The sequence below is a fragment of the Engraulis encrasicolus genome, chromosome 14, assembly GCF_034702125.1.
Source record: "Engraulis encrasicolus isolate BLACKSEA-1 chromosome 14, IST_EnEncr_1.0, whole genome shotgun sequence".
Lineage (NCBI taxonomy): Eukaryota > Metazoa > Chordata > Actinopteri > Clupeiformes > Engraulidae > Engraulis > Engraulis encrasicolus.
Genome location: NC_085870.1, coordinates 53,556,731 through 53,845,088, shown reverse-complemented (window position 1 = coordinate 53,845,088; position 288,358 = coordinate 53,556,731). Strand labels below are relative to the sequence as shown.

Here is a 288,358-nt window from a genome sequence, read left to right as displayed (position 1 = left end):
GTTTATGGGCATTCATTTCACAATAAAAGCAGCAGGCATGTCGATTTGATTCACAGTCTCAGGAAAACCTGTCTGAACTCAACACTTTTCTATTTCTTTCTCTGTCTCTGTCTCTCTCTCTCTGTCTCTGGTCAACTCTCTGGAGCTAATCAAAGAGAACTAAAATTTGAAACTTGGAGCAAAAAAGGATCCTTGGGGTATTTCGGTCTAGCACAACCTGTCTTCATATTTTCACTCTTTTTTTTGTTTGATCCAATCTCAGGCGGCTTCTGCAGGCTGCGGAGCGCGAGAACAAGATTGGCCACTTCCTGTGGGTGGGATCCGACAGCTGGGGGTCCAAGATCTCCCCCGTGGAGAACCAGGAGAGGGTGGCAGAGGGGGCCATTACCATCCTCCCCAAACGGCAGTCCATAAGAGGTACACCACAAGCCTTAGGTGCTGGTTACACATACTGTATGTAGATCATTTTTAATGCAGATATTTTTTCGATCGGTTTATGTGTAAACACAACAACAAAATAAAACAAATAAAACTCCATTAGCCCCCTATATGAGATATTTTGAAAACCAGTGTTTTGAAATGCACATTCTACAAGTCAGTTTGCATGTAAGTGTGAGACCAAAGCCGATGTTTTTTCAAAAATGTCCACATACAGTACGTGTTATGAGCTTTTTACACTTAATCATTCTGTTCATGTAAGAAAGCTCACTAGCTCCCTTCAATACTGATCTCTCAAGAGGTTTATAGCACCATGCTCTACGGATGCGTTTTGGTGTCAAGTAGTTCTCAGCAGCTAGCGAGATTGTTTTTTCCTCACATGATCTGATGTCTAAACTCACACCCAAAGCAGTACTTTTTAAACGTTTGGTCATGTCCACCTCTGTAACTTGTATCTCTGTGCATGTAACAGTGTGTATCTCATGGAGTGGAACAAAATGTCATCCTTAACATTATAGGATGATGAGTTTGATGTATGTTGCTGCATAGGTACAGTACACTGGAAAAGGGGCAGGTGAAGTGTCACACACTTTATTTTGTTCTCTGCTACACAATGAAATGTAGTGTTACATGTAAAACTATGCAGATTGTCTCATTGGCTTAATGCGTTATGATGTAAATACAAAATAAAGGGTTGCCAAAACAAATGTAGGGTACCTGTATATTTACACAAATGTAAATACTATAAAATGTCCTTATATTTACTCTAATAGCAAAAAGGTTTAATTGGGTTTTTCTAATCATTTAACATTTTGAGGATGAATTGACGTGAGTATTTGTTCCAAAACATATTGGCAAAGATGTCATTGGTATATTGATTGCAGTCAGTGAGGCATACAGTTGAAAATGTGCCCAATGAGCTGAAGCATCTGGCATCAATGATGACACGTAGATCACAGCTGTGCTTCAGCCACCTTGAAAGTACTACGTAAAAACACAATCAGGGCCTTGTTTCCCGATAACGATGGTTCTTAGCCTTACGTGTGTCGTTAACCAGTGATCCTACGAATGTTCTTAGATTTCCTACGACTGTTTCCCAAAGACACTCGTACATGAACGCGCGTGCACAGTCTCTAAGATCATTCGTAGCGTCGCTCTTAAGGATCGCTGTCCACATATGTGGTGCTGAAGTGTCCTCGGAGTGAACTGCGCCGTCATGCTGCTAAACCATTTACAAAATGTAAGGCGTGTGTCAGTATCAAAAGTTGTTTTCTATAAGGGTGGGACTACATTTATAGCAGTTTGCAACTATCGACAGGAGTTATTGTTGGCAAATGAAATAAAATGCACACACACAATGAAACCATGCAAAACCACGAGCTACGCCGTTAAACCAGGCAAAGCGCGTGCAGTTGGCTACCGTGCTTAATATTGTAACGAGTCTGGGGATACCTATGTTCTGTATGTCATGTTCTATTGATTCTGTTCTATGGTTTTGTGTGTGCGAGGCAGTGTTGGGGTTCCAATAAGGGGAGCGGGAAGTTCTGTGTTTACTGCGAGACCGAACCAGCTGTGCTACAGTTGGGTTAAGCTGTGTAGGCCTACTTGTTCCGTTATTTTATGTGGCGTGGCTGTGGCCAACAACAGTCTCCATTAAACGTGACTCTACTGTCAACACTGTGTTCTCTCTGGCTACCCAAATCGCTACAATATTTAAGAAGACAAGCCTAGTAGTTCCAAATTGGAATGCGCATTTGGGGAGCGGCGCGCAAAGTACCGCGCCCTCAAGGCTTTAACTGTGAGGAACATTTTGAACGGCAGTCTGCTGTTATTAAAACAAAAAATCTTCACGAATCCCCATCGCTGCCTTTTTAATGTCATAGTTTACCCTTAGCCTACAACTATCGTGTCTTTTCTGCGTCGCCTTCCCTTTCTTAGGGTACTTGAAAATGAAAGAGGGCGCAACGACTCGCTGACCGTTTTTCCTTTTTTTAATGTTTCGGTAGTGACCTTCCGACATCACCACTCTTGTCTCTGGTCGCCGAAGCCCCCTATTTATTTTGCGTGTGGATGCCTTGTTCTTGTTCACGAAGCACCCACACAAATTATGATTGATCACAGTTTAATAATGCCCTGATTTATCAAACACAGCTGAACTATTTTACTGCCTGTAAAATATTTTCCAAACACATTGCTTTTATTTTATACACTTACACAATTAATGTTCTTATTCTTATTTTCGTTACAGTGTCAACTGTGGTGCCATGTTATTTACACTCCCGTCTTAAAACATCAACTTGAAGCGCAAGTTTCCTCTTTTCCTGTGGGTGTCTCCACTGTGCCATGCCACTCGCGTCTTAAAACAGCAATCTTATGCGCAAGTTTCTTCTTTCCCCTTCATATCCTGTGGGTATCTCCATTGTGCCATGCCGCTACGATCAATCTTAGCTCATTATGACTAGGCCTTCTCCAGATCCCTCATGGATTTCTCTTAGAGTTACGCGTCATCCTGCGATGGTTCTTTGCTAAGATGGCTTTGGGAAACGCTCCGTGAGCTCTACGATGGTGTTACGTGTGAACTTAAGTAGCACGTAGCGTTAAGTAGTACTTAAGGCCCTTTCGGAAACGAGGCCCAGGACGAGAATCCTGCAATTGTTCCGAATGATTCCCGGTCATCTGAATGCATCGCTTGTGAGGCGTCAGTCAATTGAAAGTCTTGACACTCGTGTTGTTGTGGGTGCGAAACATCACAGTAAACTGAGCCTCTTATTGACTCTGTCTCTCCTCTCAGGATTTGATCGCTACTTCATCAGCCGAAACCTGGAGAACAACCGGAGGAATATCTGGTTTGCCGAGTTCTGGGAGAACAACTTCAATTGCAAACTCAACCGACATCAATCGAAGAAAGGCACGGGAATCAAAAAATGCACAAGTAAGAAATGCCTTTTTCTCTTTCCTCCTTCCTTTCTCTCTTACTCCCTCTCTCCCATTTGGCAAAACATCCACTCTGCAGCACGACACAACAAAAGAAAGAGAGGAAAGTGGAGGCGGAAAAAGGATGGAGGAGGAGGAGAACGAGAGGAGAAGGGGGGTAAAAACACACAGGCAAGCCTGAGAGAGTTGCCAAATCCGGTGTGACAGATTTGGCCCACAGTCCTGTGATCTCTGGTAACACAGTGCTCCGTTTTCAAACAGCCAAGTGATTATTCATACTCTCGCCCAAGCCTCTTTAATCTTGCAGCTAACCAGTGCTGAACAATATCTCTCCCACACGTCTTACACACTGGGTCACATCAGATCGGGCCCTCCATAGGGAAGGGGAGGGGAGGGAAGGAAAAGGGGATCTGGGGCTCCAATGCATTCATTACAGGCCGACTGTGACAAGCAAACACGCCCCTGAGCACGGCAGCCCAAGCCACATAGCGACTTTGATCCGCCACTGACCAAATGCTTTGGCCAGCTGCCAGATACACTGTCCACAGCCACACACATTTCACTCTCTGTGTATTTGTGGCTATGTGTGAGTGTGTGCTGTGTGTGCGTGTGTATGTGCAGTATAGTGCGTATGTGTGTACTGCATGTGTGCTTGTGTGTGTGCTTGTGTGTGTGCACGCGTGTGTGTGTGTGTGTGTGTGTGTGTGTGTGTGTGTGTGTGTGTGTGTGTGTACGCGTGTGTGTACGCGCGTGTGTGTGTGTGCATGCGTGCATCTCGCTGTTTGTGGGTATGTGAGAGTGTGTACGGTGTGTGCATATGTATGTACAGTGCATGTGTGTGTGTGTGCTTATGTGTGTGTGTGTGTGTGTGTGTGTGTGTGTGTGTGCTTATGTGTGTGTGTTTGTATATGTGTGTTTGTATATGTGCCCATGTACCGTACGTACGTGTGTGTGTGTGCTAATGAGATTTCTCCAGAGGGCCAGTGCTCTGTAGGAATGATTAAAGTGTGTCTGCAGCCTCACTGCACCAGTGCACATGGAGACCTCACGGACTCCAGCTGTGCAGCGGCATACATTTTCCAGATATCCCTCCTGGACACGACTGGAGCTAGTCAAACATGTACTGTACTGTACTGTACTGTACTGTACTGTACTTTACTGTGCTATACAAACACACCCTAGTCTCACACTCACATTCTGGTTTCTCCGCTTTGATATCAATGGAGGCACCATTAAACACTTAAATTGTTTATTCAGTATAATTGCGTGGAAAGTTAATATATTTTCGGCACAGTTTAATAGGGTTTGTGAATGTAATTGTGCAATGTAAATAAGTAGTATTGTCACATTATTGATGATACCATGTAGAAAAGAGTGGAAATGTTAATTTCCGGCAATCCAATAACCATTTGAAGACGCTGCTGTTTATTCTCCAGGAAGCAGAGCAAACAATAGAGTGCAGCGCATTAGAGTTTCCCGCGTGCTTCGCTGCCAGTCAAAAACACGGCTGTTCAAAATTTCAGTCCACGCTTGCCCAGTTTGATCTGTGTGTGCAGGCTCTTATTAACACTTGGAGGCCATTGTGTCACTACAACAAAATTAATTAGCTGGCTAATTTTGTGCATTAATGGCAGTGTACAGTGGGAAATCATTAGGCAACTCAATGGGATTTCTGGGCTAATTACAGGTGATTGCCTGCTATCTCTCCATTCACTTTGTTAATTAGCGCCAATACAAAAGGCAGTTAATGGCGAGTGCGACGTGCGTGCTCCTGACCATGCACCCACCGGAACAGAGATTGAGATATAGGCCTGTAATTCCAAGCTGTTTCCTCCTAGGTATCATAACTGGGCAGGAAGTGTTAACAGCAAAAGCTTTACAGCACGGTCCAGTGGAGTTCGTACCCTTTTTAGCTTCTTTTAGTTTGTGATTAAAACTTATATGTCCATTAAAGGTTGGCTGATGGAAAACACCATTATTATTTTATTTGGATGAAAAAATTCCATTACGACTAAACAGAAAAGGCTAATACTATATATTTAATCATTTATCTTAATGGAAAACAATTGTCTTTAGGCATAGCTTACTGTATATATGGTAATGAGAGTAGGCGAGAGTCAGGACTGCATTGCACTTTTGCGATACTGTACAGTAAACCATGCAGTCCTTAACACCTGAAGCTATTAGCTCTATTGGTACAATCATTTATAAATGCATATTGTTCATGTCGTGTGCACCTTGTAGGTAGGCTTTAAAACTCATTGTGCTGAGTACAATGACAATAAAAGGCTTTCTATTCTATTTCAATCATTTTCTTTAAACATACGTAAGGGGTCTGCTGCACAGAAAGTGCTTCTATTCTAATGGATTTTTTACAAAACGTGATGTGTTTATGTTGTGTGGTCCTTCAAAAACACACACAATATAGGCCTACTCTATATAAAATATTGTGGTCAAAGGGTAGGTGTGTGATTCATTTGTATCATAGCCAGCCATTGCCATTACAGTAGCCCTGAAGACATTCTGGTAACAGCTCATTTAAAACAGGGGCCGTGTCTGGGTTAAGTGCTACACACTGACCTGGGGTAAACTCTATTCAAATGTTGTTGGCTACATGGTACACAAATACATAATTTGTTTTCCCATAGGCAAAGCATGTGTTCAACATGACTTACAGTATTATATACTGTAGCTATATTGCATGCCCAGAAAACAAATTTCTCTGCCTAGGCAGCTTGTATTTGCGGCAACATAGTAATCAGGTCTTCTCATATAAAATGTATTTGTGTGGAGAAATGGCATACCTAACACAGGACATGCAAATTTAGATATAAATGCCAACTGTAATGAAGTATGACCTTTATGTCAACATTTTCACACTTTGGGAATGATGAATGTCAGGAATTTAGTCCCTGACAGTTGGCAAATACAAAACTGTGGAGGGTTGGTGGTCGTACTCTAACAACAGGGTTTTGGCAAAGACAGCCTATTCATGCGTGAGCCTAGGCAAATAATGTTTTTGCAGGCTAATCTGTCACAAAATCATCGCAAATTCCCCGTTTCTCTGCCAGTTCACGTAGAGAGACACCCTGTGACACTTCGGTCAGCTTGTTTCTACACAGATAGGGACAAGCAGTCCTCGACACCATAAGTGGCCGTCGAAGTGCTGTGAAGTGCTGTCTGGCATAAGAAAAACTACAAATCTATCACCAAATTATATTACTGACTTACACCATTACCATTCGGGTTCCTTTTATGTCTAAGGTCGGTTGCTCAATTTTGCAGTTTTATTGCCACAATTTGTTCAATAGTTTTCTAGTGGTTGATTATTCAGCCCTCTAACGTCCTCAACAAACATGGCGTTGTAGTAGGCTAGTTCTCTGGAAATGGTTGTGTTGAATGCAGCCTTCCAAATAGTGCTCAACTGCTGCTGACCTTGTGGCCATCAGTGTGCTCTGCTGTGTTATTTCCTCAAATGATAAAAGTGGACAATCTCTGTTGTGCTGGGATTGTCTCTCTTTCTGTAAGGTGATCATTCAATGACAATCCATTCAGTGCGGTTGTCAAAAGTCTCCTTTACACTGTAGGTGTGCACCAAAACATACAGCATGATTTGCTACTGTAACAGGCTTAAGTGTAACTGCACCCATGTCTGATATGTGTATGACCTATGCATATCCTTGCATGTCCTTTTTTGTTTATCTTTAAGTCATATGCATGTGCCTCCTCTGTTTGTTTGTATTAGTGCTGTCTTGACCAGGACTCCCTGGAAGAAGAGGTTTCTTACCTCAATGGGACCTTCCTGGCTAAATAAAGGTCAAATAAAATAAAATAATAATAATAATAATAATAATAATTCTTATTTAACCCTTAATTGTACCATCAACCAATAATATGTGACGGAGGTCTTCCTGCACCTGTTCGTCCACCTCGGGGCACAAACCTGCGACCTCGTCAACTACATCGCTTCGGAAATGGGAGGCACAGTACGATGTCGCTGGACTAAAGGACCAGTCTCTCAGCCCAACGGCATCGACACTGTATGAGGCTCAGGGAGGGAGGTTTACTAACGTTCCATGCTAATTCGGCCAGTTGGCCTCCGTTACATATAACACAATGGTAAGGACAACAACATGGAACCTCTCTTTCCTGTTGAAGACCAGCCCTTATATTATTCAGCTGGACATGGACTTTGAAGTACTCTCATAAAGTTCCTCATTCTTGGCTAATGTTGCGTGGTGTTTGATGCAGGTCCCTTCATAGTAATTTCATGCCATGGCATAGATCTGCAGTATATAAAAATAAATAAAAGATAAAAAAGCACATGCTTCACTCATTAGCTTTATGAAATTGAAAGGTCAGGGAATATGACCCTGACCAGTGGTAGTCAAGCATCGTCCTTAATGAGTCCTATTAGCCCTTGGATGACTTGAGAGGTAATTACATTTAGGAACAAACACAAGCCAGCCTGTAGATCAAATAGTGCTGAGGGGCAAATGTGGTCTAAATATCTTTTAGAACAAAAGTCTAATTAGACGGCAGTGTTCGGGTTGGTAATGAGCAAACTTTTGTTTCCCTCAATTTCATTTGATCTCACTCTGTGATGTATAGATGTTTGATACGCCTTTCACCAGTAAACTAATAATAACGTTTTTTTTTTGGAGCAATGTTATCTAAGATCAGATAAGATATTAGAGTATGAGAAAGATAGGAGGTAGAGGATAGATAAGATAAGATAAGATAAGATAAGATAAGATAAGATAAGATAAGATAAGATAAGATAAGATAAGATAAGATAAGATAAAACAAGACACTACAATATGTATAAATACAGGGCAATAAAATGTGGTTTAAAACCAAATCATTTAGTTTGAAACTAGCTACGTCGGGCATGAGAGTTAAGGTGAACTTAATCCAATCAGCTGGTGAACTTACAATCAGCTGGTGCAACCCACAGCAGAAGTGCAAGGAGCAGCAAGTGTGAGATATACAATAGTGATTATGCTATTGCAACTTTTGTTAACATTTTAGTCGTTTACATGTTTACATGCGCCACTGTACCATAAATGTTGCATCTTTCCCCAATAAGTAAACTAGTTCTACCCATGCATGAGTTGTCTTTCATGTTTATTTCTCTGAAATCGCCCATAACTGGTAGGCCTATTTGATATACGCCCTGAATCTGCCTGGTGACAAATGTGCAAACTCCTGCATGTACGTCTTCCTTAGTAGTGCTCCACATGGACAGCACATCACCTAGACAGCTTGCTTTGTGTATGGCGTATAGGGAGAGTATGTGCCGCACGGTGTAGAGGAACTTCTGTCCTGTAGGAGAGTCCCTACCGTATGCTCCTGAAGATCAAAGAGCTCGGGAGTGAATGTGTGTCAGGACATGTCCTCTGTTTTCCAAGATAGCGTATGTGATGGATATCGATTAGGGCACATAAGGACGCCTGCATGTGAAAGATGACATTGTCACAGTTCCACGGGGAGATGAGATGGCGCCGGCTGTTTTATGAAGAACTCTTCAGTGTCATCTGCATGTCTCTGCAACTGACTGTTGATGTGGTTTGATCTGACTTGGTCAGGTCCCTGTAGTATATGTGGTGTTCACTGTACATCCAACAGCAATTCAATTATGATTAGAACATCCGCATTGTTTGATCTGTTGCCGGGAGACAATGATTAATTGGTTGGTTAAGTCCATCAGAGTTGCCAGATGTATGATAATTATCGTATTTGTACCATGATTTTGTCCATTTTGTCCTCTGTACAATCAAAAAAACATGATGTACGATAATTTCAGAGTTGTCATTCATTTAGATGCCTTGAAACAAAAATTTGGGTCTTGCGCAATACTTTACTCCCAAAAAGCCCCCAACAACTAGCCAGGCCACACCCTCCTTATGACGCAACACTGTTGGCGTTGCTAGTCAGGCCAAGAGCAATGTATAATTTCTGATCTCCCGAAAAATCGTGAACTCCACCCACTTTGTCAGACACCAGTCAACCAGTAGCAAACATAGGGAGGCGGGTCAACCATGCCGTTTGGGAAACGTTAATTGTCATGCTCTTGGTCAGACCAAGTCTCGAAGAGATTTGAAAGTCAATGATAATCAGGCTACCCGACAACGGTAATTTTGAGGTTTTGGTATTGTAACAGTGCTGTGCCTGTTACTTCCTGTTGTGGGCATTCTGGGAGCGGGATGTTGTTCTACTGTTTATGTCTTTAAAATGTGTCTGGGGATATTAAATGTACCAGGGATGTTATTGTGTACATGTTTGCATCTTTTATGTTGAGATGTACGACTTATGTCATGTTTGTGCTGAAGTTGCCACCTTGTTGTGAGAACTGGGTCTGGAATACCGGTGGCTGTTAGCCTTTGGCTACGTTGTCTGTGAATTAAAGCTAACATTGCGAGTTTGTCAATAAACGTGACTGAGCAGTACAAAACGGATCCTGATTTTGTCACATTGGTGTCAGAAGTTATCATGGACCCCGCCTCGATTTTCAACGAGTGGATGAAGATTAAATTGGAGAGGAAGTTGGATCTTTCAGCGGAGGTGATGACTACAGAGGATTCTGCATTTCGTTCGATGGAGGATCCGAGGCACTGCCGTTTGCCGGATGGAAGCAGCGCTGCGCGGTCTACCGGGAGCAGGATGGAGCGGGATTCTGGAAGAGAGGATGGATCGCCGGAGCGAGTTCGGGCAAGAGGAACACCGATTGCGGCCGGCGAAACATCTGTTCCAGCCACGCAGAAGGGCCGCGGGGGCGGAGCAGCGGCAGCGGATGTCCAGCCACTCGGAGCCACAGCGAACAGCGAGCGAGATGAGCATCACGGCAGCGAAATATTGGAGCAGCGCCACCCGACGGAGCGAGGCACACAGAACACCGTTGAAGAAGTGAGTGTTAAGCCTGAGCAACAGCAAGAAATGATAATTGGCTTACAGCAGCAAATTGCAGACATGGGGCAGGCTCTGTCACAGTTAATGAACTCCTTAAATAGTCCAGCGCCTAGCCAAGAAAACAATCTGCAGCCTCCTACACCAGAGCATAGCCAGGAAAAATCCCTGCAGCCGACTACTGCAATACCCAAGCTGGGTCGTTATGATGGCACTAGTAGCTGGGAAGCCTACCTGTTTCAATTTGAGTTGGTAGCTGCTGCTGCAAAATGGACTGACACACAAAAAGCAGCAAGTTTGGCGACTGCATTAGAGGGGACCGCCCGCCAGGCCCTACTGGACATTTGTCATCGTGAGGGGGTCTCCTACGCCGAGATGCTGGCAGCATTGCAGCGGCGATTTGGGGAGCCTGTGTCCATTCTAGGCCTGAGAGACCAGCTCCACCAGCGTTGCCGGCAGGCTAAGGAGAGGCTTGGTGTTTTGGCTGCTGATGTTCTGCGACTGGCCAGTCGTGCATACCCCGGACTACCACCAGCATCGGTCCAGAGCTTGGCCCTAGATGCTTTCCTGAGGGGGCTGAGGCCGAGTCAACTGCGCCAGCAAGTGCGGCTGGCTAACCCGACTACAATCGAGGCAGCGCTGAGCCGGGCGGAGGAGATCGAGGACATCCTGATGGACGGAGCTTCGGCAGTCGCCCAACATCCGGTGGTACGAGCTGCATCGCATGTGCACGAGAGCTACCCCAGCGTCAACGCAGCGATCCCCGCAGCGACCCCCGCACAGCCGCGGCGGTGTTGGAACTGTGGAGACACCACGCACCTGCGTCGAGACTGCAAGGCCAGACGGCCAACTGCATCGGGAAACGGCAGCGGTCAGCATAGCCGGGAAACGCTGACCCGTAGTCCCTCTGTCTCCCCGGAGGAACCAGAGAGACTGTGTGTGGGTAGACTTGGGGTCGGGGGAACTCTACGAGTGACATGCCAGCTGCAAGGCGTGTCTTGTAAGGCCTTGATCGACACCGGTTCAGACATTAGCCTAGTTAGACCCGGAGTGCTACCTAATGTTGCTTTTAAGCCTGCTAATAAGGTTATGGAAACTGTAACTGGTGAATTAGCTCCTATGCAAGGTTCATGTACATTGTCATTTGTGTTGGGAAGTGCTAATGTCATGGCTGAGTTTTGGCTAGCTAACATAAGAGAGGAGTGCATTTTGGGGGTTGACTGTTTGGGGGCTGTTGGGGCTGTTGTGGATGTGGGGAAGAGCACTGTGCTTGTGGGTGGTTCACCTGTCTTACTCAATAATCCTAATCATGCTTCCTATACAGTGAATGCTTCCACTTCTGTAGGGGGGCAAGCTCTGGGAGATGATCCATGCTGGGAGGGTGTCTCCTCAGAGACAGCCGCCGCTCTGGAAGACCTGTGGAACCGCAGCAAAGAAGGGCTGTCACCGGATGAGCAACGTGAGCTGAGAGGGTTGCTGATGGAGTATCGCCACCTGTTTGCTGCAACGGATGGTGAGTGTACCCGAACCAACTTAGTGCAACACAGCATTGATACTGGGAACGCCGCCCCAATCCGACAAAGGCCCAGGCGCCTACCCTTAGTGAAATCGGAGGCAGTGGAGGCAGAGATCAGTCGAATGGAAGCGGCGGGGGTAATTGAGCCAAGCGACAGCCCATGGTTGTCACCTGTGGTACCCGTTACAAAGAAAAATGGTGGGCTAAGACTGTGCCATGACTACAGGCGTGTGAACGAAGTGACGCGGAAGGATTCGTACCCGGTCCCTAGGGTTGACGATACCCTTGACGCAATAGTTGGCTCACAGTGGTTTAGCTCCTTGGATCTGAGAAGCGGGTATTGGCAGGTAGAGCTGTCACCTGACGCCAAACCGAAGACGGCCTTCTCCAATGGCCGGGGCCTGTGGCAGTACACAGTCATGCCCTTCGGACTGTGTAATGCCCCCGGCCAGTTTTTGAGCGGCTAATGATAAATGTTGAGGCCTGTACCACGCTCCGCCTGTGTCGTGTACCTTGATGATGTGTTAGTGCATGGGGTCAATTTCAGCACGGCTGTAAGTAACCTTCGCAAGGTATTCGAATGCTTCCAGTCAGCTAACCTTCGGATGAACCCCAAGAAATGCTCGCTTCTGCGAAGAGAGACACACTTCCTCGGACATGTGGTGGGTCCCCAAGGTGTTTCGACAGACCCGGAGAAGGTCCGAGCTGTGAGGGAGTGGCCTATTCCGAGGTGCAGAAAGGAAGTAAGGGGATTCGTCGGACTGGCGTCCTACTACCGTCGCTTCATTCGCTCCTTTGCTGAGGTTGCCAGACCACTGCACAAGCTCATGGAAAAGGGGAAGGAGTTTCAGTGGGACTCAGACTGCCAGCGGGCATTTGAAACGCTACAGCAAGCTCTGACGAATGCACCCACCCTGACGTCGCCAACCCTTGACCATCCATTCGTACTGGACACTGATGCGAGCGACAGTGCTGTGGGTGCGGTGTTATCGCAGCAGACAGAAGGGGAGCCTGTCATTGCATACTACAGCAAGTCGCTCAGTGTCCCAGAGCGAAACTACTGCGTCACCAGACGGGAGCTGTTAGCTGTGGTACTTGCCATCCGACACTTCCACCCATACTTGTATGGTAGGCATTTCTTGTTGAGGACAGACCATGCTGCTCTCTGCTGGCTGCTCAGCTTCAAGGAACCAGAAGGCCAGGTGGCTTGAAATCCTCCAGGGGTATGACTTCCAAATTGAACACAGAGCAGGGCCTATGCATGGTAATGCAGACGCGTTATCAAGACGCCCTTGTGCAAAAGAAGGATGCAGGCACTGTTCCAGGCTGGAGGAGAGGGCGCTAAACAAGGCACTGGTGGCTCAAGTGAGGGAACCACAACCCCCGTCGCCACTGTTGGAGCTGTCATTCTACGAGCTCAGAGAACACCAGAGGGCAGACCCGGTCCTCGGTCCACTCCTCAGGTGGAAGCAGGAGGGCGCGAAACCCGGGCGAGAGGAAAGTGGTCCATGCTCTCCCGCCATTAAAACGCTACTGGAAAAGTGGGAGTCCCTGAGTCTACAGGAGGGTGTGCTGTACCGAGTTTGGCAGGCCCCCGGAGGTCAAGCGACGTGGCAGCTGGTGGTACCCAAGTCATTACAGGATAATGTGCTGAAGTTAGTGCATGGAGCGCCCGGAGCAGGGCACTTCGGGTACTACAAGACCTTACGCAAACTCCAGAAGAAGTTCTACTGGGGCCAACACCACAAGGATGTGGAAGCATTCTGCCGCAAGTGTGATGAATGTGTGGCCAAGAAGGGACCTGCCGGGCAATCCCATGCCCCCCTCCAGCAATACCAGGTGGGCTCACCGATGGAGAGAGTTGGAGTGGACGTAATGGGGCCCTTTCCGATGTCCAGCAGAGGGAACCGATATGTGCTGGTGGCTATGGATTACTTTTCCAAGTGGCCGGAGGCCTACGCGGTCCCTGATCAAGAGACCTCCACCATCCTTGATTGCCTCTTGGGGGGTATGTTTAGCAGATTCGGCATCCCCTTAGAGCTCCATAGCGACCAAGGCCGCAATTTCGAGTCGCGCCTCTTTGCCGCCCTCTGTGACCGCCTGGGGATCAAAAAGACCAGAACAACGCCCCTGCATCCTCAAAGCGACGGACTGGTAGAGAGGTTTAATCGGACACTGGCTACCCAGTTAGCTATTCTCACCTCAGAGGATCAGCGTGATTGGGATGAGCAGTTACCCTTAATCCTGTTCTCCTATAGGTCCGCAGTGCAGGAGTCCACCAGGTGCACCCCAGCTCAACTCATGATGGGAGAGAGCTGAGAACACCAGCAGACCTGGTATATGGGCGCCCCCCCCCGGGAGAGGGCCCCGTTGGCCCCAGGGCTAGATTACCTCCACCGGCTGCAGAAACACATGGACACTGTCCACGCCGTAGCCAGGGAAAACCTAGCCCAGGCTGGGTTCAGGCAGAAGAAGGCCTACGACGCCTACGGAAAAGGGCGGGAGTTCCAGGAGGGCGAACGGGTGTGGGTGTTCAACCCCCGCAGGAAAAAGGGCCGTTGCCCAAAACTGGATAGCGCATGGGAGGGACCATGTCTGATATTACAGAAGATATCAGAAGTTGTGTACAAAGTTAAGTTGAGGACAAGACAGCGAGTAGTGGTGCTGCATAGGGACCGGCTGGCACCCTATTTAGGCAGTGCTGACACTACAGACAATGACGTGTGCGAAGTGACAGCAGGGGAAACACACTCAGACGTTCCACAAAACGGCTCTGGGAATGTGCAAGAAGAGCATTATTGGGGGACTGAAACCGAAAATGAGCTTGCCCCTTTTACAGGTGACCCTGTAGACACTCAAGTTGAGCCAGCTCCCCTAGAGCAACGACCCAGAGGGAGGCGCAGGCAGCGGCCTCAGCACTTGGGGGACTATTGATTTTTTATTTTTAACTGAAACATGGCTGGAAAAATCCACTAGCTCTATCACACTTATAGAAGCAACTCCGTCACACTTTAATTTCATTAGTACAGAAAGGCAGAATAAACAGGGAGGGGGGATAGCAATTATTTTCAAGGCACTGTTTCAATGTCAAAAGACATCACTAGGTGAATTTTCATCTTTTGAATACTTAGCTGCAGTTCTAAAATGTTCTTCTGACATACTGTTATTGACTATTTACAGACCTCCAAGACTTTCTGCACCACTCTTCTTAGAGGAATTTGGTGAGCTGTTGTCGAATGTTTGTGTGGACTATGATAGCTTGTTTATAGCAGGCGATTTTAATTTTTACGTGGACGACTTAGAGAATGTCTATGCTAAGGAATTTTTAAGTCTTATTGACATTTTTAGCCTCACACAGCATGTAACAGGACCAACACATAACCAAGGTCACACTTTAGACCTAATAATAACAAAAGGCCTTAATGCTTGTGCTAGTGTCAAAGACTATGGCTTTTCTGACCATTACTGCATTTTTTCTGATGTTCCTATGTACCCTCATGTTCAAAGGGAATCTGTTACAGTCAAAAAACGTATAATCAACTGTGAGACAGCCTCACTCTTTCAGCAAGCACTTTCAGAGATCCAAAGTCAAACCTCAGAGAGTGCAGATGATCTCATGGTTAATTTTAATTCAAGGATGACCCGTATTATGGATGTTATTGCCCCCGAAAAAATCAAAACAGTGGGACGTGAAAAAGCACCTCGGAGAAAGAATCCCACAGTTATATTGCTAAAGCAAGAATGCAGGAGGGCTGAAAGACAGTGGCGTAAATCCAAACTTGAAGTCCACTACCAAATCTATAAACACACACTCTCGAAATACAACCAAGAAATTTCTAAAGCTAGACAATCTTTTTTCTCTGACATAATTAACAGAAATATTAATAATGCACGTGTCCTGTTTGGCACTGTGGAAAAGCTAGCAAGGCCCCCAAATCTAATGCCCTCTGAGTTCCTCTCAGTAAGCAAATGCAATGAGTTCGCATCCTTTTTCAAAGGAAAGATTGAAAAAATACGTGCAAACATACTCACACATGTGCAACCGACCCAAGATTCAGACCAGCTTGCTATGGTGAAGTTAAATCCTAACCTCATGAGAAATTTTCATTTAGTGATGTGGACATTCTTAATAGAACGGTACAAAGTCTTAGCTCCTCTACATCTGACTTAGATATTCTACCAACAGCCTTCTTCAAATCCATCTTAAATCTAATATCATCAGATTTACTTCAGATCATCAACACCTCACTACAAACAGGCATATTCCCAGGCTGTCTGAAAGAAGCAGTTGTGAAACCCTTACTGAAAAAGAACAACCTGGATGCACTGGTACTAAACAACTATAGGCCCATATCCAATTTACCATTCATGGGTAAAATAATAGAGAAAATTGTTTTTAACCAATTAACTGCTTTTCTAATGTCTAATATCTATTTTGATAAGTTTCAATCAGGTTTCCGTGCCTACCACAGCACTGAAACAGCTCTTATTAAAGTTATGAATGACATAAGATTGAATTCTGATGCTGGCAAAATCATCCGTCTTGGTACTTCTTGATTTGAGTGGCTGCTTTCGATACAGTTAATCAATTCTATACTACTACATAGACTGGAACACTGGGTTGGCTTTACGGGCATAGTGATCGACTGGTTAAAATCGTACTTACAACAAAGAAGTTTTTTTTGTCGCCATTGGAAGACATACTTCATCACCAATGCCTCTGGATTGTGGGGTCCCCCAGGGCTCCATTCTGGGACCACTACTGTTCAATCTGTATATGTTGCCACTGGGACACATTATCGAGAATAACTCCATAAATTACCATAGCTATGCGGATGATACCCAGCTCTACTTATCTATGTCCCCAAATGACTATACCCCCCTTGAATCACTCTATCATTGCATGGACCAAATTAACAAATGGATGTCTCACAATTTCCTCCAGCTGAACACAGATAAAACTGAAGTAATTATATTTGGGAAAAGAGAGGAGAGACAAAAGATTGCTACTATCCTTGAAACGAATGGCTGAAAGCAAGGGAAACAGTTAAAAATCTTGGGGTCCTCATTGACAGTGACCTAAACTTCAACAGTCACATGAAAGCTATTACTAAGTCTGCATTTTATCACATAAAAAACGTCTCTAAATTTAGGGGCCTGATGTCTAAACATGATCTGGAGAAGCTAATACATGCCTTTATTTCTAGTAAAGTTGATTACTGTAACAGTCTTTTTACTGGCCTCCCCAATAAAACCATTAAACAGCTTCAACTTGTACAAAACGCAGCTGCAAGGGTTCTTACAAAGACAAGGAAGTTCGACCACATTACTCCAATTTTAAGATCGCTGCATTGGCTCCCAGTAAGCTACAGAATTGATTTTAAGGCTATGCTACTTGTGTTTAAATCACTAAATGGAATGGGACCCACATATCTATTGGATATGTTTCAGCTGTATGCACCAACTAGGTCACTAAGGTCAACGGAGAAGAATTTGCTGGTGATTCCAAAAGTCAAAACAAAGTGTGGAGAGGCAGCCTTTAGCTTCTATGCTTCAAAGCTTTGGAACCAGCTTCCAGATGACATAAAAAATGCACCCACTATTGATAGCTTTAAATCTAGACTCAAGACAAAGCTGTTCTCAGATGCTTTCCCCTAGCTTAAATTACTTATTCTTATTATTTTTATTTTTTATTTAATTTGTTTTATTTTATTTTATTTTATTATTATTTTTACCTTAGGTTTTATCTTAATGTTTTTAAATTCTTTTTGACTCTAATTCATTTCCTTCTTTCTTCCCTGTTTCCTTTCATTTACATTTGTTAACTTTGTGAAGCACATTGAGTTGCACCTGTGTATGAAATGCGCTATATAAATAAACTTGCCTTGCCTTGCCTTGCCTATGTGTGTGAATTCTAGTCCTCCTCCTCTCACCTTTTCTTTTTAGAGGGGGGCAGTGTAACAGTGCTGTGCCTGTTACTTCCTGTTGTGGGCATTCTGGGAGCGGGATGTTGTTCTACTGTTTATGTCTTTAAAATGTGTCCGGGGATATTAAATGTACCAGGGATGTTATTGTGTACATGTTTGCACCTTTTATGTTGAGATGTACGAGTTATGTCATGTTTGTGCTGAAGTTGCCACCTTGTTGTGAGAACTGGGTCTGGAATACCGGTGGCTGTTAGCCTATGGCTACGTGTCGGTGAATTAAAGCTAACATTGTGAGTCTGTCAATAAACGTGACTGAGCAATACAAAATCGGATCCTGATTTTGTCACAGTATTATAATTCAGCAATTCCATCTGGCAACATTGAGTCCCATGCATTGGGTGGCAAAGTCCCATCATATATTAAAGCGATGGTTCGGAGTAGAATCACCCTAATGCCATTTGAACCGTGACACCTCTCCACCTTTACACCCGAAGTGTTTTCTGCCGCAGACTTACATCAACAGAGTTGCCGTGTTATTCGATGTTTATTCCGGTTAGCTTGACTCAAGCGCATATGGATACTGGGCACCATCTCCAAACTTTCCCCACAAAAATAACATGTCATTACACCAAACTTCTGCAGTAGCACAAATATGGTCTGTACTCACGAAACGAAGCATTTGGAAGTTTGGAAATAGTCCAGGAGTTTAGTATTATCAACACAAGCTGAATAGCTTCTCTGCTGCTAAAGCTGTGCCAACGTTACTTCCGTCATATGAGACAAGCCCGTAAAAGTCTTCAACAAACTTCCAGACGAGAGTGTTAAAAAAGTTTTCACTGAATTGTGATTAAGGCTTATATTTTCAAGGCAATACTTAAAAGATATTTCAAATCTTACCTACTATCAATTAGACAAGGATTTTCGTTATCAATATTGATGCTGAATTCACTTTTCATTGTGCATATTATGAGCTTCGTTGAGGACTCTTACATGCTTGTCTTAGATGACGGAAGTAACGTTGGCGCAGCTTTAGCAGCAGAGAAGCTATTCGGCTTGTGTTGATAATAATAAACTCCTGGACTATTTCCAAACTTCCAAATGCTTCGTTTCGTGAGTACAGACCATATTTGTGCTACTGCAGAAGTTTGGTGTCATGACATGTTATTTTTGTGGGGAAAGTTTGGAGACGGTGCCCAGTATCCATATGCGCTTGAGTCAAGCTAACCGGAATAAACATCGAATAACACGGCAACTCTGTTGATGTAAGCCTGCGGCAGAAAACACTTCGGGTGTAAAGGTGGATGGGTGTCACGGTTCAAATGGCATTAGGGTGATTCTACTCCGAACCATCGCTTTAACTGTCTGTTGTCACGCCAAACTAGTTGCTACAGCACCAGGTCATAGGAAATGAAATCATCTTTAATATTTTAGCTGTATGCATCAAACTAGGCAAGGCTTCTTTTAGTTCATATGCTTGGAATAACCTCCAAAACACTTAAAAATGGAATCTGTGCCCTCTACAGATGTTTTTGAAACAATTTTAATTGATGAGTGTCACAGTTTTGTGTATTCTTGTCTATTGTGTGCTTGCTTTTTCGACTGCTTGTTGCTTGCCTGCCTTGCCTATTAGTCTCTGTCTATGGCCTGCTGCACCTTTATCTGATATGTTTATGACTTATGTATATCCTTGCATGTGCTTTCTTTCTTTGTCTGTAAGTCTTGTGCTTGTCTCTCCTCTGGACTCCCTAGAAGAAGAGGTTTTATACCTCAACAGGACCTTCCCGTTTAAATAAAGGTTACATAAATGAAAGGCAGATTTCTAGTTGACTGGTCATGTTTTGTAAAGCCCCCTCCATTTTCTTTTTATTTTTATTTTTTTTACAGTAGTTTGCCACCAATGACGAGCTCACACAGCATGTGAGCAATGGTTGGATCCACTACATCTCCTGTTTATTTCAGGCCGTGTGCAGCATATGCCCCTTGGATCCAAGTGGAGCATGCTGAATAAGACTTGAGCCAAGTCGTGGTATTCCTCTACAGGGCTGCTGACAGGTTTGACTGGGCCCGAGACAAAATCATATAAAAGGCCCCCCCTCTCAATACATACAATGTAATGGGGAACTAATTCTGGGCCCTCTCTCTCCCTGGACCCGGGACAGCAGACTCGTTTGTCCCCTCCTGTCGGCTTCCCTGTTTCTCTCTCTCAAAATGGCTAAACCGTGGCAAGAAAAACCTTTGACATGCAAGGCTGCTGAAGACATGGTGATTGGGCAAAATATCCAGGAATTAGTTCAAGTGTGTAGCCTCCTTCTGGGTGATGGAGGTGGAGCAGAGGAGGCATGCTTTTTCTTGGCTCGGTTTGGTGATGATATTCATGCTGGTGGATTCTGGACGAGCATCCCCCTAATGCTTGACCAGTTCCGTGCGCCATCTGCATAAGAGGCTTTAAACACCCACCAAAACACCTCCTTGCATCAGGGAAAGCGGCAGCGCTTGAATGCAGTCCACCAAGCCATATAACAGGGAACCACCACCACACAAACAGCTCTGTCGGCGCCAAGATTGATGCCAGGTGACAGCGTTGCACTTTAGTAGGGGTGTGCTGCTAGAAATGTCTGGTCCAATAAAAAATATAAATAAGAGGGAGTTGAAGAGTGTCCTCAACGGCTCTCTGCTTTCATTCCTTTCTAAAGAAAATGTCTTAATGATCTTATTTCCCAGAAAAACACGAGGTTCATCGTCAAGAGGTTGATGATTCCTGATAAATTCACTGTGACCATTAGTTAAATACAGCTGAGACATGTGGGGTTGATACAAGCTGCAAGCTCATAAAATAGGAAATCACAGAGGAAGGCTAAATAAATGTCATATCAGGTGTAGCTGGAAAATGTGACATCTTCATCACATTATTAATGCTTGTAGACCATCTTGTTATTGCGCCCGGAATCTAGAATCGTGGCTTTGCCATGGACCTTAGCTAGGGAGCACAGGGTGGCCTGTAGGAATCATTGTAGTTGGTAAATGATGAAAATAAAATAGGTTTGTCATTTTCAAAAAAATATAGCATAACCGTGAATAATGCATTGGTAATTGGGGCAGCGCTGGACTACAAATGTCCTGTCAGAGCACAGTGTAGTCTCAAGGAAATTGAGTTCACCAACAAATGCAATCATATTCAGACCCCTCTCCAGGGAAATAGGTAATTAAGCCATCCCAACACCCTTTGGTAGCAGAGGTAGAATGTATTTGAAAGAGACATAATCAACTCTGACGAAAGCATAAAAGTCAACTGAAGTTGTGTAGTTATGCATTGCTCCTCGTATGTAAAGAAGAAATGGCTCTTTATGATACATTTTATGCCTGAAGAGATCCTGAATGTGTCTCACCCCTTATTCTTTTCCTTCCTTTAGAATATTATAATTTAATATCTAGTGTGCAGGTGGTACAGTATAAACAGTTGTACAAATACAGTACAGTACTAGCCCCTAGTTATCAACATTGCTGTATGGCCTTTCACATCGCAATATGTTATATTTATTGCCACACGGATGTCTGTTTTTTGTTATTTATTTTTTCAGTGCAGTAAGACTAACGCTTCTACATGTGTCTTCATCAGAGTCTCTGGACTGAAAAAATAAATAGGCCCAACAAAAAATAGACATCCGTGTGGCACCAGATTATTTTTCCCTTTCTACTTTTGATTTAGTCCTGCTCTGGTTGCACTGGATTGTTAATTTAGAAGCGCGAAGTTGTTTTACGTTATATTTATTTTTGCAAGGGTTAGGATTCTGCTACCAAAGCATAGTTTCTATATCTTTAAGTACTTTTCGAACATTTTTAAATGTATTTTTTAATTATTTATTGCTTCAATCAACAAGGAATGCTCAATTACGTTGTATGTGATACAATAGTATTCTGAGTTATGCTTTTATCCCGAATGACTTTCAATAGAGGGCATACAAAACATGTGCAGAGGATGAGAGAGTAAGCACCCAGAGTCCAGGAGAGTATTGGGAAGTGGTAACTATGTCTTTTGAAATATGGAGCTCACCAAAGACCCGACCTTTCAAGTCCTTGTCTCCTTATGGTTTATTATTGATAACTTCTCACACTATCTATGTTTAGACTCAAATGTGGTCTGACAAAATAATGAGGAGCTTTTCTTAAAAGATCAATAAGAATATTTGTATTTGTTTCTTGTTATTTTAAATGTATTATTAATGATGGTCAATAATCCAATAAATCAGGGTTTTTTTTAAAGCCAAGGACCTTTATGTGCTATAACACGGCAGCAACCATACTCTACATTCAGTGTGCGTTCCCTATAAAGGACCACACAGCTGATGTTATTTATTTGCCCTTTCGACATCAATAAGAAACATGCTGGAAGATGCGGGTGTCTGAACCGCTGTTGTGCCTCTTTGTCCCAACTTTGGTTTTTTTTCTTCCAGCCGTGGCATCGCAGGGACCCCCGCTGGCAAGGCTGCCCTTAATCTGAATAGATTTCTCTTTAGGTGAGGAGCCTGCCAGGGGGACTGTGTGCGCTCCGTGCCCTGACTTGAGGATGAGGCAGAGTGGCGTGTAGGCTGCAGCTCCTTCTGCATGAGAGATATCACTCCTGTCTTCCGCTCCTAGGCTGCCCTGCGGACCAAACCCCCCCCCCCCCCCCCATCACCCCACCCCACCCCCCCACCCACCCGGCTGCAGTCACCGTGTGTCGTGCCGTGCCGTGCTGCTGCTGCTGCTGACAATATTTGTGTGTCCGTCCGAAGTGCTTGTGGCACACAATTACGCCACTCTGGCCTGGGTTCTTTATTTCGAGTTTTTAAAGATGCATGGCTTGTCAGGATGCTATACGGCTGCCGGGGCACCTCAGCAAGCTGGAGATATACTGTGGCTTGAAAGGCAAGCTGAAAAGTAAGGCAGAGAGCATTTGTTTGGCAAGCAAGCTAGGGATTGGGCTGGAGGTGTGCTGTCTGAAAGATTTCGGCATAGGAAGAGCAAGGTAGTGGGTGCTGCTGTGCCTGTGATGTGGTAATGCAGACGGGAGATAAACATATGCTTATAACATTGCAACAATAGCACTTTTTCCACCACAAGGAAAAGCAGAAATATTATTTTCAGAATGTGTTTGAGTGGTAAGCAACAGCTGGTTAGATTTCACTTTCTATGACATTGGCTACATTAAGTTTCAATAGGCCCCTTCTTTGCCTTTTATCTAGGCAACAGTACATATTATGAAGATTGTTACAATACAAGTCACACAACTCAGACAATTCAGAAAAGGGGCTATATGTTCAAAATAGAGTACTCATCCTTTAAGTTCAAAATAATTTAAATGGATCATATATGATATTGAGTAATGAAGGTAAACTTTGTTTTGTTTTGGTTAGTTCAAACCATCATCCTTGGTGTGGAACGCTAGGCTACCTCTGCTAATCTCTTCATTTTGACCATTGCATTATATCCCAACATATACGGTATTCTTATTATATGCAGTAGTGTCTATAAGCAGCTTGAACTTGACCCAATTTCGGTTTCCTACATCAATATCATTTTCTATTAGATATACCATGCAGATATAATGTCCCCCTGGTGTTTCAATTGTGCCTACCCACAGTTATTGGGATATTTTTTTCTATTGAAGTTTCACGAGCATTTATTGAACTGAAACACGGAGCATACATAGCACCACAAGGTGGCAGTATTTCACATTCTGACCTGCATTAACCTGCATTGTCAAATTACTGTATTACAACACTCCCACTTAATTTAACAATAAACTTAAGTCTTACTTTCTTTAACTTAAATCACTTAGGAGATGTATTAAACTTAGACTCTTCTCTTAGACTATAAGTCCTCTTCTTTTTAACAAACTTAAAAGAGTAATACTAGAATACTAGCAAGCCATTTTTTTTTTTTTACCTTACTTACCAGTAGTCTTAATTTAGGCTCTAACAATACTAAACATTGGCCTACGACTTGTACTTATCTGAGTTACACAGCACAAAGTCCAATCTCTCTCCTAAGATACTCAAACTTCTGCTTTGGTAAGGGCTTGGTCAAGATATCTGCCCTCATATCATCTGTAGGACAGTATTGCAGTTGAATTTGTCCATTCTGCACACATTCACGAATGTAGTGGTACCGAATGTCTATGTGCTTTGTTCTTGAATGGTCAACTGGATTCTTAGCTATGGCAATAGCTCCTTGGTTGTCCTCCCAGAATCATGTTGGGTGTAACGTCCATTCCTAGATCACTCAGAAGTCGTGTAAGCCAGGTACATTCTTGTGCTGCCTGGCTGAGAGCGACGTATTCTGCTTCAGCAGTTGACAGTGCGACTGTGTTCTGTTTCTTGCTGAGCCAGCTTACTGCTCCTCCACTCAGTAGGAAGACGTTTCCGGTTGTAGAACGACGATCATCCTGATCTCCTGCCCAGTCAGCGTCTGAGAAGCCGACTAAAGTTCCAGACTCTGACCTCTGGTACTTGAGAGCGAGGTTTGCGGTACCTTTCAGGTAGCGAAGAATCCTCTTCACAGCAGTCATGTGTGCAGTGTTTGGTTCAGCGTTGAACTTTGACACAGCACTCACTGCTTGTGCGATGTCTGGCCTGGTGGCCATTGCTGCGTACAGCAGGCTTCCTACAATTGACTGGTAGGTACCTGGGTTCACTGGCTTACTGACACCATCATTTTTCTGTAACTTCACATTTACATCAGCTGGGGTTGTGACCGGATTTGCTTTATCCATGCCGTATTTCTGAAGAACGGCTTCAATGTAATGCTTTTGGTGAAGGTACACACACTTGTTTGTCTTGTCTTGAATCACTGAGATGCCTAGTATGTAAGACAACTCACCCATGTCTTTCATCTTGTATCTGTTTTTCAGAGCAACTTTCAACTCACTCATGCTCTGCAGTGACTCTGTGATCAGAATCAAATCATCGACATAAACAGCTAAGATCTCTAGCTCCTGTCGAGCTCTCACGAACACACAGGGATCTGATGTGCTCTGGTTGAATCCAAGATCTTTCATGAACTCTGTGAAAGTCTTACTCCAGCAGCGAGGTGACTGCTTAAGGCCGTAGATTGCCTTTTTCAGCTTGCACACCAAGTGCTCTTGGCCTGGCTTGACGTACCCGTCTGGTTGCTCCATGTAGATTTCCTCCTCTAGATGTCCATTTAGAAATGCAGTAACGACATCCATCTGGTGTACATGCATGTTATTCTGAACAGCAAAGGACAGCAATGCACGAATTGAGCTGAATCGTACAACAGGTGAGAACGTTTCATCATAGTCAGCGCCATACTTCTGTGAGTAACCCTTGGCAACAAGTCTGCACTTGTATCTCTCCACTTCTCCATCACTATGGTGCTTGACTTTGAACACCCATCTCGAAACCTATCGGCTTTCTGTCTTTTGGCAATTTCACTAAGTCCCAAGTATCATTTTCAAGCAGGGACTCGAACTCCAAATCAGCTGCTTCCTTCCATTCCTTAGCATTAGAGCTCATCATTGCTTCCTTCAGTGTACTTGGCTCATTTACACTACAGACATTTGCATAATGTTCAACAGTCACTGTGTCTGCATATTCATCATAGCCATACCTTGTTGGGGGCTTTCTGACTCTGCCGCACTCTCTCGGAGCTTCATTGACTGGTGTGTCATCGTTGACTGATGCTCCTCTCTCATCAGGACCACTGCCAGCATCACTGTCTGAACAAGACACTTCCACTTCCTGTTTTCCAGTCGAAGTCGGTCTCATTGAAGATGAACGTCCCGGCGAATCAGAATTCTCCTTTTCTCCTCATCCCACAGACGATATACCCTTTGCATTGTTTGCATATCCCACGAAGCGAAGCTTCACCGCTTTCTTGTCCAGCTTTCTTCTCTCTGCTTCTGGAACATGTGCATATGCCACACAGCCAAAAACTCTCATGTGACTGATGTTCGGCTTTTTGCCACTCCATCTCTGGTATGGGGTCTGTTGCTTTAGAAGTGATGTGGGCAACCTGTTCTGCACGTAGGCTGCTGTTGCCACAGCCTCTGCCCCAATACATGTTTGCAGCTTTGCATGAGACAGCATACTCCTTGCTGCTTCAACTAAAGTCCCGATTTTTCTTTCAGCTACACCGTTTTGCTGTGGTGTATGGGGTACAGACATTTCATGGTGGATGCCTTGAGGCTTTCAGATATTCCTGGAATTCTTTCGACGTGTATTCCCCACCGTTGTCTGTTCTCAGTCTTGCAACTCTTTGTCCACACTCATTGGAGAATGTTCTCTCAAACTCCTTGAACTTGCTGAGCACTTCACTTTTCTGCCTCATGAAGTATACTTTGCAGCATCTTGAGTAATCATCAATGAATGTCACGAAATACTTTGACCCTCCTATGGATTCAGTCTGCATGGGACCACAGACGTCACTATGAATCAGCTGCAGTTTTCGCTTTGAGCGTATTGCTCCCACTGACTTGAATGGCTTCCTAGCCAGCTTGCCCTCCACACACGCTTCACAGAAGGAGTTCTCTTTTTCAGCAGAAAAGTCCATTCCACTCACCAGAGGTTTTAGCTCCTTCAGCATGGTAGTGTGGCCCAGTCTTTGATGCCATAGGCTGGCTGCAACTGATGCACTTCCAACTGATGCACTTCCTGCTGTATGAGGGACAGGCGTACTCCCCTCCACATCCAGCTGGTATAGTCCATCGGATCGTTGTGTTCCCATCCCGTGAAGATCTCCATCTTTTCCACGAATGTAGCACCGGGCCTTCTTGAACTGCACAGTATTCCCTTTTTTCACAGCAGCTCCCACTGAGAAAAGATTCCCTGACAACTTGGGAACATACAGCACATCGTACATTGTGACATCTTTGACATCACTCACTTTGAAAGTCATTTTCATTTTTACAGTGCCGAGTCCTTGTGCATCGACTACTCTGCCATCGCCCAGTTTCACTGATTGTGGCTTTGTGAATTCCTGGTAATCCTGCAGTATTTCTTTTGAGCATGTCATGTGTTTTGACGCTCCAGAGTCGATTAGCCATTCGACCTGTTTCACTTTTTCATTCTGATTTTCTCTGACAACAAATGCACTGTCGTTTGCACTCTCAGAATTTTCATTATCCTCACATGTCATTTGTTTAGCCTTGTGGGTTTGATTTTTATTTTTTAACTTTGGACAATTTCGTTTCAGATGTCCCTCTTTCCCACATTTAAAACATTTCCACTTGGATCGGTCGATTCCCTCAGGCTGTGGATCCCCACGCACTTGAGTTTGCATCGCAGAGGCGGCACCTGGTGGCGCAACACTGGTACTGCCGTTTGCCTGCACTCGCTTTTGTTCCTCATTTACTAATGACTGCTGCACGAATTGAAGAGTCAAACTGTCCATCTTTGTCTCCAGGGGCAGTGACAATTGTTGCATAGCTGGTGGAGACTACCCAGCAATGTCACAATCTGATCCTCCTCCTCAATTACAGCACCAATAGCACTGAGCTGATCTGTTAATTCTTTCATGCGCTTCAAATGCTCGGTTATCGTTTCTCCTTCCTTCATTTCACACCTGAAGTACTTCTTCTTTAGAAACAATTTATTTGCTAGAGTGTCTCTCTCAAAATGTCCCTTCAGCGTATCCCACGCTTCTTTAGGTGACTGGCAACTTGTAATCAGGTACAGTTGAGATGTACTTACATTAAGCACCAACATTGAAAACGCTTTTTCTTTCTTCCTAGCGAATTCGGCTCGTGCAGCTGCGTTAGCATCCTGTGCTAATGTTTCCGTCTCCATTACCATGCCCCATAGACTTTTAGCTTTCAGCAGATGCTCGATCTGGAATTTCCACGTTGCCCAGTTGTCTGGTCCACTTAGCTTGTCGATAAACAGTCTGTCCTCCATTGTGAATCACACAACACCGAGTACTCCACACAGAATCCGTGTAAAACCACTGTTTTAAGCTTATTTACTAGAACTGACTGGGACCGACTGGGCCCATAACCTATTGAAGTTTCACGAGCATTTATTGAACTGAAACACGGAGCATACATAGCACCACAAGGTGGCAGTATTTCACATTCTGACCTGCATTAACCTGCATTGTCAAATTACTATGAGTTGGTATGTACAAACCCCAACTCCGGTGAAGTTGGGATGTTTGGTAAACTGAGAATAAAATCAAAATGCTATCATTTTCAAAACATTCAATACATTCCTTAGATGGAGAATAGTGAAAAGACAACATATCACGTGTTAAAACCGATAAAAAAATATTGTTTTAGGGGACATATGTACTCATTTCTAATTTGATAACTGCAACACGTCTCAAATAAGTTGGGACGGGGATCAGTGAAATGTTATTAACATCCAAATAAGATAAAACAACAAGGAAGAACATTTCAAAATGAATTGTACTGATGAACAATTTGACTGTCCAGGTATAAGACAATCACAGAGAGGCTGAGTCACTCAGAATTAAAGATGCAGAGGGAACAATTACCATAGTTATTACATAAAGTTTTGAATTCCCTTGATTTGCAGTGATTGAGTGTATCTAAGACATATTTTTGTCATTAATATCATTGTATAGGTTCATGACATCATGAAATATGTATTGGCTGTAGTCTCAACTCTAGCACTCCGAGAATTACAGCTAGTGAAAACTTGACCATATTAAGGACGCTTCATGTGTGCAAATGATAGAGGGGTTTAACAGTCCCCTATCCACCCGAGCTCACTTGAAATAGACCCAGAAGACATGGGAAACTGTCCTTTGCTTACAGAAGTCAATTCTTTTTGAAAATAATAGAGTCTTGCACATCCTGTGCTACAGTGAAAATTGACCATGCAACTTGTGTTAGTGCCAACTTCAAAAGTCAGCCTCCATGGTAGCATGGGGGTGCAGTAGTACATTGGTTAAGCTGTTCTAACTCACCTGTAGAATTGAATACAGTACTGAATTAAATAAATGGGTTTTAAACAGCATGAAAAGCCACTCGTGCAATATTTTTTGAAGGGAGATCTTCGATTACTGCCACATAGTAAGGACAAATTGTACAAAGTATTCTCTATGTTTTAACAGTTTCACCAGGAGGACCAGCAGGACATAAAATGGCAGGCTTTTGGTCAAGACCTGTCACACTGTAAGCACTAAAGAAAGGAAAACATTGCAAAACATGACAAGGAATACACCTACTTTAAGCTGTTGAAATCATGTCCAAGATAGGAATCAACACTGTTTTTATATAAAATCATCTCATTGGTTAATGCTATTAACTGTTAAGTGTTGTTTTAAGTGTTGTCATTTGCTGCCTTTTATTGTCCCCGTCCCAACTCTTTTGAGACACGTTGGATTTACTCATGAATATCCCCCCAAAACAATAATTTTGGTCAGTGTTGATGGCTGATATGTTTTCTTTGTACCGTTCTCCAACTAATGTCAGAACCAGACTTCTGAAAATTGCAGTATTTTGTTATTATTCACAATTAACCTTGCGTCCCAACTTCTATGGAGTTGGGGTTTGTATTTGACATGCACTTGACTAAAAAGACCACAATTGAATTTGGCGGAGGAGGAAACCTTGTGAGCCGATGCCATGTAATGATGACACACTGTAGTTCTCATCACAGGCCTAGGCATGCGGCCGCCATTTTCTCCTACTCTGCAATTAAGATGTTACACGACTCACTAGCACCAGCTCTGCAGTAATGAACATACACTTGTCACACATGATTATATCAACTTCTGGAAAATAATGAATGCTATCTGCCTCTCTCCTTCCCATCTTCTTTCTCTCTCTCTCTCTCTCTCTCTCTCTCCCTCCCACTGTTTCTCTCTGTGCCTTTTTTATCTCTCTCACTTTCTTAATATCTCCTCTTCGTACCCCCCATGCCGGCATGCTTTCATCCTCATTTGGCCCCTTTTTTCATCTTGTGAGAGTACTCGCCCACAACTCTTTAAAATGAAAACATTTGTACTGGTGATGTCTGATAAAGGTGGACACAAAATACGCTGTGTGCTGTTCACAAAAATGTTCAAAAGAGTCAAAAGAGTTTCCTTTCACACACGTGTAAGCAGGATCCCGAAGCTTTAGTTAAAATGCAATTGATTTGTTCCTGCAGTGTGCTCTTAGCATTCTCTTCCCAGCTAATTAAGGGTGGCAGCACCCAATAAAGCCAACTTAAGGTGAATCCACAAAGGGACCAGCAGCTGCTCCGTAAGGCTTGTTTGGGTTTCAGCGATTAATTAGTGCCCTTTCTGAGGTTAGTGTTGTTAAGTAGAACAAAATACAGTTGCAAATCACACACAGACCTACTCACCCCTTCCACAGCGCTCTTTTCTTGACTTCAATACAGTAGAGCCCTTTACGCTGGGCAACAGCATTAACCATTCTATTGGAAAAATGCCTCCCCGTTAAGTCTCTCACACCACCACACTCCCAAAAGGCATGTCAATGTTTTGCTGGTGTTTGCTATTGGAGAGATTATTTATTTGTTTATTCATTTCCTTTTTCACAAAAAGAGTTCATGGAATGGCTGTGTGAAGGTACAGTGACTTCTTGTGCGTTTACTGGCTATGCATCATAGGTAATCTTGGTCTTTTCTAATGCCAGTTCAGGCCACATCACCTTAAAAAAATCCCTAATATGCTTTAGAAACCCTAAAACGTTTCATTTGGCTTGGCTTGTGTCATTAAATCACTGCCATCTTGTGATTGGTTTCAATACTGACTTGGGAAATGTGGAGATAGTGGCAAGTTTTGAATTCACCGCTTCAATATTTTCATCAATACTGTTGTTTAATCTTAGAGAGGGTTAATTGTCAACTGTGTTTTTAACATATTCATATGATCATGATTTAGAAATTATATATACAAAATACCAAAGATTGTAAAAAAATATGAATTGATTAACCCCTTAAAACATTTCCCCTGTTATAAATTTGCTGTTACACGAATGGCAATAACAAGTTCTAATGTAGTACTAAAGGTTCTGTGCACTGGCATTGTGGTGTACTACGGTAGTTAAGTTTTTTCAGTGACTATTACAAAATCCCAGTGGCGGGATGGTGTCTGGTAAGGGCCTACAGTCTTGTGTTGAAAGTTGTAAGGGTGTACACAAATGGAAAAAGAATATTGATATTTTGAGATTTTGCTCTACATGAAATGTCCCCTAATTATAGAATGACTCAAATACAACTTTAATGTTTGTTGACATGTTGAAAAGCGGCATCCTGCAATTGTAGCAGGGCTGGGATTTAAGAAACTGAGAGCAGGAACACAGAGACAAAGGAGATCCTCTCCCCTTGTCATGCCAAGTAATGGTTTTAGCAGTTGGCTGCGCATTATCGCTGGCTAACACACACAGAGTGCTATTATTGTGCGATAACTAATGGCGCTCATCAGAATGCTTCTCGGTATGTCACATTACACCGCTGTGTAATAGCTTACCTTATCTTAGCACAGTTTATAATATGATTAAACAACACTTCAGAGAGAGGCACACTTTAACTTCTAATGAATGGCACTCATTGAAAAGTGCCTGTGGCAAATGTCACAGGTTCTAAAAGTTGGTATACTTCATTTCTAGGGCCATCTCAAGGTTAATCCTTCATAGAACTGAAGAAACCTCTTACATGTTTCTCTTGCTGATGTAAAACACCAGAGAGGTCATTGCTTGAGCCTTGTCTGTGTCGTTACATCAGTATCAGGGCTGTGTTAGCAGTACAGGCAGGCACATGGTAAATTGTACCTGTACGACAGAGAGTTCAGAGGATGTTTGAAAATCCACTACCTGTTATTGGTCCTTTTGGTTCTCTGCTCACATTTTGTCCCACATTTTGCCCCAGAAGTAAATTAGCCTATCCCAGGCACCAAATATTATTTGGAAGGGAGTACAATTAAGCTTGCATGTGCTTGCTTTTGCGTTTGTAGTACAAAGTCATATAATTCGTTTTGAAATTCTGGCTTTACAGTCTCCACAGTGTTTGTGTGCAATGAGGGAACAGCTTTTGAAACAGAAGTTGTATTTTACATAATACATATTAGAGTAGGCTTTTTTGGTCCTTTTCTCTCACTCTTTTCGGACGTCCAGGAACAATTCGGCTGTATTAATCTTAATGGACCACATGCTGGGTCCAGAAACAGGGGGTAGTCATTAATGCAACAGACAATCAGTGGCCTTGTTTAATTCACGGGTGAATGCAAACGAACACTGTGCCATGTGCAGACCATTCATTTGTTGTCCTTCAAAAGTCTGATTACTGATGTACAAAAGTCCACTTACAAACAAACATCTTGAGTAAGGAGATGGAAGATGTATCCCGCTGGCTTAAATACAAGCATCTCACTTTCAACATCAAACAGACAGTATCTATGTGTTTCTCTATGAGAGGGGAAAGCCACCTGTTCCATCAAAACTGACCAGGACACAATAGACTGTGAATAGAAAGTGCAACACTGGATGAAGGAAAACCAAAATTGATGTATGATGTCATGCAATAGATATAACACACACATGCACACACAACACATATAGTATAGTCTGCTATGTAAGACATGGCCACTGCTAGCTTACCTCTCATGACTCCAACGAATCACACATTATTTTCCTTTCTCTGCAGATGACGAGAGGATTGGGAAGGACTCTCTGTATGAACAGGAGGGGAAGGTCCAGTTTGTGATCGATGCTGTGTACGCCATGGCCCATGCTCTCCATAACATGCACCAGGACCTCTGCCCGGGGAAGGTGGTCTTGTGCTCCAGGATGGACCCCATTAACGGCACTCTGCTCCTGAAATACATCCGACGCATCAACATCACTGGTGAGCGAAAGGAGAAAAGTAAATGTACATAGTAAATTTTGCAATGTTTTTTTTTACATATTTAGATGAGTCTTTGCCCTCATTGAGATAGGACAGTGAAGAGTTTGGACAAAGGTCCTCCAGTCTGGGTCCTCATTGTGCCTATGTATGGTACAGTCCTTCCCATAAGTTGCCTATTGATTTTTTTAATGTACCTGGGTTGCCCGTGTAGCCGTCCAGTGCCCAGCCGGCTAAGCCACGGCTGGGCCTTTTGTTGCCTATCCATGTTGTTGGAACAGTAGCTAATAACCTGACTTACAATGAATCAACTGGCTCCAGAAGTCGCTGATATGAAAGTTACAATCCTCCCAAATGAAGTTTTCATGTACAAAAAGAAATGTGTTGCACCGAAGAAAGATTAATCATTTAATAAACACAAAAGGGCAGATTTTATCAAGACAAAAGTTTTGTTGCCCACAGAAAATAATGTGAAAAATGAGAAGATACTTCAGGTGTCTTAATCACTGAATCCCTCTCACCTCTTCAGAAAATCAGCATTGGCCACTTTCGTGAAGGACTATATAGTGCATCAGTCTCTGCCCTTTTTGAGGAAAGGAGCCCTCAGCCTATAAAAACAGAAATATATCAGCCTCCAAAGCATTTAAAACATGAAACGAGCATTTAAAATTGCATTTCAAAACTAAGACCCTCCTCTTGCATTAGAATGTTTTCATTCAGCTCTAACATATCCCACATTTTTAATTTAAAAAAATGTCATATCTCATGAGCCTGAATACTGCGTCTATGCACAAACACAAGCACGCACGTACGCACGCACACACACTCACACTATTCTCTCCCGCGCACACACCATTCGTCCTCTAACAGGCTACTGAGTGACTGACATGGTTAACTACCAAGTCAGAGTAAGTTGCAATCCATTTCACTTCCTTGCCCTCCATCCTACCATTTGGAGCAGAGGTGTAGAGTAATCGTGTATTAGAGTAAGATTCTGAGGTAGACGCAATAAATCAGTAGAGATGAGGGTTGACGTGCTACTGTATGTGTCTCTTCAGTCTGTCAAAACATCTGTTACTACACGACAATATGACGGTCAAACAGTCAAGTAAATTGTGAGCCAGCGAGTGAAAATGTGCATTCAGTGTCACAAAATTGTATATTTTTTGTGTCATTGTTATTACATGTTTTAAAACAAATCCAGTATGGTCTGAAATAAAATCACATGCGTACATGTTTCTTTAATATATCATTGAATGACAAAAAAAAAATCTGGCCGTCTTGGTTCACGTCTTCAGCTGGCCTCCTATGGTTTCACCACTGGTGATTCCAGCAGGAATGTTTTCCTCCATTTATGTGGTTGTACAGTACCCTTCCCGTGATGGCTCTGTGGTTTAAACTCAGCGTTTACGGCCACCCTGTGTGTGTAATCACTGTTCTACACTGAGATAGCTGAGGTGACTCTGAATGTGACGTGGCGAGGGTGCCACAAAATAGCAGGTGGCCTTCGCTGCAGTGCCTCCTTCCCCAAAGACAAGGAGGCCCTGCAGTTGGCAAAGTGAGGGAGCCCACAGCAAGAATAAACAAACACTTTGTGAAAGCCAGAGGCCCTCTTTACAACGCTGTTGAATCTGCTGTGTGGAAAATAGTTGAATTGGATCATCCTGTTTCTCCTTCTTTACTTTCACAATCAGGTTGTGTGTGTGTGTGTGTGTGTGTGTGTGTGTGTGTGTGTGTGTGTGTGTGTGTGTGTGTGTGTGTGTGTGTGTGTGTGTGTGTATGTGTGTGTGTGTGTGTGCGCGCGCATGTTTTTGTGTGTATACGTGTGTGCGCACGCACGTGCATGAGTGCGTGCATGCATACGTCTGTGTGTGTGTGTGTGTGTGTGTGTGTGTGTGTGTGTGTGTGTGTGTGTGTGTGTGTGTGTGTGTGTGTGAGTGTGAGTGTGTGTGTGTGTGTGTGTGTGTGTGTGTGTGTGTGTGTGTGTGTCTGTGTCTGTGTCTGTGTCTGTGTCTGTGTCTGTGTGTCTGTGTGTCTGTATGGGGTATTATACATTTCTGGATGTATCCTTTCTTTCCTTGCGTTATCATGATCAACTCAGAACAGCTGTGGTTACTGCATTGTCCATACTAGCCCAGCGAGTCTGAAGAAGGGAAGGGAAATCTCACACAATGTGCCTTTAATAACATTCAGGCTTATGGGGACGGATGGATGCTAGAGTATTACCAGCATTCATGAAGACAGATGAGATCCCAACCATGACAGTCATATACTACATTTCTGGGAAGGTGTCCATGAGACATAGGCTACCTACAGTACAGTACAGTACATGTCAGCATATAGGATGTAGGTGGGTAGGTAAGCACATTTTTTGAACACCTAATCTATTTTCTGCAGAGCAGCTGAACCGAACTCTTTCAGCTGCAATACCCATCTATGGGGGCCCACTACTGGAAGTCAGGCGTTTCACACCTGATGTAGTCTAATCATTTGAAATCAGAGATGAAATGAAATTCCACACAGCGCTCACAAACGGCTGTCCCTGACTCTTCGCACTCACCGTTGAGTCCCACAGAACCCACACACACACCTTCCCTGCAAAATAAGCCAGCAGGCCAATATATAATACATAAGCCGTTATATGTGCTCATATCCACCTCAAATCCACCTGATCTGAGCAGCCCCTTCTCATGGAGCATGGCTTACAGCTGTAGATGTAAAATGTAGCCTTTCACATATCAACATCGGGCTGTTTGCAAACACACCATATTTGATCTTGCACATGCACATCCTGAACTCTGAAAGGAAAGGTGCTTCAGTTCAGTATCTTCATGAGCAGGGAACTCATATCTGAAAATGACATGTAACACCTTCCTCCTTCGAGTGGGTGTCATCATTTGTGTAATTGCATTTTCATAAAACAAAAGGCGGCGTAATTGGATCGCTGAAAAACAGAAACGTTCAGCTCGTCATCGCTAATGCATTTTGTAAATACCAAAGTGCTACAGTGTGCACAGCAGGACCGTCTGTCTGTCTGCGTGGCTCTGAGTGCTGTTCACTCACAACAGCCCATAATAGAACAGCTGTGTAGTCCTCGGTGGAATGCCTCATCATTGCTGTCATATGCGATGTGACAATCGTGACAATATTGATACTGCTGCCTGTGTGAGCATGCATGTTCACCCCAGCCTATTTATTGGTGTTTACTTATACTGTGTGTTCTTCAAGTGTGTATGCCGCTTACAACCCTAGACATAAATATTTGTTTAATCAATAAGAGAGTTCCCAAATAAAACTCACATCACAATAAGCTATTACATGTATTTATAGTAATATATCATCCAAGTAATGTTTTTGCCAGGTGTTTTTATCAGAGGGGCTGGGCAGGTTGGGTTATCTAGTCAGAAAGATGTCTTCGTTTCCATGTCTCAAAGTGCCTCACAAAGTGCTCAGCTACTTTAGAGTTCCTCCCGTCTATAACATGATTAGTTGTTTTGTCATAGTATGTTAGAAAGGGAAAGGGACAATGGATCATTCATGGGGAAACCCTTACATTGCATTTTCTTTTGTACTTTTCTGAGCTGAAACTAAAATAGACAGTAAAATAATATATCAACAAATGGTGAGAAAAAAGAGGAAAAGAGGAAGAAAGATGGAGAATAGGGCAGAAAGAGGACCCGAGGCCAGACTGTAACCTGGCTCCCTGTCGGCCCTCACTCCCGTATGCACTAAGCTAGCTCCCCTCTGATTTAGAAAAGACAAAAATCTGTTTAACAAGCGCAACTGAGCCATCCATGTCCAATCCATCTTTGTTTTGTTTATTGGGCTTCCCATCGGACCATAGTTGTATAGCCATTACTCACAGTGTGTTACTGTATGTGGATACAAAACACATTGGCAATTATGCAGTGAACTAGACATCCCAACATTTTAGCTGCAACTCGGCATATAAAAACTCTCACCAGATATGGCTTCTATTATAGATTGTTTTCTACATACGGTGTATTCATAATACGTATGTTGAGTTGTGCAGTGCACTGTATATAATTATTACCAATTATTCAAATGCTCTGTTCCCAATAGCTCACACTAACACATCATTGTAATGAAGAAATCTGGAACTGACCTACAGCCATTTGTAACACATGTGTTTTCGCGGTTGCATCAGCAGAAATCTGTATGTTGAATACTGCCTCACATATTCACAAACAGATTCACAAACGTGTGCCACTCCAATTGTGGTTGTGAGTTTGGTGAGCACCACGTTATTTTGCTATGTAAAAAATGCAACTTATTTTGCATTTTTTAAAATGTAAAAAAAGGGAAATTCCACTTTGTATATTGCACATTAATCATTTTTGGCTGTGTTGGTTCACGGCTCATTGGCACACTGTGAAGATGGTTCGCTATGTGCTGCTCTGTGACTAAGCGAGACCCCTCGACAGGGCTGCCTCAGCTAGATGTGGGGGCTGCCCACTGTGCACAGGCATGGGATACAACATCCAGCGCCAAAAAACACAGAGACTTGCATGCCACACAAGGAAATGTCTGCCTACAGGAAATGGTTGAGTGAATTCTGACAGTAATGTATGAGCTGGTTGAGGTCTTACTTGCAGAGGAGCTACATGACTGTTCATTTCAGTCCATTAAGCCCAAACAGATTTCAGATGAAAAAAAATTGTCATAATATATCATCAGCACCACGTCAGTACCACAGCTCATTTCTCTCTGACAGTGTGGTATCCATATACCCTGCATTAGAAAAATCAACAGCACCTATTATGGCATCACGTAGCTGATCATCTGTAAAGATGAAGCCCGTCACATGATGACACATACTGTATATTTTAATATGAATTTCTATAATAGAGAAAATAACCCACACACCCCACCCCCACCATCTTAAATGCGACACAGGGGACTTTGCACTGAGGTCACACACACTTTCCACATTTTATTTGATCTTATTTCTACTTTGAAATTCAATTGGGTCTTGTGTTACTATACATCTGAACACACACACTTAAGGGTTCAAGTGGACCGGAATGCCTCTGCACACTATGCTCAAAAGCAGAGTGATACACGTTAATTGGGCAACCGCAAGTAGCATGGAAGTGAAGAATTATTAACCGAATCCAGCAGGTGACTTCAATTTATTGACGTAGCTTTCCCTGGCCCCCATCTTGCCCACCCCTCATGCCTTTGAAGGCGCACTGAGCGAGGTTGGTGGGAGACTTCAATGGGGAGGCAAGCCAATGGGGCTCCCCATCACTCTCATATCGCTGCTCCCATCGGTCTCCAGAGAGCTCTCTCTACCTCCCCCCAATCTCTCTCTCTTCCCCCCTATCTCCCCTTGCTCTCTTTTTTCCCATCTCCCCTCCCTTCCTCCCTTCCCCCTTTCCATCTCTCTGTGGCTTTGCTCATTCAGAAAGCAGTGGCCTTTAAGCTGTCAGCTTCACTCGGCACCCAAGTTATTACTCTAGAACAAAGGCTACTTGCTGCTCAGGCTTTCACTCTGAGCTACTGGCTTTTCATTAAGACTAAAGACTTTGGAAAACCAAGTGTGTTATGGGTGGTATTTTTCTTGTCTATGTTTTTTGCCCACCACCTTTAAAGCATATAGGGAGTTAATGGAGGCTGTGGTTTATGATGCAGAGCATCTGAGGCTGGTTGGTTCTGAAGCTTAAAAGTTGGAAATAAACCTGAGAAGGTGCGCTATGATCATAAGATTCACATCACCAGATGATCATCATTTTTTCTCAAGAATCTTTGATTTAGTTTTTTTTTTATTATAGCAAAATAGCTTTTTCCAGACAAGGGAAATTGCCAAATTAGGCGTTACATTTCCCTAATGTGTTGTCCCTTTGCCATTAACAGGGCAAAGATTATCTAGGATGTGAAAGCTCAATATCCACCATGTCTAGTGGGTAAATGATCTCACATGTCAGTATCAGACATTTAGTAACCCCGATCATTCGTATGTTTCTGAGGTAGTGTGTATCTTTGGTAGTTTATTTCAAAACTCACTGCCCATTCGCAAATTCAATCTTTCATAGATATTTACTATGTAAATAAATAATATTTAACAAATATCAATAAACTAATATTGACTGGTCTGACCAGAGTTTTGTAGGTTTTTCCGTCAAGGCCAGTTTTATCAATAGACAGAAAAGGCAATTGCATAGGGCCCCACCAAATATTCCCTCTATGGCCCCCAACAGTCATCCCCTTCATAGTAATGAATACCAGCAAAAGCAATTTAAGAGGGTCCCATGTCTACATTTTGCCTATGGGCCCCCAAAAGGGTAGAATAGCTGCTGTTTGCAGCCCAAGGTGTACATAACTGCAATTCGAAATGGCACTGAAAAGATCCACCCATTCATGTGAAAAGTGTAATGCCTTGTTCACACCAAGAGCAACCTATGCTAACGGAGTGACTGAAGTCATTATTTCTCTATGGAGGGTGCGCGACCAGTGTGAATGCGCCAGGGGTGAAGCAAACTGAGCGACCAGAGCGAATTTTAACAATTACAGTCAAGCTGATCTTATGGTAATGAACTATGACGCGGTTCGTCGAAAACCAATTGGAATGTTCATATCTCTGAATGTCCCAGGCTGTCAAGCTAGAGCCGATTAACTAAATCAAACATGTCAATGACGCATCCAGAGCGAATACAGCAAATTCATGGCGAAACTTCTTCTGCTACCTCCGCTACCAGGCAGCGTAGTTCGCTCTTGGTCTGGACGCGGCATAAGTCTTCACGCAATGATGAATACACTGTAAAACATTGCAGCCAGTTTCCCTGCTGCCTTAAGTTTGTAAGTGAACTCAACTTGAGAAGGCCTCGACTTACAAACTTACAAACTTAAGGCAGCAGGGCAACTTACTTCTTTGCGTTTAACTCGCTTGTAATATTTTACAGTGTACTGTGTACTTGGAAAGTGATGGTGGTTGTAAATCGTCATGAACAGGATCAGTGAATGGGCAGCATGAATTCAGGAAATTAAAAAAAGTAGACACTCTACCTTTAAGAAAGGAGGAGAGAATGCTGATGCATCTAGTGATGAGATTGGCAGGTTGTTTGCTGCCAAAGAGCTCTTGTGTGTGTGTGTGTAGGGGGGGGGGGGATGTCTGTCTGTTGCTCTTTCTGCCCCAGCCCCCCTCCACTCCCCAGCTCAGTGCCATAACTGGGCTGGGTTAACATCACTTTGAGTGGCTGCTTACCACTTAGCCTGTCATTTTGTCACCACGGTGATGGCCCATTAATACCCTTCTCAGAGCCGCCCAACATTTAATGCCCGAGAGCACTAAGCACAACAGCGAGATAGATATGACCTTGAAGGAATGCATAATGCTCCCATGCAACGCCAGATGACTCCCAATGACTGGGTTATGGCTCAGCTTAGATAATAACCTCAGTAGTGTGTTTTTTTTCCGTAAAACTTTGTAAATCTCTAGTTGTCACATTATTTGTGGAAGTTGGAACTTACATGTACAACTACCTGTAGCTCAGCGTGAGCCAGAAGGGGATTTGGGGCATGAAGTTTCCGGTGTTATACCTGCAACACTGAGCGCTTGCGTGCCTTTGGGATAAAGGCCCCTACAGTAGTCAGTATTCCGGGAAGTGCGAGTCTGTGGATGCATGAATAGGCTCTGTGCTGCTCATTCATATTTTATGCTTGTCCGTACAAATTCAAGACGGGGCATACTCCATATACCTTGTGGAGTAGATGCTAAAGTATATACGCAAATCATCATTTCAAGAAATAAACACAACTTTACCCAACCAAACTACAGTATCACTTTAGATTAAGTAAAGGACCACTTGGTCCTCCAAACTTTCCTAGTGTGGTTATATGCCAGACATAGTGAAATCAGAAGAGGCTTTCACTCTATGACTAAAACAACAGATCCAAAGCAATCAGCCATATTCAAAGAGGAAGAGAATTAAAAGCCTGTATTGAGTATGGCTAAAGGCTAGTCATTGAAAACAAATGCTAACATAACATGCCTTGACCACAATGGGTCTCCTTTGGATGTGTTTGAGTGCCTTGGAGCTGTTTTTGTCATTGGGTCCTCAACTACAATATACCTCTACCTGAGCACCAGACTGAACTCTTGTTTGTCTGAGGCTCTCACCCAGTTAATGAACAACTTGATGAATGCCTGAAACCGTTTCGGAAATGTTATTTTCAGGTTGAAAAACAAGTGTTGCTTTCAGGGCTTTCAGTCGATGGCACCTACTACCGTTTTTTTGTTCATGCAGCATATGTTACTCAGCAAAACTATAGCCGTGTGTGTGTGTGTGTGTGTGTGTGTGTGTGTGTGTGTGTGTGTGTGTGTGTGTGTGTGAGAGAGAGAGAGAGAGAGAGAGAGAGAGAGAGAGAGAGAGAGAGAGAGAGAGAGAGAGAGAGAGAGAGAGAGAGAGAGATAGAGAGAGAGAGAGAGAGAGAGAGAGTTTTTTTTGTGTATGTGTGTGTGTGTGTGTGTGTGTGTGTGTGTGTGTGTGTGTGTGTGTGTGTGTGTGTGTGTGTGTGTGTGTGTGTGTGTGTGTGTGTGTGTGTGTGTGTGTGTGTGTGTGTGTGTGTACTTTCAGACAGGCTGCAGGGGCTGACAGGTCAGATTACTCATCTGCTGACGTGTGTGTGTTTGTAAGAGTGCTTGCCTGTGTGTGTGTGTGTGTGTGTGTGTGTGTGTGTGTGTGTGTGTGTGTGTGTGTGTGTGTGTGTGTGTGTGTGTGTGTGTGTGTGTGTGCGTGTGCGTGTGCGTGTGTGTGCGTGCGCACGCGTACATATGAGTGTGTGTGTGTATGTGTATGTGTGTGTGTGAGAGAGAGAGAGAGAGAGAGAGAGAGAGAGAGAGAGAGAGAGAGAAAGACAGAGAGAGTGCGTGCGCAAGTTTCTGCATGCATGTGTGTTTGCTTTTGTGATGTCCATGCATATCTATGATGACACATTACTCTGATGATTCACATTAATGGGACCTATTCATTAAAAGAGGAAATGCTAGAGTGCAAGAGGTTATCAATATGAAGGTCCAGAGCTGGTCCCGATGCATGTTAGTATGAGAAACATGGCTGCTATTTGTCCATCAAGGGGGCGAGTCTCTCCGCTTAGTCCACTAGAATGGTGGGCATGGACGACAACGGCCGTATCATATCCCAGTCCTTTGAGTAGGCAGGCAGCGGCACTCATTATAGTCTGGCCCCGTAAAAAAAACGACACTGTGTGTGTGTGTGTGTGTGTGTGTGTGTGTGTGTGTGTGTGTGTGTGTGTGTGTGTGTGTGTGTGTGTGTGTGTGTGTGTGTGTGTGTGCGTGTGCGTGTGCGTGCAAGTGTGCTTGCGCGCATGTGTGTTGCGGACTCAGACAGGCTGCAGGGGCTGACAGGTCAAATTCCTCATCTCCTGGGAAGCTGTTGACCGGGCGGCCCTGTTGTGTACGGCTGTCCACTCAAAGGGAGATGGAGTGGGTGGCTGTGGTGGGGAAATGAGCCAGATCAATGCTGTCGGGCGCCACGGCTCGCTGTGAGCACACTCACCGACGCCCACTCCATCTGTCTTCCCCCTGCTATCCCCCAAATCAGTGGGCTAAGAGGTGTCCAGGTGGGCTTCCACAACCATGCGCATGCTCACACCAATAGGGAGATAGCTAGGCCTAGTGGTGGATTATTTCTGAGGAGAGGCACTTCAAGTGTTTCTTTTGATGAGCCATTTCCAGGGTGATAAAACTGTTAAACATGTTCTGATGTTCTAGAACATGTACATAGTTTCTCATTCTCTCATGGTGCACATCTGGGCTTGTTCAGAAATGCATCACCATTGGTCTGCTTGGCTTCTCTGTTCTGATGGGTCATGGAGGAGGACGTAGCCACTCTACTGCTCCTCAATAGGCATGGTTTATTGAAGCTATCTAGTCCATGGTGGCTGATGAATTCATTCTTTTTTTTTCAAAATCAACAAACAACAAGATGAGTGCCACACCCTACACAGGAAGTGAAGAAAAAGAAGCAATTCACAGACACATTCTTTTCATATAAGTGAGCTATATGGTCTCTGCAAACTATGATCATTTTGCTTTGTTGGTCGGCTTACAATTCACAGTATTGAAGATAAAAAAGATTTTTAAAATGATAGACATACAAGGCCTGTATTACCTGTGTGTTGTACTGGCGGAGGAACAGCTATTGAAGGTTTTACAGTAATGGTAATTACATACATACAAGTGTCCAATGATCAACCTGTAATTTAACAGCGCGGGTAACAAAGTTTAAGTACTAATGTGTGTGTGTGTGTGTTTGTGTGTGTGTGTGTGTGTGTGTGTGTGTGTGTGTGTGTGTGTGTGTGTGTGTGTGTGTGTGTGTGTGTGTGTGTGTGTGTGTGTGTGTGTGTGTGTGTGTGTGTGTGTGTGTGTGTGTGTGTGTGTGTGTGTGTGTGTGCGCGCGCGCCCGCGTGTGCATGTGTCTGACAAGGCACTCATACTTAACTGTAAATGGATGGTGCATCTGGTAATATACATGTTTCATTGCAAACACTACCAAATATCAGTTACAACAGCTGTATCAGTAAGTAGCATGAGCAAGGCCACACAGAGATGGCATTTTCATGACAGTTGTAAAGAGCCCTGATCGATGCATTTATTAGTGATGGTGCCCTGAGCGGCGTATCCAGTTTGTTCATCTATCAACGAGTTTGATGTTATGAGATGGGAAGTAAACTGAATAGTTACTGCACATTACGTTACATTTATTATTGGTAAATTAATTCACAAATGAACGTGCAGGCGTGTGCGCGTGCGCACACATACACACAGACACAGACACAGACACAGACACAGACACAGACACACACACACACACACACACACACACACACACACACACACACACACACACACACACACACACACACACACACACACACACACACACACACACACACACACACACACACACACACACACACACACACACACACACACACACACACACACACGTCATACAAAAAATGACAGTTTCTTACTTTCCCACGTAGACATACTTTAGGGATGGACATAGACAGTGTATACATAGACAGTACACATAGAGACATTCTGAAGGGCAAGACTGGACAACAGAAGACATTGACAATAGAAGGCATTGGCAATGGCATTCTAACTCTGTATGTGATAGGCCTGTGCAGCCATGCCATCACTGTGCTAAGCCCACCCCAAATCACTCACTACACAGAATAAAAACAACAGCTTGCTACATAGATATAGCATTGTGATTGGAGGACAGATTCCTGGCCCAGGTGTGGTGTGACATTGGACAATATTTCCTGCTAGGCTTCACCTTATTGTCTAGGCTACGGGTGTATTTGCACTGTTTGCACTGTTTGGTAATGACAAATAGGAAACTCTGATCTTATTACACATTGAAGAAATGTTTGTAGCCTTTGTATCAATGCCTCAACAGCTTAACTGGAAATGGTAGTACATCTTAGTCAAAACTAAGTTCAGTGATATTAGTGGTATTTTCTACAAACATTAGAGAAAAGGAAATCTAGTTACACTTTGCTTGTGCTGCTTGCCAATGGGGTCAAAGAGTCTTATTGTCGTATGAGCACATTCATTTTGGTGCAATATTAATAATAATAATAATACTTTCGTTTTATATAGCGCCTTTCAAAACACCCAAGGACGCTTCACAGAGTGTTGTGTTGGAAAGTGTGAGTGTGTGTGCGCGTCAGTGTGTGAGCATGTGTGTGAATGCGTGAAAGTGCTTGTGGAACTAGCAGCCATAAGCCTCCAGGAAGAGATGTGTCTTAAGGTGTTGCTTAAACATGGCCAGTGAAGGGGCATTTTGGATGTGGTCGGGCAGATTGTTCCAAAGAATGGGAGCAGCAACATGGAAGGCTCTGTATATTATATTGTGGTTTGCTAGTTGTCTGCTAATGTTGTATAACCTTTTGGGTGTTTTTGGGAATAAAAATGCTTTTTTGAAATGTTAACAAAGCGCTGCCCCCATTACAATGACCAAGATCTCAGAAAAGGCTGAAGAGGAAAAAAAAACTCAGGTACTGGCAAGTCCAGGGTAGTGTGACCATTACAACTGCATGTTGAAATTGACTGAACTGGTCCTTTAACAGTCCGTCTAGAGATGGTTCATTTTACTATTTTACTACGTTTGTTGTGAAATCTCTACCACCAGGAATGAGCTTATCTGTCCATTGCCTAAATATCTGAGACTTTCCTAAGAAAATGTGCACCTAATAGAATGCAGTACCTAAGAGGGACAAGACCAGAAAAGGCATTCCACTACATCATTGGGAGGGGAAACTTCAACCATATCAGATGGAGAATTCATCTCCTACTACCATCTTTTTGGTTATTTTTTTAGTGCCACCTAGCAAATGCCATGTTAAGCATGCCTGCACATGCCTTAGGCTGGGGCATCCACAATGTCTTCACCACCAACACAAAGCCACGGAGGTCTGCACCTCCTCGCTCGCTTGCTTCCACAGGCCTGCAGCTATCCATAAAAAAATAAAATACGAGGACATTGTAAGTGGCTGGGGGTGATGTGCATGGTTAAAAAAAACAAATGGGAAGCTATTTGTCTCACACTCTGAAAAATTCTCCTGGCATAGCAAATTTCCCTGCAAGAATACCACCTGGGAAGAACCACTTAAATGCCGGGATCATGTGCTCCGTCACTGTGTCTCAAGAAGACAAATCGAACCACATATTCCTCAACACTATTGTTCCGAGCAAAATAAGAAGCTCTAAAATGATTAATAGTAAAGATTAAAATTATTACAAGTCTGTTCTTGACTACTTAAGCAGGTTCGTATAAACACTTTTTTCCCTCTCCCACTTAGTAATTCTCGGCATCTGTGCCTGCTCAGTGCTTCTGGGCTCCTTTTGTACGGGAAGCATATGTAAGTAGATCCTTAATGCCTTAATCCACAGGCTGACTCATCGAGATGTGGATTAGCGCGTAGCCTCTTCTTGCGCAACACAAAGAAGGGATATTCATCAATAGAAAAACTCCAAAAGCACTGATCACGCCGCCCTTTATCCATGCTTTGGCAGAGAAATCTCTGCGTGGAGAGGGGGCTTCCCATCACGCTAATACGAGAGGGATAGACACTACTTATGATCTTTTCTCATGGTGCTGTGATGCTACACATGAGAATGCAGTTTTGACTTGTTTGAAACAAAGAAAGAGGAGACATTCTGGCAATGTGGCGATAAGGATTGTCGGATTCTAACATAAATTTAAGGAGACAACAGGGAGACTATTTTTTAGCACATTGTTTATATTATTTTTTTACAGGGCAAGACTTGATGTGGCCAATATGCTATGTGTAACATGGCATGGTAAATATAGGCTAGGCTACTCGAGAACACAAAGAATAGTCTGAATCCATTATACAACAACAAAGGGTCTAAACTGAATTGCATTGCAGAGCTGATATCTTTGTGATATTGATAGTTTCACCTTTCCTCAAATTGGCCAATGACAATCATTAGATCTGTATGCAAATGATCATATTCTTACAGCAATGAAAATGACCAAAGTAATTATGTTGAACTCACAATGAACCCACAGTGCAGGCCTGGACTTGTTAAAAGGTAATACTCCCTAAAGGTCTATTTCCCTTACATAGGCCTACTTAAAGTGAAATATCGAGTGCCTATTTGAAAGCTTTAGTAGCAGTCAGTTACAGCGGGCAAAAATGTTTCCACATCTTTTAGCACAGTCTAATCTATCAGAATCCAATATACACTGTGCCTTCAGAGAATGGAAAACTCCTACAGTAATGAAATATGTATGCTACATCTACACAACATATTTATTTAACGCTGACCGTATTTGACCGATATGACTTTTCTAGTCACTTTCAGTGCTGTTACTTTACACAGTAGATTAAGACTTCTCTCGTCCTCGTTTGCTGTTTTAGGTATTGCTGGCAATCCTGTGCTCTTCAATGAGAACGGAGATGCTCCAGGCCGCTACGAGATCTATCAGTACCAGCGAAGGAACGAGTCGTCGGAATACAAAAAAATTGGCCACTGGACAGACCAGCTCCATCTTAATGTAAGTTTGATGAACCCCTCTGTGAAGTGATGATGCGTCAAGTTTATTAAGACCATAATTCCACCAGTGTTTTTGATGTAACTGGGTCATCCATCATTAAGCCTATGTAATGCTCCAACATTTTTTTTATTTATTTTCTATTTTCTTAGTCTCAGTTTCATGAAGTCCTTACAGGCGCCTATCCCTCTGCTCTCCTATAACCTGAGAACAGTATTTAGTGAGAATGTGACCTCGGAGAGCTACAAAAAAGAAAGAAAAACCTCCAAGCTTAAAGCAATGTGAGCTTGGGGAAGCCATTAGCATTAAGCTTTGTAAAGCACACGGTAACGCCACGACTTTGACTCCTATCTCTAAATTCTGTAAACTCACTGGGCTGATATGTAAGCCCCAGGCAAAATTGTTAGCTCCAGTTAATTGGGCGACTTTAATAGCGGCTTTAATCAATGCAGCACGCCTATGTGTTCACCGTGAAAAACATTGGTCTGTGTAAAAGCCCTTGTGGTGATTTTAATTACAATTCTCCATGAGTAAGGCTTCATGGAACAGTTAATTGCCTACAAGGTAATGATTGAATACGTTAAATATGAATTAGTCAGCCATCTGCCTGTAACAAGAAATGGGCAGCACTCTCTTACACCTCCAGGTGCTCTTTCACCCGTCACTGGCTGCAGTCTCCACCTCTCCTCCTCTTCCTCTTCTTGCTCATCAGTAAGGGACCTCTTCAATTCAGATGTGAGAATCAGACGTTATTAGTCTCTGGAAAGGTAGCACGTCAGGGTGTGAATTGGCCGGAGTCATTGAGGTGGCCACACATTCCATACAGCTTTCTCTCTGTGTCCTCCTCCTCCTCCTCCACTTCCTCATTATACTGTGTTGATGCAGTGGCCTATGGTGTGCAGCAGGTTCCTCCTCCTCTTCTTCCTTCACTTCACTGGATCAAGTTAATGTAGTGGTGAAGTGGGGCAGGTCCGGCCCACCATGTTACTTAACCAGTCACAAGCAGCAGACTACACCTGTCTCTCTACTCCTCTTCTTCTTCCTCTTCCTCCTCCTTTTCGTTCTTCTTCCTCTCCTCTTCCTCCTCCTCCACCTCTTCCTCTTCACTAGATGACAACAATGCAGTGGCCTGGCGGGGTGCAGCAGGTGCCCACCTCCATCTGCAGCCAGCCCTGCCGCCCGGGCGAGCGCAAGAAGGTCGTCAAGGGAATGCCCTGCTGCTGGCACTGCGAGCTCTGCGACGGCTACCAGTACCAGCACGACCTGACCACCTGCAAGATGTGCCGCTTCGACCTGCGTCCCAACGCCAACCACACAGGCTGCCAGCCCATCCCCATCGTCAAGCTGGAGTGGAGCTCGCCATGGGCCGTCATCCCCGTGCTGCTGGCCATCGCTGGCATCATGGCCACCATGTTCGTAGTGGTGACCTTCATCCGCTACAACGACACGCCCATCGTGAAGGCGTCGGGCCGTGAGCTGAGCTACGTGCTGCTGACGGGCATCTTCTTGTGTTACGCCACCACCTTCCTGATGATCTCGGCCCCCGACGCGGGCATCTGTGCGCTGCGCCGCATCTTCCTGGGGCTGGGCATGAGCATCAGCTACGCAGCCATGCTGACCAAGACCAACCGCATCTATCGCATCTTCGAGCAGGGCAAGGTGTCGGTGAGCGCGCCGCGATTCATCAGCCCCGCGTCACAGCTGGTCATCACCTTCAGCCTGATCTCCGTGCAGCTGCTGGGCGTGTGCATCTGGTTCTCCATGGACCCGTCCGAAGCGCTCATCGACTACGAGGACCAGCGCACCATCAACCCACAGCTGGCGCACGGCGTGCTCAAGTGTGACATCTCCGACCTGTCGCTCATCCTGCTGCTGGGCTACAGCATGCTGCTGATGGTCACGTGCACCGTCTACGCCATCAAGACCCGAGGCGTGCCCGAGACCTTCAACGAGGCCAAGCCCATCGGCTTCACCATGTACACCACCTGCATCATCTGGCTCGCCTTCATACCCATCTTCTTCGGCACCTCGCAGTCCACAGAAAAGGTCAGTAAAAAAGCAGCTATACGTGTACCTTTACAATCACAGTATATCTTCGTTTATAAGTCACTTTGGATAAAGTGTCAGTGTCAAAACGTAATGTAAATGTGAAAAGTCTAAAGAAGCAAAGTAACAGTGTCAGAAGTACCAGTGTAAAGTACCAGTGCTGTACATGACCATCCTCCTATCACCAGGCTTATTTGTGATGTGGACACTGAATATAATATCTGTTTACATTTCCAGCTTCCTTACATACTTTTGCATTCTTGCATATACTGTACACTGTCTTAAATGTAATTTACATTTATCTGTATGCAGTGTAGATCGGATCCGTATCTGAACAGACCCTGTGTTGCATTTCACAGTAGCCTAACATTCCCATCCTAGTTCAACTGTGCAATTTTCCTTTCTGGTGGTTAAATGCATGTTGTCCAAAAGTGGCAATTAGGCAACAGTGGGTGTGTTTTCTGGATCTGTAAATTATCTTGTACTTCAGTGTCAAATTCTCCACCCTGAAAATGCATGACTGTGTAGATAACAGACGAATAAAAATCCAGCAGCCCGAGCAAGCTGACAGACCATGTGCTTTTAAATGCCCTGAGAGCAAACTGGAGCTCAATCTGTGAAAAGCATACATTTGCGTAACCTTATCCTTCTCGTCCAGGGAGTGGAAATAAGCCTATTTAAGGCTGCGATAGATACGACGACACCACAAGATGTCATAAAACTGAATAAAAACCCAGTCACATTTTTTTGGTCTGTACCTGGGATAGTTATGCTAAATTATTCTTCCCCTGGTGTGGAATCGATGCAAGAAGGCCTTGTACTCTAGCAGCCATTGAGTCTCATTAAGAGCGCGTGGAAAAGGAGGTCATTGGTAACAGCACGGCTCTGTGAATATGGAGCACAGATCTCTCGCTCTCCAAAACCAGCAGTCCTTTTCACGCTGCATCAGGCCTTGGCAAAACACTGTGACGTCTCGGAAGGTGGCTGACGTGAGAGAGGCATTAGACAGAGATCATTGAGCAAAAAGGACAAAGAATGAATGGAGGAATCTTACATTTAATGATAGCGTAGTGAATCTATTAGCAAGAATGCCCTATAGAAGAAGCAGCCAATTGGATACCTATTGCAAATGCCGCACTGCAAATAAATCTAGTTTGCCTCAGCACATCTGCCCAAAAATGGCTGATATACAGTAGCTATGTACGTACATATTTCAGTACAACATATTATGGAGTCAGGACTCTCCTCTCCACTCGTTAAAATTTACCCTCGTGTTTTTTGCACATCCCACCTCACTAAAGTCAGGTGCAAGACAAACACACAAAAAATATCAAAAGTTGTCCAAAGTAGCCCTGCAAAGATGGCTGCCAGATGGCAAGAATGAATTTTTAAAAAGTGAACTTCTGTGAGTACGTTCATATTTTTTGTACAAAGTTGTAACATTTGGTCACATCCAACACACCTGTCTTTTTAGAGGGGTACATAAGGTCATTGGTTTTAGGGGTGGCAATACCTTACTTGCGAGAACTATTCAGGCAGTTGTCAGACTGCAGTGGTGTTATCACAGAGGGGGTCGTACACACTGGCTCAAGGCCACTGCTGGCAACAGAAAGTTTTTTTCTTTCCCCTGCGAAAATAACCCTGAAAATATAATTTGGGTTTCTCTTGTACGTTTCCTCTCCTGCAGTCCATGTTCTGCCTCTGAATGAACCAGTGACCTTCTGGAAATAAGTTATGTGTACACAGAGGCCCTGGGGTGCGAAGTGCCTCTCATGCATTGTGTTGTCACTTTAACTACAGGACAACGTCCAGAGTGCACTTCCGGAGTGTTTTGTTTTCTGTGGCAGCTTCACCGCTTCTAACTTGCTTTATTTATTGCCAAATAGCCTACCAAGAGAAAAAGAGCAATATCTCAGTCATTTAATCAGTCAAAAGGCCTTGAAATGGTAGTCTAAAATTTAAATTCTGCACCATGACTGATGGGCTGTTGGAATAAGGGCTGTAGGTAAGCTTCGCTCTAGAACTAATACAAATGGTCTTCCATTTCCCCCTCCATTTTGTATCTCTCAACACATCAGGACTTGTGCATGCTGACTGTGTGCTTGACAAGTATTAAAATTATAGACACGCCTGGTCCCTCCGGCACTTCTGCATCTTTCACTGGGGGGACGTCATTTAAATGCTTATGCAGTCCCGTCACAGGCAGACAGGTAGCTTGGCCTAATGGGTACCGTGGCTTAACAATCAGGCGCTTTGGAAGGCGCGTTAATGCCTCTATTTTTAACTCTTTACCTGCTGCAAAAGCAATTGCAGAGTGGTGGTGGGGTGTCAGAGGGCAGGCTCAAGACAATTGGCGCTCTCATTCAGAGTGCAAGACACATTCACGCATGCCTCATTTCACACTTAAAACTAATTCACAGAGCATAATGAAGAGACTGTCTGAGGAGTACCAAGCATACACACACGCACAAGTACGCAGGCACGCATACACCACATACACGCACGCGCACACACAAACAGACACACATCGGAGGCCAGACCTGGCATGTTTGCGTTGGACTTCTCCGTAATTATGCATCTTTTGCACTTGCCAAAAATTGAGCTTTTGAAATAATAAATAAAAACTGTACTCCCTCTCTAAGACAAAGGCATATGTAGCTGCAGCTGTTATACTGTAGCTGTTGTATACATTTAATTAATACTGGCTTTGTGTTGATGTTGTTGAAACCCGGGACTGATAAGCAAACACATGAAATATAATGTATTAAGTTTCAGAGCTCCTGCATGCCATTATTATAATTAGTATTGTGAAAGTATTATGAATAATACGACATGTTAGCTGACAGTAACAGAGAGAGAGCGCACCATTATTGGTGCAGCATTGTTTCAGCGTATTACATCACTGTAAGTTGCACTTGTTAAATGCAAGTTCAGCAAGGGAGAAAAATAGCAATCAGTGTCGCAACAGCATCCTAGCCACGCTATGACAATCTCGCTGTAACCTTCGCATGAGAACAAGAGAGCAGTGCTGTAACTGCTGCTGAGGAGTCACTATAACATACTATATATCCACCTGCGGTGAACCATTCATCTTCCTCCTCTCCTCCCCTCCTCCCACGCTTCGGATGAAATGTTGCACGGGCCACGGCAGCAACAGACTATAAAACAAAGCAGGGCAGGGATGCAAGTGACAGGTGCGAGTGAATGACAGAGGTGTGAGGCTGAATACGTAAAGCAGAGGCAGAGGGGGAGGAGGCTGCCAGTCTGGAGCTTGTCATGGAGACGGACGCTGAGTTGACGTGAGAGAGTGGAGGGGAATGACAATGGCAATGGCAGCAGCAGATGCCTGTAGTGTAGAAGGGCACTGGGCACTGTACACTGGGCTGCCAGCCCCCTGGCCATGCCATGAACCCAACCAGTCTGGCTCAGAATGTAGCATGTGAGTAATGCCTTTTTCCTTCCTCCTCCCTGGCTGACTCACCTCCCTACCTCTATGGAGCTGTTGTGAGGTCAGGGCTGAACAGGTCAGAATAACCTTGTTTACACTGAGAGAGAACAGCTATTAAAAATATCCCCTCCATTCACCAGTATCATCATGAATACAAGGTCTCATTTATGCCATTCAAAGCCTGTGGTTTGTTCAAAATCACAATGATCATTTGGTTCAAACAGTTCCCTGTTGAAAGCTGGAAGAGCTCTTGAATATGACTCACCTATGAACAATTGTATAAAACCTTGATGGTAGTTGGTGAATGAGAAATCTTATAAAGCTATTAAATTGGGGTTTGAGGCCATATCCTTTTAGCCAGGCTGTGCCCTCCTAGTGACGCAACACTTTCAGCGTTGCAACTAGTCAGGTCAAGAGCAATGCAAGTACTTTCTGAGTTCCCGAAAATACAGGAACCCCTCCCACTTTGTCACTAAGCAAACAACCATAAGCAGCCGAAGGGAGGTGGGTCAACCATGCCGTTTGGGAAATGTTAATTGTTATGCTCTTGGTCAGACCAAGTCTCGAAGAGATTTGAACGTCGATGATAATCAAGGTCCGTGTATCATCCTATCATTCAATTATTCCATTCAATCTGGCAAATGGAAAACGAAATAACGACTCCATATTTTGTTTTCCAGTTTTTCCATATGGCCTAAAAACGGGGAGTTATGTTGATTTTCCTTTTCCCAACTCAAAACAGAACAAGTAATAAACGAGAAAACCCAAACGAAATAACAACTCTAATTTGTGATTATTGGTCCCATTTCCCGCGGTGCTTTTCTATTGCTCGTCTAAGTAAGACACAATAGTGCACCAGTGGCTGCCAAACGCGCTGCTTTACGCATTTCCCCGAGACCTATAATCAGCCTGCTGATGCTCTTACTCCACAGAACATCTTTCTGTCCTACTGGTAACCCCTTATGTCGGTGCCTGTGGGTGGTAAAGATATCCTAACTCCTTTACGAACTGTACTGTGTCCGGCCCAGTATGTCTACCCCATAGGCTAACTACATTAATAATTGTGACTATCCAATGGGCTAAGGCTCCTTCCACTAGATTTCATTATTACAGGTGGAATGAAGTTTTGACCATTGGTGCGTGAATCGGAAGAAACTTTTCTTCAACTGCTTGGTACCGTCTACTGATAGCCTATTCCTGGGAACTGCCAGCGAGGTCTCCTCCACAGTTAAGGCGTATCTGTTTGCTATTTCTGCATGCCACATCAGCATTAGGCTACTAGCCTACTTAAGCTACTGTAGGCGAACATTTGTGAAAGGTGCAAGACGTCTCCATCCGACCAACCTCTAGGCTACCTCTATCTGTCATAACACCATGGAACACCTCCCTGGTTTTGGATGCGTTACGCATGGCCCCATTTAAACGTGGACCTGAAGTGTCTTTCCATTAAGATGATAGGCTACTATTCCTCGCTTTGACCACTAACCTACCCTACCAAGCGAGTCGGGTGAGTTGCATGTTATATGTGCTGTCTGTCAACCCAGACTGCGCGCAATTTGCCCCAAATGGCACCATGGTCAAGTTGCATCTCGCGTTTGTGCCCGAGGTCACACACGGACTGACGTGCCGTGAGAGACAGAGTGCAGCCTGTAATGCACGCCATTAGGCCTATCTAAACTCTCTTCCTTGACTTGCGCGTGTGGAATGGCCTTTCGCAGACACTTCCGTGGAGAAAATAGTTTCCACCCTGTCAGCCTAGGCAGAACAATGTTGGTGGACATTCTTCATTCAACATCCCAATTGAAATGACGCCTTGTGACATCACGAGGCTCTAGCGCCTCCACGAGACCACGGGAAGGCTAATGTTTTTCCTCACCCCTGATGCCACCAGGGGCCGAACCTGAGCGCCCAATCTCTGTGTGACTATCTATGACTTATGACAGGCCCAGCCACTATGGCCCTTACGCATCTAAGAATCCTGGTCCTAACCTACGTTGACCTTATGACTCTACAATCTCTGTCTATCTCTTCTTCCTCTGCCTTCCTGCTATTTCTGCCTCTCCTCTATACCTCTCCTTTTAAATCCATCTCTAACAATGTTTTTTTTCCCCATTTGTTAAGCACTTTGAGTTACATGCCTTGTATGACACAGTGCTATACAAATACAATTATTATTATTATTATTATTATTATTATTATTATTAATGTACCGTGAAGAATAAAGAAAACCAATAAACGCAAATTACTGTTCAAATTTCGTTTTGGTTTCCCTGTTTATGATTTGTTCTGTTTTAGGTTGAAAAACGAAAACAAACTTCAATCCCCAATGTTTTGCTCATACTAAAAAACAGGAAAACGAAATATTGCATCATTTTTTTGTTTTTCCGTTTGCCAAATTGAATGGAATAATTGAATGATCGGATGATACACGGACCAATCAGGCTAGTATCCTTTGCCTCCTTTGCCTATTGCCAAAATATCAGGTATACCTGATATGTGACTATTGTAAGGTGGGGCAGTGGGTGGGTGCAAGACATTGTGATGGGTAAAGTTGTAAAAACAGCATCTGGAAGAGAGGAGTTATAGCTTCATAATGAGTCGTGCATCCTCCTTGCATAACAGCAGATTGTCATAGTGCCTGATGGGGTGTGTGACATAGCAGATGAATTATCAAATGCAGGTGCAATGCCTTGGTGATCTGGAAAGTTAGATTGGCAACCTCCTTCAACAACAACAAGGGAAAATTTGATGTAAAAGGAACTTTAAATAGGGCCTATTTTTACTGACTGTTGCAGGTTTTCTATACCTTCTCCATGCCATTGAGTCGGTGACCAGAAACTACCGCATGATACAACCTTTAAAAACAGTTATGGAAGGATGTCTACTTCCAAAAAGTTGACAATGCCTTAACATCAGGGCCATGTTCTACTATTGCTACCAAGGAAGTGAAACTTTAGACTAATGGTTTAAAAAAAAACAATGTATTCAGTAGCAGGGTTCTCGCACAGATGTCCATCCACTGTAGTGCACTGATTATTGACCTCAGAGTTAAGTAGAGACACATTGCTTCCATCCCCATGTTATTTCCAAACCAGAGCAAGGCAGTACATGAAAAAGTATGGAGAAAACCTGAAAACATTCATAAAACTGTACTGTTGTGAGTAGGGATCACAAGAATATTAATCAAGCTGTATAACTCTATTGCATTGTCAATGCAAATTGAATAGACACCAGGATCTGGAAAACAAAGCATTTCCCCCCTCAGCTGTCTCTCTGAGATGAAAGGGAATTCAGGAGTAGACTCAAGATGGGAGCCTTAGCTTTTTTATACATGATGTAATCCATTAGCCAGTGTGGCTTGGAATAATAAAGCAGGAGAAGGGGAAGAGAGGGAAAGCAGAAAACGTCCTTAAAAGGCTTCATTCCATTTCTGCTCACATTCCCATAAAGCCTGCATTACTCGCCTAATTGAAAACCTGGAACATTCTCTTTCTGAGGCTTAAGATAAGAGCTTCCCCCCCTCCTTTCTTCTTCACCTTATTAAAAGTTATTTAATTAGCTTTTGGCCTCGTAAGAAGAACTTACGGTTACAGTGTTTCTCCCTCAACCACTGTCATGATTGATTTGCGTTCAAGCTTTGACAGTGTGGACATTTTAATCTACCTAGATGCTCTTCATCTGTGAGTTCAAAGAGTACCAATGTCTCAGCTAAGTACTTAGAAATTATGTTATTTCTTTATTTATTTTCCAATCAAGCCTTTATAAACTTCGTTCAGAGATTATCACAGAGAAAAGCAAAGTTGGAGGGTTGTTCGTACCACCAAAAGATTGTGAATATCAATAATAGGCCTAGGTACCAGAAGGAAAACCTTTCAGACCGGTAAAACCAGACCTTTGGGTATCCTAATCAACTAGCACAGCAAAGAAAATATGACTGTAAAAAAGCATTAGACTGGAGGCTTAAATGCATGATTGCACATGTTCGAAAGAGGGGAGAAAATGAGCAAGAAAGGATTTTATTTTATTTCAGTGTACGTCGGTCATAGTTAGCTGCCATTGAAATGGCTTCTTTTGGCTGGCATTGGTGGTGGCGTCTACAAGAGAAATGTCAATGTTATCCCATGCTGCTTTGCACAATCGTTCCAATCTGAAAGACAGCAAGCATGGATGCTGGACTTAACACAATGGCATGAGCGAGGGAGCCAATCAGTGAGTGGGGAGTGGCATGGTGGAAAGACAATGGTGCGTACAAATGGGAGCTAGCTTGTAGTTTGTTTGCTGACCCAATTGGGTATGGGCTACGCTACATATACATTAAATTATATATTTGAAACAGCCAATGAATGGCCATTGGCAATCATAAACCACACCTGCCCTGCGAGAAATTCAGTATCTCTGTTGTGATATGGTCTGGTGTGAACCAGGCAAGTATAGTACCGTTTTCTCTTATTCTGCTTTCTTAGGCTCACCTTGAGAAACCACAGCTTGCAGAGCACCTGGCTGTATCTCATTTACTAGCAGTATCAGCACGTATTTAGGGCGCTATTGTTGATGAAGTACAGCACATTCCAACAGGACAGTTATACTTACAATTTGGGCATTGATGAAAGGGTCTGAACAGTTAAAAGAATAAAGAAGGGATAGAGAGCTGGTGGCGGAGGAGTGTTCCAATTGTAATTCTGACCTGAAATGACCCCTAAATAAATTCTACACTGGAGTACATTATTCTCTACCACAAAACAACAACTCAATTAATTTTATTTCATTTTAATTTGCTATGCTCTACATATTTCAAAATAGCAACAAAAATGTGGGTAGGTATACAGTCAGAGGAGCTCAAGTTACAAACTTGATGAGAGAACCTCATCAAGAATGAGTGGCAGTGGTGCCCGGCATCAAAAATTCTTACCTAACAAAAAAAGAATACGCACAGTGAGTCTTACCCATCATTATGAGAGGAGCCTTGTAATCCAGCCCCCTATGAAAACACTTTTGATGTATGATGCATGATGTGCTGTGTGCGAAATACTGCAAAACACATGTAACATGTAACGCAACACAATGCAATTCTGGCCCTCCTAATTTGGGCAGATAAGCGGCAGGGGGGCCATCTTGGAATTTTGTGCTCAATACCCATTATTAAAATAGCATCCTGGAAAGGTCATACCAATACATACTTCCCTGTTTTGTTCCCCAACTTAACTATGTCCCTAATTGCAGATGACAACTATTATATCTACACTGGGTCAGAGTTCGCCTGGTAGTTAAAGTAATGGAGCTGAAATTATAGGGGTGCCCATCCTCACACACTGCTACCATTGCCATGGTTGGCCCTGTAAATAAGCTAAGAAAGCAGAGAATGCGCGCACATCAGTGGCACAGGTGCTGGACAAAACAAAAATAACTGAAGTAAATGATAAATGTCCGCAACACTGTTAATGCTCCCAGTTGTTAAATGGCACGCCGTTTCAGACCTTATAGTCCTTCTTCAAGTGCAATGCTGCGAGCATGCAAACAACTGGGAGCATTAACAGTGTTGCAGACATTTGTCATTTACTCATGTAAATAAGCTAGACATCGGTTACTTTATGAACATGAAGTCTATATCAGGTTCAGTAATTGTGCAAAATAGATTGAAGGCAGATGTTTTGGTTGATAAGGTTAACAGGATATTGAACGAGATGATTATCATCACAATGAAATTACTGTTCGAAATCCCTTTTTCCCTTGGATGGGATAATGTATTTGTCAAAGGACTTCAATAAGAACGAAGAACTTTCATTTTCATTGTGTTTGTGAAGGAAATTCTGAACACACAGTTCCTCTCATCCACTGTTCTGTAAAACATGATTGTTCCTAAAGAGTACGGAGTGACTATTTTATTCATAAAAACAGGAACAGCAGGAATTACCATATGAAAGCTTGGGCCCTCCCCATCATCGGCCGCTGACAAGCACAACAAAAGCGGAGAGATGTGCGATGACACATCATTTACTGCAATTATTTGCCTCTTGTTGGTCCGGCTCTGATTTACCTCCCCTCGCCTCACCGAGCCCAGCGCAACGCTCATCAGCAGATTACAGCACAGCCACTGCATCACCCGGCGACACGCTGTCATTTTTTTGTCATTCTTGCGTCAAGATAAATATAATGGATGCCCCCGGGTATGTGCGCTGTATCATTCAAATGGGAGACATCTGGCCTATCCATTGTGTTGAATCACAGAGCTGTGTGCTTGGTGGTGGAATCCATCTCGTATCTGGTCACCTGGAGAGGCGCTGTAAATCAGTGCTCACTTGACAGCAAGGCTTGGGAAGGGATGGGGACGGGGACAGGGACAGGGACAGGGAGGGGGTCGGGGACGGGGATAGGGTGTTTGTTGTGTTGGGGATGTGATAATGGAGTCCTACGGCAAGTGGGTGCTGCTTTCGTGGCATTGTGCTCCTCTCAAAAGCACTCTGCTGCAACGAGCACACTGCCATTATGACCCACAACCATTCACTTAGGGAAACGTTTTTTTTCCCCATTTGCTGTTTGCCTTTGTAATGTTGACATGGTAATTATTGTCCTTTAGCACAAGTACAGAGAGGTCACACACCCCGGTGCTGTGTGTGTGTGTGCGTGCGTGTGTGTGTGTGTGCGTGCATGCGTGCCTGTGCGTGCCTGCCTGCGTGTGTGTAAGCTTATTCACCAGCAGAAAGGGAAACTTCCTCTTTTAGACAATTTAGGCAATAACGCAACATGTATACTATACTACTCTATTCAACTCTACTCTACTCTACTGTATTATACTCTACTATACTCTACTGTACTCGAAAGAAAGTGGTCCTAATCAGATACAAGATCTAGTCAGTTCTAAGTTCACCGGTTTCTGACCCATCCTGAAAATTTCATCAAAATCCGTCCAGTAGATTTTGTGAAATGCTGCAAACTAAGCAGTTCAAAAGCTGACCAAAATATAACCTTGTCACAGGAGCTTGTAGGGAAGTTGAGAAGCATCATTTTCATTTTCTCAATTGGAGTTGAAAACTCAAAGATCTTCACTAGAGATGTCCTGGACCTTTGGTGTTAGGTGCAATCAGAATTATATATTTTGACTGAGAAGTCCACCTCGAGATGCCTTTGTACAGCAAGCCTTGATACCCCGCGAACGCACACGGGCGACCTGAGCTAAAGAATCACTGGACTGAGTTCATAGCCAGAGCGGCCAGAGCGACACGAGCGATGGACGAGACAGAGTATTCCCAGATCGCAGATCACAAGCATTCCAATTGGCTGCAGCTGCTGTCAGCGAACTGCATCATAGCTAATTTGCATAATAGTCTCTGAAGTTCAACTAAAAACTGTCTTCAACTAGAAAAGTCTATTATTTCCGTCACCGGTGTCGCTCTAGTCGCGTCTGGTGTATTTGAGCCATTAGTGTGGAGCAGTCTTAGCATACTGTGCATTGATTGTGGAATAGGGTATAATTACAATGTCATCTATAGTTTCTCTATAGTTTCTCTGGTCATCTATAGTTTCTCTTGTCACATGTGATGCATGAGTACCTACTGTCTAGGTGCCCTAAATCGGTGCATGGGACTTGGTCTTTTCAGATGTACCCTAACAGGCAAACTCACCAATGGCAGGCTTACTCTGTGCGACTTTTGCCACGATTTGTCACTCGCACGATTATTTGGGAATTGGACCGACTTTTTGCTCATTCGGAGGTCAATTGTGAATCTTGCATTTTGTAGTGTCATGTGGGGTAACGTCAAACGATTTCCCCTCACAACCAGCTTGCGAACTGCAATCGCAAGAAAATTAAAACTGTTTGAAATGCTGGTTGCCCTTTGTGAGTAAATGGCACAGTTGAAGCAGAGCAACGACTCTATTTGACACTACACATGCACAAATTGATAGGGCAGTGTGATTCGCTCTTGAGCGCATCCTCATCTGAGCAGTTCCCTCATGTTTTTGTCATCTGCAGTTCCAGAAAACAAGCCAGTCGTGTTGCATAGTGTGAGCATTCTGCTCATATCCAAACCTCGGCTCGTATAGTGTGAACTTTTAAACCGTGTGATCCTTGATCGATTGAAAATATGGCACAATGAATGTTAGTTCAACACACTCTGGGGTAGCTCAATAGCCTTACATTCAAGATCATTATCTCAACATGTCTTCCATGCTCCATTTTAGGGCTGTGCAATATCTCAAATTTATATTGTGATATCAATATTGCTGTCAAACAATATGAAATTTCATAATATCGAGTTGAAACTATATTTTTGTCATTTGTCTATATGCCAAAAGGTGTAGGCTAGGTTATGCGCTATACATTCCCCTCCACTTGAGCCATTGTGAACACACAGCAGACTTGCTATCCAACACTCAGGCAGAACACCACTGTGTGCTTCTCTATGACCATCCACTCACATTGCTGAAGAGAGGGGAGATTGCTAATTGTTTAGCCCAATTATTTGTCTTTAAAAGAAATGTTGTCTTAAAAAAATCACGATAACAATATTTACTGAAATAGCAGCCCTACTCCATTTTACTGCTATTAGAGGTCCTGTCTTGCAGTGTCTACATTCAGCATAGACACTGAGTTCTGTTGTTTTTTATCTTAAAGGATATAATTTGCATTGCCTGATTTTGGTCTGTAATAGGATGTCCGAGAGCTAGCACTGTTATGCCTCTTTTCCACTGCCGCTTTTCTGGTAGGCCTACAGCTTGACACAGCGCGACTCGGCCGCCACGTTTTGCTTCACGATTGAGCTGTGTCGTGCCTATTCGAAAAGCAAAAAGTGGCATCCGAGTCGCGCTGAAGGTGTCGAGCTGTAGGCCTACCAAAAAAAAAACCGGCAGTGGAAAAGAGGCATTAGTCTGCTCAGTGAGGGTGGAGTTGGCAGCTTTGTTGAGAGATACATATTTGTTTCTTGGTGGGGTCCTGGCATGCGCTCAAAGCACCAATGAAAAGCCCATTACCTTTCCAATGTGTCCCTTGTAAACGACACATGGCTCCAGGGCTCCCGTCGTCTGTATGGTTTCTTATGTCAAGACCAAACCTCTGTGGCCTTTTTGAGTCAGTCTCTCGTGCCTCTGTGGCTCTCGCTCTCTCATTAGTCTGCAAATTTGGTGTCTGAACATATATTGCCTCTGGCAGCCACGTTAATGAGGGAATTTCTGTGTACGTGCAGAAGGCAAGAAAGTGCACCTATCCTTCACCCTCATACGCAAATGCAAATGGGCGAATTTCAGGGCATAGGACAAATCAATTTTATTTTCCAAGGAGGAGCCAGAAGAGACGGTTCATCTTGCGAAGATCAGCTATCCATTGAGGAGCCATTAAAGCATTGCTGGGGCCGTGTTGCTCCATAGATTATTTGCTTACACTGGGCAAAGTCCATTCCCCATAATTGCTGATTTTAAATGCTTTAGCCTCTCAACTCATTTAGCCATTAGATTACCTTTGCATCTGTGATTGTCTTAGCTGCATGGGTAGTCTTCGGCAGGTGAAGGGAGCCGGTTGTATCGCCTAAACTGTTTACATTGCAGTCAATAGATACTGTATACATTTTTGAGTATACTCATTCACTCAGCATTGTGTTACAGTAAGTATTACATTGAGATAATAACAGAAGTGTGGTATTGAGCGAAGGTGACAGAATGTAATAATTATGTCTGGGGAAAGAGCCGAGAGGTGGTGAGGGTTGCAGGTCGGGGGTGGGATTTTCCTGTTTCAGTTCTGAAGTGGCGGAAGTAAGAACAGTCAAACATTTTCATCAATTCATAGTTGATTCCCCACACTGTCTATCTCACCTCAATTTTGCAGTTATCGATTGCTGTGCAATGCCTGGCCAGAGGATCGATAAAAATGGAGTGTAGACACCAAAGGGGAGTAGTCAGGTGAAAGGCTGTTTTTGCCTCTCTATACTACTGTATCGCAGGGGCGTAGAGTATTGGTCCGGATGAGAAAAGGGGTTAATATTGTTATATTTTATATACAGTAATAGAGAAAGAACAGCAGTTGTTCTTTTTGTTGTTTGAAGACTCACTGAAGCCGAGTACACAATGGCACAACTTGTTTGAGAATGCTGAAATCTCTGAATCTAAAATCTGATTCTAATTCAGTAAATGCATAGGTGTGACAACTGTTGGGTGTCACATGGACCTTAGGTGCGCTCTGATGTAATTTTGACAGACAAAAATTATTACACATGTTTTTAAAAAATGATATATATATATAGGTTTTTTTACTCTCGCACAGCCTTGAAATAGTCCCTTGTAATCTATTGTTACTGCAACTCTATTTAAGCACATAAACCAAACAAGCTGAAGGGCAAGATGCCATGCTTTGATTTGTTGTTTGTTTTATGGTCTTTGTTCTCTCTCCCTCAGTCTCTCTCTCTATATATATCTCTCTCTCTCTCTCTCTCTCTCTCTCTCTCTCTCTCTCTCTCTCTCTGCCAACAAACAGGCGCTCCAGCCAGAGAAATGAAGCTCATTTTTATTGACACTGTAAACCTCCTCATATGCTGCATGATTCTAGAGGTTCAGGCGTGAGGAAACCAAATGAGCTCAGGACCACATAATGCTGGCTTAGAAGATAGAGAAGCAATAGCTTGGCTTGCTTCCCCACTGTACTGTAGCTGCATGCAGAAGCCATTCTTTTTTACCTTGTTCCCTAGGGTGTGAGCATCTCCACAGTAGCATGGGGGGATGCACCCAATGAGAACTAAGCATATACATGGGTCTAAACATCAATGTGGCATTCTTTTTTACATTCTATTCATGGAGGAGGAAATTAGACAACATTGATATGCATGTTGGCATGATTGTGTTAATGTTACCAAAAACTAGAGCCTAATCAAATCAGCACCATTTTAGGGCTTTTTTGCCTTTATTTCTGACAGGATAGTGGAGGAAATGAGTGGGGAGAGAGAGAAACAGAGAAGGATTGGCAAATGACCTGGGCCAGAATCAAACACGGGTCACCAGCATAGTGACCCAGTGCCCAACCGTTGGGCCAGAGCACCATTTTTGTTTAGTCGGACAGGTGGGATGACTGCAACATTGTATTAAAATCACTTGCTGTGGGACCTTTCTTACATTTGACTGAAACCCAGAGCCATGCAAACAGATCCCCTTCCTTCCCAGCAAATGTAACAGACCCCCCAAAGACCAGATGTACATCACTGATTCTTGAGAAAGCGGCTGAAACATGTCTCAGCAATAAACTGCCAATTCTGTTGAAAATAAACTACATTTTCATGAACAAAATGAATCCAGGTAAAGACCCAGGGGTCTGTTACACAAATGTACATTCGTTTGAAATATTTAAGTGTAATTTTATTACTTTTCATGGCTATAAACCTGCCCACACCCTGTAAAAACAGCTGTCCCAAGGACAGACATCATAATTTCAATTGACTTAAAATGTAAAAATCACTGATATTATTGAATAATATCACCATGATGTGAAAGTCCATATTGAAGTGGTTCTGCACATAGTGCGTGTAAAGCAATATTTACTACTATTTTCTGATTGCTCAAAGTGTGTCCAGCATATTAGTCACCACCGTCAGATTTTTAAAAAAAGACAATAAAATCAGGTATGCACAAGGTCATTGTCATTACTTAGGACTCCTTTTCAAACCTTTAGCTCTACTGAATACTTCACCATCACTGAAGCTCCTGTAAGTTTACTCATTTCTCCTCAATTTGTTAATTTGTTTGGACACTGGTACTGTCCCAACCATAAACTGTCAACACCGTCGGGGGTTTTAATAGTATTATGTTACATTAATGTTAATTATATATACTTTTTCAGAAGCGGCATGAAGCCCCTAAGAAACAGAGCGAAAACGAAGTGGCTAATGTGAGCAAAAAATGCATAATATGTAAAAGAGTGCTTTTTTGTCTCACACCGTCAGATGTCACCACCGTCAGATTTTGTTCCGCTCATCATCTTGTTCCATATTTTACTAAATTGTGCTGGTTAATGAAACATTACCAGACTTGTTAGTAATAATTGTGACCCAAACTTATACTCCAGCCTCCACTGAGGTGGATTTGGAGGGTTTTTTTGTCACAAAACCTGCCGGTGGTGACATCTGATGTAGTTCACAAAAAAGCATGTGTTTTACATGTTTTTGACAAGTTTTAAGAATATGCTTCCAATAAGTATCTACAATTATGTTGAATTGTAAAAGTAATTCACTTAAATACAGTAAACATATTTTTTTACTTCTAATTCTGTCTGACGCTGGTGACAAAACCAAGAAAGAGCCCATTTTATGAAAAATGTAAAACATGGGGAGCTTGGCCAATACATTCACTGCACAGCAGCCAAGACCTTCATCTATGATCATACACCATATTTTGGATTTGAACAACTTAAAACCTGTTTATGCCACATTTTCAATAATCTAGGCCTACTTCCTAGAGTATCTAACAAATGAAGAAAAAACACATGCACAAACATACTGTGCACACACAAAAATAATGTGTTTATGCTAGATGTCATTGACTTGAGAGGGCTATTTATTTTGCTAAATGTAGGAAATAATTTCACCACCTTCAGATTACTGTCACCACCGTCAGTTCTTAAGTCACCACCGTAAGAAGGAGTTTTGGACATTTTAAATGAATGTCCTTACAAAATTTTCCTTTGGAGTTGTTGAATTATCAAAGTAATAGCAAATTTAAGCCTACACGAATATTTGTGAAATTACAAAAAAATGTTTGATCTATTTAGGCATTAAGTAAGCATCGTCTGACAGCACATATTTTTAAATTAGAACACATGAAGCAGTATTAAAATAGAATGAAAGTGAATTTTCAACATTTAAAGGCGTATGTGTGAACCAAAAAACACACACAATCACTTAAAAACTCCAGATACATATGCAACCAAATCAATACACTTTTTATTGCTTTTAATTGTGTCTGACGGTGTTGACAAAAAAACAAGGTATGATCGGAGAAAAACCTGATTTTTGAAAAAAAAATCAAAATGGGGAGATTGGCCTTGTGCATTTCTGAAAAGCCAAGACCTTTGTCTACGAGGATATACCATATTATTTTGTAATTCACTTTGTTTTTTTTCTTTCAAGATTACAACCTGTTTTAGCCACTTTCTCAAGAGTCAGTGACATCAGGGATTCAGTTGCTCGATCTTATTTGTCTGCGTTCATAAAAACAAAGACAATGAGACCCAGGCTTTCTTCTATTGACTGCAACTCCAGCATGGGAAGATCTAAAGATGCTGGTGGTGTCTTAGGAATTGCACATGACCTTTTTAAACAAACATTGTGGAAGAGATAATGGGCACCAGGGTGTCTGCTGCAAATGTACAAGGGTTGTTTTGAATTGTGTGAGGTTTGTGGTTTATCTATTAGCGTAGTTGTTACCACTTCTCATAGACTGGCACTACTGCAGGTGTTCCCAACCTTTTGGTTCTCATCTCATAGACTGTGTGTGTTTTCTTTTTGTCTAGTATTCGTTCACTCTTCCAACCCCTTCAAAATCCCAAACTTACATATAACTCTGCATTTTGTTTATCTGTCTTGAAAGTTAAGGCTGTGGGAGTGAGCATTTAGGTATGTCAACTGGTGTTAGATTAAAGACAGCTGACAGCTGATACATATGCAATGCTGGTGCTCTAAACATTTTCAACACAACTGATCCTGTTGTCTGTGTTTCTTCTCTCTGCTCTCTTTTCCCCCCAAACATATATTTTTTGATTTTTTTCCCATTAACACAACAACCCACAACCACCTCAAACCCAAGGCACATACACAAAAATAAATGATAAATAATAATGATAAAAAACAACTACAACAAAAACAAAAACAAAAAAAATACAATAATCATCATCATCCCCACAATTGAAAATGAACTATGACAAAACAAATTCCCATTCAAATTCCCACAATATCCCAGCCCTCTGCATCCATGTTTCTCTCTGCTCTCTTTCTCACCCAACCCCAATCCCTGAACCCCTCTCTGCCTACATCCAAACAACTACAACTGTGACAGTGACAAATGCTAACGCCAGTGTTCTTAAGACTTAACATCTCATCCCGTTGTCTGTTCTTCTTCACTCTGCAGATGTACATCCAAACCACCACGCTGACTATCTCTGTTAGCCTGAGTGCCTCCGTGTCCCTGGGGCTGCTCTACATGCCCAAGGTGTATGTGGTGCTCTTTCACCCGGAGCAGAACGTGCCCAAGCGCACACGCAGCCTGAAGGCGGTGGTGACGGCCGCCACCATGTCCAATAAGTTCAACCCCAAGGCCAGCCTGCGGCCCAACGGCGAGGCGCGCACCGAGCTCTGCCACAACCTGGAGACACAAGGTGATTCCCTCTGAGTAGCAGGCCTCCCCCACTCTTAGAGCTGAGCCGCAGGCAGAAGACAGGTAAAGCCGACGTCCTTGTGCTGAATGAATGCATCCTGCAGTGCCTTGTACTGTATGTCCGATGCATGGCAAGCCATGGCACTTGTAACCTGACACTTGCAACCTGGCACTGACATTCCCCCCCCCCCTCCTGCATGATTTTTTGTGGCCATTGTGACCTTGACTTAGCTCAGTTCACATTGCGAAGGCAATGAGATACTGTTGAATGAGTGAGCCCAGGCGAATGCCCTAGCATTCAGGAATGCACACAATGCATCAGGCATGTGGTGCTGGATACCGTGTGTAATGCTGAGGTAACAGCTTTGCTCTGGTCAGACTATTACCGGGTGAATACATTGTGATAGTACAAGGAGGATATCCTGCTACAGGTCACCAGGGGTGCATCCCAATATGTGTCCTTGCCTCCTCCACTTGTGCTTGTCTCCTCGTCCCGCCTCCTGGCCCCTCCTCCGTGGAGAAAACTATAAAGTTTCCCAGCTGTCAGCCTCGCCACAACAACTTTTGAGGGACTGTTTTTCATTCACCATCCCAATTGCAAATGAGAAAAAGACTTTACAATTGAGCTTTTGCAAGATATTGAAATATAATGCTGTTGTCAGTGATGTCATCATGACGAGAAGCAAGTGGAGGAGGCAAGTGGAGGAGGCAAGGTCACATATTGGGATGCACCCCAGGTGTTGGTCATGGGCTGAGGGAGTGCAGACTGTTTAGTAGAGTTCATTTCTGGTGCACAGTATGGCGGAGGAGCCATAAGTCAATGATCTAAATGGCCTGGAGCACTCGGGCCATTACTAAAGAGTTCCCCATAGTTATTTATCCAGCAGACACTGTTATTTTACACCTCGCTGGCTTTTGAAAATTAGCTACCCTATTTCTTCCATCCCTGGAAATTGCAGTCAATTTTGCACATCAGACAGAAGCATTAAACAATGGCCCAACACATAGAATTGTTTGAGGACTAGGGCGCCGCGGCTAAACTTACAGGGGTCTGGCTGATGGCAGGAGTGTCAGAGGCCTGCATGCTTTTAGAGAGCGTGCCTACTGGCTGTGGTCCGCTTAGGATCAGCCATGCTAGGGCTTTTTCTACTGTATACTCCATCAGGAAATCTAAAGAAGAGTTTTGATTAACCTCAACTAAATATTTTAACATCCAGTTAGAGAACAGAAATGGAAAGTTCCCCAAGCAGGTTTCAAGTTCAATAAAATCGCCCACCAGATGTGAATGCATGGTCTGCCAGGCAGTGCAGTGAGTCAGTGCCACTAAAGTAAAAGGGCATGTCCATTGTTTGTGGCTTTTCCCATTATGGCTGGAAAGTGACAAACATGCAGCGCTTCCGTGAGGATAAGGAAATCACTGTTTTGAAAAACACAGTGCCTGCTGCTGCCAATTAAACCTAGTCGGCACGGAGGCACAGTAAGCATATTTGCATAAAACGTCAAGGGAAAAAAAGGTGATCTTCAATTCCGCAAACAATCAGCCCCTTTTTGTGTTGAAGCACCCAAAATGGGAGCATGCCAGAGTTCTGTGCACAGTGCAAGTAATGAAAAAAACGGGCAAACAAATTAGTTTCCTCTCAGTAGCACCCTTGAACTCCTGGTGTCCACCATGCACTAATTTCAAACTAGTTTACCGAGCCCTCTGGTATCAGGGACCTCCAGGCTGTTACACGACTGCAGTAAATAATAAACCTAACTGGCTGAGTCAGCAAGGCACTGCCAAGGTGATTATGCAAACACGCACACCCAACCGGCTTCCAATTTTTTTTCTCCCAACGTGTCAGGGAATGTACTAGAGTCTGGGAGAAAGAGATAGACTCCACATGTAACGGAATTTGGAGTTAAACTCAGAAACAGCACAGAGACCTTCAGTAAGTTTGCTGGAGGAAGAGTGCAGGGTTGGAGATTGGGTGGGTGGGTGTGGGGTGTACAGCTTTCCCTTATATGGCAGACATTTCATGAAGTCCTTAGCAATCTCCCCAGATGTGATTACAATTGGGAAGGTGAAATGAAATGTACTTTCACCAAATCGCCGTGGTCTTCGGCCTGAAGGCTCTGGAATATATATCCTGGTGCCATTCAGTTACCTTGCCACCCACAGGTGTGCATTTCGGCTCAGCGAGACGGTTGAGTGAATGCGGTTTGATTGTCATTGACGGAGGGCGTAACGTCAAAATCTGACCAAGCCTGTAACCAAGACTTTGCCCATAATCAGTTTCCAGTTGTGACAAAACTGAGAGATTTGCTCTAATGTAGCCCACGGTGACAAAAGGGGAAATGGTGGTTGGCGGTGGGGGGAACGGGCAGAGACAGATTGGATTGCCATTGCCAATTCTCCCGGAACCGTCTATTGTTCAAAGGCAGCTCTATGCACATGAATTTTGAATAAGGCGCATTTGTCATTGCCATTGGGAACACAGAGCGCGCTGGGAAAATAAAATTCCTCGCTTGCGATTCCCCGCCAAAATACTTTTGCCTGTCAGCCACTGAGACTCATTCAGATATATCTACTGCGACTTGCAGATGTGACCAGGCGGAAAGGGGCTCCTTCTGGAGCTGAGGCTTGATTGCGGCATCAACACAGATGGGGGATGGGGGTCGTACGGGGGGTAAATTCAGAGCGTCTGTTCCTGACAGCCAGGGGGAGACATGTACCACATCTTTATTTTAAGATTTTCAAGATGCTTCTCCTCAGCCAAGGGGATTAAAAACTTCAGTGTCAGAGGCTGGTGGCATTTCATTTGGCTGGTGAGATGTGAAAGGTTCAAATGGACCATGGTTGTAGAGAATGACGCAAATGCATGGAAAGGTAATGCTGCTCTAAAGAGAACCCATCTAGGAACTCATAAGGCCAGGTGTTTTCTTTTTAGCATTGAAATGCATGCATTAAGAGCCCCTAGAGCTGCATTAGCATGTGAAAGACTGACATGGAATGGCCCTTTCATCATTAGTGGTCACCTCGCTCTGATCCTGGTATTTAGCGGGTAAGTGACTGAAATGCACAATTACGTTTTGTTTTGTTTGGTCTGCATATAAGTAGGTGCCATATTAATGGCTTCATGCATCAGTTTAACCTCTTCACAAATATGACCTCTGCCTAAATAAGCTAGTTGCCAAAATGGGCTTGATCTGTCAACAGCAGACTAATTAGCCCCAAACATTTCAAAGTGCATTAATTATGATGAAGAAAATAGACAACATAATGGTTTTAAGGCAAAGTGCAATGATAAAACACCTGCATTAACCTATTAACTGTCAATGTGAATATGAATGGCAATTTAGACCATTCCAACACGGTTTAATGAGCTTCTGTCTTTGGAAACAAATAGATTAAATTTGGATATGACCTATTCTTTGGCTGGGCGCTGGGTATTAAAACAACATGGTGACAGGTGAAAAAAAAGACAGTAAATAATGGAATGATGTCTTTTAAATGTATCCGTTCACCTATGGCATATTATATGTTAATTCACTACTTCCCATTTTGTTGCAGCAATGACATGGTTGAGTTAGGATTACTAGCATTTCATTGTCATGTTCCATTTGAAGAATTTAAATGCTAAGAAACAAATTCTTCAAATATTACACTGCTAACATTTTGCTAGGTGCACCATCAATGTGTTTGCAGTGCACCCTGTCATGTAGTAGCATGAAGACACCAATTTCCCTTGTACTTATGGTATGGCTAGTGTATGTCTGTACCCTTGTAAGTACCTGTCATTGCACTCTTTCTCCTTGCCTTGATTCTTTAACCTTCTCTTTTTTTCTCTCCTCCAGCCTTTGGTTCAAAACAGACATACATAAGCTACAGTAATCACGCACTCTAAAGGAGCAGCCCATCGTGTTCCATAGACTGAACTTACAGGGAGCAGCTCTTGATCCTTAGGCCGGGTTGAGAGTTGGAATGATCAGGTTCTCAGTGGACTTTAGTGGATGGAGAAGGAAGCAGTGTTCTCTGGAGAGTGGTGAGGAATGGCGTGTGTGGAAGCTCTGAAAGGTTGTGCAGAGGAGATGATTTCTGAGGCCTGGAAAGTGTACGTCTCAGTATAAACAGTGTCATATCAGTCTTTGTGAGTGTGAGTGACGTTTGTGTGTGTGTGAGTGTGTGTGTATGTATGCATGTATGTGTGAGTGTGTTTGTACACAGCATTTTAAAGAGCAGACTAAAAGAGAGAATCTGCTCAGGTGGGTGTCTTGATTTCCGCCCACACTGCAGGCCCTCTCCTTTTTTGTTTTGGGTGGGGAAAAAACAACTTGTGCATTATCTGGCAGAGACACAGACTTAGAATGGCGGATTCAGGGTTTATGTGTGTGCACCCCAAAGACTTTGTGGGATAAGAAATCACAGATATGTGATAATGACTATAAGTAGAGTTGGATTAAAAAAAACTCCTGACTCATTCCCCTGATGTGTGTGGACATGACTCGAGCGATCGCAACAAAACACATTTTGTCAATGTTTACAGATGTTGAGCATGTTGGTTTGAACATCCATGTGTTGTGTTGTTTAAAAAAGAAAAAAAAATCAGTGGAATGCATTCAAACTGTTGCTGTGTCGTTGCAGTGCAACTACTTGGTCCCTGGTCAATTGTTGGTGAAATGAACAATGTTGGTTAATTGATCAATTTGAGTCTGTGTGTGCTTGACTCAAGGTCACACTGTAAGTATAGGTCCTTGGTTTTGCAGTGACAACTTTGACTTCCCCTGCCTGGATTTCGCTGCTAGAAATCTTTGGCCCCGATGAACAATTACAACTTTACTATTGGACCTGAAAAGGCCTGCTGTCCATGTCATGTTCCCAGAATCGTCCAAACCTTTACCGTCCAGGCACACCTGTCCACTGCTGACACATTCCACGTACACAGTAAATGTTGTGGTGTTAATTCAACACTTATAGAGTTGATCTGACATCATTTGGACTCAAATTAACTCTCTAAGTGTTAAATGAGCACTGCAGAATTTACTGTGTAACTGTACCCCAAATAATCAAACCACTTCAGATAAGTCATGGGTTTTCCACAAGTCCTGTACAAAAATGTTTTAAAAGAAAAAAAGATTCTGAACCCATTTCACTTCTTAAGTTTCCTCATCGTCCCCTTCACTATCAACTACTTTATTCCTATACCTACAAGTACCTCCACACTTACATATGAAACAAAAAAATCATGAATACACAACAATGAAAGTGTATACAGACAACCTCATGGTGGAGTTTGTTATCTCCAACCAATTGCAGTGTCCAGAAACAAAATAAATAGCACAGCTGATGACACTGTTGCCAGTTTAAACTGCCATTTCAAGACAAGATCAGAAATTAACAAACAGGCTTAAGAAGTGCATCCCTCTCACTATTCTCATTGTTGCTGCCTGCGGTACAAGTCGATCAGCACTTGGAGCAGAAATGAACTGCACAAAAGTTATCTTGTCTTGTTGATTCTACAACTCCAAACTAATGTCCCTTGGTAAGTGATAGAAGACATGCCTCCAAGGCAGAATGCCTCTGCATTGCATTACACCTACAGTAGTACACAGCACACATATTGGCAACGGTTGGTGTAAAGCCCAGACCAGCCCAGCCCAGCACAACCCAGCCCAGCAAACCCAACCAAGCACAAGACCAGAGGCCTATGAAGGCAAAGCAAGGTAAGCACAAGAGTACAGTAGTTAATGTATGAGTCAGGCTATGTTACGTTATGATAACATGCTTCAAATGGGTCAAAAGAGACAGCTCATGAACAGCACAATGACAAAACGGTGATTGACCTCGCGAAATACCTTGCCTGGTCACACAAGTTTGTCCTTGCCAGTGACAGACTCCTCTTAAAACAACTCACAACACTCAAGACAGCTACACATACAATGGCATAAAAAAGGAAAACTGTGGTTGCTATGGTGAACACCAGTAACTTTACACTGAGTAAAAGCAAAATGGGGAGGAAAATTGGATATTCCTGTGCTTTCTACTTGGATTCAGTGGGTGAAAGTGGAGCAGTGTGATGGCAGATGACGTAGAACACGTAGGCTTACATATTTAGTGATATGGAGCCATGCATACAGGAACAGCAGCTATGTCAGTGTGCACAATGCGATTAATTAATGTGTGATGTCTGTCAGCTATTTGCTAAAATAAGAAAGGCTATTGCAATCTGAATTGAATGGTCTGTTTTATTTCTCTTTTTTAAGAAACTTGGTTTATTTGTGATGTAAATTCAAAATGACTTGCTGCTTATGTTCTCCTCCTCCATTTGTTTTTAGCTGAATATTTGTGTTGCAAAAGCAAAAACATGTTAGTGCTGACCAAAACTAAACGACGAGTTAATGTATGTTATTAAATGGATTGGTAATGTTTGCGTTTTGTCCTGACAGCTTAAAAAATAATTAAAAAAGTAAACAAAACAAAAAAAATAACAAAAGAAGAAAATATGAAGCAGTGCCTGGATATCTACTGTACGATGAACAAAAAAGTATTTGTTAAAAAGTAAAAGCAAAGTATGTGGAGCATGTTCAGTTTTTTATACAAGAACATATTTCTAATAAAAATGTTTTACAAAGCAATTTGTGCAATCCGATTGATGTTTTATTCTGTTGTTTTACTATTTTTACCAACATTGTAAATGTCATTGTATTTATGAATGTATTGTATGTTGCAGCATTGGTCATAGTCTGACACTTTAACCCAGGGGTGTCAAACTCAAATTGACTGAGGGCCAAAATCAAAATCTGGAACGAAGACACAGGCCGAACTCAACAATTATTTAAAAAAATGGACTAAAATTGTTCATGCATGCACTTCATATTGTTAAATTTCACCTACACCCTTTCCCATCATATTTGTATGTTCAAATGTGTCTGCACATCCTGTGATACAGCAAATTTAATCTTCAAGTTGTGTTACGCTATGCATTAATGGTGTATGTGGGCCAACTGTAATACACATTTGAAATTTGGCACCCGGAACTGAGTTTGACATCCCTGCTTTAACCGATGGGGAAAAGAGGAGAAGTTATGGTTATTCTGTAAGTTAATGACCAGAAATGATTAGGCCGGGTGGGGGTCTGTTATGCTGTCTAGACACTGAAACGCGTACAGTAACCTACCGGTACTGTATATTGTGTGTGGTTAGTAAGGTGCAATTCGTTAACGTGCATTCTTAACAAAAACAAACAAAAACACCATACAGACCATGGAAGACTTCAGACCTCACAGAGCACACTGGACAAAGTAAAACAGCAATTTCATACCATGGGTTCAAGTGGTAATACAGGGGTGAGAACGCATCAACACATCACACCCAATGGGCGACTATACAATGCTTTAAAAAATAAACTGAAGATGCAAAACAGGAATATTCACTGTCATGTTCCTTTTTTCAGCTCACGAAACACGGTGTTTACCATTTGTCAGTTCAACAGATGTTACTGATGCAGTACCATAGCTCATTACCATATTAGTGTGCACATCATTTTCACTCTTTCAATGACAGAAAGTGTGTTCTTTCCACATCTCCACATAGAAAAATAATGGCTGACTCTACTGGTTGCTCTTGGTGCAAACACACAGTTGCACTTTGTGTGTGTGTGTGTGTGTGTGTGTGTGTGTGTGTGTGTGTGTGTGTGTGTGTGTGTGTGTGTGTGTGTGTGTGTGTGTGTGTGTGTGTGTGTGTGTGTGTGTGTGTGTGTGTGTGTGTGTGTGTGTGTGTGTGTGTGTGTGTGTGTGTGTTTTCCTTAGGCTGGCACCATTATTAGAGCCATACTATGCCCCGAGGGACATGACTGCATAGACCAGCATATTTGCCATTGATCACACTTGACTAAGTCCTCAGCACCAGATTGAGTTCGCCACTGCTTGCCTCTCCCCTGACGCATTATTTGATGTGGCTAGTAAGTGGCTAACAGTGGAGGGTTCAGTGGAGGTCACGGATATCAATGGTTGCATTATTAAAACCTTGACAATTGTCTTTGGTGGTGGCGGGGAAGCATGCATGTCTCATGTCAGCAGGCCTCTCCAATTAGGTGGACACATTGTCCAGAACTGCTATTAGAGGCTCTCCCTTGGACCTTGACACCTGCATTCCAGGCAGAGATAATGAGGCCGGTCTCCAAAGACAGCAGACATTTGCTGCTTCAGTTGTCGTTATTATGTCCTTGGTGTCTCTGTGTGGGAATACGGCTATCAATTCTATTTTATGTTTACAGTATGAGCTTATTGCACTTATTGCATGGAATTGTCAAACATGTTTTGGTATCCTGAAGCATTCAATGTTTCTTTCACTGGAACTAAGGGGCTAAGCCCAAGTGCTGACAAACAACCTGATACACTAACTTCACCAAATTTCACACTCGTCATAAACCTTACGAAAATCGACCATGGTTTTACTGTAGTAACCATGGTTTTACTGTAGTAACCAGGGTTTCGTACTCTAAACCAACCATAGTATTGCTATGGCTTATCCATTGTTTTTTGGGGTAACCATGAAAACCGTGGTTCCTGACTAACCATGGGTAATGGTTATTCATGGTTTTCATGTTTTTTTCAGTTTTTTCATAAACCATGCTTAAAAAAACATGGGTTTCATGGTCACCCAAAAAAACATGAAAACTTGTTCACTGCCGTGGTGTAATGGTTAGGGAGTTGGACTGCAGAGTTGTAGGTCGGAATCCCACACTTACTCTCCCTACACCTCCATCTATGTCTGAAGTGCCCTTGAGAAAGGCACCTAACCCCACATTGCTCCAAGGACTGTGACCAATAAGTGCGTTGGATAAAAAAAGTGCCAGCTAAGCAGAATTTAATGAATAATTATAAAATGTGGAGTAAAACCATGGTTAATTTCATAGTTAAACCAGTCAAACCAAAAACCGTGCCGAACCATGCTAAAAAAACACATGAAATCATGGTTTACCATGGTCGATTTTCGTAAGGGAATGCAGTCCGAAAGATGTCGTTCTCCTGGCAACCCCCAAACACAGACTCATCCATCAGACAGCCAGATGGAAAAGAGTGATTCATTGCTCACAAGAACGCGTCTCCACTACTCTAGAGTCCAGTGGTCCAGTGGTCCACTCCATCCAACACTTTGCATTGTCCTTGGTGATCTATTGCTGGGCTGGAGCACTCTGCATACTGTGCTTGTGCTAATCTGAAAGTCACAGGAAGTTTGGAGCTCTGTAGCAATTGACTGTGTAGAAAAACAGTGACCTCTTTGCACTCAGCATCTGCTCAGCCCTCTCCATCAGTTTACGTCGTGGTTGAGTTGCTGTTGTTCCTAAACTCTCTCATTTTCCTATAATAAAGATGGCAGTTGACTGTATAATATTTACGGTAGGTGTTAGGAAATTTGGTAACACTTTACTTGACGCCGGTGTCATACGGATGACATCATCACACTGTTGTGACATTATTATGTCATGCGTATGACACCTGCGCCAAGTTAAGCATTATCGGAAATTTCATGACTGGATTTGTTGCACAGATGTTATTATATATGACAGTTCTACACTGGAATTCACTCAGCTTCTGAGAGTAGCCCATTCTTTCACAAATGTATACAGTAAAAACTGATTACATGCCAAGGTGTTTGATTTTATACATAAAATACATAATACATATACATAATTCAACACAGACCTAGCTACAGACTTTGAGCGACTCTGAGGGAATGCTTGTATGTGCATACAGTATGTGTCGTCCTGTCATTGTTCTGTATTGTATTGTGCTGTCATGTTTTTGGGACCCCCTCAAAAACGAGATATTATATCTCAAGGGGCTATCCCCCTAAGAACAATACATTCGAATACACCTGTGGTCAGGACAAGGGATTAGGACACCTGATTCTTCTCATTTGGATGGGTGAGCAGCGCCCCCGCGTGTAGTTGAGCAAATACTTGGTAATATAGTGTAAATGTATATTCATTTGATGGTTTCAATGTCATAGACCCTTTCTTTAGTTCCATTCATCAGGAATATATTGGTCAAAGAGACCATTGTTATGTTGATTTGCCCACGGCTCTGAAAAATGCATGTGGGGTTTGGTAATAGATTAATTGAGTGAAAGTGATTTTCTTTGAAAACCTGTGAGTGGCATTGGTGTGAAGCCAGGAATGCTAAGTGGGCGGCCATTGAAAATGATGGCAATTAGTTTTAGTTCCTCTGATAGCCTGTTTATTTAAACACTATACATATCAAATCTCTTTTAATTTCACTCTTTACTGAGCACGCAAAATTATTCCATTAAAAATATGCAATATAACGACAGGCCACCAAAAGACTCAGGTCTATGAAGTGTCAGCTTATGAAATTAAATGTCTTGTCCTGGTGTATGAACAAAACCCGGTGCAACCTCTGTGTGATAGAATGTGTGCTGACAAGGCAACATCACCAATGAATAGATTGTGAAAACTAGCCACGTCTTTAAATATACTCAAAGAGTAGAAAGGAATTGTGGCAAGAAAATTACGCAAACAACCGTTTTACACCACAATGAAACTTTAAGCAGCTACAGGTATGTCAGACACAGGGTTTCCCCCAGCACTTTACTGTTAAGACGGTCAATTTGACACACACCTATCAACTTCACTTGGTCCCCTGAAAAGAGATATATACAGTGCTGTATATACTTAGGAGATGTCATGTCATATTTTATATTATATTCACGTTTCCTTTCCAATGATGCTAGTCACGTCTAAAAAAAATCAGACGCGTCATCTCAGCTTATTCTCAGTGTTTGAAAACCAGAACAATGTATTATACTGAAAGGTGACATCTGGACAATGCTGCTCTCTCTCTCTCTCTCTCTCTCTCTCTCTCTCTCTCTCTCTCTCTCTCTCTCTCTCTGTCACACACACACACACACACACACACACACACACACACACACACACACACACACACACACACACACACACACACACACACACACACACACACACACACACACACACACACACACACACACACACAGGCTGAACGTAACCCAATACCAAGCGAGCCACACATATATTTTGTTTTCATTTTTCCAGAGGCCGGCTCCATTGAAGAGGCCAATTTCATCCTCAATGAGGTTCAAAGGGCCAGTCAGTTTATAGTGTTTTCTCAGAGAGCGATCCATAACCTCACCTCAATCCCCTATGTCTCAAGGGGTTCTCTCTCTCTCTCTCTCTCTCTCTCTCTCTCTCTCTCTCTCTCTCTCTCTCTCTCTCTCTCTCTCTCTCTCTCTCTCTCTCTCTCTCTCTCTCTCTCTCTCTCTCTCTCTCATATTTCCTAACCTAAAGAAATTATATGAAGGTTATATGCTGAACTGCAGCATATTTCATTGAAAGTCTACATAACTAGGTCATCTGAAATAGGCAATTACATAAATTATTAAAGTCAAAGATGCAATACCACTATATTGTAGAACTTGGAGGGAGGGAGGGATTTGTGACTCAATGTTGTGTGATTTGTATGTGAAATATCGTCTTGCCTCCTCTGGAAAGTAAAAGAGTCATGGATATTGAAACAGGAGTCGAGTCTACAATCCAAAGACTATCATTTTTGTTATGTCTTATATAAACAATGGGATTTACTAAGTGATTTACTCACTTCTGTGATGTGATTGGATTGTCAGTCTAGTCATCTATTAATGGGAATCACACATGCCCTTGGCTTGCGTACAGTGGCCTTTCTTACCAGACACCCAAGTTTCACAATTACACTTAATTGTTTTATTCCCACAACACAGTGTCTCAAACCAATTGCCTGCTATTAGAGCACAACAGAAAGTACCTGCAGCATGTCATAAGCATCCCAATCTTTGCAGTGAGTGAGAGCCACATACAGAGTGTACATATTTCATACTGTATGTTGCTAGGAAACACTTGCTGTTCAAAGAGCATTCCATGGTGATTATAAAGAAAACAAGGCTGTGAACGCCCCGGCAGTTAAATGGCTGGTTAAAAGCAAATGTGTGGGGAGATAATGTAAGCCTGACAGAGGCACCATACCCTTGCTCTAATGCAGTGGTTCTCAACTTTTTTGAACAAACGATGTATCCTTCTCATACATGTCTTATCAAATACTGTGATTGTGAGTGAATGTGTTGATGTGACATGTATTAAAATTGTGAACAATACCCTTTTAACCATTGTTAATTGTAATAAAAATAAAGAATCATTTTGTATTTTCCTAACTTGGGTCTAACGAACCTTGCGTGTCAACATTGAAGTTTGTTCTGGGTAATACTCTGGTGAAAGTCCACAGGTGGCGTAGTCGTGCAATTGCTCTTCTTTAGTGCATTCATGCAATTGCTCTACAGGGCTCCCCAACGGCCCCTGGGGGGCTGTAGCGCCCCTGTTGAGAAACACTAGGCCCACTCTAGTGACAATGCCATTCCAAAACCATCTAAATGGCCAAATCTGTAAAACACATAGTAATTTTCAGGCACTCAAAGCCCTGCAGTTCATCCTGCCTCTAAATTCACCATGTGACAGTTTTCCACTCAAACATAGGCTTACATCACACTGTGACAAGTAAAAGGGACTACAAACACATGGTCATGAACTTGATTCTGACTTGGTTTTTTATCTCTCTTGAAGAGATTTGGCACTGTCATGGATTTCTGAATGGATATTAGGCTACGTTCAAATTTCCTTGGCCTGACCTCCGACAACAAGCATCTTACTAATAAAAGTGTGAATTGTACACAAGCGCCAAGTCAGTCACAGAAGGAGATGGTACAGAAGCAGAAAGTGAGAGAAAAGTAGCCGCTAATGGACATGTGTAGTCCAGTATTACTCTGTGAATTCAGCAGGGTAGTAGAAGATGATGCTACCTGCTATTTTCTGCGAGATGTGGGCAGTAATTGAGCCCCACAGAGACTGCAGGAGAAGACGACCATGTGGTTAGAGAGACACAGGTTAAAAGTAAGTGCTGCTGGAGAACTTTCCCTGGGGGGGGTAAGATATGAAAAGAGAAGCTGAAGGGTGGGTGAAGGGTTTAGCACAGAAAGTAGGCCAACGTTATACATATGTCACGCTGAAGAAGAACATCACACCGAGTTAAAAAAGAAAGTCTCTGCCCTCTAAACGCTGGAGGTACATTGTTGCTTGCAAATGGAGCAGCTAATTTGTGTGTGTATGCTCTCTCATGCTGACAAGAGGTTACAGAGCAGCAGTCTATTTACAGTCAAACAGCAACCCCTTGCCTTAAGATAGAGCCTTCACAGCATAGCACTAGCTGCACTGGCCTCATGTTCATTAGTCTCACTGCACTTTTAGTTACGTTCTCGCACAATGTTCCTCTGATGCACTGAAATGCAGCCTAAATACTGCGGTTTCCGCTCGTCTCCCACACTTTTGACAGGCACACAACCTGATGCCTGAAAACAAAGAAGAAAAAAAAGGGCTTCCTGATAAAGCGTACAGGCAAAACTGCCAAATTCAGATACAGCATCAAATCAGTTATGTCTTTGCCAAGGAATTTTGAAAACCTCACTCTTCTAGAAGTATTGAGAAATGAGTTTCCCCAAGAAAATTCTGCAAGAAATGAGTTTTAGCTTTAGGAGACCAGGAGAAGCTGAAGGACGCACGTGACGCCACCCCTGATGGATCCCACAGAGGACTCCGATGAGCCAACAGCCATTAGACAATTTGCTTGAGCAAACATCAATTTGAATAAAAAAGGGTGTCTCCCCACCCACCGACAGATGAAGGAGCGAGCGCAGGAGAGAGACGGTGACAATGGCCTGAAGCAGCACTAGCGACTGGGCGGGGCTGGCACTGCTATGCAGTGGAGAGGCTGAATTGACAAGAAAGAAGAAAGAGGCGGGCTTCATCCACACCATCCACCACTCTGGAAATGGAAGTGCAATAGAGGCACTGTGTTGAGAGGAGAACATAGAAAATAAAGTGAGCACATTCAACAGATAACTCTAATTTGTTCCTGATGCAGCTCATGAAAATTACACAGAGAGACAATTCAATGTGCTGTATACACGAGCAAAGTGACTACTAATGAACTGAAACAGCTAACAGTTACTGAAGGTGATGTTTTTGAAGGTGTCTAAGGATGGGGAAGGTGGTTCTAAGTTCTCTCTGTCACACACGCACGCACGCACGCATGCACCACAGAGTGACGACTGAGATGCTGTATCTGCATCTATATGTATTTCTATCATGAATTATACTTGATTTTTCATTAAGTACACTGGATTGTTAAGGATATACAGTTTTGATAGTGTAAAAATACAGAAATGAACAAAACATAAATGAAGGTATTCCATTTTCCATCCTCCTGGGTGCATTCACCCCAAAGGACCACTGTGGAGCCATTCTACATGCAGCCACAATTTCCACACTATTGTACAAGTGAACAGGGTCCTGGGAGATAGCTTCACTGCACGCCCAGGGTCTTGTTTCCGGGCCGAGCGGAGCCGAGCCAAGGCGAGCCGTACGGTGTTGTTCACTGAAGGCTGTGGCAAGTATTTCTCTGCATTGCATGTTAACAGTAGAGGGAGGGAGGGCTGCTAAAGAGGCCTGAGGTTGTACTCCATCCCCTCTCTGTGGTGGTGGCAGGGAACTGCTATATTCATACACTCTTAAGTCTACACATACATAGAATGAAGTGGGAGAATTAACAGAATGAGACTGTCGCACACATTCCAGATACTGTATAACCCACATTTACACTCTATTTCACTGTCCATGATACAATTCATTAGTTACAGAGTAACAAAGTATGCAAAAATGTTGTGTACAACTTGCACTGGTTTGCACCGGTTTAGGGTAGGATTAGGCATAAACAGAGTGAGTATAATACTGTATGTGGATACATGTAGTTAGACACTAAAAAGACACCAATACTGTCTACTAAAGTGTTATACAGTACTCAACAAATTTTGCAGTGCTAAAGGTGCACTGTATAATGTTTTTTTTCTTCCAGAAGTCGCATTCACAAATGTTATCTTTTTTTTTACACTTACCCCCACCATCAAATTCGAAGTCTTCATTATGACTGGGAAAATATCATACATGGAAAGGGGGATCTTCTTCATTGTCCAAATAAATTTTCAGCATGCAAAACTTATAATTCTTTGGTCATACTAGTAAATATTAGTTAATTACTTCGTAAATATTCATGACAAGATCAAATTTGGCAAAAGCCACCATAGTTTCAATGAGCAGTATAGGCGAAATACCTACTCTGACCACCATCCTACATAGTGCACCTTTAAAGCAATGGAAAATGCACGTTCATATGTAAAATGGAGTGAAATATTGGCACCATTTCTCTCTAGAGAACCATAGACTGTATGAGAAGAAGGCACCTTCAGTGCACTTATATCCTCAGTTGTAAAATTGCAATTGTGGGTGCAGTTTATAACATATCAAGACGAGCTAAAAATCTGAGAAAAAATATTGCAAGTGTTAAAATATTACACTTACGGCAAGGTTAGATAAATAATCAAGATGTGGAAGTGCACATTGAATTCGCACATTGATGGCATAGAATTGGATCTCTTTAAAGGGCCTCTGATTTGACTTCTACTTTTTTGATTTCAACTTCATTTTCCTTGGAAAGCAAAGGCTTTTCATGCTTTTAAATGGGCAGGAGCCAGGGAATATGCCCTGAAGCGCCCCTAAGCACAAAATGGTCTCGCACCCCCTGCTACCTACATTTTGAAGTGATTTCACGCTGAGTCAGTGAGCACGGTATTGTATTTTGGAGAACTCTGCTTTTGTTTGCATAAGTGATGTGATCACTGTGTGGATTATATCCATTAAATGCTGGCAGCTAAAGCAACCATTACTATTTTTAGCGGTCCTGCCTGCTCTGGCTTCCTTTACCCCTTTGCCCCCCTTTAGGCTTGGGGCCGCTCCCATAAGTCAGCCCTAGACGCACAGGAGCTTGTGACTATAAATCCCACATCATATTACCACATCATGCCACATGGAGTAACTGTTATAGTTTCTGTCACTAGCAGATGGTTTTCCCACCTTTTGATGAGCAACGACTGTTTTTTTTTTTTGCTCTTTCTTTAATCTCCTCGCCCTGGTTGAAATGTGTCAGCTCAGGATTCCTCTTGGCAGCACTCTCTCTACACACCCCAATCTGGCCCACTGTCACCCTGGCCGTCAGACTCATGGATGCCTCATCCACAACTCATATCCAGATTTCATGTGATTTCGAGAGGTTTCTAAATGAGGCCTTCCAGGCAAATCGCCAGAGAGCCCAGAATATCCCAGAAGCAGTGTGTAATTAGGTGATATTAGAGTAGTGGCAGATCGGATCTTCACACTGATGGAGATTCATTTAGCGTCCTTTAATCGCACTCGCATGACGGTGTTGTACCAGTATGCTGTTTATGAAAAGAGATGTTTACCGTGCAATCCATGTCAATGATTTTCTAGTCAGTGTGGAGCTCTTATGTTGCTTTATGGTAGACTGTTTCAGGTTCATCCAGATCTCTCAGGCACTCCAACAAACCGAAAACGTTGCAAACACATTTTATAATTAATATGCAATAGTCTGCATCTGTTTGTAATAAATCGTGAATCTTTGGCAAATTGTCAATTTTACTGTTGTCCCGATAGAGAGTCTGTCATGACATAAACTGAGTATTGGGTATAAAATGTCTGTATCCACACTGCAGAGAATAACCTGACCCTTATTATGTGTAATCTCACAGTAATGCTGAAATACATCAGGGAGGCCATGGCCAATATTCTGGGATATCTACCAGCATACTATATCGTAATGTACTATCACATTGATGCGGTGAGCTCTCCTTTTCGCACACACTGGACCATGCAGTGAATAAAGTACCAGGACCAATGCATTGAATGAAGTACCAGTCTGTGGATCACAGAAACCAAATGCATATTATGAGCTCACTCAACACTCTGCCTCATTGCTGCCAAATCATGGCTGCCATTGCGTTTTCAGCGGGACTCCTCAGTTGTTAACTCAGTTCAATTGTTGTTGTATACTTCAGATGATTAATCATACTGGATAATTACGGTCTGATTTTAGAGGAACAATTAGGGAGTGTATTGTTTAGCATTATTATTTTCTTTAATTTAGTAATTTTAATTTGCCGTCACCCTTTTCAAGCATGAACACTCTGTCAAGGTCACAGGCAGTATCACACTGATGTGGATAAGCACCACCATAACCTTATTACAGTAACAACATGCAATATTTACTTATCCATTACTGCAGCACTAACGGAAGATTGGATAGAGGAAGTGAATGTGTTATTAGCTATTCCGCATGTTGAATTTTAAAATCTTTACATCTTACCCTCAGAGTGACTTTTTGTATGCTGGTTCACAATTGTGTGTATAAACAGTGTGAAGCCAAAGAAAATGGTGAATAGGAAGAGGAAGAGAAGCTGTTAGCTGTTCAAAGCATGTTCCCCAGTCGGTAATATAATTAAAGTAAATTAAACATTGATTTCTCCTCAGTAATACCTATGCCATGTAAGAGCCATTTGTTGTGTTAAAACAGGAACACATTGATTATAATCAGATTATTCAATTTAAACTCCCCACGTCCATTTATATCGACATGTCTACTCTGTGTGCGACTTGCCTTTTCTTTAAGGTTTATATAGAGACACTGGACAGTGTGTAGCCATATGTGTCTTTGTAAAGCTCTACAGCAGGAGTGTTGTTGTCATGAAACAGTACTCAGCTGACAATCTAATGTGAGTGGATGTGTGAGTGACAAGTGGTTTTATGCATGTTGACATAATGGGCAGTGGTCCCACAATCCTGTATGTACACTCAATCACTGACCCCACACTCACTGTTTCTATGGTGCGGAAATGTATGATAGACAGGCAGGCAGTCAGAAAGACAGATAGAGAGAGAGAGAGAGAGAGAGAGAGAGAGAGAGAGAGAGAGAGAGAGAGAGAGAGAGAGAGAGTCAGACAGACAGACAGACAGACAGGCAGGCGGGCAGGCAGACAGACAGACAAACAGACAGACAGACAGACAGACAGACAGACAGACAGAGAGAAACAGAGAGAAACAGAGTCAGGGAGACAGACAACCTATTTCCAACATTTTGTGAATAAGCCAAAATGAGGCCAGCTATTAGTGCTGTGAGCTAATTATCACGAGCCGCCCTGCACTCTGGATCGAACAGAAATACAACACCGTATAAAAGAGGAGTGATTTCCCCTTTGCTGGAGGGGCTTTGAAATGAGTCTGATGCTAAAGCTCAGTCACTCTGACAGGCAAAAAGGTCTTGAGAGATTACTTTTTTGTTGATGTTTGCGCTATCGTAATAGTGTGCTTCCCCATGGCAGCCAGAATATAGAGCTAATTCCTCCTGCCTATACTGTATTGGTGGATATGCGACCAAGGCCTGTGTGGGATGCAGCCTCCATCCTGTTCTTGGCAAACACAACAGGCCTATGCATCCATTGCTTGGCTGGCTGGAAATGGTTAAGTTGGAGGGATAACTTGGAATGTTTTAAACCATATCAAAAGTACTAAATTAATATTGCACTAATTTGCTATAACAATGTGTACATTTTATTTGCTGACAACCCCATTAAAGGAGAAATGGCCCTGGCTTAGCAACAGTCTCTATAGCCTAAGTATTAAAATACTACATGACCCTGACTGATTTCTACAGTTAAAGAAATATTGGTTCAGCACGTAAAAACTGTACTGTAAAATTAAATAGTACTCTGTATTCTCTTGTCACAGAAGAAGACCACCAGACAAAAAGAAAAAAAAGCAAGTCAAGCCAAGGCTGATGTGGGGACAAAACGGAGGAACAGGGAGAGCTGGGAGGTCTCTGTAGCGCCTGGACACCTCCCGTGTCACATTCTCACTCTCAGTGGGGAGAGGTCATGAGTCACACGCCCTATGAATCTGTCCTCTCTCACCACAAGCCTGTACACCTCCAACCCCCCTTACCACCACAGACGCCCTCTGAATCTGTCCTCTCTCTCACCACAAGCCTGCCCATCCCAACCCCCTACACCTCATCCCCCATCTGCCCTTGCCCTTCACCCATGCTGACTGACAGCTGCTTGCCTGGGGAGGAAGGCCCTGTCTAAAAAGACCATTTACATGGAGCTTGCCACTAGGCTTATCAGCCCATAGGGATTTATACCCTTCTCTCTGAGGCGCCCAGTCAGGCCAAGGATGGCACTCTCTCACAGGCATTACTCAGAATGATGACTGTCATTATCCTCTGTCGAGGGGATATGGCCTTACAGTGTGAGGGAGACCTGATGTATGGCCCCATAATCGACAGTGACAAACAAGCCATTATTGATATGCAGACTCTGCGTCTTCTTCTTCTTCTTCCTCTTCTTCTTCTTCTTCTTCACCGCCTTATACCTGAAGTAATGTCACAGCGATGTGGCTCGGTAAGCAGAAAATTCCACCAGTGACAGATGCACTTGATGGACCAGCTTGGCCCGGCTAGGATGAATTATGATTTTGAGTCAGATTGGTTTGAGATGTGGTAAGGTACTGTCAATACCGTCAAAACACGTTACAGTACATATGCATATATATCTGTATGTACTGTATCTGTCTTATGTGCACTAAAAAAGCGCATGGCGCCAGGATCGACCGTGACGCATTCTAGTATCCTCAAAGCACCTTTGTGCAGCAGTGAGGAGATCTGTCAGGACTAATGGAGAAATTCTTATTAAAGAATTGTGATTTGTTGAGAATATATTTTTACAAGAGGGGCTCGTCCATCATAAGTACGCAGCGAATTCCCCATTATTATGGCTAGAGTTATGTGCCGCCTTCACTGGTAACAGTGCGGCACCCAGACAGGTTCTATAAAGAAGACCTATGGCACAAAGACAGCATGATGTATAACAAGTCTACCTCTCATGATAAATTACTGTCCAGACTGTGCTTATTCGCCTAATATATAACACGCCACAGCAGGGCGATTTAAGTGTGCTGGAATCACTCAATCAAACAGTCTGACAGCCTGATGGAGGGAAATGGGCATCCAAGCAGAGGCGGAGAGAGAGAGAGAGAGAGAGAGAGAGAGAGAGAGAGAGAGAGAGAGAGAGAGAGAGAGAGAGAGAGAGAGAGAGAGAGAGAGAGAGAGAGAGAGAGAGAGAGAGAGAGAGCTGAAGGGAAGGGCAGAATCAGAATCAAGGGTAAACTTCAACGATACTGCAATTGAGAGTGAAGTAATTTCTCGGTATGAACTTCTGATTTGTTGGTGATAATGGTAAAATATATACTTCAGCTGCGAGGACCTCATTAGGAAGCTGTTTGGGTCTGGGTCTGGGTACTTTCTGTAGACCATGTTTCATCCTTTTTGTATGAACTGTTTTTAACCACTTGATATGTGCAATGGAGGTGAGGTAGAATAATAATATTCTTTAGATATGCCAATTCAAATCATGCTATCACATTTCTTGATTAACTGTATCCTAGTGGTATCGTCCAGCGGCATAAAATATTCAGCTTCTTATTCTATAGCGCTCCTTTATACAATCTGCTGCTGATACACTTTAGGTACGATCTCCGGTATACAGTTGGCTATACATGTGTGAAGGTGATTGACTCCCAAGCTTGTGAAAACCCTCAGATCTACAGTTAAGCTGGTGAATGTATTATCTTTTCAATTGCCAGGCTTTCACCCACTGGCTAACAAGAACATTTACCCTTCTTACACTTCAGTAGGCCTAATGATGAAATGGTAGGTCTTATACTGTATACACTATACAGTATATTAATGTGTAAATGTTTGTTACACTGTTTACTGTAAGTGACCTACATCAAAATCAATATCCAAATGGCACACAGTATATGAAAACAGCAAAGCAGTGCTTTGAACCTAATAATAGCCAACAAGTGTTAACTCCAATGTGAGAAATCCTCAAGCACGCTCTTTAACTGTACTACATTTCTCCTTGATGTACTCTTGATATCTTGATGCTCTTGACTCTCTGCCTATTTTCTATATTAATTTCAGATTCCCACTTTAAAATAACAACATGGTGCAAGTAGATGGTTTGTGTGACCCTAACCTTGAATAAACATCTGACAGCACAGAAACATCCTATACTGTAGGTCCTGAATTTCAAGAAGTGAAAGATGACTTTTGATGCCAACTTGTTTCTTTTTCTTCTTCCATCACCTGACCATCAGATGTTTGAGGGTGCCATGTCTGATATTTCAAATATAACCCTTGCCATCCAATCATGGGAGTTAGCAGCTAGGCTGCACTGACAAATCCGTATGTGGACCTGCGAACCAATATATCATCGGCCAAGTGCTTATGTGGGGACATCAGAGCGACCCGGTTGCCAACTGGCACCCGGTAGAGGTGGAACAGCTGCATTGCACGTGGCGCTCACCACCCTACACTCATGGAGGGAACCATGATGCACCACTACTTGCTCATTCTCTTCCTTCTATATCTCATCTGTCTCTCTCACTCCTTCACAAGCGAATACGGTATCTGACCAACACAGAGATGGTGAACAAAATAATGAAAAGAAGAGCTGCAACATAAACATGCAATTTGTAAAGCTTTAGCTGTTTTCACAATGTTAAACTGCTGCATTGTAGACTGTGTACAATATTTTCTACCAATCCAATCTGAACTCTAGCATAATGTAGTTTTCACTCTTATCCTAAACTCTCATAACCTAAAAGTATTTTTTCAACAAATATAATTTTACATATTTTGTTTATTTTTGCCGTTTTGAAAAGGTGTATTAAATCCAATTATTATTCATATAAATATATAGTCACATATTTTCTATGATCTTTTTCATGTGACCTAGGATACAGAATTCATCAAATGAGCATAGGTATGTCTGAATGTAACTATCTGAAAATATGGTGACATCCAGCTCCTAAAGGTGTGGTATGCCTCAGTGGATGTACCCAGCACTCACTGTGATGCAAAGTTTATGACTGCGTCTCTCACCACTCTCTGCCAGAATCATCCTCAGGTAACAGTCATACATACATACGTGATGACACATAGATAATAGTTCACTTGTGGGTTTTCTTGAGCACAACCCTTATGCTGAGCAAAAAAAACCTTCCAGAGTGAACCTTTAAAAAAAAAACAAAAAAAACATACATAACAAAAAATAACAAAGGACCCTCTGACTGCTCTCATGTTGAATGCTGGCTCTTGGCAGACTTTGACACAAGACTACATTGCCACCTTGTGGTTGAGCTTGCGAAAGAGCAGTAAAAATGAGAATATAAGATTTGGTCTGAGAAATAATAGTATTTGCATCACAAGATGAATCTCTGAAACGCTAATAAGGATGGAAATAATCAAAGATTGTTTTTGGGGGTAATTAGCACGATGCATGAAACCATAGTCCACAATGCACTGTACTGCCCAACAAATCCCTTTCCAGTGCAATATGAGTCGGGGTCTTTTCCACTAATGCTCAAGGGCGATGATCGGTTTCATGGCATCTATTTTAAAAGACTCCCCACCGAGCCCCTGTGCTGTGCCAGATGTCTCTGGAGGGGCATAGTGTACCCGAGGGCACACACTGGCCATCTGAGAGGACCAGCCTTCTCCTTACATAATCAATGTCTAAAGCACGATAAGTGTAGAAGTGCACAGTAGTTTTCATCTGTGAAAGTGTTTGTGGAGACGGATCGCTAACATATGATTTAGGTGGCAGCCTTGCTACAGTCTCTTTGGCTAACGCCATCACGGCCACGCTAGGTGTGCAGTGATAAGCTATTATCACTCTTGATATGGTATGTAGCTGTGTCAGTCTACTGTAAAGTCTGCAAGGAAATGTGAATATCTGTCTAGAATAACTCTGGTCATGGTACTGCATCTGGCACTGAACAGCTCCTATGAATGCCTGCTGAGGCTGTTCATTACCGGCTCATCTGAAGATTGTAGGATTTGTGACTTGTTGAATTGTCAGACATAGATGATCTATGCCAAATATTGCACACACACACAAAATGAAGAATGACTGTCATCCATGTTGGTTTTATCGTGTTTCATTGTATAAAAACCCATGTGCAAATGCTTGGTGTATGTGACCTGCATCAAAATCAATATCCAAATTAATATTTTAAAAGGCAGAGAACATCAGTATTTTAGCTCACAAATGTGCGATATAATATGGAATGAAAATTACATTTCATTACAAACTTTACATCAATGAGAATCTACATAATCAACTGAATTTCCTCAGAGTGTTTGAATATTTCTGAGAAATGTCAATTTACCTCAAAACGAATCACCTCAAAACAAATAGCACAGATCAGCCCAATTAACTCAGGATTCCTTTGTAAGTGTGGAAGCTCTCTGCTCAGAGGCAAACAAAATGTGGATTAGAAGTGAAAAGCTAAAGCCAACAATAAATAGTAATGAAATGGGGAACTACACTACTGGCAGGGGGGTAGAAGCCTACCGTCACATGGTAATCAAACATTTCAAACAAGCAATTTAGGGTTAGGTTTAGGGTCAAGGTTAGGGTTAAGGTTAGGTTAATGAAATGGGGAACTACACTACTGCCAGAGGGGTAGAAAGTGACTCTGACTATAGCCACCTTTACTATTTACTATTACTTTGTTCATAATCAATCAAACATCAGTATATTCTCCATATACATGATAACACGAAACCAGAATTTCCAAAAAACCTCCACATTTTGTTTTCAGGAAGAATCTGTTTCCGAGGAAAAATCTCAGTTTATGTGTAAATGACAGGCAGAAACTATAGGAAATATCTTGAAGGGAAAAGTTTGAAAAATACTTTTGTATGTGTAAAAGGGCCTATGACTCTATCCAGACATTCTCACTGGATGTCATGTTTGAGTTTGAGGGTGGCACCTGAACCTTCCCCATCTCACACGTAAACAACATATTGAAGGGAATATTGTATTACCATTGACTGTTAACACAACACAAATATGGAAAAGTAAACCCTAACCCACAAGGGAATCATTTTGTTCAATATTTGCTGAAGTAAATGGCGAAAATATGTGCTTTTAAGCAAATAATCAAATACACAACCAATAAACAAAAAACAAGTAAACAAAATACTGTCTTTCTAAAAAAAAATCCACCTGTCCAAGTGTGTGAGTTTCATGAAAATCCATCATGATAACCTCTTATGGAAATACAGTGTGTACCCTTTCATATTTTCTTCCTTTTGAAACTAAGACTGTAAAAGAGACCATGAAGAAACATTAGACATCTTTACTAATGTAACGTAATGTAATTTAATTTCATTAAATTGATAAAATGATTGATTATAAAATAAATAGATTGTCATTGCAATCAAATTGAAAGTAATTACATTAGCGCCCCAAATTAGTATTTGAGGAGTTTAGTTGCAAAACAACCTTTTAAACCTATTTAAAATGCATTATTCAAAGCAATGCAATGGAATGCAAAAATCAATCGATACAATACAATCAGTCAATACAAAAATGTCAATTTCCCAACATTCTACAAAATGGATGTACACCGTTTTGCAACAAAACTATTCATTTGCAAAGTAGTTTTGACACATTTTGCAACAATCTGCTGACACCATTATGTTACCATGCCATCTTATGTTTGCTCATGAGCATTGTAGAGGTGTATCATATTGTTCATCCACATTGACAGACAGCTTGATATAAAAAAAGAAAATCGTACGCATCATAGGCCTACATTGGGCAGTTGAAAAAAAATGTTATAATGTTATAAATGTGATTTATTCATTTTGACCATTTTGTTTTTTGCCACACCAAACAGCCCGATGCTGATAAACATGGGCACCGATCAGTGAACATGGCTACCACTCAGACCTCCTTCAGGCACTTTCTCAGCTGTCAGGCTGACACCTCATTTGAATACTCCTGGCTGTGAACACCGGGCTTTACAGGGCACGGAAATGGCTAGACTAATGTGGTCATTTGGCAAACTGAAAGAGCGCAGACACTTGTCGCCACACTAGTACATTTGTAGTCATAGTGACTCATAATGGATGGACTTTCAACTGACCATTAATCTACAAAACAAACAAACAAAACAGATGCTCTCTGTGTTGGCTATCAACATAGAATGGCTGATGTTTCACTAAAAACATAAGGAGTGCTCAAGGAGAGGGTAAAAAAAGAAACCTGAAACCTCTTGGGATGTTGAGGTTGAAAGTGGGCCCTGTAATTTTACGGTGCAAAACTTGGCTTATTTGATAATGCAGACTGGAAGTTGTAAAGCCTCCTGCCTACAGTAGGTGACCCACCGCAGGGGTGTGAGCAATGACACAAAATATGTGACAGAAAAAGGGACACGACGTCATCCCCAACAAATGGCAGGCCTGACCGGTGATGTCGTGACGGTGAACAGGAGCCTGTTTACCAGTGCGGGTGTCGGGTTGCTGATGGGTCAAACAGCCTGCCCGGACCCCATATCCATCACTATCGCTGCCGCATGCGGAGAGCCTGGTGACAAGGGGCTTCGAGCAATACTTCAGAAATGAAGTTCCCAGACAGTGCTGATGCTGTACACTTATCTGTTTATTTCAAATGGGCAACACTTTACTTGCCCTTTTGATATGACTCCGGTTTCTGTTTACGACATAGTCACGTAGTCCTTGAGCCGCGCACACGCACTGCATGATGTAGCCTACGTATCACTTCTCAGATGAGGGCACATTCTAGAAATCATTTTCAAAGGTTTAAACTCCCACGTGACGTTTTAGATGAAAGATGTAGAAGATGTAAACTTGTGTTTGCACAAAATCTTTTTTTTTAAATGCAAGCAGCTAAAATATAATGCTGTCCTAGGTAAAGCAATTTCAGGCACTACAGCAAAATGTTTATTCAAAAAGCTGTCCATTTCCAATGCAGCAAAGACCAGTATTAAGCTGTATTAATCACTTTTTCAAACTTCAGGAAGTTTGGAAGTGGTAGGGTGGTTCCGTACTGTTTTGTTGAGTTGTTAGGTTTAAAATAGAATGTTGTATTACAGTAGCCTATATGTGTCAAAATAAAGATCCATCATTACATACAAAATTGTAGAAACTTGAGTTTTCATGGGTGCTAATCTGCTGAATTGTTACCAGCTATTTCACGACCACCAGTCTTGTAATGCTGGACAGGTGTTCAAACAGGGCTAGATTAATTAAATGACCTATCAGCGTTAGCCAACATGAAATAGCTGAGAATGCATTCTGCTTCCAACATCCGGTCGCGTTTAAAAAAGCATTCCCTATCCATTTATTTTCTCAGTGTGTCAACAAGGAGTACTGACATCGTCTGGGTTTTGTCATCAAGTGGTATGTGTATTTCAAATTCCAGGATCTGCTATCATCAGCTCTCAATTACTGGCACACAGCTTAGGAGACATGGCTCACCTAATTATTGGAGTGTGTCCAATGGAAATAACCATGAGCAGGTAGTAGCAGCAAGTGCCCATCCATGTCATAGCAAACGGGGGCGGGTCCTTTTGTCATCATTGTCTTAAATGAACAACTACCTATTTTTTGCTGTAGTTTTACAGTATGACACAACACGAGGTAAAATGGGGTCATTTCCCAATCCTTCCCTGTCTCTCATTTGCTTCCTGTCACCATCTTCGACTTATCTGTCAAATAAAGGCATAAAAAGCCCCTAAAATTTAATTTAAAAAAATAGAATATTGCTTCGCAGATACACTTCTTTATGAATGATTTTTACAATGTTTCTTGCCAAGGGAGCATTTAGGCTACAGTTTTCCTGGCTTCTAGTGCAGTGTTTACAGCCATGATCCACTGGCAGCAGCAGTTTGATTCAAAGCCTCTTGCCAGGTCGCCAAGGACTATACTCTTTCTTTCGCCAGTGACTTTCACCTGTGCAATATTGACCTTTGGTGCATATCATGTAACCTTTCCATTGGATGATGCTCGGGTAAGAACGGTCTTTGTTCAAGTATATACTGTATTTCCATGTAACCGTATCACTCAAAAAGGTGGCAGGGGTTGGATGCACAATCAAATGCAGAAACCCATTATATATTTTGGGCAACAAGCCGTCCTATGGCAGACTGGGCAGCTGAACTGATGACTGTAAATATCACTCAGAATATGTCAGCTAATCTAGTAGCCACATCTTCACGCCCCTCTGTAAAAATGTGCTCGGTATCTTTTACTGTTCACACCAGCCTGGAATAACACGCACTAGCAGAGCTGCTAATTGATGCTGGAGACATGAAGATTTCGTGTTGTGTTTTTTTTGTTATTACCCGCGTCACAATTTCGCACTGTCCTCCTCTCACATTCTTCCCTGTCACCAGAGGGGTGCTTCCTCCAGCCCCATCCAAGCTGTGACGGTGACCACCCCCCGTGCTTGTTGACAATAGGCCAGACGTGGTGCCTGTGTCTGCTCACCAGGGGAGTATTCCAAGAACATAGTTAAGTGATAAACCTGGCTAAGTTAACCTGCATGGAGTCGTAAACCTGCTAATACTGTACATACCCCACTGTTGCCATTTAGTTAATAAAATAAGGACTCCGGGCTCTTATACTAGATGATTTACCACTACCACAAAGTTCACTTGGTTCACTATTGAACCAGCTTCATGGAATACCCCCCAGGGGAGACAGTGAGGTGGAGATTATGTTGGTTTATTTGTTTTATTTTTTTTGGCTTTGTTTTTCAAATTATTATGTCTTAAGAGTGAATGGTTATTCATATAAACAAAAGGGTTTGAGCGAGCATTCGTGTGTGTGTGCGTGTGTGCATGTGTGTGTGTGTGCGCGCACGCGTGTGTGTGTGTGTGTGTGTGTGTGTGTGTGTGTGTGTGTGTGTGTGTGTGTGTGTGTGTGTGTGTGTGTGTGTGTGTGTGTGTGTGTGTGTGTGTGTGTGTGCGTGCGCGCGCGTTTGTGTAAAACCAACAAGCATTGCAAGACTTCCTGCTGCTGTTTGACAACAAACATTATTTTGATTGTAACTGGACACACACATGTACCACTTGCTGTACTGTGATAATGGCCCTCATGTGCTGGCAGAAGGAGAAATGACCAGTGTCAGGGGTAGGGGTGAGGGGGCAGCATCATATTCAGTGTATGAGATATCCCTGGTGTCTCGCTCGCTTCCATTGGAAAACCGCGTTGATCCCATCCTGACAGACTGCCAAGTTGTGTCCCAACGATCTTTCACCTTTTCCCAATCTAATTATTTCCATATTAGCGAGGGATTGAGTGGCATCAAGTTGGAGATGTAGCCGGCAGATTTGCCCACTCCCCAAAGGTCAACTCAACATAGGGGTTGCATGTTTGCAGGATTCCGGCTAAAGAGTTGAGGGATTTACAGGCGACAGGTGGTTACTTTACGGGCACTCCCAAAGCTCTGGTGGCAGCAGACTTTATCACTCTGGTCTGAGAGAGAGGGAGAGGGAGAGGGAGAGGGGGAGACGGGGGGGGGAGAGCAGGGGAAGCGGGGGAAGAGAGAAGCAAAGGAGAAGTGAGGAGCTGAGGGAGAGAAATAGCAGGGAGGTTAAATTTCAGACAAGCAGACACTGAGGTGTGACCACGGAGGAGTGAAATCCAGAAGGAGGAGGCGGAGCTGGCGTATTAAAACACATTTACTGGATCTAAACAAATAGCATGTCTGCAGTACAAGCTCCATACTGATGTACTCCCCCCTTGAGGGAGCATGTAACAGATCAACCCCTTAGCTGTAAATAGAGACATCTCCGCTATCCCGGCCGCTCTCCTTCTAGCCCACACCACATGATGCCCAGAAAAATACCACCGGGGCCATTCCCCACGCCACCCACGTTCCCTTCCCTTCCCTCCCCTCCCCTCCCCTTCACTTCCCTCGTCCCACAGGCAGGCTTCCTCTGATGGCTCTCCCATATGGGGCTCTGAGGAATCCAGGCTCCGTCACGAATGGTGTACACGGGACTTAACATGAGCCCCGGAGGAGCTAATGCCGGAAAGCCGCCCCCTACGAAGCTGCCTTGCAGGCGTCACCTCACCTCACAGTGCTGGAGAAAGGGGGGGGAAACTGTTAAAACTGCCTTAAGTATGCATGTATTATCACATGGTAAAAGGTGCATTAAGTCTTGAGCAAATTAGAAGTGTGTTGTGTACAGTAGAACCCACCCCCTCAGGAGCGCAATAGACCAACTGCTCAACCCAAAGTAATCAAAGTAATACATACATATTTTAAACCGCAGATATATCAAAAAAGGAAAAAAAATGTTGACCTGTTTGTTGTCAGCAGCGTAAATGTTAAATAATGGTCTGTCAAAATGATGGAATACTAACATGAGTTGCAAAAATCAATTTTTCATGCAAGCCTAATTCAAGTCTGGTAAATTTCCCCAAACTGATGTCGGTTACCTAGAGATCAAAATTAAATATCTAATTTCATTACAAACACCAGTACATCAATATCTCAATCTATACTTTTTTTTAACATACAACAAGTAAGAATTCAAAACGATAACATGAGTGCTCTAACAACTGTGCTCAGTGCTGGACATCAAAGAGGCAGGCAGATGTTGAAGGTTAAGGCAGGCCCCGTGTGCAACCATAACACCACTCACGTCACGCTTTTAGCCTCAGACACATCAAAGAAAGCTTTCATAACAGACATGCCAACTCCCAGCCAAGATCTAAAGAGGCATGCCCAAATAGAACATCCCACATCCCAACAGTTGTCACTCCAACATGTTCAGCTTACTTCATTGCCCGAGAACATTTCAAGGCCTTTTCTTGTCTTCAAGGTTGTTAAAATGGTTAGTTAGTGGTTAATAATTAATCTTTTGGTAAGAGGACATGTTCAACTTTTGCCATGTTGTACCAATGTCTGTGCACCGAGGGTTTTAACAACCTCCTTGGCAAAAAATAGCCACTGATTTACGTCCTCCTGCCCTGGTCAAGTTCTTTCAAGCATAGCTGCTCTGACACAGCTGTAAATCAGAATTTTAGTGGTCATGGTGGGGGAGAAGGGGGCAGTGAAGGGATGACCTTGCATCAGTTCATAAAACTAAGGATGCTACTTGCCAAGCCCGGCACTTAACTGACCATATTAAACCTTTAAGTGTTTCTAAGTTTTTCTAGGGGCACGTGGAAAATGTCAAACATGTCAAATATCAATAAAACTGCTGAAGAGCAGGAGGCTCTCAGAGAAGATATTGATTAAATTGACTGCTTTGCTTATCACTTCATCTAGGCACATTGTAGGCACTTCCTGTAGGCACATTATTTATTTAGCTTTTTTGATAACAAACCATAACATTTAAAATTATATTTGAAGACGAAAAAAGTAAAGCATTGTTAAAATGTATTCTTTTATGCTGGGTTGTTCACAATTTGCATCTGATGTATTGGAATACACAGGCTAGCACTGCAGTGCATCCTCTTCCAGTACTTTGCCTTCACACGTGATGTGGATGATGTCCTCTTTGAAAAGCACACAGGGAATCATTAATTAAATAATGTATAGTGTGGAGACAAAATGAATACAGAGTATGCCCAGTCGCTGCCAAAAGAGGAGGGGTGTAAATTATAAGTGCAAGTCAGTGAAACAGATGTAGCCCTGTGATAACGCATCAAGTTGTGAGACTTAGCGGAAGCCTCTCATGAAAACAGACATGTCCTTATGGAAACCATGCAGGCAACTCTATGGACTGAAGCAAAGAGTTTTCCTACAAAGGACAATAACGGAATACACAAAACCAGCAAAAGGAAACTCCGAAACTGATATGAAGAAGAGACAGACAATTGGATTAACATGGATTTGGAATGCACCACAATGGTGTGTATGAGAAATTTGCATGTATATTGGATTTGAAACTTGACTCTTACTCTGGCAGCGAGGGCATCCATCGACTGGGTGAGACCATAGTCAGAAGAATTTCTAACACCAGCTGACTGCATTTGCAAACATAGCAGCTCATAATGAAGATCAGAGGTGGATCATTTGTGATCATTACAGTTAAACTTTAAGGCACATCCACATCACATGATTAAGGTGGATCTTGAACAGAGAATTTGCTACCAACAATAAATGCATCAGTAATGGTAGTGAATGCCTAAAGAGTACAATTAGCTCACTTACAGTTTGTGGCTTGGAAAATGCATCACAGTGTCATGTTTATTGTGTTTAACAGACTGTACTGGAATGTCTATTGTCTTACCATTCATTAACTGTCAAAGGTTCTTAAACAGTGTTTGATACAATGTAGTAATCTGTATCTATTTATGTATTGCCTCCCTCCAAGTCATAGCGCAAAGTCAGATTTGCAGAATTAACTCCAGAATCCTTGCTGCCTTTGTCGTAACTGTAAAAAGATGGCTGCAAAAATGGCTGAGAGAACATAATTTACATTGCAAGAGAGGGGAAAGAGAATTCTCCTACATACTGTACATTCTTCCATCATATTACATGTTGGGCCCTGCATAAAACGGATCAAAACTTGTACTCTATCCCAACACTTTAATTGTAATTGGTCGTTTTTTGTTTTGATTGGTTGCTTGTTCGGATCTTATCAATATGCATCTCCTGACTAGAGATATGAAATATCTTTCTTATCTGTGGTGTGCTTTGCAACTTTACATAGGCAAATTGTGTAATAATGTCGACCCTGAACTTTGTTTCAAGAAACAGATCAACTCAAGTCATTAAAAACAGTAACCACCAAATCACCAAATCACCAAATCTTTCTGCGCCTGTTGAAAAAGTTCAAAGTTTCCACACCCATCCTAAAAGCCTTTTACTCCTCAGCAGTGGAGAGCATCCTAACAGGGTCCATCATCACCTGGTACGGAAACGCCACAGTGCGTGAACAGAAAGAACTACAAAGGATAGTGCGCTCTGCTCAACCTCTGCCTGCCGTGAAAGACATATACACAAAGAGAGTGCTATCTAGGGCCCATAACATTCTCAAAGACCAGTCACACCCAGGATATGGACTATTTAAAAAACTGAGATCTGGAAGGCGACTGTGCTGTCACAGAGCTAGAACTGAAAGACTAAGAAAGAGCTTTTTTCCTCATGCCATTTGCTTACTGAATTCCTCCTAATTACTTTGATTGAACACACACACACACACACACACACACACACACACACACACACACACACACACACACACACACACACACACACACACACACACACACACACACACACACACACACACACACACACGCACACACACACACCTTTCATTTTTATTTTTATTTTATTTCTTCTTCACCCTTCTTCTGCACACTTGTTTTGCAACGGCCATGCATTTCATTACAAGTGACACGAAAGTGTCTCTATGTACATGACAAATAAATATCCTTGAATCCTTGAATCAGAATCGTCGCCTGCATCAAACCCTCTAAAACTTTTCAGGATTTAGAAACCATTATACATGCATTTGTAACATCCCGCCTCGACTACTGTAATGCCATATACTTCGGCCTCCCCCAGTCCCAGATAGCACGCTTACAGCTGGTTCAGCATGCAGCCGCTAGACTTTTAACTGGTTCTAGGAAGCATGATCACATCACTCCAGTCCTTTCCTACCTACATTGGCTCCCTGTACATTTTAGAATCAAATTCAAAATGCTTCTTTTAGTTTTTAAGTCCTTACATGGTCAGGCCCCCTCCTATATTTCTGACATGCTGCGCCTCCACTCTATACCTAGGTCCTTGAGATCCGTAAACCAAGGCTTCCTCCATACTCCCCGGTCCCACCTTGTAAATAAAGGTGACCACGCCTTCGCAGTGGCTGCCCCACGACTTTGGAATGATCTGCCTCTCGACGTTAGACTTGCTCCCTCTGTCACTACTTTTAAATCTAGGCTAAAAACATACTTTTATACCTTAGCCTTTTACTCTTATTGTAGCTTGTTTCCTTATGCCACTGCTTTTAACACATTGTATGTACCTTATTTGCTTTCTAAACACCCTTTTAATTATATCATTTTATTTTATGCTTCATCTTCTTTATCAGTGCTGCAACTGTACACTGGACCTAGTCTTGTTCATTATTTACATTTTGTTAGTAATGTGCTTTGCTGCCTTTATTTTTTTTATTATTATTCTAGCCAGTCAATGTTTTACCAGTGTTGCAACTGTACACTGGGCCTAGAAGTTTTGTCTATTATCTATTTATGTATTATTTTTCAGTAATGTGCTTTGTTTATTTATCTGTTTGATTTCTCTCTAGCCAGTCACTGTACAGTTACCTGACTCTTGCCATCTGATATGCATGGGAATGCCCCCGCGTGACGTAGCCGAACGCAGCCAGATGATGTAAACCAGGTTAACTGTACAGCACTTTGGTCAGTTTTGTACTGTTTTTAAATGTGATTTATAAATAAAATTTACTTACTTATTTACTTCTGCATTTCAATATTTGTCAAATTTCAACACAAAAGTATTGCATTTATTCTCAATACTTATTGTGTGGGTTCCTTTAGCTGTAACCATACAGGCTTCCAGATATCCAACTTAAGCACTGTGTTTAAGCGCTTACACTAGGCTACGTACAGAGCCGTGCATATATTTTAAAATGTATTTATTTTTATTTACTTTTTTGCACATTTGGCACACTTAACATTTTCAGATCACCACACAAATGTAAACAGTAAACAAGAATGAACCAAGCAAACATAAAATACAGTTTCTCAGTGATTTATTTAATTTGTTGAGGGAATAATGCCATAAAACCTGCATGAGCCTGTGTGAAAAGCAATTGCCCCCTGAACCTTATAACTTGTTGCACCACCCCCAGCAGTAACAATTTTAGTCAAGTGTTTACAAGAACTGACAAGCAGTCTTGCACATCGCTGTGGATGATTTTTTGTCAACTGTTCTTTGCATAATTGTTTTAAAATCAGCTACAGTGGATGGATCCCATGCATGAACACAAATGAATGGCTACAAATGGATGGCTGGACATTATCCTTCAGGATTTGTTTGTAAAGAGTCAAATTCATGCTTTCTTCAATCATAGCTGGTCATCCATGTCCCAAGACAGCAAAACAGCCCCAAAGTATGAAACTCCCACCACTATGTTTCACTGTTAACATGGTGTTCTTTTTTTATCAGACGCAGTGTTCATTTCACACCAGATGTTAAAGGAGGCTCTCCTTTCAAAAAGTTCAACTTTTGTTACATCTGTCCACCGAATATTTTCTCAGAAGCTTTGTATGCATTGTCAAAATGTTTTAGCAAATTTGAGACAAGCCTTGATACTCTCCTTGTCAGAGGTGGCTTTGGCCTTGGAACTCTGACATGCATGCAATGTTTGCCTAGTCTCTTTCTTATGGTTGAGTCATGAACTCTTACATTTTACGCTGTAATTACTTTTTCACACAGGCTCATGCAGTTTGGATGGCATTATTCTCTTAACAAATGAAATAATCACTGAAACACTGCATTTTATGTTTGCTTGGGTCATCCTTGTTTAATGTTTACATTTGTTTGGTGATCTGAAAATGTTAAGTGTGCCAAATGTGCAAAAAAGTGAAAAATCAGGGGGCAAAAACATATGCACGGCACTGTATAGTGTGTACTGTCAGGGAACACTGACGTTTTGCTCTTACTGGAAGGGACCGCCACTGACTGCCATTTTTTATCAATTCAAAGCTGTCTGAATGTCAACCCTCTTCGGCTACATAAACAACATGCCAGCCATTGAGTGTAGTGGCCATCGTTCTCCACTGCATTTTAGGCGTTAATAGTGTAGGGTAAAATTAAGGGACTTTCAGCGTATTGAATCGTATTGTATCGTAGTGTATTTTCAGCATGAGCGCTCTGCATTGAAACATTTGTGCTCAAAGTGCGAACGTGTGCTGATTGAGTGCGATGGATTGACAGTGATGGATTATATCTGCACCCTCTCCGAGGCCCATATTTAAGGCCTCATTCATGAGACTTTGTAGCTAAAATTATGCTGGTACCACAAACAGCTGGGATTGTTGAAATGATTCAAGTACCTTGTTGCTGTAGATGCTTGTGGACTGCAAAGTTCTCAAGTCTTTTAATATTTGACCTTTGTTAGCCTACCCTCTCTATAACAATGAAATTAATATGTCCGTTTTCTTTATTAGCAAATTCATAGCTGAAGGTTGTGGGTGGAACCAAATTACAACCAAGCGTTACAACTGCTTAATTGCATGTAATAGGCCAGTGTAACTGTGTCGTAAGCCCTGCTTAACGACTCACAAAAAGGATTCAGAACAGGGGACAAAACTTGATTGAGTTGTGATGAAGGACAGGACAGATTTCACATACTGTAGGACTATCTTAGACCGTGGGCCAGAAATCCTAAATTCGCTGAGAGTAGCGAGTGACAAATTCATTTTTGTTGATATGAACCCCTAAGAACGCATTCATCAATATAAAAACCTTTATTGTGGCATTCTAATGAGGTTTCTATACTATACTCTGAGTCATGGCATAGGCTGTTAAATGTTATATTTATTGTATCAGGCCTAATGAATAAATCATGAATAAAATGATTGAAAAGTCTAATAGCTTGCCCTAGGAGTAGGGCAAACATCTGAAATACAAGTCACTTTTTCCCCTTTCCCCATGCTTCCATGACCTGGGAAGATTTTTCACAACACCCCTACATCTCCTGCTTTTGAAAGCACCTTGTGAAATGCTATGACCCCCCCCGCACACACACACACACATACACACACACAAAAAAAAACAAAAAAAAAGAAACCCAAGAAGACAGAGTGGACGTGACAAATGTTTGCCAGCATCTTAAACACACATTTACAGAATTTATGGTGCAATGGTTTATCTACAGCTTGTCATCTCCAACACAGCTCTAAAAGCCCCCGACTGTTCTCCTCTTTTGTCTCCTTGGGCGCTCATATCAATCTTACATAGTGTCTTGACAAAGGCTATAAATCTCTCTACATATCTCATTTGCCATTTTAGCAGTATGCCCTCCACCACTTCACAGGGCTTCTCTCTCTGTCTTCCCTCTATTCTAGTCCTTTGTTTCCAACCCTACCTGATGCTTTGAAACAATATTCATTGATGAAATTCTTAAGGCTTCTTTCAATTCTACACTGTGCATGTGTGTGTGTGCACGCGCCAAAGTGCGTGACTGATTGAGTGTGAGTGATTGAATGTGAGAGTGTGTGCGTGCGTGCGTGCATGCATGCTTGCGCAAAAGTGCATCAGTGTGTGTGTGTGTGTGTGTGTGTGTGTGTGTGTGTGTGTGTGTGTGTGTGTGTGTGTGTGTGTGTGTGTGTGTGTGTGTGTGCCCATTAGTCTTTCAAGTCTGCCAACAACAAAAACAGAAACAGAGACAAAGTTGTATGTTTCTTTAGAACATCAAAGGGCACTAGTCCTGATACTTTCACTTTGTAAAAATTGTTATGAAGGCTACTTAAGGCTCTATAGTACACAGCAAGGCCATGTGTATGACTGATTGATGTGTAAGAGAACACCTGGCCTCGTGACATGTTGCCATGCATACCTCAGGAGGGATTAGTTATTTTTTCACACCATATTTACAATGACAGCTCAAGGTCAACCGTCACATGGTGAAGAAACACTTGTTAAAACCCCAAAATATCCCCAAGCACAATTTAACAGATGCAGTGATGCAACCACAGTCCAGCAACTACTAACACAAAATCTTGCAATCATGTCGCAATGCAGTCTTTGGAAGAGTTCAGACATTTCACTGCTAATTGTAGCCTACATTGGAATGATCATGTATGTTCAAATACATTAACTCAAACTTGAATGTGTGTTTTATTACGCCTTTGCAATCATTTCTTATAGATGGTCTTCATCTATGAAGAAGAATACAATGTATTGCAGAGGGGGGGAGGGGGCAACCACCATTCCGACACACTACCATTCCAACATTGACGTTCCAACATTGTCGGAATGGCGGCATCATTTTTTCCCATGAAACGTCCCGCCATTCCGACACCCGGTTTGGAGCACAATTTACGCAGATTTCAGCACCAGATGCGTGGAGAGCTCCGCAGGTGTATGCTCGCTCCCCTAAAAGCAACTTGGTCTCGGTATGGCGGTAGGAAAAAGTGAGCATGATTTACCATATTTCAGCACCACATGCATGGACAGCTCCGGAAATGCCGAAGGTGTATGCTCGCTCCCCTAAAAGCAACTTGTTCTCGGTATGGCGATATGAAAAAGTGTCGGAATGGCGGTATGTCTGAATGACTGTGTTTGTCGGAATGGCCGTATGTCTGAATGGCGGTATGTAACCTTGCAGAGGATGTAGCATCTCACCATAGGACCACTAGAACTGTAGCCATGGTTTCACAGGGTGTTTGGGTGGAGCCTGCTCCAACCTGTATGACCTTTCACAGGGTTTCTTTTCACCTAAAGCCGGGCTTACACTGTGCGACTTTTTGCCCGATTTTGCCATGATTTGTCAATCGCACAACTTTTTGAGAGTCAGGCCGATTTCTTGCTTAATCGCAGGTCAATCATGAGTCTCACATCGTGTAGTGTACATGGGGTAACGGCAAGCGATTTCACCTCATGATCGTGGAATCGTAGGGTCGCAAGAAAACCCTTTGCACCGTTTGAAATCTTGGTCGTCCCTTGTGAGTAAATCGCACAGTCTTCATGACTGCATTTCAGACAAAATATGTTCTAACACCTGTGAGTCCTTGGCAGTACATTACAAAATCTTTCTGTCACTTGGATTCTACAGAGCCTCTACTTTCAAATGGTAACCAGCCACTTCATGATAGGTCAAAGTATGCAGACACAGGAACCATTTAAGTAGACTTTGTGCAAAGCCTTAAAAAATATCCCGAAGCGAGGGTTCCATCCGGCCCGGATGTAAAAAAAATGAAATAAATAAATAAATAAAATATATATATATATATATATATATATATATATATATATATATATATATATTTTTTACTTTTTTTTTTTTTTTAGATGAAATAACCGAAATGCGCAATTACGGCCCTCGGGGCAAAATCGAGACCTGCATGACATTAACCCAATGGTCCCTCTGTTACACTGTATATATGTAGTAAAGTGCACATCACACTTCTATTATAAATAGTGAATTTGTACTGTAACAGGCATTTGATAAAGCTAATATATTATAGACCTCATATATAGAGATAAAATGTTAATACTTCTTATTCGTATTGTATTGGTATTGGTTGTAAGTAAATAATAAATATAATTGGATTTGTATTGGTTCCTATTAAGCTCAAACTGGAAACGGGATGTTAGAATGCGTGAAAATGCAGGAAATTACATATAAGAAATACAAATTTTTCTGGGGGAAAACCCCCAGAACCCCTGCCAAAATGAACTGTCCCATATTTAATTAATTGACGGTTGGCAATGAATGAATGAAGTCAAGGAAATTTTGCATAGGATTATCAGTATTGCATTGCTTTCTACATATTCAACACACTTAAAACGTGATATTACTGAACACTAATCCTCTGCTTTACGTTTTTTTTTTTTTGCGATGATGTTACTAATGTGGCCCGCTTGAGGTCCACATGGGTTGTATGCGGCCCCCGGACCAAAATGAGTTTGACACCCCTGCTTAAGAGGTTAAGGCTAACCAGTCCCTAACGTCACATGAAAAGGAATAAGGTAATGCATCTTTAGGAATGTTTTGAATGTACTTTTAGGGACACCTTCATCATACATAAGCTATATGGCTTAAATACATTGCATTGGCACTATTTGACAAATCTATACCTATCCATGGCACAGCCAAAAAAGGTATTAAAATGTTTAAAATGTTACCGTTTAAATTCTTCAGAGCTTGGAGTATTATACACAATACATTTTGCCCAGGGAAGTCCCTGTATTGTGTAGTATGATACCCCAATGAAGACACTACATTGAAATGCGTAGGCGAAATTTAATAAAGGCTTTTTAACTTTAAGGAGTGCATTAGTGCCAAGTTGAAATTCTTGAGACTTTTTCCCCATTTATTTGTTTACAGAAACATTTCAAAGATGCAAAGGGTTTCTATGTGGAAAACCGAAAACAGAAAGAGTGTTTTCTTTGTCATTTCCTTTTGTTATTTATTTTTATACATGTGGCCCTGACAGAGGTTAGGTTGAGGCTATGGATTGGGTGACAATGCAAAAGAGGTGTAGAAGAAACCTTCTGACCTACCCGAGGGTAGACACCATCATCACTCAACACCCACCGGTCCCCTGCCTGCATACATATTCAAATGCCCCTTCCCAAGGATCCTCCATCCCAAGACTAACAAGAGAGGACTTCTTTTGGCAAGCGGCTGAGTGCAGGGTGCTGAGGGTAGCTTGCCACAGAAGCATATGTTGCTCTTGCTCCCAAAGGATTTATTACCTTGCACGACTTCGAGGGGCACCACTCAAATATCAGGGTGGCAAGGAGTGCTGCTTGTGAGGAGCTGAAATTGTCTACGCCGAAGACTGTGACCAGGTAGGTTGGTCTTGTCTCCTCTCTGGGTGATCAGCACACAAAAGTAGAGAAGAATGGGGTGTCTACCTTTATTGAGTGCCAGCATCCCATCCTGAAACTGAAGAAACTGTAAGAAGCTAATGTGTATGATGAGCTACATGGGACAAGAACTATATTGTTGTATGTGGTACGATAAGGGCTGCTTAATCCGTGAAGATGTAAAAGTTATTTATGTATATACATGTATTTTTGTTTTAATCTTTTTCACCAAGACCTACAGTTGCATCATTGTTCTGTTTGACACCATATCAACAGTTGATCGTTTACAATGCCCATTCTGGATGCAGTGAGAACACCAGGTTATAAAATGTTATGACGTTGTAGTTTACAGTATAGACGTGTTTTATGTGTGCTAATCTAATTTTGGCCTCCCATCATTCAGAACCCTATAAAAGTTGTTCGGTCCATGCATGGTATACAGTATTCGCTATAGGACAGATTCTGTTACAGCGATGCATGGCAAGCTAGCTCGGTGTCCTCGCATAAAATCATTTAGTTAGACATGCAGGTCTGCGGTCTCAATTTCAGCAACTGGAATCTGCAAAGCAGGGTGGGTAGTGCAGGCTGGGTAGTCAGGTGGTGTGAAGTCAGTGCAGCGAGGCTGCAGGGTGGTGTCTAACTATAGATGAGGGTGCAAGATCAAAATGTGCCCTGAGATTCCTGCATGGGTGGGGACATTGCCATAAAGAGGAATTTTCATCGTGGACTGTATGCATATATATATAGAGAAAAAAAAACACATTTCGGTTGGTTAAAAAATCCTGTAAAACCTGTCTTACAATTTACCAATGTTTTACAAAATGATTAATGTGCTGGTGGTACAATTATCCACCAGCACATTTGACAGTTGTAGCTATTACACCTGCTCAAAGTACAGATAATACCAGCACCTAAGCTGCTGTGTCGGTCTGTCAATTTAAGACATTAGATAATATACCATTAAAGCTGTACACTTGGTCATTTACCACCTGGGTGTCTTTCCTGTCATGACCCGCCAATTTTGTAAGGGTTAAAGCGACTTAAATCTCACTCAGAGCGAGACACGGTACCCTGGCGAGTATACCAAACGTCTTAAGTGTTGGCTTGGATGATATTTGAGAACTGTTGAGAGGTTCTCCATGGATACCATTTCAGCTGTGAAGGAATTTCAGTTCCCTGTAATCCTTCAAACTATCCATGCGAAGCCTGTCCTGACCGAAGTGAGCGTGCCTTTCAGTGTCTTTCTCACTGGAAAGCAAAGTGGACTGCACTTGTGTGATGATCCAAGGAAAGACACCACTGTTGCATAAATTAAGCACTGACAGGCTTCTGATTCATTTGGCAGCTGTTTCTTCACCTAGAACAAATGGCTACACTAGTACGCCTTGCTAACTGGAAACTACTGCTAGCTTTTCAGGATTTCGACATCACAAGCTGATAACAATAAAGAGCAGTCAATATTAGAATGTATTACATTTCCATGGCACTTTCCCAATGCTTCTCTAATACACAACATAGGCCTAGGTAATTTTGCCCAAACACACACCTGTAGCAGATTCTATTTTGTCTTTTGACTATTTTGATTGCACTGTTTGCACTCGTTATTTTGTGTTTTATTTTGATGATTTTGAGCGAGACTAGCTCTGCTAATGACAATGTTCATTTGAAATTCATTATATAATGAGCAAATTTGTTCTTCATAATTAGTTCAGTTCCAGGACGTGTTTTAATGTAATGCACATTCACTACCTTTACAGGTCATAAAAAATTACACAGACCCGTATGACCAAATTTGCAATCTCAAGTTAGTCAAGTGTTTCAACTGCAGGCGATATGTGTCCTGATTACTGTATAATTTTACATCAATCATACATTTAGAAACATCACATTCACTCAAGAATGTGTCATTGTAGTGTGAACATGCAAAATATTAATTAATATTGCAGAACCCAACTATATCATAACAACATTGCTGTCATAGGTAATAGATGAATACTTGGTCATTACCATTTTGGTAAAAGCAATCTTGGTAAAACTTTATTTTAGGGATACATCTATTAGCACTAATACATACAATGTTCCTGCATAAGTAACTTGTAAGGCATGTGCAAAGCAAAATCAAACATTTGTTAAGCATGTATTCGCAAATGTCTTGTTCATGCACAATAAGGGATTTATTACCAATTTAACCTTAGTAAGGACCTAGTAGGCCTTAACATTTGCTTAGTACATGCCTTACAAGTTACTTATGCAGGCATTAACATTGTATGTATTAGTGCTAATAGATGTATCCCTAAAATAAAGTGTTACCGCAATCTTATAATAGTGGTCATCATGAGAGCCTCTGTCTTGACATATCATAATACCAATGATGACAACCTTCATGATCAGACGGCAGCAGAGTCATTTCTGTGTCAGACTTCACACCTTATGGCTTAGCTGCTTGGTGTACTGCAGCAAAGTTACACATTACTTCTGTCACCAGCTAGCGCTGATGCCCAGCATACTGTTGATTTGTAATTAGGTATGGACCTTGTATCACATGTCTCACTATGAAAAAAGTGTTTCCTTTTAAGCAGCAGTACTTCTTATGTGAAGGCTAGAGGTTAGAGTAGCTGTGTACAACAGTCCAAAACCACTGCCAACTAATAACAGCATTAGGGGAGTCCATGTGGATAAAAAAACAAAACAAAGCCCCCACCCCCACTAAACGCCCCTGAAAGGGGTGGAGGGTTTCATGTAACGGTGACATTTTTTTCCTGGCTGAGTGACCGCCCAGTACCCCTACCTCCCCCCTCTGTCGTACGTCTCCAATGTCAATCTGTTTGGCTGTGAACTTGTGTGGGGGCATAGCTTGTTTTTTTAAACGCCAGTCAGAACTTCAGAAGTCAAGACACTACATAGGCAAGGGTAAGAGGTCCAGGAGAAGTATGTTGATCTCACATATGGAATTGACTACAAGCAAATTCAACAGCTTTGGCAGATGACTATATGGAAGACATTGCACAACATGATGAAAATCACAATAATAAGCTGCTAATTACATTACATTACATCACATAACATTATTTGTACCCAAAGCGACTTACAGGTACAAGGTGCAGGGTATTGGTCACAGACCCTGGAGCAATGTGGGGTAAGGGTGGGATTTGAACCTGCAGCCCTCTGATGTAAAGGCCAGCGCTCTAACCATTGAGCCATGGCTGCCCATTGAGCCATGGCGCCCATACAATGGCTTCCCATAATATATGTTTATTTCCATGGCATTTTGCCTACACTTCTCTAATACACATGCAATTCGCAATACACATGCACATGCACTAGTTATGCAATAAACATCTGTAGCAGGTTGTAGTTTGGCATTGGATGATTCTGTGTCCATAACTGGAAAGACTATTCCATTTTTACGTAGAGGATTGGCTACAAGCAAATGTAACCTCACATATATTATATTTGGCAGATGATTAACATCAGAAGACAACACTCAAAATGAAGACCTTCAGGACAACCTTCATAAAGCATGCTTCCAATATGTGACTGGATTTCAATCCCAAAGACAAATCTTTGGGGGTGATTTTCTTTTTTATAGAATATAAACCTTCACGTCTTGAAGAAGCTACTCACTTCTTCAGAATTGATTTATTTGAAAGCTAACATTTTGTCTTTAAAAGGGCTAACCATTGTGACATTTATGGGCAAGATTTCAGAACTGATTTCTCCATTTTCTACTGTAGGAAGTAGAAAGATCATTTTAAGAACTTGTTCAAAATGCCACAGATTTGTCAGATGCCTATTACCAGATGCTCATGTTTTAAGATATTCTTATAAAGCTTAGAAGCTGTACTCCCATGATCTATGATCAGATCAATATGCCCCTAGGCCTAGGCTACTTGCCTTTTTTCATGTGACTGGTCACATGCATGTGCATTATTATTCTCTCGTTCACTCAAATGATCCACAATAAAGTGTAAATGGCAGGATTTTACAGACGGCTTGATATCAATTTAGGTATACAAAAGTTAAACACTAAATTCAATTCGATTCGATTCGATTCGATTTGATTCTACAATGCATTGCAATGCATTACATTTCTACTGAAAGCAAAGCAAATGTTTCATCAGTCATGATGAGGCAATACAAGTAGTCAGATACTGAGCAACATTTTATTGGCTGTTTTCTGTATCAGTCTTGCAGTTTTCAATGTTTTGAAGTGCTTTTATTTGATTTAACATTCATTTGCTCCCGAAATATCCACAGAAGTAATTGAAAGTTAAAAAAATTGCCGCATCGATTATGGAACTTGCTGCATTGAATCGAATTGTCCATGCCTCGCATTGCATTGCATTGCCGAATCGATTATTGTTGACACCACTAATGCCTATGACAAAAGATACATTTAATTTTACATTTTACACTTAATTTTAAAAAGCTATGAATTTCTAAATAAACGCAGGTTAAACACCATGAATGAAGTGAGCACTGTGACACATACCACAATTGCATAAACACTGTAACTTGATGCAGATAAGAGATATAGGTGTGTGTATCTGTATGTTATATTTGCAGAATTTTGTGGAAGTATATCGAAAAGAAGGAGCCATTATTTACTCACAGTTAACCAAGCGTTCATCTCGAAGATAGATAATATGCCTATTACAAACTCTAGGTTAATCTATAGATAAGGTGCAAAACAACTCCTCCTCTTTTAACTGTATCCAATGAACAGTCTTCTAACTGAATAAAATGAGAGTGAGGTCAGAGTTTTATAGTGAAATGTTACTAACAAGTATTTTATGAGACATGTGATCCAAACCACAGCAAGTAGATTAAGTTATACAGCACAGAGGACATGCTTGCCCTGAACTACTATGGTCATAGGCTTTGGAGTCTTGCGTTTACAATCTGTTTAAAATTAACCTCCAGTTAAAAAGGAAGGTACGGCCCATTTTACAATCTCACAGTAGCTAGGTGTCAAATATCCACACTGAAAGGATGGATGAGAAGCTAAGCAGGCTACTGATGGATGGATGGATGGATGGATGGATGGATGGATGGATGGATGGATGGATGGATGGATGGATGGATGGATGGACGGGTGGATGGGTGGATGGGTGGATGGATGGATGGATAGCTAAATATATTGATGAGTAGATGGAGTCATTTCTTCATACTGTAAGTGTTTCCTCTAGGATGTCTTTGAAGGTACAGGAAGCATGAATAAATGGAATGAGTGAATGTATAAATGTAATCGAATACATAATATTCTGAAGGTGCGGAGATGAAATTTAAGCTGCAGTGGTTCGCCACATCAAAATACGCGTACCTAGCAGAAACCCTGTTGATAAATGGATGAGAGATGGATGGAGGTGTAAAAAGAATGAATGACACATAAACAAATATGAGGATGGAATATTTGGGTGATTAGTCGATAGGACTGATGGAGCAACAGAGAGCTGGATGGCTGGATGGATATACTGACATTGTTGGGTCTGCTCCCAACAAATTTGCACTATGCACTGTATTGCTTAGCCTACGTTTCAGTCAACGGAACCAGGCAACTATATAAAGCTGCAAACAAATACTGCAGATGAGCGAAGAGCGTGAGCGCTTTCCTTGTGTAATGAATATGGTGCAAAAGTCAAATTATGCTATATCATGCATGCTATACATCACCAACCACAGCTGTATGTGTGTGTGTGTGTGTGTGTGTGTGTGTGTGTGTGTGTGTGTGTGTGTGTGTGTGTGTGTGTGTGTGTGTGTGTGTGTGTGTGTGTGTGTGTGTGTGTGTGTGTGTGTGTGGGTGTGTGTGTGTGTGTGTGTGTGTGTGTGTGTGTGTGTGTGTGTACTACATCAATCTACCTTCGTGGGGCCACTGCTATTGGAGCACACCCACATGCTGGGGCCCTCGGTCCATGTGGGCTCCAAATCTTGGACCCCACATGTTTTGACCCCTTTTCCTGGGAAAGTTTTGTTGTTACAGGCAAAAGTAAACGCGTAAAAACATTTCCTCACTGACAGGTTAGGGTTAGGGATTGTATTGGTTTGGGCACAGTTTAGCGTTCTGTAGCTATCGTTAGGGTTAATATGAATGGAAGGGCTGTGTGTGTGTGTGTGTGTGTGTGTGTGTGTGTGTGTGTGTGTGTGTGTGTGTGTGTGTGTGTGTGTGTGTGTGTGTGTGTGTGTGTGTGTGTGTGTGTGTGTGTGTGTGTGTGTTGTGCGTGTGCGTGTGCGTGTGCGTGTGTGAGTGAGTGAGTGTGTGAGAGAGAGAGAGAGAGAGAGAGGGGGAGAGAGAGAGAGAGAGAGAGAGAGAGAGAGAGAGAGAGAGAGAGACTGCCTATCACTGAATGTATGTAAGAGTGACATACATATCATGTGTAATGATAATGTCTTGTGTATTGTGTGTTTCTGTATGTATGCTACTGGCCACTTTAATTTACCTTACTATTAATAAATGATACTTTACTGTACTCTATACATCATTAAGTGCTATAGATCATGTCCATATCGCAGTTTCATTAATGTCAGTTGTACTGTAGTAGAAATGCTACATTGCTACTTTGTTCACCACAGATAATGAAAGGATTTTGTCTATTCTGTCCACAGATCTGTTTGCAATTGGTGAAGCAAATCTCCCTCCAAAATGAAGATAAAGAAATCCAAAGTGACGGACCAGTCTGCCTCAGGGCAGCAAGGTACAGTAAGAAACCAGTCATATCAAATCAAATCAGGTCAAATCAACCTCATGTAGTTCCAACAATGATAAACATGAAACAAAAATGTAACTAGCCGCTAATTTGTCAAATGGGCTAAACATATTAATTTCCCGATTAATATTTTATCACCATCAAATTGGCTACTATACTATATATGAACAAGACTCTACAATGACAGATGTTACACAGATTAAAGTGATCGTTTATTTTAACCTACACATAAATCTAACAATGCCACAAGATGTCTTCCTTCTTACAGTAAAATATTGCCATGGATACTGACTGGAGACCAACACCGAGCTGCAAGAAAATAACAGCTACAAATATCAACTGAACAATTTGCTGTTGTAAGGTGGATGGATGGTGGGGGTTTATAAAAGAATAACATGGCTAACTAACTGAACCTGAATTTCACTTGACAATCAGGAGTCATGTCTACAATGGTTCATCATAGTTGCAACACATCAGAGTCTTGAAAGCAAATCAGTGACCACTGATATACTGCTGGGTCAAAGTGCACAGGCTTCGTTTGGAGAACTCCATGTGGATTTTAAAGCACCAGGAATCGACGAGATACAGCATCCTTTTTGTGGTCAGAGCACATTGAACTACCCAGGCTCCGCCCTCGCAGTGACGCAACACCTTTGGCTCAGCTACGCTCGCTCAAAAAAAAGAGCTTGTTCATGAACATTCGGCAAAGGTTCCCTCCACAGTGGGAAACTCCATCCACTTTGTCGGGAACTAATCAACTTTGAGCATTTCCAACCGTCCTGAGTAGAGGCGTATTCAAGGCAGTGACGTTGTTCAAGCAGAGACATTCTATTGGGACTAAGAAATGTTTGTTTTAATTTTGGCTCAGCCTGTTCTACCCTCGACCAGTAGCAAACCAAGGGAGGTGGGTCTTTTATACAGATGGATCAACCATGCCATATAAGAATTTTCGTTGTTATGCTCTTGGTCAGACCAAGTCTCGAAGACATTTGAAAGTCATGATAATCAGGCAACATTCAACACAGTTATTTGCGATAAGAAGGCCAATGCCTGAATACAACATTCTCCTCATGGGACTCCAGTGTCTTATTTCACGTGAAATTACCCTACAGGAGATTAACTAAAATCCCAGGAAATTGTTGATGAAAAGAACACAAAACTGATTCACTGATTCAAATGACTTCAACCAAAGCTAAGGTAAAGGAAGATAATAAACAACGTTTGTATGAATTATCATACAAAATCTGCATCATTGGGACAGAAGACCTTTCGAATGAACTTCAACTATCAAGTTGAAAACAGTGAAGGAAGAGAACTGGGAAAATCAAGTCAAGAAATAAGGCGCTGAAAGAGGAAGAAAAGAAGCATCTACAAACGTTTCTCACTGTCACTGTTTTCTAGCTTCTGCATAAAGCAGTTCCCGTAAAAAAATGTCATTCGTCTTTGTCTGTGTCTGTGTAATCTGTTGTTTTTCAGTCACACCCTTGACAATCTCTTGTCCTGTTTCCTCCACTGTTGCGTCTTTATGTTGTGACATGCTAAAACAGGTGCTGAAGGCGGTGCGCCGAAGAAGAAAGGTATGGCATCCTCAGAGGATGACAGTCTGAACACGTTAACTATTCAGGCTGTGTGTCGTTTGGTTTAAGCTGAGACAATGTGCTTCATGCCAACGATGCCTACCGTATGCTATGCAGCAAGCATAGCATACCCTCATGCCTTCTACTAAGAAGTCCCCTGATGTCCTGCAATTTCATTTCAAACACAAGAGGTTGTGGTTCTATTGACAACACTAACCATTTAGAGAACTAACTGCGAAGTTACCTCAGCATCGCCCTTATTCCTTCAAGCATACAGGACCAAATGGGCCCTGGCCACAACTTTTCATTTGAATACCGGCACAGAACGCTTCCACGGAAAATCATTTGATTTGCAGCTGGCTAAACGATGGTGATTTTTAACAAATCCCATGGCTATTAACCACCTTGTGCACGGTTTCCAACTTAAATGTAAAAAAATATACTGTTGTTACACTTGATCTACTGGTGGAACTTTTCTACTCTATCAGTATAGTGTAACAAAGTGTATTCATTAACAACATGCAACATGATGTACTTACACTATACCATTATATCTGGTTAGCTCTGTCCACTGACGGATCTCATTGACATTGCATGTGACGAACTTAAAATGCATTGTGGGATTATTTGTTCCATATAGGCTCCATTGCCTCCGCCAAAATGTTAAGAAATGTTGAACTTTGACGGAAGCAAAGGATTGATCAGCCAATCAGACCATGTATGCACGTAATGAATGCAAAAAAAGTGTCAGGCATGCCCTCCATCCTCCGACACTGGAGGAAGCCAGTGTGAAACAGGGTTAGGTATAGACAGTATTACTGTAAGTACATGTTGTTGTGGATACACAAAATAAAGCAGTACCCACAGTGGTATGCAAAGGTCTTATTCTCCACTTGCACAAGTTTGGAGTGTGTCTCCCAAAAACATGTACATACGTCTTAGGCCTACAGTACTGTACGCAGTTACACATTAGTTGCTTTTCCTTGCACATGCACATAACATGCTTGTGTATAGTGCAGGCGTGAAGAAAAGCAGTGTAAAACTTTATTGAGGATGTGTGACCTATTCATTTAGGAAGCGCATCACAGGTTTTATTAAAGCACAGCTATTGTTGCTTTTCAGACTGTTGATTTATTTTCAATGTGCACAGCACTGTACTTCACTTGCAATAGTACCAGTTAGTCAAACAATTTAAGTTGCATATCTAAATAAAGACTTACATGCTTTGTGCTCACTGGTTCGCTTCTCTATCTCCAAGCATCTGGATAATGGAAAAGGAGTAATAGACATTAATTAACATGAAGGAATAAATGACGGGACCACAATTAATTGACGTGTTTCACTTCAAAAGCGACATTCTCTTGCTTCACTGCACTGTGGCATATACTGTAGGCATGTACAAGGACTCAATTGAATGCAGAGCCCTAACAACTCTTTCATTATATTGAAGACATGATAGCAGAGACGCACATCTCCTTTGTCCAAATGCTGATGAGGAAGCTACATAGTACATCCAGTGTTACACTGTTAACTCAACACTTATGGTTGATTTAACATAACATACTCTCTAAATGTTGAATTAGCACTGCATTATATTGTGCACTGGCTCTTTCATCACATAATTAAAACAATAGACTTGACGGTGAATTGGCAAACTACACAACGCCTAATTGTTGCTGGCTGGCTCTGTCTCTTGATTGAACAAATATACATAAAGCACAATGAAAGTTTCTGATCATATTTTTTGTCAAAGAAAATAACGAAAATGCTGTATATTCTGCTCCATGTTTTATTTTGAATTAATTTGAATTATACCAATATCCAATGTCTCTTTATATTCACCCAAGTTGGTGAACTAGATGGCCAAAAAGTTACATCAAAATGAAACATGGAGTAGAGTGTGGGGCATTTTCTCGATTTTATTTGACATTTGTATGCACATCAAAAATCCTTTGTTGGTGTGCCATGCCTCTTTTTTTCCTACCATACCACTTTTTTTCTATGATACATTTTTTTTTTGTTGCCTTTTTAGGCATCAAGTTCAGGTCCAAGGTCCCTGGGGTCATGATCACACAATATGTTGAGCAAATGCCAGAGGATAAGACCACTCCAGACTTCACACGTAAACCCATTGGATTGACAATTCAAGAAGGTACGGTCTGCAATGCAGATATTTTGTCTTATATCTGCAGTCACTGATTGCCTATCTGTCAAAAAATCAAATCTAACAGCTTTAGAGTTCAGCTAATGGCTGAATGGGCACATTTATTCAAACCCCCATTTTACAAAATTAGCATCTTGAAGAAGAGCTGGAAGCATGTAAAATACATTACATACCAGGCGATAGCACGTCACATGACAACCACTGTAACAGGTGTGAGGAGAGTGCAGCTCTATGACTTTGGTCACATGTCAGTCTATGAGTCATGTTCACATGTTGGGAAATATTAGGAGCACAGGGAATGGGACATGGGTAAGAGTGACTAAATTTAGGTGTGTATCATACTGCCATGATTCATTGGATTTGCGGCTGGTCATCATGACGCTTGAGAAGACACGTGACAGTATCAAGTGAGAAAAATATGTGACAGGAAAGAAACCAGATAGTCTGTCTTATGTATCACTGTCCCAGGCTGAATTCCAGTGGGAAATTTACATCACAGGGAATGGCGTACATAGGCTATACCAAAATTAAAATAGTACAAATATTTTTTATTTTAATATAACCCATAAATCACGAAAAGCTACACAAGTAAGTAATGACAATTAACATAATGTAGGACATAGCCAACACTGCATAAAAGGCTGCAAGTTGACTAGACTTTTTGTGTGCAAGATTTAAGAAACATTTGTAAATATGCCAAAACTGTCACAAATGGTCTCAAATTTGTCACTGTGTCTAAATCAAAATAGGGAAGCTTGCCATCTTCAAAGCGAAAGTGATTGGAGAACCCAAACCCACCGTTACATGGGCGAGAGCCAACGGAGAAATGAATGATCCAGAAAAGTTCCAATCGAAATTCGACCCTAATACAGATGAGCACACCTTGGAGGTACACGTTACTATGGCAACATGAAAAAGGATGTCATCAGATATCAATAAACAAATCGACATCCATCCACCAGTCTAATACAAGTATAATTTTTTGCTGTTTTCCAGATCCCAAATGTGTCTTCAGATGAGGCTGACACCTACAAGTGCTATGCTAGAAATGAGTTTGGGAAGGCGGTTTGCACGGTTATGCTGAATATCATTGAAGGTATAATTTATTTTAAAATTCTCAATAATACATTGAGTGTATTTAATGTAAATATCATTGTTCTCATACCATATTTTTTCATTTACAGTTGGATTTAAAAAGAAGAAAGAGATGGCAAAATCTAAGGAAGGTGAGGCTTAAATATGAAGTTTACATTTTTAAGGTAATAAGTCATTAACAGTTGAAGGGAGTTGATACAGTGTTTCTGCTGTACCTCAAGGCAATGCTTCCTAAAACTTTCATGACACCTTGCACATGCGCATTTTACATGTACATGTTGCATGACTGCGAGACTCTTAAAGAAAGTCACTCTACAGGCCAAAACACATATCAACATGTAAATATTGCTTCTGCGTCTTAGGTTGTGTTTTAATTACGGTGTACTACTGTGTGTGAACTGCAAAGGGAAAAACAGTATACAGTACATATGTCAATGAACTTGAATGTGTGCTATACCAATAATACAATAAATTTTGCGGTGTTTAATTCAACGCTTATGAGAAGGACCAAGTACTGTGCTTTGTTGGACAGTCTTAGATTAAACACTCTGAGTGTTGAAGTAACACCCATTCAACACTTCAGTCAAATTTAGCAATTTTCTAAAGAGGGCATTTGGATTTTATTCTCAACGTGTTGAATCAACATCACAAACTTTAGTGTATAGGGACAATAGGGCTGGAGTTGTGGTATCTGATGGCCATTCCTTTGTTTTCTATCCTCAAGCGGCTGCCACAAAAGCAGACCCCACAGAGTTTAGAAAAATGCTGCGGAAAGGGTGAGTCTGAAAATGTATCAAATAGGGTCCAATACAGGCAGTACACTGAGAAGATAATCCTTAACAGAAAAGTATCATCGTTCTGAATAATTGGATAATGTAGAACAACCAATAGGCAAGAAAATAGGTGACAAGGTTCTAGCAAGTCGGAAACCAGTGAAAAAACTAGGAAATAATTACCCTGGCATTGAATGCTACTGCATATCTGGGGTTCAGATATAATATGTGTATAATATGATATTATTATGGTCACCAAACAATCGTTAAACATGTCTTCAGAGTTAAAATGTTAACAGTTGAATTCTATTTCCTCAGGACTGAATCATTACTACCATAAATATGACTTTATAGACTAACTACGTAGTCCTCACCTCAATATCATGTTGCACCCTAATGTGGCCTAAATTTGGTTGAGATTGCATTTTTCAGTTCTACATGAACAAAAGTAATCTGGGGGACTTTGTTTTGTCATCTCAGTAAAAAGAAGGAGGAAAAGAAGGAAGGTGAGATTGATGAGGACGTCTGGGACCTTTTGTTGAGCGCTGATAAGAAGGATTATGAACGTATATGTGCTGAACATCACATCACTGACTTCCGTGGAATGCTGAAAAAACTGCAGGAGATGAAAAGAGAAAGAGAGGAGGAACAAGCTCAGGTACATGCCTATAACTTAAAAAATAAGAGTAAAGGAAGCTTGATGCCTGCTAAACAAATTCATTTAAACCAGTCGTGGAGTCCATGACTTTGAATAAAAACACTGTCACATATCTGATCCAACATCATCACAATTTTAAGAGCGCAGTTTGTCAGCAAGACAGTGCTACTTTCTGAATTTATTTGAAAAAAGCTATGAACCCCTGATTCAGTACGTGTAAAGTAGGCCAGGATAATCGTTGTAATTAAGTGTTTTGTTTATGTTTGCAGTTCATTGAACATCTCAGCAATCTCAAGCAAATCAAAGTGAGATCAGAGGATACGGCAGAATTTGAGTTGGATATGGAGCTAAAGGACCCCAACAGTCAGATTTTCATCTACAAGGTTTGGTTTTCTTTTTATTTAGTCTCTTTAAAATGCTAGTGTGTATACAGTAACTAGCAATATTGTTCTGTGTTAATTTGAAACAAAAAAAGATACAGGATTGGTTTTCCTCAATTTATTTTTCTATTAAATGTTTTAACTACTCTATTGCAATGATTAGGATGGAGTCATGGTTGCTTTCAGCAGAGAAATGGAAGGTGACGTTAAACACTCTCTGAAGCAAGTTGGAAAGAAGTTTATATTTTCTGTCAGAAACCTGTCAGCAGAGGATGCTGGACTTTATCAACTCGACGTTGGGGGTGTAAATGTCTTCACTTCTGATTTAAAACGTATGTACTACACTGTTTTGAAGTACAGGCACTTTTAATTTCACAGTTATTATTTTCGATATAAACAAAAGTGTGCATCAGCTTAAGCACATACAGTAAGTCACAGCAGTACTAAATGCTAAAACACAGTACAGTATATCAAATGTAAAACGCCTTTAAGAATAAAAACAAATAATCATTCAACAATAAAATCATCTCCACTCTTTTCCCAATGACAGTTCCTCCTGTTGACTTTGCCGTAAAAATCCAAGAAGTCAAGGCAGAGGAGAGGCAAGATGCTCAGTTTGAATGTGTTCTCACTATGCCGCAACCTGAGATTACATGGACACTCAAGAACAACCCCATTGAAACTGGCGAAAAGTTCGAGATCACTTGCTCTGAGGACAAACTTATCCACAAGCTTCTCATCAAAGACTGCATGCCTGTTGATAGTGGAATCTATGCAGCCATTGCTGGCCTCAAGTCTTGCAGTGCCTGGCTAATAGTTGAGGGTAAGTAAAACATTTTTGGTTACACTTGACGTGTCGCTGCAAGACACATTCATTGCAGCTGTTATACAGTTTGCAAGAAGGATTCAAGACTGTTTCTTGAGACATTCATACCAAACCTTTCATAGACATGGCAGACAAAAGGACAGTAACTTGTCAAAATCAGCAATCATTGAGGGTTCAGAACAAAACCTGCAATGCTGCAAAGTTCCAGTCCTTCTGTCCACTAGGTTCATAAAAGGTTTGGTATGAATGGGTCATGAAACAAACATGAATGCTTCGTGCAGACTTTATAATAGCTGCTATGAATGTCTTATGCAGGAACATGTCAAGTAAAGTGTTACCCAATTTTTTATTTTATCTTCCATAATCAAGGATTTTTTTTTACACTATCTTACGTTGTTATTTTTTCAGCTGACAAAGGTGCTAAAGGTAAGAAGAAGGAAAGGAAAGCTGGTGTGGCAGGTGGCGGCGTAGACCTGGCCAAGGTTGCAGCAGAGCAGCAGGAGAAATACAAGAAAGACATGGAGGCAGCTCTTGAAGCAGCAAAGAAAGCCCAGTTGGAAAGGGAAGCGCTCGACGCTAAAGCTATGTCGGATGAAGAGGAGGCAGCAAAGCGGAGAGCAGCGGAGCGAGCGGCAGCCGCCGAGAGAGCCGCAAGAGAGGCTGCTGAAAAAGCCGCGAGGGAGGCCGCTGAGAAAGCAGCCAAGGACCTGGCCGACCTGGAGGCAGCAGCCAAAGCTGCCATAGAGGCAGCCAACAGGCCAGGTGCAACACCGGAGGAGATTGCAGCAGCGGAGGCTGCAAAGGCAGCTGCAGAAGCAGCAGCAGCAAAGGCAAAAGCTGAGGCAGATGCCAAGGCAGCCGCGGACGCAGCAGCAGCAGCAGCAGCAAAAAAAGGAGAAGGAGACGAAGATGATGATGATGATGAAGAGGGGAAGAAAAAGAAGAAGAAGAAGAGAGACGGCCCACTGGTTCCAGACACCGTAATAGGTATAGTTTTCTGAATAACATTCACCTCAAATGTGTTCCAGAGAATCCAATTGGTTTCCATATATCAAATTATAGGTAACTTCGGCAGAGCAGTGATGGTGCAAAGATGCCTATCAAGCTGAAATGAACATGTTTTTTAATGTGAGGTTATAGGATGAAAACCCAATGAGACAAGTATTGTACGTATGACTTAGCTGAGCCCCACACTTCATTCCAAGTAGAAGAATAGCCTGTTTCTATCAATACATCTACTCAGTGCTTCAGCACAAAAAAAGTTTTGACATGTCCAATATCCATGGAGATATAGTGCATCTTTGATACCAGGGTAAAGACAACATGTAAATTACACACACACACACACACACACACACACACACACACACACACACACACACACACACGCACACGCGCACACGCACACGCACACGCACACACACACACACACACAATTGAAATGAACTTCCTGTACATGTGTTTAGCAGCTATATTGTCTGTTGCTAGTCCAAGGATTGTTTTTGTCCCTGGTCACACAGCTGTCTGTTCTGTTCCGCCTTTATGTCACAATATCCCCCTGGAACGTATCATTAAGTCTGGCCATATCAGTTTTGTTTTGCTTTTTCTGTGTGTGTCTATTGCAATGATGTCTCCTCGCAATGTTGCTCAGACAAAGAAAATGGAAAACATAATCATTTAACAGGACTCTATGTTTGAACTGACATAGAGTATCAATTACTTAGTCAATATTTGATATTTCTTGTTTCATCCATATAACCGTTATTCACATTATACAAAGACTTGAGTTGTAAGACTTTATTTTACATAAATAATACAAACACGGCTTTGTGTAACATGTATCATCATTTGATTTACATCCGAAAGCAAAATCAGGAGGGCGCACAAAAAGCAAACGGCGCACGGCAAATAGTCAAAACGATGCAACACCCGAAACCAGCAGTTACTCACGTAGCAAGCAAGAACTACTGGTTCCAGACGCTGCTGTGGGTAAGGAGGTCTGCAGAGCATGATGATGATGCATGGGTAAATACACATAGACCGTATACAAGTCTATGGAAATTCAATTAGGTGTTCTTAACATGACTGTGAGATCATCTACATAGGTCTGATGATCTGTGATCTGTTAATTGAGTTGAGTGTGAAATGTTCACAAATAATAATTCATTCAATATAGGCCTACAAAATAATTACCATAAAGGAAAAGCAAAAGAGAGAAAGTCTTTGCATTTAATGAGTACCAGAATCTAAATGTTGCAATAATAGTTTATTGAACTACTATTAAAAAATATACAGTAGGCCTAGCTAATTTAGAGGCCATAAATTATGGAATATGATCTCGCCAGCTCTCCCCAAGTGCTTTTGAGCAGAATATAATTCAATTCACAGAGTTCTGTAAGATAACACATTGATCTTGGAAGTGAAAGGTTCCCTTTAATATATAGAAGAATTTTCTAACCCACTATTAAAGAACAAATAAAGGACATATAAACAAATAAAGAACAGATAAATATATTGTTTTATCAAACTAGACAGTTTGTTTTAACAGCCTTAACAGTATTTTTGTTTACTATAGTTTAGTTACAAATAACCACTACAATTAATTGAGGAAAAATGTCAGACTTGCTTTTCTGTTTGCTGGATGTCCTTATTCTGTTACAACCATGTGTGTGCATCTATGTGTTGTATTTCTTCTTGTTAATGTTTGCTTCATGTATGCTTGCAGGTTTATTGTCAAACAACTTCTCAATATCACAATAAGTATCTTAAATTTCAGCAAGCATACAATCCTCACTGCAAGTTTTCCAACTTCACAGCCTGCTGAAGTTGATTGACAATCTTCAAGACAAAATGTTTCTTGTTTTTGTCTGATCGTTTTGTACGCCTGTAGTGTCACAATTCTTATTACTGCTTCATTTTTGTTACTGCTACCATATGTGGTTGTTGTTATCCCTTGCTATTCTTGTTACAACTGTCTATGCTTCTGTTCCCATCAGTTTACTGTACGTTATTAATGTTGTGTGTGGCTTTCTTGTACACCTCATCTTTGCGCCACGTCTGTGGTTATGACGGACGTGGCACTCAATGAAATACAGACGATGATGCGAGTGGATACGGAGGTCGTGGCCGCCATGGGCGCGGAGGGCGCCTTGGCGACTCCGATAGCGACGACCTCGAAGGCGAGAACGAAGGGGACGCTGCTAGGTCCGCAAGGGCTGCTAGGCGCGCAGCCCGGGCTAAGGCTAAGCAAGCCCTGTTGGTAGAGGAGACGGTAACTGGTAAGGGATGGATGGACAAGGGTTCGACTGACAGTTGCATGGAGGCAATGTCACTTATCAAAGTCATTCGAAATGCAATGACTTTGCCAATGGCTGGAATTTTACGCATTTTATTTTTTTCTACTATGAGAGACACAGTGTTAGAACTAATAACTTATCTCTACTCATACCTGACCAGATGTCAAAGATTTGATCACAGGAGAAAAGAACTACCTACTTACATGTATTCAGCCTGTATTAGGACAAATCCTACAATACAAATTATTTTAAAAAAATGTATGCTGTGCTTTCCACTGACTGTATATGCCATGCGCTCACAGACAATTGGATAGCACATTACCTAAAAAAATACAAAGGCCAGGGTAATTGTTAGGCTAAAGATGTCATTACAGGTTTTCCATTTGGGCCATCAATAGTCGGCACAGGTGGCACACAAGTAACTACAATCCAACCTGATCTTTCAGAATTCCGTGGAATGGACACGGATCTTTGGGACGCAAAATCTGTGTCAGTTTCACGGATTTTGCCAAAATTCCGTGCCCCTGGACATGGAAGTGTTTTCCGTGATGAACTCATGGGGAAGTGCTTTCTATATTCCCACAGCACTGTGTTAAGTTTATCATTAGAAAATAAATAACACATTCTAATATCAAACAAAAGAATGCTATAGGAATTTAAGTTGTGCCCTGACCAAAATAATCCCTAACCTTAACCTGTCAGTGAAGACATGCTTTTGAGAAATACATTTTCCAGTTGGTTGATAAGATATCAAATTAATGTAAGGGACTGTACGTTATTTACCGGGGGGGGGGAGGGCTGGTGCGCTGGAAGTCCGGTCAAAAAAAAAAATCATGGCCCCCCCCTCCACCTCAAATTTTTTCCCCATGGCCCTCCCCCCACTTCAATTTTGTTTTCCCATGGCCCTCCCCCTACAGATAAAAAAATATATATATTTCAAATTGGTAGATGAACAACCATCATGAGAACAGTCAGAGTAGCCTACATCAAGGGCGGTTGTCTGCACTATTATGTGCTATCGATATCAGTGGATACCTATGAGAAGCCGCAAGAATCTACCTCTGCGGCTGCATGGGATGCCTTTTAACTCCACTGTCACCAAGACATATTGCCTTCACTATTTTTTTTACGTGTTAAGTGAAAATAATAATAATAATAATAATAATAATGATAATAAAAACTTCCATTTCAATACCAATGTCCGAGTTGTTACTACTGTAAACTACAAAGTGGAGAGAGTTTCCCCACCGTAGCTTCAATATTTCCCTGCTCGACAAGCAGCGCCTTTCACAAGGTACGTTTTAGGCTACATGTTCAGCACAGTAGCGAAGCCAGGGACGCAGGAACTGGTTTTGACCAGGGGGTGCTGTGAAAAAAAATCTGTTTTTTAGATGCTATTTCCTGCGTTCTAATCAATTTTAGGGTGAGGAATGGCGAATCACATCTGAATAACTTCCTCATGTTTTATGTAGCCTAAACAAGGATGGCTAGATTTAACTTTTTTTTCTTTAACATCTCACTTTGACACTATTAATGTTCTTCTTGCGGAAGTGAAACGCGCACCTGATGTGGAGGTGAGGGCTCAAGAGCAAATCGCGCTGCCTTGACAGTTTGTCTCTTCAGCATGGGCAGTGTGCAATGTGTGAAATTAGAAGAAATGCTTTGACTAGGCTATGCGATGCACTCGTGAGAGGTGACCGGACTTTCAAATAATTTAGATTTTCTTGCAATTGCGACTATGGATCAGGTGCATGCATCTCGGTCTCCCAGACCGCGCATAAAAGCACGCACGCACACACACAGGCATAGCCTTCCCGAATGTAATTACACTCTGACGGCCAAAGAGTTCGGGATGTGATCGGAGCAAGAAGTGGGCTAAGCGCCAAAGCAGCTCGAGCCATTGCTGGCTATTGATACAGGGAGAGTGAGAAAGCCACCTTTAGTTTGCATTTAACGTAGGCCATTAAGACGCATTAAGGTGGTGGCGGTGCTATGGTGGTCAAATCAGCAGCAAGAGGCAAAAGGAACAACTTGCCAAAACAGAACCAGTAGGCCTACATCATTCCAAAACATCCAACAATAGCACAGCCATTACACACCGCGGCAATTCAACTTTGACAACTGTGATGATAGACAAGCCAGACACACCATCGGCTGTGCTCTCCTTCAGATTCACCCCATAGCCAACTCCGAGGCTAAGCTAGACTACTTCACCAGCAACAGGCAAGACCTAGCACACCAATACACGCTTCTACGAATCCAATCTCCACAGCAAGAAACAAAAGTCACTTCTTACCTGACACGATGCACAACTTTGGTGACATTCCCTTCTCCCGTCACGCTTTAAATGTACATAATTCCTTGCTTAGTTGGTCTGTTTTTGTTCACCAAAGTGATGAGACTTCTCTTCACAACAAGTTAGCTCCTCCAATGGTTTCAAGACCTTATGATGCATGGCCAACACATCGCCGTACCATTTTTATTACTACCTTGAAAACAAACTCGCGTCACTGCACCGTTCTACTAAAGTACGTCTAGGCCAAATGTCTAGGCCTAGGTAGGCCTACTGTTCTCTCCGGTCTGGTTGGGGTCTTTGAAGTTCTTTGAACACAAATGTAAGCACACGGCGGTGCCAATAAATAAAATCATGGCTTACCAGAGGCTGTGACCACCAGTTGACTACAACACCTCTCCAAAATTCCTCTGGAAATGCCCATCCAATTCGTTGTCAAAACTTCCCAAACTGTTTAGCCCATATAGTTCACATCAGCTAGTTTGATATTTGCTCACGGGCATTTTCTATGATGCTCAATGTTCCTCCGTAGCACTAGCAATCCTAAAGTGAAAGAGAGTCAGCGCGGGCAATCTACAGTAGCTGCACCTGATAGTTTTTTGACTACAGATACACGCTTCAGTGCTATAGTATGCACCGGGACCTTGCATCGCAAAGCGATGTGTTTCAGAACATGTTTTATTATTGTTTAAAAAAATAAATAAAAATAAAATAAAATAAATTCGGTTTTTTTTCCATGGCCCTCCCCCTAACTCCGATTTTTTTTGCCATGGCCCTCCCCTCCACCTCATTTTTTTTCATCATGGCCCTCCCCCCCCCTACGCACCAGCCCTCCCCCCCCCCCCCCCGGTAAATTACGAACATAATAAACGAAAGAATACTAACTGTGCCCAGACCAAAACAATCCCTTACCTAACCTGTCAGTAAGAAATGTTTTTGAGAAAAAAACTCTTTGAAATTAGAAAAATCATGAGAAAACACAAGACTGTGGAAGCGTAGAGCTGTGGGAATATAGAGAAAGCACTTCCGTAAGTCCATCACGGAAAACAATCCAGGGACCAAGGACCAGGGACCAGGGACCAGGTTTCCAAAATCCGTAAAACTGACACAGATTTTGTGTCCCAAAGGTCAGCGTACATTCCACGGAATTCTGAGAGATCATGTATGCTTCTCAGTAGATCACATATGGCACCTGGAACATCTCAAATCCTAAGATTCTAAGATGTTGCGCATGTTTCCCTATCTATGACATCATCATAGCATAACTACAGTGATGAAAACAACTGGTCAGGTGTTAGACTTGACCACCGTAAATAATTCCAGCAAATACCAGGTGATAATGTTGCGAGTATTACTGTGTGCTCAGTGTGCAGTGTGTTTTGTCTTCTCTTGCAACGTTGCTTGGTTTGTCATGTTATAGTTTGTCTACCACTGTGCTTGTTTGTAAGTGTGTGTTATTCTAACAAAGGGAACCTTTTGAATATATTCTACACCTGGAAGATAATACCCAGAAGACCTATAGCTGTGATCACAATTTTGATTCCAAACGTTACGAAGACTGAAACAAAAACTAGAATGAAGATTCAGATGAAGAAAAGAATATTCAAAATATAATTGCACAGGATTAATATTGAAATAACAAGGCTAATCTACCCTGCATACTAAGACGATACATGATGAACTACTGCCATGCAAGATCAGATCACCTGATGATCAACATGACCGAACTTCCGCAACGTCAAGACTATACAACAAAGCCCAAAAAGAAAATGACGAAAAAGAAAAGCACTCCACGAAGACAAGTAGTTATGCTACTCTCAGAGATGAACCTTATCTTACTGAAGAAGACCGAACTGTGGAGAATAAAGATGGAAAATGTGATGCGTACCTGCCGACCTCCTCCCCAATATAATTTTGAAAGGGAACAATCTATTTTTTGAAAAAGGTTCAAGTATGAATATTATAGCACTTAACAAATGAGCATGTATTTTACACATGGAAGACGTGAAGTAAAATACATGAAAAAAGCATTTGTGAAAATATAGTATGTTTGCACATACTATTACTGTCGTAAATATATATTGAACTGGCTGAACATATATGGACACATATATGTATAGACACATAGCTCATCGAGACCAAACCATATCAGAGATATGACAATGATCCCCCACTATATCGCGGTTCAGATTTAACGGTCCCACTATTGTTTATTATATATATATATATATATATATATATATATATATATATACACACACACTTTCATTATGCATCCTAAAAAAGATTGCATGAATAGGGATCTTATGTAATATGTAAATGCAATGAGAATTCCACATGCAAGAGTAAAATTATGTACTAAAATTTATATTGTATGCTCAGTGCGCTCTTTATAAGAAGAGTGTCACTTTCACTCTTTTCAGATTAAAGTACCACTTTTCATTATGGCCTCATTATTGAGGGTTTTCGGCCATTGCACAGGGTTCTCGATCACAACTACCGTGATAGATGGGGATCACTGTACTACATAACAAAGAATCATTTCCTTGCCTAATTATGCACATTTATTCAACAACTGTAGACCCGGGAGTGCAATTTTCTTCAGGACTTGAGGACTGCAAAGTCATGGTTGGACAGCCGACGGAGTTGGTTTGCAAGTTGACCAAAGAGGATGCGAAAGGAATATGGTACAAAGATGGTGTTGAGGTAAGATGGGAGGACACTAACTGATTTCATGTAATCAACAAGCAATCTGATTCACAACAGTCCTTCTTTGTATTGTGCTTTGCACTAAAATGAAACATTAAAGGTGCTCTATGTAACATTGTGGCCAGAGTAGGTATTGCAACTATGCTGCTCATTGAAGCTGTGCTGCCTATCACCAAATGTGAGCATTTCATGAATAGTAATTAATAATAAATCAATATGTACTAGTATGACCAAAGGACGGTAAGTTTTGGAAATTCAAAATGGCGGACCATGGAGAAGACCCCCCCCTTTTCATGTATGTAAAATGCAAATTTCCCAGCCATAATGAATAGTTAGAATTTAATGGTGGTGGTAAGTATTTGTTAAAAAGGTAACATTTATGAATGGACAGCATGAATTCTAGAAATGACCTACTAAACATATTACACAGTGCACCTTTAACAAAAAACAAATTATCACAATAATCATAATCACACATCGCATCAACAAGCCTGCTCCTCCACACATGGGGATTATGGCTGTATGCGGGTCAGAGAGAAATAATGGTTTGCACAATGAGAAATTATAAAATGTTGCAATACATTATTGTGACGCTTCCATCAGGTTTGCTAAAATGTAGGCCTGTATTTTGTATTTCTCTGTGTTTCATGCGATGTCAAATAGCTTTTAAAAAAAATGTTTTTAGAAAATGAATGGCTGGTTGCCCCTGAAAAATGTCAAATGGCACACAGCAATAAAAAGTGTAATATTGACTTTTCATAGCCTGGGAACTCCATGCTGCCTTTAGTTCTACACAACCGTTCAAATCTGGAAGACATCTCACTTGTGATTAGGTCTGGTGATAAGCAGGCAAGGGTTTTTACTTTCAACTACAGAATGGAAGTGTGCTTGCTAAAAATGTTACTTGATATCATTCATCATTTGAAAAGATCATTATTTTCTAAATAAATAGCTTTTCTAAATAAAATAAAGTCATCAGCACATTGGCCTACGTAGATGAATATAACATAGGCTATGTTCACACTTAGTCCCCTTTAAAGGGCAACTCCTGCCAATTTCAATGTGCTGCTGTATTGCTCATGCTACATAGGCTATTTTCACACTTAGTCCCCTTTAAAGGGCAACTCCTGCCAATTTCAATGTGCTGTTGTATTGCTCATGCTACATAGGCTATTTTCACACTTAGTCCCCTTTAAAGGGCAACTCCTGCCAATTTCAATGTGCTGTTGTATTGCTCATGCTACATAGGCTATTTTCACACTTAGTCCCCTTTTGTGAGTCGCACTCAGTCGTCTTTAAGTGGACCAAAAAGTGAACCGACAACAAAAGGAATCAGCTCTAGTTTTGCTCATATTGTAAGTGTATTACAAAAAGAACCCTCTACTCATTCATTCATTTATTTATTTGGATAGGACAATGCAAATTAATCAATACATCAGCTTGAGAGCTTCAATATAAAAATGTCAGACTTAGCATAGATGCTAAATTTCATCTGTTTTCCTAGGTAGCCTACTCACACTAAAACACATAACAAGAAAATAAACTAGCCTACTGCATGACAGAGGACATTTACACACAAAACAAACATTGGGTATATGAAAAATTTTAAAAGTAAAAGTAAAGTAAATATACAAATAAAAAGTATATTTGAAAGCAAAACAAATGTTAATTCTAATAATTAATGGGTGCATATATGATTAGCTTTCAGCCACTGTTTAAGATTGGCTTTGAAGGTGTTAAAGTTGACACACTGTCTGATGTTAGATGGCATAGTATTCCTGGACTTTGCACCTCTAATGGACAACGCCATTTGGCTGAATTGAGTTCTACGCCTTTTAACTTCACAGCCCCCCTTTGCCTGGGCTCTTGTGTTCACTTGCAAAGTTTTTTATTCTTAATGAACTCCTGTAATGGTTGAGGAGCTAGTCCATTCAAAATCTTAAAAATTAGACAGACATCAAGAAACAATTGATAGCTATCAAAGTCCAGTAGTTGATATTTATTGACAATGTTGCAGTAGTGCAGTACTCTTTCTGGTCCCGTTAGGCTTTTATGGTGTGTCAATCCTCTTTTTGATCAAACCTGGTCCTCTAGAGCTCTCCTTAATGCTGGGCTTTCACTGTGCAACTTTTTGCCGGATTTTGCCACCATTTGTCATTCGCACAACTTTTTGGGAGTCGGGCCGATTTCTTGCTCAATCGCAGGTCAATCATGAGTTGCACATCGTGTAGTGTACATGACGTAACGACAAGCGATTTCACCTTACGATCACGCAATCGTAGGGTCGCAAGAAAATCGAAACTGTTTGAAATCCTGGTCGTCCCTCGTGAGTAAATCGCACAGTTAACGCAGTGCTACGGCATGCACAAATTGATAGGGCAGCGCGATTTGCTCTTGAGCGCATCCTCACCTCCACCTCAGGTGCGCATGTTCCCTCCTCTGCTGACCCGGGAAACATGCGTATTGTGTCGCACAGTGGAAGTATTCTGCTCGCATCCGACTGTCGGCTCATATAGAGTGAGGACGTGACGTGAGACGCGAACTTTTAAATCGTTAAATTCCCTCGTGCAGTGTGAGCAAGAGCTTAATACCCACGACTGAAAATATTGCACAGTGTATGCCTGCCTTTAGTGATTATACCTAGTCACAAGTGTAACTTGTCAGGACTCATAAGTGAACCTAACTGAAATCACGTCAATAAAGGTCTCAGTACACTTTGGAGTGTTCACATACTGTATGCACAGAAAATGATGAGTCACAGGTCTGAGTTCACTTAAATGGATGAAAGGTACTAGCCTCACGACACCATCCTCTGTACTCCGCACATCGTCTGGCAAAAGCCTCGAGCTCGGTTCTCTCAGTGTTTAGCCAATCAGCAAACAGTTGAGAGCGAGCTTCGTTACTGATTGGTTATGGTAACTAAATTCACACTTTCGTTTTGTTATTTGTTTGCTTTTGCGACGCTATATCGTAACAGGCATGCTAATAAAGCACAATATGGGTTTTAATTTGAGTTTGGAACTCCAATTAATTTAAATGATAGAGTAAGATCAGACCATCTACCACCCTCCACGGAGACGGATTCCTCATGGCTTTTGCCAGACTGATTGACGGAGTCAACAGTCGGCTTTTCGCCCAGGCTAGAAAGGTGTGAAAACGCCCTAACAGCATTTTCACACCTGGTCCCTTTCAGCCGCCTAAGCGAACTCAGAGAAGTGACTCAGCATTTTTGCCACATATGTGAACGCTCCAAAGTGTACCCAGATCCCTCGGAAGCAAACCGTATTGAGACCTTGGTTGATGTGGTCTCAGTTCGGTTTGCTTATGAGTTCTGACAAGTTACACTTGTGACTAGGTATAATTACTTAAGGATAGCTCTAGAGGATCAGATGTGATCAAAATGAGGACTGACACACCATAAAAGCCTAATGGGATCAGAAAGAGTAGAGCAACAACTAAAATACTATTACAAAGTGCACCTTTAAAATTAGCATGTTATCACACGGAAATCACACACTTCAGTCAGTGCAGAGGAGGTTGGGTACCTCGCATGGGAGAATACAGGTTTTTGAATAAACTGTGCAGTTGGAATATTGTGCTATACAAATAAAATTTGATTGATTGATTTTACATTTAAGATCACAGCTGAAACAGAGGGGATGACCATAAGCCAAGATGGCGTCTTCCACAAACTGCTCATCCCCAGTGTCAGTGAGGAATTGGGAGGCAGATATAAATTTGAGGTGGAAGGAGGACGCAAATCAGAAGCCGACATTTTTGTTGAAGGTTAGTAGTAGACATTTTGCGTACAGTAGGTTAATTAACCAGTGTTTCATCTAAAGAATTATCTAATAGAACACACATATAGTGTATTTGTTGATTTTTATAACACTGAATGCAGTAATTAACAAGAAAGCGGAAAGTATCAAACACACCAATTAACAAGTGTTAATGCATCTCTTCCTTTTTCCACTTTTCCTGCACAGACCCCCCACGATTTGATGGAGAAGACTTGGAAAAATTTGCAGCCCCGACAATCATAAAAGCTGGCAAAAGAGCCTCGTTTAAGCTTCCATACCTGGGAAAAGAACCAGTAAAAATCCAGTGGTTTCACGACGGTGAGGAGTTGGCGCCTGATACTAATATCCAGATTTTTAATGAAGAAGGCCACACCTGTTTAGTGTTCACCGGCAAGCTACAACGGAAGGATACAGGAGAGATAAAAATTAAAATAAAAAACGAGTTTGGAACTGTTGAAGCTGTCACACAGCTTATCGTACTTGGTAAGTAGTGTGTATCTGTAGGCAGCGAAACCAGTAGCCTACCATTATTGACAAAGTAGTGGAAAGGTGGTTAAGACTTAATTTCCTTTTGCAGACAGGCCAACACCTCCTCTTGGTCCTCTGGAAATTATTGAAGCTTCTGCAAGCTGTATTGAATTCAAGTGGAGAGTTCCAAAGGACGATGGTGGGTCCCCAATTACAAATTACGTTATGGAGCGTAATCAGATAGGCCGTAACACGTGGAAAAAGTATGGAGAGATCCCTGGAGACGCCCACTACAAGGACACAGATGTGGACCATGGAAGAAGATACTGTTATCGTTTAAGGGCTGTGAACGCAGAGGGGATCAGTGAGCAGATAGAAACGGAGGATGTCCAGGCTGGAATTAGAGGTAACTCATTGATCTTTCTATCGTCAGAAGGCAGCTGAGAAACACTCATGGAATTCACCGTATGTCGGTGTAGTTTTGCATAGCATAGTGCAAATACTCTGGCAGAGGCTGCCTAGCATAGTACAACCCTCAAAACCTTGTCAAAATGATGATATCAGCAGTGGACTTGGTCAATGATGATGAGAGAGAAAAACAGCAGACCTAGCTCTTGGAAACTAAAAATTTGAAGGGAGCCATAACTTTGTTTGTTGTGAGGAAGTTTGGTTTTGAAGCAAATCAGGTATATATGCAGTATACACATGTGTATGGTCATGTACACACACACATATATATACACACACACACACACACACACACATACAGTATACGCGCAGTATAGAACTACCAGTTTCAGGCAAAAAATACTGTGTTGTGTATATATTTTTGCCACCTATTAAAATACCGCGAGGCGCTGTATTGTGAAATCTCCCAAAAAAATCTATAGGTATTGCATTTTCAGCAATTGTATCGTATATGTATGTACACTATACTGGCAAAATTATTCGCTAACCCAAGTGCCATCCCATTCCTAACCCATAGGCTTCAATATGGCATCCGTTCACCTGTTGCAGTCATTACAGTTTCTTGGAAGGCTGTCCCCAAGATTGAGGAGTCTGTTTTTTTTTCTTCCAAAAGTCCATTGGTGAGGTCACACTGATGGTTGTTGAAAGTATTTGCCACCACTGGACCCTAGAGAAGAGGAGATGTGTTCTCTGGAGTAATGAATCACTCTTTTCCATTTGGCAATATAAGGAATGAGTCTGGGTTTGAAGGTTGCAAGGAGAGCGGCACATTTCGGACTTCATGGTGCCGTGTGTGAAATTTGGTGAAGAAGGAATTGTCTCTTACGAAAATTGACCATGGTTTTACTGTAGTGACCATGGTTTTACTGTTGTAACCATGGCTTCTCCAAGTACTCTGAACCAACCATAGTATTACTATGGCTTATCCATGTTTCTTTGGTGACCATGAAAGCTGTGGTTCCTGACTAACCATGGATCCAGGGTATTCATGTTTTTTTTCAGCATGGTTTGTGTCGATGGCCATCATCGCAATTCCGACCCACTGCCATTCCGACAGTGTTTTCTCTGACTCTAAGCCCACATTTAATAGTTTATAAAAAAACAACATTCTTCCTTTCATTTAAACATTGTTGCAAGTGCTTAGAGGCGCGTGAACAACGTTCTAACTCCATTGACATTTGCAACAATGTTGCGACACGAGCGGAAAGTGGTGGAGAGAGTGACAGCGCAGTTACAAGATCAGTGTATCATTTTATCACGGTCCAAATGCCCTTAACTTGCCCCTTTTCCCTGCTTTGTCATACCTGGTCCCATACATCTGGGATGTAGCCTATTTCCAATAAGACGTCAATGTCGGAATGGCGGTGCGTCGGAATGGCGGAGTGTAACCTTTACCCGGCTAGCCCCATCAGTTCATGGCAGTCTATGAGAGATTCGGTACATCTCGGCTTTCTGATTGGAATCCGATATTGAATATTGCTATTGACAAATGAAAGGCCTAAACATATGGTCAGCAACCAGACAAGTTATATGAACTATCCTCTAAGTATTAACGGATGTTGTAATATAAGAAATTGTTAGTCAAACAATTTTAAATGCCAACCTAATCATACCATGTTAACCAGATCAACTGGTGTTTTGTTTACAACTACAACTTATCTCTTTTCAACCGTTAAAAGGCTTGAAATGACTCACCAATTTAGTGACACTTATAATAAGACCCATAGCATTTAAGACGAGACATTTGGGAGCTTACAAAGTCTATAAGTAGCTTACTAAATAGATGGGAATGAGACCTTGCCGATCGAGCTAGCGGCTAGCCCACCTCTCGTAAAATAACTCAGCTAGCTAGAACTAGGTGTCCAGCTAGCTAACACAGAACATGTCATGTTGACAACAATCATATTAGTTTATACAACTATTTAGCTCAACATTTCGCTAGTTGATCAAGGAGGGCCCTTTGGTTGGAAACGAGGCATTTTTGAACTTTGCGAAAACACCATTTATTAGGTAACTCGTTTCAGTGGCTGTGGTGGTGGTCAAACGCATATATACCTTGGCTGATGCTAGCACCTAAAAGGGGCGTTTATGTTCTGAAAACTCAGTTGTGCGGTCACTAGGTAGCCCCGTCCCCGAACTTGCCCATCACGATTTGAGTGGTCGGTCCACTTTGGCTTTTCAGCCTAGCAAAGCGACCAGGGGTGCCTAGAATGCCCCAGGAGCAAATTCAATTTGCGGCCACTAGGGGCGTCTAGATTTCTAGCCTACAAAAAACATGGTTAATTGTGGGCTTCTTGGTCACCCCAAAAAAACATGAAAACGTGTCTGCAGCCGTGGTGTATTGGTTACGGAGTTGGACTGAAGATCACAGAGTTGCAGGTTCGAATCCCACCCTTACCTCTCCCTACACCTCCGTCCATGACTGTAGTGCCCTTGAGCAAGGCACCTAACCCCACATTGCTCCAAGGACAGTCAGTAATACGTGCGTTGGATAAAAAAGCGGCAGCTAAGTGTAATTTAACGAATAATTATAAACCGCGGTAAAACCATGTTTAGTTTTCAGACTAAAACCATGGTTCATAGTCCAACCAAAAACCGTGCAAAACCATGCTAAAAAAAACATGAAATCATGGGATGGTGTGGGGTTGTTTTCCAGAATTTGGGCTTGGTCCCTAAGTTCCACAGAAAGGAACTCTGAATGCTTCAGGATAACTAAACATTTTTGACAATGCCATGCTCTCAACCTTGTGGTCAGTTTGGGGAGGGCACCTTCCTCTTCCAACATGACCGTGCACCAGTGCAAAGTAAGGTCCATAAAGACATGGATTGGAGAGTCTGGTGGGGATGAACTTGACTGGCCTGCACAGTGCACAGAGCCCTAGCCTGAACCCCATCGAACATCTTCGGGATGAATTAGAGCAGAGATTGAGAGCCAGGCCTTCTCAACAAAAATCAGCGTGTGACCACACCAATGTAGTTTTGTAAAAAAAAAAAAAAAAAAGGTTTTTAAAAATCCTATAAACAGCCTTCCAAGAAGAGTTGAGACTGCAACAGCTGAAAAAGGTGGATCAGCATCATATTTAAAGGGCAACTCCTGCCAATTTCAATGTGCTGTTGTATTGCTCACACTACCCTTGACTTGTCAGTACTCGGTGACGCCGCATTTTTTGGCCCAGCCCTTTCCGAGATATGAGCTATTCTAATGGGGGCAACTTTTGTTTACATTTAAAAAACTAGAATGGGCACTCGGTAGAGCGCAAACCTTCGCTTACGCCACTTTTTCTGGCCATCTTCAAAGTGTGGGGCATAACATTCTCCAAATTTTGGTGTTAGTTTCATTTAAATCGGACCGGAATATCGTAATATTACATTTTTGGCCCAGTCTTGACCTCTTATTCAATTCAGCATGCACACGTTCTTCTGGCATATAGTGCTTGGCAAAGAAAAACGTTTTTGACCTTTTCGTGACCTTGACCTTGACCTTTTACCCAATCACTACCAAAAAGTAATCGGTTGTTCCTTGGGTCATGACCAATCATCCCAGTAAATGTCATAAAAATCGTCTCAATTTACGTTTTGACCTTTTCGTGACCTTGACCTTTGACCTAATCAATCCCAAAAAGTAATTGATTGTTCCTTGGGTCATGACCAATCATCCCACTAAATTTCATGAAAATCGGCTCAATTTACGTTTTTGACCTTTTCGTGACCTTGACCTGGACCTTTGACCTTTGACCCAATCACTCCCAAAAATTAATCGATTGTTCCTTGGGTCATGACCAATCATCCCACTAAATTTCATAAAAATCGGCTCAATGTACGTTTTTGACCTTTTCGTGACCTTGGCCTTGACCTTTGACCTTTGACCCAATCACTCCCAAAAACTAATCAATTGTTCCTTGGGTCATGACCAATCATCCCACTAAATCTCACAAAAATCGTCTCAGTTCTGTCTGAGTTATACGAAGTACAAACAAACATTTTGACCTTGACCTTTGACCTTTGACCCAATCACTCCCAAAAACTAATCGATTCTTCCTTGGGTCATGACCAATCATCCCACTAAATTTCATAAAAATCGGCTCAATGTACGTTTTTGACCTTTTCGTGACCTTGGCCTTGACCTTTGACCTTTGACCCAATCACTCCCAAAAACTAATCAATTGTTCCTTGGGTCATGACCAATCATCCCACAAAATTTCATAAAAATCGGCTCAGTTTTGACTGAGTTAGACGAAGTACAAACAAACAAACAAACAAACAGACATATTGACAAATAAATACACGGCGGGCAAAACATAACCTTCTGGCGAAGGTAATAATAATAATAATGAGCATAGGCCTACTCCAAATATTTTCCCAAAAGTTATCGCTGTTTGCTAGCTGTCTGCTGATGTTGCATATCCTTTTGGATGTTTTTGGGAATAAATAAAAATGTTTTTTTGAAATGTAAACAAAGTCTGGCCCCATTAGAATAGCTCATATCTCGGAAAAGGCTGGGCCAAAAACGACGGCGTCACCGGGTACTGACAAGTCAAGGGTAGCGTGAGAAATACAACAGCACATTGAAATTGGCAGGAGTGTCCCTTTAAGTCTATGGTTTACTGTAGGAATGGGTTAGCACTGAAATTCATGTGTGCATCAAGGCAGATTAGGGGACACTTTTAACATTATAAGTGTATCAACGTACATTGTACTCCCTAACACAACACGATCAAATGATATGACTTTGCTAATCTGGAACAGCTTTTCCTGAAATTCCTTGATTTTCCAGTAAATCTTTATCTGTGGGCACCCTGAAAATGTTATATGATATGGAAAGTTCACACTACCCATTTGCATACAGCACTGATCTACGGTGTAATGACGTCAATATTTAAGGATACACAATTAATCCCATCGCCTAGATGACTTGTAAAATATCATGCAGTCATACTACATGTACAGTAGGCTACATCCCAGTACAGTGAACTGAAAATGAATAGCGTTCATTTCTTACAGCCTATCCCGGACCTCCTAGTGTTCCCAAAGTAGAGAGTGCATTTAATGACTGCATCAATCTGATGTGGACTCCCCCCACCAACACTGGTGGTGGACAAAACATTTTGGGCTATATTGTGGAGAAGAGGAAGAAGGGAAGCAACCTTTGGGGGCAGGTCTATCCACCTGAGGGTCAACTAATCAAAGGTCAGTTCCAAATCTGAATATGGAGTAGAAAAGCCTGTACTCTTTTACCAAGACTAAAGAGAATAAGCAAGAGATTGTGGTCTTCTCTACTCCATCTGATAATATTTATTGGACAAACATCCTAAGTAACTACTGCAGTACTTTCCTAAGTTTAAGTGCACTTACGACTTAAAATTCTAATTCTGAATAAGCACACATACTTGCATGTGATTACTGTCATGTCAATCACATAAAGCTTGCAGGGACCGTCTGATTCTGTTGACAATATTTGTTCACAGGCAAGAAATTTGGAGTTACAGATGTTATTGAAGGAATGCAATATGAGTTCCGTGTAGCTGCTGTAAACATGTCAGGAGCGGGTGAATTCAGTACCCCATCTGAATTTGTGTTTGCCAGGGATCCCAAAAGTAAGTGTATCTATGTGAATGAATTATTATTATTATTATTATTATTATTATTATTATTATTATTATTATTATTATTATACAAACCCAACCAAATTGAGCTGCAAGTCATTTGTTTTTTTGTTGAATGGTAAATGTTATCAGCATTAAGAACAGAGTAGTACCATTTATTAATCCCGATAGAAATGAAACTGCTTATGACTTGAGACCAACATAAAGCAAAAAGATGCCTTGATCAGCACATAATGATTTGTTTCCAACAGAGCCCCCTGGAAAAGTACTTGACTTGAAGATCACAGATTCAACCTATACCACTTTGTCCCTGGCCTGGACTAAACCAGTCGAGGAGAAAGGTGTGGAAGACGAGGCTAAAGGATACTTTGTGGAGATTCGGCCCGCTGAATGCATAGAATGGAACCGCTGCAACGTCACTCCTTTACTAACTGGCTCATTCACTGTAAAATGCCTGAAGTCTATGGCCATGTACTGGGTGAGAGTCATAGCTACTAATGACGGAGGAGATGGACTGCCAAGAGATTTGGACAATTACGTTCTTGCCATGCCTCCGCCAGGTAAAATTACACACATATATATAGTATACAGCCGCGGAAAAAAATTAGAGACCACTTCGAATTTTTCAGTTTTTCTGATTTTACTATGGATCGTGTTCGAGTAAAACAGACATTGTTGTTTCATTCTACAAAATAACAAACATTTCTAAGGAAAATATTGTCATTTACAGCATGTATTTGCCAAGAATTGATCTAAATAACTCAAAAGATGCAATGTTTTCAGACCTAAAAACGGCAAGTATAACACGACTTTCCAGGTCTCTAATTAACCATTGGATGACCAAGTGTTGGATTAGATGTGAAATTTGGCCTATATATATATATACACACACACACATGTACTGTCTTTTGTAAGGTGCCGTGAAGCAAGTAAACGTCTGCTAAATGTAAATAATTCATGAAACACCAAAAATATTGCATTGAGTACACTTAAGACCAACAAATATGTGTTTTCTGTGTTTCCTGTAGTACGACCCAGATTCACAGATCTGAAAATCAAAAGCCTTATGGTGGTTAAAGCAGGGAACTCGGCACGTTACAATATCAACTTTGAGGTAAAATGTGAAAAAATATTTTACATACGAAACAAAACATTCATATAATTACACAATATTTCCCTCCTTAAAACAAACTTCCATTTTCAACTGTATTCAGGCTTCGCCATGGCCAAATGTGACCTGGTTGAAAGATGGCGTCCCTGTAAGCAAGCGCATCACCGTTAGCAATGGCCCCACTTCATCCCAGCTTCTGATTCCGTCAGCTGAGCGTAATGACACGGGAGTATACACCATTCTGGTGAAAAATATTGTGGGCCAGGAAACCTTCAGCATTGAGATCAGAGTCACAGGTGTGTGATGATTTTCTGCAAATGTAGAGTAACCCCTACAACCACAAGTGTATACTAATGCTTATCACATGGTAAATCTACTCATTTTCTATATGGTGTGTAGACTTCCAAATTAGCAGCTACATTGTTTGAAACTGCAAACTGTATCTACTCTCTGCATGTTAAAAAGAAAAGAAACCTCTTCCACAGGATACTGTGGCTGTGGAGTTTCACTACAGTGAGCTCATCAGAATTGACTCTACAAAACTTGATTACAGATGAGCCCAAGCCACCTGGCCCAGTGGAGGTTGAGGAGAATGTGCCAGGCACAGTCACAGTGACCTGGACCGCATCTCCAGATGAGAAACGTGACGACAGGCTCCACTACATGGTGGCGAAGCGCGACTCTACCAAAAAGACATGGCACACTGTGGCAGATCGCATCTTCAACAACAAGTACACGGCTTGCAACATCATGCCGGGCCGTGAATATCGGTTCAGAGTCTTTGCCAAGAACGACATGGGAATGTCTCTACCATCGGAGTCACCCAAGTGGCTCATCGTTGGCAAGAAAGGTTTGTTTTAACATGGTTATCTCTACATCACATATTAGAATCCTTTGTCCAATAGAGTAGTAATTGTAAATGTTTCCGAGTTTGTCAGCCTTATTCTTGTTAAGTTGCTCATTTCAATCATTTCCTTTGTGTACATTGTTGTTACCCATCTATACAGTGAGGAACAATGAAAATAAAGTACAAATGACACTTTATCTTTTTTCCCTTATCACTTCAGAAAAGTTTGCATTGAACATGCCTGAGACCAAGTCATGTGACCTGGATAGGCCTCCCAAGTTCCTGGTTCCTTTGAGGATGCACACTGCCCCCGAGGGCTATGAGTGCTACATGAGCTGTGCCGTGATCGGAGACCCAGCGCCTCATGTCACCTGGTACCGCAACAATGTCAGCCTCAACACCAACACCAACTACTACATCTCAAACACTTGCGGCGTCTGCTCCATGCTCATCCTGAGAGTGGGCCCCAAAGACATGGGAGATTACATGGTCGTTGCTGAGAGCGAACTGGGGAGGGCAGAGTGCACCACTAAACTGACTGTGCGAGGTAGGAATTCACTGCATTTGAGTACTTCTCTTTAGTCTTAAGATACTGTATTAATCATGTACAGGTCTTTCAAATAGTCACACTAAAATCAGGATCAACACATCACACTGTGATTCATTTGCCAAATGAGTCATGAACATATATTTACTGTATATTTACTATACATTCAAAATAAAGCTACATGTATGTACAGGTGTGTGTACCGTATATAAAGTTTCCAATGGAAAGATCATGACTTCTCACTAATCTGTTTTATGTTCTTTTTCCAGATTAAGCCAACAGTTCATCAATGACCAGGATGTTCCATTCTGAACATATGGTGTGGTTCTGAGATTTTCTTTTTTCTTTTTTTTTTGGACTCAGTGAGACTTATATAATGCTTTGATTTGTTGTTTTTATGTAGAAGTATTTTCGCTTATCTTTTTCTGAAGATATAATGTGTTATCACATGTAATGTGATGTTACTCAACATTCTAGGTGTTGCATTCACTGGAGAATGGTATGCATCACTTGACTGTAATAATTAGGTTTTGAGGGATGAATGAGTTGTGATGGCATTTTCTCATGTATCATGCTTTGTCTTAAGCAAACACCTTTCGACTTTTCTGGTTTACTTATTATTATGAACATTACAATGCGGCCTCTAGGCCAGCAGTACTTCAGTGACCATAACAGTGCATAGAAATGAGTGATGCCTAGCATTGCCACAAGTCTGCTTCTTAGATGCTTCAATGTCAGACTAAAGCACTATTCTCTGACATGTTAAAAAATACTGGGCAAAGTACTGTCCTGTGACCACTGCACTAATGACAATAGTAGATGGTACACAAAAAAATGTTGTAACTGGTCAATAAACATGTCAAGACTGAAATTCATCAAACAGTCAGTAAAATGTGTATTTCCATCATTCTGCGTGACATGGAAAATGTTAGGTAACACTTTAATTAAAGCCAACATTATAAGCGCATTTATAACAAATTATAACGCACATTATAATTACTTACAACATATTATGACTCCACTCATAATGCTTCATGATGCTTTATATTCACAGTTATGATTAACTATGAATGTAGCTTATGTTGCTTTATAAATCCAAGGGTGTCATGAGTGCTCTTGACTGGCTATAAACTACAGGCTGCCTGATGGGTCTTATAGTACATTATGAATACCTAAACCCCTCTATGCACAGACCTGGATGATAAACTGTCATAAGGGCTCATATGATGCTATAATGTTTCATGTGAGATCATAAGTTGTCAATGTGTGCTCTAAGTAAAGTGAAGTTCATATGGATGCATCTGTAATGCACTGTATAATGCACAGCTATAATGCATCATAATGTACTGTAAGCCCCATCAGGCAGCCTGTAGTTTATATCCTGTCATGAGCACTCATAATACCCTTGGATTTATAAAGTATTATAAGCTACATTCATGGTTATGCATTACTGTTAACATAAAGCATCATGAAACATCATCGGTGTAGTAGTAATGCTTTGTAAGTAATTATAATGTGCATTATAATTTGTTTTAAATGCGCTCCTAATGCGCTATAGATATGGGCTTCATAGAAAGTGTTACCAAATGTTATTTCAAAAATAGAATCTGCTAATGCACCAACACATTACATTCACACGCATGATTTGTTTTGCGTGGTAAAACTTGATGGCAGGGTGCCAAAATAGGCCCAGTGCAGTTATTCTAACTGGCTCACACGCACATTCTGCATAGCACGCTACAGTTATTCTGAGGAGTCAAGGTGCTTATTCTGTGCGGCGCACCATCCACTCACATGTACATCAACTGTAATAAAACGTTGATCTTCTTAACTCCTGAACAGAGCCTCTGCTGTTATAACCTTATTGTCACCAAAATGTTAATGACCAAGGCTTAATCTGTTACTTAAGTGTATCATAACAGTGTTGTTATGATGTAGTTTTTTAAGCGGTGTGCATAGGCCCTGGCCCGTTGGTGGGCCCAAATGTATGAAGAGGCTACAGGAAAACATTAATGTGTGTGAATAAAAACGGTTGCCGTGTACATCTTCATTAACCACACTGGCAATGGGCAGCGTAGAGATACGGAGCCCTGGGGAAATCCCTTCAGAAGCAGCAGATGAGCAGGAATCAAAGCGTAACACAATACATAACGACAATTCCTGGAGCCCAGTTCATCTGAGGTTACAGGAAACAGGAAGTCAGAACAGATTTTCTGCTCAGTTCGAGAAAATACAGGAAAATCATTCTCTTAATCTACCAGTGATGTGGCAACGCAAGCCGAATCTCAGACAACATACTGTACAGTTGAAGAATTTGTTTGTATGGAGTCACGTACAAAAGAGGGAGTTTCAGATGGTGTGTGTGTGTGTGTGTGTGTGTGTGTGTGTGTGTGTGTGTGTGTGTGTGTGTGTGTGTGTGTGTGTGTGTGTGTGTGTGTGTGTGTGTGTGTGTGTGTGTTTGCCTCAAACCCATCATGAGAAAGAGAAGAGAGGAGCTACTGCCTAGTCTAACGGGGCAAAAACACTGAGCTTGACAATAACCAGAAAATTAGTCAAACAAACAACACAACCAATTTGAGGTCGTTTGAAATCAGCATCTGGACTAGATGCTTTCCTGACATGGACAAGAATGAGATATCTTTTCCAATGGTTTGCATTTTTGCAGAGGTTCTTCAGATATAAGGACATCACTCACAGCAAAACTAACACGACCTTTGAGTAAAGATGAAGTAATTGAAAAAAAGTAATATCAGTGATATGGAGAAGGGGAACACAATTATGTTAATGGAGATGGGAATGAAATGTAAAAATAATGAGCGTGGTCACTACAGGTACTTCGGGAAATACAAAGTCAACCGTAGACATCCAACTACAATCAATTCTTATCAGTGAGCCGCAGTTTGTTAATGTATCCATGGGATTAGATGTACGCAAATGAATAACTAGATCAACACATACACACACTTCCATCAATAAAAGGTTAACAAAGGTTCTGAATCAATACATATTTTCCCAATTACATTAGAGACTGGCCTTTCCCAGGGCACAGCCATCTTTTTTTGGAATCCCGACTAATAAATTGTATGAACCCTCACCCCTGTGCTAGCAGTAGATCATATGATTGGTCAGGTCAAACATGTGTTGCAGCCATCTGACTGATTTACAAGTAGTGTGCCCTGTCCATTCTCAGCACACTCACACGAAACCTTCCCTTATTTGGTCCAATTCTGGTGCTGTATATTAATCTCTCTGTGTGCTAAGTGTCTCTAAGCTGAATCTGCATTCCTGTGACACACATAGAGCCCACACCATCACACCAAGTGTACCTGCGAATGCTTGGGGTTAAAAGCAAGTGTGAAAACGACACCAGCGTATCCTTGCAAGGCTTAGGTTCCTGTCAAATGCCTACTGGTAACTCATAGCCGGACAGAATTCGATATTGAGGACTAATACAAAGCAACAGGGAAGGGATGTCCCAAACATGCTCTTGACATTAGATTTAACATTGACCAACATACTTCAGAGGACAGACACAAACTATGATAACCAATACTTCTCTCAGACACATTCCTAAGTCTGTGAAGAACCTGATACTGATTAATGACCAGCCTAGATTCCTGTCATAGTGCTGCAAGTGTAATTTGTAGTACTTTCTCATTAGCGTACAGACTATTCACATTATTTAGCTTCTATTTGCTGTTCACTTGGTGTGAAAAATCTTCACAAGCAAAGTAATTTAAATTAATTGTCTCAGTCATCAGAATTACTTAACTTCAGATGTCACAGACCTTTGATGACAATGTTTACATCACACATTATTTAACAATGTACTGTAAGTGTGTATCTTGTACATTGTACATGTGTACAAATGCATCTGTTCAAACTACCAGCAAACAAAATTAATTATCTATGCCACAACATGGAAAAGTAATTCATAGTAACATTCAAAGTCATTGTAATTTGTAAATGTATGTAAACCTCTTTCAGCTTCTTATCTATGTCTCAATTTTCAAATGCATGACAATTGTATACATGCTAAGACATATAAGATGGTCTTCCAAACATGCCATAAGGAATACCTTGTGTCCTCAGTAAATCAGTGATCTTACCTCTGAATTTTTTGTGTCTCCTTATGAACCTTTGGGGTGAACGCTGGTTTGTTTGATGCATACCAGCATCCATTCAACTGTGTGACTGAATTTTTACAAGCAATTCTAATAAGCAAAAGTCTCGGGCATGCATTCCTGACAGAGAAAGTTTGTGAGGGAGGAGTTACTTAGAGATCCTATAGTTCTCACCTCCTAAGACAGTAAGTCTATCCCTCACCATTGCGGGAGTGGCCCACAAAAAAGGCCTGCTCAAAGAATCCTAAAAGAGCTTTACTGCCTTGCAAAGCAGTAACACAAAAATATCAGGAAGAAGTGTTGCCAGCACAAGAGGAGAGCTGAGAGCCACAGAACAAAGTCAACATCAAAGTAAGTCCCAGCCTCCTCTTTTGTCCTTACTTTTAGCCAGAAATTACTATTTTGACTTACACAAGACTCACATTTATCTGAAAAAAATTACATTACATTTCTGATTACCCAATGATACACGTTTGCTTTGCTCTTTTTACCTTCAGTGCCATACTGACTTTGTATATTTTGAAGAATGAGATACATGAGTACGGAAATGTCGACATAAACAATGTGTGACACAATGCAGTAACATATTCTATTTTATGACGACTTATGGTATGCCCACACCAATTTGGCAAGTGATTCTCATCAATCTTGAACAAGCAAGTGCGGTAGAGCAACACTACACTACATATGATACACGAAACTGTGAATGAAATATCTCCATCTATCTTCTGCTCAGTGCATCTAAGAAGTATGTATTAAAACATGACTGACATGCACTGTCCATTTAACCCTGTGGTGACCTAAATGTCAGTGGTGCCTAATGCTCCAGCCCCTAATGGCTGACCCTTTTCCCTGTGTTTAAAGCTGCCCTCGATGTGTAAATGAGTGTGAATTCCTTGTAAAAAAAGAAAATGCATTAAGGAAAATGGTCTTGTAAAGTTAGTTATCGTCTGACATTTAAAAGTTACGACAAACCGTTTATACCGTAATACAAAAAGCTCGTGAAATATGACACATTTATATTATTATAGTGTAATAATGGTTTATGTAGAAACCATTAATGAGAAGTATTTTGTGACCTAAACGTAAACAGTAAAAACATTTGGCCAGCAACTTCTGTGGGACTTACCTCCCAACAACACATGTGGGGATGAATGTAAATGTATAGTGCGGGTGTAAGTAAATAGGTAGTAGAAGCTGGCAACACTGTTAATGTGCGTTTGGTAGTTGTTGATTTATATAATGTGTAAGAAAACACTTAACTCTTCTCACGCACTTGAATGTAGGCCAACATAGAAACACTAATTATACATTTTGCTGCTTGGGCACTTCAGATTTAGGGCTGTCCCCTTCAGCAGAGGCCGTGGAAACTTAAGATAGGGGTCAAACGTGATGTCACTGCAAGGAGGCAGTCTGCGCGTAGTTAAAAAAAAAAAAAAAAAAACACAGCACATAAAAATGTAAGGACACCCTGGAGTCATACCACTAGACGGAGCTACGGATCTGAGAACGAGGCCCTGAGCCCCACTGCCACATGGCCTGAACATATTTATATATCAATCACAAGACGCTGTTGCTATGCTGAGGCATTTTTTCACCCGATACTGTACTGTTGAGGGAGGGGGAAACAAGAATTAAGAGATGCCTACCCCTGTACATGTCATTTCCTGACACATATTTCCAAATTTAAACAAAATGCAGCAGTATATCCTTAAATTACACATGCCTGAAACAATAGCTTAATGATACCGGAAGCATTTAAAATATATGAAACACTATAATTGGACACATCAGAATCGCGGCATTTACTTGAAAGATAAAGGTGATAATGTCAGATATTCCCTTAGCCATCTACCTCCATCAACATTCATTGCGAGGCAAAATACAGGATTTATCAGCCTCGTGTTTTGCCATTTTTTGCCAAAAGAACATTTGTCTCACAACAAACAAATTTGTCTCAAGCCCCATTCGCATGGGATAAATGTTACATAAAGGGGCAGTATTGGGGGGGTTGATCAGTAGGCATTGGCAAGTCAGAAATCAGGCGCAGATGATGGGGAGTGGGATTTGCCAGATCAGCAGCTTCCGTAAAGGAGAAAGATAAGATACCCTAGGTGTGAGAGGTAGAGATAGTAAAAATAAAAAAAATAAAAACCTGAAGCACGACTGTACACCATTCTGACCTCCAAAAACTGTCCCTTCATAACAAAACTAGCCCTACTTATCTCCAATAACCTTTTTATGCCTTTTTAAACCTTTTTATGTTCCTGATTATGTCCTCTTATGTGAGTCGCTTTGGATAAAAGACTATGCTAAATATAATGTAACGAAATGTAATGTAACATAGAAACTTTAAAAAGCCAGTCAACCCAAGCAGAGGGCAGCCTGCGTCACGGGTTAGTCTGTGACTGATGGTTTTATGGGGTATGTGACCTATCACAGGCAAAGTAGCCTGCCTCAGTACAGGCAACGTCTTCTCGGATCACAGGAATTCCTCAATTTACAATCCGTTTTGAGTTTCTACTGGCAGAAAATATCAAACTGACCATGGTCGAAGGCACACACCAGCGTAAGGGAGCTGGGGAGACCTTTAATGTTTGACGGGGGAAAAAAATATAGCAGCCTGTTATCATCTTATATCCAGTTTCATGTATGTTGCAGGGATACGTTCTTGTATCAACATATCCATGTAAATTTCACAGGCTATAAACACAATCCAATATAGATGGTGGACAGTGTAACAGCAAAAGGAAAGCAATGCATAAACCGCTGGGTTAACCATGCTCATTTGAATACAATTACAACCACACTCTTTAACAGCATGACAGAATATGAAAATAAAACTAGAGAGACAAATACAAACCTATACCTTTCGTGCAAACATTTCCTTTCAATGTACAAAGTACAGCTACTGTATGTCTAAAAAAGGACCTCACCAATTTAGTCTCAGGCTCTTAATCTTTCTTTACTGTATAATAGAGACTTCAGTGTGAACAAGATTTGCTTAAGGTATGTCAGCGTCAGATTCTTCCTGTAGACAGATTGCCTAAATCCAACGGTTGGTGTGGTTAGAAAACTGACACCCACTGCTGACTCCCGTCATCTAAAGCGATAATAAATCCTGCTGTGGACAGATGGATTTCCTTACTGTTGCTAAAAGCTCCTACTACATGTTACATCTCACACCTATGCTACTGCCAGCTGCTGGGCTGATCTCTGTCCTCTATATCAGTTTAATACATTTTGTCTGTTTGCTGATAAACACTTAAGGGAAAATTCATCATATTCACAACGTGTGTAATCCAGAAGTGCTATGACATTAAGGAAAACAATTTAACAAACAAAACAACAAGCTGAAATTGCATGGTGATGTGCCATACGATCATCTGCCAAACGTTTGCTACTTTACACTTTCATACGTGCCCTGCCACAGACCTCCGTTTACTGCTTGGACACCTTGCTAAGACCCCTCCTCCACTGTTTCAAAAACAGACTCCTGACTTCCTGACCTTGGTTGAGCATGCTATGAAACTAAAATCTACTCTGGCACACGTCACATGGATTGCAAATTGGTAATTCAAAGACGCAGGAAGAAGAAGCAGACCCCTTGAACCTTACCCATGTTTACAGATTTTTCAGTATTCCAAACATGATCCAAGATACAAGATATTTCAGATATTAAGTACTAATATCATCCCCTTTTCCCAACTTCCGTTCCCTGAGTAAACATTTATTCTGGTTGCCAAGTTGGGGTATGATATGTGTTTCCCAAAAACTCCAAAAAGCAGTTCTTAGGCCTAAGTAGTAGTTCTTAGTATGAGGTGCCTTCTAGGCAATATATCAGAAACAGCTCTCACATCATCACTACAAGTTTATGCATACACCAAAATAAAAAAGATGCATGTAGGCCGATAAATTATTGTATAGACATAGTTTCACAACCTGGCTCAAGGGTCATGACACAGAAAGGGTACAGACAAGAGGGTAATAGATTTATATGCTTTATTTTCAATTTCAAATTGTCCAACCCAGGCAGAGACCGACAGACAGACCAGACCAGAACAGAACAGAGCAGAAGAAAACAGACCAGACCAGACCAGACCAGAACAGACCAGAACAGAACAGACCAGAACAGACCAGAACAGAGCAGAGCAGAAGAAAACAGACCAGACCAGACCAGAACAGACCAGAACAGAACAGACCAGAACAGAACAGACCAAACCAGACCAGAACAGACCAGAACAGACCAGACCAGAACAGACCAGAACAGAACAGAGCAGAAGAAAACAGACCAGACCAGACCAGAACAGACCAGAACAGAGCAGAAGAAAACAGACCAGACCAGACCAGAACAGAACAGACCAGAACAGAACAGACCAAACCAGACCAGACCAGACCAGAACAGACCAGACCAGAACAGACCAGACCAGACCAGAACAGAACAGACCAGAACAGAACAGACCAAACCAGAACAGAACAGAACAGAACAGAACAGACCAGACCAGAACAGAACAGAACGGAGAAGAACAGAACAGACCAGACCAGACCAGACCAGACCAGACCAGACCAGAACAGAACAGACCCGCCCCAGCCAAAACCTACAGCCGACTCGTGGGGAACCTGGTTGGCTTTCACAGGCAGGCAGACAGCGAGAGAGAGCAGAGTCGCCTCAGCCAGCCTACAGCCTACTATACCGTAGGCCTAGGCTAGCTCTCACAAGCAGAACAGTCAGAAAGGCAGAGGCAGAGAGAGAGAGAGAGAGAGAGAGAGAGAGAGAGAGGCAGAGAGAGGCAGAGAGAGAGAGAGAGAGAGAGAGAGAGAGAGAGAAAGAGAGAGAGAGAGAGAGAGAGAGAGAGAGAGAGAGAGAGAGAGAGAAGAGAGAGAGAGAGAGAGAGAGAGAGAGAGAGAGAGAGAGAGAGAGAGAGAATGCACTGGAGTGCTTTTAAATGCCGGCCTCCAGCAGCCTTAGATCAGCAATCACTTAACCTAATGATTGACAATCAGCAGCAGCACCTGAAGGGGAAATAGCAGCAGATCTCCAGATCAGTGGTCCATTAACTCAATCAGCAACAGAACCTGAAAAGGAAAAAGAGCAGCAGAGACGCCCAGTGACACCTAGTTGTTCCGGTGGAACCCTACAATGTCCAGGGCCGTGACATACCCTCCCCCATAAGAGTAGGGTTCCCACTGGGCACCCAGAGCAACACCAAAACAATAGTACACCAGCTAACAAACAACATAAACAAACATACATAAATCAGACTACCACCTACCCCCAACTACCCAGTAACCCCACAGCACCTGAGGAAGACATGGAGTGCAGCAAAAGACAGACGGAAACTTCAGGGGCAGTAGCGAAGGCTCTAGAGACAGGTGCCCCGTTCCGGTGGAACCCTGCAATGTCCAGGGCTGTGACAATAGTGATATATTGCCTAGGGTGCATCTCATTCTTAAGTACTACTTAAGCGTAGCCTCTTACTGCAGCAGGGGTCGCTGGCGACCATATTCACTTGCTGAAAATGCTTAACTACATCATAACAACATTGCTGTGACATTACAGAGAGCCATAGTGCTGAGCTAAGGGGTTAAGTACTGCTTCATTTAAAAAATAAATGGGGAAACGTAGCCTAGGATGTTGTGGAACCACAACTAAGGGCCAAAACATACCAAGGCGGAACGGAACGGTCGCGAGATGAACGCTGTCTTTCTGCTTAGTTTCGGCCAGTGTGTAGCTAGCGTGCTACTTTGCCATTCATTTAAACGAGACACCGCCGGTCACCGGAGTGAAAAATTCGCTCGAGTTCTATTTTCCAAATGCAGCACGGCGCGGAGCCGGCTCCCGCGCCACTGACGCCCGACTACCGCCAGTTGGTGTGTAAGGACAGATATGTTTCAATGTATTTTCACCGACGCCGGTAAAAAACGCGGCTGTTCCGCGACGCTTTTACCGCCCTGGTGTGTAAGACCCCTAACTCACTTGTGTATCACCCCTTTTGGGGTATAGACCACCAAGAAGAGTTCTCCAGGCATCTCTGCCCTGCAGTAGTCTGTGCAGTTGTTCCCAGGTGTAGCCTGCCCTTTTGTAGTCTCTTTCTTGGTCGGCCTTGCCTCCTCTTCCCTTGCAGATTCCATGTAAGGCCTTGCTTGGTGTTGTTGGAGGATGGCTTTTGGAGAGTGTGGCCAACGTCTCTCCATGCATCTCTGGAATATTTCTTTATCCACTAGTTGTCGTCCAATTCACCGCCAGAGTTCTTCGTTACTGATGGTTTCAGGCCAGTATGCGAAGAATTTGTTGCACTTTGATGAATCTCACCTTCTTTCTCTCCTTTTATATCCTTTCTGCGCATCTTCTAATACCCTCTTCTTCTTGGTAGTTGACACTGTCATTCTCGAGGTTTCAGCTCCACACAGCAAGACTTACTTTACATTGGAGTTGAAGAGTTAGGTTTTGATGATGATGGCAATACTCATGGCCTTCCAGATGTTCTTCAGCTGGTTGAAAGCTGCTCTTGCTTTGCTTACTCTAATTTTTACATAAAACTTTTCTGCCTTGTTTCTCAATGTTTCTGCCGAGGAATGTTAATTTGTTAACTTCTTACAGGGCTTCTCCACTAGACTGTGTTTGGCTGTTGGTCGGTACCCATATAGATGCTATAACATTATCCTACTGTTAAGCATTTGTAGATGCTCTTTTTGCAGTTATTTTGTATATTATGCTATTTGGATATAGATTATACCATTTGTGTAATTGATTCCCAGAGCTTAAAGAGAGTTTCTCCATATTTAAAATATGCTCTATTGTGTTTTACCACTTATCAAGGTCCGGTGATTTTGGTTGTTTCCATGCAACCATTTGTTTTATTGCAGATACGCAAGATCTTTTGATTTGTTTTAGTGTAATGACATTTAAGATTTAAGTGTAATTTTATTATTTTTCATTGCTGTAAACCTGCTGTCCAAAGGACAGACATCATCATTTAAGTTGACTGAAAAAAATACCACAGATGAAATTGAATAATATCACCACTACATGGAGGAACATACAGAACTGCAAATAGTGAGTTTAAAACAATATTTACCTTCATTTTCTGATTGCTCATAAAGTCAAACACATTCGCAACACTTTACAATAATGGTACATTAATTGTAATGGAATAATGTTGGAAGTAATGTATGATTTATGGTGAATTAACTCATAATTTATGTATGCAGTGATGTTTAATCTATTATTAGTCAATGAGTAGTCACTATTGTAGTCATGATGACTCACCATTAAGTAATTGTGGTACAACCAAGGTTAATTAATGGTGTGAATTACAAGTGTTAATACATCATATATTAACACTGCTGATGAAAATCCTGATATATCGATCCAATCATACATGAATCCAGCCTTAATTAATGATGCATGAGTAATAATGGAATAATGTTGTAAGTAATGTCAGCATCACCACTGTGGATAATAATCCTGCCATATAGATCCAGTCATATCTCAATCAGACCTTATGGCAACTCCATGGAGGCTATGTGACGGCATTGTGTCAGGAAGAGTGGCAGTGATGGTTCTGTGGCATTCGAAACTGGGAGGGGGGCATGCAACTTTGTTTCATCACCTGCAGGCTATGCCCTAGAAGCAACCTCTCCAGGCCTACTCTCTCGGTCCCACTCGCTACACCCCCTGGCCCCTGAGGCAGTTAACACAGGGAATCACTTCACATTTTTTACTTGCTCCCATTTTAATATAACTTACTGTGTCTTGTTTCTCACTGTCTGCATTCTTTTAGTGGCATCATTAATTAAGGTTGGATTCATGTATGATTGGATCAATATATCAGGATTTTTATCAGCAGTGTTAATATATGATATATTAACACTTGTAATTCACACCATTAATTACCCTTGGTTGTACCACAATTACTTAATGGTGAGTCATCATGACTACAATAGTGACTCCTCATTGACTAATAATAGATTAAACATCACTGCATACATCAATTATGTGTTAATTCACCATGAATCATACATTACTTCCAACATTATTCCATTACAATTAATGTACCATTATTGTAAAGTGTTACCGATATTTTTGTTAAAGACAATAAATTCAGGCATGTAAAAGGTCATTGTAATTACTGAGGACCCCTTTTCAAACCTTTAGCTCTACTGCCTACTTCACCATCACTGAAGCTCCTGTAAGTGTATTTTCTCTTAAATTTGTTAATTGGTTTGGAGTGACACTGCTACTGTCCCAACCATAACCTGTCAGTGTTGTACAGTAGTATTATATTAGAATAATATTAAATAATATATACTTTCTGAGAAGAGGTATGAGATGCCTAAAAAAACAGAGTGAAAACAAAATGGCTAATGTAAACAAACTAAATATACTATGTAAAAGAGTAGTTTTTTTGTCATCACTGTCAGATTTTGTTCCATAGCTTGTCAGTTTGTTCCATATTTGACTGAATCGTGCTGGTTAATGAAAAAGTATTTGTTGTTATCAGTTTTGTACCCTAGTATCAATGGGTGTTGCAGCCATTTTCTCACAAGACACTATCATCCAGGGTTGGCCCACCACAGGCTGATCAGACCGTTGGGTTACGGATGTAACCTTGGTTCTGTGAAGGAAAGAAAGGCTGCCAGACGGCTAGCCCAAGGGGCTGGAATATAATCCGCGCATGCGCGAGTTCTGAGGTACACTTATATCAAAACTTCATCACGTGAGTATGCCGCGCTACTGTACACAGTATATAAGTCCCAGCGCGGCATACTTCGTCCTCATAAAAATCCTGAACGCGAAGTCCAGAGCGACGACGAAGTCTGGCAGCCTTTCTTTCCTTCACAGAACCAAGGTTACATCCGTAACCCAACGTTCTGTTTCACTCAAGAAAGGCTGCCAGACGGCTAGCCCAAGGGGCTGGAATATGTATGCCCAAACGTCGCGGCGGACAACCATACGACAATTGAATAAAGACACTGGACAATGCAAGAGTCAAAGACCCTTATTGAATGTCCACATGCCAACAGGGCTAGAGTGACTGGTTAACAGAACTCAAGTTAAACACAGTCGAATATGTGACCATCTGTCACAAGCTTAGAACCGAAGCTGTGGAGAGAGTGAGCAGCACCAAGTTCCTTGGAGTGCACATCAGCGACGACCTCTCTTGGACCACCAACACTACATCACTGGCGAAGAAGGCCCATCAGCGTCTCTACTTCTTGCGCAAACTAAAGAAGGCAAGTGCTACACCCTCCATCATGACAACATTCTACAGAGGAACCATAGAGAGCGTCGTGTCCAGCTGCATCACAGTGTGGGGAGGAAGCTGCACGGAGAAAAACAGGAAGACACTCCAGCGTGTTGTGAACACAGCGAAGAAGATCATTGGAGTACCACTCCCCTCCTTGCAGGACATTTACACCGCACGCCTCACCCGAAAAGCACTGATGATCATCAAAGACACAAGCCACCCTGCACACAAACTGTTCAGCCTCCTGCCCTCTGGAAAGAGGTACAGGCGCCTCCGTTCCCGTACCACCAGGCTTACAAGCAGCACGATGCATCAAGCAATCAAGATACTGAACACTCAACCCACTCTCCCTTCACTGTCAGCCTCTAGCCAGCCAGGCCACTGACAACGCTCCCCCCCCTCATCCCCACCACCATATCTGCGACTGAACACTCCACCTGCACTACTACATCTGTGACTGAACTTTCAACCTGCACTAACTCAAAACATACACATGCACACACACACACACACACACACACACACACACACACACACACACACACACACACACACACACACAAGCACACTGCACTTTCTGCACTAAACCCAAACATACACACACTGACACACAACTCATACTCACACACATACACACATACACACACACACACACACACACACATACACAGGTACACACACACAGACGCACACCGCACTTTCTACCTGCACTAAACACACACACACACACACACACACACACACACACACACACACACACACACACACACACACACACACACACGCACACAAAACACATACAAACACACACACACACATACTGCTGCTGGTGTATTTAAATAAAAACCTTTTTTAATTATTTATTTCTTCAAATGCTACTATTACTATGTCAGAACGCTATAAAGGACTTTTAGGAAAAAGAACAACAAAATACCTCCTCTTAATGTATGTTCTCTACAAGTCTTCTGTTGTCCAGTCTTGCACTTTAAATGTCTGTATGAGCAATGTCTACGTCCATACTGTCTATGTCCATGTATGAGTACTGTCTATGTCTATACTGTCTATGTCCTTACCTAGATTAGTCTATGTCTGCATGGGAGAGCAAGAAACGCAATTTCAAATTCTTTGTATGACCAGTGCATGTAAAGAAATTGACAATAAACTTGACTTGACTTGACTTGACTTGAATTCCCAAAGGATGTGGGAGATAACATGTTGAGGTTATAGAACCTTGTGAAGATCGACGGTGAAGCCCAGCAGGCCACCGGGCAACCTCTTGTAAAAGGACTCCCTTCAGGAGCGACCATGAGGTGGCTCAGTGTTAGGAGGGCGGTAGGAGTCCAACACAATCGCCTGGTTGAGATTCTGTGTTGAAAGAATCTTCGGCATAAAGTCTGTATTAGGGCGTAGGACCACACCGGTGCCTTCTGGCTGAACATGGAAGCAGTCAGGATGAGTGGACAGCGCATGTAGCTCTCCAATACGCTTCGCTGAGGTGATGGCGAGAAGAAAAATCGCCTTCTGAGACAGCCATTTTAGGTTGATACTCCCAACGGGCTCGAATGGGGGCTTCGCCAGAGCACTGAGGACAATGTGGAACTGCCATGGCGGCACAGATTGAAGCCTCCTTGGGCGCAGTCTTTGAGCTCCTCTCATGAATTGGATAGACAGAGGATTAGCTCCGAGCGTTTTGCCATCTACTCGCTTATGGCAGGCGGATATTGCAGAGAGAAAAACCTTTAGCTTTGGAGGGGACTTGCCTTCACCAAGTTTCTTTTGCAAGAATTCCAGGACTGAAGCTAGAGGGCAGGACCGGGGGCACTCATGCCACTGTTCGCACCATGCTTTGAAGGCTGCCCATCTTTAAGAGTACACAGCTCTTGTCGATGGGGCCCTAGCACACTGCAAGGTTCTTGCAACTGAGAATAACAACCCCCGAGCGAGGAGGGTGTCCCTTCTAACGGCCAGACCCACAAATTTAGGGCGGCTGGTGTCAGGTGCCACAACTCTCCCCTTGCGCAATGGGAGTTGCCATGGGGTACTCGAGAGGAGGGTCTGAATCTCTGCAAACCATGGCACATGGGGGCGAAATGGAGCCATTAAGACAACTCTCAGGTTCTCCTTCCTGGTCTTCTCCAGGAATCATGGAGAGAGGGGGGAAGATCGTCCACCCCCATCGGTGCATCGTCTTGGTTTAAGGAAAACCAGAGTGGACAGTGGGTCGACTCCCTTGAGGCAAAAAGATTGCTGTGTGCCTTCCCAAAATGAACCCAGATCAGATGCATTGTTTCCGGGTGCAATCGCCATTCACTTGGGTGTGGCTTACCCCTTGACAGCAGGTATGCTGCTGTGTTCAGAGTGCCCGGCAGGTGCACTGCTCTGATCGAGTGGAGTCGAGTGCCTGCTTAGAGGAGGAGTTCCCGGGCCATGTTGCGTAACGCCTGGGACCTCAGGCCTCCCTGGCGGTCACATATGCTATGGCCGACATGTTGTCTGTTCGAATTAAGACACCCTTGTTCTGGAGTACTGGCAAAAAGTGCCAGAGGGCAAGATATATCAGTCTCAACTCGAGAATATTTATGTGGACAGTTTTCCAACACTCCTCTGGCTCCTACATCATTCAAGACTGCCCTCCAGCCTGACAGCGATGCGTCTGTGGTCAGAACTTTGCGCTGGTAGATTCTGCCTAGTCGTACACCTCTGCACAAATTCTGGGGTATGGCCCACTATTGGAGGGCTCATAGGCACACAGGTGGCAGAGGGACAGATTTTCCCCTGTCCAGTACTGGGTGTACTTGGGCAGGTACCACTTTGCACTGGACCCATATCTAGACGGCCAAGGAGTACCACCTAGGATGCAGCAGCCATGAGGCCCAGCAGCCTCTGACACTGGTGAGCATGCACATTCCTCCGTCCCATGAACTGTGACCGGCATTGTTTCAGGGCAATAACCTCCTGATCCGAGAGACATGCCACCATCGTCAGAGTCCAGTTTCACTCCAAGGAAGGTGATTTGTTTTGAGGGAGGCAGTTGGCTCTTGTCTGAATTGAGAGACAGGCCCAACATTTGTAAGTATTCCATTACCATTGCTGTGTCCTGCCCTGCCTGCTGACTCTACTGGGAACATTTTAACCAGTCGTAATTGAGATAGATAATTGACTCTGACGCCCCTCTGACACAGCGGGCTCAAGGCTGTGTCCATGTATTTTGTGAATGGGATAGGCCGAAGGGAAGGACGTTGAACTCGAAAGTTCTGTCCTCCAACGCAATCGGAGAAACTGGCGATGAGCAGGGTGGACTGCAATGTGGAAATAGGCACCTCTGAAGCCTATACTCGTGAACCAATCCCCGCACTGAATCGATTGACAGATTTGGGTCAGTGACAGCATTTGAAATGCAACGGGCGTAAATACTGGTTTAGTGGCTTTAGGTCCAGTATTGCACGGAATCCACCATCTAGTTTCGGAACTAGGAAGTAGCTCAAATAAAAGCCACTCCGCCGTTCGTTGCGACTTAACTCCCTGATTGCTCCTTTCCTTAACAGAGTATTTATCTCCTCTGTAAGGCCAGCTGCCGCTCTGGGTCGGGCTGATGAGAAACAAGAACACCCTTGAACATGGGTGGGCGGCGCCTGAACTGTAGCCGGTAACCAAACCTTACCGTTGAAACAACCCAAGAACTGGGAGAACACATTTCCCACACCTCCAATTGAGTGTGAGAGAAAACGTGCGGCAGGGCCACCTTCCCCACAAGAGCTGTAGGAGGGAGGACGAGAGCAGCAATAGTCATCCATCGCGAAATAGTTGCCAAAAACAAACGTTATCTGCTCCGTGGATGTTGGCAAACTGTGCCCACTGTCGCATAGGGGTAGCCGCCTCTGGTTGCTCCCACACAGTCGTCATTTCCCTGACAAAGTCCGGGGGAAGAGGTCTGAGCTCAAATCAGAATGATGGGGAGATGTTAAGCCATCTATGTATCCAGCATCAAGGTTATCGGATGCTTGCACTCATAGCAGCTCCACACTATTATCAGCACCTTGTGGGGACAGCTGCTGTGGTGACACCCTTGCAGGCTGCACTGAAGGGGCCATCTGGCGCTCTGTGCCTGATGGCGCAGCCTGGTGCTCGGGCCCTAATGGGGCTGCCTGGTGCCCAGGCCCTAGTGGCGCTGTATGGCGCTCAGCCAGCTGGTGCATCAACCACTGTTGACCGGATGCCAAGGACAAATTCCCCTTCACCAGAGACGCCATTTTATTGCTAGAACATCATAGGTCTCAGACAGTTGCTGAGGAGAGGGTTGAGTAGCTGGTATCGAACCTGAGTCTGTGGACGCCTGGGAGGATGGTGTATTATCTCATGTAGCCCTATTCACCTTACTCAGTAGAGTATGTGATGAGAAGGGGAGACCGCTCTCCCTGCCCTTAAAGCTAGTGCATGATCAGGGCTCAGACATGTCACACACAGTGTATGTCCATCTTTCACTGGCATTCTACTGTTGCAATTAGAACAGTTCTGGAATCCAGGCATCGTTCTTTTTTTTTTTTTTTTTTTTTTTAACCTATATTAAATATATAAATGTTGTTATTAATATTATTATTACTTCATCATTAAGTATCATTATTATTTCAGTCACACCTTGACTTTAGGCATGAACCTGATAGCACTGTTACTGCCTGGTACCAGATATGGTTCCAGCAGAGGTGCAAGAGATGGTGGGCACTAAGTGTCTCACACTCCAGTAGCAGCACTAATCACCCTAGGTACCGACCCTGGTACCAGCGTTGATCACTCATCGGTACCGAGAATGAGATTGTTGGTACCAAGAGTTGCATAGCACGAGATCACGTCATGTGAGGCTGCTGGAGTAGCCTATAACATGCTCGCAAGCAACTCCTTCGACAGAGGGAGAGCGGCGGCAGGCAGCGTTGATTAGCTAGAGAGATGTCTCTGTAATCTCTTTCCTCCCTAGAGCAAACCACAACAACAGATTACTTACCTCAAGTTGAATTTCAAGTTGAATTTCAAGTGGAATTCTGGTACCAGCGTTGATCTCTCACCGGTACCGAGAATGAGATTGTCGGTGCCGAGAGTTGCGCAGCACGAGATCACGTCAGATGAGGCAGCTGGAGTATAATGTGCACGTAAGCAACTCGATAGAGGGAGAGTGGCGGCAGTTTGTTACACAGGATAATTATTCCACTGCGGAACCAACGAGCCCAGCGAGTAACTTCCTCGACAGAGGAAGAGTCGCGGCCGTCCTGCAGGAGAGTTCATGCACGCAAGCAACTCGATAGAAGAGGGAGAGTGGCGGCAGAATCACAGTGAGCTACTGAACGGCGCCGAAGGTGCCCGTAGCAACATTAGAGATATAGCTAGAGAGATGTCTCTGTAATCTCTTTCCTCCCTAGAGCAAACAACAACAACAGATTACTTACCTCAAGTTGAATTCCAGGTGGATATGCGCCTCGGGGATTCCACGAGAGTAGCTTCACATGCGAAAGCACAAGCTACAGGGAGAAGCCACCGTTACTATAAGCGGCGATAGCACACCTTAATAAGGTGGGGATAATAGCCTGATAACACAGACTTATATTATAACAAGTCAGTGCCTGATAACGATAGCCTGGAGAGGGGCAACAATAGTCACCAGCTCTCGGACAGCTAACTGCCAGTAGGCACCTCGTTACCAGTATTCGTACCTTATCAGATCGCGTGAGGGATTAAAGAGGACGAAGTATGCCGCGCTGGGACTTATATACTGTGTACAGTAGCGCGGCATACTCACGTGATGAAGTTTTGATATAAGTGTACCTCAGAACTCGCGCATGCGCGGATTATATTCCAGCCCCTTGGGCTAGCCGTCTGGCAGCCTTTCTTGAGTGAAACAGAACTGGGTGTGTGTTGCACGGTGGCACCACATGGTCATCTGGCAGCCCACGTTGTGTCCCTGCCCTTGAGCCACAGCTAGTGACTGCTCTGCTCAGCCGCCGCAAACACTAATGTATTTTATTGCCCTCCATTGGGCCTTATGACACCAATGTTCTTCAGCAGCCCTGTGATACTTCTGGCCACAAAGCCTCTGTAGCCTACCCCCACAGGCCACACCTTCACGTTCCAGGCAAGCCCCTCTGCTTCAGCCGGTTGACATACCATCTTCCTTTCATACGCCTCCCCAATCACATCCTGCTTTCCTGTGTTTATGCATACTGTGTGTACAACATTTAATGAAAAACGGGTCTCATATTCGTGACAATGTACATGTCCATACTGTAGTCACTATGTAGTACTGCCTATATGTCTAATGTCTACTGTTTGTGTTCAATTAAGTGACTGCTCATTTTCTTCTTCTGAAGTCAGAGGTCATCCAAGGAACACCAGGATGAAGTTCAGGAAGACAAAAGATGAAGAGCCCACAGCCCCTGGGCAGGGTAAGTAGAGATCACAAAATGCACTACTGACAATGTGCTTAGCAGGAGTGTTGGGCAAGCTACTTGTAAAATCTAGTGAGCTAAGCTATCAGCTACTCATCCATAGATTAAAGGGGAATTCTGGCCATTTCACCAACATATTACATCTGTTGGAGGCCAATGAAAGTTGACCAAAGGGAAATCCGTAAGAATGTTTTATGCGGGCTGCGCAAAGTTAGCCAATTGCACTGATTTCCATGAAAGCGGGCGATATCGGGCAAGTGTTTAACCTTTACTGAAGCTCATAAAGTGGGGTTGCTGTGTGGGCAGTGCACATACAATGGAACCCAATGGGTGATTTTAGCATTAACTAGCACAGACATGATGCATTTGCCACTATTTGCAACTATTTTTACAAAAAAACCAAAATGGGTTAAGCCATTTTGGATTTTTGGTTAACTGTGGTTGGGAAGATGCACCTTGCACATGTGAATTTGAAGTCAAACATTGCAAAACTTGAAAGTGTAGGCCTGTCAGCGAAAGGAGGGAAAGGGTGAGAGCAAGTTTAGGGGATTTTAACAAACAACATCAGTTTTATCTGTAGCCGGTTTGTGGCGCTCAACTGACTTGATTAGGGACGTTTTCCTCAGGGATGGCCTAAAATTTGTTGCTTTTGTGGACGCTACATCGTTACTTGACAAAAAAGCTTAACTACAGGGACGTTACTCAATACATAACCGCAGAGATACACCAGCGGCGATCTGAGCGAGTCGCGCAACGGAAGTAATTGACTTCCCAGGTGAAAAACCCATATACTTAAAGTGTACTTTTTTTGACCGTACTTAGTACAAAGTGTACTATTTTCGGCGATTTAAAGTGCGCTTCATTGCACTATTAGTGCGCTGAAGCACTACTAAAGCAGTACTTCAGCACAGTTGCAGCACACTGAGGATGCTAAATTGGCACCGCTTTTGGACAACTTTAAGTGCACTACAAGCATACTTTTGAAAGTATGCTCCAAACACGCTTTTCATGCATTCGTATGGCATTAATAGTGTGCTTGAGTACACTTCTATAACATTTTATTGTTACTAGAAGTACAATAAAAGTATACTAACTTCATGCTTCTTTGGACTACATTGGAACATTTTAAGTCTGTAAAAAGTATATCATATTAAGTATTGTAAATATATAACAGGTATGCTTGAAGTATATTCACAGTACACTCCCAAGTACAACGAATAATATAAATCTAATACTACAATCCATGCTGGTCCTCAGAGCTTGTACAATACACACGGCCACATGTCACAGTATTGATACAGTATGCATGCCTAGCACGACTGACATTTACAATCATTGCATTGTTACAGAGATTTCAGATATACATTTCACTTTATTTCATACTTGTTCCACCTTCCTGCAGTTGATCATTTGATTTAATCACTAATGGTGACCCTTGAATCTTTGTTTGAACAACTAGTTCCAACTTACCTCTCACCATGATATCATGGGAAGTGTGAGGCTATATATACCAGAACATATACGTGACCAGGGCTCTAAATTAACACACGCCAACCCGCCAAACACGGGTGAAAATTAATTTTGGCAAGTAGAAAAAAATACCTACCCGCCAATTTGGCTAGTAGTTCCCGAGTACAGTAAATTATGAACGGTAAACCGCTGCTTTGACGAACGTTAGACGGCGAGATTTCCTACATTACCCATGGACACTAGCGTCACGACGTAGCCTCCCACCGTGGGCTTTCCAGTGCAGCAAGCGGCAACTCCATGCTGTTGCGCACGCCAGGATTGAAAACATTTCAGACGACCAGCCTTCTGTCAGCTAAGCTGCGCTCACACTATTCTGACAGGCAGCTCTCCTCCTATGCTCTCGTCGCTTTCGCTACAACCTTTTTAACGTCACTATTATTACTATTTATTATATGGTTGTGACGTCATCGGTCGAATGCTCCATTCATTTCAACGGGGCTCCCCAACGTTCGCACGTCTGTTATTTTTCGATAACGGACGGGTTGGTCTATAACAGACCGCTGTCAATGGAAACACGACTTTTCACTGCTAAAGCGACTTTTCAACAAGACTCTAATCAGCTGCTGTGATAGACAACACCTGTTGTCCTGGCTACCTAGCTGTTAGCGGTGTTCCACAACGGCGCAGCAACAATCTTTTGACATTAAAACTATAATAGCCTAGACTTCACATTAAATAGGCCTAAAGAAATGTCCCCGCCATGTGTGAATCATTTAAGTATATCCATATAATAAGCGGGTTAACTTTCGGCGAGTCGGTCGCTTTGTGGAATAGCAGCACTTCAGAGAGAACAAGACCCCTCCGCTCCGCGTCGGGGTCTAAAGATTCTCTCTGTCGTGCTGCTATTCCACGGTAGCGACCTTCTCGCCGAACGTTAACCCTTACATGAACATTGCTGTAACAGGCTGCATTTTTGAAGCAGCGAGGCCCTGGCCGTTTCAACAGGAGTTACGCAGATTATGCATAGAGCTACTTCTGTTCTGTAGACTATGTTTTGTTCGAGTGATGATGAGAATGTGGCAGGGGTTAGCGCAAGGTTCTGTGTGTTGGTGAATGCTAGTAGTAATTGTCACCGTAATAATAGTGAAGTTAAAAAATGAGTGGTTGTGGAACGAAATAGCGACAAGGGCAGAGGAGGAGAGCTGACTGTCAGAGTAGTGTGACCGTAGCTGTCAGTTCAGTTGTCTTCTGAAATGTTCCGAGTCCTGGCGCAACTAAGTTGGAAAGCCCACGCCATCGGAAAGAAAAAAAGCAACCAACGACGAAGCTGTCGAAGTAACAACGGAAGCGAATATTCCCGAGATATTATTTACTTTTATTTAAACTAGGCTTCTTGTCATTTTGTTGCGCATGGTAGAGAAGAGCTCCTCCTCTCTCCTCTCCTTTTCCTCTCATCTCTTCTCCTTCCTTGGGGTGTGCGTAGGCCTATGTGAGGTTTTGTAGGCTAGTGTTTGGCTGTGTGCGTGGTTACTGTAAGGTCTGTTATGTGAGTGGCTTGTGTGATGAGATTCAGCTGTTTTCAGAGGAATTGGACAAAAACTAATCAAATTGATTATGCCTAAGTCATGAAAGTAAAACATAAAGCAGAAGTTAAAAAATAATGAAAAATATATAGCCTATAATATGCTTGTTATTATGTAGGCATATAGCCTATGCAGGCCTATAGTGTATCAGTGTTGTAGAAATAGTTGAACAAAATGACCATAATTTAAAATAATAATAATAATAACTAGCCTAATGCATAGTTTATTTTGGCGAGATTTAAAAAAAAATGGCTAGTTGAACTTCTGTTTGGCTGGTAAGAAAAAATGTCCACTAGCCAAATTGGCTGGTGGTGGAAAAAGTTGAGCCCTGTACGTGACCATCATAATGACGGTGGGAACATGGCCATTTTTTGTGTACCACTTTAGTCCTACAATAAACGCAGAATATAACAATGAGTAATATTTTCATGCAAACCAAAGATATTCCTTAGAGGTAAATGGCTTTCTGTTTGAGAAATTTAGCTCCAAGAAGTGCATTGCATGATGGTACATGCATGATGGTGCATGATGGGTAAATGAACTTTGTGTAAGCACACTTTGAATATATTTGGGTGAAGTACAATCATGGTGCACTTAGAAAAAGTGTACTTGCAATATGTTAAAGCGATTTACTTTAAAGCGCACTATAGAAAATCACACTTAGAAGAGATTTGGGTGAAGTGTAATCATATTGCACTTTAAAAAAGTACAATTGCAATATGTTATTAAAAAATACACTTTTAGTAAGTTCACTATTAGAACACTATTAGTATATTCCTCTAAATACACTTTTGTCAAACATCTTCGAAGTACACTTGAAGTATGGTTCGCTAAGTGTACTTTCTTTGAGAGCAACTTAATTACATCTAATTTTAAGTACACTTTAAATAAGCATATTGTAAACATACTTTTTCTTAGCACAAAAAGCATGAGTGCACTTTTAACATGCTAAGTACACTTCAGTCATACTTTTATTGTACTAAATTGAACCACTTTTTCACCTGGGTTTGTATTGAGTCGAGAGACAAAAGCGATTCTGGAGACTAGAGCGATTTGCGCGACGAGCGCGACAATTTGAAGTTGAAATCTTTTCAACTTTCTATGACGCGGTTCGGCGACAAGCCGCGACAGCCAATGACTGTATAGAGGTCAGTGACCACAGCCAATGGGAATGCTTGAATGCTTTGCCTTCTGCCTGTACGGACATACTCTAGTCTCCTCAATCTCTCGTATCGCTTGCTGCTACACTCTGTCGCTTGAATCGCGTCGCCGCTGGTGTATCTCTGCGGTTAAGTAGTGACGCTACGGCCAAGCTACTGGGAAATGTAGTTAAACTAGTAGCTTCGCTACAAGTAGCGGCGCTAATGCCCATCACCGCTGAATAATAATTATTATTTATATATAATAATTAATAATAATTTGATGGTGCTCCCTGACATCTGAAATTCTTCTTTTGCAGTAAGAATCAAGAAGAGGTCCAGAGTCCCAGGGGTTATGATCACACAGTTTGTGGAGGAAATTCCTGAAGGAAGCAGTCACCCAGACTTCACACGCAAACCAATTGCTTTAACGTTACAAGAAGGTAAAGATGACAGCTACATGTATGGCACAGTCTGGGATGTAGTGATGATGATATAGTATAATATAATATATTTTAACATCCAGGTCTTACAACAATACTTTTACAGGGAAACTAGCTGTTTTCAAAGCTATTGTGACAGGAAATCCGGCCCCAACTGTAACTTGGAAAAGAAGTAACGGCGAGATTGATCCTGAACTATGCCAATCTGTTTATGATGAGCATTCCCACGAGCATCAGCTTCAGGTGCCAAAGCATCTCTCTCATCCACACTTACAAAAGCAGTAGGAATTACATACACTAGTAACATAGCAAGGTACAGATAACAAATCGTTTTTCAAGGGATTGTGCTCATTACATTTCCATAGATGCCGGCTGTAGGTGCCGATCTAAGTGATACATACAAGTGCTTTGCAGTCAATGAATTTGGACAAGCCGTGGTCACTGCAGCACTCAATGTCATTGAAGGTAAGCAAACGGTTATAAATTCATCAATGTCTGTCTGTCTGCCAGTCTGTTTAAGTATTTATTCTAACATGTTCATAATGATATTGACGAGAATCTTTTTCTAGTTGGATTTAAGAAGAGCAAAGCAATGAAAGAAGCCAGAGAAGGTACATACCAGAACATATATACTTCAGTACAAAATTAAATTCTGTAAATTTTTTGTAAATTTGTTGCCTGCACTGTATGTATAATATTGGAAATACATTTTTTAAAAGTGGTAAGTAATGTAAAGAATTATGTTCCTCAAGAAAAACAGGAATTGGCCTATACTACTCTCCTGAAGACAAGGTAAGGTTCATGAAAACCTTGTTGGCTATCTGGTGTACTTTTTGGGGTATCTTATCATACTCTGAGAGCAATCAATAATGCTGGCTTGTTGCTCTCCAAAAAGGGCGGAGCGGCCCAAAGAAGAGAAAAAGGACGGTGAGCTAGATGAAAACTTTTGGGAGCTTCTGCTCAGTGCGGACAAAAAAGACTATGAGAGCATCTGTGCACAGTATGGAATAACAGATTTCCGTGGGATGCTGACGAAACTTAAAGTGAAGAAACAAGAGAGAATGGAAGAACAGGCACAGGTTTGGTATAATAAGATGTTAAATTAGGACCATGTATCAATTAATCCCAAATGTATTAACTTAATCCCAATATATGTAGTTTACATATGGAAAACTATTCTTACTCTTTGAAATATAATTACTGGAGATTGCACATACACTGTCCTATATACACACATTCATGTGCATGATGTTTTTGTTTCGCAGTTCATTAGCCATCTGAGTAACCTGAAGCCAATTGAAGTCAAGTCAGAGGGAAATGCTGAATTTGAATTTGAAATGGACCTCAAGGACCCTAATTCAAGGATCTTCCTATACAAAGTATGACTGCCTTGCTCTGCTACAGTTGTCCTTTCAAATAAAAGGGTCACATCATATTACACAACATAATCCCTTTTCACACTATTTTTGTAATGCCATTAGGGACTTATGATACCCTGTCAGTATCAAAAAAGTATCATTATTATTCATGTTTTTCCCCATGGTAAGTCATGTATTTATATCCCCGAAACGCGGAGCGTCGGGGATGTAATGGTTTTGCGTGCACCGCCGCCGCCGCCGCCGCGTAAGGTCTTTCGTTGTTAACGCGATAACTTTTGAACGGATGTTTGGATTTGTCCCAGATTTGGTGTGTGAATGCTCTAGGGCAGGTTCATGAACTGATTCGAGTTTGGAGGTCAACAATTTCAAGATGGCCGAATTTTTGTTTGGCCCATTACTTCTGACCGGGTGGATGGATTTGTCCCAGATTTGGTGTGTGAATGCTCTAGGGTGGATTCATGAACTGATTATAGTTTGGAGGTTAACACTTTCAAGATGGCCGAATTCAAGATGGCCGAATTTTTGTTTGGTCCATAACTTCTGACCGGGTGGACGGATTTGTCCCAGATTTGGTGTGTGAATGTTCTAGGGTAGGTTCATGAACTGATTCGAGTTTGGAGGTCAACAATTTCAAGATGGCCGAATTCAAGATGGCCGAATTTTTGTTTGGCCCATTACTTCTGACCGGGTGGATGGATTTGTCCCAGATTTGGTGTGTGAATGCTCTAGGGTGGGTTCATGAGCTGATTACAGTTTGGAGGTTAACGCTTTCAAGATGGCCGAATTCAAGATGGCCGAATTTTTGTTTGGTCCATAACTTCTGACCGGGTGGATGGATTTGTCCCAGATTTGGTGTGTGAATGTTCTAGGGTAGGTTCATGAACTGATTCGAGTTTGGAGGTCAACAATTTCAAGATGGCCGAATTCAAGATGGCCGAATTTTTGTTTGGCCCATTACTTCTGACCGGGTGGATGGATTTGTCCCAGATTTGGTGTGTGAATGCTCTAGGGTGGGTTCATGAACTGATTACAGTTTGGAGGTTAACACTTTCAAGATGGCCGAATTCAAGATGGCCGAATTTTTGTTTGGTCCATAACTTCTGACCGGGTGGATGGATTTGTCCCAGATTTGGTGTGTGAATGTTCTAGGGTAGGTTCATGAACTGATTCGAGTTTGGAGGTCAACACTTTCAAAATGGTGGAATTTTTATTTGGCCCATAACTTCTGACTGGGTGGATTGATTTGCCCGGTAACTCCTTAATTTAATGGTTCACCATTTCAGTGAATCTACCATATCAGGTAGGCCTACAGTGTAATAACCAGTTTAACAATATTTAATACCATATAATACTAGTGTAATACCAGTGTAAAAATAGGCAATACCAGGTACAGTGTAATAACCAGTGTAACAATATGTAATACCATGTAATACTAGTGTAATACCAGTGTACAAATATGCAATACCATGTAATACCACTTACACACAAATAGCCTACATGATATAAGTACAAAATTGGTACATGGTGTCACACTGGTATGACGTGGTATTAAATATTGTTACACTGGTTATTACACTGTATCTAATGTGGTATATCCACTGTAATAGTGAACCATTAAAACAGTGTTACCATTTGCCCCATTTTTTCCTCCATTTTCACAATAGTCATTTGGTTTTAAGCCTATGCACGTCATTGATCTATGTGTAGATATTAAATATATTTATTTTATATTTTGTATTTATCATAAACGTTCATGAAAAGGTGGACGGGAGTGGTAGGAATGATTGGGGACTGGAAGCGTCGCGTTTCGGGGATATACCTTAAGCAGTCGAAGGCGACTGCACAGGTAGTCTAGTTCCATGTTGAACTTCCTGAACTACTATGCATTGAATAGGAGATGACAGTAATGTTCTGTTTTAATTTAAAACTTAAAGCTTGTTATAGGCTAGTTCAGTCTTCCAGTGTTTTTTAATGAAACTTCATATAGTCTACTGTGGAATGTGTTGTGGTATGCTAAATAAAATGGAGAAAATAGATAAAACAGACAGATTTCCAAATAAATCAGCTTTCTATATGAAATTTGGTCTTTTCCCTAACATGAACCTGGAAAGGGGGGTCGTCTTATTTTCAGGATCGTCTTATATTCGGGCCAATAGAGTAGACCAGAATGACTTATTTGGAACCAAACAAAAAGCAAAACACAACTAGTCAACTGTGAAAAGTATCACTGCAATTTTATCTATACTTTAACGGCCCCTTTACATGCTTACATCTCAGTGTGAGAGAGTGGTCTGCCCACTACGTATGGGCTCCCAAAAATTCTTTATTGGCAGTGACTACAAATGGCAACATTTTGATCCACTACTGGGATCTTCCGCACTGGTGGATCGTAACGCTGACATTTGTTAATCAACTACGCATTTTTTTTCCCTTATACCCAGTGTACAGACAACTCTTTCAGACAATCTTTTACAGTTGTTTGGCTCCTGGATTAGTGCTTTTATGGATGTGCACACCCTAACTTTCAAACGTTATTATTACATTCAACCAATGTTGTCAATGTGTCTCCCTGGCAGGATGGCGTCATGGTTCCTTTCACTTCAGATCTTGAAGAAAAACATTGCTTAAAACAGGTAGGAAAGAAATTTGTGTTTTCAGTCAAGGACCTAAACCCGGAAGATGCTGGAATGTACCAAGTAGACGTTGAGGGTGTCAATATTTTCTCAACAGACTTCAAAGGTAAGACTTTTGCTATGCCAGGCACTGTCAGCATAACAGTCTAAATACAGAGACTTATACATGAATATTTTAACAAATAAATATGACTGGGAAAGATATCAAGGTGAGGTAACTAATAGGTTACTAATTAAGTGTGTTTTCCTGTAGTTCCGGCGGTGGACTTTGTGGTGAAGATCCAAGAGGTCAAAGCCATGGAGAGAGAGGATGCCGTTTTTGAGTGTGTCGTATCTCAACCACTAGAAAAGATGAGCTGGTTTGGGAAGAATGTGCCCCTGGCACAAGGCGAGAAATATGACATTGAAGTATCCGAGGACAAGCTGATTCACAGACTGGTGGTAAAGGATTGCCTTCAGCTAGACAAGGGCATCTACGCAGCTGTTGCTGGAATCAAGTCCTGCAATGCATGGCTTGTCGTGGAAGGTAATCATATGCTATACTGATACTGTAACTACTAGCAGATATTATGTCAGCTACTCTGTGATGACCACTAAATAGTCAGAATAAAGCCCTTAACATGTAGAGGGATCAAGTAAAATGGTCAAACCATGCAAAACTAGGTGAACATTAAAATAAAAGTTTACATTGAAAAATTAGTATTACAATAAAAAAACAATGCCACTTCATTGCACAATATTAATTCATCATAATGGTCCATTAGGGCCCAGCCGTGGCTCTAACGGCTGTGCACCGTACTGCTACGCCGGCGACCCGGGTTTGATTCTGGCCCGGGTCCTTTGCCGATATTTCCCCCGTCTCTCTCGCTCTCCCCAATCACTTCCTGTCTCTCCTCCACTGTCCTATCTCAAAAATAAATAAAAATCCCTTCAAAAAAAAAGTCCATTTGACACTTAACAATGCATTTTTTTACTGTTGATGAAAGCTGTTATAGTCACAGAAGTTGAGTTAGAGTAGAGTTACATGTCTGACTTTACAGTAGGTGTATTGCTTTGTATTAATCAAGATTTTGTGAAAACCTTTATACTCCTGACATAGCTGATAATGACCCAAGTGCGCACGGCAAGAAGAAGGCACGTAAAACAACTACTGCCGGTGGTAGTGGGGTTGACTTGGCAAAAATCGCCGCAGAACAGAATGAAAAGATCCAGGCCGAGAGGGCAGAGATGATGGAGAAGGTGAAACAGGCCCAAGAGGAGGCAGCTAAGTTGAAGGCAGAACAAGAACCACTTCCGGAGCCAGCACCACAGATACCTGCTTCAAAGGCTGAAGAGCCTGCAGCGGAGACAGCCGCACCAGAAAAGCCAACGGAACAGCCTGCAAAACCTACAAAGACAATAGTGAAAACTACAAAAAAGGTTGTGAAAAAGACGGTGAAAAAAACAGTCCCTAAGCCAGCACCTGCACCTGCAGCAGAAGGAGTTGAAGCTGTGCCAGAGCCAGCAGAAAGTGAAACCATAGAAGTTGAGGAAGAGGTTGAAGTTGAGGAGGTGGTTGAGGAAGTAGTGGAAGAGCAAGCAGTTGAGCAAGTAGAGGAAGAGGAAGAGGAAGATGGTGATGGTGAGAAGAAGAAACGAGTCAGGACTGGTCCGCTGGTTCCCGAAACAGTTATTGGTAAGTTAACCAAATCATGAATCCCTGTTTTTGAAATTGTGCATTATATGACAAATGATATGCACCTGCTGTTGAAAATATTTCATTTTGACACATTAAAATCTATTTTTCAGATCCTGGTGTCTACTTTACCTGTGGACTATCAGATGCCAGTGCTATTATGGGACAATCAGCAGAACTAGTATGTAAGCTGAGTAGTGAAGATTGTGAAGGAGTTTGGTACAAAGATGGAATAGAGGTAAATTGCTCTGAAGTACTCCAAATATTTTACATACAGAAATAAGGACATCAGCATGTGGTCACACATATGCCTATGTTTTTTGTAAAACCACACTGAAGTCCAAAATGTCTGTTTAGTTAACCTCCTCAGAGGAAGGGCCAACTGTCATCAAGGAAGGCGCGTACCATAAGCTTGTTATCAGGGAGTGCACAGAGGAAGATGCTGGAAAGTACCGTTTTGAGGCAGATGGACGTAAAACAGAGGCTATGCTGATTGTTGAAGGTAAGAGGTCAATAACGCTATTTCTTGTATAGGTAACTATTTCATGTTGAATGCTTTTGTATTTTTTTGAAAATCAATTCTACCTAACTTGAGTTTCTATATTATGTCTTCCGAATGACTGCAATGACATGCAATAATAAATGCAATATTTCATAGATCCCCCAAGGATCTCTCCTGAGGACCTTGCAGAATTCTCAGAGCCAGTGATTATAAAAGCTGGAAAGAGTGCGACCTTCAAAATTAACTTTGTGGGCAGAGAGCCTATTAAGGTCCAGTGGTACAATGAGGATGAAGAAGTCTTGGACGATACAAACATAAAAATTGAGAAATCGTCTACTCACAGTCGCCTTCTTCTTAGCAAGTGTCCGCGGAAGCAAACCGGAGAGATAAAAATAAAGCTGAAAAATGAGTTTGGGACAGCTGAAGCCATATCTAAGCTCATCGTCATTGGTTAGTAAAGTCATGTTAACAAATACGTACACTATAATGTGTACAGTTTCTATTTCTTGCATAAGATCTATTTGTACAACAATGAATTGTTGCCGCCTTGCTTTCTGTGGTACCAAAGAGTGATGTTTCATCTCATATTGCAGATAAGCCAACACCGCCTGCGGGCCCTGTTGAGATAGTTGAAGCCTCAGCTAATTGTGTAGAAATAAAGTGGCGTGGACCAAAGGATGACGGAGGTTGTACTGTGGACAACTATAACCTGGAACGTCAGCAGCTTGGACGCAACACTTGGAAGAAAATTGGTCTGATTCCCGGTGTGCCTCACTACAAGGATACTGATGTGGATCACGGGCGGAAGTACTGCTACCGCATCAGAGCCATCACTGCAGAGGGCGCAAGTGAAATCATGATGACAGATGATATCCAGGCTGGTACCAAAGGTGCGTTTGGGAGATACTAAATATCCTGTTGAGCATTTTTTTCCTAAATCAAACACTAATAAAGTTAAATTATACAAATTGCAATATTAAACTTTTGATCTTTTTAAAATGCTTTCACGGTCATTCTCTGAGACTATGACCGGCTATTGTGTCTGCAAAAATGTCAGTCTCTTTTTTCTGTTTTTTTCACAGCTTACCCTGGCCCTCCCTCTCAACCAAAGGTTGTTAGTGCATTCAAGGACTGCATTAATTTGTCATGGAGTCCACCAACCAATACTGGAGGTACAAATATCTTGGGTTACAACTTGGAGAAGCGCAAGAGAGGCAGCAATTTGTGGGGCCCTGTGAATCCAGTAAATGAGCCCATCAAAGGTATCAGGAACCAACATATTTAACCACTTATAACATTACTGTCACCAAAATTGTAATGGATATGTCTTAATCTGTTAATTAAGGCTCTCGGTAATGTCATAGCAATGTTGTTATGATGTAGTTGAGTCTTTTCAGCAAGTAGTGAATAGGCCCGCCAGCGACTCCATCTGCACTAAGAGGCTACATAATATCATTATCAGTGATATATGTGTGTAATGTTGCGTATTCTGTATTTACGTGTGTAAGCTACTGAACACCTTAATATCCCTCGGGATTAATACATGATTGTCTATTCCAGTGTTTCTCATCCTTTTTTAAGGCAAGGCACCCTTTCAAATCATTAAAAATTTCAAGGTACCCCAAGCCAACAAGCTGTAACATGGCATCGCATCCGATACCACGCAAGCTTAGAAAAGTAACACATTTGGAGACGTCACACGACCTACGTTCGAAGTTGCAGCTGACTGGGGCGACCTATATTTACTTTATTGTGCGTAAATGGCAGATGAAAGATTCCACTGACTAGCATTAACTTATCAATTTAGACAAATATATATTATACATCATTTATTTATCAGCCACGTTTCCACGGCATCCCTGAGGGGGGCCCGAGGCACCCCTGTTGCGAAACACTGGTCTATTCTACTCTCTATATGATCTAACTTTATATGTAAAACATCTCCATGCTGGCGTTGTGGTGCTGATGACTTATGATGGCACGTGTCTAATAGTATCTCTTCCACCCTTTCAGCAAAAGATGCAAAAGAATATGGTGTTAAGGACGTTGTTGAGGGGATTGAGTATGAATTCAGAGTGTCAGCAATCAACGTCTCTGGTGCTGGAGAAGCAAGCACCCCTTCTGAGTTTGTGTTTGCAAGAGATCCAAAGAGTAGGTTCCCACTTACTAAAATACCAGTCACATTAGGTAAACAAGTTTTTTTTTAAGTGTGATTAATTGTCTTTATTTTCTCATTCCAGAACCCCCTGGTAAAGTCAGCGATCTCAAGGTGACAGATTCAACCTACACTTCCTTGTCTCTGGGTTGGAGTAAGCCTAAAGAGGAGGAAGGGGTACAGGATGAGGCAAAGGGTTATTATGTGGAGCTCCGACCTGCTGAGGAAACTGAGTGGACTCGCTGTAACTCAAATGCCCTCATCACAACATCCTACACGATCATTGGTTTAAAGTCAATGGCCATGTACTGGGTAAGAGTCGTAGCCTCAAATGAGGGAGGAGATGGAGAGCCCAGAGATTTAGACAACTACATTATTGCAATGCCACCTCCAGGTAGGTACCCTTCTAGAATGAGGATAATACTTGTACAACTTGCAGTACCATTACTGTACAAGACACTTAGACAGCAATGACCTTGACTTGACAATCTTCCTGTATTTCCCCCAGTGAGGCCAACATTTACAGACCGTAAAATGAAGAGCTTCATGGTCGTCAGAGCTGGAAATTCAACCCGAGTCAACATCAACTTCATGGTACATTACTTTGTATGGACAAACCTATCAATTTCTCACAACAGCTAAATGTTTTGATGGCAACCAGTAATTTCCCTTATGTTTATTGTAGGCATCCCCCATGCCAAATATAACGTGGTTGAAAGATGGCATGCCCATACCGAAACGGATTACCATAAGCAATGCTGAAGGCACATCACAAATCCTTATTCCTTCATCTGAACGCACAGATACTGGGATTTATTCCATCATCCTCAAAAACATTGTTGGCCAAGAAACATTCAGTACTGAGATCAGAGTAACAGGTAACACATGCAGAATAGATTACTGTAACATTTGCACTAGAATCATTTGAACAATATTAGTAGGCCTTCATTGCTTGTCCTGAAATTTATTGATATAGAAAGTACAGTATGCTACCCTTACAACATTACTTGCATTCACGGCAGCTTTATGTAACATTGTATGTACTATACTTGATGCATTTCATGTTCAGATGAGCCCAAGCCACCAGGCCCAATTGAGCTGGAGCAGAATGTCCCAGGCACTGTCACAGTGTCCTGGACCGCATCACCTGATGAGAAGCGCGACGACAGACTCTACTACATAGTGATGAAGCGAGATTCCGTTAAACGCACCTGGCAAACTGTGGCTGAACGTGTCTTCAATAACAACTACACTCTTATCAACATCATGCCAGGACGAGAGTACTACTTCCGAGTGTATGCTAAAAATGACATGGGACAGTCTGACCCTTCAGAGTCTCGCAAATGGGAAGTGGTCAGGAAAAAAGGTTGGTTGAGGTATTTTTAAGTGAAAATGTGTGTAAAACCACAGCATGCACAAAGTCACAATCTAAGATTCCTTTTATAAACACATGGAGTAAATCAGTAATGAACTGGAATCCATAGCTTGTTATCCGTTGCTTGTCTTTTTTCCCTTTAACAGAGAAGTTCACTCTGAATATGCCCGAAACCAAGAATTGCACATTTGATGCAGCACCATCCTTCACAGTGCCCCTCAGGACCCGCAGCAGCCCAGAGAGCTATGAGTGTTACATGAGCTGTGCAGTCAGTGGCAACCCTGCACCTTACATCACGTGGTTTCGTAACAACGTCAGCATCAACACAGACACCAACTACTTCATCTCTAACACGTGCGGCGTCTGTTCGCTGCTCATCTTGAAAGTGGGCCCAAAGGACAACGGAGAGTACAAAATCATGGCAGAAAACCAACATGGCAGAGCAGAGTGCACTACCAAGCTCACAGTCCGAGGTATGATTTTTTTTTTTTGGTTGTTTGGTTTTCATGTATTTTTTGCTCATGATTCTAAAGATTTTCATTTTAGTGTGTTCCTCTTAGGGACTGTACGTTATTTACCGGGGGGTGGGGGGGGGCTGGTGCGCTGGAAGTCCGGTCAAAAAAAAAAATCATGGCCCTCCCCCACCACCTCAATTTTTTCCCCATGACCCTCCCCCCACTTCAATTTTGTTTTCCCATGGCCCTCCCCCTACAGGTACAAAAATGTAAATGCTAAATATAATTTTTGGTGCTCTTGTGTGAGAAGACCTTGCGCCATTTAACCCCGACGCAGGGCGCCCTCCAGCTCTGTTTCGCTATCCTTGTCGACTTAAACATTTGGTCATGTCAGTGCATGGCAATTGTCACAGAGAGATGTGCACGAACAGTGTAGCCTATTAACTGTTCTGTTCAACTTTGGACCGAGAGATTCGAGGCGGCTGCTCAACTGCGGAATCTCGAAGTGAACCCCCCACCCTCTCTTCTCTCTCGCTCTGCCCGCATGATTGACAACCTAGACTCTAGGTTGTCAATCATGCGGGTCCTAGACCAAGCTGCGTGAGCAAGCGGTCTCACCTGCAGGATGACTCGAATTGGTGGGATTACAGGGTTGAAGTAGGCGTATGGCTCCAAACAGTAGCTCTAGCCTAGACTATTTCAAAACATGTTTTTATTTTCCCAAAAGTTTTGTGGACACCGATGAACAATTAAACAAACCGCTGCATTTTTAGGGTGGCGCGCTCCAGTTTGACAGCTGATAATGCCGGTTGGAAGAAAATAGGCTACATTTCACTTCGAGATTCCGCAGTTGAGCAGCCGCCTCGAAGCTCTGTCCAAAGTTAGTAGGCTTGTTCGTGCACATCTCTCTGTGCCTTGCGATGCCATGCTGTTACACATTTTGTAACAGCATGGCACTTCTGCATAACTGATCTTAATCCATAGGCTACAGAAGACATTACTGGCGCGAAATCTGACATAGATAACCACTCAAACCAGATGTTGATCCAGGACCAACTTTGCGATGTCGTTCCAGCAGTAGCCTAACCCGAGGAAATCGCGGTCACCGTTATGACACAAGGTCTTTTCCACACAAAAGCACCAAAAATAATATTTAGCCTACAGTAGGCTAACACATAATTCGGTATGCCTACACGCATCCCTAGGTATGCCTAGGGATGACTACAGATACACGCTTCAGTGCTAAAGTATGCACCCGGGACCTTGCATCGCAAAGCGATGTGTTTCAGAGAAGTATTGCATTTTGTATTATTATTTTAAAAATATAAAAAAATCGGGTTTTTTTCCCATGGCCCTCCCCCTAACTCCGATTTTGTTTGCCATGGCCCTCCCCCCCACCTCATTTTTTCATCATGGCCCTCCCCCCCCCTACGCACCAGCCCTCCCCTGGTAAATTACGAACAGTCCCTTACAAACTCCTAGGTTACCGTCTTGCTGCTAAAGTGCTGTAGACGTTTTGACTATTGCCATGGTGAATTTATTTCCGAAAATTAATGTTTAAAAAAAAACAAAAACAAAAAACAGTAACGTAATTTATACAGAAAAGGGTAGGGCCTTTACCTACCTAAAGTAAATTGAAATTCACGTATTGATAATTCAAAGTATGCTTTATTCAATTATGTTTTTATCTTTCAGATTAAGTGTGCTAAGGAGACCGAGAAGAGGGAAAACTGAAGGTCAAAACATTGAAAATGTGGCCCTACCTTGGCTCCAACAGTAGGGCACTCATCTGGTATGCGGCTGACCCGGGTTTGATTCCTGCCCGGGTCCTTTGCCAACCCTTCCCCATCTCTCTCTCCCCACTCGCTTCCTGTTGTAGACTTCACAGTCATGCCCTATCTCGAAATAAAGGCAAAACCACAAAAATATGAAAAAAGTTAAAAATGAAATTAATATGTTTTTAAAAAATGTGTCTATGATGTCTATGTAATTGTCAATGTGATTTTTGTAATAAAAGCACTAGGAACAATGTCCCATATGCCTATACAGTACACTTAACTTAAGTGATCCACTGCGACAGGAATGGAAATAAAATGTGTCTATACCGCAAAATTATATATGTTTTAAATAAACTTTTGTTGTCTGCAGAAACTGTGTTGGTGTTCTAAGGATAGATCTCTAAGTAAAAAAATCCAAAATGAGAATGGTCACTTTATTTAGAAATTTAGATTGAAATTCATACAAACAAATGTGTCTATGTTTGGGATATACAGTGAGGAGAATAAGTATTTGATCCCTTGCTAATTTTGTTGGTTTGCCCACTAATAAAGACATGATCATTCTACACTATTGATGATAAAATGCATTCTAATATGGAGAGACAGAATATCAAAAAGAAAATCCAGAAAATAACTTTGAAGAATATATTTTGATTGATTTGTATTCCATTGAGGAAAATAAGTATTTGACCCCAAAGAAGACCAAATACTTGGTGGCAAAGCCCTTGTTTTCTCGTACAGAGGTCAGGTGTTTCTTTCAGTTAATGACAATGTTTGTGGATATATTAGAAAGGATTTTTGTCCACTTTTCTTTGCAGATCATCTCCAAATCATTTAAATTGTATGACTGTATCTTGGCAAATGGGAGCTTCTGTTCCCTTCACAGGATTATTATAGGGTTAATGTTTGGAAACTGTCTAGGCCACTTCATTACCTTAATGTGCTTCTGCTTGAGCTACTCCTTCGTTGCTTGGGCTGTATGTTATGGATTATTATCCTATTGGGAGGCCAATCCATGACCCACCTTCAGTCTAGTGGTGGTGGGAAGATGGTTGGCATGCAGCATTGTACATTTGCGTGTCTCCCTCCATCCATTTCTTGACAATGTGAAGTTGTCCTGTGTCTTGGCCAGAACATAATGTTACCACTTTCATGTATGATGTTGGAGAAGGTGTTGTTCTTGGGATCATAGACAGCATTTCTCTTCCTCCAAACACATCGAGTTGTGTTAATGCCAAACAGTTTGATTTTGGTGTCATCTGATTCCAGCACCTCCCAATCATATCCTAATCCAGTTTGATGTTCATTGGCAAACCTCAGGTGAGCCTGAACAGGTTCCCTCTGAAGCAGGGGTACCATACATGCACAGCAGGATTTTAATCTGAATCTTTTTTTAATCTCTTTCATCTTAATCTTAATTTAAGTGTTTCCAATAGTTTTCTTAGTGATTGAGGTCCCAGCTGCCTTGAGATCATTTCCTAGCTCCTCCCATACAGTTTTAGGGTGCTTTATCTCTGTTTTCTGGTTATTAAATTCCCACAAGGTCAAATCTTGTATGGAACCACAGACAGGCCTAAGATTGATGAGTGATGATCATTTTTTATGTCCTAAAATTGGGAAGAAATGACTTATCATGTCTTTATTAGTGGGCAAACCAACAAAATCAGCAAGGGATCAAATACTTATTCTCCTCACTGTATGTCCAATAAAAAAAGGGGGAAAGAGCCATTGTCTAAATTGAAATTCTTTCAAATTGATTCAGGGTAATACACAAGATAAATCAGATATTTGCACTTTAAAATCATGCATTCATAACACATTCATACACCAAGAGACTGTATTGCAAACACAGAAACATAAGGCTCTCTTGTTGTAAAACAACATATTGTTGTGCTAGGTCAAACACCTCAGAGGATTTAATGATTTAAAGAGGAACGCAATGTTTACTGCAGCTCCTCGTGTGTGTTGACCAGCTTGTAAATGGCATTTAACTCTGGTCAACCTACCCTGTGAACTATTTATGGCCAGATAAATAGGAACAGAAATCTCACAAACTGCCACCATCATTACATGTTCACACCTGGGGATTTTGGCACAGGTTAATGAGTTTGGCTTCACACGGCCCAGTCATTCCTGCAATCTTGGCTGCCTTGACCTTTGTTTATCACCTTCCATTATTACCTAAAATAAACACTAAAGGAACACTAGCACATACAGGCAGTAAAAAAGAAATGTGTGAGGCCTTGTGACAGATGGTAAAACAAGCAGTGGACATTTATGTTGAGGGGTGGACATCAGGTGGAGCTCAGCTGAACATTTAGGGCAGCGGAGCACAATCGCTGGCTCCATGGCGACTGGAGCTACCCTCCCAAAATGGAGATTCCATGAAGACTCTTTCTTTGGAATTGTTTTCCTGGTAGACAATAGGCTGACATGCAACCTATTATATGGAGGGTCAACATTTCAGAGTTCTTAGAAGTTGAACAATGAAAACATTACTTCAGGCCCAACTGAAGTAGCACAATAGTCTAAAAGTCAACAAGTTACACATTAACTGTGTAAAGCCTTCCTGTTGGTAGGATTCAACACAGTGGATTTTGCCATGGTGGGATGACTCATTTATTGGCCATGGCAAAATGGTCACACAGAGGCTAACTCACGACGCATGTGGGAGAGCATGTGTCAAGTGACTCAGTGACAAGCAGGTCACATTGTTTACTGTGGGAATATGGAGGGCATTCGACCTTTGACCTGTCTCAAGGGATATCAAGCTTCTCACATCACATTCTACCATGCCAGCACACAGACTCAGCGCATGGTCCCAAGCTCTGAAACTTTCCTAAAATATTCAGCTAGCTTGTAAGGGCCATGTTCACAAGGTTCTGACGAGTCTTAAGTATGCATAGGATACATGCTTTTCTCTTGAGTGTCGTCAGCCTTGCTGCAGAGTCCCAAGATGAATCCTATTCTTCACAACACATACACGTGTTAAAATGTCTGAATTCACACTTGCTCGTTCAACCGCCAGCTATGCTGACAATCCATCCATCCATCCTGGAAATCCATGACTAAAAATGCTTTGACACATGGAGCGAGAACACTACGCCAACTGACTGTAATGTAAAGCCCTACAGTAATTTGAGTAGCCAGATCGAATAATCACACCTACGGTAGGCCTTACAGCACTGTGCTACATTTATTTACTTAAAATATAATGTGTTGACATCATTGAACAAGTGTTGAGCAATGGCAATAAGGACCTACTTGGAACAGAGTGTGGACAATTGTGTACCAGCGCTTCACTCTCTTCAATCCCAGCAATCATTCATCATTTAACACTCCAACCAATAAAAACATTTAACCCCACTGTAAGCACAAGTAAGCAACTATCCATAACTTTATTATAATGCAAGCAGGCTGTTGATATTCAAAAAGTATTTGTATGTCTGCCTGTTAGACAGACAAATGTTTTTACTTGGTCTGGGTTTGCAAAGTCATATGCTGTGTAGCAACACATAACGTTAAGAGCTCCTATCATTTTTATGGGCAGGTTGATACAGGATAATCAAAACCTATAGAGGTTGTAGAGAATGCAATCATGATAAAATTCTCCCCAGACATTTCCCAAGTGGCACAGGATATCACTCTCATTCATATCATATTGGTTCACATGAAAACAACCCGCAAAAGACTAAAATGTCCACCAATAAAAGAAATGATTTCAAACCCTGGTTGACAGAAGCCAACGAAGAACCTGTTCACTAATGCAATATACAAAAATATCAGTATGCACAACAACCTTGATGGTCTACTGAGCAGGGGTACTGAATCTACATACCAGTTCATAAAACTACTGTTACGTATGAACACATTTTCTTCTTTTTTATTTAATGCATCATTACACATTGTTGTAATGGTACAGAACATGAAGTACTATATTGGTGTCCTTGCCTACCCTTTCTATTCCTTCCGTATAATGCTAAATGTGATTACAACTTGTACATAGACAGTAAATCATTCCAGGCTAATCTGAGGGTATCAACTGGTATCAACTGCACTGGAGACCACACCTCCTACGTGTTATGCATGTCATGTTTACATGTCTGCCAAACATTACAAGCAGAAAATAATTTTAGCAAGGTCATCTCTGGCAACAATACATTCAATACCAATATGTAAGCTTCTTCATCAGTAGGTGCACTTAAAATCATGAAGCAAAATAAACACTAAGTATATGTATGTTAGTCACATAAAATTATACAATATGAAATAAATTAACCACAATTTATACATGGATTATAATAATAGAGAGATTTAAAAAGGTGAAACTAGAAAAAAATATTTAGAGCACCTTATGTTCATCTACCGCCATTCTAGCTGTAACCATTGCATAGTCTTACCACAAATACTGCACGTTACAGAGTGGTGACATCATACCTACAGCACGCTGGCAAGCCCTCTGTCAACTGCCAACCCCTTATCCGTTCCATGTGCTAGAAATCTGATACCAGGTCCCTCTTTTCCTTTACTTTCAGGATATTGCTGGATGCGAAAATGTAAATTCCTCAAGCATTGAGAATTAAATAGTCTTCTTGGAGACAAAGCGGCCATTCACAACGTTCTGTACGCCTCACAACGGTCAAAATAAGCAGCATCTGTGGATGTACTGTAACATCTCCAATCTCAACACCTGAGTCTCTACTCTAGCTTACCTCTGCCCCCACCTCTGCGTGGCACCTCCACTGAAAGAGATGCAGGGGTGGGCAGGCCACCCATCTCAGTCTCCCTCTCAGAGAACCAGGAATCTGCCTGTTGAATCACAGGCATTCCTAGAAGGATTTATTAGCTTGTTCAACGGGTAGGCAACTTTCAAATATCAGACGGAGCAGCGGTGCAGACAGGAGCTCGAGACGATCTGACAGAAGCACAAGGTAAGTTTATCATCTGTCTGGTGTTGTTAGAGAGGTCATTGAAGATGTTTGATAGATGTCTATAATATGAAAAAAGATGTTCTGTTGTGTGATTTAATAAGTTTAAGTTTGTGTGACTTAATAAGTTTTATTCATAACTTCCTTTGTTGTAATGAGGTTTATGTAGATGGTGCGTTGTAAAGTCCTGGAGATACTCGTCAAATATATATGTAAGCAAATATTTTCAATCTTAATGAGCACTAGCAATTTTATTTCTTCAGGTAGAAATCCAGAAAAAGTCAATGTTTTAAGGGTGTTCTTCAGCAACTGAAATATTTTAAGGCTTGTCAAGAAATTCTAATTGCATAATTAATAGCTACTTATCCAAAACAGTTGATTGAAATGTTGACCATTATATTCTTTAAAAGCAAACGCTGATGATTTTAATAGGCTACCATTGATGGCAGAGAGAGTGTTATAGCCTCAAGTAATGGCATCACACCCTCATGCACTCTTATTTTAGGCACATGATCCGGTGGCTCAACTGCCAAAGCGGCTGACTGCTGTGCGGCTTGCTGGCATCAATATTTTGTGCATGTAGAAATACTAATTTAAGAAAGACAGCTGATTTAAAACGTCATCTTACATGAAATATTTACAAATAATATTATTTTGCATGTAAAATATGCAGAAAAGTTCAATAAGCATGCCCTACAGTTACTATGCACATTTTCTGAAATGTAAAAAAGTAGCACAGGAAGTTAGCAGAAATTGCTGTAGATTAAATATGTAAAATATAAATGAAAAAACTGGAGCAAACTTTTTAATTTTTCAAACAAAACAAAATCAAATATTAAAATGCTGTTATAATAATAATGTCTTGACAAAACAAACATCCTGCTTTCCAGCATGTTTGGTTTAAAAAATGCACTATTATTCTTCACCTCTTGACTGCAATGTTCATAAAGCCTGAGCCTCTGAACCCAGTATAGCATCTTTCTCCTCTGGTGATCACTACTGGTGCACCTCAACAGCAGTGATTCAATTATGGTTTAGAAAAAACAAAAAGCTGTCTACAACTAAGCAACCCTTCCTATCACAACCCTACGTACCATTAAAGAAGGGAAACTGCCATACTATAAAAATTCTTCACATTAGCTCATCCATTGACCATAACAACATTTTCACAGCGCTACCTTGTAAAACAGGGGAAACCGTAATCTATTACAAGGGCAGCTGAGCACTCAGCCTCCCTGTCACCCCCCCCCCCCCCCCCCTTCAGTCACATTCAGTGTGCTTGACAAACTAACATAGTATCAGTAATGGCCACTGCAGGGAATGCGTTCGCCACAGACCCGATGTGCTCATCTCCTGGGCCACACTAGCAGGTGGATCTGTTAAACCTGAGCGTGCAGAGGGGACCCCGTTACCATAAAACTCAACCCCCCTAGAGCCAAGCACTCATCTCCCCGTACTAAGTGTCCTGTCATTTGGCTCACTGGCTCACTTTCAACCATTAAGCCAAGCCAAGTAAGGAGTTCAGACTAGCCAGTTCACATGGAGGGCGGTGCTCCAAATTTACACTTTGCAAGTTTGATCAACTAAAGCTTAACACGGTCTTTACGAGACAACGGATATCTACTCCACAAACCGTGTGGTTGTATGGATTAGTGTCTTTTAACACCTCCTACATTTAAGTAGATTGTGAAGATAAGTAGGTAACACTTTATTTTAATGTTACATCTATTAGCACTAATACATACAATGTGCCTGTATAAGTAACTTGTAAGGCATGTAAGCAAAATAAAACATTTGTAAGGCATGTATTCACGTATGTCTTGTTCATTCACAATAAGGTATTTATTACCAATTTAACCTTAGTAAGGACCAAGTAGGCCTGAGCTTTTGCTTAGTACATGCCTTACAAGTTACTTATGCAGGCATTAACGTTGAATGTATTAGTGCTAAGATATGTAACACTAGAATAAAGTGTTCAACACAGCTTTTTCTTCTAAATGCCTTTCATTCGTTGATGTCAATATGATGTCAATATTTGTTCTGCTAATGCCAAAGCAAAGCTTTTCTCATTTTCCCATTCATCCATACATTAATTCATTTGTGCATTCATGTATTTACCCCACTATATATATAATATATATATATATATATAATTTTTTTTTAATGCAGGAGCACTAAAATATGGCAAAAAAACTGAGATTGGACATCTCAGGTGCTTAAACTTTCTGCACGAGACCGATCCCTGGTGGGTGGGGGTAGACTTGAAAAAATCTTCTGAACAACAAGTCAGTGGTGATTTATATGCATGACGTGACATTTGTGATGGCCTGATCAGAGTTTTATGTGCCATGTGACGTACGATATCAGGTGTCAAAATAACTTGCTATAGTATGCAAAAACCCTAGGCCTGAACCCACCACGAGGCGTACTATATGTCAACCGGTTTAAATTACCTGAAATACATGGGATATTAAATTAGAATCTTTATTTATCTGTCTAGGTTTTAGTCGGACAGACCTTATGACATGAAGAAGCTATCCATTTAATGCATTTAACTGCTAGACCTCTCATGGTGTTAACATGTGACAAAAACTTCTGCATGCAAAAATCTTATTACAAAAAAGAGTTTTTAGACAACATTTTTAGACCAAGATGAAAGCGCAATACATGGGAAAATGCCTGCATGCTTGTAAAAGGCCTTAAACGGTCCTGTGTCATAACAACGGTTTATTACTTCTTGAGCAGTCTTTTTAGGCAAAAGAGAAGACACTGGAAGCAAGAAATAAATATCATGTCAGTCATATAAGAACCTTCACTACAGAGAAAATAAAAATTGGAGGAGTGTGCAAGCTGCCATCTCTTGTTGTGGCCTTGGCTTTCTGCATGAGTATTCAAGAGACCACAAGCCTTAATACCACTGTGGACTGGCTGGTGCACTTCCTCTTTTCTCACCTAAGATTTAGTGTACTCCTCAACAAGCGGAGGGATTACTCAAACCATGTCAGCATGGCATTCCTGCGCCAGATGGATCACCCCCGATCCGCAAAAAGATAGATGGCGGCCACAGTGCACTTGTATAAGTCACTGTACAGTAAGACAGATGGATTGGTAGGTCGGAAGGGGCCAGGTATTTAAGGACAACTGTCTATGTTCTTTCATGGCTTTATTTCACATAAGCACATGCGTTTCCCAAATGGAGACACTGTCCTTGCTGCAACAATTGTATCTTCTTTAATAATAATAATAATAATAATAATAATAATAATAATAATAATAATGTGAACGAAACATTATGCCACATTTATGTACTTCTGCCTTTTATAAATTTGGTTATGAACAAAGAATAATAAATTGTCTTGTATACATTACATCTAAAAAAACCAACATTTCACTTTTTTATACAGAAAATATTCTGGACGTAGCACTTGAAGCACCTCAAGATGTGGAAAAGGAAATCAAAAGCGTCAGACCAGAGTGCCGATGGGCAAGGTAAGCCAAACTACCAGTACTACAGCAAGCACTTTAGGAAATGCATACATCTGAAATCACATCCACATGTTACATTGTGTACACCTCGCGTTAGTGTCTTGATTCATTGACATCATGCTTGCCTTGAGTCAAGGCAGGAAGGTACATGTATAGTCTTTAGTGTCCACCACTGGTTACAGTAGGTAGTAACTGTCCATGGGTTTGGAAGTGAACATTTACTGTATTTTTATCAGCCTTCTATCTTCTTTATTTGTGAAAAAAGATAAATTAGTTATTAAAATATGAAGTGATGGTTAGTGATGACCACTTGGGCTATTTTTTCTTGACAATTGCTGAAAATGTCTAGTGTGCATTTGTTGAGATTTCTGTGGTGTCTTTGTTTCTAAATAATGTGGTTATTATTAGCGTACTGCAACATACCTGATGTTAATATGAGCGCGGCATACCTGCTGCTAACATGAGCATGATTGGCCAGTGTGAGGACAATGTCCAGAACAGCCAGCGGGTGGAGTGCTGTGATAGGACTTGAATTCACCTCCATCTGTACGAAAGACAAACAGTGCAAGAATGCAAGATTTATTGTTATATATAGCACATTGAAACAGAATATAACAGTTGCTCATTGTTACATGAGGAAAAAAAATGAATGGCACACAGTATAGTATGCTGAGGAACATCAGCCAACTTTTCCACCCAAAGAAGTTTCTAAGTATGAAGTTGAGCATTTTCAGAATTTTCAGATGCCTGTCTGCTACCCAAGAAGTTCCGTTGCAAAAGGACATATACACCATCTTTGACTTTTGCATTTCATTATTAGAAATGACTAGAAGTCCTATCATCTATTTGTGAATTCTTGTCATTAAAATTTGGAGATCATACTTTTTAAACCTGATATAAAATGCATTTTGTAATGCAATGCAATGGAATGCCCAATACAAAAATATAAAATTTCCCAAAATGTTGCAAAATGGATAAGCCCAGCCACAACAGTGGTTGCAAACATGAACATTCTTCAGACACATTATCAAGAAGCCAATCTCAGATAAAACATGAAACATTCTAATTCAATTAATTTATACGATAGGTCCATTTGAGATCATTTTACATATCATGAAAATATATACAAAGGTCAAGGCACATGATGCTGTTTCCAAAACTGGACACTGGAGTGATGTGTTGTAAAATTGGAGGTGCCATTTCATTGTACCCTTTTTGACACATATAAAAACTAAAATTACATCTTCTTTTAATATACAGTATGACATTTAAAACTTATAACTTATGAAAATGATATCATGCAACTGGTCCACAAAAGGCTGCCTAGCCTCGTGACCTAAAAAGCATGTGTTGCCACTGACTGCAGCGTAGATCTGACTCTAACCACACAGAAATCATGTAATGTGCAATTTCTTAATTATTATTAACAATTAATGAGTGGGTTGTGGGAAAATGCTTCAACCTGGTGGAGCTAGAACCATCATTCATTATCAATTGTGTTATAACACGATGCAAAACCTATAGTCTACATGGTTTAAATTAACACAACAATTTGCCTATAATGTCCTAAATGAATCTCCTCCAGTAATTCCAAGCTTTCTTTATTCACTTGGATTCTGTCTTCTTTCATGGACTCCTGAAGGCAATTGGGGTTGAAGAACTTGGTGATGCAAAGCATGCATACGCAACTCAGAGTGGCCCATCATATTGCCAAAACAGCAAGTAGGGCCTACTACTAAATAGCTTCTCAGGGGATGAGTTAACTAATCTATATTTAAGTAGAAACCTGAGGGGCAAAACAGTGCTTTCAGCGTACTGTACCACATAGCATTGTATGCTGCTTCCCATCATGTTTACTTCAGGACATTCCGATTCAAAACAATGGAGCAACTAATTTTGACACACTTGCTTGTGTCACATCTTAAACAATAGCAAGAGGTTTTTGCAAAACTTCTCTAACAGACAAGTGTGTGCAATAAAGAGTTGTTGCCAGTAGCCTATTACATGTATTGGCATATTTCGATGTCTTCTGAATGTCACATTTTGATGTGTCCACATAATTTCACAAAGCAGGTCCTGCACAAGTGAAAAAAATATAAAAGGAAAGGTACGAAAGGAGTCAGATATTGCAACAACATATCTGAACTGGTTCCCAAGCATGCATAATATGCCATCTCATCTCATTTAATCTATTTGTAAAAGATCATGTGCAAGTACATGATCAATTACCAGCTAAGTATGACATTACCTGTCTCACTTCCACTAAGGCATGTCAGAATGAATCAAATTTGTTCCCTCTGTAAAACAAATTTGAGTTGAATAACGCCTGCAACATTAGCAACATTAACAATGCTTGATGTACCTTCAGACTGGGGGTATTCACAAGATTTGGGCAAGGAACATGTTGCCTGTATGTTGTGCGTTTCCGCTTTACTTTGTGAGCTCACACGAGGGTCTGGAGGATTTTCAGATTTGCCCTGACTGCTCCCGATCCAAAATGCAGTAGAACCAATAAGGATTGCGGAATTTTCAGAGATGTGACGTTGTCAAAGTTTAAACGTAGTGGAGAAGGAACAAAAAGTGAAAACTGACACTTGTTTCAGATAACAATTAGCCGCTTGCATGGACTGATCTAACAACATTGTCATTTCAACTGTATTTTCAAATCTGTGAGTAGTTTAAGTAGCAATTTATTAAACGTCAGACAAGTGGTTTCCCAAAATCACATGCCAGGATTTTTAGATAAAACCATATCTTTGCCTAACTAAGCTTATGGTGTATCTCCAGATTAATGTTCATGGAGCAAGGCGGAGCATTGAGACAGAGTCAAGTTAAGGAACATGTTCAAGCAATAACAAATATGATAAACAAAGCTATTTTATTCTTTCTGTTCACAATACGGACAACATCCAAACATTGTGCGTAAAAACACATTCTTTTTCAGCATGGGTTCACTTAATAAGTCCCTATTCTATGGTAGTAATAGCCTGGGAACACCCATACTGCCTTTAGTTCAACACAATCGTTTCGATCTGAAAGACTAATCTCACTTGTGATTAGGTCTGGTGGTAACCAGGCAATGGTAGTAGTAGGATAGGAAGACATTAATTTGAATTGAATTGAATCATATTGCATTCAACTTACATTCCTCTGTTTGCCTGAACTTAAATGACAGACATACATACCACAAACAGCAGATTTTATGGAGTAGACTATGTTTAGCAACTTGGAAAGCATGTGGCTACACTATAAATGTGATTTATGGGCATGCATATTTTTAAACCCACATTTATGACTGATGGTTTGATCACACATACATACTTGACTTAAGAGACATACGCTTCTTATACTGAGCCACTATTTAGTAAATACATTGTTTTGCTTTCCATATATTTTTACATTACAGCACCTGTGTTACATGTGTTCACCATGCTTTGCAGCAAAATACACCATCTTGCCAGTAGGTCATGCTTTCACAAAATGTCATTGTAAGTTACTTGTGCTTAAAATTGTGGGAAGTTAAGTGATACATGGAGAGTAAATAAAAAATAACACCTGACTGTACATATTGGCATTCTACAGAGTTGCAAATGAGGCTTTCTTTGACCCCTTCTGTGATCAGATCGCAAATCACTAAAATAGGAATTTTAGCGATGATATGGACTGTACCAAGTGGGTCTGATTTGGTGCAAAGTGCTACATACTGCTACATTACTGAAAATCGTCATAAAATGAAGAGGAAGTGTTGTATTTTTTCCTGATTGGTTCCTGACTTTTTAGATCCTTAACATAGCACAACTAACAAGAACAACAAGGGAATGTCAAAAACACATGCATGCACACACACAAAGGCATGTGCTACCTATTTAAGTTATCTACTGTAAAAGACTTAATGTATGTCTATTCTGTCATTAGTGGGCTTCAAAAAGAAGTCCAGCGTCCCGGGGGTGATGATCACACAATGGGTGGAGGAGCTTCCTGAAGGAAAGACGCACCCTGACTTCACACGTAAACCCATTGCCTTAACCATTCAAGAAGGTACGTTTAATAGTGTGAAAATGTGTAATCTTCTGCCTCAATTAATTTCCGTTGCGACCAACAGTCGTCTTTGAAGTCATCTCACATCTCTTCAATGAGTTCCGCGGGAAACTCAGTATGTGTAACGCTCACATTACCATGGCATATTAACTGCTATGCCCATAATTCCACACAGGAAAACTCGCCATTTTCAGAGCCAAAGTCACCGGAGAACCAACACCAACAGTCACATGGGATCGCAATAATGGAAAGATGGATGATAAAGAAAAATATATAACAAAATATGATCCAAACTCTCTTGAGCACACTCTTGAGGCAAGTATGAATGGAAAACAGAAACAGACCCAATGGTACAAAAAGGTAAAAAAGAAAAAAAAATCTGGGTGATAAAGTTTATATGTGTGATGATGAAAATATATTTTTCATTTACAGATGCCAAATATTAAACCAGATCAAGCAGACACCTACAAATGTTATGCAAATAATGAATTTGGAAGGGCAGTTGTTACTGTAATGCTTAATGTCATTGCAGGTGAGAAAGAAAACTAATCTTACCGAATACATTTTCTTGTGAATATTGCCATAAAATGTTATGAAACAAAAACTAACCTGACAGCCAACCAAATAATATGTATGGTCATTTTCAGTTGGTTTCCAGAAGAACAAGGCCTTACAGCAAGCTGAGGGTACGTGTCTACAGGGTCTTCATTTAGTCTTCATAAGTATACATTATTTACCAATATGGAAAGTAATATGGAATGGATTCTGCTAACAATTCTGTATTATTTCCTCATTTAGTCAAAATAGAAAAACCGGTGCTGAGAAAAAGGTATGTCTCTCACATCCAGAAAATATGAAGTCAAATTCTTCTTTGTTCATGTTCAACTTAAAATATCTTTCTGATGCAACTGCTTTTACACTTGCATGTGTTACTTAGTAAAATAAAGCCAAGGCAAGAGGAGGAAAAGAAGAAAGATGGTGAACTCGATCCAAAGTTCTGGGAGCTGTTGATAAGTGCTGACAAGAAGGATTATGAGAGTCTATGCGCTGAGTATGGCGTCACAGATTTCCGCTGGATGTTGAAAAAACTGAATGAAATGAAGAAAGAAAGAGAAGAGGAGCAGGCACAGGTAAGACTCTGACATGTCTTTTTTGATGCTGAGATTTTTTTATAAAGGCCACTGTTTTAAGTGTATGTTTTTTTAATCCACATCTCTTTACAATTTTCCACAGTTTATCAAAAGCATTGAAAATCTAAAACCAATTCGAGTCGGTGCATCTGGAACTGCATCATTTGAGCTTGAGATGGACCTTATAGATGCACATAGCCGGATATTTGTCTACAAGGTAAGGGAAAAAAACAGACATGTGTTCAATCTTCCTCAATGACACGCCAGCACAAACGACACAGTGGAGGAATTGCAAAGATAGATGATGATTTTCTCATCTGACTGTCACAAAATAGTTGAAATAGCAGACAGCTAGCTGATGCGGCCTTAGGCGTTTGGATGCACTCCACAAGGGTGAGTATACTCAGCATAACTCAACTGCTATCACTAGAGGGCAACATAAACCCATGAAGAGCCCCTCTAATTTAAACCTCTCATCAGGTTCTTGCTTTGAGCAGACCAGTTGTACACTACTCTGGTATGGATTCTATGGCTACAGTTAGTATCCTGCCATTTCATTACTTTGATAACACTTCATTACAGTGTCCTTGTTAAATGAATTGGCTACAGTGGAACTAAACAACTGTATGTGACATCATGTAACATTTCAAAATGCATTAATATGACATTGAAAAATGAAAGGAATAAAGGAATGTCGCCCATTGATACCCTATAAGCCCATGCGTGTTCCATATAAGTCTGCATCAATTTTCCACTATGGGAATACCCACGTTGGGCATTAATGATTTCCAGTAGAAAAAGAATTTCCTTTCAAAGTGTAAGTTTGCTCACAAAACAATACATTAAACTATAGTTTGCATTAAATGGTATAGGAGTTACCCTCACTAAGATATGCAGTTTTTTCAATTAATGTTAAAATGTGTTAGTTCACTACATTAAACCTGGGGAAACTCAGGCCAAGGGGCCACACGTGGCCCACTGAGCCATTCCATGTGGCGGGAATGAAATAGCGAACAGGTTATAGAGTATGAGTATGTACGTTATTTTTGGCGCTTCTGACACTTCGGTCAGTGTTGTACTGCAGAGTGGCCCTTGGAGCAATTGCCCACCCCTGCTCTAAAGCATTTCCTAGTTAGCATGCATGCCATTTTACCTGCATTGTCATGGGGTGAACCACTTACCGTAATCCCACATGTACTGTACACAAAGCTATTTTATGAAAATAATCAGTTTATGTTACTTTAAAGGTATCTTCTTTTCAGCTGTCCCGTGACTGTATGAACCTAAGCAGATGGAACTCACAAATAAAAGTCATTTGTATACAATAAAAAATATCTGTGTTGGTAACGAAACTATGTAACTAAAAAAAGTAATGGACCCCAAAATAAAAATAAAAAATAATAAAATTTCATAAAATTTAACTTTCACTTATTGTGAATCTGTGTTGCTTAGAGTTTTTGTTGCGATCATTCCTTGCCGCTACATTTTACTTTTCCTGTTATTGAAATGTTGAAAATGTTTTGTGTAGGATGGTGAGATGGTTCCATTCAGCATAACCTCGGAAGAAGATGATGAAGTCAAGCATGAACTGAAAAATGTTGGAAAGAAATATAAATTCACCATACGCGATCTTCTGCCTGATGATGCTGGTCTTTATCAGATGGATGTTGAGGGTGTCACAGTTTTTTCAACAGAATTCAAAAGTATGTATATACAAGCAGTGACATCAACTAAAATACTGTATGTATTACCACACTGAATTAACCATACAGACATAATAACATGATTAATATTTCCTATAAATCACCAAAAGTACAGTTAATTGGTTTTAGGGTTACATTAAGGGGGTGTTAACAGTTAGACCATCCAACAAATCCTCTATGTTTTGAAAATCTTTAGCAGTAGAATTTGAAAAAAATAAAAAACTAGCCTACTTTTCTAAATAAGTAATTCCATCTTTTTATTCCATATTTCAATATTACAGTTCCCATGGTGGACTTTTTGGTTAAGATCCAAGAGGTGAAGGCGATAGAGAGAGAAGACGCTGTTTTCGAGTGTGTCTTGTCAAACCCCTTCTCAAGGATTGCCTGGTTTGGCAAGGGTGCACCACTGGAAGCTGGCGAGAAGTTTGACATTCTTGTGTCGGAGGACAAGCTCATCCACAAACTAGTGGTTAAAGATTGCATGATGGTAGACAAAGGCATCTATGCAGCCTGCGCTGGAATAAAGTCCTGTAATGCTTTCCTGGTTGTGGAACGTAAGTACTCGTTTAGAGGTTTTTTTAATATTCATTTGACAGACCATGTTGCCCGTATGCAAATCCATCAAAAAAAAATTACACTTTTCATAAGTGGATCTTCTCCATGTCTGCCATTTTAATTATCAGTCATCAACATCTTTGTACTTACTGTACTTTGGTCAGACCAGAATATCAGTACATTACTTAGTAAATATTAATGAAAAGATAACATTTGTTAATGGGCAGAAAACATGCCTTGGACGCCCTCCTTTTTTGATGATACTGTTTTTCCCCACACAAAGAGCACCTTCAAGATCTTTTACAACTATTCCTGGGCACTTTGGAGTTTTTCTTCACTTCAGGGCAGAACATTTTTTGAAAAGCCAGAAAATAAAATAAAACATATTGCCAAAATATTTCAGATAGAAATTAAGATCTCTACAATCTATTTCACTCTGAACAGCTGACCCTACGCCAGGGCAAGTTGGCAAAAAGAAGGCGCGGAAGACCACTCAGGCCGGTGGCTCAGGGATAGATTTGGAAAAGATCGCCAAGGAGCAACAGGAGAAGCTCACGAAAGACAGGGAGACCATTAAAGAGGCAGTGCAAGCTGCAAAGGAGGCCCCCCCACCTCCAAAAGAGCCCACACCACCCCCACCCCCAAGTGATGATTCCGGTAAGGCAGCGCCACCTCCTCCTGCGCCACCAGTTGAAGAGAAAATTGAAGGTAAGACTTAGAATTAGTGCCATTAGTGCTATTAACACACAGCATTGGAATATGGTTGCACTTCTAACCTATGAAATTACATTCTAGCTTGTGAAACTTGAACATATGCAGTTGCAGCAAAATGCTTTGTATTTTCTACCTGATGCCATCATTAATCGCAATACTATTCAAACAGTCCCCAAAAAGCCTGAGCCAAAACCTGAGGCTCCAGCCGTGGGTAAGATGATTTAGGCTGTTTTCAGCTGCATGATTGGCATTACTTAATCATGAAAGCCATTTGAAAAACAATGGCCTTTCCTGTTGTGAAACGTGTTTGGTGGGTATTGAACTATCAGGAAATGCCGTAAAAAAGTGGTGTTGAATGTCAACTCAATCATGAAAGCCATTTGAAAAACAATGGCTTGTTGTTGCTGTGAAAAGTGTTTCATTGTTATGCATTGTGAAGTACTGCAGTTAGGAGTAGCAGCAGTAGATGTAGTAATGAATTATTAGATGTGTAAAAATGCTAACATTTTTTTTGCCAGCAATCCCCAAGATTGCTGTGCTAATCAAGACACAATTTGAAGCTCATGTCACAGACAAAAAAATGAATAGGCCATTTGGAAAAGATCAGTAATTTGAATAAGAAGAATAAGAATTAGTATTTCAGAATACATTTGAATTTAAGTATTTTGCTGATGCTCTTATCCATATTGACCAGAATAATGAGCAAAGCACACCCATGTGGCATACTGTACTAAAGTTGCCTATGACAAGGTTATTATACAGTAACTTACATGCAGTGAGGCATATTGACGAGGTTGTCAAAGATGTAGTATGTGTCTAAAACAAAAACAAAATTTTTTTTGACTGTTTTTGTCTGAGGAATGAGCAGTAAGAGAAATAGATGTGTCCTTACAGTAGTTTCACTTTTCAATGGGTTATGCTATTTGTTTCTTTTGTCTGTTCCTTCTTTTGTGTGTTTAATTGTTGTTCGTGGGTTCTTTTCCAGCATTTGTCCATTTGCTTGAAAAAAAGTTGACAGCAATACATACACTATACTTCTATTCAGATAACATTTTCTGCAATGACAAAGAATTCCTTTAAATGAAAGGGACCTTGTGAATGTGGGCATGGTCTGTGATCACATTATAGCATTAGCTGTAGCTTACATTCTAAAAATCCTTGTGATGTCCATTAAACTTAATTCAACACTTTTTATCCAACTGTTGTGGCGGTGGTGCTCCTCAGCCAAAGTAATAGAGCCAAAACCTGAGGCTCCAGCTGTGGGTAAGATGATTTAGGCTGTTATATGGCTGCATGGTTGTCATTACTCAATCATGAAAGCCATTTGAAAAACAATGGCTTTTCCTGTTGTGGAATGTGTATGGTGGGAAATGAACTATCAGGAAATACAGTAGAAGATGTGGCGAATGTCATCACTTAATCATGAAAGCCATTTGAAAAACAATGGCTTATTGTTGTGGAACATGTTTGGTGGGTATTGAACTATCAAAGTGGTGAATGTCATCACTCAATTAAGAAAACCATTTGAAAAACAATGACTTTTCTGCTTGTGGAATGTGTTTGGTGGGTAGTACTGAACGATCAGAAAGTACAGTAGAAGATATAGCAAATGTCATCACTTAATCTTGAAAGCCATTTGAAAATAATGGCTTTTTGTCGTTGTGGAAAGTGTTTCATGGACATGCATTGCAAATTACAGGGTTTTCACACCTGGTCCCTTTCATACCATATAAGCGAACTCCTGTGACTCAGCATTTCCTGTGCATATGAACGCTCCAAAGTGTACCCAGTCCCCTCAGAAGTGAACCGTATTGAGACCTTTATTGACATGGTCTCAGTACAGTTCGCTTATGAGTCTTAAGAAGTTATGCTTGTGACTAGGTGTGCGCTTAATCACTAGGTAGGGCTTTTAAGGACTGGGTGTAATTAAAAAGAGGACTGGCACACCATACATGTCTAATGGTAGGCCTACAAGAATTTGCAGCCTGTTCTTTTCGTAATACACTCACAATATGAACAAAAAACAAAATGAGTCCTTTTACTGTCGGTTCATTTTTGGTCCACTTAAAAAGGACTGCTTTTGGTTCACTAAAAGGGAACTAGGTGTGAAAATGCCCCTAGAACAGCTAGCAGTAGCACAGGCATTAATTGTTAGATGTCTTAAGACACTGAAGATTTTTGCAAGCAATTCCAAAGATTGCCCTGCTAATCAAAACACAAATTGAATGCCATAAGGTTCATTTCACAGACAAAAACATTTTTGGAAAGGCTTTTGGAAAATATGAGTAATCGGAATACAATGTTTGAAAATTACAATTAAAGTATTTTGCTGATACTCTTATCCAGACTGACCACAACATTGAGAAAGACACGCTGTACTAAAGTTTCCTATAGACAAGACTGTTACACATGCGGTAAAGCATATCGACGAAGTTGTCAAAGATGTAGTTAGTGTCTAAAAACACAACAAAAAACATTCTGGCTGTTTTTGTCTGAGTAATGAGCAGTAGGAGTAATACATGTGTCCTTATTTTCACTTTTCAATGGGTTATGCTATTTGTTTGGTTATGTCTGTTGCTTTTGTGTGTGTCTAATTGTTGTTCATGAGTTTGTTTTGTCCATTTGATTGAAATAAGTTGACAAAAAGAAATATATTTACATTGAGATAACATTTTATGTAATGATAAAGCAAGTTAAATGTTTAACTTAGATTACTTTAAATTAAATGGACCTTATGAGTGTGGGCATGATCTACGATCAAATTATAACATTAGCTGCAGCTTACATTCCAAAAATCCTTGTGATGTCCATTAAACTTAATTCAACACTTTTTATCCAACTGTTGTGGCGGTGGTGCTCCTCAGCCAAAGTAATAGAGCCAAAACCTGAGGCTCCAGCCGTGGGTAAGATTATTTAGGCTGCTATATGGCTGCATGGTTGTCATTACTCAATCATGAAAGCCATTTGAAAAACAATGGCTTTTCCTGTTGTGGAATGTGTATGGTGGGTAATGAACTATCAGGAAATACAGTAGAAGATGTGGCGAATGTCATCACTTAATCATGAAAGCCATTTGAAAAACAATGGCTTATTGTTGTGGACAGTGTTTCATGGTTATGTATTGTGAATTAGCTAACAGTAAGTTTAGCAGCTGTCATGAATTGTTAGATGTGTTAAGACACTAAAGATTTCTGCAAGCAATCCCAGAGATTGTTCTGCTAATCAAAACACAATTTGAATGCCATTTTAAGTTTAAGGTTCATTTCACAGACAAAAACTAGGCCTACACTAAAACGTCATCACCCATTTGGAAAAGACAAGTAATCAGTAAAGTCAAGTATTTTGCTGATACTCTTATCCAGACGGACCACAATATTGAGCAAGGCACAAGGCCAAAACACACCCATGTGGCATAATGTACTTAAGTTGCCTATAGACAAGGTTGTCATATAAACATACATGCGGTAAAGCATACTGACGCTTGCCAAAGATAATGTGTCTGTCTAAAAACTTTCTGGCTGTTTCTGTCTGAGGATTGAGCTGTAACAGTAAGAGTTGTGTCCTTAGTTTCACTTTTGAATGGGTAATGATATGTTTTTGTTTGTTTGTTTGTTTATGTCTGATGTTGCTGATTTTGTATGTTTAATTGTTCATGTGTTTTTTTTTCAGTCCTCGACCATTTGCATGAAATAAGTTCAGCACGCACACACGTCTATTCAGATATCATTTTATGCACTGATGAAGCTTTAATTTTTAACTTAAATTCCTTTGAATTAAAATGACCTCATGAGGTTATGGTCAATGATAAAATTGTAGCATTAGCTGTAGCTTACATTTTTAAAGGTCATTGTGATGTCCATTAAACTTAATTCAGCACTTTTTATTCAGCTGTTGTAGTGGTGGTCCTCCTCAATCAAAGTAATAAAGTAGAAAGCAACTCTTTTCCGGACACACATTGTATCTTAAGTCATGACGATTATGTTATTGTGATATTATGCTAGGGCGTAAGGGAGCCTTAGGTGATGGAGACGGTACTGGTGGCTCTGGCACTAGTGGCTCTGGTACTGATGGCTCTGGTACTGACGGAGCAGGTACAAGTGGCTCTGGTACTGACGGAGCAGGTACAAGTGGCTCTGGTACTGCGGGTAAGAACCCAGACTCCTGTGCACGGTATCCAAAGCAAATAGTGACCCCTACAAGCATCTGGTGGTGTGCTTAACAAATATTGAAGTGTAATTACAACATAATAAAATATAAAATAATAAAATAATGAATAACAAAAAATGGGTCATTAAATATACATAATGAATATAAATAATTTAAGTAAACAATAATCAATAACAATATTTTGTTGTTTCACTAATATATGCATTGCAGAAGTAAAATGAACTAAGACCAATTAATTTAATTCATTGCTAACAATAATATTAATTAAAATGTTCAAATAAGTTTAGCTAAAACTTCAACAGTTAACCATGTGGTTGCTACAGTACTGTTCAACCCAGGCTATTTTTTTTGGTCAGGGAGTAAACCTCAATCAGAGTTGGCATCATTTCAACAATTTCTAGTGCAATTTCCAGTCCACTGTGTAATTTATTTATTAGTTCATTTTTTTTATTTTATTTTTTTTACAGAATTTTGAATTGCTAGGTATAGACATTATAGATATGTTTGATAGATAGGTGAGTCTGGACCACTATTGACCTATTTGGAAATTGACCTAGCTTGTAAATGGGAAGTATATACTTTGTAAATAAACTACAATTACACAGTGCATCTTTAAACACAGAGACACCTTTCAATTGCCCAGCCTTTTATTTGTGACTAATACTCTGTATGTTTAAAAAAAAATCTCCTCTAACAGTCCAGCTTTTATGTGTGTAGCTTCATATTAATGTTTGTGTTTTATGTCCCATCTTTTTGCAGACTAACACAAATATTTGCAACATGCATTGTTGTTGATACAACATGACACCTTCTTGCTGTCCTCACTAATGTCATTTTTAGGCAATCAATAGTATCTGGCTTGTCGAAAAGTTATCTGCCAACACAACACTGTTTTTTTTACAACACGACAATAGGTTATTTTATAACCACATTGACATTTCACTGATAAAGTGATTGTATCAATGGTATTTGTATCAATGGTATTTATTCATGTGAACATCATTGTACTACACATATTAGGGCAAACTGGACTATGTCAATGTGCACAATATAGAGAGGTATATGACTAACAATTGAGACTGCTATAAAACCAAGTATATTTTCAGAATATTGATTATCAGATTATCCAATGTATATAATTAAAATGTTGTTCCACCACTACACTGTCTACAGTGGTTCAAGAAATCCAAGTATCCATGGTCCAAGGGTTGACAGACACATATGCAACCCGTGGTCAACCAGCGGAATTGACTTGCACGCTCAGCGGTGAAAGAAGTGGAGTTTGGTATAGGGATGGGGAAGAGGTAAGCCCACTTGAAATGTTTTAGAATGAATGGCATGCTGGGTCTGAGACAAATAAGGGTTGTACACTGAGAAATTATAAAATGTTTCAATACATTATTCAGAAGGTTCACTCGGGTTCTTCTTTTCTTTTTTTTCTTTTTCTTTTTTTTACATAGCAGCAGAGGTGTAGACAAACATTTCTGCTGTTGCCTTCTTCAGTGTCTCGTCTTGCCTAGCTTCTTCCTGAATTTTATCTAGGTGTCTCCTTTGATTACCTGTTACTGATTGGGGATGACGCACTGCGCCACCCCCAGGATCAGCACAAATAAGCCTACAAAAAACATATGAAATGCATTTACAACAATTCAAGGGATGAAATGAGTTAGCAACATGAGAGCTCTCATCCCTTGAATTGTTGTAAATGCATTTCATATGTTTTTGTAGGCTTATTTGTGCTGATCCTGGGGGTGGCGCAGTGGCGCTCCCATTAATGAAGGGCTTTCAGGCCTGATGGTTTGGAGCGTGCACTGCATCATCCCTAATCAGTAACAGGTGATCAAAGGAGACACCTAGATGTTTGTCTACACTTCTGCCGCTATGTAAAAAATAAAAATTATAAAGAAGAAAAGAAGAACTCGAGTGCGATCCACTTTTTCACCTTCTAAGTTATTCAACTGGAGACACACCACGCGGAAGAGCGCGGCCTATCTGAACTACTACTCAATACATTATTCTAAACGCTTCCATCAGGTTTTCTAGCATGCATATTTTGCATTTCTGTGTGTTTCATGCGATAGCATTCAATGACAAATAGCTTTTCAACAATTTTTTAAAACAAAATGAATGTCTGGTTGCCCCTAAAATGTCAAAAGGCATGATAATGACAATAAAAGATGTAATATAGGGTATTTACTTTCAAATGTATAGAATAAAAGTGTGCTTCATTTCATTCCATAACTTGAAAAGAGAACATTGAAATTATTTCAGAACTGAAGTTTAAGTGTTATTGCTGTATAGAAGTAGAGAAATGCTTAACCCCCTCTGGCATTTTCTGACTTACTTTTGACAAATTATTCTAAAACTGAAAACAAAACTATGATATTTCCTGTAAAGTGACTGAGTTACAGAACTGTATTTCAAAGTGCTGTCAACTTCCAGTTTTAGTTTACACTGTAAAGCAAAAATATATGCCTACAGTATTTGTGGAAAATGTTGGTTACACCAATTGACACAAACTTGCAACTAGTTTGTATCAATTGGTGCAACCAGTATTTTCCATATGAATATCTTGATTTTAGTTACAGTTTCTTCTGTAAAGCAACATTAAAGTTTGACTTTGTACATGTGAAGTTCTCTTTCAAACTTGTGAAGTTTGTGTTGCTAGTGTTGTGAAGTAGCAATATGATACAAATTAAATCTGTACCACAAAGCAATGGTTGGCTCTAACAAGCAAGCAGACTGTTTGTATGTTGACATTTTTATATGGTGCAACACCAACATACAAAATATGTTGCTTTAGGTAAAAGTTTAGGTTTAGGTCAACATTTGACATTTCACAGTCACACAACGTGTAACAGGGTATGTAATAAGAATCCAATAGGGTATGTCAAATGGTGCGCGTTGCTGCACCATTTGACATGGCAACATTTTCATTGAAACTTTATAGGCCTTCTGATGGAAACCTATCAAAGTTTGTGATCTGAATGTTGAGATTTCAAACATATTTTTAAATTTAATACTTATTTTTGGCAGGAATTTTGAATTTTAAATGTTTTACCAACATTGTAGTATTTGACATGCAATTATAAACATACGTAGGCCGTACGTCTGACCATGCTCTAAAAACGTTGAATTAAGTAGATGATTATGATTATTAGTGACCTGTTAAATGGGCTCTAGGTAGGATTAAAAGTTTAAAGTGTATATTGTAGGTTAACCACTACTTTGGGTCAATGTTAAACAACGGTTTTTGTTGTTTGTTGTGGCTAATGTGGCTTTCTGCTGTAACCTGGCGACCGCGTCAGGCGAGTCCATGGGTGAACTTTCTAATTTAATTTGCCTGGAATTTTACATGGGCGAGATGACGATCACAACTACCGGTGACTCATTTTGCATTTGAGTGCTGCTTTTCTCATATAGGGCATTGTAACAACTTCCACATGATTTAGTAACATTAGGTCAACTAGTTTCAGTAGAAATTCTATTCACACGGTGCAAGGGTTGCAAATTATGCATAGAATAATAAGTGACATGGGCTTCTCTTTTTGACAAGTTGCTTCATATTTGGGCTTGCTTTTAAGACGCCAGTCGATCATTTTTCGTTCAAAATCTGGGAACATGGCCGTGTGTAGGCCTACTTCTCCCAATTAGCCATTGGGAGATTGCGTTACAAAAGTAAAAGTAGAAGAACTATCCAGAAAATTTTTAAATGCTCATTACCTGGCAATATCGTGTCAGCTAAATGCAAGACCTAAGTTGCAAACAGCACAAACCTGTCTATTGAAATTATCTGCGTAAAAAGTGGTGCTATTTGGAGTAACAAGTCCGTGCCTGGGTCTGTCCATGGAGATGAAATCGCAGCACGCAAGTTACAGTTTTATGAGGGGATACGTAGGTTACAAAAAGACCAAATAAATACATACTACTGTTGTACCCTTTGCCGGCATAATGAGAAATAATGTGGTCACTGTGAGCGGCATGGCGTCAAACTTTTCCTAGGTGCAAAACAGTAATTCATAGCATCCTAGAAAAATGCCATTGTTGTAAAAATGACTTAGCCTATTTTCAATTCCAGGTCACTGTTTATTATTACACACAATTTCAATAAAATTCACTCACATGCGCGTCACAAAACAATAGCCTAGCCCACACGACGGAGGGACTTTGTCGATTATATTCCTTCAAAAAAATGTCTGAATGTCACAATTTCAGTTCTTTGCACCGTCTGTAATTATACCAAACGAAAAAAGTATTCACATAGAAGAAATCAAGTCTTCAGTTTCGATAATCCATGTTACAAATCTTCAACAAAAATGCGAGCCGTGGCGCAAATGTATAGGCCTTCCAAACAAAGTGTCTAGTAGCCAAAAGTGACTGAGCTCACCTGGTCAGATGATAATGTTCCAGGTTACTCACAACACTGCGACGATGCAGTCTTCGAGTAATTCAAACAGAGCGGCTCAAGCAGGACAGTAAAAAAAAAAAAAATTGCCAGATCATATAGCATAAACAGAAATAGGCCTACCAAAATATGTAAATAAGATTTGGTATGACGTTCAATAAAAGTCCCTCATTCAGATGGCCAGAGAAAGCGGAAGAGGCAATCTTTCAACAGCGTTAGCAGGAGCCTTCAAATCGAGCCTTTTGGTTGTATCTTTTCAGTTTCTATTTTCCTACTACGCGCGTTGGATCCAAGTTTTTATCAGCTCTGAGATGGCTGCGAAGCCGCCCCTACAAATGAAATTCTGCCAGACTCCAAACCGGAGGAAACAATCAAACTGCCAGCTGACCAGTTACCTTAATAACAAGACTCACATAAAGCATGTTAAGTGGTGTGTTTAAAATTAATAACATATGCAAATCGCACATTTAGGCTTACTATAGGATAAAATAAATACAAATAATGTATTCATCTCCACAAATCCCCACGCTGTGCTTTTTTTATTTTTTAAAGCTTACCCCTGTCCTGTCCCAAGACTACAGGCAGTTCGAGGTTCAGATAATGCACTTTATTTCTGAAGCATTATGCTATGCTTTGTGTGCTAACTTGGCAAAAAGAGAACAGAAGCAAAGATACCAACTTTATCTAAAAAGTATTTCGCGAACATAAACGGCATGGTCACATCAAACCTAGTATAATCCCATCCTGAAGAATGTATTCAACGTAGCCTGACCGCATTGGGTGACATGTGCGCAGTAAACTGGTAGGTTATTTTACTGACTCACGGTCACATGCCTCCCTCTAGTGGTCATATTGACAATGATATTACGCCAAGGGTATGAAATAAATATCACACACTGTACAGAATGCGGGGCTACGGCTACTGTGGACTACTGAGTGGACTCGCCTGACGTCACACAATAGATTGGATTCTTCTTAACATGTCACTGAAAATAAACGATGGATAATTGTTGAAGTGGTAGAAACTTTACAGGAATTCTATTATTTTGAATAAAAATTAACCTGAAATATGCACTTAAATTAATCACTGTCTCGAGTCAGGCGATGCTCATTTGAGTTATTAGTAAGTGAACGATGACTTGTGCGGTCACTTCCATGGTCCACTGTCAGCAAACCCCAAATGCAACTTTTGACAGAGCGACCCAGTCGAGTGTCGAGGGAAACACTTCTCATATGAAAAATCGCTTTACATATCGTGTAATACAGCCATTACGTTTGACACATGCTTGACACCATCTAAAGCAAATTTGTTTATCTTGGTCTCATCAGACCACATGACATGGTTCCAGTGATCCATATCCTTGGTCTGTTCATCTCTCTTGAGACCAAGATAAACAAATTTGCTTTTGATGGTGTCAAGCATGTGTGGTGGTTAAAAAGTGAGTTTTACAAAAAAGTGTATCATCTAGATAGTCAAGCATGGTAGTGGAACTGACATGATTTGTGGATGCATGAAAACTGTCAACATTGGAAATCTGAATTTCACCTTAAGAAACATGCGTGTCAACATGCACTGTGACTACTGAAGCAGATCATGGTACTTTCCACAGGATTTCATTCAAATCTCACACCCATCTATTTTAGCCAAGTGCAGACTCAAATGTAAAAGTTCAATGTAAGGCAAGGTCGACACACACACTGATGGCCTCCCTTTAATCCCTTTTCATTTTCAGACGTTTCTGGTCAACACAGCCCCTTCTCAGACTCTCTTGGCAGGATTTTAACCTGGGGTGTACTCACTTTTGTTACACTTTGTCAAACAGTAATGGCTGTATTTTGATATTTTTTTGTGAGTGAACAAGAAATTGAAGCGGTTATATATGTTGCTAACCGGTCACTAATCTTTGTGTCGAAGTGAAATTTCTTTAATGTTGTCCTATGAAAAGATATACTTACAAATCTGCAAAAAAATGTGAGGGGTGTACTCACTTCTGTGACATACTGTATGTTTATCAGGGGTCCTTCGGTGTGGTGTCATTTCCTGTGACATAGGGTATTTCTCAAAGTGAAGTATCCAAGATTTGCTACTGTAAGTAATGCCCGTTTTTCACGGATAACACCAAAGAGTATCCAATAACTAGTTGTAAGTGTACTGTAATTAATAATTGGACACACTGAGCACAAATGGTTGTTTCTCGTCCTAAGACACTTAACTTTGAGAAATGAACACAAATTAACAAAATGGCTCCTCAAATGTTCGTTACGCCAATTGACAATTTAAGGACACAAGTGACCCCCTAAATTCCCCAAATTAGTGACAAAAACTGTAAAGTATATTCGGTTTCTTTTAGTAACTGTTAAACAAGACACATGTTGGATTATGCTAAACTAGTTTTCTTGTGTTTTGCTCGTAACTGTTAAGCAAGACAAATGTGGGATTATGCCGAACTAGTTTTGTTGTGTTTTGCTGAGAACTTCATCTGTTCTGAACGGGTTGAAATTTGTAGTTATAAGTCTTAACAGTGTCTCCACATGACATTTTTTTTATTTATACTAAAACTTTAAATTTATACTATACTTATTCTAAAAAGATATTGTATATAAGAATGTTGTGACTCCAGATTGTCTGGATTGTCTGTGACTCCAGATTGACTGTCAACTCCAGATTATGATATTTAAGGACCAGTATAATAATAATGACAAAGCAGGTTCGCACACAAAGGTCAAGCCTAAGGAGTCTTGTCTTGTTTAGTGTGCGAACCTGCTCCAACTTCATACTTTACTTCTTTTGGGTCCACACACCTAGTTATTTTTCGTAACATCTAGAGCGCAACAATACCCTTACCTCCTGAAAACTTCCGTTATAAAAAAGACTTAATCGGGAGAAACTGACAAGCAAGGCTAAAATGAAAAGGTGTAGATGTCGTTTGTTTTCAAAAATGTATGCTGCTCATGCACAAATTAAATTTCGCCATGAATATTTCTTAAGTGATAAACTAATATTAAAGGTTCTGAACAAAGTAGAGTTTTGAAGTTTGAGTTTTGAAGAAAGGAATATATCCAAGTCATAATGAATTCATAGAAATTCATGGTAATGGTGAATACATATGAAATAACAATTGTGAATGGGCATCACACATTCAAGAAATAAATTACTAAAACAATACAGTCCAATATCTAACATCAAATTGGACTCTGATTATGCCTCACTAAAAGATTCACAAAAGTTCTTTTGACATGCCACAATGATTTAATAAAACACAGTGAACATGATTTCTCCTCTTCTATGGTCTCATGGTTGGGTTGGGTGGGGGCTGGAAGACTTTTTTGTTTTTTTGTGTTTGTTTTGTTTTGTTTGAATAGTTTGTCTGTTGTTAAGATTTTCATGTTGTTTGTCACACCTACGAGAGGGCGTATTGTTTATTATGCTCATGGAAGGGCTTTTGTGTCGAAAAAAAGCCTGTGTTGCTGTTATAATTGTGTGTTTTTTGTTGTTGTTGGGTTTCCCTGCGGTTAAGCAGCTTCGGGCAGCCTTTTGGAGGCTTTTCCCTTTCAATATCTAATGTAAAGCAATCAATGACTGTATACTTGTCTTTCTCATCTGCAAAGACATTGCATAAAAAACATATCATCTCATCTCATCTCTAAAAAGAATAGAGGCATAGATAACAACCAAGAGCATTATCATGCAGAATAAACATCAGGCCTCTCGTTTTTGAATGAAAGCTCAGGAGGAAACCCTGAACCCTGTGTACAATACAGTAGTTCCAGCATCCAGTATCACAACAGAAATGCATGTGGGTCCTTAAGAGCTCTACTAGCTGTACTTAGTGTAATAAAGAATGCATGAAACATCAGAACATTGTACCATTCCTTTGCATCCAAGTACTACTCAAATGTATCTCCATAGAACACCAATTTTAGAACAATGTAGGTTCAAATGTGCTAGGTTCTGCTTTGTAGTGTAAACAGCCACAATTAAAGACACCCTTCTCTTTTTTTAAGTTGCAGATATTAATATATATTTTTATCTTCTTTTTAGTTGACAAGTGGAGGTGGACTGACCCTTGTAAGGGATGGTGTACATCATAAACTGGTCATCCAAAGTGCAAGAGATGATCTTGCTGGGCAATATACTTTTGAAGCAGGAGACGCCAAATCATCTGCAGCTTTGAATGTTGGAGGTAAGGTTTATTTCATTACCATGAAATGTTGTTTATGAGTGAGGTCAAAAGAAGTATTAAGGAAATGTATAGTTAGTAAAAATAACCTTAACAATGGATTAATGTTTAGAATGAATAATTTTTTTCCTTATTTTTACACTTTTACATTAAATTTACATCACATTTGGCAGACGCTTTTTCACCAGGGCGACTGACAACTGAGGACATAATTATAGTCTACAACTCTTGCAGATGCAAACTGCACAGGAACTACAGTATACAGAACAATAAGTCCAAGTGCAAAGTAGGATTAGTGCTTTTTTAAGTGGGCTATATTAGCACAGGGTTATGCACTTATCGTTTATGCTTCTCTTTTTGTTTCACAGATGTACCAGAATTTGACCCTGACGAATTACACAAGTTTTCAAAGCCAGTAATTGTGAAAGTGGGCCAACATGCATCATGGAAAATGCCATTCCTCCCTCAAGATGGCCTTGAAATCAAATGGTTCAAAGATGGCGCTGAACTGCATGATGGAGGAGGAGTAAAAATCCATAAAGATCCAGCACTTGCTCGGCTTCAAATAAGAGACTGCGTTCGCAGTGATGAGGGAGAAATCAAAATTAAACTAAAAACCCCATTTGGTGCTTGTGAAGCAACTAGCAGACTCCTTGTCCTAGGTAGGAAAAACATGTTTAATACCAGACAAGAACTACATGTTCCCCTAACTAGTATTTCCAGTATGTACAGCAAGTATCACAACAGAAATGTATTTTTGTCATGCAACCTGCAGATAAGCCTGGGCCACCAGAGGGTCCAGTGGACATCATTGACAGTTCTTCCAATCTAATTGAACTGCAGTGGAAACCACCAAAAGACAACGGCAATTCTCCAGTCACAAACTACATCATTGAGAGACAGCAAGTAGGCCAGCCCATGTGGAAGAAATTGGGAGATAACGCAGCAAACAAACTGATATACAGAGATCGCAACGTCGCACATGGCAAGAACTACATTTATCGCATTTACGCCCAGAACGCGATGGGCATCAGCGATGCCCTTGGAACGGAAACCATCATGGCAGGAATCCTGGGTAATGGTCAATCCAATCCACAGCCCTGACCCTAAAGGGGGTCCATTTCCAAAGAGAAGAAAGAAACTTATGTGATGATGATGATGATGATGATGATGAATGATAGCTGTCAAATGCAGATACATACAGTATACATAACAACGCCACAATCAGCTGCTAGCACACTAAAACACTAAAGATTTAGCATGCAAAACACTGAAATTACTGAATTAGCACAGCAGGGTTAATCATTCTTGTGTTCATTTTTCCATAGTCTTCCCTGGTCCACCAGCCGCACCAAAGGTGGAAAGTGCTTTTAAGAACTGCATCAATTTGACATGGGAACCTCCAGAGGAAGACTTTGGGGAGCCAATCATTGGATACCAGTTGGAGAAACGAAAGAAAGACTCAAACCAGTGGATTGCTCTAAATGCAGTGAATGATCCAATTGACGGTAGTTACTGAAAACTTCATCCACTCAATCATGTGTTATCTAACTCCTTCACAATTCACAAGCTAATTTTGACCCGCCACCTGCATTATCACCCGGTGAGCAGACGGAACGTCTTCTGATTGGCTGACCAGGTGTCCATTATTCCCAAAGGACAGGATACCTATGATATCATGTGGCCATGCGGTCATCTAACTTAGACGCGCATAGAATGCTGACAATATTCAAATGAAAACCCAAAAGAAATCTTGCGGAGGATATACCCTCAGCATTCCAAACCAAGGTTCAATGCGCGCCGCCCGCAGCCACGCCCGCAGCCACGCCTGCATGACAGAGACTCGAAGTTTGGTCGCTGGATTCTGGTGCAGTTGACCTGACAGCTGGCCCACCTCAGCGGCCGCTATTCCGTAGCCTTTTTAAGACAGTCTAACAACAATTTATTTTGTAAAAGTATGATTTTGGGGCTTTTTGCCTTTATTATTTCAGGACAGTATGAGAGTAGACAGGAAATGACTGGGAGAGAGAGATGGGGGAGGATCGGGAAATTACCCTGTCCGGACTCGAACCGGGGTTCCCCGTGGGTGGGCATACAAGCCCAAGTCTATTAGCTAATAGCTATTCATACACGGAATATATGTTTCAAAAGGGAGATAAGCAGGACAACGGACACTTTTTTTCCACCGAGACCGCAAGGCTACAAGTCAATCTCCTGCAGCAAGATCATCTGCGAGGCTCGCCGAATGTTGCAACTAAGTTGGCAGAGGAAAGAACGTAATTGCAATCAAAATGGCAGACGGCTGAACAAATCATAGCCTAATCACGGATAACCCCAGAATCAAAGGATTGTTGAAATAAAATCTAGCGAAGTGACCTGCCTGCAACATTGTTGCCTGAAATGTAGGAAGTGGTGCCCATAGCAAAGCACAAAGTACAGTGGTTAATCTACTTTGTCACGAAGCCGAAGATCGACAAAATTAATAAATTATTAGGCTACTTGAATGCTTGCAAAAAGGTGATAAGCGGAATAATGGCCTTCGAGGTGTCCTGATATCTAGGGAAAATGGACTTGGCAAAGCAAACAGCCCTGTTAGAACGCTTCAGCTTGTCCATTATTTCCCTTGATATCGGGACACCTCGTCGGCCGTTATTCCTTACGTATTGCATCTCCTTGTGCTGCCAGATGCAAGAGCCCATGCATGTGGTGTGCTTTAGGAAGCTAAACATAAGAGGAAGGTGTCGATATCTTACTAAATTATATTTATCAGTACAACAAGCCAGCTATAGTGACAAACTCTTGCCAAACACACTTACCATCATGTGGTTGTGCCTGTGGACAAAGATGAATGCCATCCTTTGAACCCAGACACCTAATGGCAAAATAGGAAGTGTCCACCAATACCAGAATTGTAATTTTGTATATATTCAGGTCATATATCTTTAGAATTACTTCAAAATTAATCAATTCACGCAGCACCTGTCTATGTCTTGCAAATCAGGCAGTTTTGTTGTTATTCTTTTACAGCCCTGAAGTATGCAGTGAAGGATGTATCTGAAGGGGCTGAATATGAGTTCAGAGTGGCAGCCATCAATGTGTCAGGAGCTGGCCCACCCAGCCCACCTTCAGTAATGGTGGCTGCAAGAAACCCAAAAAGTACGTACATAGTTTTTATTTTTATTTTTATTTAATTTCATTTGACTTTATTTATCCAGGGAGGTCCCGTTGAGGTATAAAACCTCTTTTTCCAGGGAGTCCTGGCCAAGATTGTTAGAAAACTAACTTGAGACGTTTGTGGTGTCGCTTGGTGATTTGGCGAACCCTGATGATTTAAATTCATAATTTCTTCCCACATTCCACATGTTTTTCCCTCCAGTGAAACCTCGTTTCATTAATCCAGAGGACTTCCTGGTCATAAGGGCAGGAAATGCAGTGAGAATCAAGATGGATTTTGAGGTAAGAACAAGATTGCTGCACTACATAGAAAGGAACCAAGTTATTTATCATTTGACTTCTTTGAATGTGAAAATGCAAACACCAAGGGACACACCTTTCTACAGTGCTTGCAACAATTGCCATTAGCAATAAATGGCAAATAGACTGCATTTATGTAGTGATGCTCCACTCCTTCGAGCACTCAAAACACTTTTCAATGTATGCTTATATGTATTCACCCATTCACATTCACATTCAAAGACTAGCGGCACTGGTTTCTCAAAGGGAAGTGTTCTGCTTATGCTAGTATGAGTAAGGTACAATTTTCGAGGATCCCACGTCATTGTGACTCGCCAAGTACTGTTCCAAAGTGATGTCCCACAATCTTAAAAAGAGAGAAAAATGCTTCACTGGGTCACTTATCCAAGTTTTGAGGCCTTTTATACTATGAGTACCATTGCGAGGCAAAATGTCTAAACATTTAATCAAAAGGCCTTTAATTTACACGACAACCCTGCTAACGATGCAAAAATCTGAAGAGTCCTTCCAGAATGTGGAGTTTTGAAGACAACTCAGGTTGCGTCTCCGTATACACGACTAAAAGGCTATAACATGTTCATGTCCCATAAACCTTTACATCAGAGATTACTGCGTCTTCAGGACCCAACGAAAGACATTTCAGATAAATATTTTGTTGTTTACAGGCGCAATTGTCCTTGTCTAAAAGGCTTTGAAAAATATAATTTTATTTCTTTGAATTCAATTCAGAGTGCCTCAAAAGTTTTCATTCCACACCCTTGCACTAGGATTTTTATTATGGGTGTGGGAAAGTCATGTAAGTTTACACATACAACTGTGGTATGTTGCTGTTTACAAGTTGAGCACAACTTGGATCAACACACTCAAGACAAGTTGAGTCATTGTTTGTGGTTATTACGCTTGTGTTGCTTTTTAGAGCTTTTGAGTATGGGCAATTTGTGTACAGTTATTGTATCAATGTCCTTTTCTTCTAGTTTTCAATTTGCACCACAACAGAAATACTGCCCAGCGATCATGTTTACAGTTAAATAAGTGTGTAGTGGCCAAAATGGAACTGCTATAATATTCCCTTCCAGGCTTCAAAGTCTGTTCCATTCTTGATTGTTTGAAATGCTCGTGAGGTGTTGAGCCTTGTCTTGAAGTGTATGACTTCAAGGCTGTGACAATCCAAGGCGTATTCATTTGACTTTCAGAAACAGCGACAATGTACATTGTGCCACATGAATGAAATTGTGGGTACACAGTGCCTAATACCAAAAAGGATCAATTATAAGTAATCAAGATGCATTATAAATTTTCCTATTGCCAAATGCAAAAATAATAGTCTATAACAGTGCACACAGCACTCTCCTGCACATGGTGCATCTAAAACGAAGGTCAATGGCTCCACCCTGCATTTCTTCTGCAACTTCAACTTGTCCGTCCTACTTCTTGTGTGATTGCCAAATACACCCACAACCCCAATTCTTCATTTCACAGGGTGAGCCTCAACCTGAAATCACCTGGTTGAAAGAGGAAGAGCCAGTGTCCCCATGGGTCAACATCATCAATGTCGATGGGTGCTCTACGCTGGTCATTCCTTCATCAAAACGATCAGATTCTGGATTCTACACCATTACAGCCAAAAACTCCAGTGGCTCTGCTAATTTTGAAATTGAAGTCAGAGTTACAGGTGAGATCTACTAGAAGGTTTCAGTTTTTGTCACATGCATCTGGATATAGTACAACAACGGGTGTCTTATACAGTCATTTCATGTTCACAAAGCCATGGAAATATTCTATTAAGACATTTACCATTTACTTTCCTTAACTGGCGTTAGTGATGCTGCTGCTTGGGAAAAAATACTCACCTCACAAACAGGCAAAAACTCACTCTAACCCTATCTTGTCCACACTCTCCTTGCTCATCTTTTACTGTAGATATGCCTAAACAACCAGGCCCAGTGGAATTAGAGCAACTTGTTCACGGAAAGCTAATCATCAACTGGGCACCATCTCCTGATGAGGAGCTGGATGACCGTCTGCACTACACGATTGCAGAAAACGAGTCAAACACCAGAGTTTGGCGCACAATAGCAGACCGCCTCTTCTGTCACACATTTACCGCAAACATACACTCTGGGAGGGAGTATCATTTCCGGGTATTTGCCAAGAATGACATGGGTCTGTCAGATCCATCAAACTCGCCCACCTGGGGAGTCAACAGCTTGAAAGGTAAATATGTAATAAAATGTATGTATTACGTTCATTATGTCTAACTGTTTAACTTAAACACTTAGGGTTTCCTTTTGAATTAAGACATGTAAAAGTTTTTATATTTTACCTGACATGTTTCGACGGTGTTACTTCCGTCTTCATCAGAGGGTCACTGTGATGTTGATGAGTGACGTGCTTTAAAAACAGCTGATGTTGTTGTAAAGGTGTGACCTCCCTGCCTATAATGACAGGTTGGTCACACCTCTACAACATCAGCTGTTTTTAAAGCACGTCACTCATCAACATCACAGTGACCCTCTGATGAAGACGGAAGTAACACCGTCGAAACATGTTAGGTAAATGATAAAAACTTTTACATGTCTTAAGGTACTGTAAAAGAAAACCCTAAGTGTTTAAATGTAATAAAATGTATAACAAATATGGGAGGGGGAATTGAGCATGTTGTTATTCATACTATACAGTGCATGCCTTATGTCAGTTAGCGATGACGTGTTATGACGTTATATTGGGCGCTGTAACATTTGTCATAACGTGTGATAGTGCTAGTAAAAAATATATAAAAGTAAATAATAATCTTACATCATCTGACTTGACATGTCCTCTTCTTCTTTCACCATTTAGTTCAAACATCAACAAACAAAATGGCTGGGTTGGTGTCTTTAGAGCGGCCTCCATCCATCCTGGTCCCCTTGAAAGTTCACACACCACCAAAAGGCTACAAATGCTACATGACATGTGCGATCCGTGGCAGCCCGACACCACATATCTCCTGGTACCTGAACGACATCTGCATCAACAGCAATCAAAACTACTACATCACAAATGCCCACGGCATCTGCTCCATGTACATTCTCAGAGTTACTCACGATGACGCTGGAGAGTACAGGGTCGTGGCCAACAACATGTACGGCAAGGCAGAGTGTTCCACTAAGGTTTGCGTCAAAGGTGAGGGCTCATCCAAGTGTCATATATAACTACATCAGGGCTCAACACTGATGGGCGCCAGTGCGCAAAATGCGGGTAAAAATTTGGAGTGTAACAAGTAGGCCTGTAGCGATAACAAATTTTGCTGGACGATAAATTGGCCAAGAAATTATTGCGATAATAGATAATATTTTTTTAAATGGTAGCGAGAGCAACAAACAATGTAATGACAATGGGATAAAAATGCAATAAAAATGTGACTACACCCTTTCACATTTTAAAAGCATCACGGCGGGGGATATTAGATAGATGGGTTTTAATTACATCCTCATAGAGCACAAAAGGTTCTAAATAGGCTCTTTTTTGTATTTATTAGCCTATTAGGGCAAGTTATATAGTCTTACTTTCAATAATATTTTTTTTATTTCTCTTTCTCAAGCACACTGATGGGCTAGGCCCATGGTGTGATGTAAAATAACCTACTATTGGTGGGCTATTGTTATTTCACTAATTATTACTTAAATAGCTTATTTCAACAAAATGCTCGTTACTAGCTAATTTTCTGTCAAAATCAAAATCAGCCCTGTTAAAGGCATTTCAACATCATAAAGCAAAAGAGCATGAACAGACGTACAAGTTCAGGCTGCGCTCTCTCTGTCTCTCTCTCCAATACCCTCGACTGGCACAAGTTGCAATTCTCCGTACTTTAAACTCCTTGATGATTGCCCATACATCGATTCTCATCAGTAAACAACAGTAGCCTTGCGCCTCTGTTTAGATACTTCAGCATTTTTCCCCTGTAGCGCGCACGCTCACCCGTTAAAATTCTCCCGGTGTGACTGATTTAAATTAACAAATCCGATCTTCATGATTTGCTTGCCAACTGCCTACTCGTGTTGTTAGGCCTAAATAAACAAGAAATATAGCGAACATCACAAAAAGAACAGACAATGAACGTCGGGGGTGGGCTTAGTGAAAGAAGAGGGGAAACTCTGCGAAGTTTAAAATAACAACGTCAGAGCAAGATTGGCACGACGGAACCACTACTTCATGATTGCACAAACACACCTTCGTCGTGGATATTGGGTTGCTGAACATGTTTCAAAATTAGGCCTAACACTTGCTTCCTTGTCGGAGCCGTTCAATCCCCTGTCTGACGAACGTTGCAAATGACTGAGACTGGAAGAATATTGCACTCCTAGAATCTCTGGCGTTGATTCTTTGCCGAGGCTTGAAAGCGATGCGCGGGAACACTCGCGTTCTATTTCAAAGACGCAAGTAGCCAGATCAATAGACTTTATTTCAACTGGAACTGCACTGAAACTTAAAATTACACCAATATGTTAACGTCATTGCGCTGTGTTGGCCTATAACGCGCCTATCAGTATCTAGTCTTCAGGCTACGGTAGAGAAAGGGAGAGTGAAAACAAAACATCACGCAAATAACTTATTGAATATCGTGACAGGCCTACATACAGTATATTATATTATATTGTACTGTATTGTATTGTATCATATTATATCAAATAGGTCTTATCAATAGGCCTACGGTATGCTATAGCCAATCATATTAGGCGGCATTACAGATGTCGTGATAGTTAAGAAAATTAAAGCTAGTGAGGAGGCCGAATGGCTAGTGAGTCAGGGAAACCACTAGCCAAAATGGCTGGTGAGCAAAATAGTTAGTGTCAAGCACTGAACTACATGTCCAACTAAGGCTAGGCTGTAACAACGAACAAGGGTGAATGGAAACATTATGGTAAATATAACCTGGTTCTGAAATAACTTAACCAAAGTGTCAACAGTACCATGTGATTATTCATAGAAAAGATAAGCACAGATCAAAAAACACAGGAGAAAAAAGTACAAATGTATACCAATATACTGTACATAGCCTACTGAGAAACAATAACTACAACGATAAAGAAAACGTTTTTTTAAGCAATCAAATGTAACCACCATATGTTTGTTCTTTTCCCTGTTTTTCTTCCTTTCTCTCAGATTAAACACATTATCAGTACACCTGCATCGGGGATGTGTCATGACGGCCATTACAGAAATTCTCTAGAGAAATTGTGTATTACAAATAAAACATTGTGTGTTTGCAATTGTCTTTGCTATGTGATGTTAGACTTAAACTTTCCTAGAAATATTTCCTCTAATTTACTTACACTAATTTATTTAAATGAATTGAAATAAACAATGGCTTTTTTGTCAAGAAAAATATATGTGGAACATTGTTTTATAAAGAATTTCAACATTTTCAAAAGTTCTACATTAGCATATCATACCACTCACATACCACAAATACCACTGGACACTTAACTGTATTACAAGCAGTCCTGGGGGAGAGAAAATGCTTTGCCTGTATACACTCACTCATTTACGGAAAAGGTACCAAGAAGGCGGCTACAGAACTCACCATCCTGAACACTTCAATGGTGAATTTTCAAGGAATAACCCAATCCAGTTGTATAACCCAAGTCCTGCATTTCCCCTGCATCACTGGGTGGGGAGTCAAGGATGATCCACAGAACAGACAGCCTCTCTGGCACGTCAGATGTAGCACGTCATTGTTTCATATTAATAGCCCCCCGCCCAGCATGGTCCCTGTCCTCTGCTGCTCCAGTAACCTGAAGATTCCTGACTCAATGAATGCTTGCCTTACCCAACGCAGGACAGTTAACAGACCAATGTGAAGTGTACATTTTCATTGCGCATCCCAAAATATCACCCTAAGCCCATCAATAAATCGTGGCCGAGGGCAACAGTAATTCCAATGGCAATACGCTGTGTGCAAAGGTCACAGTGTTACACATCCAAAATAGGACTGGTTTCACCAACAGAAAAGTGATTGGAAGATCCTCCACCTTTGCTATTTCAATTGCTGATGACGGATGACATCATTGGTGGACATCATTTGTTATTGCCGTGTGTACCGCTTGTAGTATGTGTCTGAATTTCAAACATAGACACATGTCCCTGAGGTTGAAACTCAGAAATCGCCTTTAAAAGGTTTTTTTGTGGTGATTTTATTTTTGAAGAAGCTTCTCAGTGCTTCAGAACTAGAGTTACGTAGATATACGTAGAGATACGTTTGCCGAGCCGGATAAAGACCTCATCCGGACAGACCGGTGGCTGGCATGCATTGATCCGCCAAGTGGCCTTTCATTAAACAAAATGGCAGTTACAGCGCTCTTGCACCTCAGTCGTGAGAGAAATTATGAAACCGGAATATATATATATCTCTCTTTAGTTGACTACTAGAGCCATTCTCTAATCTCTCTAGCATATTGTTCAGTCACAAACACTCACTGAGTGAAACGGAACCAACTCCCGTCTCGTTATTGATCGAGCCTGTTTGATCCATCCTGACTCTTGTGGCCAATTGAGTCGTGGATCCCCACTCCAAGATAGGAGTGTGCTTATCCGACTCTGTTGAGGTCTACTACATTTCTAAATGTTAACAGTGCTCTACCAACGCTTTTACATCTCAGTCTGAACTCTTAGGGAAATTATACAGACGTGACTCTACCACTATCACTGCGTTACAGTGTACAGGCCACTGCTGTGACTCTTGCTCCTCGCCCGAGTCGCCTAGTCACTCACAACAGTGGCGCCGTCGGCAACTCGGTTAGAGACGAATCCTACTGAGTTGTTGGTAGCAGCGAATCCCCTATGGCTCGGATCACCGCTTCAGTTTCGTTTTTACCACGAGTGTGCAAGTCGCAAGGCAATGGGCAGCGGAAGCGAGTGGTCATCTGCTGCTCGACTCCTGTCTGTCCCTCCTCAACTAGACTTCTGCTCCCAAATATTTCAATTTTAGTCTTCTTAAATATATAAACACACATTACTAAATAAGGAACATGCCGTTTTATAATCCAACATCTTTAATTGACGTTGTGAGAACATCGGAGCAAACTGGAGCGGAGGGAAATCCTCTCTACGGCCTTAAAATTCCTAACCGCTCGGCGCTCTAACCATATTTCTCCCGCTCTGCTCTGCTCCCCCACTCGCTCCGCTCCGTTCACATGCTCTGATATGAAAAGAGGAAGCCAAGTCCAAAAAGACAAGCCCAACACTTACTGTGGGCTAGAGAGGATGACATTTTTCTGAAAATTCCAGTGGGATGGGAGTCAAAATGTTAAAGATGACCTGGAGCGTGCAGGAATGGGAATAAAGATGAATGGAAGCAGGGAGGAGCGGGAATAGAAATTAACGGGAGCAGGCAGGAGCGGAAATACCAAAAATAGATGATGATTTTTATCATATTTGAAACAACCAAATGTAGCCTACAACTGTCCATTGTTACACAGCTTCACCCTGGAGACGACGTGTGTGTAGGCTATGAGAGAGGACAGCGTGAATTACTGCGGGTCACTTATATTTTCATAATTTATGTTTTTTTTTGACAAAACAAGACAAATGGGAGTGGATGGGAGTGGGATTGATTTTGAGTGGGATTGGGCGGGTTTGGGAGACACGTGCAGGAGTGGTCGGGATGGGCTTTGTTTTTTTTACCTCCAGCCCGGGATGGGACGGGAGTGAAATCCACTCCTGTGTCGTGCTCTACTGTGGACAGAACAATAAACCCTCGTAGCATTCCTCAGCATTGTAATTGCATACTTTGACTCTGCACTTTCCCTTTGCCACCCTGGCTGTGTACAGTTTAATTGCTGCTTTATAGAAGTTCTTGGCATACCACACATGACAAATGCAGATTTACTGGACAGCGGCCCTGGGATGGTAAGACCTTCCCACTTAGGGCCTAATGGTGCATTCCCCAGGGTTGGGAGATGGGATGTTTCTGACCTCCTACTTGCTGAAATGCATTGGAACGCCTGTTGAAGCGGAATGTTCAAGTCGCGAGCTGGGGCAAAAGCGAAGCAAACCGACTTCGCCCCATTGACTATCGTGATGTCATCACAGCAATGGCAGCGCACAGTGTTAGGAATAGTTTATGTTGCACATCACCATTCTATGGACAAATAAAGTTGATTCAGACAGGTTAACGGTTGCAAAACAGCCTGTTAACTTTTCTTAGGTGTAGTTATATTGACATTGCGTATTTCAAAGATGAAATGCGGCTAAATGAAAATAACACATGATGTTGTTTACATTGCTGACATCTTTGAGAAATGGATATGTAGTTTTTGTCCCTCCATGTTTGTAGTTTGTTTGACTTGCTGGTTGGAACGCTTTCAAGTGGGAGGTAGCTGCCTTCTTGTTGCCTACTAGGAAGCTCCTACCTCTGGGGAATGCAGCATAAGTCAAGGGTCGAGTTTTTATTTGTCCAATTCAGGTGCAGCTCTCCCGACCACTGGCACTTATCAATCCACTCAGCAACAATCAGAAATGTGGTGGCCAGTCCTCGTTGGCCTCTCTTCCAATCCATGTTTGTTGGGTATTTGAAGTAAAAAGAATAGAGGTGCACACACTTTGGGCTTTAATGATGATACCTTTTTAAGATAAAAACTTTTAAAAATTATAAAAATTCTATGGGCGTCAATGGCATCAGCAACGTTTGAAGTAAGACAACAGTCTTGCGTCTCAATATATCAATTTCAAAATTATTATATTCAGGCTAAAAAGAACGCCTGAAGCATCCGAGACTCTACTAAAAAGTTAATTAAAAACTGTTGACATTGCTATACCTATAACACGACATTTAGGTTAGAAGTTCAAACTGACCAATGTACGTCAGTCTACAGCTGTGCATGAGCTGTCTGAGAACAGGCTGCCAGTGAGAGGCATTACAGCTAACCAGCCAACACCGCAGACACGCAGTAAATGCCACTGAAGGCGTCCTTCAGATTAACTATACAATAAATTTTACATTGGTATGATCATATTGCCAGAGTTCCTAAATTTATTTAGAAAGGTCCCCCTCAAAGCCAACACAGCAGCGACCTCTGCTCACAGTATTTACTGAGGAAAAAATATATGTAAACCAATGAAAGGCATTCATGGTAGATTACAGAACTGTGGTAGAATTATGTTAACACAAAAACAGATTTTTTTTCACTTAACACTTAGCATACTATAAAGTTGATGCACTGTTGTTCAATGTTTAATTGAGGGGGGAAATGGAATGAAAAAAGCTGATGATTATAAACAAAAAAACAACGTAGAGAGGAAAAGCAATACAAATCCGACAATAGAGCACGAAACAACATGATACATAGTGCACTACTGATTTGCTACAGATCTGTCGTCTGTGCGCTTCAGTCTGTGGGCTGGGCCTCACACCCACCCCATCTCTCTGTGAAACTTAAATAAAAGTCACGATGTGACAGCTGATGGATGCTAACTGCACGAAGGTAGGGTTTCCTTTCGGTGCGAAAATGTTTTATTGCTTAACAAAAGGGGGCAGGCAGTATCACAATCCTGGAGATAGCGACCCCAGCACTGAAGAAGAAAGAACGGAAGAAGCGAGAGCCTAGCGACACAGAGGTGAGTGACTTATGATGCCTTTCGTGCCATTACATGAACAGACATAGTCCAACAAGCATCTAGAATGATGGATAACTGTCATTTCAGAGATGATGTTTTGATAGAAATTGAGCATTTTAATGGATTACATTATTACAAATAAACATCACACCTGCTGTAAGAAAAGATGTTTATGATGTGGCACTTTAAAAGACTACCAAAGTAAATACAACCACTTGAACTTAGCAACAGCAAGAAACCTTAAATAACCCCAAATGTGTTTGGAAGTATGAAGCGTTCCAAACATCATATTATGATGTATATGTGATACCCTTTTGTTTAATTTTTTGGTTAAAAAAAACAAAAAAGGGGAATAAATCCTTATCTTCTGTATGTATATTGTATATGTGTAACATAATAACACAATATGCGATAGATAGATAGATAGATAGATAGATAGATAGATAGATAGATAGATAGATAGATAGATAGATAGATAGATAGATAGATAGATAGATAGATAGATAGATAGATAGATAGATATAAAGAAAAGGATCGCCACACCCATTACATTTGCAAAGTAGCAATTTTATGTAGTAGGACAGAACAGATACATCATTGGGTATCTAGGAACAGGTGGGGTATTACTGGGTAAATCTAAACATGTACAGTAATTGCTGAGTACTTGCAAACAGATAAGAGTTCTTCCTCGAACTGTTGCCAAGCAGCTGTCATTATTTCAAGTTGTTAGAATTAAGAGGCATATTGTGAGAGGTGGAAGTCTACACTAATCTGACACTAAATCATTCCAGTCCCTTTTATCATGAACTGACACTACTCACCCTCACTCATTTTGTAGGAAGCCTTGTGCAATGCATCCAACGTAGTAGCCAAAAACCTGTCAAACCCAACAGACAGTTAGATGCCTTACTCATGGATTTAAACTCAGCAAACTGCCATACCACTCTACATAATACCACTCCACATATCCCACCCCCACCATCAGCCAACTTAAAGATCAGTGATTGTTTTCGTAAACATTAGCGTCTTTCAAAGCTGTGCATAACAACCCCTGTATCGGCCGTAGTTTCAACAATATCAGCCATGTTAATTTACGAGACTTAACATTTCAGCGTCCCTGCTCATTAGGTTCGGTAGTCGCCATACTCACGGCTCTATATATAAAAGCATTTGCTCAATGTTGCAATCCCATTAGAATTTTGCGGAGGTAACTTCCAATAAGGAAAACTGATTGACAGGGTGATATGTGGTCCATATGATGTCTAGTTTCATGAGGCATGTGACCTATCAAACACCACAGGAGGGAGATAGAGACGTAAAACGCACCCCCCTTCCTCCACCATTTGAGGACTGCTAAGGATCTTGTGAAGCCTCAAACACAGTACATGTGTCAACTTGGTTTAACACTGATGCTGTGGGGATCAGGGGGGAACACTTATATCTACTGCCGGATGGCAGGAGCTTAAACAGGTTGTGGCCTGGGTGTGATTTGTCTCTTAGAATGGAAATGGCCTTTTTTAGGCAGCGTTTGCTGTAAATGCCCTTCAGGGAAGAGGGCAGCCGATGATGTTCTGGAGGTCTTTCCAGTACCACAGTGCAGCCTGGGAACCACACACAAAGGTACTATGTCAGTATACTCTCCACTGACAGATATTGTTTTTCCTGAGTATTCTGAGAAAATAAAGTCCTTGCTGTGCCTTCTGTGCCAATTGTGTTAACGCCCCAGGTCAGTTCCTCCCTGATGTTAACTCCCAGAAAGCGGAAGTCTGACACTCTCTCCACACACACACCCGCAATCACTAGTGGCTGGATGGCAGTCCTCTTCTAACCTGGTTCTCAAGCGATGGTTACCAACCATCTGGAATATTGTCAATGGCTTAGCTCTGGAAAGGCGTGGGTGTGTTCAAAACAGCTCGAACCTAATTGTAGAATTCACATGGCTTTTTTAAAATCAGTACTACTTCAAGTACTGACTTGTATATACCCCATCCCGCGATCCCGCCCCGCAATTCTGATTGGACAGGCTGACAGACTGGAGAGGCTGTAAGCCCTTCGGGCTCATCTAAGATTTCCAGACCCAAGTGTGAGCTCACAAAGTTTAACGAAGATGCATGAAGCACGAAGGGTCGGCGTGAGAGCCAGGTCCTCTTCCTCCTGAAATCCACAACCCGCTCCTTGCTCTTGGCAGTGTTCAGGTGCAGTTTGGCTCTGCACCACAACATCTATGTAGTAAGACTCATCCATCCTTGAAATAAGCCCAACTACTGCGTTGTCATCAGCAGATGATTGACAGAATCTGCATCCGGACCAGTTTTTCAAAGCATTTCACAACAACATGAGTGAGTGCTACTGGCCGATAGGGTTGTAAACCACAGCCTTCATGGCGATACGATTTGATATCGTTTTCTTAAGGCAGCAATTTGATTATTTTAATACTTAAGAATGCCCCATGATATGATACAATTCGATTTGATTCCATACCGGCCGACAGTCTTTGAGGGAGGTGATGTCTATATAGAGGACTTTAGACAGGATGGTACGGTGCTCTGGGAGAGGGACTTTGAAGATCTTGGTAAAGACCCCCACCAGCTGGTCTGCAGAGTCCTATAGCACACAGCTTTACATGCCATCGGCCCGGGTGCCTTTTGTGGGCTGATGGCCCACAGCATTAACCTTACCTCATGTTCATACTTCACCCTTAAATGAGTTAAAAAGTAAAGTCAAAAAGATGCTAAGCTAATGTGTACTTGTGTACTTGAGTTTTTAACAGTTTATTATTTTCTCTGATACGCTTCAGTAGGACCTTACAAGGACAGGTGAAACAGCATGTGATTTACTTTCAGCATGTCAGCATCAGATTCTTGTGGAAGATGTACCGCTGTAGTCCTACAACTGGTATTGGAGCCAGGTTGTGAACTGGCACACTTAAGTCAGCTCCACAGAGTACTTAGAAAAACATCACTACTGAGATTGAGTTTCACATTCCTTGTTTACACTCACAAGGTCTAACTAGCTGGGTGATGCACTTAACATCGCCTACCAACAACATTATGCACTCAACTATTCTTAGAGCACAATCCACTTTGGCATCGATTACTTCAAAGACTAGGCATGAGTCTTAGCATGAGGTCAATGATAACAAGACTGTTGATTAATTCCTTTGATTATGTCCAACCCATCTACAAAGAGGAACGCTTTACAACTTTCCTGAAATAGAGTGACTGAGTGACAGGCTAACACCAAAGAGGCTGAGCAAACACTCAGGGTGTAGTACCGTGGGCCATCTTGTGGTCTGTCAACGGACAAATCTGCAATGATCTGACATAGCAGAGACTAACACAAACGTACAGACACATATTCTGTAAGACGGATAACTACCTCCTCAACCTTAACATGTCCTTAGGGTGGCCATCGGTCCGTTTTTATGACCTGTTCACGATGTCCGTGTGTCCCTCTCTTTGTCTTTCCTCTCCTCCTGGCCTTTTGCTTATGGCCTCGAGATGCGACCGACCTTGACAGTCGGTCGCGTTTCCGATATCTGCGGCCGCCATGTTACTCCAGATTTAACTCCAGACTTTGAACAGCGAATTAACTGTATTGCTGTCGCCTTATGTTGGGGAAATCTCTGTGCAATTAGTGTGAATTGCAGTCCATAGCCCTATATGAAGTGCATTAACTGACTGTATGAAAGTTAAATAAGGTAACTATTGTCTACTGTCTGTTTCCTATTTTTTCCTGCACTGGTGGCAACGCATAGTGCAACTTCGTTTGTCCGTTAAATGCCTAATAACGAGGGCTCTCACAACTTTACAAACAGGGCAAAGAAAGCGTCTTTCTGCGGGCGCTCTGTCTGTATTTTGAGCTCGTGTTGTTGCTATGGTTATCCAGCGTCTGCATGGGGAAAGAAAAGGTTGACAGAAGCGGTTTGCCTCTCATTTTAAAACACAGCTGATAAACACTCTCCTGACCAACCTGCCGTCTCTGATATAACATTAAGTTAGTGTTAGCCTACCGATGACTCCTTTATCAGAGTGAGGTAATGAAATGCGAAAATCCTTCCCAAACAAATCTTGTTTTACAAGTAAAACTGTTGTTGGCAGCTGAGTTAGTCTGAGGTAAGATGGGAGCGCTGTTCCCTGATTTCTGCCTACAGTTTAGAATGCCGACTTCACTGTTTTCTCCATGGAGGCGGGGAGGCGGCAAGTCAAAGCAATGGGTACGGCGCGAGGACGCTAGGTTAGAAAGTTAAGGGGTGGGGTTGTCCGGCCGAAGTCCGGACAGCTGGTCACCCTACATGTCCTCCATCTCAGCCAGTGATCTGGCCCAGCCATGTCTGGGCCATGGTGAGTCCTAGTATAAATAACAACATTAATCCTTGCCATGTCACGTTCCATGGCCCATGATCACACCAGATGATCACACTCTAACTCACACCCCGGTCGGCCTGATTGGTGTCTGCTTGCAGGGCCCACAGCATGGGAAATGTTTGAAACCGTGTAAATGTGCATTTAAAGCGGCTGTGACTGACATTAGCATGTCCTGACACCTCCAACAAGGCTGAAGACATAGGAGGCTAATCCCCCTTGGACGTGTGTACAAGGCATACTGCACTAGAAAGGACTGGTTGCTTCACGGTCAATTAGTTGTAGGTTTGGGACACATTAGCAATATCACAGAGGCACAGACAATGCATCCTGTGAGAAAGTGTAGGGATTTTTAAGGTCTATAAATAGAGTGTATATTCCAGGCGCCAGAAGGTCTACAGTACAGACACTTCACTCACCATATTTCCAGGTGGTACTGCACTCTAGGGGCGCCAGTGTTGTATAGTAACTAAGTAAAAATACTTCACTACTGTACTTAAGTACATTTTGGAGTACTTTGTACTTTTCTCAAGTACAATTTCTGTGGATGACTTTCACTTTTACCTCACTATACTTCCGAACAAAATCACATACTTTTACTCCACTACATTTTCAATGTTCAGTTTAGTTACTAGTTACAAAAAAAGAGAGAGAAAAGGGAAAACAACTGTATTTTGACCCCACCCACTGCAACAAATAGGTAGTCAAGTAAATGAAAGATGAATCACAGCACACTGGTATCTTTACTGGTAGTTTATTTGGTGAACAACGCGTTTCGCTACTGCTTCATCAGGTTCACTCTGACATTACGCATGTCACCCAAAGGTGATAAGGGTGATTACCTGGTCACATGACCTCACCCACATTCAACTACTCCACCCATTTAAGTGCTAGACAACACCCAATACTGGTTTAGGTATGTATATTATCACATCCTACCATTTAAATTACTATACAATTCTCATGCATTTTACCAGATAAATATGCTCACATCCCTGATATGTGTATCTATAATCATATCCACATAGAGTCAAAGTCTGTTCCCATAAGTCCCATCGCTCGGCGGCCATCTTGGCTACGCCTCAAACTGACTATTTGAGATTAGTCAGTGATGGGGTATATAAGAATGAATGGGGGAAATAATGTTGAGTGACAGTGGGACAACACAGCGATACACAACTCATATGGTTGGAATCACAATGAAAAACTGGGATTAATGGCAGTCTTAGAATGACCGAAACATGAAAGTAACACTTTAAAACAGCGTTTTTCTTTATGCTATTTTTGATCTGCGCATGCGCCACATTCCACGACAACGTTCTGTTTTGCGGCAGGTGGGAGCATGTTGCGTGGACTTCACCTCTTCCGGTCGGCTGTCAAACGGGCATCCATTCTCCGGTCATCGTACAGAAAAGACACTGGATTTATTTTCTGATAGCCAAAGCAGTAAGCACAATTGTCGTCCCTGCTCATCAGTAATAAAAAATAGGCTATTGAATAAATTAATGATGTAGGCTAGCCTGCCTCAAAATTGGTGTTTTAAACTGTGATATCATGTTGTTGCCTAAACTGATAATAGCTATGACCAACGGTGAGAAATATAAGAAAAAAAAAGCTAAACTGATCAAAGTTGAATGTCTTGCAGACTTGCTCCCGTTTTGCTTTTTCTTACTTATTTGTTTTCAACCATAAGAAAAAACACAACGGGTGTGCACATGTATGCACACGGCCGTTTTTGTTTCCGTGATTATATCTGTCCCTTTGTCTTGCACCTGCATTTTGGATGGGCGCAGAAAGGTGATTAATGGTCGAGTTGCGCTCTCTGCCCAAGTCACAATGAAGTTTCCACGGACGGCAAATAAAACCACATGGCCGCCAACAAACAAACCGATTAGGTACGAGCAGTCGTAAAGGTTTACGTTTGCACTTGCGTCGAGGCGTCGAGACGATTGGATAAGTGACAGCGCAGCTCAGCAAGCAATTGGCTCTCGTTACCGGACAGGTGGGAGTGACACCGGCAAACGCCATGTTCGCGTAGCCAAATGCTCTCGTTCATTCCTATGGAAGGTTTCATGAGTGATTCGTCTCGTATAAGACCGTCTCTGATAGAGTTCATACAATGCATATCACTCCTCAGATGCAGGTTCGGGCCATTAGTAAATAAAAAACACATGATATAAAAGTGCAAAAGTGCTAATCCCAATGTGCAAAAAATCACAGTATAATCAAAATCCTTTCTCCAAAAAATATTAATGTCCATATTGTAGTAGGTCTCTCATCCAGTCCGACATATTCATTTTTACATGACGTATCCAACTCCTGAAGCAGGTTCATTAGTCAACAATAGTCCAAGTGACAATCTTGATGTGGCATAGGCCCATCCATTAAAAAAATGACATTTACAGTGTGCAATTCAGCAGTGCATGCATGTTACAAGAATACACTGAGGTCCTGTAATTCATTTAAACCATGGGGTTCTACTGTGTTCAGTTCGTGTATCCAGTAGGCCTCTCTCTGCAAAATTTGCTTAATTATATTGCCCCCTCTTGGTTTTTGTTGTATGCGTTCTATACCTATGAATTTCAGGGAAGCGGCTGATCCATGATTTTTTTCTTTATAGTGCCTAGCTATAGCATAATCCATGTTTCCGTTTCGTATTGCCCCTTTGTGTTCAGCAATTCTTAGTTTTAAATCGCCTAATTATGCCAATTTGTACATGGGTTTATGGGAAGAGAGAAACATTTTTAACAACAATCCTTTTTTTGACAACATTTTACTGTACAAAAGATTTATTGATGACATCCTAGTGGTGTTTGTAGGTACTGAAGATGACTTATTTAAATTTAATGAACATATAAATGGAACATATCCAACTTTGAAATTCACCATGGAATATGACAGTGAAAAAATACATTTTTTAGATCTGCTGATAGCTGTAAATGCTGACAAAAAACTGGAAACTTCTATTTACAGAAAAACGACGGATAGAAATACTATCTTGCACGCTTCGAGTTTCCACCCTGATCATACCATTCAAAACATTCCATATGGACAATTTGTGAGATTACGGAGGATATGTAGTGATGAGAATGATTATGGAATTAAGGCTAATGAAATGTCTCAACGCTTTAGGGAAAGGGGGTATGATGACTCGCTAATTAATCAAGCTGCAGAAAAGGCCCACAGGAGGGACAGAGCATCATTACTTAACCCCACACCCAAAAACACTGAAAACAGAGTGACTTTTGTTTCTGAATACTCAACTGCATCAAAGCAGGTCCAGCGGATCATCAGAAAACACTGGCAAATCTTAAAATGTGACCCTAGTCTACACCATCTATCATCACTGCCACCTCGTTTCTGTTTTAAAAGAGGGAGAAATATCAAAGACATGGTGGTTAGTTCTACCTACATGGAGACCCCCAAAAAGACTTGGCTGGCCAAAGGGATACATGGAAACTACAGATGTGGGAAATGTGCACATTGTTCACATACATTTGACACAAAAACATTCAGTCATCCCCACTCTGGGAAGAAATATCCCATAAAAGAGTTCATCAATTGCCTCTCGACACATGTGGTATACATGTTAAAATGCCCATGTGGATTGATGTACATTGGCCAAACTAAGCGTAATTTAAAACTAAGAATTGCTGAACACAAAGGGGCAATACGAAACGGAAACATGGATTATGCTATAGCTAGGCACTATAAAGAAAAAAATCATGGATCAGCCGCTTCCCTGAAATTCATAGGTATAGAACGCATACAACAAAAACCAAGAGGGGGCAATATAATTAAGCAACTTTTGCAGAGAGAGGCCTACTGGATACACGAACTGAACACAGTAGAGCCCCATGGTTTAAATGAATTACAGGACCTCAGTGTATTCTTGTAACATGCATGCACTACTGAATTGCACACTGTAAATGTCACTTGGACTATTGTTGACTAATGAACCTGCTTCAGGAGTTGGATACGTCATGTAAAAATGAATATGTCGGACTGGATGAGAGACCTACTACAATATGGACATTAATATTTTTAGGAGAAAGGATTTTGATTATACTGTGATTTTTTGCACATTGGGATTAGCACTTTTGCACTTTGATACCATGTGTTTTTTATGGCCCGAACCTGCATCTGAGGAGTGATATGCATTGTATGAACTCTATGTGGATATGATTATAGATACACATATCAGGGATGTGAGCATATTTATCTGGTAAAATGCATGAGAATTGTATAGTAATTTAAATGGTAGGATGTGATAATATACATACCTAAACCAGTATTGGGTGTTGTCTAGCACTTAAATGGGTGGAGTAGTTGAATGTGGGTGAGGTCATGTGACCAGGTAATCACCCTTATCACCTTTGGGTGACATGCGTAATGTCAGAGTGAACCTGATGAAGCAGTAGCGAAACGCGTTGTTCACCAAATAAACTACCAGCAAAGATACCAGTGTGCGGTGATTCATCTTTCATTTACTTGGATTACTCTTACTGCACATCACCAGCACCTGGACAAGTGGTTGTGCACAGGGACGTTACTTTAAATAGGTAGTCAAGTTTGTTTTCTGTCTAAACCTGGTCTAAATTTAGACTGAGATTGGTTGTGTGTACATTTAAGTTTACCAAAATACAAAATATGTCTTTCAAACTGCATTTGCCTTGTTTACTTTTTACTTGTACTTACTTTATTTACTTAACTTACTTTACTTTACTTACTTTACTGTTTTCATTCACTTGATCATTTTTTTAAGTACTTGGCATACTTAAGTACAAGAATTTTCAGATACTTTAAGACTTTTACTCAAGTAACATTTCAATCATTTCACTTTTATTTTTGGAGGGGTACCCATACTTTTACTTGAGAATGAGATTTCAGTATTTTATACAACACTGGGGGGCGCCAACGGGTGAGTGCAGACTCCATTCGGAATGAATTGACTTCGCTCTCACGACAGCGCCCTCTAGGTGAACTGCAGGCATGGAGCGAGTGAGTGAAGTGTCTGTAACTGTTGACCTTCTGTGATGCAGTCTCTACAAACGGCCCTGTTTGTACTACTAACTAGCTGTGCACTAGCAAAGTTCTCTATGCCGCGTTTTACATGTCAACAACCACTCGACTCTGCGGAATGAAGTATTGAGAAACTTTGAGCCTCGTAAATGGCTGGAAAGTAGAGATTTATAATGATGGCTTAAAAGGAGCTTAAAAGGGCTGAACCTTCATCTGGTTGGTCGTGGTCCAGTGTGTGTGTGAGCGTGCACGTGCGTGTCTACTCTACTTGCCAGTACTAAAAGGTAAACAATTAGCCAAGATAACACAGCGGAGCTAGTGCTAAATCTAACGTTTGGTGAGTCAGAATGATAAGAACTTTCTACAACTTTTCGTGAAGTTAAAACCAACAGAACAATCTGAAGATCGTGGACACGGAGCAAACGCTATTATGTTCGGTGAATGAACCGGAGAATGTGCCAAACACTGAGCCACAGCTCGTAGCCAAAAAGACGAAAGTAATATATTCCTGACAGAGTGACAAGGGCGAAAACATGTTGCACTGCATATTGCGAAGTGCGGAGATGCGATGGCTGGTAAAAGTTAGTTTGCCGCTGGCTGCCAAACATCTCGCATTGAAAAGTTGAAAAAGCGATCGCATAAATAAAACGCCCAATATGCCGTGATAAAGTGTCCCCTCTCCCCACTAAGCCGCATGCAGCATCAAGGAGACCGCGGTGGTGATAATTAAGTTCAATATAGCTTACAACATTGAGAATGAAGAGATTTAATTTACGAAGTTTAGTCAGAAATAATTATCCACAAAAATGGCCTTGATATGAATTCGACCTACAGCAATTATGTGGCGTGTGCCCAATTTAAGCAGACACTTTAAAGGGGCATTCCACCGGTGGAGACATGAACATGCATTGAAAGTGGGTCATATACGTGGTAGAATAGTAGCATACATTTCTAATTTGGTGCCTTCTTGGCCGAGAAAAGGCAGAAAATGACTTTTTAGTGTGACAAACAATCCCCATAATGCAGTGCAATGCTAAAGTCCCTCAGGCCACACCCAGGCAGCTCTGCCAGTGACTTACTGGACCCTCAATGCCAGTGATTTCAAAGGCACTGGCACACTGATCTGTGATAGGTCTGTTAGCGCTTTAGGTCCAACCCCCAATGGGCGGGGTTGAAAGGGTGGGAAAAAGGCTTGTAGTCTCAACAGAAATCCACCTGTCTTACACTTCCTCCTACAATGATGCAAAATGATGATTTTTACATCATTGTACGAGGAAGTGTTAAGAGGTGAATATGGACTTCTCCTGTCTCAAGGGGAATTGAGAGAGTGTTGCACGACCATTCAAAAGTATGACTGGGTGTCTAGCAATGGAAAGCCTAATGCAAATGGGTGGAGTGTCCCTTTAAAGCTGAACACGTCTGTGGCACTAACAGACAGCGCTACTTCTTAACCCTCTAGCTACCAGAATTTTTTTTGAATAGGCCGGAATCCTACCAGGAATTCTAAGGAAAAATTGACATTTTGGTCATATTCTAAATTATGTCAAATAACTTGAAAAGAAATGAAAAGTGTCAATTACAAGTTACTTTCATATTAAAGTAGAGAAAACACACTTTCAAATGGTATATCATTTATGGATAATTAATTGTTCAGTATTCCCATAGAGTGCCTTTGATGTGGATTAAATGATAAAAATGTGATAAAATCCGATATTATCTAGGCCTATCTATCTATATATCTATATATTTAGGCCTATCTATATATCTATCGATCTCTCTATCCATCTATCTATCTATCCTTCCGTCTATCAATCCATCCATCCAGGGTCAAAGTTGAACAATGATCATGTGACGACAACAAATGTCGTTCACCCAAAAGTCCTGTTTTCAAGCGGTTTCAAGCGGTATAACTGTAATGGACTACACTAGCTAATAATGTTTGAACTAAACCATGCCAAAGACGTGTAAGGATAACCGTAGAAGTGTCCGCGATAGCAGACAGGACATGAATGGAGCTCTAGGAAGTTTCCCCTCCCAATTTGGCACAGGTAAGACGCGCCAGGCATCACCGACTTTGACCGGAATTGAAGTGCTACAAACACCACGTTGGTAGGCTATTATTGGAAGTTAGCATTCAACTCAACGTCTTCGCGCACATTTTTATGAAGGACAACGTGGAGTAGTAACAGTCCTTGACTGCTTTGCCAAAGCTGACACGCAAAATGAGTAGCCAATTGTTCCATGCTGCGCTTCCTTCACGATGCGCCTGTTACGCAGAGCTGTCGCTGTAAGTTGTTCCAGGAAACTAAGATAGTTGGATACCAACATATGGTTTGACTCTGAAAACACACCGAAGACAGTTTACATTTTTAATATGTAGCGTGTAGACATCGGCTGGACAGTTGTGTTTGCTATTTAGGACCATGGCAGAACTCATCACAGTTGAACACCATCTCATAAGCCTAATAAAACAACATGATCTAAAAATAGCCTAAATAGTCATACACATGTGCTGTTGACCATAGATCGAAGAGGGTTGGAAGCTCTCATATTTAGTGTATATTGGTTGTAGAAACAGAATGGTTGTGTTTGTAGCCATCCAATCTCGGACGGCCGTCATTTGAATTGACGGCAGATTGCCAAATCGCATAAAGCGGCGCATCTCGTAATAAAATCTAAAATACTGAAAAATAATATAATATAAACATATAGTTTTTATACTGAAAGTATATCGAGGAGGGTCTGTAATATTGAGCTAAAGTGTTTGAAAGCTGGAAAAACTGCATGATGATGGCCGTTAAGCTGTATTTTCATATGAAAATATTCCTGCCGGCCGCGGCCGTTCTGGTACAGATCCAGCCGGACGTTCACGGCCGTTATGGTAGCTAGAGGGTTAATAGATTTCTGACAGTGTGTCGTCATTTTATCTTGTGGAGAGGAAGACCAGTTTACATACATTGGGCACATAGGGGAAGCATGCCCATGCATGCCCCAGTTAAGCATGTCATTTTGACTTGGTGTCAATAATATGCCCATTTTATGTTATTACTGAAATGAAACATAAATAGGCTACAAATAAATCCAAAATGCAAAAGTAGTAAACTATATTGCATGCGAAAAATACGTTTAAAACTATCTTTTTATTTCTTTAAGGAATGCATAGGCTACTGTGGTTAGCCAATTATTTAGGCCAATCAATGAACATAGACAGGCAGCTATTTATAATAATAATAATAACAACAACAACAACAACAACAACAACAACAACAACAACAACAAGCATTTAAAAAGTTTTAAACTGCAATGTAATGTGTTCGGAAATTTGGGTGCACCTAACTTTTGTGCTGGTGTACCCAAGAAAAAAAGTTGGGCGCACCAGTGCAACTAGTGCAAAAAGTTAGTCTAGAGCCCTGTATAAACAATATAAATAGCGGTAGGACATCTGAGAAGATTTAGGCTAAGGACTAATTTACTTATACTTTTAAGTGTTTCCATTGGTTTGTTAAACTAGCAAAAATATTGTCATTTCAAAGGTGTAGACGTTAATAGGAGGGAAATGCACAAAAGTCATCTCATTTCGAACACATATTGAACATACAAAGGCAAGTTACATCAGCATTTTTGTGACTACTGAATTATCTGAATTATGAAACTTTGGGAAAGTGTTTTTGAATATAATTTATTTGAAATTAGCTAAAAAATGTAAACAAAAAGATTTTCCTCGTATTTCCTCAGTTGTCCGCCTGCAACGTTGCGACTTGCGACTCATTTCGGTAGAGCGGGTCAGAATTATTGTGACCTGCTGTCTGTAGATGCCCTTACTTGAGAAGGGGCACACAGGGAGCTCATGTCTGTTTGTATAGGATTGAATACTGTTGAGACAAAGTTTGCAATTTCTGTTTATTAGGGGGAGATATTTGTGTTCACATCGAGAGAGGTTGGCCTATATAAAGAAGATGCTCAACCTTCCAGACCCAACTCCAGCAGGGCCAGGTAAGTACACAAATAAAAAATGGAATATGTTTAGGAAATGAAATTGTACATGAAGAGAGGCATCTTTTCAAAATATTCCCACTAGCCCAGTGGTTCTCAAAGCAGGGTCCCTGGTAAAGTTTGTTACAATGCAATACACATCAAATGGTATAGAACCATGTACTACTGTGAGGGAAAACATAGTTACACAGCAGACTAAGATTTAACACAAAAAAACTGTTCCTTCTTAGGCCCAACTTTTGCCAAATGTCCCTGCACTATCCTGACCACATCTATTTTAATCCCCTTATACTCAAAACTACAATGTCTCCAGCTTTTTTGATGTAAATGTCTATTACTACTGTGTTGAAAATAAAAGTAAAAATGTGCTTTTCCTCAGATAAAGCATAAATATTTTTGCATATTTTGTCAAAAGAAGAAAAGAGTTTGTGGCTCATCAGTATTTGAATGCAAAATTCAAAGACAGAGTATAATTTATGAAGACCTCAAGCTATACAATCTCCCAAGAGAGCTGTGATGTTATTATTCCTCTCCTCAAACTTCTACCTGGATGTGCGTGTTCCTACTAAAATCATGAAGATCATTGAGAAAATAACTGGTAAACTTGCTGTCACATTCCATGCCTGTTTTCAACATGAGCTACATTAATGACACAGATGTCAGTGACTAAATGCGAAGTGTTCATAATGACTTCAAGATCAAGATCAAGATCAAGACAGCATCAACAGATCATCAGTGCTGTGCTTCTTTGTGGTATCAAATGGATGTCTTGCCTGGAATATTTTATTGAACATGACCTTGCGTGTTCAAGCTTACAAGAGCTAAATTGATGGGTCTGAGTGACCATTATCATCTGAGACCGCCGAAGCAAACTCCACGGATCCTTCCCTTTCTGGTCTCATTGTGTTTAGGCCTATGACTTGTTTTGTGTAGATATATTTTGGTAGCATGTTGACGTCATTTTAGCTTTAGTCTGGCCTTGCCATACAAAATCTATATTCAAAAACCCTTCTTTCCTCTAAAGCCGTATGGATGAAATTAGTACGATGGTATGGCAGAACCAGGCTAATTTCGCTCCACCTTGTCTAAATTTATGTTCACGCTTCCTGTTGTGCAAATTTCCCTTTAGAGACCATGTGGTTTCACCCCAGCTATTTTTTCCATGAATGTATTTGTTGTCTCATCTCCTTTTGTGTGTCTATGTGTGCCTTACCAGATGAGGAGGCACTACCTCCTGGTGCAGGTAGGTGGCTGAGAACAGCAAACCGTTTGTGTGTCCATGGCTTGAATGTTTGCATGTTTTAGCAACATATAGTCTGTTTGTCACCCCAGGAAATTGAGAGAACCCAGATGAAAATACAGTATGCCTACATAGCTTCCTCAGAATTGGTTTATCTTTGTCTTCCAGCATTAAGTAAAATGATGCTACTATGGACGAAGCTATAACCAATCAGACAGCTTATTGCAATAACACATGCAAAGTAATGTAAACAGAAACCTCAGCAATTGTAGCAAGCTACAATTATTTATTATAGGAATTATGAGCAGGCCCAGGATATGGGATTGGATATTTTTGAGACAAGTATGTAAATAAGACATGTAAAGAGAGTACCATAAAAATTCTGGGAATATTGGGATATTTATGTTTCGTCACACACTGTAAAAACTTGACAAACCAGAGGAGCCTTCAAGAAAACCTCTGCATTTTTTGATACTCTCTGATTTGTCACATAGCTTCCTTGGAGATTTTTTAGGTTCCTCAGAAAACATTTAGCGGTTCCTTCAGTGACAAACTGAAAGACCTTCAGAGAATTTTTAATTCCAAATGAAGATTCTATTGGCATCCAAGTTAGATGTGTTCGACAGAAAAGGAAGCACACTTGACTGTGCTGCACACTTTGCTTAAGAGTGATTCTACGATTCGACTGCGCTTTTAAGTCCATGGATTTTATTTGCCAATTCCACTAACTATTAACTGCATCCAATGATGTTTTGGACATTAGCACACATTTATCTTTCATATAATACAGAAAGTGTAGACATGGCATTATTTCCCTCAGCAAGAATGAATATTTAATACTGGTTTTGGGCGTTTTCATGTCAGATTCAGTCTTCATATTAGCATGTAAAGAAACTTGTTTTGCCCAAGACGATTGCAAATGTTGATTCACAGTAATCATCACAATATGACAAAACGGTCGGTCCTTTCCATTATACATGAAATTTGCCATTTTATGTGTTTCCACGAAAACTGTGTTAACCGTGTCACGGTCTGAAACCCCCTCCATAAATCAGTAATGGTTTGGTCTTAGGCCATACAAATAACATCACGTGATGTCATAACCTCATTGGCAGGATATGGGAAGACTTTTTGGTAAGGTTTGAGCTCCATCCTTCCATAATTTAATCCATTCTTTTTCATGTTCTCATAGCGGGAAAATTGTCTGTCAACTGTGTTATCAACATATTCGTAAGAATCTGATTCAGAAATCACATGTAGAAAAACACAGATAAAGCATACATGAATTGATTAAGGTGTTGTGGTGGAACTTCTGAGGTCCTCAGTTAGCACAACACCATAAAAATGGCTGAAATGTCAAGCCGTGTTACCGTCAATGGTGTTACTATCAGCTATGACAGTTGAGGAGGAGTATGTTTTTGCCAATTTATCTCCATATTGACAGACAAACAAATAAAATAATTTGTGTTCTAGGAAGATGGGTTTGTCTGCTGTTTTTTCTCCTAAAAAAGTGCCGACTTGTTCCCCTGCACTGTTGACCGTAACACAGTTGAGTAACACAGTTGACTGTTTTGAAAGTGTTTTTTGTGCTATTGATCCCTTATGTGTTGGAAAAATCCTATGAACAGACACTAGGGATTATCTCTGGAGAAGGAAGTCTTGTGCAGGGATTAAAGTAAAAAAAAATCCTGAGCCTGAACTTTTTGGTGCGTCCACGCGACCCTATTCAATACACGGTGAAACGAGAATTTCATTGCTTTTTAAGCTTAGTATTTACACTTATGTTTGTCTTATTTATCTTATTCTGATGTGGGTGCCATGTCAGGGTCAAAATGACTTTTGCAACTCGAATAGGGCCTACCAAGGAGACCAAAAGGGTGTAGCGTTAATCATTATTACATAATTACATACTTATTATGCATAATATTGTAGTTACATAGGCCAATTCATCACAAAAGCATGAGAAAAGTATGTGTAGCAGAATATGACCAACAAAGATTGAAATACCATGACATGTTAGATACATAACAGAGGTAAAAGCATAATCTTTGGTTATTTAGGCCTAAGTGTTTAATCCTGCCTTTAAAAAAAAGAAAATGCAAATGCCTGGACATGGCTGAATAATAATGCAAAATACCTTTAGTTTTAACAAATTACAAATGCAAATCAACTTAATTCATTAATGCCATTTTGGTGGCTACTATGGACTAGATGTTGTCTGTGTCTGTAGATAGATGGGTTCTAGGTTTCTCAGCTGTACAGTCAGTCTGAATAGAGCCTTGGATAGAGCTAGCTCTAGGTCAGAATTTGTAGTGCCTGCCCTGTAAATATTTTGGCTACTCTCCTATTGGGCTATTCTCAGAAAAAAGACTGCCTTGCTTCATCATCAAGCTCAAGTTGTTCTGTCCATCACCATATAGCAGTATCATTTTAGCCTCCAATCAATGACTAGAATTCCACTGAAAACTAAAGCCCATTAACAGATTGTCAAAAGCCACCAACAAGCCTATGTGACATATTATTTAACGATCTCACAATCATCATGAAAACGGCAACTTGAGATGAATGTAGACTAAAAACGTGCCAATGACAGGAATTATACACCCAACAACCAAACCTGTATTATACTACAGCTAGTGGGATGAAACTTGCTGCTGTCTGCATGCAGACTGCCATCTTGCTAGGCGCTATTTGAGTCACTTTTAAGTTGAACACAGCGCCAATGTCAATACTTTTGCATTGATTTTTCCATCGGAGATAATATCAGTTAATATGTAGGTGGTGTTTATTATAAGTAACCCGACTCCTCTTAGCTAAAACATTAGCATACAAGTTCGGTAGTTAGCGCGCTAACAAAACTCAGCATGAGTGTGGCATCTGCAACATGCTGAAGTGAAACTAAGCTTTTTTGTTAAATTCTAACTAATAACAAATGATTATCTTACTGTTGGTGTTCTCACAAGTAGTTGTAGACTGAAGCACATCTTCCTACAACCTCTTCCAACAACCACAGAAAGTAATCTGGTGATTGATTCATGAATCACGCTATCCAGCCATTATTTTGAAAGGAACTACCGGTAGCATAATGCACAGGCAGTGGTTGACATTAGGAGATGAGACACAGATAAACGGTCCGCTCGACCGCTCCACACTCCGGGAGATGCTGTGACAGTTCTGTGTTAAGTTCTAAGTTGGGTTCAGAAATTATGAAAAGACACAGAGGGATCGAGCGTCTGTGGAAAAAACAGAACCTTGTGTGTTGTGGAGAGCTAATTATTAGCACTGAGCAGAGAAGCTCTATCAACACTGTATGCTTATCGACATTCTGTAGGCTATGTCCAAACACACAATGTCCAGTTCCATTTATGTTTTTGACGACAGCGGCATCACCAATCCATAGCATGCAGTTTAGTAATCTTAACACATATTTCTGCTCATAGAGCAATAAACGGTGCAAGGTGCCTTGCCATGTAGAGCGAGTTGTTGACACTGCTCTGTGACCGCGGCATGAGAACGGCGAGTCGGCGACTGCTCGTAGACCGCCGGCTCTGTGGTGGTCCGACTCGAGCGAGATACTGAAGTAGCACGCTTTCCTAAGACCTGCCCCCTTCTTCTTCTGATTGGTTAACAATGTTAGTTTTAGTGAGCTCCTTTGCTACCATTGGCTGACAAACGCAGGAGGGATTACGGTTGTCTTTTTATTCATGTATTTACCGTCAATTTATTTCCGAGTATTTAAAAAACAAATTAACCCACGGGCAATCGCTAAAAGCCGGAAATCCGGTATATGCCGGAGAACTTTAATCCCTGCTTGTGTAAGGAGGGTGACTAGATTCAAATCAGACGTTACAGGGATTTATAATGAAAAATGTGTCAGTCTGTATTACAGTGAATCATAAAATTTATGAAGCTCAACGATCACATTTTCTATATCAGTTGCACAGATTAATGACAACATTATTGCTAAGGGACATAAGCACTTTCAAATGTACGTTGTGCACTCTGTAGTATTTTTATACATGTTTGAAATGACATAGTATTTGTCCATAACACTGTTGACAAAATAATCAAGCAAATGTTCGCTTTCATTAGAGTATTTATAAAATCATTTAAGATTAAGCTAGGCAATTTGTTTGTTTGGAAACTTAAATATATACACTATGTAAACATCTAGGTCATTTAGTTGAAAAAAAATACTGATAATTGACATTTTGCTTTTGCCAAAAGCGCAGGCGAATTGAAGAATCACTCTTAAGTTCTAAGCCTCCACCTCACCATTCACCTCATTGAACTGGTCATCTTGTCAGCCGTTATCTCTTACATAACAGGCAGGTCTTCTCCATGTCCACCATGTAAAGGATAACAGCCAATCAGGTGACAAATTTTATGTAATTAATGGTGAGGTGGAGACTTACAACTCAGGATACGTGTGCAGCCTCCACCAAGACATTAACTTCATCAAACCGGTCGACCTTAAAGGCTGCCATCCCGCTTATCTCCTGTTAGGGTAGGGCATTTTATGTGGAACTGTTATGTTGTAGGAATCATGTCAACATGCACCAGAATGTAGCAACCAAGTTAAACGCTTCTCCTTTGGACAAGCGTAGAATGTTCCTTTGGAATGCAGGATTAATTATTTTTCGGAAAATCATGTGCATGATTCCAACAACGTTATCCCTTCCAATGTTATCAGGATTCCAAACGCAGACTCTTCGCGCGTCCATATACTACCAATGGTACTGATGAAAAGTGAACGGGCAGCATACATTTTGAAAATAAATTACTTAAAAATGACGCACTGGATCTGTACTAAGCTGTTGACCAATTTCCTTCTCTTTCTTTGGACAGAGGAAATCAAAAGACGGTCCAGGGTCCCTGGTGTGCTCATCACTCAGTATGTGAAGACGGTGCCAAAGGGCTTCTCCACTCCAGATTTCATCCGCAAACCGTTTACGGTCACGGCCGCAGAAGGTGCAGAAAATTCAACAGCCATTCAACACTTGACACCCTCATTTAATTAAATACCACCCACTTGAGATGTTTCAGTGGCATATTTCATTCTAAACAACTAACTGTAATCAAGAACATTCTTGGTGTTGTCCTCTACTTAAATCTACCAAACTATTCTAAAATAGAATCATAAAGCTCCAAGTATAGAGTTTCATTGTAAACTAATATCCATGTTGTGTGTGCTGCAAAGCAAAATATCTCAGTACAGATTTTGTCATACATATTGTGTCACATTGCATGAATAATATATGTGGTTTTTCAGGTAAAAATGCCATCTTCAGGGCTGTAGTATCAGGAGACCCGACTCCAAATGTGACATGGGGTCGAAATAATGGAGACTGCGCTGATCCAGAAAAATTTAAGGGCCGGTATGATGAAAGGAACCGGGAATATATTTTTGAGGTAAGAAATGTGTGAATATCCCTCACATGAACTTCAAGATCCTCTTCAGTTTGCACAGTTTGAATGTGTTAATAAAAACATGGGCAGAGAAGTAACAATAGTCTACTGAGGGTGTTTTCACATAGTCTCCTTTAAAGGGGAAATCCTGTGTGAAATGGCTTGAATATTATTAAAACATGATACTGAGCGCTAACTATTTCCACATACGTCCCCTGAATCAGAATTCCAGCGCTAATTAGCCAATGCTAAAATTGGGCTTCTGCCGTGAGTGGGTCGGCTCAAAGTTACCCCACAACATTCCATAGAGTCGCGGGGTTGTTGACATGATGACAACTTGTCAGGACTCTTAAGTGATTTAAGGATTTCATTATCTACGTAGATGTAGCCTGTTCCCTAACTTATCTTTTCATGAATATTTCCCACCCATCATTGTGAATTGGGTCTTCGTCAATGAACGTCTCAGTACAGTTCATTTCAAATGGGACCAAGTGTGAAAATGCCATAAGACCATGCATGAATATGGAGGACAGACCCAATTCACAATGACGGGTTGGAAATATTCATGAAAAGAGAAGTTAGAGAACAGGCTACATCTACGTAGATAATGAAATCCTTAAATTAATATGTGTGGTATAGGCTACTGTTTATATGTTCTCTTACAATATTGAGCACGACCTATTTTGACCACTTCATCGCTGTGTTCGCTTGCAATTCATTGTGTTGTTCTTTTTTGTTTGTTTTTCCTTCAATTGCAGGTACTTTTTGGCTCCCACGCTGATGCCCACTTTTGAATTAGGTCTTTGTTGTCCTGTTGATATATTCAATTTATTTTTGGTACAGTTAGATAGAGGCCATCATCACCTTTAATTTGATATACAGAACTCGTTTTCCAGACCCGCAAATCAGCAGCAAATTATGCGGTACAAAAAAAAAAAACCATCATACATTTATATACAGTATACAATTTTTTTTAAGTTAATTGGTTTCTTGTGAGTGTTGTTTGCACCATGCTCATATTGTGTAACAATATTGAGCCCAACCTATTTTGACCACCTCATCCCTGTGCTTGCTTGCAGTACTTGGTATCGTTTCGTTTTTCTTCTTCTTCTTCTTCAATGGCAGGTACATGGAGTTGTTGCTGACCATACAGATACATACAAATTTTATGCAACAAATGAGTATGGAAAGGCTATGTGCACCTCCGCATTAAAGGTGACTGAAGGTAAGTGTGTGCATAAAACTACAAAATATTATTGTCACATATTTATTAATAATCTTCAATCCTCTCTATTATTTATTAATTATGTGCACGTGCATGTTTTTGTATTTAATATTGTCAAAAGGTTTTCATGGAATCTAATCATGAATTAATTTTTTCTTGACTTCACCAACCTTGAACAAACTTGTACTCTTTCAGTTCGATCTCTGAATCTGAAAGCTGGTAAGTTTTTACTAATGTTTAATACAATCCTATTGTGATACTACTGTATAACTACTAACTAGGGCTGGGCGGTTTTGGAAAATATGTGTATCACGGTCAACCGTTGTCTTGATGAAAATTGATATCGCGGTTTCCTGCACATTTTTTTGATAAGCTGCGATTTCCCCCCAAATCTTAATCCTTCGGACGAAAAAAACTGAAAATAAATTTGAAAATTAGATGCAATCATGAATTAATCTCCATTTCTATTTTATCACCTTTTCATTTCAATATTTTTCATAATTCATAGTTTATATTTCCCTATCCAACAAAGTCTCAAATAAGAGATAATGCAGCATTGCATAAAATAGCCTAAAATCTCCACCAGGGGCAGACAGTCCCAGTAGTGCCAAAAGGAAGAAGGGTTCAATGATTATAAGCAACAGTTTTGGACTTTTTTTCAAGACAGCCCAAAACAGCTTATTTCTCATTTTACATGTGGCAACACTAATTGCTTATTTCTCATTCTACACCTGGCAACACTGATTACTAGATCCAGCGTGTTGCGCTTGACTAAACAGTGGGACAGAAACGAAAAGTGAAGAGACACGGAAAACAAACGGATTTACTTGACATTGTGTGGATATTTTCTTTGAATTAAAGGTAGAAGGTATTTTGTCCGGTAGATTGTGTCATATGTATGTATTTCGCTGCTATTTTGCTCCCAAATAATTTCAGACTGCATTGTAGCAATGTATCTTGTCTGCAGTAGCGGTGGGTGGAAATTTTGATTGGGGAAGCACTATACAGAATAGCGCAGGTGACGTCAGCATAATAAGAGGTGTCGATAGGCATGGATTTCAGTTCTTGCCTAGCTCTATTTAATATGCCATGATGAGGTTTGCAGCAAGTGAAACGTGTAAGTAAAAGAGACACAAGCTTGCTCCACAAAAAAACCCCAAACTGTTTTGAGATGTGCACGATGCAAGGGGTCACTAGAGAAGGGCAGGTTGCATAGTCTAAAACCTCGGATATGCTCTCAGATATCGGCTACCAACCATTCCAGTGCAAGTCCATCACCACAAAACCGGAGACCTTTTGTAGCCTAACAGACAAGCGTCACAAAGTAAGAGTTTCCACGTAGTCCACCAGATCCCAATCAGCCCAGCCCTCTGCACGACAGAAGAGATAACTTAAACAACAACAAATGCGCTGTCTTTTTCTATCCCTGCTTGTTGTCACACGTGCCCTACTGTTATTCGTGACGACAGCCAGGAAATATTGCGCAATACTGAGGAAACCATCAAAACATTGAGTGGGCCTGCTAGGGTCAGTCCATCTGCCACGAATGACTTTATCCCGCATTGACCACAACAACAGCCAATAAGACGTCCTTGATTACAGCACAAAAACACCAGCTCTCACCTCTATTCTCTACAACCGACAGTGGGATACGCGCACACAACAAAAGCACCTCAGTAACTTTACGACAACATAATTTGCGGGTAAAGTGTCATCTCTCTTACAAAATACTTATTTGATATTGGTGGTCAACAGCTTTAGGGCGGGTTTATTAGAGCCAACTTCCAATCACTACGAGAAAGCCAGGAGAAGCACATCCGTCTAAAATTTACCCAGGAAGTTTCTCCATACAATGCACAGTATTACAGCCGCACTCTGATTGGCCAATGCTCCTCAATGTTTTATCAATCGGCGGCAAGAGCTCAGGTGAAGCAACATGCTGTTGCTGTATGCATGCTTCCCCTCATACACGTCAGTAGCCAAACCAGAAGACTGCTCGTCGCCATGGTTACTTTGTGGTAGAAATCATAGCCTAGATGTTTAAAGAACTGCAATTTTAACTCGCCACCGGTTGAAATTAAACGTAGCCTTCATGAAAATACAGTATATAGAATCTTGACAATATTGATCAATAAATATGGTTCGTTTTTCAGCTGAGTTCCAGTAGGCTGTGCTTCCCCTAGCTTCCAATAGGAGTCGCCACTGCTTGTCTGCCCATGATATTTGTAAGCTAGGCTGCTACAATTGCAGCCTATGGCAAAACTCATAATAGGCCAAGAGTATTAGCTCAAAAATAGGCCCAACCCGGAACAAATTAGTAACAAGCTGGATTTCTCAGAATAGGTTCAGAATACCTTTAGGAACAACATACCAAAAGTCCCCGGGAATCCACCTTGGGCTTTCCGGGAAATTCAAGATGGCGTCCAAATTATATGATATTATAGTGTTAATGCAATAACCTCTGAACGGGTGAATGGATTGTCACAAAATTTGGTGTGCTAACACTTTGTAATTACTAAGTGATGTGATTTAATTTTGGAGGCAATCACTTTCAAGATGGCCGATATTCAAGATGGCTGACATTTGTTTTTGCCATAATTTCCAAACGGTTGAACGGATTACCACCAAATTTTGAGTGTTAATACGCTATAGTAGGTACATGATCTGCCAAAAATTTGGAGACCAACGCCTTCAAGATGCCTTCAAGATGTTTTTGGTTCAAGGTCCCAGTGACTGAAATATTACAACACGTTATACACATAATACATACAGATATTGTTATGATATATGATAATAATGAGCGTTAATAACAGCTGATTTGCATTTTTAAATCAACAAAAACTAAAACAAAATAAGCAGCTTGAAGGGACGTTTAGTTGAAACCTAAGGATGTTTAGTTCAAATTTAAGGACGTTTCGTAGGTCTTTTATACGAATGGTCCCCTCAGAACAATTCATTAGACGAACAACCTGTACCCCTGTACTGTAGTGTAATGAACTGTAATGTACTCTACTGAACTGCAATGTACTCTGCTGCACTCTACTGTACTGTACTGTACTGTAATATACCATACTGTATTCTACTCTAGTGTACCGTACTGTACTATACTCTACTGTACTCTACTGTACTGTACTCCAGTGTACTGTAGTGTACTGAACTGCACTGTACAGTACTGTACTGTACTGTACTGTACTGTACTGTACTGTAATGTACTATACTGTACTATACTATACTGTACTCTACTGTACTGGACTGTACTCTACTGAACTGAACTGTACTGTACTGTACTATACTGTACTCTACTCTGGTGTACTGCACTGTACTCTACTGTACTGTACTATACTGAACTGTATTGTACTCTACTGTACTGTACTGTCCTGTCCTGTCCTGTCCTGTACTGTACTGTACTGTACTACTGTACTGTACTATTGTACAGCAACATAGGACTGAAACATGTAGAGCATTCTGAGGTCATGTACAATATGATGCAAAAAGGTGTGGTGGAAATGAGTTATGTTACTGTTACCACTAAATATCTAGAAGGTTAAAAAGGTCCTGTGACATTTTGTTGTTTGGGGGGGGGGGGGTACATGGTAGGCCATCCTTCCTCCTGGACTATATGTGTGCCTTGCATATCAAGAAAATGAGTAATGGTTCACCTTTATAGTATGCCATATGAGAATTGTTGCTTTATATTGATATTTCTCCTATAGGTTAGGGTGGCAAAGACCTACGGTTCATGTTGTCCATGAGCTTTCAGTTTTGAAGTAGCAATACACAATACTACCTGTGAAGATGTAGAATTTGGTGATATTATGGGTTATTCACACATATGGAGAGGTCTTGTCCCTTACTCTATGTCATGCAAATAAAAATATCTATGTTATGGAAATTAGAGGATGGAGAAGCTGCTACCTTGCACACCTTGTTGCACTGACACCTCTCCATTCAGTATGCTTCTGAGTGAGCATTAGCAGCAGTCTATTCTCACCGTACTTTTAGTGTGGGAAATACTCATTTTAATTCAGGCCAAGTATGAATCTTCTCAAATTGTTCACAATGTTACATTTGCTGTCAAGCATATAAGCACAGACTCACTCATATGACATGTTAGAAAGTTTTTTTTCAGAGGGCTCCTAGGCTAGAATTACTACACATACCCTAAAGAAACACCATTCAGAGTCTGGTGCTTTTGTCACTTCCGTAACGGTAAAACCCTTAACAGACTCCACTAAAGTTGTCATCTTTTAATATCAGCATTTAATCAAAACCAAATGATTCTACATCTACCATCAAAACATACATTTCCACCTTTAGACTGCTTTTAAATGACATTTCAAGCCTTAGATATGTCCAAATCTCCAAAAGGCGGCCATTTTGGAGGCCATCTTGAATTTCTCAGAGAGGCCCAGGGGGATTCCTGGAGACTTTTGATTCCTAAAACTATTCTAAACATATCCAGACATTTTCAGCTTGTTGCTAATTTGTTCAATCCACCCACTGAATTGTTATTGCGCTAAAACACGAAAAATCATCAATTTTGGATCCCATCTGGGCCACCATATTGAATTTCTCAGAGATGCCAAGTTGGATTCCTCTGGATTTTTTGTGAAAACATTTAAAATATAAAAAATGTTGGACGCCATCTTGAATTTCTCAGAGAGCCCAAGGGGGATTCCTGGGGACTTTTAGTATGTTATTCCTAAAGGTATTCTGAACATATCCTGAAATTTTCAGCTTGTTACTAATTTGTTCCGGGTGAAACTCTAATACTCTTGGCCTATAAGCAGCCTTAACAGCAGTGCTGCACACACAGTTGGGATCGTAATTAAATACAGTTAAGAATCTGAGAACTGTTGTAGCCTATTAAAATAGCACCACAAAGAATTGCCTTTTCTTTAACTTTGTGAGATCAAAGGTAGTCTGAAGTTAATTGAGATGTTCGTCATATTCATCCATGCCATGTGGGTTCATCATATTTCACTCTCACCAGCCTTTTTAGCGCGATTAACCAATTATTTTTATTAGTTCAATCAACATCTTACATTGTGTTGACATTCCTTAGTAGAAAAGCAACAACAGTGGACTTGGAGCAGAGTTGAAATGAAGTGTGACACGAAGTATGAAGTTCACGCACGTAGTATGAACAAAAAAAACAAAACAAAAAACGTCTCTCATCAAAAAGTGAACCTTGTGTAGGTGTGAATTGAGATCGTGGTTTTTTTTAACGGTACACCGCCCAGCTCTACTACTAACCTAACCTGTTAACATTCTGTCTAAAATATCTCATTATTAAATCAAGTAAATCTGTCTCCATAACAAAATAAACACGTTTACAAAAAATATGGTTTTTAAAAAATCCTTGAAAAACAAAACAGCCAGCACATCTCCACTGAATTTTATTATTTTGCTTTCAGGCCCTGCAAATGATCCAGAGAATTTCAGGACAATGCTCAAAAAGACGACTAAGTAACTAGGCTACATTGTAGCATATGCATGTTAAATTTACTTCTCATTAAATATCTACTACTGCATGAAACACTAACCGTGTACATACATACATACAGTACATACATGCATGCATACTGTATGTAAACCATGAATGCAATGCCTATTTATTGAATCAGGATAAGACCAAAGAAGAAGCCAAAAATAGTCCTAAAGGATGGAGAGCTGGACCCGGCTATGTGGGAAATTTTGCTGTCTTCTCCCAGAAAAGAATGGGAACGCATTTGTTTTGAATTTGGAGTGACAGACTTCCGTTTCATATTAAAGAAATTGAAAGTAATGAAGGAGGAAAGAGACAAGGAGCAAGCAAAGGTAAGAGCATAACTGTGATTTGCTTTAACCCCTTTCAAATGTCACTTTGTTGTGTGTCCTATTAACTGTTGCTGTCATGATATCAGGAGGTAAAATTTGAAGCATAATTATCAAAACTCTGCAAAACTTTATGAAATATTATCAAACAGAGTAACATTTTATAAAACTGGCCCTTATGAAGCTTTATTAACACTTAGTAAATAGTAATTAACTAATTACAAACAAATGGGTTAGCAGAACTATGTACAAATAGCAGTCACAGCATTCCTAAAAGCCTCCGAAAAGCAAAAATAAAAGAACTATCAATACCAAATATTAAATATTGAAATCAAAGTATAGGCCTATTGGCTCCAGAGTGTGACCAATTAAGTCACACATGCGCCCAAATTTCGCTATGGTGCAACTGAAAAAAAAATTGGTCGCACTGGTGCAACCAGTTCTCTGAGGGTATAAAAAAGTTTGCACAAGACTGATGATTTCCCCTTGAAAGAGAGCCGTCTCTGCTCAAAACATCGTACGTCATTGCTGTCATTGCCTCGCATGGCTGCTTTGCAATGTTGGGTGGCCCTACGTTAGTGGTATAAATCAATCAGGGCCTCATTTCCCAATAACGATGGTTCTTAGCCTTACGTGTGTCGTTAACCAGTGATCCTACGAATGTTCTTAGATTTCCTACGACTGTTTCCCAAAGACACTCGTACATGAACGCGCATGCACAGCCTCTAAGATCATTCGTAGCGTTGCTCTTAAGGATCGCTGTCCACATATGTGGTGCTGAAGTGTCCTCGGAGTGAACTGCGCCGTTATACTGCTAAACCATTTACAAAATGTAAGGCGTGTGTCAGTATCAAAAGTTGTTTTCTATAAGGGTGGGACTACATTTGTAGCACTTTGCAACTCTCGACAGGAGTTATTGTTGGCAAATGAAATAAAATGCACACACACAATGAAATCATGCAAAACTATGAGCTACGCCGTTAAACCAGACAAAGCGTGTGCAGTTGGCTACCGTGCTTAATATTTAAGAAGACAAGTAGGCCTAGGAGTTCCAAATTGGGATGTGCATTTGGGGAGCGGCGCGCAAAGTACCACGCACTCAAGGCTTTAACAACTGTGAGGAACATTTTGCACGGCAGTCTGCAGTTATTAAAACAAAAAATCTACACGAATCCCCATCGCTGCCTTTTTTATGTCATAGTTTACCCTTAGCCTACAACTATCGTGTATTTTCTGCGTCGCCTTCCCTTTCTTAGGGTACTAGAAAATGAAAGAGGGCGCAACGACTCGCTGACCGTTTTTCTTTTTTTTAATGTTTCGGTAGTGACCTTACGACATCACCACTCTTGTCTCTGGTCGCCGAAGCCCCCTATATATTTTGCTTGTGGATGCCTTGTTCTTGTTCACGAAGCACCCACGCAAATTATGATTGATCACAGTTTAATAATGCCCTGATTTATCAAACACAACTGAACTATTTTACTGCCTGTAAAATATTTTCCAAACACATTGCTTTTATTTTATACACTTAAACAATTAATGTTACCTTCTTATTTTCGTTACAGTGTCAACTGTGGTGCCATGATATTTACACTCCTGTCTTAAAACATCAACTTGAAGCGCAAGTTTCCTCTTTTCCTGTGGGTGTCTCCACTGTGCCACGCCACTTGCGTCTTAAAACAGCAATCTTATGCGCAAGTTTCTTCTTTTCCCTTCATATCCTGTGGGTGTCTCCACTGTGCCATGCCGTTACGATCAATCTTAGCGTGTTAAGACTACTCCAGACCACTCGTGGATTTCTCTTAGAGTTACGTGTCAACCTGCGATGGTTCTTTGCTAAGTTGGCTTTGGGAAACGCTCCGTGAGCTCTACGATGGTGTTACGTGTGAACTTAAGTAGCACGTAGCATTAAGTAGTACTTAAGGCCCTTTCGGAAACGAGGCCCAGAATAGTAAGATGTTGACCTCCCGACGCCAATTTGCTGTGGTTCTGTGGGTGTGTGTTTTCGAATTTATGTTAGTGTGCGGCCGTGGAAGTCAGTTCTGACTGGGATGAGCTAGCCATTTCCATTCATTGTAGCTGCATAAGATAAAATAATGGCTTAAAATGAAACAAACGATTTATCCTTTTTTTCCTTACTAATGGAAGGGTTTCTGATGCGTCTGTAGAGGGTCACTACTAAAACGTGATGATATTAGGACACAGAAGATGTCGCCAAATCACCTGGGAACCGTAACCGGTTGGTAATTTCTCTTTTTCCAAATAGTCCACTGCAAAGGGTGTTACCATCACAGGCTGTGTTACTGTCTTGTTCTTAATGAATCTCTCCCCACCCCCCAACAACAAAAATGCGGGGTGTGGTCATTGCGTTATGACAGAGTTGCTGTTACGTCAGACACAGGAGGAGATCGGAGACAGGTAAGTACCGTGAAATTTGAAGGTCTTTAATTCTCTTAGCACTTTCAAAACAAAGGAGATCTCAGCAAACTTCAAAGAAAGGAGATTTTGTCAAACAAATCAAAAGGTCTACAATAACGTAGCTCTGGAACAAAGGCAAAACAAGGTGTCTTCCAACGAGACCAGACAAGGAATGCAGTTTGAGTCCAACATATATAACTGGCTAACGAGAATTCATTTCAGCTACAGAGGCCTTCAGGTGTGGCGGATTCAGTTCAGCTGGAGTGGCCTTCAGGTGTGGAGGATAATGGGACATTGATGAAGGTAAGTGGGACCAATTAGAAAACAGGGGAATTGGATCTGATTGATGATTGCTGTTGGGATTTCTGTGACGAGGTGAGTATCGGGTTTCGTGGAGGTGTGACAGTACCCCCCTCCCTCCAGCCACCATCTCCATGGACGAGGGTGCCCGGCGAGGTGGACGACCACGGAGGCGCGGTGCAGGCTGACTGGGGTGAGCAACATGGAATTCATCGAGCATGGCGGGGTCCAAGATGTCATGGCGACAAACCCAGGAGCGCTCCTCTGGCCCATACCCGTCCCAGTCAACCAAGTACTCAAGGCGACCGCCACGGCGCCGGGACTTCAGGATCTGGCGGACATAATAGATGGAACCCTCGTCCAGGAGGAGTGGCGATGGAGAAGGCACAGCAACCCCAGGGTCTGCGGAGGACAAAGAATCAGGTGAGGAACACGGTTTCAACAGAGACACATGAAACAGTGGGTGAATCTTATACTCAGGTGGAAGTTGGGGACGGTAAGTAACAGGGTTGATCTGGTGGGAGATCACAAAGGGGCCTATATATTTAGGTCTGAGTTTCTTGCAGGGTTGCCGCATCCGCAGGTCCCGTGTGGAAAGCCACACCTTCTGCCCCACGGTGTAGGCAGGGGCAGGTGTTCGGCGGGCATCAGCATAGTGGCAGCGGTGTTGTAGAGCCCATTGCAGTTGACGGTGGGCTCGGGCCCACACTCTCTCACTCTCCTTGAACCATTGGTCGACTGCGGGAACTTCTGAGGATTCTACTGACCATGGAAACATGGGAGGTTGATGGCCGAGCACACACTGGAATGGTGTCAATCCTGTGGTAGATTGCTGGAGGGAGTTCTGTGCATATTCCTCCCAGGGGAGGAATTGACTCCAGCTCGTGGGGTGGCGGTGGCAGTATGTACGGAGAAAGCGACATACCTCTTGTATTTTGCGCTCGGTTTGTCCGTTGGTCTGGGGATGGTAGCCGGATGACAAACTCACCGCCACCCCCAGTAGACGAAGGAAAGCACGCCAAAACCTGGATATGAACTGGGACCCTCTATCCGAAACAATGTCTTCTGGCAATCCAAATTTCCGGAAGACCTGAGTGAAGAGGGCTTCCGCTGTCTCCTGTGCTGTTGGGACTCCTTTCATGGGGATCAATTTGCAGGCCTTTGAGAAGTGGTCTACCACCACTAGGATGCTCGTGTAGCCATTGGAGAAAGGCAGGTCAGTGGCAGGCAGGTCATAATCTATGCCAAGATGTGTCCAGGGTCTCTGTGGAATCGGCAGGGGGACTAGCTTTCCTGCTGGCAGGTGACGAGGGGTCTTTGCCATGGCACAATCATCACAGTTGCGAACAAACTCTTGAACATCTCTTGCCATGCCTGGCCACCAGTACTTGTCCTCGAGAAGGGTCAGTGTTGAGTTTACGCCGGGATGTCCTGTGCCTGGTATGGAGTGTGCAGAGGTGAGGAGGGAACGCCGGATAGTTTTTGGCACATAGCACATAGTTGGCAGGAGTGTCGGTGGGTGCCGGGTCAGATACTGAGGCTTGACGGATTTCTTCATCCAAAGTCCACTGGATGGGGCTGACTATTGCACTGGATGGCAGGATTGTTTCTGGTTCCTCTGGTGCATCTTCGCGAGAGTGAATACGGGAAAGAGCGTCTGCACGACCATTGAGAGGGCCGGGGCGATATCGGATGGAGAATTGGAATCTAGTGAAGAAGAGAGCCCATCTTGCTTGGCGGGGGTTTAACCTTTTGGCTTCACGTAGGTATTGCAGGTTCTTGTGATCTGTGAGCACAGTGAAGGGGAACTTAGCTACTTCTAGCCAGTGACGCCACTCCTCGATTGCCAGCTTGATGGCCAAAAGTTCTCTATTTCCGATATCGTAGTTGCTCTGAGCAGGACTCATCTTCTTTGAAAAGAATGCACAGGGATGGAGACAGGGCGGCTCACCATGTGGTTGTGATAGGACAGCTCCAACTCCTGTACTGGAGGCATCCACTTCTACCGTGAAAGGAAGTTCTGGATCTGGGTGGCACAGCAGAGGAGCGGTTGTAAAGGCATTCCTTTCTTTCTTAAGTTGGAGGGAAGAGGTTTGTGAGGTCACTTGCCTGGTAGAGAGAGCTCTTCCCATTACTGATTGCACGGTGAAGATGGGGGAACATTGGACCCGAGGGATCTGGAGCTGGTTGCAGAGTGCGCCGGAGACGAAGTTCCCCGCTGAGCCGGAATCTAGGAGGGCATGTACACGGTGGGTTGAGTTGGACATACACAGCTTGGCCGATATTATCAATGGCTTTAAATGAATGCCAGGAGCAGAGACTGCGCTCACCATGGGTCTTGGAGGTCTCTTTGGACAGTGGGAGATCATGTGACCCTTCTCTCCACAGTAGAGGCAAAGCTGGTTGCTATGGCGGTGGTGGATCTTCCAGGACCCATGAAGCAGGTCTCTCTCCTATGGGCGACTCGAATTGCAAGTTGGATGAACCGCTCAAGACCAATGGTGTCATCATACGCAGCCAGATGTAGACGCAGGGAGGGATTTAGGCCTTGATTGAACACTGTGATGAGGGCCGCTTCCTGCGGCTAGTGTTCGGAACGGCAGGGCATACTCAGTAATGGGCAGTCTTCCTTGTCGAAGGGCGTACAGTCGGGCCTGCAGCGACGAATCACCATCCGGAAGACTGAAGACTTCTTTGAAGTGGTCCATGAAGCGCTGAGCGGTAGTGGTGACTGGGCCCGGGGCATTCCAGATGGTCTCAGCCCACTGAAGTGCTCTGCCAGACAGGAGGGAGATGATGTAAGCTATCTTGGACTTCTCGGTGGGATACCGTTCTGGCTGCATCTCCAACATCAGGGAGCATTGGAGAAGGAATCCCTTACAGCTTTCTGGAGACCCGGAGTATGTCGCTAGTTTGGCCACCGGAGCTGCATGAATAAGTTGATTAGGCGGAGGTGCAGGATCCGGCGCTGGAGCATTGACCGGAACAGGAGCTGGAGTGGGGACTGGTACAGGAACCTTCATTGGCACTGGAGCGTGATTCCGTCTTCTGAATTCTTCCTCCAACTCCTGGAAGGCATTCGCTTGCTGTGTTTTTGAAGGCTGCGTGCCTGGTCTGGTCATCTGTTACGTCAGACACAGGAGGAGATCGGAGACAGGTAAGTACCGTGAAACTTGAAGGTATTTAATTCTCTTAGCACTTTCAAAACAAAGGAGATCTCAGCAAACTTCAAACAAAGGAGATTTTGTCAAAAAAAATCAAAAGGTCTACAATAACGTAGCTCTGGAGCAAAGGCAAAACAAGGTGTCTTCCAACGAGACCAGACAAGGAATGCAGTTTGAGTCCAACATATATAACTGGCTAACGAGAATTCATTTCAGCTGCAGAGGCATTCAGGTGTGGCGGATTCAGTTCAGCTGGAGTGGCCTTCAGGTGTGGAGGATAATGGGACATTGATGAAGGTAAGTGGGACCAATTAGAAAACAGGGGAATTGGATCTGATTGATGATTGCTGTTGGGATTGCTGTGACAAGGTGAGTATCGGGTTTCGTGGAGTTGTGACAGTTGCGTTCAGGGGAAAAGACGCCTGGGCAAAAAATCGATGCGATTTTAAAATCGAGTTTGAACGTCAAATCGATTTGTTTTTTGAGAAATCGCGTTATACAAAATCCTCTGAAATCCTCTGAAACCACGCTATGCGAAAATCCTCTGTCCCTATGCAGTTTCTGTATCCAAGCGCACAGCGCACGCATTGCATTAAGTTGCCAAGACCTCCGGAGACGTAGGCCTACCTAGTGCATTCTCTGTATCTCCTCCCCCATTACATGCACAAACAAACGTGGTGAGTGAAATAGCTAGACAGAAATATAGTGAAACGGGTGAGGAATACAGGCTCCTGTTCAAAAAAGGTGACACTACCTCCTATCATTTTGCCAATGATGAATACCAAACAATACCACTTTGCAAATTGTGAATGACAGTGTTGTCGTCACGTAAGCTGTAGCAGCCGGACTACAATCTTGTTTCAATATTTGAAACAAAAACATCTCGCGGAGAAAATGCTTAACAAACTACTCTAGAACTACCCCTACCACAAGAGTGGAGCAAGGTGGAAAGCAATCACGGATGCAATTAGCCTAGAACTTCCTACTACCGATAAGAAGAGAGGTTTTCAACATATGCTTAAAGTTTTGGATGCGCTGCTTCCTCGCCTGTATAATCTTAACCAACATATGTGAGTTGAGAGGAATCTCTCTCCCTCCCTCTCTTGCTCACACACACACACACCCAAGCACACGGAGCACTCGGTCTCTCGCGCACTCTCTCTCCCCCTCTCTCTAAAGCCATACTCGGACGGGACTAGTTTAACACATTGAGTACCGACGACGCAATAATACGTTTTTCACGCCCATGCGTTGTATACCAAAACGTAAAAATACGTTTTTGCATTTGAATATCATATTTTGAATCTACACCCTTCAATGGACAATATATGTGATTTTGGGAGCTCTGTGATGGACATAAATGACAACATTTGCAGTCAAATTTTGTAATAGGCTCCTAATGATCGCGCTGCCTGCATTGATGCTACGGCTCTGCATTTGATTTCATCGCTAAATGATCCTGCAATGATGCTCTTTTACTCTCTCTGTACCCCTTCACTTGTGGTATGGTAGGTACAGGAAGGGCTATAGCAACCCAATGTGAGTAGGCTGCCGATGGTGAATCTTGCTATGTTGTTGTTTCCCTAGTACGGTCAATGTAGCGTGTGTTGTGTCTGACTTCACGCAATAGGTAAACACAGAGACCATTTTATATCGTGCCTGGAGTATCTTGAACTTTCTGGACTTGATAGACCTTTACCAGATCCTTGGATCCAAATGGCACCCGAGCAGTGATTGGAGTAATGCGCTCCGATTTTGAAATTTGATCGCCAAAAAGATCAGTTTATTTGATTATTCGCCCCCCATGTTGAACTTTATGTGTCTTCCTGTATGTGAGAAGCCAGAAGCTAGCATAGATGGCTACATATCATATGGATCGGATGGGCTACATCTAAGCATCATGTCATTTGGATTTGTTGTCGATGTTGGGCTATTACTTTGGAAGTCATCGGGGGCTATTTTAGCAAATGTCTCACCCTCTGCATGTGTGCAAAGAGTTTGTGTTCAGTCCGTGTGAAAAACGGGGATTTCAAAGGGCATTGATTGCCGATGTCGTAGTGGGACAGAGCAGGAGGTGTGCCGTGTTCGTGAATCGTGCTATGTTGTTGTTTCCCTAGTACGATCGGTGCCCACGCTAGCGTGTATTGTGTCTGACTTCACGCAATAGGTAAACACAGAGACCATTGTATATCGTGCCAGGAGTATCTTGAACTTTCTGTGCTTGCTACCTAGACCTTTACCAGATCCTTGGATCAAAATGGCACCCGAACTGTAATTGGAGTAATGCGCTCCGATTTGGAAGTTTGATCGCCAACCAGATAAGTTTATTTGATTATTCACCCCCATTGAACTTTCTGTGTCTCCATGTGAAAAGCAAGAAGCTAGCATAGATGACTACATATGGATCGGATGGGCTACATCTAAGCATCATATCATTGGGATTTGTGGTCAATGTTGGGCTATTATTTCGGAAGTCATCAGGAACTATTTTAGCAAATGTCCCACCTTCTGCGTGTGTGCAAAGAGTTTGTGTTCAGTCTGTGTGAAAAACGTGGATTTCGAAGGGCATTGATTGCCAATGTCGTAGTGGTACAGAGCAGGAGGTGTGTCTTGACGAGCAGGAAGATGCGTGTCAGAGCTAACCTTGCACCAAATTGTGATTAAAACCAACTCGTCCCCATTCAAACTCGTCACATTCTGAAGAAGCGCACCCTTCACAAAAACCTCAATATCTCCGATTGTAGCTGAATTCCATGGATACCCGCTTTGGTTTAGCGAGGGTTTGCTCGGCAATAAAAGCTCGTAGAGACACACAGTTTTCACCTACTAAGAGGTCAGCGTCTCCCCTTTCAAACGAGTCATAACATATTTCAGTGGCCCTATCACATAATACGCTGTGAGTCTACAAAAAAACGTCAAAAAAGGGCTTCGAACGCTGGTATTCTACGACATAATTCCGTGAGCACCGCCGGTATTCAATGCGTTAATGAGGAGACTTGTGGTAAAGTAATATTAACCGTGTCTGAACGCGCCATGTGAGCAAAGATAACGGCGATATCGGTAAACTTCGCAGAGAGTTTTACCACCTGGGAAGCAGTCCGGAGAAATGACCCGCTCTAAAACTAGTTCTAATCCTGTGTGAATGCGACCGTATGATGTCTGATTAAATGCATGAAACGCGATATCTAATCTACTCAGGCTTGCAAATGTTACCGTCTTGAAGTAAGCATTGTTTTAGGGTGTTGCTCCAAAATGTTTTCGCTGTGTTGACGCAGCAGTGTTCAGATGCATCGACATGTATTCAGACGCATTACAATGGGCTCTGATGGGTTAGGAAACCAGCAGGTAATTGCTAAATTTGTTCATCTGGGACAAGAGCCTCCATACATCTGTAATATAATGCTTAAAAATCGTTAATATATTGTGGGGATGGATGGCACGTGACGACAAATCTCAACAGTGCCTGAGGATTTACCCCTCACAGTTTTTGTTCTTTCTCTGAGATGTTTCAATGTAATCCCAATTGGTCATTTCTATTAGCAATGTTCTAAGATAAAATTACATTAGGCTATTTTGGCTTGGAGTTCCCAAACTTTACTATGAGCCCTCCACATACCGTTAGATTCCAGCCAAGCCCCCCCTGACATTGGACGTGCCACATTTTTTTTTTCTGTGCACCCAGTTTCACACCGTGATAAAGTTTGTGTATTCCTAAGTCCATTCAGGTACTACCAAAAGCATAATACATAAATATTCTAAAGAATAAAATTATTCCACTGGAATTTACAGTAAGCCTATTTTTGGGTTTATTTTGGCTACTTAGGTTATTCGATTAAATTATTCATTTAATTTTGCTATATTTTCCCTGCCAACCTGCCACGTCCCACCAGGCGTCAACAGCCCCCACTTTGAAAACGCCTGCTCATTCTCTCTCTCTCTCTCTCTCTCTCTCACACACACACACACACACACAGACACACACAACCATGTAGGGGCCTAGAGAGCTCCACAGGAGTAGGGGTTTTTTTTGGGTGGGGGGGGGTTTATTGAATCGAATCGTGATGGTGAATCGAGTTTTTTAATGAAAAAATCTAGATTTTATTTTTGAGGGTGAATCGCCCAGCCCTAACCAGTAGTCTGTTTGATAAGCGGTCCCACGGCCCAAGCGGCCCAATGGTGCGAAACTGAAAGTTGACTGCGGGCCTGGAGGTTGTGAGCCAAAGTTGGGCCGCGGCCCTATGGTTAAGAATCCCTGCTGTAGGATACGTGCGCGCACACAATTCGTGCATGAGCGCTTTAACTTGTGTAGTTCATGTCCATTTTATGGGCGTTAGATACTGCAACCAAACGCGTGCGTTAGGTGCGATATCTTAAAATTCGCTGGGGGCGATCGTAAGAAAGATGGCACAGTTCCATGCGAGAACTTCTGGAGGAAACAACGATGGCGGCAACTTTTCAAGAACGTCTTGAGCTTGTCCGAAATTATAAACATTCGATTTGCTATCATACTTCCCCGTTGCACTTTGATAAAGTAGCGTGCAAATGTAGAAGTAGTAGCAGTATCGTCTCCTTGCCCAGAAGTCCTTTATGGTTTTTTTACAGTCTGTGTTCCCAATTTCCGGATCACAATGCCGTTCTCTCTGCCCCCTGGATGACACCGCCAGTATTTTGCATGTTGGTCCACTGATTTTAAAGCAAGCATGTGCAGTCGGTTGCTCGCGGTGACTCACGTAATTTGCAGCTCGAATCATGCATACTGCGGACTTTACCAAATTCCGCTACCGTAAATCTGACATACACTAATGATACGGCATGCCTGCAGTTTATAGGGGTAATAGCGGACACCCGAAAGGTGAAAACTAGCAAGGAGTTGGCAAACAGCCAATAAATGGACCTACTAATTGACAGAGACACAGATGTCTCCGTTAAAGAGTGTGTCATTGTCTTCGGTCGCCGCTTAAGAAGAGGAAAGCCGGTCAACCTGTTGATCGGCCACACTGATGTAGAACATGCACATGCACAAGGTAAGATACCATCATGTGTGCAGCTGTGAATGTGCAAGAGGCTCCCTCTCGTGGCCATGATATAATATTGCTAATATATTTTCCATTGCAACCTTGATGTATTTAAAATTAGCAATATTCTGGTATATTATATTTATAAAGATTCTTATTATTGCAATGTAATATTCTTCTTATATAGTCTATATATTTGAAAATCAAATGTGTATTGTATTATAAAAAATATTGATATGTAGTTAATTGTCTTCATCTCTTCATAGGACTTCCTCAAAAAAGACATTGGAAGCTCTTGGGGGGGCAACGCTGTGGCTGGCTGCCCTGGACGCAGATGGCGCGGCAGTAAACCTGGGCAGCAAAGGTGGCATCATGCAACAGGAGGCAGAGGACCACATTGTCCCTTTCCTCTGCATGTCTCACAGGTAAGACAATAAGACAAGTTAGGTCATATACATTATACAGTCTTTCAGTTTAAAATGATTTTTCTTACCATTATTTTCATCTGCCTTTGGTAAGGATTTGGGTTTGTTATTTAAAGTCTATAAAATGTTTCCTCTCTCTCTCTCAAGCTCATTGAATCTATTGAATTTATTTACCTACGTATGAAATTGTGCCTCTTTTCAGACTGGAATTGGCAATGTTGTCTCAAAGGCGAGGCACCAGAGCTGACTGCTGGAGTTCCTGGCACCAGGCTCAGCAAAGCAATCGGGGCTACAGTTACATCAACAGTGAAGCACCTCAAGGCGAGGTTCAGCAGCATCCTTGGCAAGTGTAGTTACCACATCCTATAACTGTCTTGTAAATTGTGATTTTTTTTAACCCATGCAATATCTGTAAGTTACTTTGGATAACAGCGTCACCCAAGTGTCACCCAGTGACACCCCAAGGCTGTGAAAGCTTTTAATATTTTCACCCATGAATGCTGGCCAGAAAAGAGGGAAGAATTTGTAGATCATAGTGCAGAGGACCTTGATTTTCTCTTGAGTCATTTTTCCTCAGTTGCAAAGCTGAGTAGTTATACACGCACTGTGGTTAAGGATAACTTCAGCCTATTTCAACATGCAGTTGTAATGCTCACACTACCCTGGACGTGTCAATACCTGAGATTTATTTTTCTGTCACTTCAGCCTTTTCCAAGATCTTAGTCATTGTAATGGGGCAGGTGTTTGTTTACAATTCAAAAAAACATCTTGATTCATTCCAAAAAACATCCAAAAGGTTATGCAACATCAAAAGACAACTAGCAAACAGCGATACCTTTTGGGAAAACTTTTGGAGTAGGCCTATGTTAAGATTTTTTTTTAAATGTAAGCAAATCACCTGCCCCCATTAGAATAGCTCAGATCTTGGGAAGGCAGAGCCGAAAAATGCAGCATCACCGGGTACTGACAAGTCAAGGGTAGCGTGAGCAATACAACAGCATATTGATATTGGCTGAAGTGGTCCTTTAACCTTGAATTGTGGGGAGGGGGATCTCATTTATTGATTAATTTATTTTATTATATGGTGTGACGTCATCGGTCGAATGCTCCATTCATTTCAATGGGGCTCCCCAACGTTCGCACGTCTGTTATTTTTCGATAACGGACGGGTTGGTCTATAACAGACCGCTGTCAATGGCAACAAGACTTTTCACTGCTAACGCGACTTTTCAACAAGACTCTAATCAGCTGCTGTGATAGACAACACTTGTTGTCCTGGCTACTTAGCTGTTGCCTAGCAGTGTTCCACAACGGCACTGTTTTGTTTTGCACAGCAACAATATTTTGACATGAAAAACTATAATAAACTTAACATTAAATAGGCCTAAAGAAATGTCCCCGCCATGTGTGAATAATTTAAGTATATCCATATAATAAGCGGGTTAACGTTCGGCGAGTCGGTCGCTTTGTGGAATAGCAGCAGCACTTCAGAGAGAACAAGACCCCTCCGCTCCGCGTCGGGGTCTAAAGATTCTCTCTGTCGTGCTGCTATTCCACGGTAGCGACCTTCTCGCCGAACTTTAACCCTTACATAACAAACTTTACTACTTTATTATTACTATAAATGTATTATTATACTTTACAATATACTTTCTGAATTTATATGGTGGTGGTGGGTGTTCCAGCACTTTTGACCAGGGCTTTGAACCGTTATTTTTTTTCCAAACGTTCCGTTCCGAACAGAAACAGAATTATAACGTTTCCGGTTATGGGTTCCACCAATAAATTGTCGTTCCCGAACCGGTTAGAACAAAAAATATTGTTCCCGGAATGGTTAATTTCTTTCCTGTCAGCTGATTACTCCCCATAGGTCTAACTGATGTTAATTAACCAAGAAAGACGGAAGTGCAAATGACTCGGCCTACATTCCAAACTGTTTATTCAAGAGGATGAAAAGAATATCCTCCAGAATTTTGTCATTCAGGGACTACCTAAGCGGAGAAGCGGAGAATAAACCTCAATGATGAAAATGTGTGCTCCACGCTGACTTGGGTCACGGGGAGCGCTATGATCGACATTGTGAGTTTGTGCATATTTGAAGCGGCCATGGATGCCCAATAACGTTGAACATTCTCGGTGCGCTTTACACGCGCTTCTCTGCAATGTCTTACAATGATGCAATGGAAACTCTGCCCTATTGTATGACCGTGGTTTCTCTTATTTAAGATGTGGAGTGGAGACTTTGTAATCCACAGCTCTCACTCCATTCAGTGTCTGATGTCACACAGGATGTGAACCTCAGCTGTCATGGTAACAGGAAAATAATTAATTTTTTTTTTAGTTTGAGGAACGGTATTAACCGGTTACCATTATTTTTAAATAAGTGTTCCCGTTCCAGAACATAAAAAATAATAACGTTTCCGGTTTCGTTTCTGTTCCCTGTAAAATACAAAAACTTCCCGGTTTTCGTTTTCGTTCCTTGAACCGGTTCAAAGCCCTGCTTTTGACTACTACTTTTTGGTTAATACTAGTTGTTGCTCCACCCACAATTTTGCTGCCTTCAATGACAATGACCATAAACTTCTTGAATCTTGAATCTTTGTGAGTTACTGAAATGTTATATTGACTGATATAAGTATGCCGTTAACCTTAACTCTGATTATCTGTGTACTCATTTTCAGAAATGGTGTTAACACTGATCAAGCTAAGGATGAATTTGTAGTGTGACAAATTGTTTATTTTCCAGATGTTTGTGAGTTACTGAAATGTTATATTGACTGATATAAGTATGCCGTGAACCTTAACTCTGATAATCTGTGTACTCATTTTCAGAAATGGTGTTAACACTGATCAAGCTAAGGATGAATTTGTAGTGTGACAAATTGTTTATTTTCCAGATGTTCACAAGACGCTCACAAAGGAGCCCTACTGCACAGATTTTAAGGTACATTTTTTAAAATCTTAAGTTTGTGTCAGTTTGCTATATTAACACATATTGCTGAATTAAAACTCCTGAATCTATTTCCCAGAACATCCACCTTGTGCAGATTATGCTGGTGCTCCCTGTCCCAGCTGCAGTCGGTGAGAGAGGGTTTTCAACGCAGAAAGGGATTATATCCGATGCTCAGGCATCCCTGCACCCGGATACAGTGGGAGATCTTATCCGAATCCATGTAGAGGGGCAAAGTCTGGAGCAGTTTGATGCCAGGGAGAGTGCTGCGGCCTGGTTTAGCCAAGGCCAAAGGGCAAAGAGGCCAAATTACAAAAGTCAGTCCACTGAGGCCTGACCACTCACACACCCACACACACATTTATTCTTAATACCATTATTGCAGTACACAAACTTGTTCTTATTCTTAATGCAATACGTGTACTTACCCATCTACACTTGAGACTTAATTGTTTCAATTAATCGTTTGCTTAAACAGTTTAATGGTGTTGTGTTTGTGCTGTATTAATAAAAAACTGTTTGCCAAATTATACTTCCTCTCAAGTCAATTATTGCCAGTGTAATTTGTAGTAATTTAAAAAACGTATCTATCGTGCTACGGAATACAGCTGAAACTTAAGGTGCACTTAAGAAAAGGTGCAAAAAGTTAGTCTAGACAGAGAATGTCTGTATTAGGAGACAGAAAACTTCAGAAAGTTTTGAGTGCAATTCGTTAAGCTAATATGGCACGTGCTTGCACATATCTCACCTGTCCGACAACAAGAGCCAATTGCTTGCTGAGCTGCACTGTCATTTATCCAATCATCTCGCCGACTCGACGCATAACCTTTTACGACTGCTCAAACTCAATCAGTATGCCCTCAGAATCTGCTTCCGCCGGTCGGCTGCTGATGATGTGCGCTTCCATCAGGTATCTACTCGCATGGGGTTGCAACATAGTCTGCGGCCACTTGATTCCACAGACCGTGAAGCAGAACTTATGTCGTGAAATTCCGCGCATGTGTAATCTGAAATAGGACCCCAAATTGTGCCCCTGAGGTGTAGCCAAGATGCCCACCGAGTGAAAGGACTTATTCTAATTGGTATAGAGCCCTGACTATATGATATTACATAGTGTTCTTGTGTAGAGAGGGGGGAAACTGGTTGCTTCAGTGGGGTGCAATCTCTCAAATCTTCAAGTGTGTATCAGGATCTGGAGATGGCTGGAGTAAAAGTGAGAGCTGTGTCGTAGCTCGTGACTTAGAATGCAATATTACAGAAACGTGTTGGCTTTTGTCCCTGTCTCTAAAGGGCCCATTATTTTAAAGTGTTAAACCATGAATTTGTTTTATTTGCTCTGGACATGACATTGACATGTTTGACTTTTTGTGTATACCTCTTGCCACTTATCTCTAGTGAGTTATTGGCAGTGTTACCAGATGTGTTTGATTAAATCCCGCCCAAAAGGTTCTCAAAAAAAACCAAAACACGCTTAATTCCCCCCCAATTTCAACAAATTGCATTGGTTTCTATGTGCACAAAACTGCAGGGTAAAAACACCAAATGGCCAATTTTTCTGTTTTTACCCGCAGACGGCCATTCCAAGTAGCCCAATTGGGCGGGTAACCCCACAATCTGGCAACACTGGTTATTGGATGAAATAGACAAAAATATGCTTCTTTTAACTGGTGACGCCATGTACTGTAGATAGACAGCTGACATCGCTTTTGGACAACTGCTAAAATTGATATTTTGTGTTAAGCACATCATTTTACATGTGTTAATTTAGTTCAGTTTAGATGCCCTCCACGAAAATGTACAATGAACTGTAAATAGAGACGAAAATAAAGACATGCAATGAATGAGAAGGTGTGTCCAAACTTTTGGCCTGTATTGTACTGTAGGTTGTTGAGCAAGTTGACAAGATGAAACAGATCGAAGTGAGAACTGACGGAACTGCTGAGTTTGGACTGAACATGAAGCTGAAGAATCCTAACAGTGAAGTGCTCTTGTATAAGGTGATGTACCAGGGGTGTTGGTAGTGGCTCACGGTGTGAGGGGCAACGATCGGTAGTGGGGCCCTTTATGTTGTTTTTTATATGTATTTCATATATAACAATGGCCTGTCCGTCTGTCTTTTTGTCTGTGTGTCTGCCTTAGATCACTTGCGGGTGGCACCAAATGCACAACATCACATGCATTCAACACTGGGCAGGGGCCCAGGTTGGCATCTCTGATTGCTATCTGTTTTATGTCTGCTTTTAATACAGGATGGTGTCATGCTTGACTATGGCACTGACGGTCAGGGTAAATATAACCTCGACCAAAATGGTGACAATTATAAGTTCAGCATAAAAGACCTTGGGCTAAATGATGGGGGTATATACCAGGTGGATGTGGAAGATTCAAATATAATGTCAACTAATTTCAAAGGTATGTACCATACTGTATATGCAATCAAGTTTACACTCTGTGATCCACCACACACAACATATGCTTAATAATTTGTTTAGCTCAGACTCAGGTGTGTGTGTGTGCAAGGTGGAGGCTTAGACGTAGAACTGCCAAGACATTAACTTCAACAAACCGGTTGTCCTCCAAGACTGTTATCCCACTCACCTTCCGTTTGCAAATATATCTTGTGTATCAATCTTTGTTTTTTGTTTTTTTGTTTTTTTTTAATCAATGACCATCTTTTAAGTTGTTGGAATCCTGCCAAATTAGATCTTTCTCTGTTGAACATGTCTAACGAGCCCTATCTCACGCCTTTCGTAAAGTCTTCACGAAAATAATAGATTCATTTTCGTGGTGCATTCACGTTATTGCCCGCCTTTCGTAAAGTCTTCACGAAAATAAAAGATTAATTTTCACGCTGCCTATTCACTTGAATTGCCCCACTGCTGCTATGGTTATCCAAACGTCTGCAGGGGCGGGGAGGGGGTGCTGACAGAACACTGCTGATACACCCTAACCCTAACCCTAACCCTAAGACTCACTAATTCGACGCCCTTTCGGTAGTTACACCTTATGTCCCCTAAACCTAAACCTAAACCTAAACCTAACCCTAACCTTAACCCTACTTAACCCTAAACCTAACCCTAACCCTAACCTTAACCCTAACCTTGACCCTAAACCTAACCCTAAATTGCTTGTTTGAAATGTTTGATTACCATGTGACGGTAGGCTACTGAAAGGGCATCAAACTAGTGGGTCGCTAGGCAACAGTCGGGCAATTCAAGTGGCAGCGTGAAAATTAATCTATTATTTTCGTGAAGACTTTACGAAAGGCGGGCAATAACGTGAATGCACCACGAAAATGAATCTATTTTTTTCGTGAATACTTCACGAAATGAGTGAGATACGGTTGGTCTAACGCACATAGAATCTTAAATGTTGGACATTTGACCGGTTCTGTGATATTAGTGGTCTGTCACTCCATCAGCAAATAAGGCAAATAAAGAGAATTTAGTTGAAAGTAGGTAATGAGGACCCAATACCCCCCACAAACACCTCTCCCTGGGCCATGGACATCTGATTCCCCCTGTCGCCTTCCCTGTGTGTGTGTGTGTGTGTGTGTGTGTGTGTGTGTGTGTGTGTGTGTGTGTGTGTGTGTGTGTGTGTGTGTGTGTGTAGACTTGTGGAGGCCAGCAGCAGTGAAGATGTGGCAGCAAGTGATTTTGTTTTCTTCTGTTTTATTCCTCAGTCCATGATGTTGAGTTTTCCTCAGCTCTCAAAGACTGCAAAGCCAAGGAGGGCGAGGATGCTGCATTTGAGTGTGTTCTGTCTGCTCCAGTCAGTAAGATCATGTGGTACAAGAATGATGTTGCATTGGAAGAAGGCGAGAAATGTGATATCATTGTGTCTGAAGACAAGAAGACCCACAGACTTGTGATAAAAGACCTTGAACTGGCAGACCAAGGTATCATCACTGCCATCGCGGGAACAGTGATAAGCAAAGCCATACTGGAGGTTGAAGGTGAGCTCTTAATTTATATACTGTATTGATTCAAATCAGTGTTGCCAAAAGAAAATCAGCCAAAGTCACTATTGGATCACTGAAAAGTCGCTAGATGACGTCATGACGTTACGTATGACGTCACAGCGTCACGCACGACGCGCTGATCTACAGAAAACGTTCCCACATGCCTTCGGCCACAGTAGAAATGGGTGGTGCTAGATACTTTTTGGAGATCAGAGCTAATCTGCAGCCCTGCTTAACCGTGGGAAACGCTTCTGACAGCGGCGCAGTCACAATTATGTTGAAAAACAATGATTTTGTCACTGAAAATGTCTGTTTTAAAAGGTTGCCAGATGCACCAAAAAGTCACTATAGGTGCTAGTCTGCTAAATGATGATTTTAGTTGCCAGGGACGTCAAAAATACGCTAAATCTACGACAAAGTCACTAATTTGGCAACACTGATCCCAATAGTTGAAGTGATCTTGTTTGAACTGCCATATTTCCTCCTTCTTGATATGCTCTTTTAAATTCAAACTTGAAGCAAAGGTCCAGTGCTCAGAGGACAACAAGAGACATGAAAGTACTGCGTTATAAATTCACAGCAGGTTGCAATAAGCATTAGGGCATTGCACACTATGGTCATACGTAAAAAAGATGTGGTTGGGTGTTGACAAAATGTCCAAAATAGTCCAGACAAAGTCAAAGTCACTTTCAATCAACAAAAAAAGTTCTTACCATATACTGAGAAGTTATATGCAATTCTTTTTTACGCTTTCATCTGGCTCATAACCTTGTGTGTGCATGCACGTGTGTCTGCGTGAAATCTTCCTGTCCTGTACTGGTTCAGAGGATCCGAACAGACGCAAGGGCAAAGGGAGTGGTGATGATGATGAGGCAGCAAGACTGGCAGCGGAGAGGGCAAGGCTGCAGAAGGAGAAGGACGACCTGGAGGCCCAGAGAAGGGCTCAGGCCGAGAGAGACGCAGCCGCAAGAGCCGGAGATGGATCTGGTTTGGGCGATGGATCTGGACTGGGAAACGGATCAGGAGATGGATCTGGGAAAGATGGTGATGGAGGGCTGGGATCTGACTCCCAAGGCAAAGGTGCTCTTGCAGGTAAGAAGTCCTGTCTTGCACTTTGGTGTCAATTTGTAACAATCCTGTGTATGTCTGTCCTTTCATGGTATCGAAAGAGAAACGTAATTTCAATTTCCTTTTATGACCAGTGCATATGAAGAAACTGACATGTTTACAACACAGTTCATGACACTACATTGTTTTACACCCACACTGACATCTCACTGTTAAATAATTGTATTATTTGCATTTAATACTGTGAAAATAGTAACTATAACTGTGGTATTCATATTTGGGCTAACTGGACTATTTCACTGTCCACAATAAAGAGCAGGATCTGACTTAAGATTGAGACGGCTGTAAAGCCAATTATATGTTCAGAATATTGATAATCATCCTACTTGAAAAAAATAACATTTCAAAATGGTTTACTAGCTCAGGCCAGGATGACATCCATCCAATGTATATAATCTAACTTTGTTCTACCTTCTACCCTCTTCTAATGTACTGTCAACCATGGTAGAAGACATGCAAGTATCCATGGTCCAAGGGTTAACTGACACATATGCAACCCGCGGTCAACCAGCAGAATTGACTTGTACGCTAAGCGGTGAAAGAGATGGAGTTTGGTATAAGGATGGGGAAGAGGTAAGTCCACTCTAAATGTCTAATAGTAAATTACATTAATTTACATATGCTTTAACTTCAGATTATGATGTTTAAGGATAAGTACAATAATGTAGTAGTTCAAGTAGATGTAATATTAAAGGGACAGTTTGGTCAATTTCAACATGCAGTTGTAATGCTCACACTACCCTGGACTTGTCAGTGCCTGAGATTTTTTTTTCTTCTTCTTCAGTCGTTTCCGAGATCCTGGTCATTGTAATGGGGGCAGGTCTTTGTTTACATTTCAAAAAAACATTTTTATTTATTCCCAAAAACATCCAAAAGGTTATAAAACATCAGCAGACAACTAGCAAACAGCAGTACCTTTTGGGAAAATATTTGGAGTTGGCCTATGTTTCATTTTTTAAAAATGTAAACAAACGCTGCCCCCATTAGAATTGCTCATATCTCGGAAAGGGCTGAGCCGAAAAATGTGGCATCACCAGGTACTGACAAGTCAAGGGTAGCGTGAGCAATATAACTGCATGTTGAAATTGACCAAACTGTCCCTTTAATCATAATGACAAACAAAAATATTTAAGTTATACAAAATTATAGAAATTACTTGAGATACCTTTTTTAAATGTATGCTGCCTATTCACAAATTGAATTTCTTCATGAATATTTACTGAGTGATAAACTAATATTAACGGATCTGAACAAAGTAGAGTAAGTTTTGCAGCCATTACTGTCATTCAAAATGGCAGTATGGAGAAGATCCGCCTTTCTCATGTATAAAAATTGTACATTTCCAAATCATACAGAAATCCATGAAATTGATGGCAGTGGTGAATGCACATGGAAAATGGGCAGCATACATTCTGGAAATATACTACTAAAAAAATAAATACTGTGCCTTTAAGTTTTAGGGCCAATATCTAACTTCAAATTGGACTTCTCCAATACTACTTATGCTTCACTAAAAAGAATAGATCCAGGGCCAACAGAACACAAGTAGGAGCATAAACACCAAGCCTCCAGATCTTAAAGGAAAGCTTATGGTGTCAGGAGAAAAATACCATATTTTCATCATCTTGTGCACAATACCCATGCATTTGGGGCCTTAACAGCTCTACTAGTTGGACTCAGTGTGGTAAAGAAGACACACGAAACAACTTCATCAGAACACTGTACAGTTCAAGTACTACTCAAAAGTATCTGAATGGAACACCATTCTAATGTTAAAACAATATATAGGTTAAAATGTGCTGCTTTGTGATGTAAACAGCAGCAACCAAAGACGCTCTTCTCTTGTTATCATGATAGTTAAAGATATTAACAAACCTTATATCTTCTGTTTAGTTGACAAGTGGTGGCGGAGTGACCCTTGTAAGGGATGGTGTCCATCATAAACTGATCATTCACAGTGCTAGAGATGATCTTTCAGGGCAATACACTTTCGTGGCAGGAGATGCCAAATCATCGGCCTCTTTGTTTGTTGGAGGTACGTTTTATTTCATTACCATGACTGTTGCAAGACTGAGGCCAAAAGAAGCATTCTGAAAATAAGTAAAATACGTCTTAAATGAATGGCTGATTTTTAAATATTTACACTTCTTTTACACTTCTCTTTTGCTTCACAGATGCACCGGAATTTGACCCTGACGACTTGCACAAGTTTTCGAAGCCAGTAATTGTGAAAGTGGGCCAACATGCATCATGGAAAATGCCATTCCTCCCTCAAGAGGGCCTTGAAATCAAATGGTTCAAAGATGGCGCTGAACTGCATGATGGAGGTGGAGTAAAGATCCACAAGGATCCAGCACTTGCTCGGCTTCAAATAAGAGACTGCATTCGCAGTGATGAGGGGAAAATCAAAATTCAACTAAAAAACCCATTTGGCGTTTGTGAGGCAACTAGCAGACTCATTGTCTTAGGTAGGAAAAACATGTGCAATACCAGACAAGAACAACACATTGTCCTAAGTAGCAGTTCCAGCATCCAGTATCACAAAAGAAATGCATTTTTGTCATGCAACCTGCAGATAAACCTGGGCCACCAGAGGGTCCAGTGGACATCGTTGACAGTTCTTCCAATCTTATTGAACTGCATTGGAAACCACCAAAAGACGACGGCAATTCTCCAGTCACCAACTACATCATCGAGCGACAGCAAGTGGGCCAGCCCATGTGGAAGAAATTGGGAGATAACGCTGCAAACAAACTGATATACAGAGATCGCAATGTCGCACATGGCAAGAACTACATTTATCGCATTTACGCCCAGAACGCGTTGGGCATCAGCGATGCCCTTGGAACGGAAACCATCATGGCAGGAATCCTGGGTAATGGTCAATCCAATCCACAGCCCTGACTGTCAAGGGGGTCCATTTCCAAAAGGACAAAAGAAGCTTGTGTGATGATGATGGATGATGGCTGTCAAATGCAGACAATACATAACAATGCCACAATCAGCTGCTAGCACACTAAAACACTCTGAAGACTTACCATGTAAAGCATTGAAATGACTGATTCAGTACAGCAGTCTTAACCATGATTTTGTTTCATTTTTCCATAGTCTTCCCTGGTCCACCAGCCGCACCAAAGGTGGAAAGTGCTTTTAAGAACTGCATCAATTTGACATGGGAACCTCCAGAGGAAGACTTTGGGGAGCCAATCATTGGATACCAGTTGGAGAAACGAAAAAAAGACTTAAACCAATGGATTGCTCTAAATGCAGTGAATGATCCAATTGACGGTAGTTACTGACAAGTTTATCCACTGTTCATTCTAACAGCAGAATCATGTGTTATCTAACTCCTTCATCAATTCACGAGCTAATTTTGGCCTACCACCTGCTGTACTGCATTCCCCCTTGCAAAATGAAAAGGAAACAAAAATGATGGGTTTTTTTTAGCATGGGTCACTATGACTACAGTGACTATGGTTCAATCATGGTTTGACTATGGTTTAACTATAGCCTTACGAAAATTAACCATTGTTTTACTCTGAAAATGAACCATGGCTTTACCATGGTTTATAGTTATTCATCAAATTACACTTAGCTGACACTTATTTTTTATCTTAAGCATGTATTGGTGACAGTCCTTGGAGCAATGTGGGGTTAAGTGCCCTTGCTCAAGGGCACTTCAGCCATAGATGGAGGTGTAGGGAGAGGTAAGGATGGGATTCGATTGTAGAGTTATTTTGGGCTCAATCCCTGGTGCTGAACAAAAAAGTTTTGTAGGAAAAAAGTTTGCACACTCCTTTGGATTTTTTCTTCTTTAAGTTATTTTTTTCTTTTTATACATTCACTGGCAAGCATGATGACGTTTCGACCTCTCGGTCTTGGGTTGTAAATAATGTGTCAAGCCTGTGTTTGTCAGTGAATCTGAGGAAGACCGAGAGGTCGAAACGTCATCATGATTGCCAGTGAATGAATAAAAAGAAAAAAATAACTTGAAGGAAGAAAAGTGTGAACTTTTTCCACAAAAGGGTAGGATTCGAGCCTGCAACTTCCAATTCCCTAATCATTATACCACAGCTGCCCACAAATTTTCAAGGTTTTTTTGGGTAACCACAAAACCCACAATTAACTAATTGGTTTTTATACATGGTTTGTGACTATAGTGAAACCATGAATAACCATTATCCATGATTAATTTATAGTAAAACGATGGTTAAACCGGATCCACAGATTTCTTGGTTACCCCCCAGAAAAACCATGAATAAGCCATAGTAATAGCCCGAGTGATAGTTTTAAAAACACAGGATATGATGTCATTTTCCCAAAGTGCCTTGAGCTCTGCATGGCAGGGACGTCCTCCTCCCTGAGTCAAGCTTGTGCCTGACTGCATACCTGGGACTAGGTGTTACAGTCCTTGTTTACCTCAGAAAGGTGGGTCGGGCTGATAGTCATCACAGGATGGGTAGGAGGGGGTAAGGGTGTCATTGGTGTCGTCAGGTGGGCGCCGCCCATCACCAGTGTTTCGTTGACAGGCCCACGACACCTCAAGGGGATTCAAAAGCAACACCTAGCATCCCAAGTGTGCCCCCCTCTGCAATACCCCCTTCTAGACTGCACACCACTTGTGTCATCTCATATCAGAGCCCAGGTTTTGGCTCTCCTTCATATCCAGAGCCACTGGCTTTCTCTTTCAGCAGCACCAGAAAGGGCTTTGATGGATTGGCATTGGGCCTGGCCTGATTCCCATGTCCTTGATGAGACTGGTCACAGATCTGCCCACGAAACCTCTGCAGCCCATCTCTACAGTGAGAACTATGGCCTTCCAGCCCCGTTGTTCAGCATCTGCTGCCAGTTCAGCATACCATAGCTTCTTGCGTTCGAAGGCCTCACCAAGGTTGTCCTCCCAGGGCACTGGGAGCTCTACGATGTAGACTCTTCGAACTGAAAGGGACCACAGCACGAGGTCTGGCCTGAGGTTGGTCATGGCAATCGCCACTGGTATGCAGAGTCTCTGCTCCAGGTCTACCAGGAGTCTCCAGTCTTATACTGCTCCTAGTTTGTCCAGGCTTTGATTTTGGTGGGCGTATCTTTGGTTGCTTCTCCTCCTCATTGACAAACTGCCCAGAAGATGCGGAATGGGAGGAAGGTGGAGGCAGCTTTCCCTGCTTTCCCTGTGAGACGGCCTTTGCTCACCTAGCAGCCTGCTCTTCTCTGCGGATCTCCACGACCACAAGCCCACGTCGCTGTAATGGCGATGCCTTGCACCAGGCAGGTTTGCTCTTTGCTCTTTGCCGCCTCTTCCTATTAGCACATGGCCAACAATGTCTCTGTGTTTAAGGGACAATTTGGCCTGGTGTGTTGCTTTGCTGCTCTTGTACTTCTCTGTGAGACTGGACAGCGGAAGCTCCAAGATCCCTTTCCCATAGAGTGCTATGTTGGTAATGCACTTGGGAAGACTTAGCCATTTCCTGGCAAAGGAGCTGACCAATCTCTCAAGCTTGTTGACCTTTGACATCGGCACCTCGTAGATGGTCAGAGGCCACATCAACCGAGGTATGAGACCAAACTGAAGGCACCAAAGTTTCAGCCTGCCAGGGAGCATTGTGTTATTGATTTTCTGAAGACAGCTGGATGCATCCTGTCTGAGCTGTTCCACCTGGACCGAGTCCTTGCTCCAAAAGCTTCCCCTTGACAATCTATAGGCTCCGGGACTTGCTCAGCTTAAACTTCATCCGGGTCCCACTCGATGTTATCTTGCAACTTCCTGAGCAGTTGTATTGTGCATGGGATGGTGGGATGGTACATATCATCCATGTATGCTCTAATGGGAGGGAGTCGAAGGCCTGGTTTTAGCTGCTCTCCTCCCACCACCCACTGAAATGCACGGATGATGACCTCCATGAGGTGAAGGCTGGCGGGGAAATGGTGCATCCTGCTATGATTCCCACCTCAGTTGTTGCCAAGCTGTGGTGTACTCCGCTGCTGACAGGTATATCTGCACATCTACGAAGTAGGCTCTGAAGAGGGCAGTGATAGCATGGGGAACGTTGAAGTTGAATGTTGAATGGGGCAGCCGTGGCCTAGTGGTTAAAGAGTTGGTCTCTCAATCTAGGGGTTGCTGGTTCGAATCCCTCCTGACCTCTCCCTACATCTCCATCCATGGCTGAAGTGCCCTTGAGCAAGTCACCGAACCCCACATTGCTCCAGGGACTGTAACCAATACCCTGAAAAATAATATCTGTAAGTGGCTTTGAATAAATGAAAGCGTCAGCTATGTGCAATGTAATGTAATGTAATATATTGAAAAAAAGTGGCTGATAAGTCATTGTGTGGGACTGAGCCAAAAGCATTGGCCAGATCCAGGAAAACGACGTGCAGGTCTCTCCCATGGCCTGGACTTGGTGGCATATCATGCTCAGGTGCTCCTCAGAACCAGGAAAGCCTGGCATGCCTGCTTTCTGCACTGACGTGTCAATATAGTGGTACATGTCCAGGTAGGTGGTCAACCTGCGAGCCACTACACTGAAGAAGATTTTATCTCTACGTTCAGGAGACTGATTTGGCGAAACTGGCTGATATCTTTTCCCTTTGGGATCAAGATGCTCCCTGCCCTCCGCCAGACTGTTGGTATTGTCTGCTTCAGCCACACCCTCATGAGTCGCCAAAGGAAACGCAGGTCGTCCGGTGCATACTTATAGAGCTTGTAAGGCACTCCTTAGGAGACCAGGGGAGGAGGATGCTCTTGCTCAGCGTACCACTCTTTCGACCTCACTCCACTTGGGAGGGCTGACGTCTAGCTGATGTTTTGGAGGAGGCTACGGTAGCATGTCGTGTATAAGCGTGACCTGTTCATGTCGGAGCCAGTCAGATTGTGTTTGTGACAGGTGGGCTTCAAGGTCTTCCTTTGTTGCTTGGAGATTGACACTTTCTCTTTCTCTTTCGCGAACAGCCCCTTCAAAAACTTGAAAGGGTCTTTGAAGAAGTTTGATCTGGCCCGTTTCTTCTTTCTGCAACTCTTTCTCAGGTTTTCAGCTCTCCTCAGTGGTTCTTGATTTCTGCATGCAGCACGTTTATGCCCTCCTTCTCCTTCTCTGTGGCTTTCCTCCACTGTTTCTTCAGCTACCTTCTTTCCTAGACCAGTCAAGTTATTTCCTGCTGTCTCCTGGACTGCGTAGGGATGGATGGTGTACTCCTCTTTTTCTCCACAACACCGAAGCACTCTGCTCCGTAGCTGTAGATGAGGTCCCCAAGACTCTCCAGTTTCTTCACTGCATCTCCACGGAGCTGCTCCACCTGCAGGATGATGTCACACACACCCACACCTTTTTCTCACAGGATTTTGGCCAGTTGATGGGTGGCTTACGCTCCTGGGTCTTGGTCTCTCTTGTGTGATGCTGTAGATGAGGCTGTGCTTGATTCCTACTCCTCTGGGACAGGGGGGGTCGATGTTCTGCGGACTGTGGTTTCGTTCTGCCGCTGAACTTCGCTCGACTGACTCAACTTGCTTCTTAGGAAGTAGTGGGCGATGCAAGGTCCCTGTTCCACTTCCTTCTTGCCTTGACTTGCCGTGTTGTCTGCAATTGAATCATCTTCCGCCCCGCTCTCGCTGATATAGTATAGTATAGTATAGCTCGTATAGTAATTGCCAGAGTAACCATGACAGTAAGGGCCTTGCGTTGCCAGATTTTCAGAACACATGCATGGGTGTGCTTTTGGAAGCTATATATAAGAGGAAGGTGTCAATATCTTACTAAAGTATATTCATCAAAACAGCAAGCCAGCTATCCATAGTAAAAGCTGACTTTGACCATGACAAACTCCACACACACACACTTGCAACCATGTGGTTGTGCTTGTGGAAAAGGGTGAATGTCATCCTTCGAACTCATCTAACGTCAAAATGGGAAGTTTCTACCAATGCCAGAATTGTAATATCTTGCATGTTCAGGTCATATCTTGCATGTTCAGTCCTTCAGAATTGAGCAACTATACAACACCTGCCTATGTCTTGCAAATCAGTCAGGCTTGTTATTCTTTTACAGCTCTGAAGAGTGCAGTAAAGGACATATCTGAAGGGGCTGAATATCAGTTCAGAGTGGCAGCCATTAATATGTATGGAGCAGGAGAACCCAGCCCACCTTCAGCAATGGTGGCTGCAAGAAACCCAAAAAGTATGTACATTGTTAGAAAATTAATTTGAGGGGTTTGTGGTATCTGTGTGGTGACTTAGAAATCCCTGGTGATTTTAATCCACAATTTCTCTCCACAATCCTCATGTATAGTAATGCAAAAAAAATAACATCTCATACCCCCCCCCCCCCGTCCCCCCCCCGCAGTGAAACCCCGTTTCCTGAATCCAGATAACTTCCTGGTCATAAGGGCAGGAAATGCAATGAGAATCAAGATGGATTTTGAGGTAAGAACTAGGGCTTTAACGATACACTCGACTCACGATTCGGTTCATATCACGATTTTTTACCTACGGTTCGATACACCCCACGATTTCTGAAATGTATCTCATTTCAAGCTTGAAAGCACTATTACAATGTATCATATGGTTGTTTTCTGGACGGAAGGATAACAAAACTCTGAAAGGGTGTATCACGATACTGCCTCCTTACATTACGATACAGTATCGTGACTGAGTATCACGATTCCTCGGTTTGATCCAATATCGTTACAGCCCTAGAATATAGATTGTTACAATGAACAAAAATGAATAATTTATATGATTTGCCTGTTTTGAATGTGAAGATGCGAACACCACAGGACACACATTTCTACAGTGCTTGTAACAACTGCCATTAGCAAGAAATGTTAAATGGGCCAGTTGGCCCCTGCCACCAGAGCAATTTCAGGTTAAATGTCTTGCGCATGGACACATTGGTTGGATGAGGCAGAGTAGGTCTTTAACTTGCAACCTTGCCAAACAGGGTCCTCTACCATCTGAGCCACCACTTGCAGTTTGCTGATGTGCAGATGTGTGTGTGATGGAGCGACCATCACTAGGGTTGTGGGTGTCTTCTGGCTGTTATGCCAACCAGTCCGGCACTTTGGTGTAAAGGTCAGGGCCCCAGTTTACTACCCCAGAAGGTTGGAGTCCCGGCTGGGCAACTCCACTCTCCTTCGCTACAAAAGTGGGACGGTTACCATGACGCCATCAGAAGCGTATCCATGGTGTGTATGACCCATAATTCCATGTAGGGGACCACCAGGATTTGGTGATCCTGGTGCAAGGGACCCCAGTGATGCGTGGAGATGATGGTGGGACACACTGCATGGGAGAAGCATGATGGGCAGTTGCGTGAGGGGCACCATGAGTGTGTGAAGCCCATGAAGGGGAGGGCTGTGTGATTGAGTGACCATCACTAGGGTTGTGGGTGTGTTCTGCGGCAGTTAGGGGCATCTAGATTTCTAGGCAAGAGCAGAACGAGACCCATTCCCTTTCGTTGGATAACTAAGCAGCAGCACGCTGAAAACTGGCTGTTAGCTGATTGTACAATATCATGCTGGAATAACAAGCGAAAACAATTAATGGGACTGCAGATAAATGATGAGCTAATTGAGATGAAAGGTTTGGACAGGCAAATTAAACGCTGGTGTGAACATTGGAAAGCTCCTTCAAAATGGAGAGAGCTGACGCCAAAAAAGCAAAGATGTGGATTGTACCATTCACGTCACTGATTTATGCATTAGCATTCTTAAAGTCCACACCTCATTTAGTTTACGAAGCTACATATAAATGTATAGCTACGAGTTGAAATCTCATGGCGCAGATTTTACTTGATGTCAAAGGACACAATCAGTCAAGCCTAAAAATACAGTATAGTTGCCGATCAAGAGGAGACGAAACGTGAACTCTAGCCTGATTATCTTGCTATTGTCAAGGCTTTGGATAAATATCCACTTTAACTTTCAACACCACAAGATGAAAACGCAGCTTGTCTCCTCGACTTCGAAATCTTTATTATACTGTTACAACAAAATAAGCAGTAGCCTTTTGTCTCCTCATTCTAGTGTAATCTACAGTTACTAGTTACTGGAAATGTGTAATAAAACACAAGTGGATCAAACATCCATCTGAAGGGAAGTGCGAAACATGATTACAGTTGTGTGAATAGACAAAGCAGCAAACGCATAAGCAATGGGGAGAATCGCACATGAACATTGAAAAAGTCTCTTAGAAGGGGAGAGAGCTGAATGCAAGGAAGGGCGTAGTTCTTGATTGTTTCTAAGCAGGGGCGGAGCACTGGTATTGTGACAGGGGGGGGGGGCGGTCAGAGATGTGTCAGAGGCCCCCCTCACACCTAATGATTAAAAAATACCGGCAATAAAGGCATTTAACACCAACTTTGCTGTTAAGCATAATACTGAACTACTTAAAAAATACTGAAATATCGCAAATGCGACCTCTGAGGTGTTTAGAAATCCAAAGCCATTGGTGAGCTACCTTCGAGCTACCTTAGTGGTGAGGCCCGGGGTTTCTGGACCCTATGCCCCCCCCCCCCCCCCTCTCTCTCCTCCCCTGTTTCTAAGGCTTTGAGCTTCGCCTAGAGAGTACATGAATTCAAGATTGTGGCACTCAAAGAGGGACACACTTGACTTTGAGAAACAGTGTCAGTGTACATTGTGCCACATGAATGATGTTGTGGGTACATGGCTCTTAAAGCGATACTGTACCATTTTGGAAATAAGCTCATATTACACCTCTCCTTCAGTTACATAATTGAGTTTTTCTTCCTGCCATTCTTTAAGTCTGGCAGTGCACATTTTACCTCCAAGCTAGCAAATAACATTAAATCCTACGAGTCCAGTCAGCAGCTAGCTGAACACATATGAGAAAAAGTGAAAGCCCAACTGGAAAATTCCAACTCCCATTGTCATTATGACACAGCGCTCCACAGCACACAAGTGTTCACACTGCACTCAACGAAATTGCATTTATGCCTCACCCGTGCAAGGGGGCAGTCTCCAATGGCGCCCAAGGGAGCAGTGCGGCGGGACGGTGCCATACTCAGGGTACCTCAGACATGGAGGAGGATGGGGGAGAGCACTGGTTAATTATTCCCTCAACCCCCCACCCCCCCTCAGGAGTCGAACCGGCAAACTTTGGGCTACAAGTCTGACGCCTTAACCACTTACCCATGACTACCCTATGGCTAAATGTTCATTTCTAAGAGGTAAAATAAGTATCTGTAAACAACACTACACTCTCCTGCACATGGTGTATCTCAAAAGTTCACTGACTCCATACTGCAACTTCAACTTGTCTACCTTCCGTCTTGCGTGATTGCCAAATGCACCCAGAACCACAATTTTTCATTTCACAGGGTGAGCCTCAACCTGACATCACCTGGGTGAAAGACGATGAGCCAGTGGCTCCATGGGTCAACATCATCAATGTCGAGGGGTGCTCTACGCTGGTCATTCCTTCATCAAAACGATCAGATTCTGGATTCTACACCATTACAGCCAAGAACTCCAGTGGCTCTGCTAGTTTTGAAATTGAAGTCAGAGTCACAGGTGAGATCCACTAGAAAATTGTAGTTTACACCACCCGCATCTAGATATAGTATTTTCTAAGATCAACTAAACACAACAGGGGTGTCTTGTAGCGTCATTTCACGTACAACAAAGCCATGGGAATTTCTATGAAGACATACCATTTGGAATGTCGTTTAAGGTGCACTATGTAATATTTTTAGTAGTTTATTTCAATAGTTTGTGTTGTACATTCAGAAAACTTGCTTTTTTCATTAATACTTACCACAACCTTCAAATTCCAACTATTCATTATGCCTGGGAAAATTGCACTTTTTACACATGAAAAGGGGGATCTTCTCCATGGTCTGCCATTTTGAATTTCCAGAAATAGACATTTTTAGCTGAAAACTTGCTGTACTTTGGTCATACTAAATACAATGTGTATTTATATATACTTTGTAAATATTAATGAAAATATCAAATTTGGCAATAGGCAGCGCCGTTTGAATGAGCAGCATAGTTGCAATACCTACTCTGCCCACCATCCTTCACAATGCACCCAACCACTGAGGACCTTATGCCTCTAAGAATCCTGGGCCCAACCTATGTGGACCTTATGCCGCTACAATCTCTATCTATGTCTTCTTCTTTTGTCTTCTTGCTAGTCTTTCTTGTTTCTTTCTCTCTTTTTTTCTATTTCTCTTTTTAACTCCATCTTTAACATTGATGTTTTTCCCATTTGTTAAGTACTCTGAGCTGCATGCCTTGTATGATATAGTGCTATACAAATACAGTTGTTATCATTATTACTACTATTAATTGAGGTTAGTGATAAGCAGCTGCTTAGGAAAGAAACATCACAAAACTCACTATAACCATATCTGGTCCTCCTTGTTCTTTTACTGTAGATATGCCTAAAAAACCAGGCCCAGTGGAATTGGAGCAAATTATCCACAGAAAGCTAATCATCAACTGGGCACCATCTCCTGATGAGGAGCTGGATGACCGTCTGCACTACACGATTGCAGAAAAAGAGTCCAACACCAGAGTTTGGCGCACCATAGCAGACCGCCTTTTCTGTCACACCTTTACCACTAACATACACTCTGGGAGGGAGTATCATTTCCGGGTATTTGCCAAGAATGACATTGGTCTGTCAGATCCATCAGACTCGCCCACCTGGGGAGTCAACAGCTTGAAAGGTAAATATGTTCCACAAGTATGGGACTGAGCATGTTGTTATTCATACTGTCCAGTGCATGCTTAATGTCAGACATCCATAACACCTTGTGTCGTTATATTGGGCATACACTCTAACGTTTGTCATAACATGTGAGATGGTGCCAGCAAAATCCAACATCGTCTTACATCATCTCACTAATGATGTCCTCTTCCTTCTTTCACCATTCAGTTCAAGCATCATCAAACAAAATGGCTGGGCTGGTGTCTTTAGAGCGGCCTCCATCCATCCTGGTCCCCCTGAAAGTTCACACACCACCAAAAGGCTACAAATGCTACATGACATGTGCGATCCGTGGCAGCCCGACACCACATATCTCCTGGTACCTGAACGACATCTGCATCAACAGTAATCAAAACTACTACATCACAAATGCCCACGGCATCTGTTCCATGTACATTCTCAGAGTTACTCACGAGGACGCTGGAGAGTACAGGGTCGTGGCCAACAACATGTACGGCAAGGCAGAGTGTTCCACTAAGGTTTGCGTCAAAGGTGAGGGCTCATCTAAGTGAAATAATACATGCACAACTACAGGTCGGAACGACGAACAAGGGAGAATGGAAACATTATGGTTCTGAAATAACACTTGACCAAAGTGTAAAGAGTACTATGATAATTATTCATAGAAAAGATATAGATAAAAGATACAGGACAAAACAACTGTGCATAAAAGTAAACATTTATACTAATATACATAGCCTACTGCCGTGGTCTTCAAACAACGGCCCGCGGGACAAATCCGGCTCAGGCATGGCACACACGAGGTCCTTACAAAGGAAACAAATGTGGAATAGGTGGAATAGGGATAAATAATCCTGAAGGTCAACTATATCTACCTGACAACCTGTAATCTGCAGGCACGGTAACCATGTTTCCTTCTGTTCAGCTAGAAGAGTTGAGTGCTCGCAGTTATGCAGAGTTGGAGCATCATTTCCTCTGTTAGATGTGGACGATTCTCCCCTGGACTATGTTTGCATATTTGTGATATCATCCTCATTGCGTTTTTATCTCATTCGCCGTAATGTTCTAAGTTTGGATGATAACTTCCATATGTTGTTTGGAGGGGGGTGCGTTATTCTAGATAATTTGAGCAGAGAATGCACGATGCATCAGAAAACTATTGGGGGGGACTAACCCGATTTTCAAGTATGACTGCAAAAAATGGAGCCAGAACAAATATATAGACAAGCATTCTTGGAAACTAACTTTTTTATCTACCTGGCCGCCACCTGTGACCTGAGCTTGCTTCCTTTCTGTTCATCCAGAAGTGTGATGCAGTGCAGGAGTTCAAGAAAATAGAGAATCGATATGGAAATGGCGTGTGTTCCTTGACTGAATTGGGGTTTATGGGAACATTGATTTATTTTATGTCTAGGCCTGGAGAGCATGCTAGAGCTCTATCTCTCTCTCTCTATCTCTCTCTGTCTCTCTCTCTCTCTCTCTCTCCCTCTCTGTCTCTCTCTCTCTCTCCCAGTTGGTCTTTGTTTAGTCCTTCAGTCCATCCTGGCAATATACTGCCCTAAAAAATGCCTTCAAAGCCTTGGCGGTCGATGTTGCAGTTACTGCAACTTGGACATAGCAATAGGCCTATCTCTAAAACAGGACATATTTTCACCATAGCTATTACAGCTTTATCACATGATAAAAAATGTGTAATGAAGACCATTTTCAGTCTAAACTCAATTTTGACAAGATATGTAGTTACTGCACTTTTCCTCTGTAGGGCAGTATGGTGCAACAGCTAATAATTTGGCAATTGAAGTTTCACCAATATATACTGTACAATGTTACTGTTAGCTATTTTGACTATATACATTATGCTCTGCATAATGTGGCCCTTGAAGTAAAATCATGGGAGACAACTGGCCTACTGTATGTATTTCTTTCTGAGAAACAATAGCTAAATAAACAAAGAAGAAGGTTTCAATCAAATAAAAAAATCGATCAATCCAAAGTTGTAACCAATGTCTGTTCTCTTTTTTCTGTTTTTCTTCCTTTCTCTCAGATTAAACACATCACCAGTGCACCTGCATCAGGGAAGTGTCATGACGGCCATTACAGAAATTCTCTAGAGAAATTGTGTATTACAAATAAAACATTGTGTGTTTGCAATTGCCTTTGCTGTGACATTAGACTTAGAATTTACTAGAAATATTTTTGCTCTAATTTACTTACTTTAATTTATTTCAATGAATTAAAACAATGGCTTTTTTGTCAAAGGGTCTACATTAGCATATCATACCACTCACATAGCACAAATACCACAAATACCACTGGACACTTTACTGTATTACTAGCAGTCCTGAGTGTCTGAGGTTCATTTACAGCCATCATGTAACGAAGTCAGCAACAAAATGCTTTGCCTGTATACACTCACTCATTTACTGAAAAGACTCCAAGAAGGCGACTACAGAACTCACCATCCTGAACACTTCAATGGTGAATTTTCAAGGAATAACCCAATCCAGATAACCCAAGTCCTGCATTTCCCCTGCATCACTGGGTGTGGAGTCAAGGATGATCCACAGAACAGGCAGTCTCTCTAGCACGTCAGATGTAGCACGTCATTGTTATGTCATATTAATAGCCCCCCGCCCAGCATGGTCCCTGTCCTCTGCTGCTCCAGTAACCTGAAGATTCCTGACTCAATGAATGCTTGCCTTACCCAACGCAGGACAGTTAACAGACCAATGTGAAGTGTACATTTTCATTGCGCATCCCAAAATATCACCCTAAGCCCATCAATAAATCGTGGCCGAGGGCAACAGTAATTGCAATAGCAACACTCTGTATGCAAACGTCACATCCAAAACAGGACTGGTTTGACCAACAGAAAAGTGATTGGAAGATCCTTCATATTTGCTGTTTTAATTGCTGGCTGAATGTTTCCTAAAACAGCTAAATGTATTCTTCAAAAACAAATGATCAAGGGCTCAGCTCAGCAACAAATGCCCTATTGGCAAATGGGTGGGCAAAGATGGGCAAATGTCCAAAATGGTAATAGATGAAAACCTGCAGTCACACATACATTAAACTGGATGCATATAGTGAGAGCTTCATCATTTAATATAAAATAGTGATTCAAAAGCAAAGTCAACTTGTCAATTTCTTTACATGCACTGGTCATACAAAGAATTTGAAATTACGTGTCTTACTTTCCCATGCAGACATCGACAGTAAGCATCCATTACACCCAGAGTACCTCTACAATACCCATACAGACATATAAAGTGCATACAAAGCTACCAGAGAGAAGTTAAAAATGGCAGATGACTGATGACATCATTTGTTATTGCTATGTAAACTGCTTATAGAATATGAGTGTATGTGAATGGATTTCAGACCAAGGGACACATGTATCTGAGAGTGAAATTGAAAAAAAAACACTATTAAAGATTTTTTGTTCTTTTTTGCGATTTTCATTTTTTCCCGAATGTGTAAGTTGAGGTCTAGAGGACACTACTCAGTGCTTCAGAAAACAGTACTGGTTTATCTACAGTATAAGTCTTTTGTCTTTAAAGGAGCAGAAACTTTAAAGGGTGATTTTTATGTTTCTACTTTAAGAAGAGAACACTTTCAAAATGCCACAAATTCAGACATATAACAGATATTACCAAAGTTCCCATGCATAATGTACCATTAAGATGTAAGATCAGTAAAGATGAGAATCTATGTTTAACTCAATATGACCCTGGGCCTACTTGCTTGTTTTCGTTGGCTAGTCACATGTACGAGTCCTCACTCCAAACTAGGGGTGTCACGATAACCTGTATACCGTGAAACCGCATTATTGGATAACTGTACCATACACCGTGAGCCTTACCGACCTCTCATCCAAGTCTGCTGATGTTGCCACAGAGGCACTCTTTGTCGCCTAACACCTCAGGGATTCTTGAGAGATGGGACAAAACATGTCCGGGAGATAAAACTCATGTTTGTGCTTAAAATGAAATTAAAAAACTGCAACAATATTAGCTGGAATGATAGACGAAGAAGTTTTGTATAATAAAATATGATTTCATACTTGTATAGTTTTATTTTTTTAATTTTACACGTTGTATTGTGTCATCAGTACCCCATGTCCGAAAGCAGGATTTAGAATTTGACAATACCATAATAACTGGTTAAAATTAAATATAACAAACATCATAGTGTCATCAAGTATTTTGGATAATTAATGAAACTACATGTGGGTAGATGACGTGACGTGTAAATTTTGCTGTCGGAGGCTCTTAAAATTAAGTAAATTCATGCTTTCAAAATTGTCAATGCTTTAAATGATTTAACTAATGTCGTTGTGGAAAAGTAATGTGTAATAAATCCAGAGCTTAAATAAGTATACTTAATTTTGAGTCAAATGTCACATTTGTCCTATGGTGTGATGCAAGCCTGGTTCTCCATATTAAAACATTTTTAAATAAATAATCAAAGCTCAATCATTTGTCTAAACAACCCTGGCATGTTTTTCAAGGTGTCTATTTTAGCAAGTGGCAATGCTTAATTTTTTTCCTGTTTTTCTGAGACCGTATGGACTTACGAAACTTTGTCACAGAAAACAATGTCCTGTGGTGTGACATCATATTTTTGGTTAATTCTGTGGATAATTATCTATTGTTGAAGCTCCATCGGAACATAAATTGTGACTTTAGACCAGTGTTTCCCAACCAGGGGTACGTGTACCACTAGGGGTACGCGAGCACACTGCAGGGGGTACTTGGAAAAATTTTATTATTATAACAAATGTATGGAGCAGTCACATCAGGACAGAGAAAGCGATATAGAACATGAATTAGGGGGTACTCATGGCACAACTAAGAGGCTTAGGGGGTACGCGAGACAAAAAAGGTTGGAAGACACTGCTTTAGACCCTTAAGAAGCCAATAGTCCAGCGGATTGGTGAATTGATCATGCACTTTTGAGTAAAAGCATGAAAATTGGTACACATATACCTCTTCCTATGCTTATTAATATAAGCCTTGGAGGCGTCGCGAAAAATGAAGAATTTTCAAGATGGCCGCCAAATCCAATATGGCCAACCCATATTAACGAAACTACCTGACACGTTGTTGTAAAAGCATGAAAATTGGTATATATATCCTTCTTGATATGCTGATTAATATTAGCATTGGAGGCGTAGCGAACAATTATGAATATTCAAGATGGCCGCCAAATCCACTATGGCCAACCCATATTAACGAAACTACTTGACACTTTGTAATAAAGGCCTAGAAATTGGTACACATGTCCTCCTTCTTAATATGCTGATCAATGTTATCATTGGAGGCGCAACGAAAAATGCTGTGTTTTCAAGATGGCCGCCAAATCCAATATGGCCAACCCATATTAGTGAGAAACAGGGGCGGAGTGGCCCACCTTATCCCACCGGGAGAATTTTCCCCTTGGCGGCCCTCTTTAAAAAAAAATAAAAAAAAAACAAAACAAAAAAACAAAGCGAACAACATGGTTTCCTAACCAAAAAGACAAAAGCCACGAAATCTGCAGTCGTACTACATGTGAACATTAGTGTTGTCAAAATATCAACCTGAATTGGAGAATTTAGCCTACACCTTGATGAAATGCACAGCCAGTGGTGTAGTCTATGTAAAACGCAGGTATACGCACCCATTTCAAAATTTCAGGGATTACAGTATACCCACTTAAAATTGATTGATCCATTATTTACAATAGCACAAATATATACAGTACACATCACAAAATGCTCAAATATACAGTATACCCACTTCAAAAAGTAGACTACACCACTGGAGCCATCATCACAGTCCAAAGCATTCATAGGCCTACTAGGTTAGGCTACATCACGCTACTGTTCCATGCAAATGTGCACTCCACTGTCATTTTGACAGTTTGAAATTGAAATATTGTTTAAGGAAGACAGGATGAGCATGGGCACAAAGTTTTGAGTGTGGGGATTTTTAGAAGAGTAGGCTTACAAAATATAGTATAGTAGCCTATAGCTTACAAAAAGTCTGTCTACATTGTGCAATAAACCCACCATGCAGCAAATAAGCCAAACCTGGCTACTTCAAAGCACAACCATAAGTCAACAAAATGTATAACCAAACGGTGTAGGCCTACCTTAAAACGCTGTCTTCGTCGCAGCAAATGTCTTTGTTCCTTGCAATCACTCTACTTTAATCCACAGCTTAGCCTACACACCCAGCACTGGTCACATCAGAATCTTGTGTGGTAATTATTTTGTTCCATTTCTTCAGACATAGGCTACATCCTAAATGTACCACATATAAATATATGTATGATAATAATATTATTTCGACTACAAGGAGATATACTGGTAGTTCTAACAAATCAAAACAAAACCCATTGCTTCTGTTAGGTGCAGTTCTCTTCCTTACCACTTGGTGGAGTCTGTTCGTAACCCGATTCAATAACCACAGAGCAAGTGAATCTGGACTAGAAAGACTGTAAACTGTAACAGTCGTGTGGAAATAGGAAAATAAATCATAATTTATTAATATTTCGATCCTTTGGTAACCAATCTACATATCACAGGTTATTTAAATACTGAAAACGAAACTGTGTTACTAAGATCTTGTAAACTTCCGCGATCTACGGTGTATGAAAATTATCAGTAGAGAAGGGGTGTGGCCAATTTACTGTTTGACACCGTCAGTGAGGTATTGTCGTCTGGTATACGGTATAAATACTGGCTAGTCAGCTATGGTTCAATATTGGAAAGTGGAAATTGGGAACTCAGTGCATATAAGTACACTCTCAAAACTTCAGGGCCGGACAAGAATGTAGGGCGGCCGCAATATTACATTTCACGGCCGCGGCCCACCGGGACAAGTCCCCGATCTCCCGACGGCCACTCCGCGCCTGGTGAGAAACCATCATGCACTGCGTCATAAATGCCTGAAATTTGGTAAATACATACTCTATGATGTACCTATTAATGTTAGAAATGGAATTGTTGCGTAAAACCAAAATTGAAATGTGGCCGACCCATATAACAGGAGTTGTATAGCAGATGAGTGAATCCATTATGCACGTAGTAAAAGCATGAAAATGGTTACACATTTCCTTCTTTTTCAGCTGATTATTAGATGTGAAAAAGCTTTTACCACAGTTACATCTTTATGTGCAGATTAATATTAGGAATGGAGGTATGAAAAAAAATCTGAATTTCCCAGACAAATCAAACATGTTTGACCCATATTACTGAAACCACCATGCACTTTGTACCAGGAGCATGCAATCAGCACATATATACTTATTGATATGTATAATAATGTAGAAGGGTTCACGTGAGAAGTGCGTGAACGCACACAGACACACACACACAAGTAATAGTCCTAAAAAAGATTACTCTGGAAGTGATCCTAACATACACTGATAAAAAGGATTTTGAGGGGCAGTACATTTCACTGACAAAAAATGGATATTTTTTACCCCAACAAATTAGGTTGCTGAGGTTACTCTGATGCAAGGGGTATAATATACTCACTCTACCTATAAATAAGGAGTAGGACTTAGTACTGGTGAGAAATGACTAAACTATACCTAATTTGCATTCATACGCTATAACTAATACTAATGGCTAGTGTCGAAACTACCTATAAATGACTAAACTTTACCCAATTTACATTCCAATACTGTAACTAATACTATTGGCTAGTATGATCCAAACCGTCTCTGTCAAACTACCTATTGAAATTGGTTTAAGACCCGCAATGCGCATTGCTTTCTGGGACTTCATTGGAAGAAGAATCAACCGGCGACTGTGGGCGAGCCTCGCAGCGGATGAAGTTTAACTTCCAATGGACGGGACAAATTCAGAAGGTAAGCTGGCCAGTCGTGCATTAAACATGGGATACAAAACATGAACAATGATCAAAAGGAAACTAAATCACGCTAGAGTTGTAGTTGGCTCGTAATAACTGTCTGACTGTGACTCAGGCAGCTGCTATCACCAACGCACTTGGCAGACAGACAGGTCAATGGACCATGTAAGCTGCCGTTCAAACTTCGTTTGGAGAAGGCAACAAGTATGCCCTGTGTTAAAGATGAACGGATAGCACTACCAATTTCAAAATGTTGTAGGCCTAGAATGAAACCCACTGCGCCCAGTCTTTTTTTCCATTCTCAAATGTTGCCTTGTTGGCTAGTTTTGGCGCGCAGACTGGGACTGGCTGCTGGTGGGGACCTGACCTCGTGTGTCGTTCTACAAATATAGCACGGAGGAGAAAATTCTACAAGATAGCCTCCTTTTTTTGCTTTCACACAAGGCTGTAGTGTGATAATCTTACAAGTTACATGCACCTAAAGGACTGTGCTCGTAGACAGACTACGAACGGCACATTACTTCACTATTTCACTCTCCACAATACATCTATTCAACATGGAACGGCTGTTCCATGGCCGTCGCAAATTGTCCTCTTTGAATGTTGTTTTAAAAATGTGTAAATTCCTTTGGTCACCAAGTTTTCAAATCAATGAAATGCGCGACGAAATGCTTCATATCAACTGTCAAAGCAGTGTGCGTAAACAGTCATCATTCTGGGATGCCTCCGTGCCGAGTCAACTAAAGACTTTTTTGTATTATTAATCATAATCGTAGACATTCTTAGTTTGAATGACAGTTTGAAGATGGGGAGCGAGACAGACGGTGTGTGCATGCCGGGTGCCTGCCTGTGTTACTGGGAGGGAGAGGGGGAGCGAGAGGAATCGATCATCAAATAACTTTTTAAACAACGCTACCCTAGACATGCTAAATCCTGCTGAGCATAAACGCTAACAAAGGATCCATCCGTTAACATTGCGAGGAGACATTGATTAGTTTGTTGTAAATGTATCATAGTAAGTAGTCCTATGTAGACCAACACGCCCTTATGTTACTCTGAGTAGTGGTCCATCTTCCACGGTCATAACATCACCTAACATGAAGTCAGTTATTTTTTGTTGGACGTTGCAAACTCAATCTCAGGGTTAGTTTTGACAACGATAGTTTGATAGTTGCTTTCATAGTCGAAGGACTCGCTATGAACAGACACGCGCAGGTTCCATAAGCACAGCCCTTCTCTCTCTCTCTCTCTCTCTCTCTCTCTCTCTCTCTCTCTCTCTCTCTCTCGCTGGTCTCCGCAGTTCGCACACACTTCAGTTGTACCGAAGTGATAACGTTTGACATTAGGAAGGGCAGTCCAACGAAAAGAGACCGGTAGCCTACTGTATATTTTCACAACTAGTATAAAAAGTGAA

At 41.6% G+C, this 288,358-nt stretch overlaps 5 protein-coding genes and 1 long non-coding RNA gene across 19 annotated transcripts in view; 5 read left to right on the top strand and 1 right to left on the bottom strand.

The window, feature by feature from the left end:
• The window catches only part of LOC134462899 (metabotropic glutamate receptor 4-like), a 190,156-nt gene extending 117,161 nt beyond the window's left edge, over positions 1-72,995 (top strand). The window contains exons 4-10 of the mRNA XM_063216151.1: positions 263-417; positions 3,230-3,370; positions 32,334-32,534; positions 46,476-46,612; positions 47,720-48,655; positions 66,198-66,444; positions 70,281-72,995. Of these exons, the coding sequence (XP_063072221.1) occupies positions 263-417; positions 3,230-3,370; positions 32,334-32,534; positions 46,476-46,612; positions 47,720-48,655; positions 66,198-66,444; positions 70,281-70,330 (1,867 nt within the window). The 3' untranslated portion in view covers positions 70,331-72,995. The remainder of the gene's footprint in view (positions 1-262; positions 418-3,229; positions 3,371-32,333; positions 32,535-46,475; positions 46,613-47,719; positions 48,656-66,197; positions 66,445-70,280) is intronic.
• Positions 72,996-94,310: 21,315 nt separating this feature from the next.
• LOC134462898 (uncharacterized) lies at positions 94,311-216,494 on the bottom strand. 3 transcript variants are annotated; one of them, XR_010037601.1, is made up of 4 exons: positions 215,936-216,494; positions 186,429-186,549; positions 115,381-115,421; positions 94,311-94,826 (listed from the first exon to the last, which is right to left on the bottom strand). It is a non-coding gene; the product is annotated as an uncharacterized LOC134462898 (long non-coding RNA). The 3 variants fall into 3 exon arrangements; XR_010037602.1 differs by having other exon boundaries at positions 186,455-186,549; XR_010037603.1 differs by lacking the exon at positions 94,311-94,826 and adding an exon at positions 95,224-95,437.
• igfn1.1 (immunoglobulin like and fibronectin type III domain containing 1, tandem duplicate 1) lies at positions 105,673-142,011 on the top strand. Of its 5 annotated transcripts, XM_063216137.1 has the most exons (27): positions 105,673-105,861; positions 112,483-112,571; positions 114,131-114,160; positions 116,193-116,312; positions 117,074-117,213; positions 117,321-117,420; positions 117,509-117,550; positions 118,144-118,195; positions 118,673-118,850; positions 119,120-119,233; positions 119,394-119,562; positions 119,781-120,053; positions 120,465-121,043; positions 121,923-122,045; positions 123,152-123,334; positions 128,227-128,351; positions 131,993-132,140; positions 132,341-132,637; positions 132,732-133,028; positions 138,092-138,277; positions 138,556-138,684; positions 138,945-139,253; positions 139,722-139,807; positions 139,908-140,100; positions 140,358-140,654; positions 140,872-141,198; positions 141,468-142,011. In XM_063216137.1, the coding sequence occupies exons 2-27, from the start codon at positions 112,520-112,522 to the stop codon at positions 141,470-141,472; spliced, it is 4,554 nt and encodes a 1,517-aa protein (XP_063072207.1). In that variant the 5' UTR covers positions 105,673-105,861; positions 112,483-112,519; the 3' UTR covers positions 141,473-142,011. The 5 variants fall into 5 exon arrangements, with proteins under 5 accessions (XP_063072207.1, XP_063072208.1, XP_063072209.1 ...); XM_063216138.1 differs by lacking the exon at positions 114,131-114,160; XM_063216139.1 differs by lacking the exon at positions 121,923-122,045 and having other exon boundaries at positions 105,674-105,861.
• Positions 160,465-178,142, top strand: igfn1.3 (immunoglobulin like and fibronectin type III domain containing 1, tandem duplicate 3). The gene is made up of 23 exons (XM_063216142.1): positions 160,465-161,001; positions 165,517-165,639; positions 165,746-165,882; positions 166,005-166,104; positions 166,209-166,250; positions 166,392-166,431; positions 166,535-166,718; positions 166,905-167,018; positions 169,595-169,757; positions 169,905-170,177; positions 170,751-171,326; positions 171,440-171,564; positions 171,684-171,828; positions 171,985-172,278; positions 172,422-172,718; positions 172,911-173,090; positions 173,842-173,979; positions 174,069-174,377; positions 174,492-174,577; positions 174,669-174,861; positions 175,053-175,349; positions 175,505-175,831; positions 177,509-178,142. Exons 1-23 carry the CDS (start codon positions 160,875-160,877, stop codon positions 177,511-177,513), a joined length of 4,275 nt encoding a protein of 1,424 aa, XP_063072212.1. The 5' UTR covers positions 160,465-160,874; the 3' UTR covers positions 177,514-178,142.
• Positions 182,323-215,739, top strand: LOC134462896 (immunoglobulin-like and fibronectin type III domain-containing protein 1). 7 transcript variants are annotated; one of them, XM_063216143.1, is made up of 27 exons: positions 182,323-182,522; positions 185,924-186,008; positions 189,921-190,043; positions 190,219-190,358; positions 190,476-190,575; positions 190,691-190,729; positions 190,842-190,872; positions 190,981-191,173; positions 191,277-191,390; positions 192,702-192,876; positions 193,158-193,430; positions 193,876-194,139; positions 194,315-194,356; positions 195,370-195,408; positions 197,010-197,048; positions 198,147-198,290; positions 199,486-199,616; positions 206,760-206,901; positions 207,267-207,560; positions 207,674-207,973; positions 208,227-208,406; positions 209,926-210,054; positions 210,275-210,354; positions 211,852-212,044; positions 212,293-212,586; positions 213,211-213,534; positions 215,515-215,739. In XM_063216143.1, the coding sequence occupies exons 2-27, from the start codon at positions 185,960-185,962 to the stop codon at positions 215,517-215,519; spliced, it is 3,837 nt and encodes a 1,278-aa protein (XP_063072213.1). In that variant the 5' UTR covers positions 182,323-182,522; positions 185,924-185,959; the 3' UTR covers positions 215,520-215,739. The 7 variants fall into 7 exon arrangements, with proteins under 7 accessions (XP_063072213.1, XP_063072214.1, XP_063072215.1 ...); XM_063216144.1 differs by lacking the exon at positions 195,370-195,408 and having other exon boundaries at positions 182,324-182,522; XM_063216146.1 differs by lacking the exon at positions 198,147-198,290 and having other exon boundaries at positions 182,326-182,522.
• Positions 216,495-219,881: 3,387 nt separating the features above from the next.
• On the top strand, positions 219,882-282,108 carry LOC134462893 (immunoglobulin-like and fibronectin type III domain-containing protein 1). Of its 2 annotated transcripts, XM_063216134.1 has the most exons (24): positions 219,882-219,966; positions 233,260-233,345; positions 234,562-234,588; positions 239,434-239,556; positions 239,858-239,997; positions 241,120-241,219; positions 241,415-241,438; positions 246,637-246,688; positions 246,847-247,039; positions 263,192-263,305; positions 263,558-263,720; positions 264,991-265,263; positions 266,095-266,361; positions 266,846-266,970; positions 268,291-268,432; positions 268,572-268,865; positions 268,973-269,272; positions 269,506-269,685; positions 274,437-274,565; positions 274,731-274,810; positions 277,725-277,917; positions 278,787-279,080; positions 279,290-279,613; positions 281,127-282,108. In XM_063216134.1, exons 2-24 carry the CDS (start codon positions 233,309-233,311, stop codon positions 281,129-281,131), a joined length of 3,579 nt encoding a protein of 1,192 aa, XP_063072204.1. In that variant the 5' UTR covers positions 219,882-219,966; positions 233,260-233,308; the 3' UTR covers positions 281,132-282,108. The 2 variants fall into 2 exon arrangements, with proteins under 2 accessions (XP_063072204.1, XP_063072205.1); XM_063216135.1 differs by lacking the exon at positions 234,562-234,588.
• The last annotated feature ends 6,250 nt before the right edge of the window (positions 282,109-288,358 follow it).

What these genes read in the sequence shown, in the direction of transcription:
- igfn1.1 (XM_063216137.1), top strand. Translation starts at nt 112,520, where the DNA reads ATGAAGATAAAGAAATCCAAAGTGACGGACCAGTCTGCCTCAGGGCAG. An exon ending in GTCTGCCTCAGGGCAGCAAG is followed by an intron (nt 112,572 to 114,130) that starts GTACAGTAAGAA and finishes ATGCTAAAACAG; the next exon opens with GTGCTGAAGGCGGTGCGCCG. An exon ending in GAGAGGAGGAACAAGCTCAG is followed by an intron (nt 118,851 to 119,119) that starts GTACATGCCTAT and finishes TTATGTTTGCAG; the next exon opens with TTCATTGAACATCTCAGCAA.
- igfn1.3 (XM_063216142.1), top strand. Translation starts at nt 160,875, where the DNA reads ATGTCTACTGTTTGTGTTCAATTAAGTGACTGCTCATTTTCTTCTTCT. An exon ending in GCCCACAGCCCCTGGGCAGG is followed by an intron (nt 161,002 to 165,516) that starts GTAAGTAGAGAT and finishes CTTCTTTTGCAG; the next exon opens with TAAGAATCAAGAAGAGGTCC. An exon ending in GGTTCCCGAAACAGTTATTG is followed by an intron (nt 171,327 to 171,439) that starts GTAAGTTAACCA and finishes TCTATTTTTCAG; the next exon opens with ATCCTGGTGTCTACTTTACC.
- LOC134462896 (XM_063216143.1), top strand. Translation starts at nt 185,960, where the DNA reads ATGTGGAAAAGGAAATCAAAAGCGTCAGACCAGAGTGCCGATGGGCAA. An exon ending in TGCCTTAACCATTCAAGAAG is followed by an intron (nt 190,044 to 190,218) that starts GTACGTTTAATA and finishes AATTCCACACAG; the next exon opens with GAAAACTCGCCATTTTCAGA. An exon ending in TGCAGCTTTGAATGTTGGAG is followed by an intron (nt 206,902 to 207,266) that starts GTAAGGTTTATT and finishes TTTGTTTCACAG; the next exon opens with ATGTACCAGAATTTGACCCT.
- LOC134462893 (XM_063216134.1), top strand. Translation starts at nt 233,309, where the DNA reads ATGCTCAACCTTCCAGACCCAACTCCAGCAGGGCCAG. An exon ending in CGCATTAAAGGTGACTGAAG is followed by an intron (nt 241,220 to 241,414) that starts GTAAGTGTGTGC and finishes GTACTCTTTCAG; the next exon opens with TTCGATCTCTGAATCTGAAA. An exon ending in GAGACAAGGAGCAAGCAAAG is followed by an intron (nt 247,040 to 263,191) that starts GTAAGAGCATAA and finishes ATTGTACTGTAG; the next exon opens with GTTGTTGAGCAAGTTGACAA.